This window comes from Anguilla rostrata, chromosome 4 (assembly GCF_018555375.3).
Source record: "Anguilla rostrata isolate EN2019 chromosome 4, ASM1855537v3, whole genome shotgun sequence".
In the NCBI taxonomy this organism is placed as follows: Eukaryota; Metazoa; Chordata; class Actinopteri; order Anguilliformes; family Anguillidae; genus Anguilla; species Anguilla rostrata.
The window spans coordinates 21000206-21220205 of NC_057936.1; the positions used below are offsets into that span (position 1 = coordinate 21000206).

General features: G+C 44.1%; 7 protein-coding genes and 1 non-coding gene across 13 annotated transcripts in view; 6 read left to right on the forward strand and 2 right to left on the reverse strand.

Annotated features, from left to right (window-relative positions):
• Positions 1-13459, forward strand: part of LOC135252789 (reversion-inducing cysteine-rich protein with Kazal motifs-like) — a 47258-nt gene extending 33799 nt beyond the window's left edge. Inside the window, exons 15-21 of the mRNA XM_064331293.1 lie at positions 559-681; positions 1148-1319; positions 3831-4026; positions 7003-7213; positions 8341-8414; positions 9257-9412; positions 12022-13459. Of these exons, the coding sequence (XP_064187363.1) occupies positions 559-681; positions 1148-1319; positions 3831-4026; positions 7003-7213; positions 8341-8414; positions 9257-9412; positions 12022-12237 (1148 nt within the window). The 3' untranslated portion in view covers positions 12238-13459. The remainder of the gene's footprint in view (positions 1-558; positions 682-1147; positions 1320-3830; positions 4027-7002; positions 7214-8340; positions 8415-9256; positions 9413-12021) is intronic.
• A 5674-nt stretch (positions 13460-19133) lies between these two features.
• Positions 19134-59469, forward strand: LOC135252790 (TGF-beta receptor type-1-like). 2 transcript variants are annotated; one of them, XM_064331295.1, is made up of 9 exons: positions 19134-19285; positions 40820-41059; positions 44712-44963; positions 46494-46724; positions 47086-47253; positions 47969-48125; positions 50964-51088; positions 51713-51843; positions 53612-59469. In XM_064331295.1, exons 1-9 carry the CDS (start codon positions 19216-19218, stop codon positions 53735-53737), a joined length of 1500 nt encoding a protein of 499 aa, XP_064187365.1. In that variant the 5' UTR covers positions 19134-19215; the 3' UTR covers positions 53738-59469. The 2 variants fall into 2 exon arrangements, with proteins under 2 accessions (XP_064187365.1, XP_064187366.1); XM_064331296.1 differs by having other exon boundaries at positions 44727-44963.
• Positions 59470-69854: 10385 nt separating this feature from the next.
• lancl2 (LanC lantibiotic synthetase component C-like 2 (bacterial)) lies at positions 69855-110920 on the forward strand. 3 transcript variants are annotated; one of them, XM_064331298.1, is made up of 10 exons: positions 69855-70336; positions 71228-71564; positions 82502-82619; positions 83302-83509; positions 85164-85311; positions 93195-93341; positions 97561-97743; positions 101915-102091; positions 103578-103650; positions 105063-110920. In XM_064331298.1, exons 2-10 carry the CDS (start codon positions 71397-71399, stop codon positions 105137-105139), a joined length of 1299 nt encoding a protein of 432 aa, XP_064187368.1. In that variant the 5' UTR covers positions 69855-70336; positions 71228-71396; the 3' UTR covers positions 105140-110920. The 3 variants fall into 3 exon arrangements, with proteins under 3 accessions (XP_064187368.1, XP_064187369.1, XP_064187367.1); XM_064331299.1 differs by having other exon boundaries at positions 71342-71564; XM_064331297.1 differs by having other exon boundaries at positions 69855-71564.
• Positions 110921-111847: 927 nt separating this feature from the next.
• Positions 111848-170846, reverse strand: LOC135252792 (WW domain binding protein VOPP1-like). Its single transcript, XM_064331300.1, has 5 exons — positions 170180-170846; positions 152122-152189; positions 137358-137435; positions 124781-124914; positions 111848-116148 (listed from the first exon to the last, which is right to left on the reverse strand). The coding sequence occupies exons 1-5, from the start codon at positions 170228-170230 to the stop codon at positions 115964-115966; spliced, it is 516 nt and encodes a 171-aa protein (XP_064187370.1). The 5' UTR covers positions 170231-170846; the 3' UTR covers positions 111848-115963.
• trnar-ccu (transfer RNA arginine (anticodon CCU)) lies at positions 163213-163285 on the forward strand. The gene has a single exon. It is a non-coding gene; the product is annotated as a tRNA-Arg (tRNA).
• Positions 170847-198874: 28028 nt separating the features above from the next.
• On the forward strand, positions 198875-207503 carry tal1 (T-cell acute lymphocytic leukemia 1). Of its 3 annotated transcripts, none has more exons than XM_064331301.1 (4): positions 198875-198999; positions 201711-202355; positions 203496-203587; positions 205689-207503. In XM_064331301.1, the coding sequence occupies exons 2-4, from the start codon at positions 201841-201843 to the stop codon at positions 206123-206125; spliced, it is 1044 nt and encodes a 347-aa protein (XP_064187371.1). In that variant the 5' UTR covers positions 198875-198999; positions 201711-201840; the 3' UTR covers positions 206126-207503. The 3 variants fall into 3 exon arrangements, with proteins under 3 accessions (XP_064187371.1, XP_064187373.1, XP_064187372.1); XM_064331302.1 differs by having other exon boundaries at positions 198885-198999; positions 199497-202355; XM_064331303.1 differs by lacking the exon at positions 201711-202355 and having other exon boundaries at positions 198878-198999.
• A 4477-nt stretch (positions 207504-211980) lies between these two features.
• Positions 211981-216226, forward strand: pdzk1ip1 (PDZK1 interacting protein 1). Its single transcript, XM_064331309.1, has 4 exons — positions 211981-212267; positions 213169-213283; positions 214414-214503; positions 215448-216226. Exons 1-4 carry the CDS (start codon positions 212204-212206, stop codon positions 215518-215520), a joined length of 342 nt encoding a protein of 113 aa, XP_064187379.1. The 5' UTR covers positions 211981-212203; the 3' UTR covers positions 215521-216226.
• A 477-nt stretch (positions 216227-216703) lies between these two features.
• The window catches only part of patj (PATJ crumbs cell polarity complex component), a 98707-nt gene continuing 95410 nt past the window's right edge, over positions 216704-220000 (reverse strand). The window contains exon 41 of the mRNA XM_064331304.1: positions 216704-220000. This exon is cut by the window's right edge and continues 9 nt beyond it. Within this exon, the coding sequence (XP_064187374.1) occupies positions 219863-220000 (138 nt within the window). The 3' untranslated portion in view covers positions 216704-219862.

Sequence of the window (220000 nt, forward strand, 5' to 3'; positions counted from 1 at the left end):
CATACGGCACTGGGCTCTTACAGTGCCACCTAGTGGACAGTTATCAAATTGTTTTATAGGGAAAAACAGGCAGGGAATGAATGAGATGGGGTTTTTCCCCCTCTATTGTGAATGTATTCTTGTCACTGGAAGCCTAAACAATATGGCTGAAGGTGGCATTAACCTAACATTTCTCTGAATCATGGCCGATTGTCTTACTAGAATTGGGAAGGATGCAGATAAATTTGACGCGGAAGATATTTGCCATTTGATACAGTTGTGATCTTGAATACTGGAGAACCAGAAAGGTAATTTGATGGTGAGACTAGTGCTTCACTTTATTTAGCTACATTCTTTAAGATTAAGATTTCCTTATTTGTTCTTTATTTAATATTTAGGTACGTAGCTGTATACCATGGAGTACACACTTTGATTCAGTGGAAACATTAGGTAAACAGTGGGGGAAGTGGGTAATGCAGGGTGAATGCAGGTGAAGTTTCGTGGTAGTCCGGTGAGCTGGCTGTGTCAGGGTTGGACGTGCCGCTGATGCGGATGTGTGATGTTTGCCGTTGGCCACAGATCACGGGACGTCCTTCAAGGTGGACTGCAACCCCTGCTCGTGCTTCGCGGGGGAAACCGTGTGCTCCACCCGCGAGTGTTTGAGCATGGACAGCTCCGAGGAGGACCGCAGGCTCTTCACAGGTGGGGGCGTCTCCACCCGAACAGTCTGCGCATGCCCTTCCCTCAGATCCCTTGGTCGCGGCGTTGCGTAGCGTTGCGCGTGCATGGCGGTTTGTGTTACCCGCTAGCGGGTCTTTTTTTTTCTGAGTGATGTTAGAATTTCTTGTCTCTGTTTATCTATCAAGCAATCGATCAGTCAACAGGTAAATCTTTATTGTACCTAGCTATCAATTCATTGTGATGCCTAGTTAAAAATTGAATTGTGAACAAGGACCCACGGTGTCATTGATGAGATCATGAGTGCTAATAGCTCCCCCTTGTGGATAATTCTCGGCCTGATGAACACGAGTGGGAGTGCGTGTGAATTACAAGCCAGGTCCATGAGATGCTTCACATCTGAAAATGCACATATGAGACATTAGCTTTTTTTTAGTGGGTGTTTGGCGCTTGCCGCTGACCTGGTGACCTTTGACCCGTGTCTCTGCAGGCCTGCCGTGCAGCTGTCCGGACCAGTTTGTGCCAGTGTGTGCCCAGAACGGGCGCACGTACCCCAGCGCCTGCGTGGCGCGCTGCGTGGGGCTCCAGGACAATCAGTTTGAGTTCGGCTCCTGCCGTAACAGCGACCCCTGCTCCCCGAACCCCTGCCAAAAGAGTCAAAGGTGAGAGGTCACGAGGGGCCCGGGGTACCCCCCCCCCCCCCCATTCTGTCTTGTACTTTATTGTGTCTCGTCTTCAAATTTTCATGTGTGCACCGCTTACCTTGGTTATGTATGTTGTGCTCCCCTTTCAGTGAAGATGGTGTTGCATACTTTGCATGTGCTGAATTGGAAGGAGAGAATGCGCTAGGCAGCGTTTGCCACTCTGTGTGCATGCGTGTGCCCTACAGCAGTGATCGTCCTTGCTGGTCCTGGCAGGCCACAGGGACTGCTGGCTTTTGTTTTCATCTTAATATCTGCAACCAATTCAGACCCAAGAAACTGATGCTTTACTTTAAGTGCCAAGCAGCTAAAAAAAACCCAGCAGACCAGGAATGAAGATGACTGCCCTGTAGGGGGGGTAGTGCTCAGCCTGCGTACTTGAGTCAACTCCAGGCCTCATTACATCACTGGGTTTCAGTGTCAGGCTAATCCCATTTTTACACCCCCAAATCTCCCCCCCCCGCACAAACCTGGTGCAGCTGTGCCGGCTCTGTTTGTTCAGGTGTGTCGCGGTATCGGCTCGCGGTAATTAGACCTCCAGTCACAGTGCGGGGGCGTGTTATTTTAACCTTCCGCCGGATTCCTCCGTGACGCGGCGAGATCCTCGGGCCTCCTGAGCGCAGCGCGCCTCTGAAGAGCGTCCCTGTCGAGCGCCGCTACGTAACCGGCCTGCCGCGCCTTCGTTTCCTCACCTTCAGCGAGCGCGCAGGCGTATGGCCGGACGTGCAGCGCTAACGCGGTCCAGGCTGCGTCCGAGCCGCGCAGGGCTGCTGCTACTCACTGTTGTACCTGTTTTGCGTGCACTGACTTCTCGCCGCATTCATCATATCACTCCTCTCTTAATGTTGCCTGCCAGGCCTGGGGGTTGCGGGTACCTGTTCGCAAAGACTTTGACGTGACACGGCGCTTCAGATACGAGCGCAGGACCGCTGATTCGGGCCGGCTCAAAAAAACCGAATCCCCAAAATCAACCTAAATTCATAAAACCCTTCGGTGCAGCCGTTGTGAATTTTGAGTGTAGCAATGATGGAGCCGCACTTCTTTTGCCAGCCCACCGAAGAATGAGCTCTTTTGGCAGAGTTTTTTATGCCGCACGGCGTGAAACACGTTTCATTGCCTCCCCTGTAGCGTGTGCCAGAATACCTGTGGGTTTCTTTAAACCAATATTCTGTTACGTCATAAACAAGCTCATAAAACAGTGTATTTCTCTGCTCAGCACCACATTGGTGTTTTTATGAAGCCTCGACCAGGGCCCAGAGGCAGAGAGACAGGCCGGTTGCTAGGGAGTGGAACCCCAGCTGGGTTGGTGTGAGAGAGGGGATGATCCATCATTGATGAGCAAAACTCAAAAACTTTTCCCTGTGAGTTGAACTCATCATTGAAAAGTTAGGGATGAAGTACTTTGTGCTTTGATTGAATTGCCCACCCCCCAACACAAACACACACACACACACACACACGTTCACAGTTAAAATGCCCTCCAGACTAACTGGTGATTTTTTTTCTGGGTTTGTAGCATTCTCACTCTAGCCAAGGTTGTTTTCTACACTGCAGTTTTGGTACCGTGTTGCTTATCGATTTTAACCCTATCAGGGGAAGCGTCCTTCTGTGACTTCCCTCATACCACCCACACTCCTCTACACCCCCCTGACGCTGAAATTGTTGGCATGATTCTGGTGTGAAATCACCATGTAACAGCCATGGCTATAATATACTGTATGAAATGTTGCTTTACAAGCTTTGTAATTGCAGTTGTGTGCTGCACATGGCAGTTGGACCCTGTTAAAAAAGCTGATGCAAGTGTGCACTTTTCTGGGTATTTCCCGAAGGCAATAAAAAGGTGGGAGTAATTTAGAAGTTTGTTTCCATGACGTTCTCCAGAAAGGGTTATTTCACTGGGGCTGGGATGCAGGTGGGATTCACACGGCGTTTGTTTTTACAGCACAGCTGTAGACCTCAGTTTCCACTGAGGATTCTGAACAAAGGAATGGAGTTGTTGATGATAAACATGTTTTTACTTTTTTACCATATGTCCTTGAAGTTTTCTTAACAAAGAAATTAATTATAAGTTTTGGTGCCAAAGAATCTAACAGGTGCTGTGATGATGCCTCTTTATGCAACACCTTGAAACTGTTTTGCTCTGGAATGGAGTTTAATCACAGAAAAGGAAGCCCAACAATACGTTATTACAGCAAACTTTGTGTGTGTGTGTGTGTGTGTGCGCTCTTTAGTGCATGTGTGCCTGTGTGTACGTGTGTGTGTGGGTGGGTTTTTGTGTGTGTGTCTGTGCATGTGTGTGTGTGTGGGGTGAGGGAGGGTTGTGTGTGCGTGTGTGTGTGTGTGGGTGAGTGTGTGTGCGTGTGTCTGCGCGTGTGTGTTGAACTCTCTCATTGGTGTTGTGTAGATTGTCTTCCCTTGCCTGCAAAGTGGGGGCCCGTCCGTGTCTAAGGCCTGCCGTCGCTGTCCTTCCAGATGCATACCAAACCGGCGCGTGTGTCTTAGCGACACCAGCGACTTCCCCTGCATGCAGCACGAGTGCGTGGGGCGGTCACTCGTCTGCGACAAGACCCAGCTGGACCCGGCGTGCGACACGGCCAACATCGAGCACTCCAGCCTCTGCCTGCTCTACCAAAGAGGGAAAACCCTGTCCTACACGGGACACTGCCAGGTAGGGGCCACCAGGGGGCGCTCGCTATTCTCCACGTGGACCTGCACCAGCTCACCCAATTTACCCGTCAGTCCTCACATCCCCACTTTTGGAATGCTGTCAGCATGTACTCTAAAGCTACAGTAATCAGTGATATACGCTTGACGGGAAACGCTGTTGGTTTGATGTCATGCATTCAGCTCACATTGGGGCACGGAAATGTGCTACAGCTGAGCTGTGCGGCTGAAAACTTAATCTGTGCTAACGCTAATCTATATGCAAAGGGGCACTGTGACGATGCGTGCTGCGTACCGTGGGGAGTGCAAATCTAGGTCACTGCTGTTGACAAGGAGCCATGCAGAATTGCTTTCCGATATATAGACTTTTGAAATGAAGTGCGCTTGTGTGTGTGTGTGTGTGTGTGTGTGTGTCTGTGTAAGAGCGGGAAGCGCGGCAGTGAAGGGACTTGAGAAGATTTCATTTGGCAGATCAGCCCTTTGCTAAAGCTCTCATTTGTAGAAGCTGTGGCAGAGGGGCACTCAGAGATTGGCTGCTTGCAGTGTTGGACTCATACAAACGGGTTGTTGCACATGAGTGTACTTGTTGATGTCGAAATGGAGGGGAGGGGAGGGGGAAACGTTCTCTCTCTGAGTGTGCGTCTATGCATATTTCATTCAGCTGTCAGAACAGTAGAGAAACACACATCACTGTCAGCCAACCCATACGTTTCCCAGCACACACACATGCACATAGACACAGACAGCTGAAATACATACACAGAATGCACAGAATGATTACTAATACACACACACACACACACACACGCACACACAAGCACACCTATACGGCAGTGCATAATCACTAATGGAAGGATCTGGATCTCATAAGGCTGCAGTGATATAACATGGATGTATTAGTGGTTATTGGTTATTGTAAGATATGTGAGGAAGTCTTGGGATTTTACTCAGAACGCTCCTCTCCGCCTTGGAGAAGTTGCCAGTAACAACGTCTCTACTCCACACCGTCAGTCACACAGTTTCCCCTTCTTCCACCTCATCGCTTCTCGGCAGATTGAATTACCTGCTTCTGCTTGCTCTGCTTGTGTGTATTCATTTTCTACAGCAGTTTAAATGAAGACAGACTCGACAGGCTTTGGGAAGCAATTTCATAACCTTAGGATGTGGGTATCGTTATAAGATAAAATATTTCTCTAGTCACAAAAAAGACCCTGATAAAGTAAGGAATCTCTGAAGGAAAACTGACAGTTATATCATTTTCTTTTCTAAATAAGCAGTTTAATGAGTGAGGAGGTGGTTTTTGCTGTTTTTATGAATGATTTATTTGTTTATGAGATGCTCATGAAAACAGCTCACATTTTTATATTTTATCCATTTATTCAGCTGGATTTTTACTGCACAGTATACCACATTGACTATCCTGCTCAACAGCAGTGTGTGTGCATGTGTGTGTGTGTGTGTGTGTGTGTGTGAATGTGTGTTGTGTGCGCCTGTGTGTGTATGCGTGTGTGCATGTGCATGCATGCATATGTGTGTGTGTGCGAGTGTGTGCATGTGTGGATGCTTGTGTGCATGTGTGTGGTTGCGTGTGTGTGTGCATGTGTTTGTGTACGGATTTGTGTGTACATATGAATGTACCCGAGTCTCCATCCTCCTCTATGCCTTCATAGATCTGCATGTCAGGAGAGTAGACGTCATGTCGAGTTAGCATTCACTGACTGTATGACTTTATAGAAAAAGGCTTTGAGTGCGGTCCAGTGGTGATGAACCCCTCCATGTGATTCACAGAGACTCTTAAACATCACAGTGACAGGCCTGTGATAGCCTCACAAGGAAGCAACACTTCCACCGTGGTAGCGCCACTCAAAGCTAACGCTCGGTGCATTTTAGCTGGAGATTATCCAGGCACAGCGATTTGCACGCAGCTGCCTGTCTCTGAGCCCTTTGCTCTGTACCAGTTTTCCCGTCTTTTTTCCTGTAAGCTGTCTCTTTCTGTTGCTCGTATTTACCAAGGTAAATGCCCCTCCCTCTCTCTCTGTCTATTTGTCACACTCAGCTCTCACTCCTCTCTTTACTCTTTTCCTCCTCCTGTCTCCATGGTGATAGCTCTCGCTCTGTCCGTGCTCTGATAAATGGACAAACAGACAGTTCTCCAGCCCTGTATGTGTTCCCTGTGTATTCCCTCTCACACACCTTGATTGTGCACACACACACACACACACACATCCTACTGTATGTGGCAATAGAGATGGTGGTCATAAATGCTGAACTGTAGCTGTCTGAAATGGCCTCTTCTTCTGGGGATTTGGGTGGTGCTTGGAGGGGTTCATGCATTTCCTAATGAAGCAAGTGCGTATATACCACCGCCCCCCCCCCTTCCACACACACACACACACACACACACACAAACCCCCCTCCCCCTCCCTGTGTGTGTATTATGAATGTACTGTACACAAATTCCAGAGGACTGCAGTCTAAGTCTCATTAAGCTGGATTTGGTAATTGATTTTCCTTTGGGCCCACTGAAGTGTTCCCTCTCCCTTTTGGAGTGCGTACGTTTGGAGCGCCTGTTAGCGTTTGAGAGCCCTGGGATCCTGTTTCCTCGCGGTTCAGCTCCTCTGACGGAGCTCCTCTCCACTCCTTTTCGAGAGGCGCTAATAGGAAGTGGCCAGGTTTTCGGCGGGCCACTTACTGGCGATCGCCCGTTTAAAAAAAAGAAGCGCTCTTAAGAGGGCGTCAGGTTAACGGGTGAAGGGCCTCGCAATCAAGCCAAGCCAGGCGTGCTGAAGCAAGCGATCGCCTTCGTTTGGGGAACTCTTCAGACAGAGAGCACGAGTGGTAGTTTAAGGGGTGAACCGCGCGGGTCAGGAGTTTGCCTTGCTGATGAGCTCGTTACACCTCTGTACTATTTCTTTCTCTTGATACGTGTGTGTGTTTGTGTGCGTGTGTGCGCGCGTGCGTGTGTGTGCGTGTGTGGCAGGATGCCTGCAGGAGACCCAAGCCCGTGTGTGGTCACAACGGGGAGACGTACGACACGGTGTGCGAGGCCTACTCGGACCGGGTTGCCGTGGACTACGCCGGGCGCTGTCACGCGGTCGGGGCGGTGTCTGAGTACGCCTCCGACTCTGGCTGCAACGCCGTTCACTGCCCTCCCCTCTCCGTAAAGGGCTGCAGCCCCGTCACTCCGCCAGGTGGGTGGGGCTGCCGCTCAGAACTCCGCCCACCCCGATCACCCTCCGCAAAACGGGAGGGGCTGAGTATGCGACTCTGAGACTTAAGCACAGTTTTATTTTAGCTATGGACAGGAAAGTCTATTGATATGTTCATACCGGCTATGCGGTGATGGATTAGTAGCCCTTAGTAGCCCTTCTCCTTATGGGGTTCATTCAGCCTGACTCTCCCCCCACCGCTCTTCAGACCCCCTCCTGCCCTCTCATAACCCTGCCATTCCACACAGACAGGGAGGACAGGACGATCTGCTGAGCCTAGTAACACCCACACACTGACTTTTAAATGTGGACATTGGACATCCAATCAGTATACTGCACAATACTCACTGCAAGAGAGCAGATAACTGGTGTGTACTAGTAATGATGCAAGAATATATTTATATAGCACCTTTCATTTAAGTTATTTTTAGCCCAAATTGAAACTGTAGATGAGACACTAGGATGATACTAGTAAAGAAAAAGTTGAAAAATGCCTAAAAGGATCAGAAATACAAGCCGATTTAAACAAAAAGATGCATAGAAGTAACCCAAATCTAGTAAAAGCTAATAAGAATAATGTTTTGTGTGGACTTTTTTAACTTGCCACTGTTTGGTGCCTTTCCTATCTGCAGAGGCTGGCTATCGCACAGTCTAGAGCATGTTTGAACTGATATTTCTTTCTAAAGTTCAGCAATGCATTCTAGTGACAAGCCATTTATAATCACTTTAAATTAAATTCCAACACAAGCTGCAGGTGAACAGATGCAAGTGCAATATGATTGGCGATGACAGCTCACAGCCACCAGGTGGAGCTATAAACCAGCCTGTTTACGCGGGGTCATTTCAGTGCAGCAGAGCCATTTTACCCTGCAGTGCAGTAAAGTACCTGAGCACTTTGGCCTGATGTGATCGTTCTGCACTGCCTGAAGCCCTGTTCACAGGTGCATGCATTGGAAATGTGTTCCAAAACACTGCTGAATTGAATGTATGATATTGCTCCACGGAAATAATGTGTTAACTGCCACTGATGGATGTGTAGGTTAAATTTGAAAGGGTTTGCATGACAAATGGGTGATTGTGTCGACACTGACAGTGTTCTGTGCCTGTAGGTGCCTGCTGTCCACTGTGTGCGGGAATGCTGCAGATACTCTGGAACAAAGAACAGATGAAAGTATTTGCCAGGGTAAATGTCTCTCTCTCTCTCTCTCTCTCTCTCTCTCTCTCTCTGTTTACGTTGCTGTGGGTGGGTATAGTAGTGGGTTTCTTTTTGTTAAATATATTTTTTTTTGGGGGGGTGGGGTGGGGCAGGAGTGGGTGTTTGGTTTGGAAATATATTGTTCTGACATGGCGAGGTTAGAATCAATTGCAGTTTTTACACTATTGTATTCACTTAGCCTCTGTTATTGAGAGGTTTGATGCTCTTCTGTGCCCCACAGTTCTTTCATTTTTATGTCCTTAGTCTTGGGAATGGCATGATAAATTAGCAGCCTTATGTTTATTTTGGTTGCTTCTCCACAGAAATGAGTCATATTTTATGTTCTGTGAAAGCAGTCGGTCTTTAGTCATTTTTAATTAGTTGCAATTATACCAAATGGCCACAAGAGGGTATTCAGTTAACTGTCTCATTGATGCACAGAGACAGATTCTGTGGCAAGGTGAATGCATTCCTGCCAGGAGTAATTGACTAGCGGTGTGCATAAGACTAAACTAAATGGGCAAAATACTGGCCTGGGGTGTGTATTCAATAATGGCTTTCTGCTGATAGCATCACATCTAAAGAGGATTAACAATAAAGCCAGAAACAGTACAATAATTCTTACACTAATCCCTGTACCAATCCAGCAGTAAACACAAACTCACCACTCAAAGTCTCGGCAATATGTGTACTAAGTCCAGGAAGTCACTGTTAAAGAAGGAGCTGAAGCAGAGTGTGTTTAGAGTGCTGATGTTGGTATGAGGCTGGGGCCGATTCAGAACGGACGTGCGGTGCTGTGCTTATGGGAGTTGACCTTGTGCATTCTGCAGCTGAACCAGAATCAGCCGGTGACGGTTCATGACATCCTGCGGATCCTGCGCCTGCACATCTCCGTGCCCCAGTGTGACATCTTTGGCTACCTGAGCATCGACTCAGAGATAGTTGTTCTCATTGTGCCTGTGGACCAGCAGCCCACACCCCTACAGGTACTGTACAGCATTTATCAGCATTTACACTGATCCACTGCAGATATATCAGCATGTACACTGATCCACTGCAGATATATCAGCATTTACACTGCTCCACTGCAGATATATCAGCATTTACACTGTTCCACTGCAGGTATAGCAGCATTTACACTGTTCCACTGCAGATATATCAGCATTTACACTGCTCCACTGCAGATATGCTCCACTGCAGGTATATCAGCATTTACACTGCTCCACTGCAGGTATATCAGCATTTACACTGTTCCACTGCAGGTATATCAGCATTTACACTGTTCCACTGCAGGTATATCAGCATTTACACTGTTCCACTGCAGATATATCAGCATTTACACTGTTCCACTGCAGATATATCAGCATTTACACTGCTCCACTGCAGGTATATCAGCATTTACACTGTTCCACTGCAGATATATCAGCATTTACACTGCTCCACTGCAGGTATATGGGCATTTACACTGTTCCACTGCAGATATATCAGCATTTACACTGCTCCACTGCAGGTATATCAGCATTTACACTGCTCCACTGCAGGTATATGGGCATTTACACTGTTCCACTGCAGATATATCAGCATTTACACTGCTCCACTGCAGGTATATGGGCATTTACACTGTTCCACTGCAGATATATCAGCATTTACACTGTTCCACTGCAGGTATATCAGCATGTACACTGTTCCACTGCAGATATATCAGCATTTACACTGTTCCACTGCAGATATATCATCATTTACACTGTTCCACTGCAGGTATATCAGCATTTACACTGTTCCACTGCAGATATATCAGCATTTACACTGCTCCACTGCAGATATATCAGCATTTACACTGTTCCACTGCAGATATATCAGCATTTACACTGTTCCACTGCAGGTATATCAGCATTTACACTGCTCCACTGCAGGTATATGGGAATTTACACTGTTCCACTGCAGGTATATCAGCATTTACACTGCTCCACTGCAGGTATATCAGAATTTACACTGTTCCACTGCAGGTATATGGGCATTGTGGCCTTCCTCACCACCCAAGGTTGCAGTTGCCACAGCAGTATAAGAACCAGTGCAGTGAGTCTCAGGATCAGTTAACAGAAAACGCATTTAATTGTATTAATTGTAGGGGGGAAAGGGAAGGGGGAGCAAAAATAACAGAAACTTCTTCCCGGTCGGGGTATCAGTCTTCCTCTCCAGGGTAAGTACGATCCTCCTGGAGAGACAAAGTGAACAATGGTTAGGAGCGTGTGATGGGCACTGGTCAGCCCAGTCCAGGTCCGTCTCCTCTCCTTGCTCCGTTCGGCCTTGTAGGACTTTTCCTCCAGCCCTCTGTCCTTTTCAGCGTGGGGAGACCACTCCCCCAGTCACAAAAAAGGTGGAAAGTTGTAATCATACAATTTCTACACGTGCGTTGGCTCACAGCCGCTTACCGCCCTAGGAACAGGTGAGGCGAGAAGCCAGGCGTAATTTCTCTCCCTAGTCCCAGCCAGCCTCTCAGTCCTTTGTGCTGCTCCTTATATACTCTGTGAGGCAATCACTGAAGCAGTCTCAGGTGTGCTGCAGCAGAGTGGAAAATTCCACATACCTGCACTCTGCTGCAGCCCTGTCCATGGTGCTGATCCTTGGTGCTTCTCGTGCTCTCTTGTGGAGCCCCAATAGGGCCTCGGGGCGCCACAGCATTTACACTGTTCCACTGCAGATATATCAGCATTTACACTGTTCCACTGCAGGTATATGGGCATTTACACTGCTCCACTGTGGGAACAGCGGCACTTTCTCTTCTTCACTTCAAACACAGTACTGTTCCCACTGCAGTCTGACTGTTCTCATGTTCACTGGAGTAGTGGCTTATAGAGTCTGTTAATAAAAGCCCATTAGTGTGACATTCCCATAGATACTCAGGGGGCAGTCTGGGCTCAGGGTTTCACTTGGGAGCCAGCACCACGTCTTTAAATTAGTCATCGACGCACGCGGACATGCCCAGCCTACGAGACCGCGCTCGCCGTCAAACATGCACATCTGACTGAATTAGAATCAGAGGTGGTGAGCAAACGCGCTGTCATAAGTGGTGTGCTGGTACGTGGGGAGCGTGGGTGAGGTGGCCCTGGGTTGAGGTTCTGACAGGGTTCTAGTGATGCCTGTAAACGATCCGCTCACACACACGGGGTGAGCTCTGGCTAACATTCAGAACCAAGAGGACATTCCCGACCCCTCCTCCAAACCTTGGAGGAATGAGTACTTGCTGAAGTGTTTCTTTAGACAGTTGAAGTGTCCCCACTGTTGCCGTAACATCCTGTGTTTATCAGTGACAGCACACATTTCTGTGTTCAGTGTTAAATCATCTCTGCTAGACAAACTTTACCCTGAAAGGGTGACCTCTTGGAGCCATATAAACTCTGTTAGAGAAGAGAGAACACTGATGGTGATACTGTGTATGCGTGCCATTTCAGGTTATCTGGTTGGGTGACCATGTGACCATGCCAGGTCATCCCGCACAGTATTACCATGCCCTCTCTGACACACACCTCTCCCTCTGTTGCCTTGGTTACCGGGTCCCCCTTCCCCCTCCCCGTGCTCCCGTTTCCTCCTCCAGATCGAAGCCTGCAGCAAGGAGGCGGAGAAGATCGACTCCCTGATCAACTACGGCAGCCCCACGCTGGTGTCGCACGTTCCTCTCTCCGCCTTCCTCACCTCGGAGGTGAAGATCTCCACCCTCAGCTCCGCGGGACGTCCCGCCGCGACCTCCCTCTCCCTCTCCCTGCTCCTCTGTCTCCTCCTGGTGGCCGCCTTTGGCCCTGGGGGAGCGTAGCCGGCCTCTTTTGATTTCGTCGCTCGCCGCCAGCGCGCGGGGACCTGCGTCGGACCACTGAACCGTTCGGCTATTGGACATGACTGACAGGAAGCTTTCCCCTCCGTTGCCGTGACAATCATGATCGCGCCTAACAGGGTCGATGCCTGGTCAAATAAAGAAAGGGAGGAGCTGCTGAAATATCAGCGTATCACCTTTTTAACTGCTCTAGCGTTGAAAGGGAGCTGACAGGTTTTCCCTCGGTTCTGTTAAGTGTCGTTTATTTTTATTTTCTTAAAGCTGCAGTATTGTAGCACTTTGACAGCAGGGTAGAGACCAGATGGCCGAATGTCTCTGTGAGGAAGGATATTGTATTAGACAGATGCTCTCTCCAACAGTGATATTTGTCCGAGTCTCAACGGCCCAATTATTTTTCATTCGCATCTCCAGGTTGTACACGTCTTAATGTAAATAAGAAAGGTCGGGTGTCAATGACATTAAAGTGGAACACCAACAGGTGGCGAAAATATTATGATCTATCAGCTCAAAGACAAATAAGGGATTCATTTTGTTCCTAATGTATAGATAATCATGAATATTTTTTTTCTGAAATGAAGAACAATAGCCATGCTAATGACAATGACAATCATTGCTTTATCCCCGTGTGGGTAATTATGACAATACGCCTTGCTTGAAATATACACAAAATTCATATATAAAGTAATGCAATAATTTTATAATGTTGATAAGAATCTGAGGTGTTTTATTTTGAAATTCGGAAGGGGCGGGATGCACATGTGCCATTCTAAATGTTATTATTCCTGCATGATGACAATTATGAAGTGTTTTTACTCGAGAATGTATTGTACCTTGTCTCTCTTGTGTGTCGTCTCTGTGCCTATGCTCTCTATGCCACATGAAGTATTTCCAATGATTCAGTATTACTGTGCTGGGCAGCTTTGTAGTATCACGCCCCCACCTGTGGAGGCATCCTGGGGTGGGGCACGGGAGGGGGCTGGGGGGGGGGGCTCTATCCTCTCTATTCATCCCACTGTCTTTGTTCTATGGGGGGGGTTTGTTGTTTTTAAAAAAAGTCAATGTGATCATATTGCCAATGTGTAGAGCGTATATAAAGATAGGCACTTAAAGGTAACTCTAAACACGAGTCTGTTGCGCCATTTCGTCTCACTCTGGGCAGTGTTCAAATTGCGTATTTTATTAAATATAAAACCTGAATCTGAAAGAGTGAGCCCTGTTGTGTTGTGTGTCTCAGCGTCTGCTTGGAAGCTGCGACGGTGGAGGACCAAGGCCGGCGGGTTTCTGCGTAGCGGCAGGAAAGCTTTTACGCGGCCGTATTGATTGTTCAGTCACGCGCGAGTCGCGGTAAGCTCTGAGGGGACAGTACGGCGAGTGCGCAGGGAAGCACTCAGCTGCTGAGGATACAAAATAACGAATCTGGTACACTGCTTGTCAGTCACATTTCCGAGAGAACAAACGAAGGCTTTGTGAGGCAGAACTGAAAGGTTACAAATGGGTCCTGTAATACCCAGATAAGGGCCTATATCCACCTACTCCAAGGATGTAAAAATCAAGGGTAAAATATGAAAATGGTACTGTAATGCAAATCAAATGTTGCAAATAACCAATCGCTAAAAAATGTTATTGTATAATGTCTTGGCCAAGTTGAGATTGATTGATTTGATATTTAACGAATATTGCACATTTCTCCTGGAGGTAAGTCCCAGCTCGCACTATGTATGTACACAGGATCTGGGTTGACAGTACGGGTGTATCACTCTGACTTGGTAATCATGGCTAACATCCTTCTCCTTCCCCTCTGTGTGGGCTATTACAACCTCTGACCAGAAGGTGGGAGCAGAGGCACAAGTATTTGAATAAGTGAGGCACATGCGAATTGCAGAAGCCCTTTTGAACTGTGATGCAGCCTTTTCTAAAAGCTGCCTTCGGGGACGGGCGGAGAGTGAGTGTAGCTGCTTTTGAACTTCCCTTCCAGGGACGCTCATGTGCAAGTGTCCGCTCTGGGGGGGGGGCTGGGGGGGGGAAGACAAATGTCCAGTGTCTGATTAAACCTCGCCGGCTCCCTTTTGATCCGTTTGTGATTTACACGCTCAGGCTCACATGTGCTTACACCCTGTGATTAATGGCCATGAGAAAAACCTGAGTATCTCAGTCCGCTGCGCTGTGCTCACAGACGCCTGGTCAGACTCGGCTAACGCTCTTCTCCGCAGAGCGCCACGTAATTCAGGCCAAGGGACCGACCGACTCGGTTACTGTAAAGATGAATCGGTGTGCTGCCTGTGGCTCGTGATTCTGGCACGCGATTGCTTCTACCGTAGGTAAATGAGAGTCATATACGGGATATTCAGGAATAAGGCCTCCCACCGTTTGACAAAATCTGAAATCCATTTGAGAGAGCAGATAGAGAAAGGAATTCTTAATCCTTCAAAGCAAAAGTACACGTGAAAGTCCTGTTGCCCGGCACTGAGAATACCAAATGGCACCTCTGACCTTTTCCAGTTCTCTGATTTTTAAAGACCATTTAAAAACAGACAGCAATTATACATTAGAAGTACGTTTGGCACTGTGGAACAATGCCAGTCTTTCCTTCCGTTTTCACAGTGTTGAGCTAAACAAGCAAAAAAAAAAAGCTTTGCATAATGTCATTCACACTGGTATTATTTTATTTTAGACTTCTGATGGCCCCACTCAAGTAGCCTCATTTCAGCGTTCCACTGTTCTGCCATTGTTCCCGTGGAGACCACTTTGGGTCCTCTTGAGTGCTCCATTACGTTGTTTTTATTCCTTTCAAGACTGCCTTGCCGGTAACCCAGAATGGCCATGTTTACAAGCCTCTCTTAATGTTGAAATTATGCCACTGTCACCCTCAGAGTAAATTAGAATGAACAGCAATACAATGGGTGATGCAATGAATAAGTAATTTAGCAGGTACAAAGGAACTACAAGCAATAACAGTGCCTCTAATCTGTGAACTAGATATTATGTTGTGCAAGCACTTAAATGTCACTTTCAGACTCTCTTGTTTGATTCAGCAGTGTAGTATAGTGGATAGGGAACTGGGCTTGTAACCTAAAGTTTGGCCCAGGTAGGACACCGTTGTTGTACCCTTGCGCAAGGTAATTAACCTAAATTGCTTCAGTATATATCCAGCTGTATAAATGGATACTATGTAAAAATGTGCATGTTGTATAAATTGCTCAGGATAAGCGTGTCTGCAAAAATGTCAGTTATGTAATAATTCTTATTGTGAGCCTCCGGAAGAGCGTGGTTGCACCTTTGGGACACAACGACAACATTCTCCTTTGGTCTTCATAGGAACTCACCAGCTGTCTGTTCAGGTAGACTCAGAGTTCTGCGCAAAGCCATCTGTGCACCCTGTGTCCCCTCTAATTAGCAAATGAGGAAGCTGAGGTGTGGACACAGATTAATATCTAGGCCTGTCAGCTGCCTGAGTGAAATCTAGCACCTGGCTGCTCTACACACCTGGAGCAAAAAATTTTTATACCACTCCCCCTGACACCTCCTGTCGTATTCCTCCGCATGCCCCTCATTTTTTTCCAGACGTCCCACCCATTAATACAGTGCCCCTCCCCCGTCAAAGCTTGCTGGCACAACTTGTGATGTTACCCCACACCACCCCTTTCTTCCCTGACATCATATTCCCCACACAGTGCTCTCATTTAACTCCCCTTCCCTCACAGTCCTCTAGCACTAACCTTTATGTTCAAAACTGTCAAAAAATCATCCATCATGTGCCCCAAGACACACACACATGCACACACAACCTTTCATATTCCCTTAAGCTGTCTGTACTGTATGTGTTAACCCGTTAAGTCACTTTAAAAGCATTCTCAACCCACTCTCTCTGCCATCCACCCAAGGACTCAGCAAACCTTTTCAGTCCGAGTACAACTGCCTAGAGCATTCACTGTAGATTATTAAATGGGCTAATGTATTACCCTCAAGTAGACTGTCCCTGATAGAATGGTGAGTGTTTGTTACCACTGATGGTGTCATAAATATAAATTTAATAATAGCCATGATACTAAGGTGCAGTGGGCATGTGTCTGCATTCGGTTGATTCCATATAATGGGCTTCCATTCCAGTTTCTCCAAGTCTGGATTTTCCCAATGACTCAAGGTTGCCACAAACAACACGTGATACTTTAAAACTCGGTCTAGACAGCAGTGCAGTTCATCATCTGCTCCTGGTTCCACACAGTACCGATAAAGTCTGGTAAAGCCGATGTGACAACACCGAAATCAAAGTGCTCCAGAATTGAAGACCCCATAAAAATATTTAAAAAATATGGTACACAAGCTTATTTTAGCACCTGTCAAAGGGTTTGTTGAGGAAGTAAGGGACAGTTCTTGTACAAAGGACAAGCAAAGTGGCTACGTGGATTTTCCTCAACGACAACAGCATCTATCTGGTTGTGGGTGACATATCTCCCTTCTGAATCAGAGATGCACCTCTTGTACTATAGAGGTCCAGTATCTGGTTTTTCATTCTGTCTGAACAGCATTAGCTAATTAGCTGTTTAACTGTGTAATTGGTTAAGGGCAGGCTCACCATACATCTGGGGTGGGGGAGGGGGTTGTAATGGTACAAAGAGACCTACATAACCAGCTGGACTGCAGTCCTTAGGGACCAGAGTAGCACACCCCTTCTTTAAATGAATAACGCTCCATAGTACCAGTGGAATCATTTAAAATGCAACCTCCACTGCCTGTATCTGACCAATTAGGGCTCAAGAGCTGATATCTCTCTGGTATTTGGCTTGATTGAATTACTGACAAATTACACTAAAGTGTATTTTATTCCCATAAGATAACACATTCATATTTGCCCTACATATTTAACCACTATTACAATTTTGACTATGCAGGCATAGAGAAATTGCCTCTTTTTCTATGTCAACATACATTATTTAAATGACTGACACAGGCAAAATTGATCTGGACTGTAGTGTTTTTAGACCCTTAATTGCAGAGCATAATGTGCCATTTCCACTGTGTCCGTGAATTCTGCTGAAAACTTCCACATTTCCCACTTACAAATACAAAATTTGAAATGATCATTTGTCAAATAATAATTTGATATCAGGGATTGAAAAAGAATGCCCTGCTGCACTTTGCCTTATTTTATTTAATCTAGACTACAGTGCTAGGTTAGGATCACCTTTAGGAGATTTTATGCACTTTGCAAGTCATTTGTGAGCATTTTTAATACAGTAAAATGATCATCCTCTCAGTCAATTGAGTAGCTGATCTCTGGAAGTACTAGACTGCTTAGTGGCCTGTGGTCCATGTCATTTTAGGTCTCTAACAGGCAAACTGTCTAATTCTCTTGAGCCCATTACTGCCTCTCAGAGACTGACAAGACAGACAGTTTCAGGTGGCTTCCCAAATTACGGTGCGTATATTGAAGTTACACCAACCAATAGGATGGGATATGATGCACCAGTCATCCATGGCCTCTGTTGGCACACCTCAACTAGCGTGGATTATCGATCACACCTCAAACAGAGGATGTTGCAAAATCGAAAGAGCAGCATTCGACATTCATTCTCTCGTTGGGTTCTTTTTTTACTGCAGTGCGCACAAAACTAGCGTTGATTTCGGGGACGGAGATCAAACAATGGATGGTCATCAATCTCTGCCACCGTCTGCAGGCTGCATGGGGGAAGGGAGTGGGTCAAACGCTTTCTGCCTCGGATGAAGCCGCACCGACCGCTGGAGGAACAAAAACAGACACACACGCAAGCTTGTGCATGCACCATTGTCTTTGACATAAAAATAAACGTGCGTTTCTACATGTTCTCTCACAATATCGTAAGCACTATCGATATACAATTGTCACGGTACCTAACAAGTCGCCTAAAATAAATAAAATGGAAAACTAGCCTACACACACTGCAACCATACAGCTATCAAGATTTAGATTCAGTTTTATTTTCATTTCAATTTGTCAGATGCCAGGGTGCTGTAATTCAGTTGCCTCGAGTGAGAAACGTTTTCTTTAATACTGAATTAAAATTACGTAATATAAAAACAGTGTATTCTACTAGCCGTCTGGATTTGACAATGACCATCACTGAAACGAAAGTGAATCCCAATGGGGTCACGAGGCCAACGGTCTATCCAGCAGCATCAAACCCCACACTTGATGTGAGCTCATATGGTTTTAAACTACCTGGCTGAGAACAAAGCTGTTTTGCTCAGATGTTCAACACTAGAGGGGCTTGGGTTTTTGTTTATATTTGACTAGTAGGCTATTAGCCTGCAGTATCTTGAGAAAGAACACATTGATATCTGATCTTTCTCAAATTCCCATGCAAACTGTAGACTTCGGCGGCTAACCGTTGTAAAACATTATAGACATTAGCAGTGTTTCAAATTCATACAAACAAGAATGTAAAACGCAAATGATTGGGAACAGCGTTATAAATATACAGCAATAAAAGCAAATGCTCATTAACTTCAGAAGATCGTATGTGAGCGCTACGCTACGCGTTCCGCTCTCAAATTCCATCCCGCGTGTTCCACCGTTCACATTCGGTGGGAAGACCGTTAGCTTTACTAGTAGGCTACGAAAGGATTTAAAAAATTTTTTATTAACAAAATATATAAAATTAACGTAATAGCCTATCGTTCCATGAATACTTTAGCAGTTAATAACTTTGCATAAAATTCACAATTTTTAACATAATACATTTGAAGTAATTGGTGTACTAGCCTACGTAACTTCAACTTTTAGCTGCCAATAGTCATAGTACGCCGATCTCTGTTACCGCACCCCAGTACACTAATGTTTACCACGGCCGCGGTCAAGAGTGGGGACGTTCAGTCTGGGCGGGGTGTGGTGGCGGTGCCAGCCAATCAGACGCTTTTTTTCCTCAAGCAAAGACTAGATAAGTTGTGAGACCGCTAGCTAGTCTGGAGTAAGTGTGAATCAGAATGGATGCAGTACCCTGTTGTCTAGCACTAATGGTCCTGCTAGTTGGGACTGGGATGCAGGAAACTCACGGTAAGCGAGATGGCTGACTTGAAAATTGCATTTTTGCTCACTGCTGTTGAGTTCGATTTCGGATCGTCCGTTGCTGCTCTTTGTTTCAAGAAAGCGTCTGCTCAAATACTCTTTTCAAAGATGGCGCAGGTCAGACAGAGCCGCGCTATCTGGAATGTTTATTGTTAGCTAGCCAGCTACCTAAGGGAATGTCCATGCGAAGAAGAGGAAAGAGCGACAGAAAGACCTAAAAGTCATTTACTTCTGACGGTGCTTCGGAAAAGTCAGAGATGAAAGCTGGTTTCATAAAGGACAAGTCACTTGCTTCCTACTGTGTACAAGTTTTGCTTGATTGATACACTCCGCTGAGCAGAAATTAAGTTGTCATCCAGTTTTGCGATGTATAGTTTATTGGCTTCAAGATAGCCAAAGGTCTCCAGACACGGTGGACACTGATTGGGAACTATATGTGGCGAATTAGCCATAGCCTGCGTGTTATTACACGAGGCAATTTCACTAATGCTAGTGGCCAAAAGAAGTAATATTCCATATTGTAATTGTTCTGTTCGTTTTACGTTTTAAATTCTAGAATGAACATTTTGTAGAATATTGATTATGGTATATATGCAAAAAGGTTATCAGGCAAGTAACTTGCTAGGTGGTTACTTCTTTTCGTAGCTGGCTGCTCTCCACTGTAGTAAGCAAGTTAAAACGTTACACACTGGACCAAGTCCGTGGAACTATCTAACGTTGTGTGAATAACTTCGTATGTGATGTTGCAAGCTTTCCCACGTTTAACGACCCGTAGCTAAGATAGCTACGTTTCTGGTCTTTGTATGAGTCGGGTCGCTTAACGTTACTTGTGGCTTGATGCGATAGACTTTAACACGATGGAAGGTAATTTTAGGTTGCCAGCTAGCTATTTCATCATAAACAAACGCAAAGGTTCCGAGCGTCCTTGCTAGATGGCTGACTAACTTCACTGGTTTGAGTATCTCAAGTATACGTTAGTTAAATTAGCTAGCTAGTGCTAACTATGTAGATAAGTTGGCTGCTTCCATTCTCAACATCGTTTAAAGTACTTACTGCGGACGATATTATAGCAGTAATGTTACCGTTAACCTGCTCACCAGTTAATTAACCACATCCGTTTTTCCAAGTGTACGAGCTAGCTACGGTCTTTTAAGTTAAAAATATATTAGATAATTAGCTTGAGTGACAAACCCCAACAAAGAGCGCTGATATGCGCATCACTTGATTGACAAGGTAACGTTAGCGCTGGTTACGATAGCGAATAGTGGCGCTTAGAAGATGCACTAATGTTGGCTACCTTGTTAGATACATTAATTTGTATCGTAGGTAGTGCCAACATTTCCATCTATTGTCTCGGAATATGACATTAAATATAGCTATTCCCTGTTAAATTGTATCGATAACCATGTAGAATGTAATCTGTTGGCGAGCACTGTCGTTAATGTATAGCTTATTGTTGAGTTTGCTAGCTATTTGTAAGCAAATGCATGAATGAACTGATGGTTTTACTCCAAATGTAACGTTGGACTTGGATGCAGATGTTATACCTATAGATACATTAAAGTCATTAACAGAATTTGAGATCGGTTTATGGGCAAATCATGTAGTTAAAATTTACTAGTGATAGAACAGTGGTTGCGCTCTCACCTGACAAATTAAAAGTGAATTAATATGCTTGCGTTGAGAATGGGGTAAATATTTCCTTTGGAATGAACGCTTTTGAGTTGGGAACGGGATTCGCATATCCAGGCGACATGGAGCTGAAACCAAGCGAAATGATTTGCATTAGAATGTACTGAAATCAATACCACCGATGCTGAGAAGCTAGTGCTGTTGGATAAAAGAAACCTGACTCAAATTGAAGGTGCTGGGCGTGTGCACGTTTTTCTGCATTTGCTGAACTCCTGCTTAGCTGATGTCTACTATGTTTGACATTTTAGCATATTTTATAGCCAGAGCTAGGAAATGCAGTTACACACCCCAATATACGTGGAGCGGTGCTTCTATTTTTCATCAGTAATGCGTTGCAGTGTCTCCCATGGGAATTTTGAGAAACGATGATGGAACATTCAAATTTTGTGAGATTGTAAAAATGCAAACACGCGATGTAGGTCTTTGTATGTTCGTTTTTATCCCGAGACCCACACAAGCTCACTTTTGTCACATTTGTGCAACCATGGGATGTCATTCTGAATGATTAAAAATCGGAAAAAATGGCAATTCTTCAGAGCCTTACCTTGGTTTACCCGCCTCGGATTGCCGCGTTACCTTGAACCACTCCTGTCAACACAATTTTTTTTTTGTAGATTTCTCTGTAATAAAGACTGTGTACTGTGCACATATGAAATGATAAATTTGCCTCACACTGATGTACCCCACGTCAGTGGTAGGTAGCTTACCTTTTGTTAAATAAAATCTAATAGTAAGCACAGTCAAACGATGGGAAATAAAGACTAAATCTCTATACCATTTTGTAATGGCGGTTTATTGGATCCTTTTAAGATATTACTAACGTTTAACATGCGAATTTATCAAAATAAAGTGAAAGACAATAAATTAATTTTATTTGAAATTTATTATGTTGTAAAACGCAAATAACGGTTTGCAAGAATTTGTTAAACTGGTAGGGCTTTTCATCTTTGGTTTCAGTGTTTCTCTAATGAAATAATGATATTTGAATTCGGATAATGTGTTATTTGCAATGACATTCAATTTAAGTCGGTTCTTGTTTGTATTTACAATCCCAGTTTTTGCTTGGACATGATGTAAGCAACTGATATGGGGACAAAATGTGTTAGAGTAAGACCATTTTGTTGTATAAAACTGTTATTCTAACCGTCAAAATAAGATGAACTCTAATCAGTTGCTAACATGGGAAATCTGCATTATCATAAGCATGGTTAGCTTTATTCACACTCTTACAAAATGAAATATTCACAGTATTTTTAAACTGCAACCATTTAATTCATGAAATGATTTCATGCAAATGTGTATCAGGTGCAGCACATCTTTAAGTACTCATATAGCTCCTCTGTGTCCATGCAGAAAGTAAATCATACCAATTCTGAAAGCAAACCATGAACACCAATGCTGACATGTTGACTCTTCAAAGAGTAACACGAGGGAAAAGGCCAGTCAATAGAGCTGTACTGCGTAATAACCAGAGGTCATGTTGGAATTACTTATCAACATTTCAATGCAGTATTGGCCTTGCCTCCAAGATAACTCTTCATATTTTCTGCAAGGTATGTTTGATACATAAAGTTTAACTAGGCTATACAGTAACTTTTGTTTTGGCTTTTTTTGTTGGAGAATCTGAAGTATTTATGACTTCATACTCTATTTTGTGCTTGTAGCTTTTTCAAACTTACGAAAGGCTTCGTGTTTACCTTAATTTTCTTTAGTCCCGTGTTTGAAATATTACAGCCGGCCAACATGGTTCAGAAGCTCTTTTAATGAAGTTAGTTTAGTCTCTAACTGTAATATCCCTGCTCTGTTTCATGCAAGTAATTTTCAGTTGTTGTGTCCCTAAAAATAATACTTTCATCTGCAAGTCATTGCAGCGCCGTCGAATTGGCTGTATGGTGCATGTTGGGCTCATGTGCGATGGAGTCAATTTGCTTATTTCTAAGGACTGAGATGAGCTATGGCCCAGTTCATCTTCCACACAGTTCATCTATGATCATTCTCAGCATATACGGTGTAAATCGATTAATTTATTATGATGGATAAACTTACACTGCTTTTAAGTTACACAGTCATGGGAGGCTGAGGGTGCAAGAGAGTAGCATGTAGAGGATATGCAATGATAAATTGGCTCTACTTTTGAATTGAAACGTTTTACTGGATAGTTAGCTGGCTTGGTAAACCACAATGTTGTGTAGATAGTGCTGAGCAAGCAGTCCAATGTGCTGTTTTCATTGACTGCACTGATTTGTTTTTTTTTTGTTGTACATTTTTTAATCGAAGAATGTGTTTTTCTGCTTGTCAAATATGTAGGCTAGTTTGTAGGTGAGTGTTTTGTGAGCTGGTTCTTCGGAAGTGACGCACACTTCCTGTTTTGCTGCTTCTGTTGAGGAAACGTTGTTTATAGCCTACTTCTTGGCCCTGAATTAAAGTGTACCGTCCCTTCTAAATGTTTTAAACCAGGCTATGACGCTGGAATTCATTGGTAGCGTTGGGTATTTTCAAGTCACCAGCCGACTTGTGTTATTAGCTATGCGTGGCAATCTAGATGGCTTAACAAAATGTATTGGAACCTTGATCTTACATGAGCAGTTCAAAGGTAGCGTTAGGTTGGCAACCTTTTCTGAAATTACCCAGTTGGCTCCTGTCAGTGATATTGGATTAACACACACTCAACAGAAAGTTATTTGGCTAGTGCTAGCAATGACAGTTGCTGATATGGAGAAGGGGGGGAGGGGGGAGTGGGGCGGGAGATGAAAGGAAAATTGCGAAGGTTACCCTGCCATTCCCTAGCTGAACAGGGAAGGACATAATTCTGCTGTGTATTGATGAAAAGGAAATGGCAATGTGTTCTGACATATATGATGAGTAATACACACACTTCTGCCAGGGTAGGGGTTGAGGAAGACACTGTAGAACTAGCACTTATTTGCTATGTGAGATTCTAATTGCTAGATTGTAAGTGTCAGTCTAGTTTCCACTCTAGAAGTAACAGCTGTGTTATTTGTTTATGGATGTCATTTAATTTGTTTTCATTTTGCTGCTTTGTTTGCATTTGTATCGCAAGTTCTTATCATGGAAAAATTAATTCTGGAATCAATTTTGTCAGCCTGTAGTTCATTGTAGCATTTCGGTAGAAGCAGATGGGATGGGACTTAGCTGTTTTAAAAGCTGTTTGCACTGGCTATGCTGAGGCCTACATGTATAAGTTGTGCTGCTGAATTTATAAAGTCGGGGGTCTGGTTGATGTCACCACATCAGTTTCCCCAATTTAATGCCTTCGTGGTCTTGGGTGAAGTGAACATTCACCAGTTTACTTCTATAGAATTCCTTTCCCAATTCTTATTGTCTGAGGGACTCCCGTTGTGGTGTTAGCAGGATTCTCTGCTGAGTAACACATCAATGGGAAGGCTGTTTACATAGTTCCACCCAGCAGAAAAGGAAAGCAGGCCTAATTTTGCTTCCCACTCGTGTTTTGACAGTACATTCTCTCTAGGAAATTTCTCCTTGAGTGCTGATCGGAGTAGCTGCTACCTGTGGGAAGATTGCTGTGAAACGCGAGACATCCGTGCAGTGGCTGCATCGTGCTCTGGTGTGAATTGTCACAGGAGCCTCCTTTCGGCTTGTCGCAGTTTTCCGATTTCGTCGTCCCTTGCCCCCCCCCCCCCCCCTGCCAAACGCTAATCACGTGAGGAGCAGGTTTGACTAGGAGGTCGGGTCAGGACTCTGAAGGAGAAGGTCTGGGGGGGGGGCTTCGCGGGGTTCTGAAACCACGCCGACGAACAATGACTGATAAACCTTTGAGAGCGCATTCGGAAATGTAGCCACGTAAAAAGATCTCATCTCGCCCTTTCCGTTGCTTACTTAAAACCATATTTATTTTGTCTTTTTTTTTTTTTTTTTTGCCGCAAACACAACCTAATATTTTGGCACCAGTCCCAGCATTTAATTTGACAAAAATCCACAGAGCCTGTGGTGAGCGCTTGTGTTTGGTCGATGGAAAACGGCCCAATTTCTTCCTTGTTTAAAATAAATAGTAAAATTCAGTCATAAAACCCGAGGCAGTAAAAATGCCCCATATATATTCCTGCCAGTGCGTCCTTTGAAAATGTCTTAAGCCCGCAGATGTTAATTTGCTGAAAGCTCCAGCGTGATAAAGAGGCCATATCTGGACATCGGGCGGGGAGAGAGGGGGTTGGGGGTCACGACTGGTGACATCTGCCAGAAAGGATCTTTTCCTGCACCGTGGCCCACATGTGGTAAGCACAAAAGACCTGCCTTAATTGCCTGGGGGGTGGGGGGGACTAGGTGGGACTGGCTGTGACCTATGGAAATGATTCCTGGTGTCCTGGTGAAGAGGCGAAGCTGAACACCATCTGTGTGTGTGTGTGTGTGTGCGCGTGCACCTGCGTGTGTGCGTACACGCACAAGCGTGTATGTGTGTGTGTGTGTGCGCGCATATGTGTGTGCATATGTGTGTGCTCATGCATGCATTTGTGTGTGTGTGTGTGTGTGTGTGTGTGTACCCATGTGTGTGCGCGTACACACGCGTGCCTTCTTCCTCACGTGATTTCAAGGTAATGCTGAACGGGGAGCCAGCAGGCAGGCAGGGATTGTGGTTGCCAGGAGACGGAAGTAATTAATTCGCCCGCGCAGGGAGGCGATGAGCGAAGTGTTGAGGGCAACGCATTGATGAGGGGATCAATCACATGACCCAGCCTTCCCCCTTCCCCCACAATTTACTCCTTCCCCACCCCCACCTCCTGAATGCTAACTCTCAGGCAAAGCGCTTCTCCCTGCACTAGCCCCGCTGGGCGTGTGTGAGGATGAGGAGGGTGGCAGCTTGGGAAACAAAAGGGGGTGGGGGTGGTGGGGAGGGGCGGGAGGGCGAGGCGAAGGTGCATCGGTTGCGGGGAATGCGCGGGTCACGTGACACGCGCTCACACACGGCGTGGCAGAAGGGGAGCTCTGCGCTCTTTGTGCGCGGTGCAGCCACGCTCCGCTCCTTTGTCTGCCCGTCTCTCTCTCTCTCTCGCGTGTGCGGAGCCAGTCCCGTCCGCGCGGGAGGCGCAGAGCTGAAATCGTCTCCCGGACGATCCTCAAATGCCCCTCGCTAGATTACGCTCTTCTGGCTGTTTGCTCAGATGCCAGCGTTTCCGTTCCACCGTGTTCAGGCTGTTATGTATTTAAACAGCGCATTAGCATCTGTCTCTTTCATCCGAGGGGAAGAGAGTTGTGCTCCACTGAAAAGTCATTGATGCAGAAATAAGCCCCGCGAGCTAAAACAGGAATATTAGTTCAGTTTCACCCCCCCCTCCCCTCCCATCCCCCTCAATAAGATTAGCACCCATGGTGAGGAATAGTGCGGTCTGTCTCTTCTGAGAACGCGTTGGGAATGCATTGGCGAGTGCTTGAGAGGTCTGTGTTTGTTCGGCAGACCTGCGCCCTCGACAGGGTCTTCCGTGTGAGAGACGCCGCTCCTGCCCGAGCCGCTGTCGCGTTTCTTTGGGATCTCTTCGCATCAGCGAGTCTCCTCGCGGTTCCGGCGCTTTTAAATAAAATATGGATTCATTAGCGGGGAGAAATTGCTCGGCCTCCGGCGAAGATCGGTTCCATCGAGCGGAGAGCGGCGAACGAGGCCGCGCCCGACCTTCCCTCCGTCAGCCGGCGCGGCTGAGCGGCTCTGGCCCTGACCGTCTGAGCCCCGAAAGGAACCCGAGCACGCCGCGCTGCGGTCTCCTCAGACCAGGGCTGGGGAGACCTCGTATGACCCCCCCCAAACCGGAGGGGGAGGCGCTGGGGAAACGGGTGCCGGGACCTCCCCCCCAAACTCCGCCCGTTCCGTCCCATCGTCCGCTCGACCGGGCACGGGCCGACGAGGGTTTTGGGACCTCGTCTCGCATGCCTTTTAATTACGGAGGCGGCCAAGGGGCTGCTTTGGGTTGGCCATCCTTAACGGGAAGAGGACAGCACACTGCTTGCCCCTTCATTTTGATATTTCATTTTAACGATTCTTTGGAATTACGCACAAAGATTCAGTTTTCTCTACTTTTTTTTGTGCGTAGTAATCCTTGAGTTCCGAACTCCCGCTGCCACTGAACAGTACTCCTCTATTGAATGCGAGATAATTAAATTACTGCATTAGAGGTCGCAGGCCCAGGCTTCTAAGATGTGAAATCCAATTGCTATTGATTTGTGAAATTTGAGCCATTGTCTTGGTGTGCTGTGCTTGGCGCTATTGAATTAGTCTTTTGAGGCTTTTCATTTGCCGTCTCTTTAGAGCCCACGATGCAACAGGACCTTGAACCCTGGCCTTTCTGGCTACAGTGGCGCTGTGGAATAGCAGCGCTCTAAGAGGCTCGTGGGTATTTTCATCGAGGAGCCCAACGTGCCCGCGAAGCATGACTGTGATCTGTGTCTGTTAATCTGATATTTGAACATATCTATTCATACACTGTCTTCATGTGATCTTGCTCTATTACTGATGAAGATCACACACCCATAAATCATTAAATGAATTTTATTTAAACATTTTTATATATACATGTTCCTATATCAAAGAAATTTACATGGGCCTAAATTGTTAAACGCATAGGCTATATGGAAACGAACATACGATTGTAAAATGGACTTGTATGATAGATTGGTGGGTGCTGTTTTGCTTTGAGGAAACAGTCCGCTCGAACGCCTCTCCCTCACTGAAAAGGCGAAAGACCGTTGAAGGAGAGTATTTTCCGTTTGGTCGCAGAATCGTTCTCCCCATCGGGTGCTGTCCAGAGCGTCAGCTTCAGAAGTTTAGCGAGTCGTGTGTGTGTTCGCACTCATAAGTGAAAAGTGTGTGGCTCAAAACATACTGGTCAGACTGCAGTTACAGCAGGTGGCTCGAGGTCGTATTTTATGTCCGTTTTATTCGCCGGGTCACGTCTGTTCATCTGTCTCCCAGCCGGTTCTGCGCTCCGTCCTAATCTGCATAGGGTTTTAAAATCCTGACCTTCCCCACACATCAAGCACTTTAGCCCTAAGCAGGAAATGCAATTTTTGCTTGCAGTACCTGCAGTTATCAAAATTGAATTAGAACTTTTTCATGCTGTCGGTCTTTTCCTCTGTGTCTTGCGCTTTTGTCAAAAGTTTCGTCATAACAGACATAACAGTGTATTGGCACGTTGATTGGTGGGGGGGGAATAAAACTAAAAATGTAGCACAGGCAGGGGTTCGAGCGCCCTTTCAGTCAGTAGCTAGTAGGCTAAGTACAGAAATTGCAGCTACTAGGCTAAGTGTTTCATGTAGCGAGCCAACAGTTCTTGCTTTAGGATTTCTTTTTTGTCCCACTCTTGCTTGCAGATCCCTTTCAAGTTCGTAAATATTCTTGGGTCTTCTTAAGTGCAAGACTTTCAAAAGTCTGGGGTCCGCGAAGGCCATTCCCACACCTTAACCTTTCGTTCCATTAAGCAGTTTGTGGATGATGTTGAAATTCTCAGTTTCAATTTCTTCCCTGGCTCTGGGATATTAGCGTTTGGGATTTGTTGATATTTCGCTGAACTCTTTCTTCCTTCCACCAGCATGATATGTTCTGTGCCGCTGGCTGCCACACAGCCCCAAAACAGAATAGATCCACCCACGTGCTTAATGGTTGGCAAGGTGTTCTCCTCTTCAAATTCTTCCCGTTTTTCCCCAAATGTGGGCTGTCTTTGGTGGTTGTGGCCAGAGAGTTACATTTTTGTTCCATCAGTCCACAACACTTTGTTCCAAAAAGTCTGTCTTCTCTATGTGTTGTTGCCTACTTCAGACGTCTACTTTCGGGATGAAATCACAGGAAAGGGTTCTTTCTGACAAATCATTTTTCTTGACTTCAACAGTTCCCCTTAACTTCCATTTCTTAATTACGTTTCTGACTGTGCAAATTCCCAGGTGGAAGCATTTAGCAATCTCCATATAGCCTTCCCCTCCTTTTGTAAGAGCCAAGTCCACAGTCAGCTGCTTGAAAGACTCCATGTTTGTTGAGTTAGCACAACATCCTGGGAGGTTAGAACGGTCAGTCAGAGCCTTTATTAAGCTGTGGAATTGTGTTTATCTGGCTTTAATTTCAGACCAAACCAAGTTTTGAGAGATGAAGAAACCTGTTAATGGGTCAGCTGGAAGGGTGGCTAAACCATTGCACATTCCACATTTACTGTTTTATACCAATTTATTTCTCAAGCTGTTAAAATCAGAAAATAAATAGTGCTTGTGCCTTTAGAATTTGCAGAAATACAGCCTTTTAAAGTTTGTAACCTGTAGCCATTGTGTTTTAACATCTTTTCACTTAAAGATTCAATAAAAGATGGAATTTGACCAGGGATGCTCAAGCTTTTGCATACCCCTGTATAGCTGTGTTAATGCGTCTGCGGCTTTGTCTCGTATGCTAACCTGTGGCCTGACGACAAGTTCCTCATGTCTATCTTCGACTTTAAATGAATTTGGGCCAGCAGGTGAACTGCATTAGTGACTACTGCAGTCAAGGCTCTTCACACCGAGAAAGGCTCCCACAGTCATAAGAGAAGTGAAAATGAAGGTTTGGAGACGCTGTTGTATGAAGTGAATGTGAACTTTAACAACCCTTTGCAGTGAAAACGCAAAGCGCGGCGTCCATGGCTACGAATCGAATAGATTACGTTCACAAAATGTCAGTCGATATTCTGGTACGTGCGCGCGCGCGTGTGTGCTCGTGCAGGCGCGTGCGTTTCTGCACATCAGCAGATGAAAATATGAATTATGGTTCTTGTAGTGTTTCTCCTCCTCGGCTCAGCCCTTTCTTGGAGCCTGAACGAAGCGCGCCACGCACTCGGCGTGGAGCCCACGGCGCCGCCGCCCCTTTCCGTGTAAAAATAATGAGATCATTTTATTCAGACGCTCTCATTACAGCAGGTTCCCCCGCCGGCTCATTGCTGTGAATGACGTGTAATGAAGAGGCTCTGCGCCGTGAGCGAGAGTGCGCCGGCTTTAGCGTCGCGCTACGATTCGGGTTCGGGGCGGTGTGATGGGTCGGCGCCGAACGCCTGCCCTCCCCGTTTTTAAACGAGGCCCACCCTGACCCGTGCCCCCCCCGCCGCCCTGCGGCTGCCTAACTGCGCGCCCAGGGAGGGGCAGAGGGGAGGGGGGAGGGTGTCAGAGGGAACGCATCCCGCGGCCCGGTGAAAGGATGAGTAACGGCGGGCTGTCTGGCAGCGATAACCGGGTGAAGGTGTAAAGGGATCTCGCTGGATCCCTGGAAGGAGACCACCTCTTTCCCTAGAGTTTTGGGGGGGTGGGGGGTGCGGGGGGTGCGAGGGGCAGCAGCAGAATCATTTGGGTATGGTGTTAGCTGAATGGTCACATTTGGTAACTTTCTTTTACGCACATGAATCGGAGTCCACTGTAATGACATCAAAGCAACAGGCCATCGTGTTGAATGCTGCTGTTCACATTTATTCCCCCCATGAAGTCGTGGCGTATTTTAAGTGTTTTAAGCGTCTTGGTGTCCTGGGTGTGTGCTGCTAGATCGTTTTTAGTTTGCCAACGGACAACTGAACACAGGTTTATGGAATTAACTATGTGGCTGGCCTGCTACAGAATACATCCAAGATTGTATATTTTTTTTGATAAATATATACAAAGGCTAGTTAACAATTAGATATACCCAACACTGTTATTGGTAGCCAGTATTGCTGCCTACGTCAGATCTCAAAATGGTGTTCCCCTGTCCTTGCACATGATTTGTGTGCTTGTCTTTGTTTGTCCTCTTAGCCAAAAATGGAAAGTGTGCAACATGAAATCTGCTCATCAATTAATTTTGCTGCTGCTGCCTTTGGTAGCTAAAGAATAGAGGTATCATGGCCTATTTTGTGTGTTGATAAACAAGCCACATCACCCAAATTGTTTCCCAGCTTACTATTGCAATTAGCCTATAGGTTTTGCATGTCAATACAGAGCCCCCCCTACGGGATTGAATGGCAGAGTGCATGTACCTGCATTATCAAAATTCAGCACATTTTCCCCCCCCCCCTCTTTTTTTCGTATTTTTATTGCTTAGAAAATGACTAGTCCTGCATTAATGTGACCTTTGTACTGTTTTGTAATGCTCATTGTTGTTGAAGTAAACACCCTTTTAGAAAATCGATTCTCACATCTGGTAGTGGCTACATTCTTGTACCTTTGGTTTTGCTGAAATGTTTCCAGGCGATGCTGTAATTTCCTGATGTGTACAGAGGGAGTACGTGCCTGATTTTGAGATGACTCCCTTTGTCTAGTGTCTCTGGTTTATCCCATGAATTCAGCCATTCATATCTGTTCAGAAAGGTAAATGTTCATAGGAAATGTTGTGTTTCATTTGTTGCATTGTGCATCAGTGCTGCTCAACCCACACAGGCAGTTTAAGTGCCTCCTCTTGCCCTTTGGTGTTGCAAGTCATCTGTCCACTTCATTTTGCGCTCTGACAGACTTCTCAGTTTGCTGACCCCATCCGAAAATAGTCCTGGCGTTGAGGCCACGGTCCTCGCTGCCCTTTCAAAAGCAGCCTTCCGCAGAATTGCCGTCCACCCCAGCTTTCACCCCCCCCCAAGCTTTCTCTTCAGGGTGATGTCAATATATTTAAAGCTGCCGCGTTCAGCAGGGGAAACCGATACAGGAGTGCTGTCTGCACCCAGCCCCCACGCCTTCACTTTCGCTGTCAGCGCGCGTTAGCTTCATTGGTTTTGTCCTCAGATCCCCGGCTTTGTTGTTTCGGCGATGGAGACTGGCAGCGGGAGCCGCGGCTTGGAAGGCCAGCGAGGGCGCTCGTTATTCCCGCCCCGCCCTGGCTCAGCCCGCCCCGTCCCAGAGCGCTGAGGGGAAGCGCTAGCGCGCCCTCTTTTTACGAGGGGAGAAAAAGCGCGTCACCGCTGCCGAGCTGCGGGGCGACGGAGAGGAGTCCGCTCTCTTCTGGCTAATTACTCAGCCGGCGCGTCTCACGCAGAGCGGCGCTTCTGACAGAAAGGCGCGTTGTTGTGATAAACACGCGAAAGCTATCGTGGCGCGCTCGTTTCGCAGGGCTGTTCGAAACTGCGCTCGTGGTCAAAATAGTCTCTTTGAGCTCTGTGTGAAGAGCTCTGATTTGACGTGCTGGCGCTGGTGTTCTGAGTCTCAGACTGAGAAATAGGGCTTTGAGAAATCATACCGCTTTTTGGTTCCCTGCTTTACATGCGGGTGTTATCTGAGGGTATGCTTATCAGCAACGGAATCTTCCGGTAAGGATAACGCTGTAATGTGTAACATGATTACGCGGCGCGATGGCGGAGCGATGGCGTGTGTTCTGCTTCCGCCGGCTCCAGAGCGCGCTGTGCTTGCAGCGGGGCGGCGAGTTCAGGCGTCCGCTTGGTATGCAGGCAGGTACGGAGGGATCAGCCCCCTCCTCCCTCCTCCCTCCCCTGGAGTGGTGCCAGCAGGTCATTTTTAACATCAGTCCTGGAAAACAAGAGCACTTTAGAGAGTGAGGGCAGCTGAGGTGGGGGGGGGGGGGTTAGCTCAGGTCTGAGCTGAATCTGAAACTACCCACAATCCATTTCAGTTGAGCTGCAGCGCAGAGCTGTTCTGCTGGAGCGGTTTCGAGGCGCCCGTGTGGGCTCCACATTGTATTAACGTTCTGTGACGTGCGTGCAGCGTTCACATTGGGTATTTGTGGATTTGAGTACATATGGTGATTGGGGGGGAAAAATATCTGCACGTATGAATCAAAAGTATTTATCTGAAAGTCATGCAATGTGTTCAAAGGAAAAACGAACTGTGTTGTGCAAAGAATAAAGTTTCACTTTTTCAGGATAACTGAAAGAAACGTCATTTTTTGTTTAGCTGATGATAGTCATACACCATGAGTCAGTGCCTCAAATGTGTGTTTGTTCCTTCCAGCCCTGTACACTGGAATCATTTGTAAAATGTTATTGAAATATTCAAACATTTAATTGGGTTCTATTACTCAAAATGCAGTACATTATTGCTGAATGCACTACAGCAGCCAGCTGCTTACTGCTCGCTTGACCAGAGCATGACGTGTGTATTGCACGGTGGAGGAGACATCGCTTTTATAACCCGAGAGTATGTGACTGTTTACTTTTCATTTAGGCGTTTATCCCCCCCCCTCACTGATAAGATACCTCAGTTGCTATTCTTGCTGTATGGCCCTTATTCATTATACTCCTTTATCGACTATTTAAAATGTTATGCTTTTTCCCCCCCCAAAAATAGCTAAATATATGGCTTCTTGGGCTCTTGCTTCACAGCAGCATCATTCTGAAAGCGATGACAAAAGCTAGGGGGGATAAAAGCTAGCTACCTTTTTGCGTGCACCCTCTGCAGTCCATGCCTCTGGCTTTCAGCGTGTTATTCTCAGACCTGCTTTCATGACATTCTGACAGACGTTTCGTGACGGAAATTGCATTCCTGTGTGAGGGCCGCTCTGGTGTTAGGACGTCACCTGAAACCGTGACCTTTATCAGACTGCTCTTCCACATTAGAGAGATGAAGGACGTCCATTTTAGAGGAGGCCAGGACCGTAACAATTAAGCCTGTCTTGCATCAGCCCAGCTGATTGATGGGATGATGAAATGGCACTTGGGAAGGTTTGCTAATGCACGGCTAATGCCTCCTTTGTTGCATATGGCTATTGGCGAAGTTTCAATTTGATCATTCAGTTCTGTATTTGGGGCCTTAAAATGGAGGATCATTGTGATGTTATTGATGCTGTCTTGGCTTTCCAGGATTTTATTTATTAGACTCTCGCTGTAGTCAAGTCTAACTGTAGTCAAATCTGAAACATCCTATAGGACAAGGTCCTAATGTCCTTTACTGATTGGCCAATTAGTTTTACCGATTTCTGAACTTGCCGCTCATCAGGCTGTTGTTGCCATTGGACGTGGCTGGAGTAGGCATATTTTTATGCATTTTGTAATTAAGATAAATTGATGCAAGCTGCATTAATCCATCTGTTTTCCTGCAGATTGCACCCTCAATACAGTTTTCGAATCAATACAAACATCTCAACCAAATTGAATATCACTGTGCCTGAGATCAATACACCTGTGATTTCAGGGTGCAGCACAGAGTCCTGTTAATCTGGCTGCTCCTTGTTCATTGTGGTGATCATTTTTTTTCCCTCTCCTGTTGGGAGTACTGGCACCGTGATTGGCTGGCTCATCATGACTCTTATCCTTCACAATAGCGCAGTTATGCCGGGATCCACTGAACGTCATTTTCATTGATGGTTTTGAGCATGAAGCAATTCTGTCATTCGGCACCATGTAAGCATTATTTCCCCTTGGCACGCCTCATTAAAGGGCCTGGTGCTTTACGCACAAGCGCGTCACACGTAAGCTGAAGGCTCCGTTTGGGTGCGTAGCGCGGTGCGGTACACTTTGTTCATCCCCGCTTTGGAGTGTGCCGTCGCTGTGAACGTGTTGGGCTGGTCGTTGTTCCCGCGCCTCCGCGGGAGGATCCTCGGGGCCTTTACGAGGGCAGAGTCTCATCTGCCATTAGGCGCGGAGCGGCGGGGGGTTTGCGCTGGAGCCGTGCGCCGCTCGATCGTAGCCTAGCTACCGCGCGGAGCTTAATGGGTGTTAAAGCGGGAAGCTTGTGCTCTGTCCTCGGGAGGATGAGGAGGAGGAGGAGGGCCCGTCTGCAGCCTCTGTACACCCCCCCCCCCCCCACACCTCACTAACCTCGTGCTAATGCAGTGAGCGTACGGGGCTGAAAACTCTCACGCCTCCCTCCCTCAGAAGGACTGTGCTTAGCACCCCTGCCGCTGCCCTGCTGTGTCGGCTGAGTGTGGATTATTGTACCTCGCTCCGGACCTGCACATCCCTCCTTCCTCTCTGGCCCTGGGCTCCGGGCTGCACGGGATTTACTGTTGGGCATCACAAGAGTATGTAGCTGGCATGCTCAAATCACCCTTTGTGCCAGGACTGATTTACACCTGGCACACCGGGGGGGAGAGGGAGAATCAGGCCAATCCGTGACCTTATGGAGCTGTGGAATATCAGGCAGAAGAGCACCTGCAGTACTACTGGCATTGATGGACAGATCTGAGCATCTCTGGAATATAGGCTCTCCACTGATCTGTATGTTCCTCGCATGAGCTGGTGGCAGACACAGAGGTGGGGAACGGCTCACTGAAAGAAGATAAAGATCAGTGGATCTGTGTGGAAGTTCTCTGTGCAAATTGGCCACTAGCAATCCTCTCCCTTTTCCAGTGCCTCTCTAATGAGCCCGACAGCTCTGGGCAGAACCGTGGGCCTTAAAACAAGAGCGTTGATTGAAACGGGAAAAATACTTTCACTGTCATTTCAGCTACTGGAAGATTTGACGGGTTTATTTGTGAGCCTTGCACTTAAAAAAAAAAAAATAAATAATAATAATGGTCTTCTCACTCGTGTTGAAAACCAGCCAAACAAATGTCCTGTTCTAGTGTGTAGAAGGGCCCCATGGTCAGGTATCTCTAAAGGCACAGTTGTAGTGTGTAGAAGGGCCCCATGGTCAGGTATCTCTTAAGGCACTGTTCTAGTGCGTGTGTGCCAACTCCACAGTGACACACGATTGGCTTTTGCGTCGCCTAGCAAGGGTTCCCTTCGCTACTGAATGTGCACCAGCGACTCCCACTGGCCAGTATTGTGAGCTGCACGTGACACGTCTTCCTCTGACTCATGTCTGTGTCAGCCCGACTTGCAAATTGTGGCGGGATAGGGGGTGGCTGATACCTGGCTGCAGATGATCGCACATGCTTGCAATGAGCAATGTAGTGCGACCATACCTGGGAATATCAAATTGGGGTAAAAAAAGGGGCAGAGCATTAAAAATAACTAAAAGCCAATTGCCCATAGCAGCTGCTACGGTTTGTAGTTTTTCTTCTCTTGGTTTTGAAATGTTGCAGTTTTTCCAGCGATAGTTCCAAAGGATTCCTCTTGTATGTGGCACTGTGGAATCATGGGAGGGCGAGAACAGGCTTGCAGACTGTATCTCTGTTTTTCTCTCATTGATCCGAGCGGCTCTGCCTTTTTAATGAGCTGGATCTGCTACTGCAGTGGGTTGCCTAACTGGAATTTGGGAGAGAACCATCTGCTGTGGTTTAGTGGGTCCTCTGGGCTAGCAGTGTAGCGTGATGGTTTTAGAACAACCTTCATATCTATCGAAGTTGCAGAATTGGTATGCTGGGTGAGGAGCTATCATTGTACCCAGGATGCTTAACATGAGTTGCTTCAATAGATTTCTTGCTATGTGCATTATAAAGTAAGTTATCCGGGCTAATTGCGTTCGCTAAGACACCCAGAATTGGGCAGTGACAGTGGGACCCGCTCTGCCGTTCCAGAGGGAAGAGGGGATGATGGGAGATAAACGGAGGAGGCGCGCAGTCTGGGGAGCACAGAGGAGGCGCGTAGTGGGAGGTGCAGATGCGTTTCGTTTATTCGGCCACGCGTACCTCCAGGCCACGGGATGGAGTTGGGCTGTACGAGGCTGAATGTGAATGCTTCTGAGCCAGCGGCGGTCGCGGCGTCTTTCTCCGCGCGTACGGCTAGCATTAACCGGTTAGGCTGAGATTGCACTTGGCCGGCGAGGTTGCCTAGCAGAGCGGCATGTGGTGTAGCGGTTGGAGCCAGCGGCCTGCTGGTTTCTGTTGCTACTCTGAGCATAATTTATCAATTAAGGGAGCCGATTACACAATTAACCCAGCTGTCCTGGTTCCTCCAGCCTGAACTGGTTTCTGATTTTAAGGTGAAAGCCAAAAACTGGTAGACACTGCAGCCCACCAGGATAAGGGCTAAGAACCCTCGAGTGAGACCATCAGCAGCTGTAGGATCTGATGGCTTTTGGAAGCTTGGTACATGGATTGTACATGTATATAGCAAGGTGCACTATGACCAAAAGTATCTGGACGCCCCTTGGTCTGGGGCTGTTTTTTATGGTTTGGGCTAGGACCCTTAGTTCTTGCAAAGGCAAATCTTAATGCTACAGCATAGAATCACATTCTAGACGATTCTGTGCTTCCTCAACAGTTTGGGCAAGGTCCTTTCCTGTTTCAGCATGACAATGCCCCTGGGTACAAAGGTCCATATAGAAATGGTTTTGTCAAGATCGGTTAGGAAGAACTTGACTGGCTTACACAGTGCCCTGACCTCAACCCCATCCAACACCTTTGGGATCTGTTGGAAAGCCAGTTGCAAGCCAGGGCTAATCATCCAATCAGTGTCTGACCTCACTAATGCTCATCTGGCTGAATGGAAGCAAATCCCTGCAGCAGTGCTCCAACATCTAGTAGCCTATAAAGCCTTCCCAGAAGAGCTGAGGTTCTTATAGCAACAAAGGGTGGACCAACTCCATATTAATGCCCATAATTTTGGATGAGATGTTGGATGTTCAGTGTCTGCATACTTTTGGCCAGTTAGTGTACATTACCGCATCGGCTTCATTTAAAAAAAAAAAAAAAAGCCTAAGTGATCATGTTCATGAATGCAGTTAAAGGCTATCAGAAAAATAGCTTTCTCTTACATAGGCTAGATGGTAAATGGTAAATGGACTGCATTTATATAGCGCTTTTATCCAAAGCGCTTTACAATTGATGCCTCTCATTCGCCAGAGCAGTTAGGGGTTAGGGGTTAGGTGTCTTGCTCAAGGACACTTCGACACGCCACTTTATCTGTCTTCTAAGAGTCTTTCTGAAAGCTCTGCTTTTTCTTTCGCTTGCTATTCCATTCCTTCCTTTGCCTTTTCTTAGATTTAACCAGAACTTTACGCTTCACATTTCAAAAAGTACTTCAAACATTCTTTGTTTCCTTAAAAAAATAATTTGTCAAACTGACTCATCATTCAAGGTTGATTCATTATCCTGTTTCTGTTTTTTTTTTGAAAACTGGATCAGGGTTCTGATGAAATTTGTTTTGAGCCTCCACAAAGGATACCTACACATTGCACATCTCTTCTGTTGGTGTCGGTCTTGGAGCTTAGCTTTTTTTTCAGTCAATGCTGTTTAAAGCCAAATAATATAGCAATAAAATGGCAATTTGGCATTGAAATAAATTTGATTTCTGTATTTATGAATGTGCTGTTTATAAAAAAAAAAAAGCCTAATTTAATTCATGATCACATTTTACAAATTACAGTGAGACCAGCTTTCAGAATAAGCTGCTTATTATAAAAATAATATTGGTCATAATGGGCATAGCCCTGGGTACTAGAATTAATTTAGTGAGTGAATTTAGGAAACGTTTGCAGCAGCAACTGATAAGTGTGTGTGCGTGTGTGTGTGGGCGTGTGTGTGTATTTGAGTACGCATTGCGCGCTCGTGTGTGAGCAGTAGTGAAATGGGCGGGAGATGGAGCCCACAGCCGGTGGGCTAACTGCGGCTCTCCATTAGCGTCGACCCTTGCGCTCCGTCCATTTAAGCGCTTGCTCCGGGTTAATCCCGCCTCCCGCTCCCCGGCTCCCATTCGCAGGCTGATCTCAGCCTCGCTTCCAGAACATCGGGTCTCCCAACCTCCGCCCTCCAAAGGCTCGAGCTTCCATTTTCGTTTTCGGAGTTTCACAGTGGCTTGATAGAAGACTGAAGCTGTTGCAGACTGAAGCTGTTGAATAAATGCTATGATTGCATCACATCCCATCACTGAAGACTTAATTTAGTGGGCTGGAAGAAGTCAGACTTGGAAGAATCAGCAGTGTCTGTGAACTCAATGTTTGGGTGGGAATGATTCATTATTGTGTTTGGTGAGTCATGTGTCTGGCAGATCTCTCAGACACAAACATGTCATAACCCGTCTGCCCAAGCACGCTCCCAGACATGACCTTTTACCCGAAGGAAGTCAACGGGGCTTCACCGGAGACCACTGCAGAAGGGCTTTGTGACAGTTCAAGAATGCACAACCTCCCCCATCCCATAGCATTGCAAATTCGTTTTTTTATTTAGACTTTTTTTGTCTAGACCTTAGAGGGCTGTGTAGGCCTTCTGAATAACCATGTGGACTTAATTGTGGTCTGCGGTTTGTGGGCGTGTTGTTTTTGAAGCCAAATGCTCGCGTTCTGTCTTTGTTTTTCAGTCTTTCTCCTTCAGTTTCACTCCACTGTTTTACTCCCTTCCTTTTTCACTTAGCACTGTTTCTAAGAGTTATTTAGATGAAATGTGGAGTGAAAGAGGGAGGGAAGAAATGGTGAAAGAGAGGGAGAGAGAGAGGGAGTGAGTGCAGGAGTATGGAATTGGTAGGTTATGGCAATTTTGTGGTGCAGTCATGTCAAAGCATTATTGAATTCTGTACCACACTGTTGCCATGGCATACCTTATATGGTATGCTTTCCCTGTCACACTCTAAGCAATAAAAAGTTTATCTTTCACATTCTTCTTTTGTGTCTGTCCAGCACTTCTGTGCCCCAAGACCAGGTCCCCAGGTGCACCATGGGATATGGGTTCAAACCCCCAGGTGGCGCTGTGGCGATATTCTGTTGTTCCTTAATTTCCATAAAGAAAAAACAAATGGCAGGGGATGGCCTAACAAATGGCCTGACTATGGGAAATGTAGGCAGAAATGGCAGCTGCCCCCCCCCCCCCTCCCCCCGGTGGCTGTCGCTGTGGTATCCCTTAGCGGTGAATACTTTGGTGCTGCTCTGGTGAGAAAGCGGCACGGCGCAGGGTGTCTTTGAAATCAGCTGGTGGCCGAGCCGTTTCCATTCTGGCGGTTCACTGTCCTCCGCGCTGGTTTTTGTTTTCTTTGCAGGGGGGGAAAGAGATCGGTTTCCCTCGGATCCTGTGTTCCGGCGCAAAGCCGCATCACGCCGTTTGGCTGAGGGTCGTGCGAGGAGAAGCGCTCTTCGCCGCGGCCTCGCGTCCCGTCCGCTCTGACCGTCTTTCGGATCTGCAGCGCTTATTGCCCGGAAAAGAATGCGCCTCAGGATGCAGGAGACGTGCTTAAACCACACCAAAAGACAGAATTTCTTTAAACTTATTTCTTCCTTCTCCTCTTTGTTTGGCTTACCAGATGTCCCCCTCCAACAGCGCATAAGCAGCAGTCACAATTGGGGTTGCGGGATATGGAAATTTGGCGGCCGGTATCAGTAACTGATATTTGACTGCCCATGTTGGCTGATGCCGATGTTTTGCATTATAGCTCAAATGCAAACCGCTACCAAGTTTTCATATTACTGGAAGCCATACTTGAGCACAGATGTCAACCGATAAAGGAAAAATTGTAACAAATTTTATTTGTGTTACAAAATATGTCAACTTTCTTGCTTTATTATTATTCACCAGACATCGCTAGTCTAGAACACTGCTCTGACACTCCGCATAGCTTTGCTTGTGGGTTTATGTGCAAAACAAATAAGGTTCAGATGACTGCGATTAGATTACGCTATGTGCATCGAATTTCCCCTTCATTTTCCGCTTCGGAGGCACATTAAATGCGCAGGCTCTGGCTCATCAGGGCTCCACAGCGCTCCCATTATAGGAGCGTTTGCTCCTGAAAAGTGATGTGTGCTAACTGGAAATATAATTTAGGAGCACGTCTAATTTGGATGGATTAGTGCGCTCCTGAATTTTTCAACTTGGGAACAGATGTGCTCCTTGGAAAGATTTTTTTTAGCGTCGAGTCCTGTGCATGTATTTACCATCATCATTTTGGCATAATTTATCTTATCATCCGATTAGCAGTACGTTAATTTTAAGCTATTACCAGCCGATAACAACACAACCCTGATCGTATCACGCTGTAACTGAATGTTGAATGGCAAAGGCTTTTGCATTCTGTGAATGGACAGCTTTTTGTAGTGCAGTAAAGAGCTTCTGTCTCTCTGCCTTCCTCTCTCTCTCTCTCTCAGCCTTACAGTGCTACTGCCCCCATTGCTTGAACTCCACCTGCAACACGGATGGGCTCTGCTTCGTTTCCGTCAAGAGGTCGGGGGCCAAATTCACCACCCAGATGATGATGTGCCTGTCGGAGAAGGAGCTCATCCCCCGCGACCGACCCTTCGCCTGCGCGCCCTCCACGAAAGACGACATCGGGGTGTACCCCATGTGCTGCAGCACGGACCTCTGCAACAAGGACCCCAACATCACAGGTGAGGAAGCGGCGCCTCCCCCCGTCTCTCCTCTGGTACTGAAGTCTCTTGGGTGAACCCGCTGAGTCATTATTTTCATTGCCTCCTGTATTTATTCCAATATGAAAAGTGTTTGTGATAATTAGGCCATTATTGGCTGGAGTATCCCTGATGCAAGGATGTGGTGGCGTTCTGGGTCAGTTGGACTGGCAGTTGTGTTGCTTTTCCCCCAGCAGTACACCTACGTTGCCAGCTCATGTTCCTATTAGCTAATGTTTTTTTGTTTTTTTTTCGTTCGGCAACATACAGAACTTTCTGTCTTTCTGTGGAGTTCTTTAGTCCTTTAGCTTACAGTTTAAACTGGTTTATAACAAGCTAGCTTGCTAACCATTTTTCTGAAGTGCTCACACTGCTAGCTCTAACAGTTTGCTTGCTAGGTAGCCAGTCAACCATTTTTAATGTAGAAAGTGGTATGGGTTAGCCGTTAAAAAATAAATACAAACATAAAACTGAAAATGAATCCTTCATGCACAGCTGTAATTCAGATATGGAACGTTCATCTTTGATGGGTCCTGAAACAAAGCACTTAACCAGTTGGCAAGGATTAAAACTTCCACCCTCTGGTAATTACATTTATTGACCCTCTATTCTCCAGGTCATTGTTTGCGCTCGGCAGAAGGGAGTGGCTTGTTGAAGACTCATTTTAATGGAAATTCTTGTCCTTGACATGACTCGCTTAGACAATTTGGTTATGCTACTGAACTTTCTCCCTCAGAATAATTAACTGTGATTGGTGTTTGCGTGTTTTTAATACTTTGTGTATTTGCACAGGGATATTATTTTAGTGAAATGTCATCTGTGCAATTATTATAAGCCAGTTATGTTTTGTAAAGTTGACTGTGTGTATTAACCGTGATGCCCGTCGGGGTACAGGATAAAATATCACACGTGCGAGAGCGGCCATCTTCAAAAACGGTCTGTAGCTCCAAACCGCAGTGACGAGACCGCGAGCCAATCGGTTTCGGCGCTTTCGGTGTTGCCGCTCGCCGTCGAGCCGCACAGCCCCTCAGCCGGAGTGCTGATGGGCCTCGCCCTCCCTCTGCCGCGCCCCCCCGGCCTCTGGGAGCGGGCACGTACTGATGCGCTGCGGCTCTTCGGAGGTGGGCCTGGCTAAACGCCCCTGTGCCTCGGTCTCCTCTGTGCGGCCGGGCCGCGGGGAAGGATCGCACCCTTCGCCAAATCGGGGGGGCGCTGAAACGAAGCCGCAGAAGCGGCTCTGTGAGTCCGCAGCTCGCCGTGGCGGGCGGGGCTGCGCGGTCGTTTGTCGGGGCTCTGACGATGAAGCGGGGGTTCTGCGGGCTCCTCTGGGGTGGAGCGTCTGTTCTCAGAGCGCGTTGTGCCGTGCCTTCCAGTCAAGTGCGCGGTCGTTACCGTAAAGGGGCCTCCACTTTAGGGCTGTCCAGCTCCTTTATGTCCTCCCCCCAGCCCCGCGAAGCTCGCTTTCTGCTCACCCCCCCCCCCCCCTTGCTCAAAAGCGCGCGTTTGAGGCAGACTGAGCCCTCGATGAATCGCGTAGCGTCGGTAACCCCTCCCCCCTGCCCCCCACCCCCCAGCACTTCCAGCCGCTGGCGGCGTCGCCGCTCCGGACGTCGTCGCGGGCGCGCAGCCCCGGTTACCGTTCGCCCGGGGACGGCGCGGTAAGCAGCGCGGTACGCAGCGCGGCGCTCGGCTGAGGGAGAGGTCATCGCTTTTACGCCAGCGGAGGGCCGGGCCGCGCGCGATTGATGGATTAATGCAGCCCAATTGATCGGCGGCGTCCCAGGAGGCCCGGCGCGGCCCGCCTGATTGCAGAGTGCCCCGCGGCACCGTAACGAGATTACCCTCCGCAGATTAAGTCCAGCAACTTTAAGGAATTGGCTTCATGGACGTCGCCGCGCGGGGGGAGAAAGTGTTTCATCGAAGGCGGCGGAGTTACCGCGCTGTTCACCATGCAGCAGATGTTGCCGTTAGCACTTGGGTACAGTGGGCAGAATAGCTGATGCTTTTACGTGTGCCAGAGCGTGCAGGGCCACTTTAATGTAGGCAAAAAACGTGTGTTCCAAAACATTTAAAAATGTAAATTTATTCATATTATACAAATTAGTTTTGGGGTAAAAACTTAAATTTTGTTGCTTGCAAACACACACACACACACACAGATAGATAGATAGATGCTAGGTAATGTACATGCGCATTCCAGCTATTCTGAATGCTGCCTTTGTTTTAAGGCCTTTGTGTGGCCGTGTGTGAGCGTGATAAAGAGCGTCTGTTCCAGCGCTGCAGTGCGAGCTGGTGGTTAATGAGGCCTGCACATGTGGCCCCTAACCGCCCGAGTCCGGCCTCCGCTGGTCTGTGTGTTCACTGTGACGGGAAGCCGCCGCCTCTGCAGCCTTTAACCCCCCTTCAGTAGGAGCTCCGCGCCCCCACCAAACAAAAAACATTTGTTTTGGGGACCATCTCTGCCGAGCGTGTGGCCGGGGGGGGGAGGGGGGATAGGAAAAAAAACACCTTGTTTCTTCAGGGAGCGAAAATGTCACCGGACTGTACGGCGGCATTCGACGGGCGCGCACTCCTGCAAGCGCCATCAGGTCGCCGCAGCGACGGAGCGGCGAGCTCCGCTAAAGGTCAGGTGGTCCTTGACCATGCCCGAAGGAGACCGGCTAAGAACAATATTTTTTCCCCACAGAGGGCCAGGCTGGGCACGTGCTCAGCTTTAACACGGACGGGGTGAGATTCACGCTCCGCGTTAGCCGGGGTTTTATAAACCCCGCCGGGGTCATGAAACAGGCTTTGCTCTTCATGACTTCCATGTTATTAAATGACTATTACAATATTGTAAACCGCTGGCTATTTTTCAAAGAACCGCTCTCCGTGTCCTTTTAAATCACAGCTGTGAATCGTAGCCGTAAGTGTGGTTCCAGTGCACCTTTCCGTTTGCTTTTCAAAGGTTATTCAGCCTATGAAATGGTGCAGAAGGAAATGCTTTTTAAAATGGAACCGCCTTCGTAGCTCTGCTGGGGTCAGTCAGGCTGTGCTTGGCCTGTCCCATCTCTTCCAGTGACCTCGCATGCAGCTACTCCTCAAACCCAGTCCCTGTCTCTCTGAAGTACATCTGGTCTTAAAAATACTGAGGGTCTTTCCATACATATTGTTTTCCAGAGGAAATCCAGGTTGAGAAACTAAAGGTCCTCCCCAGTATTTAGTTTCAATCACCTGGGTTTGCTAATTGACACACTTCAGCCTGAGAGTTAGAACTGATTAGAGAAATCAGCTGGCTGAGAAAGAAACCTATGGCAGGACCTTTATATTCTGACCTCTGTTGTTTTATGTTATGTTTTCTCAATGCATGTTTAACCATACTTCCAAAAGCATTATCTAATGTATTCAGGGCTTTTCTCTATATGTTTGCGAAGCCAATGTAGGTTTGAATGCCTTGTATAAATTGTGATGATGTGGGCTTGCCCGTTTTAAAAGTAATCCTTTGACTAGTTAAGCGCATTGTGATTTCTCGTTTTCCAGCCTAAGATAAATGAGCTGATTTTATGCGGTTGTATTATTCCATGTCTGTGCTGACGAGCCGTTGCGTGACTCTGATGGGTGATGTCTCCCTTGGTCTGTGACCTCCCCCCCCCAGCTCTCCCTCCTCCAGTCCCCCCAGAGAAGCCCCTGCCCCTGGGGCCGGTGGCGCTGGCGGCGCTGATCGCGGGCCCCGTGTGCGTGCTCTGCTTTGTCCTGCTGCTGCTCTTCTACATCTGCCAGCGCCGGCCCGTGGTGCACCAGCGCGTGCCCAACGAGGAGGACCCCTCCATGGACCACCCCTTCATCTCCGTGGGAACCACGCTCAAAGACCTCATCTACGACATGACCACCTCCGGCTCGGGCTCAGGTACGGGTGGGGGGTGGGGGGTGGGGGAGCAGTGGGGGGACGTGCGCGAGAGCTGTTGTGCGCGGCGCACGCGAGCGCGTTTGCTTCTGGGTGGGCACTCGCCCGCACGCGTCTGCGCTCGTGCTCGGGCTGTTCGAGGTGATGAGCGCGCTCTGTCGAAACGCGTTCGTCACGTGGTCTTGTGATCTGCTGAGCGCCCTTGAAAAGCGTCCCCCGCATTTCACCTGCATCCTGCCACGCCCGAGCCCACGGAGCCGCCGTGGCAGCCCCTAATCTGCGTGGTGCAGCCCTTGGCCACAATATTGCCATATTACCATCCGTGGTTGCTTGGGCTTTCTCCATGCTTAGTATCCATTTCTGATTTTCACTCGTTTGTGCTTGTGCTTAGTTTTGGATTCAGAAGATGAATCATCTGATTGGGAGCGATGAGATTTGTGTCTGCTTTGTTTTGTTTTCTTCCGCTGAATCTTGTGCTTTCCACGTGAGAGAATAGCATCAGTCAACTGTCGGACTGATTACAATGGTAATGGCGATAATGGGAAAGATGATAATCATAGTAATAACCGGCGTCATAACCATCATGAGCACCGGAAGGCCGATCGCAGCCCTAATAATAATCATCGTAAAGCAGCGAGATGACGGCGGTAGGCAGAGTGCTCGCTGGGTAATCTGCCTTTTGATCCTCTCATCCGGCGATGAACGCGGCGCATCGGTGCGGAGACATCGGAGAGAGCGCCACGAAAGCGGACTTCGGAAAGGACGAGCGCGTCTGAGGGCGTGCAGGCCGAAGAGAAGGGCGTCCTCGTTTGGAGCCCGTTAAAGCCGGCAGCACCGACGCCCTGGGGAGGGTTTGGGTGGCACCGGACCTCCAGGGATCAGAGATCCCCCTCCCCCCGCTCGTTCCTCTGCCGTAGGCGTGTTCATCCAGCGCGTACCTGGACACACTCCACCTGGCGCTCAGAGGCCCGGCTGGAACGGCGAGGGTTACGCGCGTGCGACCTGCGCGAACGTGCTCCACAGGCTGAAAGCCACTGACGGCTTCAGTGAAACCACGGGAGGCCTTTCATTGGGCCCGCTCGGCGTTTCTCAGCTTTACGAGGGCTGTTTACTGGGTTTGTGGCCGGCCTGTCCGCTGAGCGCTGAGCACTTCCACCGAGGTTCGCTTTAAAATGTGTTACCGAGCTCTCCAGCCAACTTGGAAAGGGACCTGTGAAATTATAGCGGAGGAGAAGCAGATGCCGTTTTTTTGCTAGCGGCCAAATGTGCTTCGTGAGATTGATATGTGAGCTCTCTGATCTCATCAGTGAAGTGACTGGTAGGCGGAGTTTAAAGGGGCATGACTCTTCTGTGGTAATGTGTAGGCGGAGTTTAATTGTGAAGGTGATTTGGTTGTTCAGAGTAGGCGGAGTTTAGAGGAACGGGACTCTTCAGTGATGATGCGTAGGCGGAGTTTAAATGGGAAAGGTGATTCGGTTGTAGAGCGTAGGCGGAGTTTAGAGGGGCAGTATAAATGAGGCTTTCCTTTCGTAGGTCTCCCCCTGCTGGTGCAGAGGACCATCGCCAGGACCATCATCCTCCAGGAGAGCATCGGGAAGGGGCGCTTCGGGGAGGTGTGGCGGGGCAAGTGGCGCGGCGAGGAGGTGGCGGTGAAGATCTTCTCCTCCCGGGAGGAGCGCTCCTGGTTCCGCGAGGCCGAGATCTACCAGACCGTCATGCTGCGTCACGAGGACATCCTGGGGTTCATCGCCGCGGACAACAAAGGTCAGAGGGGCTGTGTCCTCACACTCAAACGTGAAGTGGGCCCGTTAGCCTGTTAGCCTGTTAGCCTCTTAGTAATCACAGTCAAATGAATGCGAGATTAAGTTAGCATTCGTGTATTCCCTGTACTCATGTACAGGGTATTGTATTTGCCAGTAGAGTGAGTTCTCAGACACCCTGAGATGTGTTGGGGTGGCAGGTGTTTGGCGTGTGACCTGTTGTGGCGGGATGGCTTGGGCCTTTACGGCGGTAAAGCGGGCCGGTGCCGGACCCAGCTGCCCGCCGTTCCGCCGGCCCATCTGGAAGGTCTCAGCTGGGCCCCTGTCCGTTAAACGCTCTCCCGCTCCCCTCCCCTCCCCTCCAGATAACGGCACGTGGACGCAGCTGTGGCTGGTGTCGGACTACCACGAGCACGGCTCGCTCTTCGACTACCTGAACCGCTACACGGTCACGGTGGAGGGCATGATCAAGCTGGCCCTGTCCACCTCCAGCGGGCTGGCCCACCTGCACATGGAGATCGTGGGGACGCAAGGTGAGCGCGCCCGGAGGGCCGGCCCAGCCAATCGGAAATCTCGAGTGCAGGACCTGTGCATATGTTTCGAGTGCACGCATTTGGAGGGAGGTCCCCTGTGGAGTATCAGCCCCTGATTGGGCACACCTGCTCTCTGTCATATGGTGCCGTTCTCCTATTGGCTCCTGGACATAGACTGATTTGCGCACACTGTTCTGAGCCAGGTTGGGCTGTCTGCAGTGGGGTGTAATGAAGCCATTTATTTCTTGAGTGGAGCTGTCAGAACTGCATGGAAGTACTCCCCTCAGGCCAGGAGCACAGTGCAGCAGTTTGGGGTCTACGTGCATGCCTGCACGTGAGCAGCCCCTATCATGTCTGAAAAGAGACAGTAGATCACTTGATCTCATGATTTGTGGGCTGTAAGTTTGCTGCAGACAGTAGATCCCTTCTGTGATTTGTGGCCTGCAGGTTTTCTACAGACAGTAGATCACTTCCATGATTTGTGGCCTGTAGCAGAGAGACATTCTGGTTTTTATAAGGCATTCATTCATTCGTTCATTTGTTCATTCATTAAGGAATCTTTCTGCAGTGGCCCCCTCTGTGTGCTGACAGGGCAGGTTGTTGTTGTTGTTGTTGTGTGATCCCTAAAGAAAACAACAACGTGAGTCTAACCGGTTTCCACTCAAGCAGCCCGCTCAGTTTGGGTCAGTAACTCCCTCCCGCTCTCTCACCTCAGGCAAGCCGGCCATCGCCCACCGCGACCTCAAGTCCAAGAACATCCTGGTGAAGAAGAACGGCACGTGCTGCATCGCCGACCTGGGCCTGGCCGTCCGCCACGACTCGGCCACCGACACCATCGACATCGCCCCCAACCACAGGGTGGGGACCAAGAGGTACCTCGCCGCCGGGGGTGGGGGGTCTGCGGAGGAAAGCGGAAACGGTCGCTCGCTCGCGCCATGCTTCTCCTGGCTGTGTTGGTGTTGCAGCTGGGCGGGGCGGGGGGTGTTAGTGTGGGGGGGGGGGGTGTGAGGCCTTGAGCAGTAGCAGCGCTTGGCAGCAGCACGCTCAGACAGCACGCATTAGTCATCCCCGAGCGCGTCGGAAAGACTCGAGCGGGCTCCACTCTCGCAACAGCACGATCTTCTGCCCGCCACGTCGCGCCGCACCTCCACCGTGCGGTAATCTCCGGCACCGGGTCTGTTGGGCGCAGAGAGCGGGCGCAGAGAGCGGGCTCTCCGTCTGGAGCGCCAGTCCCTGTGTGTAACACCACCCTGTACACTCGCCATGCTGTAGGTTCATCTGTGAAGTCGTCTTTCACAGTGGCAGCTTCCCTGCCAATGATCAGTTTGTTTTTTGTTTTTTTTCTTCTTTCTTTTCCCTCTCTTCTCCTCTTGGTTCACTAGCCTCTCCAACTGTAGCAGTCATTTACGGGGAAGATGAACACTGAAAATAATGACATTTTCAGGATGAAATATGCCATGGGGGCCATTGTACTATCACATACTGTGCTGTTTGTCGCTCGCTGGTTTGAACCTCTCAGTTGATGGAGAAACGCTCTGACTGCGCTGCCATGCTGTGACACCCCCGCGCTGCCCCCCCGCCTGCATTGACAGGGCCCCAGAGGGCTCCAGGGCTGCAGTGACACAAAGCCAATGTGACTGCAGTGCGACGGGAAGGCCTGGGTCTGCCACACTGCCCACCCAACCGGCCCTCTGTGGTCACAGTACCTCACACTGGCCACCGTGCCTCACTCTGACCACACTACCCAACACTGGCCACTCTACCTCACACTGACCACACTGCCCAATACAAGGCCACTCTCTCTCTCTCACTGATCACACTATCCAACACTGGCCTCTCCCTCACACTCTACTTCAGAAATTCATTTATGGTTGTCGATACTCGGTGTTCTTTCTCCTGAATGATTTTTTTTGTCCTGGCGTACACAGGGGTTACCAGAATGTCATTTTGAAAAATTGCCAATCTAAGGACGTATGTGGGAGTCATTAGGGGGTTTTAAAATTAGGTGTGAGGGGGGTCAGGAAGGTTTGTGTTGAAGTCGGTCGTAGAAAATGAAACTTCTTGGAAGTCGGTTGAAAATAATTGAACTGTGGGGAATATATTAGGGGTGAAATTGAGGAGGCTGTGTGCTAATGGTGGCCTGGCACGGCCATGTCTTATGACCCAGCCTTGGCCCTGTGTTGTGGAGCGCTCTTCACCTGGATTCTCTCACTCTAATGAGAACTGGCGTGCTCTTGCTTGAGGGAAGAGTGAGATGGGCACTGGAGGAATTCCCCAGGTGTGCGCAATGCCCCACTTTCCCTGTGTTTGCGCTAGCTGGCGCGTGGCTAACGCTTTCTCTCCCTCCACCCCGCCCCCGGCAGAACGGGGCTGAGTGCATGCTGGGAAACACAGCCTCCTCGGGCCGGCGCAGCGAGCGAAGCCCCTCAGAGGGGCGGGGGCGGGGCAGGGGCACGCCTCCCGTGCCCCGCTCCCCGGGCGCTGGAGTGTGTCGGGATTAATCAGGCTCAACCCGCCGGCTTCACCCCCTCCCCCGAATTACAAGCCCAGATTATCTGCGCCCTGTTTAAGAACACGTAGCGCGTCCAAAGCCCCTCTCCCTTATCTCCGCTCGCAACAAGGGCCCCGTCTGAAAGCGCTCCGAGAGGCATTATCTTTTATTCCTCCTTTTATCTTCGTCATCGTTTCTGGCTGGAAACGAAGCCGCGGCGCGTTTGAGTTAAAAGAGCACTTACGAGCGGAGCGTTTAGTCAGGGTGACTTTGTGAAATTGATGCGCTCTACATCATTAGATCGCCGTCGTTCTTCCTCCGAGGCGTGTTTTTTTTAAATTCATTTTTGGCTGGACCGCAACAGCGGGGCCAGCCCTATAAACGCGCATGTCTGTGACTGAGTGACTGACTGATGAAGTTACATCATTGGTCGGCCGGTTCGGTCCAGCCGTATACCAGGTTTTGACCTGGCCTTGTTTTTTCTTCGCTTGAACCCGGCCTCACGAAACCCGCCAGCTTCTCGGTTTCGGTGTCCGATGCGGGCGCAACGACCTCCCCTCACGCCGCTTCGTTTTGGAATTCTAGCGAAGAACTCCTCAGGGGAAAAACATGCATAACTATACATTGACTGACTGCATATTTTTCAAATGTAATCCGTTCTTTCACCAGGATGTTCGGCAGAGAGCCTGTTCTCACTTAAATTGACAGCCTCGCCAAGAGGCTGTAAAACGGTGTATTGTATCGTCCAGTCTTTACAGGAAACGCGTAAAGACGCTTGTTAAAAGTTTGCGTGTACACAGACGAGCCGAAACCCAACGCGCTGCGCGTGACGCGCTGTTCCGGCCTCGGTCGACGGGATCAGCTGACTGCCGGAGCCAGAGCGTGGGGACTCCCTCCGTGTGCTCCGGCTGGAACGCGCTCCCCAGCGCCTCCCGAATCCGAGCCTCCGGCTTGGCCGCCACCGCACCCAGCAGGATGTTAGGGGAAAGGGCGAGGAACAGGGTTTCATTAAAAAAAAAAAAAATGAATGGGATGGAAAGAGCCGTCTTGGTCCCTACCACAGATAATGGACTGCCCCCAGAGGCAATGGAGAGGATTTACCTGATCAGGGGAGATATTGCTTAGTTGTAGTCTGCACTATTCATGTGCTTGTCAGGGCTTGTGATTTATTTTTATTTTTAAGTTTCTAATGAGCTTGTGCTTATGCATCTCTCAACAGGTATATGGCACCAGAGGTCCTGGATGACTCTATAAATATGAAGCATTTTGAGTCGTTCAAGAGGGCGGACATATACGCCATGGGCTTAGTATTCTGGGAAATCTCGAGCAGGTGTTCCATTGGAGGTAAGTCCTGACTCTCTCTCTCCTGTCTTAAACTGCTTCTGATGACCAAATGGGAGTTTTAGCCCTTTTTAAAGGAGTGAGTAATTACAAATGTGTAATTAAAATGTTCTTAACTGAATATTCTAATACTTTTGTAACTACAATACTACACCATTACTGGTAATTGAATTGACTTGAATTGGGGGGGAATAAACCTGCTCTTCAAAGTGCTAACAGGGAACATGCCCAACACTTTTCTCAGCCAGCTTTAGTTAATTTAATGGGTCTCATCTGGAACTGTAAGGTTTCTAATTTTGCTCGCTGAAAGGTTTTTAAGTAAAATGATTAATTATTCATTCGTTTTCCACGGAACCTTCCGGAGCGGTCTGATGGTACTTCTGCCATTGCGCTGGGGCGCCACTGACCACTGCAATACGTTCGCTGGGTGCACTTTATTTTAATTGGCTTGCTGGTGATATTGCGATCCATCGTCACCTGCAACACGACAGTTCTTCCTGCTGGTGGGCATACAGCATTAGCCCTCGTGCACGGTCGGTGTGTGGAGCGGCGGTGCTCGGTGTGTGGAGCTGCGGGGCTGTGTGCGGTGTTTATCGTGACCTGTGACGCTGCCTTCTTTGCGCTCAGGCATCCACGAGGACTACCAGCTGCCCTACTACGACCTGGTGCAGTCGGACCCCTCGGTGGAGGAGATGAGGAAGGTGGTCTGCGAGCAGAAGCTGCGGCCCAACATTCCCAACAGGTGGCAGAGCTGCGAGGTACGTCTGCGCAGTCGCACGCGAGATTAACTGCATAGTCATGCTCTGCCCAGATATGCCAGACCCGTGGTGAGTTTTGTAATACCTGAGGGTTTTTGTTTAGTTTTTCTCTCTCCCGCGCGCTAGGTTAGCTTTCAGCACGGCTGTCTAATTCAGCCCATGTCCGCTGCTTAAGGTGCTGTTTGTAATGACCTTGCTCGCAGATGCTGGCTAGATTTTAGGCTGTGGGTTGGAAGTCAGATGAAGCCTGCAGCCTTATGGGTAACACCCCCCAGCTCTGCGTATCCCACAGGTTTCAGGGAGCAGCAGCCTCGCTGAATAATGCACATCTAATATTATTCAGTGAGTTACGTTACTGGTTTACAAAAACATTTTTTTTCCCCACTCGTCTGTTTTTTGGAGGCTACCGTATCGTGTGTCCCCCCCCCCCCATTTACACTGCGTCTTTTCGTCCAATGGGAGGGACCGGCTCGGAAATATTTTTCGGAAATGGCCGCAATTAGATTAGCCCCAATTTACAGCAGCGAATTCCCATAATCCAGTGTTCTGCCGCGAGCTTGCCGGCGGCTGCCAGGCTGTTTAAGGAAGACGTGCGGTGGCGTGCTCTCCGGTCTGCGTGCGGAACGCGGTGGGTTTTTCCCGCACGCTCCGCTCTGTCCGCTGCGGGACTCGACCCGGAGCGCGTCGGACGGCGGCTTCCCGCGCCGTGCTCTCCCGCTCAGCCGTGTCCTCGGCTCGGCGCGCTAAAGCCCCGCCCGTACTCCGCTACACTCGGCGAACCTCGGCCGTGAGCCGGAGCCGCAGATGATGTGTTTTTATTGGTGAGAGCGGGAAACCGGGCCGTTTCCAGAAAAGCGTGGAATGCCCTTTTGCGGGGGTCCCCTCGCTGCTGGGGCGCGCGGGAGCCGTATCGGGAGCAGCTGGGAGCTCAGCGCTCCGCTCGCCGTCTGGGGAGCAGGGCACTGTCATAGACGCTGCAGCCAGCCAGCCAGACAGTCAGACAGACAGGAACCGCAGTCACCAAGTCTGGCCTCCCTAAAAACACAGCACTTCCGGTGACTAACCGCCCAGCTGTTATACGGGAACCCCCGTCTGTAGTGCAATCCTGAAATGTTAGTCTTGTGGTCGAGTAAATTTCTATGAAATATCTATTGCGTGTTTTCCTTTGAAACTCTTCAGAATTTAATGAGTGCATGAGTACATTTTTACCGAAAGTGAAGGAAAAACAAGCCAAAAGTTCATTGTTCATAATTTTTCATTACATACGTAATTTGATTGGGCACAGACATTGAACACTGTAACAGTACTAATCTGTACAGATATGGCTAGTTAGTGGCTTATATACATATATTTAGATTAATTATGTACATGTTTTTTTTCCACTTTTTGGTTAGAGCTCTAGTAGGAAAGTTGAGGAACGCGGGGGTCCGTGTTCCACCTGCAGACTGGGAGCGAGCGCGAAGGTAATTAGCGGCGAGCGAAACGCTTTCGCGTTCCGCCGCTTTGGCGTAGCAGGAGCCGCTAACCAGAGTGGCTTTCGGCAGTGAGAACGCCGGCGTTACCGTCAGGAATACAAAGCTGCGATGTCACCACCACGGCGGGGGAGAGCCCATTTGTAAGCGCCGTGCGTAACGCTAGCCAAACAAACCGCCGGTTAGTGTTAAAGGAACGGAGTCAGTGCTACGCAGAGTGAATGCCTGAGCGTGTGTGTAAGTGTGAGCGCGTAGCGGCTGTGACATGGCCGCCTCTCTCCTCTCTCTGTCCCCAGGCTCTGCGGGTGATGGCCAAGATCATGAGGGAGTGCTGGTATGCCAACGGGGCGGCCCGCCTCACCGCGCTGCGCATCAAGAAGACCCTGTCCCAGCTGAGCCAGCAGGAGGGCATCAAGATGTAGCGCCCCCCTCCTCCCCCTCCCTCCCTCCTTCCCTCCCTCTGGCGCGCTCTTCTTCTGGCGCACTCGCTCCTCCTCGTTGAAGCAGACTGAAGCTTTCTTTTTTGTAAATGTTTCGTTTCTCCGTCTGGACGTCCCGGGTCGGCCGGATTCCGAAAGGGTGTGTTGCACTTCGCCACGGCGACCGCGGCTGCCGGCCCCCGCCGCGTAGGACGGCCAGGACGCGGGGACTCCGCCCTGTCCTTCACGCACAACCTCCACACTACCACCCTTCCCGCCTCCTCCCCCCGCCCACACACACACACACACACACACGCCCCCTCTCTGTCTGATGGTGTCTGTGATTCTGTGTGAGTTCTTTCACTCCCCCAGGACTTCCACAGTCTGCTGTAGGCCCCGCCCGCTCTTAACCACAGGTTTTTAACAGCTCTGAGAAACTAGGAAGGACAACGCATCAAAAAATATATATATTACTGGTCGTAATGCTTTGGTGACAGTGTATAGTCAAGGAAAGTCACCTGACTTGTGGCGGGAGGGCCTGTTGCATTGGAAAAACAGTGTTCCACAAGAACAGGACGAACCGTTTTAATTTTGTGTGTAGTGTCAGGTACGCGATGTGCATTTTAATTCATTTTATGCCTTCGAGTGATGATCGCTGGTCATGGGATCATCTCTTGAGAATGTATTGCGCCCCACCCCCCGCTCCTCTCTTACGTGCATTTCACAGAGAAGCGTTACTTATTCATGATGGTTTTTTTTGCAAACGAACTGGACACGACCTCATTCAGTCTTGGCAAACATGCTGTGACATATGCAATATAAATATATATTTTATATATTTTACTGCTCTGTACTTCAACCATGCCTTCCAAGCCAGGTGTTGCCAGAAAGTGCCACTGCCCTTCACCGGTCCCCGTTCCCGCCCGGCCCGCGTGCCAGAATCCCTCCCCGAAGGTGCTCACGTTTTTTTGGGGGGGGGTTTTTTCGGAGAAGCTTCCTCCAGGTGGCGCTCACGGGCAGCGGGCCTCTTTATGCACATGGAGGGAGCGCGCGGGGCGGGCGTCGGGGACCGTCGCGAAGCCAACCCACCGGGTGCCATGCCTCTGCTCTTCCACTCCGGCTCATCCTCATCCTCACGCCGACGTCGGGGGTAACCTCGCCCCCCGACCCCACCCCCCCGTCCGTCACTCACAACGGAACGCAGTCATCTCCAAAAAAAATAAAATAAAACGTGCGGATTACGCCAGGGGGTCAGCCAGACTGAGGTTTCTGTGACTGCAGGAAAAGGCCACCGCACGAGTGGCATTGTGGGGAAACAAAATGGCAAAAGCATTATGACGTTACTCTTAAAAACATGCATTTCTATTGTTGTTGCGTTATTCTTTGTGTGCATATATTAATCCGTTGTACAAAGGTCTAATTTAAGGCGTTGAGGTATGTTCATTGAGATATAGCAAATGGATATTTACTAAGCCATATGTTTTCCAACGTTTTGTGGCAACTTTTTTCTACTAGAATGTACATTTTAAAAAAACAAAAAAAAGAAACAGCTGTTACATATGGACTACTTCATGTTTAATGTGTGTAAGCCTTAAGGGACCAATGGAAGGCTTCAGGTTTGTGTATTTTTGTTTTTGTAAAAAGATGAAATTCTATTGAAGTAGCTACCGTATTCTATGTGAGGAAAAAGTAAATGTAGCACCAGACGTAAACATTTATATTTCTAACAAATTAAGGAACCATTTTACCACACAGATGCATGATAAATTAATATTCAGACTGGAACTTTTATTTTATTTGTCTGAGCAGTGGATTATTGTTTTCACCATTGCTGAAGGTCTCATTTGCAGAGTTCTTTCGAGGAAAATGTACATTTGGATTTTTGGTGCTTGTTTGTTACTAAAGTGACTCATTCATTAGTCCTATTCTCTTCTCTGTACTGTGATGTCAGTCTAGCTGCCTGTGCGTCCAGCTAGATAAATTAGGTAGGGATGTCACATTTAAGCTCTAAATGTCCCAGAATGCAGTAGCCTTTATTAAGTGGCATCATCATTTTTGGCAATTACGATAATTTTATATGCTGGTTGAGAATTAATTCAATAAATTAGAAAACATTCTTGCACTCAGTATGGAGTTGGCAGAGGCGCAAGCTTGTCCTAGAGATTTAGCGGAGGGCTGGATATACACCACTGCAGTATATGCTTCATCGTGGTAGTGAAGAAATTCATTCAGCCATGCAAAGGCTGGGTGTATGAGTGGACAAACCTGTACAAGACTTAAGGATAGCAAGCCTGCTAATGCTAGTGTAATGTGTAATACAGCATTAAATCAGCAGGAGTACACTCACAGGGATGACTCTGTGTATGCTCTGCAAACCCATGTGAAAAAACAGTATGCTGAAGTATTCCTGACGCATGCCATTTTATACTTAAGAGTGTTTGAAGTGTAATTAAAGTTTATATCAAGCATGCTTGATGTATTCTTTTTTTCACATGGGAAGGACGCTGCAACTCTGCATACTTATTGGCCAATTTATGCTGGATGTGTTGCATGCACCACAACTAAGTTACTCCCCAAGTAAATTTCTGGAAGGTCATTACTCCAACATCACGGTGTTCTTCTTTGGTCTTTGTTAGTCTCCCCCATTCTCATGTTAGAACCTCCTGCTCTGATTTTTCTTTCTTTTTTAAGAAAAATTTACATTCTCTGACCTATTCTGAATATTTCTGTTTCTATTCCATTTCAACACCAATCAAATTATAAAATTAAATGTGCACCAAAAACTTTTTCCAAGCAGAAAAAGAATTGGAAATTTTTTTGTAATTGTTGCTGGAACTGAAAAATTGAACTGACGAGGTGCATAAATGACTAAAGCTGTCCCCTCATGAACTAAGGGAGACTTGTTTCCTCGCCCCCCAAGCTATGCCTGTGGTTTCAAGCATATGCTGCTGTGTTTAGGGAAATGCATATCGTATCATATGTATTTACCATAATGATAACGCATGTATACCTTTGAGGGCGGGAAAGCCATTAAATATACGACTGACACTACTAAACAAATTAATTATTGGAAGTGATTGTTGCTTTTATTCCAGTTAGCATTAAGTGCACTTGTGCGAAGCATTTACTAATGCATAAATGTGTGGTAAATATGGTCCTATGTAATATTACGATTTTGATGTTGAATTTCTGACTGCATTGTAATGGCCACTGTGCTGCTACAGTTTCCCAATTTGTTGTCTGTCTGTGTACAGGAACAAAAAGGGGACAAAATGCATTCTGGGCAAGCTCTGTGATTGAGTCTACATTTTCTAAATGCTTGAAAAAATGTGCTATGAAGTTCTTTGACTTAGTGGCCACTTTCGAAAAGCTGAGCCATTTAAAATGACCCCAGCTTCAAACGCAAACAGTTAAAATGTATCCCCTGAGGTAGCAATTACCCCCTCCCTCAAACATGATTGGTAGAATATCTGTCAGAATTACAGGTTTGCCAGTTAAGAAAAGAGATTTCCCCTGCAAAAATAGTGTGCCATGAAAAAAATACGTGATTGATTTGTTACATGTTGAAATTGTAAATCTCCAAAGTGTAGTGCATTCAAATTTGTGTATAGAAGAAAAATATGTATCATGTATGTGAGACGCAGAGGTTTTGTGTCAGCAGTGAAATGTCTGTACAGAGTGAGAGCTCGCCCACTGTAAGAGGTGACTGGAGGTTGCTGCTATAAAACACGTTCGACAAAAAAAACGAAGGAAAATCATTTGGGATGAAGGAATGAGTCGTGCAGATAAAACTGAGGAAGAGGATGATGTAGTAAGCTCAGCCTTGTTCTCTGGGACTTGACATTTGATAACTTTTGCAGTGCTGTCATAGTCATGACTTGGCCATTGTCTTTTTTAAATTTTATTGCATTACCCTCAGCCTTTTTTTAAAATCACCGGCAGCCTTTAGTGTCCAAATCAAAAGTAACCGAGCTGAAAGAGTACGCATCCAGGTATTTTTCTGTGACATCCGGGGTTATGTACGGCCACACCAGCTTTGAGCAACAACAGCCGTGTCTCGCCTCCTCCGGTTTCCACAGAACGGGACTCGTCTTAATGGCGTCTCCCACAATGAACTCGTGGAGTCTCTCACCAGCTGGTACCGGCGCCCTTTCAATGTCAAACGCAGCGCCTCGCCGTTTCCTGTCCAGCGCTGCCCAGATGCGGGCGGGCGAGCGAATGGGCCGGCGGGCAGATTCAAAGCGACTGCCCATCTGTTTGTGTGAGCCGCTCGGGGTGGGCGTTACCCTGTCGTGACCCGAACCGCGCGTACGTAATGATGTGTAAAATAAATATCTGACCAGATGTGCAGTGCTTTTCACCACTCAAACCCTTGGAAGATCTGGTCTATAATACAAATGGGGCTTCTTACAATATGCATCTTTTCATTCAGAAATGTTGAGAAATATACCCCAGTGCAGGACTAAGTAAATTTATGGAGCTTGCTTTAAGTGATACAAGAGACTGCTCATGAGTTTGCAGTGGAGAGCATTGGTGGGAAGTTTCTGAGGGTTTCCTAGTTTGTTGTCAAAATATGCAACGAATCATCTTTATGGTGCTCCTGACTGACTTATAGAAGTGGTCCAACATTCCCGAGGTATGTGGCAAACTAGAGCACAATTTACATAATTGAATAATTTTACAAATATGACTGGATAGCGCTCCCGACTCAAAACATCCCTTGCCTATATTTATGCAAATTTTAGGGCCACTGGGTCATTAGGCTTTCTTTCAATACGAGGCTTAATTGCTCAGTTTAATTATCTGTTCAAATTAAGCCTGTTTCCCCAGTCCATGTTCTGAAGGAAGGCCTATGAGGGATGGTGGCCCATGAGGACCAAACTTGAGGACCCTCAAAAATGCAGTGCTGCCAAATGTGTGGTTTTTATTTTTATTTTTTTACATTTTCTGGGGGAAAGGAAGGTTCAGGTCTCAAAAGGGTGCAATTTGCTTTAAAGCGACTGAGGGGCTTTTCACTAGTTCATTTGGCTGCTGTAGTTAGACCATTGTGTACAGATAGCAGAAAGCTTTATTGCATTTTTAGTGCCTGAGTTTGACTATTTTATTTGACCTTCACCTAGAATGACGCACTGCTTGTGATTTTGCTTTAGAAATAAATTAGAACATTTAAAAATAAAAATGAAATGAAAAATAAGAACTCAAACTCAAAAAGAAAAAAATACCTCCTCTTAAGACCAATGTGTTTTACCTCAGTGTATATAACAGACTTGTTTTCTCCATGTTTAACGTTTAGTTTCTATGAAATCTAAAATGCAGAATACATGATTTTGTCAATGGTACTGACATTGTGTTTGTGTCGTGCCTGAGTTGGCAGTAATTACAATGTGTTCCTTTTTTTAACCATGCTCCTGTATTTAACTGCTTTTTTCCAGAAGTGTTCATGCTTTGCGAATGTTCAGAGTTGTTTCGGTTTGCTCCCCCCTCAGAACGGTGTTGAAAATGCCTTGTATATTTTGAAGTGGCCATAGTGGGTGGACACTGAGATCAACAAACCCTCTAAGCTAATACACAATCATCTGCCCACTCCTTTCTTCAGCATATGTATTGATTTTTTTGTAGTCTGTACAAAAAGTTTAACGATCAACATAGGAAAATAGCGGTGGGTGACGCTTATGTTAAGTCCTAACATAGTGCAGTAGAAAGATATGTGAATTAAAAAAAATCAAGTTTCCTTATTTCCTGTGTTTTGCCGTTCTTTCCTCATGTTCTTTGCCTTGTGCTGTTCTACAAAATGTAACTGTTTGTCGGAGCTTTTTTTATTTGCATTTTATTTGAAACTCTCCATCGTTCATTGAACATATTTTATCGTTTTCCAAACTCTTAACCATGATCATTTTCTGAAGAATATGGCCAAAGCAAGAGCCAGTGGATCTTATAAAAGAATGCTTTGATGCTTAATATGCACTCACCAGCCACTTTATTAGGTACACCAGCTCATTAATGTAAATAGGCTGCTCCTCCAAACAGTGAGGCTGCAACTTAATATATAAAGCATGCATACATGGGGAAGAGGTTGTTTTTTGTTTGTTTGTTGGTCCCGGATGTGGTGGTTCCAGCATCTCAGAAACTGCTGCCCTCCTGGGATTTTTGCACACTAGTCCTAAGAGTTTACAGTGAACGGTGCGATAAGCAAAAAACATCCAGTGAGCAGCAGTTCTGTGGCCAAAAACACCTGGTTAATGAGAGGTCAGAGGAGAATGAGCAGACTTTATCAGAACAGAAAGCCCAGAAATGCTCAGATAGCAGGATTTTTACACAACAGTGGTGTGCAGAAGGACACCTCTGAACGCACAGCACGTGGAACCCTTCCTGTCGGCTAAGAACAGGAAGATGAGGCTACAGTGGGTGTGTGATCACCAAAATTGGATGACTGAATATTGGAAAAACATTGCCTGATCAGACTAATCTGGATGTCTGCTGAAATATGCATATGGGGTCAGAATTTGGCATGAACAACATGACTTTTTGGATCCATCATGCCTTGTTTCAACAGTGCAGAGCTGGTTTTGGAGGTAATGGTGTAGGGAATGTTTTCTTAATTCCTTCAATTCCTCATCACGCCTAAGCATGGTTTTTGACTATGTTTTTCCCTCTTTGGTCACAGTATTCAGCAGGATAATGTCACAAAGCATGTAATCTCCAGCTGGTTCCAAGAATGTGGAACATGGCAACAGGGAATCCTACCCGGTGCTCGAATGGTATGCCTAATAAAGTGGTCGGTGAGTGTAATGATCAGTCGTAGATGTGTGTGGGTGAGGGTGTATGCATAATAACTAATGGGCTGAGCAGTCTTTCACACACTTTCATATGTGCAAATACCATACTTCAGAAACCACTAACATTTTTCAAATGAAACTTGCATATTGATCTCCACATTGACCCGCCACCACCCAATTCTTCATTTGAAATGAAATTGATTGCGAGACGTTTTAGGGACGATTGCAACACAATGTGCCGTTAAGCTTGCACACTATCAATTGCTTTGATTGATTTCTTGACAGTACCAATTATGGGCCTGGCGTTTCAGGTGTTGCATTATATAGCAGGACACCTAACTAGAGCAGAGAGGAAATTGGCCATATCCCTCTTCCAATACTGACTACAGATGCAAACTGCATTTTCTGTCAAGACATTTCTTTCATTTCCATTTTCACAGATTGAACAACCCCTGTCGATTTATTTAAACCCTGTAAATTACATTTGAGATGCAGCCTATCACACTCAAAATAATGAAATATTGGACTTACATAACCCAGGTATGTCAACAGGTTCCACATAACAGCATCAAAATTGCATCAAAAATCGCATTGAAGTTGGTTTAACTAAATTACAAAAATTTTGATACTACTCTGTCACGAGGAACCTGGTGAAATAGCAAGGATAAGCGTTTGGATAGATAATAGATGGATGGATGTTGCTCCTCATTTGCCAAAAAAGAGGCCAACAGCTGCAAAAGAAATTTCAATCAGTGTAAGTGGCCTAACAATTGGGTTAGTATTAACCTACTGGCCATGGCTACGGGATATGGTTCAAATACAATTCTATAGGGGGAAAAAACTAGATCAACATTCTTAGATGCATAATTTATTGTGGGTCATTTTGTCCGTGACGGAGTTCCTGGCTGCGTGCTCCTGTTATTTTAGTGTGGTCTCCGGAGATGCGAGACAGCTCCGGCTTCTTAAGTGTTGCGTGGTGCGTCGGAAACCCGGGGAAGTCAATAGCGAAATGAGGAAATCGATGGTTGAATCATAAACAATATATCCGCCTCATTACAATGAACATAGTGCAATGATTAAACTGTAAGCCGCGTCAGTGTTAATCCCTGCTGTTGAAGGGCTTTAGCAGGCCAGGATCCCAACAGCGAATGAGAGGTCAGTAGTATCATGAGGATTAATAACGCTGCTGACTGTTGGAAGAATCATCCATTTCACAGCAGTAGACTTATTTTACAAGTATGATCGGTTACAGGAAGAGAAAGCAACATTACCCGGTGGTGCATTATCTTGTAACGACAAGGTTATACACATTGCATGTATAAACTACACATTGCTACTGGAATAAACCATTTCTTATTTTACATTTCTTCAAATAGCCTAGGACTAGGACATTGCTAAAATATTAAACTCATGAAACTTTGAAAATAATTTTATGGCAAAGATTCATTTCTCCTCTATGTTACCCCTGCAGAAAAGGCCAGCTGGGATTCTAAGATAGTTTAAGATGGTGTAAAATAGCTGTTTTTACTTCTTGCTAGTCATAGCTACTCCGTTGCATGTCAAAGCTGGTCTCTACCGGGACAAATGTGATTAAACTAGTACAGTATGATGGTGCTCAAACTGGTGAACTAGCAGACACATTAGGCCAGTCAGCTGGTTGACAAACACAGCTAAAAAAATGTGTTGAAAACACAGCTAAAACCAGCGTGACCAGTTCAGGCTGGTTTAAACAGGAATTTTCAGCAGGGACGATGCTGACCAACAGTTTTCAACCTACAGCCACTAACCAGTTCTGGCCTAGAAAGCCCGGTGGAATGAGAAAACAGTGTATTCCGTTGCTTTAATTGATCGGTAAGTGCTGCGTAGCAGTAAAAACCACAGACCCTCCGGCTCTGGGCAGACCAGAGCTGGGAATCCATTAAGCTATAGCCTACATTTTCTGATGCAATACTAGAAAATTCAAGTTTGTGGACTATGGAATTTTACACTGTAATCGAAAGGTGCAACACACTGAACTGCAGAAAATATCATGTTCTGGTCAAAATGTCTGGTAGTAATGTAGATGGTGTGGAGAAATCTTAGCAATGGTCTGTTTGGCTACATCCCACTTATATTTTCTGTTCAAGCAGAGACTGCTCAATCCTCCACTGATGAAATCACCAAGAGAGGGCGCTGTTGCCTACAAGTCGGCGGATTCTGCTTCAAGGTATTCAACATCCATTTTTGAATATTTCACATAGAAACAAAGAATTGCCTCTAAAACAAGTTCTCCAGTTCATCCAGTTTTCATTTTTCTACATTATAAAGTGAAAGGCTGACAACTGGCATTTAAGATTAGAAACGGTGATAATTATCCTATTTTTTGTAAGACATCCTTAACTATGTTTTGCTGTTTTATGCTTTTGTTTTTCACTAGAAGGTTATAATAGGGAGAGAGGGAGAGGAATATTAAATTTGCAATGAACTCTATTCAATGATAAAATAATATGTGTATAATGTGTATTATTGGTAATATTACAATGGCCACAATTAACGAGGTGCCTTCTTTCCATAATGACTCTTTTGCTAGTGTTTGGAAATGTAACACTTTTTCCCACACTGGCTGTTTTTGTTGTATTTATAAATTGAACAGTCATGATAACATGAATGAATACTTGTGTCATTAAGTCTTTAGAAGTGGTATACACTTTTTTATGTTTACAAAAGCCTGAATCAGTGCTGTGTCTCTGTGCTCCTTTTAAATTATTATTTAATCATGAGTCAACTTGAGGTGTTGCTCCAAGCTTGTCAAATAACATATTCAGTTGTGAATAACTACAACGTACATTTGGGTACTTTGGAATATCACGTGCTTTGCAGAAATACACACACTGAGAAGTAATGAGGAGGCTTGCTTGGTAATACAGATTCTGAATAAATATACAATTTTGTAGGATTCTGTTAATCAGTTTAACCTCCCATTATATGTGCTTTTTCTTCAAACTAACCTTTTGAATTTGCTAGCTTTTGAACACGACTCACAGAACAAGAGGCACAATTAGGCTAACCAAACGTGCATATGCTAATAGATAGGTCCCTCTTGTTCATCTCCACAAACATCCGTCTTTGATTTTTCCACTAATTAGCGACAGAGACAAGAGATAGAGATGCCCGTGTTTAATCTTTGGGGACATTTTACTAATTAAAAAATAGATTTTATTTTGTTCTTGTGTACTGCATAATGGATGGTGGTCTATTTGTTGAGCTTGGTACAAAATATGTCTTCAGACATATTGTAGAGTTATTGACTGTAAACAACATGCTCTGTTCATTTTAAGCTGACTTTGTTAACAAGGAATATTCATGCATCTTATTTTTAAAAGCTATTTATGAACTTACAACAATACTTTGTGACTCACTTACGGTGAACATTGTCAAGAAGAAAAATTGGCACAAATAGTCACATTTTTAAATTGTGTAATTATTAAATAATTACGGTATTTAGTACCACAGAAACTTTGAGGGCACAGAGTTTTGTATTTATTGTAGCTGATACCAATATCAAACCTTACGCATAAAATTCACACAAAACTGATCAGAACTCACCACCTGATACATTATATTTCATCATTAACTTTAAAATGTCCTTAGCGTTTGTACTGCTTGTGTCTGCTTCTAAAGCACATTACATTTCTTTATGAGGTACAGCATTGCCTTGAAACATCCGTTACCATGGAGTCTTAGCATCTCTTGTAAAGATCACCACACTTAATTGGATGGGTTCTGCAGCTTGGGCACTGTGCACTGGGTTTTGGAAATCATAGTTCGAGCTACAGAAAGGTGAAATCAGGACTCCTTTCTCTTGAGCTGCATTGCTCTGTCTTGGGGCTCCAGTAACATTGGGAGTCCTGCAGCGGGCAGTGGCGAAATGAATGAGCGAGTGCTTGTCTCTCTGAAATTTCTGCCTCTTCTGTGGGGATGGGGGGGGGCAGGGAGGGGAGAGATGGCTACAGAGAACATGGTCGTGTGCGCAATGGCAAGGGGTTTAACAAATCAGACCAGCACTCCTGTGAGATGGAGTTAATGCAATTTACAGCGCATGGCAGTTCTCCCCCGCTTTTAAATGAAATGTTTTGAGACTTATGGGCCATAAGCAAGCCTTTATATTACTCAGTTTTATATTGTGCAGGCTGCATGGGAATTTCAAGGATGTCTTTTTTAAATGATAGGAAGCAAGCCCAAGATGTTTTATGCACTGACAGATGTGGACTCCAATGTTCCTGTCATGCTAATCTGCTTGAAATGCATTCCTGTTCATTGATCTTTCTCTAGTCCTCTGTGGGGCATTTTCACTTAAAAAAAGAAAGAAAAGAAAAACATATTTATGGGTTACTGCACAGGCCTGGAATGATTAGTGTTCAAGGGCTCACTGCTATGGTAAGTCAAACAAATGACTTCATAATGACAGTAACCTCAAAGCAGAACAAAACTTCATTCAGACATGCTCAGATTGTGATGACGGAACGCACATTGGAGCAGACTGGGTTGGGGTACTGTATATATGTACGTACGTACGTGCGTCCTTGTGTGCGTATGCGAGTGTGCATGCGCATGTTCCTAAGCATATCAGGGCTGCCAGAAAAGGATAGTAGTGTGGGATGGTATTCCCAGCCCATTTTTTATGTCAGCACATCTCTCAGTTAATTGGAGATAATTGAACTATCCCTGAATAAATTGTGTCATCTCACACCGCGAGTTGAGAGATATTCTCATCCACCACCACCACCCCTGGTTTGACAATTTATCAAGAGTCCTGTCCTGACCAGTCTCAAAAGGTTGCCTGCAAAACATTGGGATTTTCAAAAATGGAGAGCTCCGTATTGCGGTGTTACATTGCTGTGCCTATATGTGTGTAAAAAAAATTTCTCTCTGTTTGTACTGCACATACCCAATTCTGAAATGATTCTGGCATCCTTGGTGTATACGCGCATATGTATAAGAAGGCTAAGGAATTTGTGTTTAATAAGCCAATTAGTACATTTAAGAGAGACAGTTTTGACTACTGCTGTTTCATTTTCAGATTGTAGAGAGAATGTTCCAGAGATCTTACATAGGGGGCCCCTGACATAAAGAGCTCATAAATAAAACAGCTGCTCCTTTTGCATTATGCTTTCTCTACGTCCTTTTTCCACCACACTGAAAACAGGAGCACGGCTCTATTATACAAGGATCAGAGAGCATGTATTTATAAATGTTCCACGACGAAACCCGTCCATTGTTATGCAGATCAAACCTGTCCTGCTTTTGAATGAGCCCCATTTAAAAACCGAGCGCCCGAACATGTCCGGTAAATTGATAGCGGTGACCTTTCGCAGCACGCGCGGATCGACCGAAGTGCTGTTCCCTGCAGCGGTAAGAGCAGAGCGGTGGTGTTTGTCGCGAGGTCGAGTGTTGAAATCCTCCGTCGCCGCTGCGGTTGCCGCAGGATTACTGTGTCCCGCACAACCTTTCCCGATTGTAGCCGGCTCCCAGGCTCCCCCTCTCCGATTGCGGATGGAACTGCCTTCCCGATTGTCTGACCTCATCCAGCCTTCGGGCTGCATCACACTTCAGGTCATATCACGAGCGAGTCCTTCCATCGGCTATGTGGAGCTGATGAATGAATGAATCTGAAATTTATATTAGATTTTTTTTTTACACCTATGTTCTTCTAAGTTTTCTCAATTGAATATTTGTAGGTTCATTTCAATGATCCTACACATTTTCAATCGAGAAATCCTAAAGATATATATATATATATATATAGGTGTAACAAATTGAAGTAAAATTTTAGGTTTATCTAATATAGCAGTTTCTCAGTGTGAATTGTTCTTACATTTCTACTTAATTTATTGCAGTTTTTGCATTTACTGTTGGATTCTGCTGCTGTTTAAAGTACATTCAGCGATTCTGTTTACCCTCATTGTCATGCTGTTGTCATGGTATGTCTTCTCAGGACTGTGCACCAACGGCCGTTTATAGCGGACATCATATGCCCTCCTCCATCACGGTCTATTTCTTCCTGTCAGCCTGCTACCCATTCAGGTCATCTGCAAACACACGAGTTCTGAGTTTTTATTTTAAAAAGTGCATTTCAGCCATTTTGTCTGACAGTTTTAGAAAGACAAAAGACGTTTTGATCGGTAAACACTGCCTGTGTTAAATGGATTTTTTTGCTGCTTGCCACTCCATCACAGAGAACATTTGGTCTTTGCAAAGGTGTGCTATTTATATTGCGTATCTGATAAATCCATTCAGTGCACACATTCTGTTTGGCATCTTGCCATTTGGAAACCCACAAACAAAAATATTAATATAAATATATATTTAGCGGTCAAAGAAAAGTACTTTAGTGAGTGGTACTACAGAACTGCCTCCCACTAGCATAATCCAGCATTAATGTGCTAGAGCAATGTCAGATTTCATAATCTCAAGGGACTCTGTCCATTTGTATCAGCCTCACAGCTTCTAAAAGGCCAAGTCTGCATCTAAATTGATTTTAATTCATTCTGAATTCATGCTGCTAGTGCAAACATTAATTTTGCATATCCATATATCCATCATCATTGTAACAAGTCAGTGTTTTGTGGCATAATACTGAATAAATTGGGATTAAATCATGTAAAGCAGACTTTCCTACAACTCTAAATATAAATGTATCAACCTGACAAATAAATATATATAATTTCCTCTGGGGAATTGCATAGATCTTCTAATGTTTGATTGATCAGCTGCCATTAATTATAAATAAATACAGGTTGTCACAGGCTGTACAGTGGTTGTCATTTTGCCTCTGCATACATTTTCAAAATGTTTTCAAATGTCAGAAAAGTGACTTGTATTGCAGTAAGCCATATTGTTCTCTTCTTTTCAAGATGGAGTTGTTTTTCTTCCTCACGCCAGAATATGGAGTCTAATTAGCTTTCAAGGTCAGAGCGAGGTGAATTAGTGCCCATCTTCTGTCTCTTGCCAAAGCACCTGAAGGCACAGTTCAGCGGAGAACCATCTGCTCCACTCCACCAGCTTTCCTCTCAGCAGTGCCACCTGCCTTTGGTGCCAGGCTCTGGCCTGGAAATGGGGGATTATTAGTCCTGGGGGGTTTTTCACAAAGCAGGATCACTGAATTAGCTGGACAGCTGCACTGAGTAAAACCTGGAAAAGCTTGTTTTACTTCACTCCATGTTCCAGATTTGGGAGGGTTTCGGGTTTCACTCAGTGCAGTTATCCAGCTAACTCAGCAAGCCTGCTTTGTCAAATGGGGGTCCTGGACTCTTGAACACCATACACCACGGGATTCAAGTAATAGAAACGCTTCCAGAGATTCAGGCATCACTTTCTATGCATACAGTACAGTACAGTATAATAATAGTACAGTATAGCATAATAAGCCATACTTTTTCAGCCTGTTTCAACTTTAGGGAAACATGTACAATGTCTTGCAGTCTTGACAGATTAAACACATGGCAGAGCAAATATCCAAGGGTCATTAGAAATATTTAAAAGAGTATTTGAATACAAATAAAAATATTGTCACACTAAAAAATAAATAGAATTTTATTATCATAATTTACCATTTGGCTTTACATGAATATGCTGAGGCTTTCCTCAAGAAAACATACAAACTTTAAAGTGAAAATTAAGGTAAAGGAGCTGAATATGAATATACATTTGCCATACTCGCATCCCACTATATGGCATGACATGGCTCTGTGTTTTGCCTATGAGCTATGACCAACCTTATGCATCAAAATGTCAGATGCTTTGGAGAAAGCTCATTAGTAATTACCCATGTCTGCTGTACTTGCTGATTGACAGTGCGCTAAATGTATTTCAGTGTCTGCATGCCCTGCTTACATTCAATAACAATTCATGTCTTTAGAATGGCACCATGGTATTTAGGGATGTACATCTGAGGTCTGACTTAAAATGTATTTATACATTTAAATCACACCAGCTCTGAGTCATTCAAGCAGGGCATAACCAATGAAGCCCTTTTAGCACAGTGATGATGATGCTTATGCTTGTATCTGTGCTGTAGGGAATACCTCTTATGTGTCTGCACATCATGATTAATTCAAGAGTATTTCTGTTGCACAAACTTGGAGCAGTCAGCCAGAAGCATAACCACTTTGCCGGGTTAAATGGAAGTTATTCCTTCCCTTTGATACATGGAATTGTAATTTGGAATTGCAAGAATTCGATTGTAGCATGTGCATTGTATTATCATAATTGAGGAATTCTTTCTGAGTAGGCTCACATTTAAAATGTGGGCCTACACGTGTGCCCGCTGACAAGGCCAGTAGAATTTGGAATACGTAATTAATTAATATGGAATAGGAAAAGATAAAGGGAGAAGGCTGAGGTTATCGGGAGGTGTGCCTTTGTGTGACTATATTGGGTTGGGGTAGACGGGGGGAGTCACACGCACTGCAGCACTAACATTGTGTGCGACGCACATTTTACCTATTTCTTAGTCTATTGTGACCCCTCGGGCGCGCGCTTGATCTTGAGTTGGTGGAACTTCAGCGCTATTTTATTGCTCGGCTGAATACGTTTCAGGGACCACGTGCACTGTATAAATTACCGTCCGTGCGCATTTCTAACGATTGCGACTGAACAAGGAGTCTCTAGAAGCCCTCTGGCGAAATTACACAGGCTACTGTCTATCATTCTTGCGCAGTAAGCTGTGTCTATCTTTCTGCCTTTCCACTCTTTTAGCCAATATAAAGGCTAATTGCATTGTGGAACATATCCTAATCTCGCCTATATTATATTTTCAGACGCGTAGTGCACTATCAGAAGCATTTGACATTCCCGTGCTTTGCATCCGATGTATCCACTGGTCCATTTCCACTGGTTGTTTCTACTCAGGTTTCAGGAATGTTTAGTTTTACAATGCACAGAACCAACTGCATGAATGACATGTTGGGTAAATATTTAATCACCTCTAATAAATGCGTTTTAGCTGTTACTAAGCGACGATCGAAGGTCCCATATGAAGAGCTACAAAAAACAATGGCATCACGGCTGTTAACGTTCCAATTAGTTTGTGACAATATAGGCTGACATTATTAATGCGACAATTATTCTAAAATATCTAAATTGCATTAAAGTTCCTGGTGAGGTTTATTTATGTACACTTAACATCACCAGGATCTACAGCTAATCACAGAAGTCATTATTATTTATATAAACAGGAAATGCACGAAGAATGCAAAGAAGAAGAATAAATGGTATTGTCCGGCAAAATCACGTGCTCTGTCAATGAAAAATAACGAATTAAAGGAGGTTTATGGGTTTGTGTGCTGTTTAATCCGCAAGCGTGCAGCAAATCAGTAGCTGCAGCATCACCATCTGTTTCCTCTGAAGCCGTGACTCAGTTTTGTCAAAATTGGCGAAAGACATCTGCTTTTTTGCTGGTCTGGTGGCATCGACTCACCCCCAAAGCTTGTCAAACGCTAGGATTTCTGAACCGAAAGACCACTCGCACCGTCTACGACAAGGAAAGCCGGAGCCCGGAAATAGCCTACTACAGGGGAGATGCTCTGCTTATGTTGGATTTTCTGAAGACACAGATCAACCGTGTATTACTCTTATTGAATTAATAATTAACTAGTTAATCGTTGTAGCCTACAGTTTCTCGGCGGTGTGATTCGGACGGAAATCATAAAGAAATTGATGGACGTGCTTTAGACTACTAGAGCCTGGGTGCTGTAACAACTGAAACCAAGGCTATGTCTGTGTTTAATGGAGCGTTTGGAAAACGGGAGAGATTTTCTGGTTAAAGGACTTAATTTTCCAAGTATTGGTGAGCCTGACTTGCACTTTTGTTTATTTGTGTGTCCATATGTATACGGTTATTCTAGACGGCTATTTTTCTGCTGAGGATGCGCACGCCGCCGAACTGCTAAGCTTGCTTCAGCCTAGATAGATTACTGTTGCATTTCAGTCTTCTGAAATTCATCTGAATAGACTACACATTGCTTAACGTAGATCTCGTTGACTGAACAAATAGCCTACATAAGAAAATGTGATTGAACATACATGTGCACTCGCTTCGAATTCTTTGCTAACGTTTAGAGTTTTTCATTGTCTTAACTAGTCGTCGTGCACCATCAGAATAGCGCTATTTCAGTTTATTTGACGATGACTAGACTAGTTTATAGACATTTAATGAAATAAATATTTGACAATACATTATTCAAAATAGTCTAAATAGTAGTTTGCAGTTGTGTGTGATAGAATGGATAAACTTGTCTGTACTTTTAATGTTTTTTTTTAATTCAAGAGAACAACCTTTCTCTGTATGGTCATTGTATATGCACAAAAGTGGTACTTATAATATGTATTTCCAGTGTTTTGGTAATGAAATGAACCAATTACAATAGTAGTGGACTCTTTATCTTAACTTGAGTAGGCCGACTTTAAAACTTTGAGGAACTTACTGTGTCGTAGAGTTAATTTGAAAAACGAATATCACATTAAAACACTATAAAAGCTATTTTAGCGTCGATAAATCGTAGTTGTACATTAAACTGACATACTGAGTTTATTTCAAAAGGCTGAAGCATTTTGTCAAAACTGAAGTTTAGATTTAGACTTTACATTTATGCATTTGAAATCAAATGACCACATCTACAAATGAATATTGCTTTTTCTTTTGGCTTTATGGTTTAAAAATCTCCTCCCTTCCTTTCAGTACTGCCTTCCAGATATTGACCAGCGTTGACTGTGTTCCATTCAGAACCACTGTCTCACGGCTAATATTTGACAGGTCTCTGTGTGGAAAACGCGTTTTCCTCTTTACTCCCAGGCTGACTGCTGTAAGAGAGCCTTTATAAATTTGTCCTGTGCGAGTTGCCGTAGAGATGGGAGATAACATGTCTAAAAGGTTGAAACTGGTGTCGGGATCGGATTCGGAGATGGAAGAGCGAGCGTTTAACAACCCTTTCCCGGACTGGGATCAAGGAGCCTGCACAACATCCAATTCAGGAACAGACAGTGACTGCAACGACCCATTTGACGGGAATGGAAAGGTCAGAACATTTCATTTAAATCGAATATTACGTGAGACCTAGATACGATATTTGGCCAGCTAGTCTAGCTAGCTAGCTTGCTAAAGTTACATGCTTGCCAGGGAAAGCTGTCGTGTAACGTCTTAGCTAGCTATTGATAACTAAATATCACCGATTACAATTGTTTATCTGTTAGTTATATATTGCCAATAAGCTAGTTTGCTAACTTGCTAGTTAATCTGTTAACAAAACCGCTGTCAGGCCTGTACTGGGCTAGCTGCAACGAATTCCCTGTAGCCTAATTAAAAACAAAAAGTAGGCTAGCTAATCTAACAATTACTTGGCAGTTGGAAAGCGATTGAAATTGGATTTATTGATAACGTAAGGTATGATATAACGTTACGGAAACCAAAGATAACTAACAATATTTATCTGGCTAATCAATGTGTTGCACACAAAATAGTTGCAAAAAGTAGTAAGTTTCTGTCCGTGTACCACTTTTCCATTATGAAATGTCAATCTCTATCAGTAGTTTACGCATATTTATCGGACATTTTATACGAGTTCCATTACCACAATAGTACCATTCATTGTACACTTTCTTTTTGCTTTAATCTGTTTTCTAAATTCTGCCAAGTGCATCGCCTTAATAAGATCGTGAGCTAGCAGATAGTGAGCTAGCAGCTAGCAGCTAGCATAACTGCAGTTGGGCTCTCGTTTATGCAACTAAATCCAGAGAGGATGGCTACTCCTGCTGAATGATTGTCCTCCATAATTAAATACTGCCACCAAGATAAGGAGATTACCAGGAGATATTACTCTCTTTTTGTAGTAACGAGTGCATTTTAGGGGTCATTTTTTACATGATGCACTTTAATCTTGGTATTGTAATATTTATTTCAACTAAATCTTGTAATAAAACCAATAGTTGGTCGTGGCACGTCTTATTTGTATTTGCGTGTGTGCGTATGTGTTTGTTTATTTGTTTTAACTGTAATTTTTTTTATTTGTAATGTAGTGGCCGAGCCTTCAGGCCACAATAACCACTGTCCGTGGTTCTGAAGCCGCCATACATTTCTCAATGAAACTGTGAAACTCGTTCCGTTTTGTGAATGCCAGTTTGCTGCCAAAATATGAAGAATGTGTGCACATGAACATCACATTCTTGGCTCGGTCGTGGGGTATGGTAACAGTTGAACTTTTCTGAAACTTGAAGGGCCTACATTGTTCTGGTAAAGACCTTCCTTATGCTGCGTTCACGTGGATCTTGGTAGAAGGTAGACTTCAAACCGGATGCCAGTATAGTGGACCACAGTACAACAGTAAAATTCGATTAGGACGGCAAAAAATATCGTGAATGACAACGACAGACTGCACTTGCGTTGAAGTTGAAAAATCATTAAACCCTTATATTCAACGGAATTCTAAAACGGGTATTTTTCAGAAAGCAGAATTACTTGGTTAGCTATCCAGAATTACTTGGATAGCTACGCTGAGTAGAACCCAAGTTCCATATTTGGGAGGTTTCTGGGTTTTACACATAGGAGTTATCCAACATCCAACTCTGTAATCCTGCTTTGTGAAACAGGGTCTGGGTGTGACACAACATAAAACAACACAACATGGACATGGAAGACAAGAAATCAATTTTGCTGCCTTTTACTCCAGCATGCATAAAGAGCTGTACCAAGCACGATCATCCTTTTCCTATCCATGTTGGAAATGGCCCGTATTATAGGACAATCACAGAGCAACATCACCACGGCAACATATATTTTATTTGCCATTGTGCCCTCCTGCCTATTTTTTCCCTGTACCATCGCAAAAGTTCAGTTGTCTAATCTGCTGTCTACCTTGATCCGTGTGAACGCAGCTTTAATCCCCCTTCCGTTGTACCTACGGTGATGATGAGCTTGTGATAAATGAAGCCGTGTTGTCCGCTTCCTGGTAAGTGAGGTTGAGAGGAAATTAGCTGGACGGAGTCCAACTGATTAACAAGCCTGCCTGGAAAAGCCAGGCCTCTCTCCTGTGAGGAATTAAACGGACATTAAAAAAACCATTCCTCCCCAAGGAAGGTAATTGAATATCTCCAAATGAGGCTTTTGTGTGAATCTTTTCATTCCTGCTAGTAGCAGAGGGTAGGATTATGAATCATGAAACAATTGGAGTCTGTTGTAATGTCTCAGAGCAAGGTATTGTGTTTGTGGAATCATTTAACCTCTTTTTTATCGGACTAAAAATACCCCCCAACCTTAATAATGTGGCACCATCTTTTTACTGGAAAGTTATAAAATGTGCTGAATTTAGTTGAGTATTGGCTTCAGTGACTATGTGATAGTGAGACATACCTCAGACATTGCTATTCCCTCAACAAATACATATGCCCTATACTTGATTGGCTGCTTTCCTATGCTGTTTTAAACGTTTGTTAGCTTTCTTCAAGCTGAGTCAGAGCTTTTGTAAGCTATGTTCCCATCTGATGTTGACCTTGCAAGCAAGACAGGCCCAGGGTTAGCGTTTTGTATGAGGGCATTCCGTTTAATCTGGAGCTTTTGGTTCAAAAGAGACTACCAGTCCGGTTTGGTAAATGTTTCTTAAAGTATAATTAGCAGTTAATTTACTGAAAATGGAACATGGCACAGCTCGCTATGGACTCCTGGTATATTGGGGCAGTCTGACTGTACAGCCTAGAGCTATAATGAATAATGACTCTTGAAATGGGGCATGCAGCATTTAACTTTGAGTCTCAACTTACAGCTCTGACAGTGGTGTTGACTGGGTTGTTAGATTGGTAAAGTGGATGGGTAAATTAAATGATAGGTTAAGTTGGGGGAGTGAGGTGCTTATTGGGTTAGAGCACACATGCCAGACGCCTGGAGGGTTGCAGTGTCTGCTGGTTTTTGGTGTGTTTCAGCGTCTGTGGTCTGTTGATTGGCTAAAGAACTCACACACCTTGTTCTCAAGGTCTTGATTGGCTGCTGATTGAACGGAAGTCACAAACACCTGCAGACACTGTGTCCCTCCAGGATTTGAGGGTCACACCTCTGGGTTTGGGTGTTAGCCAGTGCATGTCACAATGACTGGTGACAACAAGTTTCTGATGCTGAAATGAACTAGAACACGTGCCCTTTGCTGTCCCAGTAACCTCTAGTTTAGCAACAGCCTAGAAGGGTTGTCAAACTTAATCCCTAGGGGGCTGCAGTGTCTGCAGGTTTTTGTGTTTTCTTTTCAATCAGCTGCCAATTAAGGCCTTGAGAACAAGGTGTGTGGATTCCATATTGCATTCCATATTGTTGTAAATCATAACAAGCTGCCGAGCTACCATGTCAGCAGGCTTGTTTTGGTAGCTACATCAGACCTACAAGTTTTTGGGGTTCAGATGTAAAGGCCTCAAATTGGGAGCATAGTACACAAATGCATGAATGTGAACCATGGCATAGGATTTATCAAGACCGACTGTGCTGGTGAATTCACTTAATCGGGTCTTCAATTATGCAAGGGGGCACAGCCGCGGCTGCTGTGTTGCTGGAAGGTGACATCTTTGCCAATGGTGATGGGCAAATTTGATTGGACAGTAATTTCCTCTCGAGCATTCCTTTCAGAGATGTTCAGAGGAAAAAAAAAAAAAAACGTTGAAACATATGGGCTCCCGGGTTATGCAATAAGATTAATATTTGATGAGGTAAAAAATTACCTGGAACTACAAAACGTTCCAGTTCCAGCACCATGGCTGTGTCTCTTCAGGCTATAGTCCGTAATGGCTTTAGGCTCATAAGAATTTATAGTGCTCCCAATTTTCCACTGCTCTGTCTGTTCAATAGTTTTTTATCACCACATTCACAAGACAAGCTTTTAATAGTGATAGCAATATATATGTAAGCTATGCACTTGTGTCTGTGCTTTACTTTTAGCAATACCTTACTAGTAGACATGATTTTTCACTACAATCATTGTAGATTGTGGCAGTCTTAGTAAATCTGTCGTTTAGTGTACAGTTTTATTCACTTATAGCCTTTTGGAAATTAGTGTTAAATGCTACATGAAGATGTGTAACAATGCTGATGTGATGGCTCATATTTTGAAAAATGAAAAATTCTCTTTGTGTATAGCATTTTCGTATGCTGTCTGGGTTAATGAATTATGGTGCTGATATTACATGTTTTATCTACATGTTTTATTTTCTTCTTTTAACATCTCTTTCAAAACTCAAAGAGTGTTGTTGCTTTGTTAAAGCCTACTGTCTGTCAGTAGGCTAAACACTGTTTAGCCTACACAAAAATAAGCTTTATCAGTTCAAGGTATTATTCAGTATTGTGACAATGATGACTATGAGCAAATTGGATAAGGTTTGGTACTATATTAGGTGAGGTCGTTGGTGAAGTGAGGTGGCTGGATAACTGAGGTCATATGGTTGAGCACTTGGGTTGAACCCCTGGCCTCTAGATCACTTGAGATATTTATGTGCGGTATAAAATCAGATTCAAGTTTTAGATGGGATATAACCATAATTCAGTTCCTATCAGCCGGCTAATGAAAGAAAATAAAAATTTTGGAAATATAAGTGAACTGTGGTTATTGAATGATGTTTGAAGTCCACCAGTTAAAAAAGAACTGCCTGTTCTTTTGATAGCAGCGCTGCACCAGAAAGGGCGTTAAACTGTCAGAGTCGGTCACACAGTTCCCAGCGAACTAAAACTAGCACTTGAATGGCGAAAGGCTCTATAAAGTGTCCTTGTAAAGCTGATTTACTCCTCTCTGTGCTCATCCTTGGCTGAGGCGCAGGGCTACATGCGGCGTCGGCCATGTTTGGGTCTGAAGTGAATGGCGCTCGGGGACCGATGAAACAAAGACTGCTGGCCATCTCCTGGCATCATGGGTACTTGCCGTTGAGTTACTGGTCCTCGCCAGGCACAAAAATGTTTCTCCGCTTCTGCTCGGTCACGGACCTTTCCTTGTTGAGACCTTTTGAGAGAGGTGGAGCGGATCTGAAGGAGGCGGAAGCAGGTCAGCAGACGCTCTCTGAGGTTTGACCTGTGGTTATTCTGAAGTTTAGAGAAGGAGAACAGGAGAATGAGAGGTTTCACCCTCCGTTAGGGAGGTTGATTTTGGTGACAATTCTTTTTGCAGTTTGAAATTTAAAGCCTTTTTTCAAGGAGAGCAGGCAGTTTTCCCTCCTTATGTTGTTTTTACACTTTAGTCAGACAGAGGGAATTCAGAGAGGGTTACAATGGAGATGGGACCACAGTACAGAATGTGCCATCGTGGGGAATCATGTGTATGAGTCGACTGCCCTGTATCATTACACTATTCCTGTAGTCGAGTGTTCAAAGTGGTACCAATTGATTATGGTCAGCTAGCTAGGCTAGTTAGTTAGTCTAGCTCATTAGTCTACTTTTCAGGGTTATGGATCATAATGTTGTTGATGTGGTTTTTTTACCTGGGGATTCAATAAGATAGAAGAAAATGTCAGGGAATGATACAGTACCTCAAGCCACTGTTGGAGTTGGATCATTTGTTCACTTTGTAACCGCATAAGAACAGCAGTCGAGTCCAGTTCGGTTTATTATGCCGAACTACCTCTGGTCTTTAGGAACTAATGAGTGAATGTAATTTGCTGACATTGTCATTTATTAAAATACTAAAATAGCAATTATCTGCAGTGGGTCCCTATTCGTAACAATGGCCGACGCTGGTTTGTTTTCCACCTCACTAGTCTCCGCCTACGTGCCTATGACACATTACCAACTGGGTCTGTAAAGAAACCTTGTTAACCTCCACTTGCCGGAAACCGTAACTCTCTTTCCTGGCATGGCGTGGAGTCAACAGGCGTCTCGCCCAGCTTGTGTTCCTGTCTAGTGAGCCGAGCCCGATGGTGTCGAGAAGGTGTTGTTGTTTTGCGGTCTGTTGTGTCCAGTCCGTTGAATCTGACAGAGAAGCCTCTCACTATATCCCCCTTTCTGTAGTGATGGGGAAACGGGCTGGCTGCGGCCGTCAGGCCCCGCGCTGTCAAAGGCGGGCTTGGCTTCAGCGTCAAGCGTGATAGTGCAGCAATAAAGTTTTGGTTTTGATTAGGCGGCTACTGCCTCTCCCTTTCAGAGAAGCCTCTGAGCCTGGCCCAGGGAGGAGTCCGATTCCCGCGGTCTTGAGGCCTCTCCTGCCTGTCGAATTTCCGCTGTGGAAAGGCTGAATGTGGACGAGCAGGAGCAGGGATGCTGAAGAGACTGGGCGGGGGAGGGAAGACAGAATTTTAAGGCGGGGGAGGGTTGGGGTTGGAGGCGGGGAGGGGGGAGGGAGAGAGCGGCATTTTTTGGACATCCCTGGCAAAAGCCCCATGCCCTGGGGGACGTCTTTGCTCATTAAATTGATCGCTTGTCTCTGCTAGGCTGGGAGAGGCAGGCTGGACTTCAGAGCTTCTCAGTTAAAAGCATTTTTTTTCCCCCGCTGAGGTGTTTGGGAAGCCGATGGGAGGTGACCCAACTTGCTGTCGGGGCCCTGGCCTCCGCCAGATGGGCCCCAGGGACCGCACTTGCTGTCTGGGGTTTGTCCTCAGAGCCACTGCTGTCTGTCAAAGTGAATCCAGATGCTTGCTTACCAGCAATAAAATACATTTAGAAGGGAACGTCAGGTAAATTATTATTTTTTTGCTTTAGTGATTATTCTACTATGGGAAGGTTTAAAACCCATTTTAGATATCTTGCTTGCTACAGTTCTTAACATTACCCACAATTCCTTATTTCATCCTTACAATTATTTTGATTATTTTTTCATCATTGGAATAAAATATTCCCCTGATCTGTCGTTTCCCATTCCTGTTTCTATAGCTAAGGAATACAAAAATACAAAAGTACAAAATAATGCAGCATTTTCTTCCTCTTCAAAATAGATTTATTTCAGTTCTTTTTATGTTTTTATTGTTTCAAGGTCTGATCAAAAATCAATGAAGTAGTTATAGGCTGCAGTTGGCCCTGGAGAGCCGGTTGTCTGATATGGCAAACTGCTTATTCGCTGCAGTGCTCTTTTCATAGGGATATGAGAGGGAAAATATTTATTACAGCGGGGACGTGCTTGATTAATGTCCTGTGATAAAATGCGGACTCTATAGGCCGCTGGCGCGGAGAGAAAATGAACTTTGAATCCTCCGGGGAGCCATATTGCACCCTGCTCTTTTTCTCTGTGGCGCCCGCATGCTGTTCCTTTGTAGTCACGGATGGCTGTTCTTCGCATCCGCTGATTCCCCGTGTATTATTTCAAACGTATTAGATGTCACAAACGCTGTGGAGTGTACACAGTGAGAGGAATATAGATCTGCTGTGCATGAGCAGGGCGGAGTGCAGTTGTGCGTGTGTTGATGTTTCACCTAATGCGCTTATTTTAAAGCCCATGGGAGTTTTAGCTTAAGGGTGTGTACGCGTTCACGTAAGTATGTGTTTTTGGGGGTGCGCGTACTTGTGCAAGATCATGTGAGTGCGCACATGCCGGCATGTATGAGTGAGAGAAAGAGAAAGGACAGTATGCGCAGGCAGAGGCTGGGCTATCCTATCGGTTGGGCAGCTTGTTTCTTCGCTGACGCCCCCTCACCCCGCCCCTCGCCCCCCGCAGCGCTGTCGGCCCCGCCCGTGGGGGATTCGGATTCTGCCGATAACCTTTGGGAACGCAGTGCTTTCAGCGCCCGTCTCCTGGTCGTGCCTGTTCAGTGGGGCCCAGCGGCAGCTCAGCTGAAGGCTTTATCCCTCAGGATTATCCCTGTCTGTCCGGCCTTCCATTCCCGCGTAGCACTGACATGGACCCGCGACAGCGTTCAGTCTGCTCATTCCCCCCCAGCTCTCTGCTGGCTCGTATCATTGATGCTCGAAGCTCGGCATTTATTATGCGTGTGAAGGAACCACTTTCACAATGTCAAATTTAATAGATTGTGTGCATTTCTAAGAATTGTAAGGTGCCATTTATTTGCTTGTATACTGTATATAGCCAGTAATGTAGCTACCTGGGGCTGCACGGAAGTGCTTGGGCACTGTGATTTCCTATTCAGTCTAATGGAATGAATTGCTTTTAAGAACAGGATTATTAAGGTCAGGTAATTCTATTGATAAAAAAATACAGATGGACACGTGTGATTGGTTTGTATATTGTAAAGTAGTGTATGTAATACCTGCTAGGGTACTGCCCATAAACATGTCATCGCCTAAAAATGCATGGAAATCGTATGTAGTCCAGCATCTGTCTTGGAGATTTGTTGTGATTTCAGAACTGTAATCAGCTTTAACATGGCTTTAACTCTGAGGGAACAAAAACACGTGTGTGAATTTAAGGTCAGCAGAGGGTCCAGGCTTGTGATTTTTATGCTATCGCTCTGTAGCAGATTGCAGGCTGCCTGTTGGCGGATTATCTCCACGGCTCCTCTGCGATTTGCCATTTCCTTGTCTGGTTTTCTGGTCGCTGAAATATGACTTCACATTTTCATGCCCCAGTGCTCCAGTGCAGTGATGGGGACGCTGTGCTTTAGGAGGTTCTGTCTTTCAGATGAAACGTTACACCGTGGCCCTGACTCACTGTGGTCATTAAAGATCCCACGGCACTTATGGCGAAGAGTAGGGGGTTCCCCGGGGTACTGCCTAAATTCCCCACCCGGCTCTCTCAGCCTGCTGCCTAATCATGGGTTTAACTGGCCAAAAATGACTCTCACCCACTCCTCCTCAGCTGATGTGTGGTGAGCGTTCTGGCACAAAATGGCTGCCGTGCATCACCCAGGTGGTGCTGGTTGAGACGAGTTTCCCCCTCATCACTGTGTAAAGCGCTTGGTGTGAGAAAAGCGCTATGCAAATGCAAGGCATTATTATTTATTATTATTTGTGTCGGCTGCTGAGTTCCATAACAGTGCGGGGGAGTGGTGGGTGGGACTGAAAGAGGCTCTGCATTCGCTTGCTTTTATTCGCACGTCCATCACCGTGAGCCACACAGCCTCATCACAGCCGAGGTGGTGGCGGATCATTAAGCCTGGAGAGTGGGGCTAGCTTTGACACGCCTGTCTACCCATCGATCAGCTCACCTGCTGTCTGCTAGCAGCCTGCTACCGCCCAGTACAAAATGGCTGAGCATATCTGATTTTTATTAGTAACCATGTTTTATCCCACTTTCTCTTATTCCCAATCTGTAGTGCCAAATGTCAGCATTATTACCTGTTTGAGTATTGCCTGGTCAGAACCTGGGGTTCCGATAAAGCTCTCTGAACCAGTGCCTTAGTAAAATATGCCATTTTTGAGTTGTGACTGTTAAATATGTCCATTTCCTATGGTAGTGGTTCCCCCCTTTTCCTGGAGATCTGCTATCCTGTAGGTTTTCACTGTGACCCTAAAAAAGGCACACATCGTTCAACAGATAGAGATCTCATCGAGCTGCTAATTAGTAGAGTCAGTTGTGCCAAATTAGGGCTGAGGAGGGTAGATCTGTAGCAACAGGGTTGGGAACCACTGTCACTCAGTCAGTGTGACCATCACAGTATTGTCTGTCCTCGGGTCGGCACATAGAATTTATAATTTATGCGTGATTTTGCCCAGGTTTGTGTAGGTTACCCGTTTGACTGGGCCAAACCGGACTCGGGACACATTCCGGATGAATAGGATTTTGGTCCGAATTCTGCTCAGATCCGCACTGCTGCGGTAGGAGACGTTGCCCCGTCCGGCCCTGTGCGTTTTGAGACCCACGGAGGTTCAGACCGCCAAGGCAGTTTGAATCCGTGTGGCTTTTAAAATGCCTGCAGCCTGATCTGCGCATATTCCAATTTGTACGCCATCTCTGAACCTGATGATGTTTACAGGCATTGTTTTCTGTCTCAAAGCGGGTGGTTCAGCCCTGCGTCTCGGTACCTGGCTCCCCCAGTGCCATTGTGTGTGACGGTCACAGCCGCAGAATGACGCGTGTTGTTCCGTGGCGGCGTTTGGCGAAGGCGCGGCTCTTTGTTTGTTCTGTTGTTCTGCTGGCTCCGTTTCCACACTCTGCTTTTTTGGCATCGCGCGACGACCGACGTGACAACCGGCGTGTAGGAGAGACAGCGTTCTGAACGGACGGAGGATTCCAGAACATCCCAGATGAGCCGGTGATCGGCACTCGGATACGATGGTAGCTGGGTTTAAAGACGGGTCTGGCTTTGTGAGGTTTGTCATAGCGCTTCATAACCCAAAGGATCTTTCTCCTCCCTCTTTTCCTATTGGGTAAAATTACATTTGCATAATGTTTGTATCCTCTTGCATTGTGAGCTGCTCTGGATGAGAGCATCTGCCAAATGACTTGTGTATTGACACAACAAAAAAGACAGCAATGAATTGTGAAACGGTGGAACTTCACCACTACCCCACTTCACCACTACTGACAGTAATGAAATGGTTTTGAGTGAAAGCTTTGTGTGCAGTACTGTGTCCGGGTTTGCTTCAGTGCTTGGTAATTCATTACCGATGATGACTGTTACCCAGGTGTAGGTGTGCAGGCGATTTTTGAGTCATTTGAGTTATCCAACGTGTGCCCCAGGCCAAGATCAGGGGCAGTTCTCTCATAGCAGGTCATTCAGTTATCTGAGTTATGAGCATTATTGAGCGTGTAGCTCTTGTTTAACAAGCAGGTCTGGTACTATTCTCATATAAATGATTATCTGTGTACTGTGATGTAAGAAAATTCCAGCATATGTGTCCTATTTAACAAGCAGAGCTAGTCGTATGCCCCCGATATCTAAGACATTAGAAGAATTTAACATGTATCTCATTTAACCCTTTGAAGAGTATCTCTTTTGGAATGTTTTTTTTTTCTAAATTCGAAAGTGAGCGTTCTAGAACTCTGTTGCTTTCAGTTACCAGTAGTGATTGTTACATCAGCATGTTCAGTTAAGAACATTCTTCTCATTCATTTCTGATCTTATACCTTAAAGGGATAATGTGTGGGCTTTGTTCTGTTCTCTCTCTTTCCCTCAGATCAATGAGGCCTTCCAGAAGAAGGTCCAGAGCAAGATCAAAGATCTGCTGCTGCAGATGGAGGAGGGCCTGAAGACGGCCGACCCTCATGACTTCTCCACCTACACCGGCTGGACAGGTCAGGGGCGGGGGGAGCTAGAGGACCTCCACCTTCCTGCTTCACAAATCTGCACGCTCCACCCTCAAAATCCCAACATCTGAGAGCCAATGAGCTTTCGACACGAATCTGAAACCTTGCAGCCTGCCTCGTGGTCCATGGTTAACACACAAGTGTATTCGTGTGAAATGGCAGTCATTGGCTGTAGTGAGTAATGTACTTTCCTGAAGGATGCGCCATTTTGACATGTGAGTTCAGGGTCAAGCCTGAAAGGTGAGGTTGTTTGGACAGAAACCTGATAATGGAGCTCCATAATGTTTGGGACAAAGACAAATCTGAAATTGTGGAATACAGAGCCAAATCAAGGAAAAAGGTGTCTTTGTCCCAAACATTATGGAGCTCACTGTATCTCCGCCTCTTCTTGAGTACACGACTTGCTAAACAAATCTGTGACTAGAAACTGGTTGTCTCTCTGTTGCTGATAGCCCTCATATCACGAATGCTTCCTATTGCTGTGTACACATCTGATTTTGTAACTACACATGTCCGTCTGTCTATATGCCTGAGGATATGCATACCTACAACAGGTGTGTATGCGTTAACATGTGTATAGTTGAGCAGGATGGCGCATTGAAATGGTAAATGGGTAAGATCGGGGCTGGTTCGTTTTTCGGTCTCACGGCTGGTCTCTCTCCCCCTGTAGGGATCGCTCTGCTGTACCTGCAGCTGCACCGCGTCACCGAGGACCCGTCCCACCTGCAGCGGGCGCTGGACTACGTCAAGCGCACCCTGCGCAACCTGAACGGCCGGCGGGTGACCTTCCTGTGCGGCGACGCGGGGCCGCTGGCCGTGGGCGCCGTGGCGTACCACAAGCTGAAGAGCGACGCCGAGTCGCAGGACTGCCTCGCCAAGTACGGGCGCGGGGCTGCGTCGCGGGGCTGCGTCGTGGGGCTGCGTCGTGCTTCCGCGCGGTCTGCGTCGTGCTTCCGCACGGTCTGCGTCGTGCTTCCGCACGGTCTGCGTCGTGGGGCTGCGTTGTGCTTCCGCACGGTCTGCGTCGTGGGGCTGCGTTGTGCTTCCGCACGGTCTGCGTCGTGCTTCCGCACGGTCTGCGTCGTGGGGCTGCGTTGTGCTTCCGCACGGTCTGCGTTGTGCTTCCGCACGGTCTGCGTCGTGGGGCTGCGTCGTGCTTCCGCGCGGTCTGCGTCGTGGGGCTGCGTCGTGCTTCCGCGCGGTCTGCGTCGTGGGGCTGCGTCGTGCTTCCGCGCGGTCTGCGTCGTGGGGCTGCGTCGTGCTTCCGCACGGTCTGCGTCGTGGGGCTGCGTCGCGGGGCTGCGTCGTGCTTCCGCGCGGTCTGCGTCGTGCGCGTGTTATGCGTCGCGTGCGACATTCGCCAACGGCCCAGCGTTTATACTTGAGCGGTGTGCTGTACAGGTGCAGGTCGTTTGTTTAAAATGACTGAACCACACGAGCAATCGCGCGAGACTGTTGAGTGAGGTTTGGCGGAAACTAACCAATCGGCATCTGTGCGGCAAGAGGGGAATGGTGCATCACGGGGCACGTTGTGTTTAGGAGAGTGACTGCGCTGTACATTTGGAAACGAGTCTCTGTGTGATGGGATTACTGTGTAGCATTGCTGGAGAGCGTCTAGGGCAGTGCTGCTTTCTGAATCGTATATGCGCGGTGCTGGAACCCGCCAGCATACTGATGAAGCGTTACCGCTCACGGCAGAGGGGTTGATTGAATTACAGTAAACCCTAATCTCTCAAGCTTTTTTGGTGTAAAAAAAAATCTATTTTCCGAGACAGACGGCTGGGATGGCGACGTCGGTGTTCCCAGGATGTGGAGCGGGGCGTCCTCGCTGCTTTGAGCCGCGCCCCGTTCCCTAGCGCGTGTGAACCGCCGCGTTCCGCTCGCGCTCGCGCTCTCAGAACTTCGTAGCCGGCAGCGCTGCGTAATTCGACTGGGACCGCAGTCTCGAAGTGTTAACCAGGGAGCCGGAAGACGCTTCATCTCTGCTGGCGGGCGGCCTCTTCACACACAGACGCGTGTGGGCGGGTGTGTCGGATCGCATGTTTGCTTTGGCCCGCGTGCGAGTGCAGAAGCAGGCTATTCCGTGTGAGATTGTGTGCATTTGTGTTCTTCTGGCTGTGTGCGAGCGTGTGCTTGGTGCGTGCATGCATGTGTGTGTGTGTGTGGCTGTTTTGGGTGTGTGCGGTTATGTATTGGATGTGTGTCTGTTTTTTTTGTGTGTGTATTGGTTGTGAATTGGGTGTGTGTGTGCGGGTATGTATTGGATATGTGTCTGTGTTTTTTGTGTGTGTGTATTGGTTGTGAATTGGGTGTGTGTGTGTGCGCTCGTGTGTGCGCGGGTATATCTTGGATATGTGTCTGTGTTTTTTGTGTGTGTGTTCGTGTGTGTATTGGTTGTGTATTGGGTGTGTGTCTGTGTGTGTGCGTGTGTGTGGGTATGTATTGGATGTGTGTGTGTGTACGCGCGTGTGTCTGCGTGCGCTCTCCTGGGACTCTGTGCTGACCGTGTCCCCCTCTCTCTCCGGTTGGCAGGCTGCTGCAGCTGCAGCGCTCGGTGGTCAGCTCTGACTCTGAGCTCCCGGACGAGCTGCTGTACGGCCGGGCGGGGTACCTGTACGCCCTGCTCTACGTCAACAGCGAGATGGGCCCCGGCACCGTGGACGAGGCCATCATCTCTAAGGTGAGCCTCCCCCACCCTCCATCCCTCCCTCTCTCCCTCTCTCCCTCCCTCCCTCCCTCCATCCCTCCCTCCCTCCCTGGCTCTCACAGATGGGAGGTGGGCGTGCAGGGGGGCGTGTGCGCGATGTGTGTGATTCGCTTCCCAGCACAGCGGTGTCCAAACCGAGGCCCTGCTGCTGCCGTCATAGCAGAGGAGAAAGGATAAATCCTGCTCATGTGCACTGGTGTGAGAGTGTGAGTGTTTTATGTGTGTCTGTGAGTGTGTCAATTGTGTATATATATGTGTGTGTGTGAGGATTGTGTATAAACCGTGTGTGTGTGTGTGTGTGTGTGTGCGTGTGTGTGTGTGCATGGATTGTGTATAAACCGTGTGCATGTGTGTGCGTGTGCGTGTGTGTGGATTGTGTATAAACCGTGTGCGTGTGTGTGTGCTTGCGTGCGTGTGTGTGTGTGCATGGATTGTGTATAAACCGTGTGCATGTGTGTGCGTGTGTGTGTGTGTGTGGATTGTGTATAAACCGTGTGTGTGTGTGTAGATTGTGTATAAACCGTGTGCGTGTGTGTGTGTGTAGATTGTGTATAAACCGTGTGTGTGTGTCTGTGTGTGTGCGGTGTGAGAGATTGTTTGTGTAATAGGGTTGCAGTTGTCACTATCTGGGGAGGGTGGATTAGAGCGGAGGCTGGTCAGGCAGTCAGCAGTGGGAAGGTGACACACTCTCCAGAGAGGGCCTGGCTGTCATCTGGGCCTACGCTTCCTGCTCCGATACGACAGGCAGGCCAGCCGCAGCCTTCCTACCTGACCGCCCGCTAAAAATAGCACCCCCATCTCAGAGTCAGAGAGGGGGAACCAGGGCGCGCCCACGCCTCAAAGCCAACGCCTTCCTGTCAGCCCAGTGAACCTGGTCCACAACGCGTCTGAACCGCAGAGCGGAGAACGGTCTGACCGCAACCATCCACAGCAGTGCGGTTAAACATCCGACAGGTTAAAGCTGTGGTATACCACACAACCAGGAATAACCACTGTCTGCTTCTTATTTAGCCTTCACTGAGCTTATGACGAGTCAGATTTTGTGTCAGTGGGCAGTGGCTTTAGTGAACCTCGTCTTGTCTTTTGCATATTTGGCATGGAACCAAAAAAAAACAACCCTGCATCATTATAAATGTTGTGGATTGAGAACATTTTGTGTTGTGTTTTGCTGTTTAGTCTGAAAGGCTGCTTTTAGCATTCTGTTGATTTCAGCAAACTAATTAAGCCATCTGTAATTACAGCTGGTTTTCGGCTTTATATCGAAATTCGGAGCTTGTCAAAGTCTATAAATATCAGAGTTTGGTTAAAACGTTTGCAGTGTTCAGGCCTTCATATAGACCAGGCCTGCTGTTTCGTAGCTAAGAGCTTGAGACACACTTAGAAGGTGAATACCCAGTGGGGAGGGGAAGGAGGGGTGGGGGGTGCACTTCAGCTGTGCTTAGAAAGCACCTTTTTAAAACAGAAAGCAATTTTCTCCATTTCCAAATGCCAAAGTACAGCACTGCAGGGCCGTCATAGACTTCTGTATTAATATCCATCTGTTTATCAGGCTCTCAAAAGCTGGCCAGTATCCAGGGCAACCCCCCCCCCCAAATACACACACAGACAGACATACACTCATTGACATACACAGACACTCATTCACCTTCTCTAACTCACAAACACATGCATGCACTGATGAGCATAAACACCCTCACTGTTATAAACAAACACTGAAATGCACACTACAATTACACACACACACACACACACACACACATGGAAGTGACTAAGAGACATCTTCACTCACATATGCCAGCACTGAAAAATCAGGACGCGCACATAGTCATTCGCTCATTAACGCCAACACAAACATTCGCTCACGCACACACACGCATGCACTCTCCAGCCAGTGATGACCTCTTCACAGCAAAGCTGAGATGAATTTAGACCATAGAGTGTAGTTTGCCTGTCCTGGCTGTTGGGCACCTTTTTAGTCCTCTCTTATTTAGCTGGCTTGAAGCACGTGGGACGCTTTCCTTTTTAAGATAAATGGCCTTTGTTGCGGCTGCCCGGCTGCACTGATGAAGCTGGACTTGGAGCGGGGTCGTCCTCTTCCCGTCTGCGTCGCAGGGTGGGAGTAATCTCGTCCGCTGGAGAAACGATCACCTCCTACTGTAGGGAGACAGGACCGCGAGCCATGCATTATTAAGATAAAAAGAAATGAAAATCTCGAAGCGTTGCTCTGAAACATTCTTAATCAAAGGAAAATGGCACGGGAAGGCTATGCATCACAGTAGCGCTGGCGTGAGTTGGATACCTTCATTTACTTGATTCATGCCGCCACAGTATTTTTATATTTGGAAGCGGACGTGAGAGAGGAGATTGAAATATTGCAGTTGCATAATTTTGCATGAGCTAATAGACGGAGGCCTCTTTTAAAAATGGAAACGACATGAAACTTCTTTTAAAAGGGTTGTCATGGATTCAGATTAAGGGTGCTCTCGGAGACTTCTCCTTTTGGAGACTTGTGAAAATCTGGTGTTTCTTATCCAGCATGTCTTCCCCTAGTCCCACATGTTTTGCGGTCACTGATCGGTTTATGCGTGAGGGCACTAACGACTTCTGGATGAACGGATTTGGCTGTGCCCTGGGGACGGTTCCGGAACGAAGTGGATCCGTCTCGCGGTTGTCCTTTGAGGCAATCCAGATGGCTGGGTGATCCGATTGGACAATGTGACTGGGACAATGACTGGGAGCTTGAGAGATCTGATTGGAGGAGCCTGTAATTGTTTAGTCTGTGAAAAAGCTGTTTTTGTTTAGTCTGTTTTCCCAGTCAGCAGAGAACCCAAATGGGGATTTTGTGTGATTAATTAAGACATTAATTAGCTAATCCTTTTACCTTCATCTGATGCACCAGTTAAGATATTCCCCTGTCTCTCAGAGCCCACCTGAGTGACGGGGTCTGTGTGTACAGCGGCGGTCATGTGACTGCATTTCGGATGCTTCCTGTCTGCAGCCGCAGGGAAGGTTCTGAGCGCACCCGGTGTTTAATTAAGCCCGTAAATAAACAGATTCTCTTAAACGGCTGCGCCTGACCCCGGGAGGAGCGGCGGACGGCGGGGCGAGTCCCTCGTTTTGGGGAGGAGAGTTTAAAGGGGCCCGGGTATGTGGGAACGCAAACGAAACAGTCCGCTCTCACTTAGGGCTGAGACTTCGCTCGTTCATCTGTGAACGGAGTGAGCCGCGGTTTGATTGGTTCTGACGGTCTCATTCAGCGGAATGGGCGCCCACAGGACGAGCGAGGGCCCGCGGAGCCGTGCTGCCGGGGAGTTCTGACGCCTGATTGGCCTTTATTGCCGGCTGAGTGAAGTAATTAAGACTGCGCTCGGGTCCCCTTCGCCCGCTTCCTCCTCCTTCCCCGGCCCGGAGACCAGCTCCCTGAGGCGCCGGGGAACCGCCGTCGCCCCGGCAACGCGCTCCGTCGCAGATTCCGCGGGTCTCGTGTCGCAGACGAGCGGGGGCGAGAGGACGCGCGTGACAGCCCACGTGACACACGTGTGATGGCGGTCCGGTCGGGTCAGAGGGCGTGTTAAGAGCTCCGCAGAGCTGGCGGTCATCCTCTGGCGTCTGGATGATGAGGTAAACATATGTGTGCCGACACAGTGCTGCTGTGCGTTACAGGATTCTCCAGAATTACGCACGCGAGGGCGTGTTTAAGTAGACCTGTTTTCGCCCTCGCGTGAGAAGATTCTCATATTTGAGGAGGTTTGTCATGGCTGTCTCTTCTGTTATTTACTGTTGTTCAGCTGTGCCACGGAAGCCCCGGTGTGTGGAGAGGATGATGTCGTACACACACAGAGAGGATGATGTCGCACACGCACGGAGAGAATGATGTCGCACACGCAGAGAGGATGATGTCGCATACATGGAGAATGCGGGCTGATGCTGATGCTGCACTTCCCAGCCCATTCACAACAAAGAAATCACTGCAGAGGCCACGCCCACCCGGCTGGGCTCACTGAGCACGCTCGGCCGAATAGCTTCTCTCACCCAGCCCAACCCCACCTCACCCCACCCCACACTCGTTGCCAGGCATCCAGTGTACATGCCTCTTTCACTGCTGCTGGATCATAGAAAAGGAAAGCAATAGGGCAAGCATTTGGTACGGTTTTTTTGTCGGCTGGCCTTAGTTTCAAGTCTTTCCTCTGATTTTTTTCTCTGTCCCTGTCTGTCCTTGTCTCCCTTTCTCTCTCTCTCTCTCTCTATTTCACACACGCCATCTCTATCTCACCACACACACGCACACACTTCACTGCTCTCTCTCTCCCTCTCTCTCTCTCCTCATGAAACCCTTGGTGTGAGTGATTATTGCTTGATGGGCGTGGTGCTAGCGCCATGCTCCGTACCCGCTCGTCTGTCTGGACTCAGAGCGTTTGCGTGAAGCGCAGATGTTGCGTTGCGTTTGTGCGCTCCTGAGCGCCCATGCAAAACCCACACAGATGTGCGGCTGGATTGCTGCAGCTGCACAACAGAGTGAAGCCTCCCTTTTACTGTTCATGCACATTAACCCTGCTAAATCATCCCTGCTGCACAGCCTGTTGAGCTGTTTCTGTGGAGGGGCAGGGGAATAACAGGTGTCTTTATTTGGTGTTTGTGATTGCGTTTGTGAGTGTGTTCAGACTAAATGTGTCTATCTGTGGTAATGCGAGTGTCTGTGTATTTATGTTACTGAGTGCATGTTAGTCGGTGTGTGTGTTTGTGTTTCAGGTTGTTAGAAATTCATACTTTATTGAGTTGGCCAATGGACATGTATTTGTCCAGCAGAAAAGTTCTTGACCACATTGTGCTGAGATGTTCAAAATTTCCATCTGAGGGGAGCTTCTTGGTCTCACTGTCCTGAGGCAGCACATTCATATTTCAGAGCTTGGCCCAGTTTTTGCTGCTTCAACCTCTGTGTCAGGACATAGAGGTACAGAGTATTTCACCAACTCTGATTGGTTTCATAGTTTTCAAAGAGTGGTCGAGATTGGTATCAGTAATTTAGAACTGTGTGTTGTTGGGGCTGCTGGATGGCTCATTCTGTTAAGGCAGCGTTTTAGTTCAGAGAGGCGCCCATGCGGTCTGGTATCACAGACTGGTATGAGGTCCAGACCCACCCTCGCGGTGTGGTTTTAGGGTTGGGTTTCAGTCCCCTAACATAATGGTGCTGGAATAAAATTCTTTACACTTGATAAATGCTAAAACATGAAGTGAATTCCTCAGGATTATGTATGTGCAAGCACGAATTACGATCTTCAGTGTGATAAGAAGCTGCGGCTAACATCACATGCTACCGAGAACACATGCTTGTCTGTGTTCTTCTGAATCAGTAGAGGTTGAGGCAATAAGTGCCGATATACTATTGCACATTCCAAACTGAGGTGATAAAGGGGAGAGTGTAAAAAATGCATGTCGTTAGTATCACTGTCAAATGACACTGGATGACTTCCATGTCTGCTTTCCCCCAGACTGCTCTTTCTGCTTAATTAGGTACTATTACAAGGGCATATGCATTGCATTGACTGATAAATTGGACTGGAGTGACACTGGGGCAGCGATGTGCTCATTGACACATTAAGGCCCAGCTGTTGCCAATCGTCTGGCAGAATTATTGAACGGCCGTTTGTGAGTGGTAGGGCCGCCTGTCTGACAGTATGGAAAAGCTTTGTGGTGAAAGAGTCAACTCCAGGGCGGTTAGCCCTCTCTGGTCTTCATATCTGCTTGCATTTTCTAGTCGTAGAGATAGAGTAGGATAAGAATGGAGAATGTGGCCGTAGTGTGTGCTTTAATTTTCCTGTTTTTCTTTTCAACAAATTCCATTGCTGCTTAACGTTTGGACGTTGCTGTAAGCTGTTTGTTGATTGGATAAGAGCTTGAGAGGGTGTTGCCCTCCGCCTCTGTGAGTTCTTTGAGAGTGGGTGAGACTCTTCCCCAATGGCAGGAGGGCCAGCAGGTACGCCCACTCTGTTGATTGAACACTGTTGAAGGAACATCTCTTCTGAAAGGCTGTAGTGAGCTCACAGACTGAGGCTCCGCCTCCCATGCTGATTGAAGGAACAGCTTTTCTCAGACTGCAGTCAGCTGACAGACTGAGGCTCCGCCTCCTGCGCAGGTGGAGGTAATGGCCATTCTTACAGGCTGCTCACACAGTGTGCAGGGAGGGGGAGTGGCCTGATTGTGTGTTTCAGGCAGACTCACTGGCATTGGAGGAGAGGCCTGGGGGCCGGCTGTTGCCGGGCATCTGCCGTCACAGCGTGACAGCGCAGAGAGTGGGCGGGGCAAACACAGGAAAAACAGGACTTGCCAAGCCAGGCAAAGAGGATGGAGAAAACTGTCACAGGGCCGATTCGGAAATCCACCCCGCTGCGTTCGACCAGTTTCTTTAAGCTGAGGGGGGGGTGTAGGTGGTTGGCCATCCGATCGATTCCGGCAGTGACTGAAATTGAACACGGATCAAAGATGAAAGGTGTTTGACACATTTGAAAGAGTAACTCTGTATCTTTTTTTTTTTTTTTACTCTTGATAAATGCTAAAAATGGAAAAAATCTGTCCTTGAATCTAGGTTGTTTTGAAAGTGGTATTTATTTAATCTTATAGCTGTTGCACAGGTGGAGTTTAGTACTCCACTCACATTAACTGGCTGTTTAGTTTGAGTAACTCTACAGGGTCAGACTCATGTATTCAGTGAGTAATACTGTAGTACTGTACTCTGTCTCAGTATCTCACCTGTTTCTGTGCATATAAACCCACTTTTGGGGAATTTTTTTTTATTTTTATATTGAATAGAGAATAGTGACTGTGGTAATTACCGTGAGACTCATCTACACACGTTCATGAATCATAACCACTGAATATTTTGATGAAAAGTTGAAAATGTGACTTTGGAACTGTGCTCAGTAAAAAGAAAAGAAGAAAAGTTTAGGTAATGTCACATTTAGGTGAACCCACTTTACAAATTATATTGAGCCAAAGCTGAAGGAATTAACCTCCAATAACTTTGCTTATGGGAGTTTCATCCTTAACTTTATTTCTTTCAGTAACCTTCTTCCTTTCATATGCAACCTTTTGTTAAAAGCTGACAAGGCCTTTGTTCCAGTGATAAGTGCTGGCTGTACTCATGGCATTCTTGTTAGATGACAGTTGTCCATTTCTACAATGCTACTGAGTGCCTCATTCAGTTATAAGACAATTTTATTCAATTAGAATATAATTGTGCCATTTAGAAAAATTACATTTGATCAAACTGCCTTTTCTGTACCTGTCATTTCTGGAACACACTGATCATAGAAATCAAGAGCTACACCAATTAACTACTGTGCTTTTGCAATTAAATGTATCTGGCCAAACGGATGCTTTTGAACATCTGAGGCATTAGATTGTGACCTCTTCCAGCTGGAAACATGTTTTATGCTGTCATTTCATGCTTATAGATTTGTTATTTTTATCACAATATCTATATGTCTTCACCGGTCAATGGACTTAAAACGACACTTTCATTGTAACTAAATGTGGAATGTTGCATTGATGCATTTTCTGTCCATACATTGTTTGACTAAAAAAATAAGTACAATAACTACATGAATTCAGTTTGATTTGTATCCTTTGTTTATTCCTAAGGAGCAATTTGTCGCTGGACCATTGTGAAATGAGACTTTATGAAATATTCATGAACCAGATGCACAATGATTGTTACACAGCGGCAGATACACAACTGGGACACAATTTCCCACTAGTTTCATGTTCCTGCTAGTTTCAAGTTAGCAGTGGCACAACGTGGAGCTGCGCTGCTTCTGGGAGGTTCTGTGTGCCTTACCTGTCTCATGGCTTCTCGTCAGGTGGTCGGAGCGATCTTGGACTCGGGGAAGAACCTGTCGAAGGAGGAGAAGAAGTCGGAGAGGTGCCCGCTGCTCTACGAGTGGCACAAGAAGCAGTACGTGGGCGCGGCGCACGGCCTGGCGGGGATCTACTACATGCTGATGCAGGTGAGTCTGCGGGGCGGGGCTTAACCCTTTAGGGTGTAAGATGAGGAACGTGTGATTAGAACGTTCTTACCTGAACATTCTAATGCTGATGGAACAATCACTACCGGTGATTAAAAGCAATGGAGGTCTAGAACACTAACGTAGAATTTTGAATGAACATTATAAAAAAAGCCTACTCTTCTAAAGGTAAAAGACATGGCAGCTGTAGTAGACGGGGAACTCATCGTTTGATCGTAGTGAAGGGAGCTTGAACCCCAGTTGGGGTACTCACCCACCTGAGGACCCATGGGTTCACAGCGATGGTTCACAGTCATGATGGAACCCAGCTGTTATAACATGGTGAGAAGTAATTCATATCCGTCAGTAATGTTAACGCACACAGCCCTGTACCTATCCTTAAATTATATCACTTCTGCAGAAATCACTTTCATATTGCATGCATTTTATGTTTCCCTGGACAGAAATCTGCCTGAGAAGTAAATGGTATTGTGTACATATAATGTGTAAGATCAGAGTAGAGTAAGATAGCTGAAAATATAAAGTGATGTAAAGCATTGAGGTATTTGTACTATAGTGGACTATCCACCGGTAATGACTATAATTTATGAGCTGGGGTTTTGGTAAGAGGTGCGTTTTCAGCGTGGAGAACTGAAGGGTCATATCGTCTCATTGTGCTTGGTTGGCTCTTGTCGTTCTGTGTAGTTGGTGAGCAGAAGTTTTTCTCCCAAGTCAGTCATATCAGAATTATAGTCTCTGCTCCTTGACTGTACTCTCCACCATGGCTGTCCTTGTTAATCTGGTTAGCAGGCTAGCTAATGGCATTACCAGGGCCTTTTCTGTATCTGAGCTGTAATGTATTTGAAATTGTGCAAATGTTTTTGAAAACAGTTCAGGGCATTAGACGTTATTAAAACTGCACAAGTAGCTCCTTGGCTTGACTGCAGCCTGTCTGCTGTGGTAGCTTGCTAACATAGTTTAACAGCTTAATCCATTACAAACATTTACGGTAGCTCTGACCCAATTTGGGCCTCTGGGCTGGGACAAATTTCCTGTCTTAATCCCCTCAGGATATCTGCCCTCTGAATTGCATGTCCCCAAACTACACTACTATTTTATTGTTGTGCTATAATGCTGTTTTACACAGAAATGTGATGAAAAAACAAAAGGCTGCCTGCCCAGTATACGCCAGTGGCCATTTCAGGCTTGATTGTCTGACATTCAAACAGCAAATGGCACTCTACGCCCTCAATTAGGTTTAATTCCCATCTCCTGGGCTGTGTATAGCGGTCATCCCTACTGGCTCGCTTAAAGCCTGTAACGTTCTCCCGTCCCGTAGGTTGAGTGGGGTGAAGTTTGTTAGTTTTGGTCCTTAGGTTAAAAAGCGATCAGCCGGTTTTTCATCAGTGAAAGTGACACGGGCATCAGACACAGTGCTATCGAAAAAAAGTTCTGTGTCCCATCAATTTTGGCAATAAAAAAACAGACTCTGACTCCATGAAAAATGAGCTGCCAGAGAAAGTCGGGGATAGCTCTCAAGGGCAGGCCTTTATGTATCACTCTTCTCATGCTGATAGGCCGTTTGAAGCCAGCCCGCCACCGACTCAGACTGAGGGAGCGCGTGCAAATAGCTTCCGGGCTCTTCCGCTGAGAGTGATCTCTGATATGTGTCTGGGGATTGGGCGAGCGTCTGCGCGCGGTTTGAAAAGTGAGCCGGTTCCCGGCGCGCGGGTCCTGCGGATCTCGTTACCGGGCCGAGGCGGAGCGTGCGCTTGCGTTGAGCGGCCCGGGATGGATGAAGCCCGTTCCCGTCTCGGTGCCTTCTGAGGGGTACGGATTTAAAAAGACGCCTTTCCCCATTTTCATTCAGCCCCTCCATCGCTCCCCCGGAGTGCGTCGGCGCAGCTGGTAAACACGGAGAATCGATGGCGTTATTTGTCGCGGGCGGAGGCCCTGGTCTTAGAGACGGGCCTACGCCATCGCTCAGCTTCGTCTTTACCGGCGGAAACGAAACCGCTATCGTTCTGCCTCGTATCCGGCCCGGGTGCAGAAGTTAACGTGGGCCCTGCCCGTAAAACGCATTTAAATAAATGCATGGGTGATTTCTGAAAAGAAAATGCATTATTTATGACCTTCCCCAAATAGTTTTGCGTGGAATTGATTTTGCGGTATCGGTTTGGCTGTGGGATTTTACTCTCCAGTCTGAAGGTACTCTTCTTTTTTTTTAGAATTTATCACCCAGCGGCCTCATGCAGGTATATTTATTCATACCTGTGAATATCTCTGAGTTTTTATTAAGTTTATTTTATTAAGTTTTTATTCATAATTGTCCAAAAGCTTGTTTAAAACTGAAAACCCTGAGGCTGTTAAGGAGATGCCAGCAGGAGGTCGTCCCTCCCCAAACAAGCCCTCAGGTGCTTTACTTTATTGATATTTTTTATTTTTTTAAAAGGAGAGCAGACAGTCCACTATTTTTTTTCCCTTTATTCAGGTGGGTAGACAGCAGCGAGGGTAGCAGACAGAGAAAGGATCAGCGCTGAGTTGGTGCCATGGCGGGGGATGGAACCGCTGCCTGGGCGGGGGTACTCGTTATTGGACTGAGGAGTCGGCCGGGCCACGGTCCGCGCCGTGCGTCTGGCTACTGCTTAAGGCTGCGTGTGTTGTGCTGAGCTGCCTCCTGACGAGGGCTAGCGCGCGTTGCGTTCGCTTCCCCGCCCGCGCCGTGCTCGCTTCGAACGCTAGCCCCGGGGTCGAGAGGAAGGCGGAGGGGCGAGACGCCGGGCTGGAGGAGGTGGTGAAATGGCAGGCGGCCTCTCTCGCCTCTCGTCACCTCCAGCGCCACCACTCACCACCCTGTGCCGCTCCACCCACCACCCTGTGCCGCTCCACCTCGCAGGTCCGAAGCTCCGCGGCGCGCTAGTTACACGCGGCGGGTGACCGCCGTCTCTACCGTCAGCATGTTAACCGCACACATTCACTGGGATATCGACCTATCGCACGCATTACTTCACCTGCTCTGCTATTCTCCAGCCGCTCCTCCCAAACACGCATGTGAAAGCTAAGCGTTTGAGCTCTGTCCTTAAGCAGCCTTTCCAATATCAACATAGCGTGTGATGTTACGGTTGTGCGTAGGCTGCTCAGTGAAGGGAAAATCAGCGTGAGCGCGGCGTACGCGCCCCAGCGGTAATGGTGCGTTTCGCTTTAAGAGCGTCTGTTCTCACTCCGCTCATTTTCGAGAACAGCAGTGCGCTTCTTGTAGCACAGCGTGAAGCGCTGCCTCGCTGCAGCGGGAAATCAAGGCGACTTTGTAATTCCTTTCTCCTCTTTACACCTCCCAATTCTCCGCGCCGCGATAAGGATATTCAGATTTATGCAAAGAAGGCTTAAGTGGTGCTTAGATTCATCAATTGTGGTCATTGTGTTTCATTCTGTTATTGAAGGTGTAGTCAGCCATTCTGACAAAAGCCTTTTGTTTGACTGTTGCAGTACTGATCCAAGTCTCAGGGAAATTTGTTTTGACAATGCTAAACGCTAATGACGTTGCTGAACGATGCCCAGAAACGTACGTTTGGGCTTAATCTGGTTGTATTCGCGTCCTTTGTCAAAGACGGTAGTGAAAAGAATTCCTCCATTTCCTGATCTGCATAATTAACTGAGTGGCCCGTGAAAGGAAATCAGTGGTATTAACACCTGGTCTTTAAGAAATCAGGAGAGGAATCTTTTCTTGGCACATCTAAAATAAGACATTAGTTACTGCAATAGAAGTTTATATGGATAGGTTCTGGACATGCACTTGGCCTATGGTGTTATTTGTATCTCTGATAGCTCTGTGCATATACCAGATTCATATTAAATTTGTCATAAAGTGCTCTGACAGGTTATATGAAATTTGTTGGAATGTGCTCTGCTGGAGTCACATTAAAATAGCTGTCTTGTGAGAACACTGTGAAGGAGAAGTACAATAATAGCTTCTGTGGATTTACACTGAAATTGAGTCAAGAGATATATTTTGAGTGCAAGTTAAATTATGACTGCGCGAAGGGTGCCAATTTTCCTGAAATGAAAATGCGCTCAATATTGTAGTTTGGGGGAAAGCAAGAGCCGAGACTGTTGCCGTTTACTTTTCTGTGTACGGTGTTGCAGGCTGTGAAGGTAGCGGAGGCTAAAGGCGTGTTAAGTGTGCTCATTTAGCCAAAATCGTGCTTTTTGTGTGTGTCTGCAGCCAGGAGCCAACGTGAGCCAGGAGACGCTGACGGAGCTGGTGCGGCCCAGCGTGGACTACGTGCGCCACAAAAAGTTCCGCTCCGGCAACTACCCGTCCTCCCTGAGCAACGAGACGGACCGGCTGGTGCACTGGTGTCACGGCGCCCCCGGCGTGGTCCACATGCTCATTATGGCCCACAAGGTGAGCGTGTGTTCCGGAAACATCCACCCCCGGGGTCCACGAAGGGCCGAACACATCGTGCTAACGTGCTAACGCATCTTCAGCGACCACGTTGTGTGTTCATGCACCTTGCTTTCATATGCGGGCTTGTTCGTTTGGCACTTGACAAACATGTTTGCCGGAAGGTTCCTTTAGCGTGCAGTATTAAATGCAGGCTCCTGGCAGAAAGCTATACCCATATACTGTGGATTGCAGCGCAGTATATAACGTGTTGTGCTCTGTCAGTGGAGAGGGCGGGTGAATACATTTACCCTGCTCTCCATAGACCCCGCTAAGCACTAAATCTGTCCTCCCGTATGCTAATTGGTCTGAGCAGGTTTACGGGCTATCGCTAATCCAGGTCTGCCGAATGAGCTTCTGGTTTGTCAATCCTGTTTGTTAACTGTACACCAGAGGAGTGTGTGCCTGGACTCCGTTCAATACAGGGAAGGCTTGAGTGCCAGGGCTGTGTCATGACAGTCCTAAACTACGCGATTGAGTTCTGAGGAGAACATGGGGTGGAGGGCGGGGCAGTGGTGCCAGCAGGATTCCCTCCAAAGGTACGCAGATGCGAAAGGTAATGTGAAATCGTTTGTAACAGAAGAGTTTACGATTAAATGAAGACACCTGGGTCGTTTTGTTTCAAATTGAGGTGTATTTTTGTGCATTTTCAGTGCAAAACCTGTATTTGTTATTAAATAAAATAAAAATAGAGAAAGCTTGAGGCTGCTGAAGTACGCACAGTGTGTGCTCTGCATGCAGGTGCGTACCTGTGGAGGGAACCCTGCTGCTGCCACTGGAAAGGGGGACGGTGTAATTCGGACAGAGGGTGCTGAAGGGTCAATGGGAATCGTTATTTTTTGGAAAACAGGACTGTAGCCAGGAGATGCAGCCGTTATGGTCTGTTGATGTGACAGTTTATCTGACAGAGGGCATAACGCTGTTCCTGGAGTACCTAGCTATAAGCAGCGCAAAAATCAGCTGCGTTTTAGCAGTCGGCCATTTCATTCTCTGTTGACGAATGGATGAGCCAGCCTAAACCAATAATTCAGAATTTCTCATTTCCTGTGCTACTAAGACCATTTCAAGGTTAAGTGACTAGCATTGGCATTGTGCTGACTGGCACTAATATTGTGCTGGCTGAAAAAGCAACAGTCTGAATTTTGGGTTGTTGGTTTTCCTGTTGCCATCACCTCAGCCCTGCGTGTACTTTGCTGTCTGTATTTTATTGCAGTCATTAAGATCGCTAACTCCACTTTTAACTCTGCTTTGAAAGCGGAAATCGATGGGAAAGTGAAATGGGCCTCCCAAAAAGCCTAGTTCCTCCTTTGAAGTCTATTACTCTGAAATGCCTATAGGAGGATCATTAAACCAACTGCTTTAGGTAAGAAGGTAGGGCTGGAGTTGAATTCTACAGAGCTTTTGCTACCCTGGCATAATTCTGGTTGCCGTCCTCAAGGAAACTGACAATCCACAGCGACACCTAGTGGCGTGAATGAATTACTTCTTAAGGAAAAAAAAACGGATTTTTTTTTATCAGGCTATGGGGTGATGCCAGTTGAGGCTATTACATTGACATTGATCCACAGGTGAGTTTTAGCTCCCTCGCTAGCACGTATAACTTTTGCGATTGTCGAAAGCTCAATAAAGGGGTTGTCACGGTGTCCGCTGCCTCTTGGCGCTTCCGCGTCCTCCAGAAGAGCGCGACAGGTCAATGCTTCAGTCGGGCTCACAAATAACTCCTCCAGAGTCTTCTTGGCTTCAGGCGCGGCAGAAATTGAACTAGGCTTATATTTGGAAACGAAACGTCCCCTCAGAGGTACAGCGGAATGTTCCTGTCAGACGAATGACAAGGTGCCTTTCGTTGGGTACTTAGCTTCCCTCACATTCGTTTTGTTTGGTACAGTGTTCACATGTGGGGAGTTTCACTCCTTCAGAATGAATGAGGGTCAGGCTAAGCTCTGTTTCCCTCTGCTCCTCGCTGGTTCTGTTGCGCACCTGTGGAACGGGTGCGTTTTTGTAAAAGGGGACGCTGGGTCCTTAGCTTCACCTCGCTGACGAGACGGGGAGTCTGAGGTCCTGATTCATCGACCTTTAGCACGTGCAAAACCAACAACACGACCAGTGATTGGTCCTGCTATATATTTTCCACCAGTCATTGGTTGTGTTATTAGTTTTGCGTGCGCTAGAAGGTTGTGAACGTGCCAGAGGTCTTAGTAAATCAGACTGCGATGCTTTTATCACTTAAAGAGGCTTTTTAAATGTGTTCTTCTCCGCCGTGCGGCTGACCCAAACACTGCTAGTATGAAATCCGCTTAGCTGTAATGCCTGTCACGCTGTAATGAAGACTTTTAGAGATGAGAAATCATCTGGAGAACCTTTTGCCCTATTAAAGGATTGGACATGGTTTTCCAAATCATTGATCGTCATTCTATACCAAATGAAAGACTACAGCTTGCGTGGCGAGCACGTCTATAAAAATACCTGGCATGGGTTATGCAGCACCATCCCGTGGTTCTGTCATTTGAATTCCGGTTGTGCTGCATTCGCTCTGTTGCGAGCTGTCCTTGAAATGACAGCATTTGAAGAATTCACATAGAATTGCAGTGAGTCTCACAGACTGACGCACTACCTGCCTTAAGTTCCATTTACCGCCGCTGCCGGAGACTTGCTGACCAATAGCAATTGTTTGTGAATGTCTGTGCGGTTGACCCCACCGTTGGGTCAGCGCGGTGAATGTTGACAGGAAACCGCAGCGCGCGTTGTACCTGTCTTTGTAGTTTTATATTGTTTCTGAACCTGCCAAGTCGTTTCCCTGACATTAGCAGTCACGTGACTCATCTGCTTTTTGACCTTTTTTATGCTTTACGCGCACGCAGCCAGAACATTTAACTGCTTCCTGTCGAAACGTCAGGAGCTGCCCGCAGACGCGGGAGCCGTTTGTAGAGTGTCCACCCACTAACAGCAGCGAGGATTCATTTGCTTTCAAATGATATGCAGTAAGCGTGAAATAATATTGAGATGCGTGAGTGGGTCTTTCCTTTGGTCTGTATGCCTTTTTGAAAGAAAGGGAGCTGAGGCACTTTGCGAAATGAGGCAGGTATAATGAATGCTTTGAGCGGCGTATCCCAGCATGCACCCCAACAGACCCGAGGGAGAACTCCGGAGGGGCTGCGCAGAGACGAGTTGTTAAGTGATGTAAACGGGGCCCGGGCCTCTGGCACGTCCCCCTGGATTCCATGTTGGCTCTGCGGTCCCATCGAGGTTCAGTTCTTTGCGTTTGAAGCCTTTGTGAATTGAGAATCGGGGCTCATATGTTTAACATGGTTTCCGATACTCTGTTCACGCACCTCTGGAGGGGGGGGGCTGAGATAATGTCTGGGAGACTGAGAGAAAAGCCGCTCCCACTTCCTCCCCCCTGCTCCTCTTCCTTTTCTCTCAAAATGAGCTGTCTGTGGAGGGCTGTGGAGATGAATGGGCAGTGAAAGGAGCTGCGGTATTGATGGAGCACGCATGGGCAGCCTGACCTTATCCCGACCCACGGTGTGAAGCACGCCCCCATTACCACCATCCGTCTCCCTAACGCCGACTGCCAAGCGCTCCTGCAGTTCAGCTGGCTGTATCCATCACGCCTGAAAACCATGAAATGTTCACCAGGTAACGGTGGGGACAAGGCACCAAAAACGATGCAAAAAAGGGCCAGAATGCGCTAACGCATGAACACGGTCGACGGTATGGAAGTATGACGATAACATCTACAGCGGGGCTGCCCAACCCTGTTCCTGGAGATCTACCGTCCCTTAGGTGTTCACTCCAACCCTAACAAAGCACACCTCATTTAACAGCTAGAGTTCTCGTGGAGCTGCTAATTAGTACAGTACAATCAGGTGTGCCAAATTAGGGTTCTAATGATAGCCTGCAGGGTGGTAGATTTTGAGGAACAGGGTTGGGCAGCCCTGAGGTACAAGATGGAAAGGTTTGTTTTCACCAGGTGCAGCTACAGAGCAGCCAGTATTTCCATTTGTGGTGTACCTTTACCAGTATACCACTTTTTAAATTCCTGAGTATGACTCAGCAGGAGGTTGTAACCCCGCCCTCCTGGTGGGCTGGGCCCGACACTGTAACCACGCCCACCTCCCTTGCCTGCGCACAGGTCTTCAAGGAGGAGAAGTACCTGAAGGATGCGGTGGACTGCGGTGAGGTGATCTGGCAGAGGGGCCTGCTCCGGAAGGGCTATGGGATCTGCCATGGCACGGCAGGCAACGGCTACGCCTTCCTGGCCCTCTACCAGCAGACCCAGGAGAAGAAGTACCTGTATCGCGCCTGCAAGGTACTGGTGCTCTCACAGAGTGTGTGTGTGTGTCTGTGTGTGCATGCGCGTGCTTGCCTGCTGTAGCCTTGTGGTGTGTGTGTTATGCGGGCGTGTGGTGGTGTGCGTGGTGTGCGCGCGTGCACATGTGCACGTGCGTATGCCTGTGTGTGTGTGTGTGCATGTGCGCGCGCGTGGTGGATGGGTGGGCTGGTTGTGTGTGTCTGTATGTGTGGCCTCCCTCCTCCTTTGAAAAGGACTGTCCTCTTGTGAGTTGTGACATTGTGCAGCTCATCCTCTTGTACAGAAAGAGAAAGTCACAGTGCTATTACTGAGTGTAGTAAGTGCAGGCCTTTACTGAGTGGTCACTGAGGCCTCAGCTGATTCAGGTGTTTCTTTACTGTCTTGCATACAGTAAATTACTGTCTGTACGTATATATGTATATATGGCATTCATGTCACAAATCCATATTTGTTATGCGAGTTCTTGCATTGAAACTCCGACCCTTGCGGCAGTGCCCCAGATAGATACTCTAGAGAGGAACAGAAATCTTCCCATTCGGGCTTCCTCTCCTTCGCTGTCGACGCCGGGGGGGTCCCGGTGGACTCGACCGTCACTCCCCCCATCCTGACGGAGCGATGCGGAAGCGCTTTCTGCATCGCCGTTTCCGCGTTGCCGCCGGTCTCCCGCCGCATCGCAGCGGCGCATCAGCGCAACCCCCGCGCGGCGTCGACCGGCCGTGAGATTAAACGGGGAGGGCCTGCGGGCGCCATGGAAACGCAGGGAACCGTGTGGGGGCAGGTGTGTGTCAATGAGGGCCAGTCAGATTTTAGGGTGGGGTGGGGGGGGGGGCATAGTGAATCTTTCTTCCACGCCCTCAGAGAAATGAAGCTGGCCTTGCAGAGGCAAAATTCACTTGTACTTTTCAGCCTGTCCCTGAAGATTTAATGACTACATTACCCACCGGAATACAGATAATTAGCGGCGGCCATTTTTATGAAGCTCTCACATAGAAGTCATAGCTGTGGAGATGGATTTCTGTATCACCTGCTCCTATTTATAGAAGGGTATTTCCAGTGCAGAGTTCGGGAGATGCTTGGATGGAGTGGCTGTGGATAATGACCCTGTTGCAGCCGAGCGTCCCACACCCGGCCTGTTGGCTCATGGGAAATTTCCCGACGCGTACAGGCTGTCCATGTGTTGAGCGTGCCCTAGTTCAGCAGGGAGCTGGCTACCGAACGAACAGTCTGTTTGCCCTCATTGTCAAAGGCGCAGCCAAAACTTACCACGCCCCACACCCATGCACACACACACACACACACACACACAAACACTCACGCATACACGGACAATCAAGAGTTTGAAGGTAATCACCCAGCTAAATGGGCTCGAGAGAAGCGCTCTTTGGCCGGGTCTCTCTCTCCTGTAAACGGCCCATCGGCGCAGGACTCTGGGTAACGATGGCGCAGATGACGGAGTCTGCTTTCCACCTCTTTTTTCTTGCAGTTTGCCGAGTGGTGCTTGGACTACGGGACGCACGGATGCCGCATCCCTGACAGGCCGTACTCTCTGTTCGAAGGTCAGTGCGCCGCTCCCCTTCCCGGCAAAGACGTCGGCAGAGACCGTCCGCGCGGCGCTCTCCTCCGCGTCCGCGCGGCGGCCTCCGCCCATTACCGCCACAGAGCGGGCCGAGCCCATCCCAGGACGGCTCCGCCTCTTACCCGCGCCCGTTAAAGCTCCTTCTGTTCCCGTCTCCGTTCAGCTGCGCTCTCCGCTCAGACGGTAATAATGATAAAAACGAAACGAACTACAAATTGGAAGCGCGTTGTAGCCGAGCCCATTTACAATGGAAGTATTTCTGAAGGAGCTGCCTGTTTGTGTTTTACTGTTCCTGTGCAAATGAAGCCTGCGTCCCGTGTGGAGGGGGCCGGGGAACGAGGAGCGGGAGATCCGGAAGGCAGCGTTGGTAATGCGTAAATAATTCGAGCCGCCCGTGCCGTCCGACTCGCGCAGACAGCGGTAAACAGCCGTGCGGCGGCGGAAGCGGTACGTCACGGAGTACGCCGGTGCTTCCGGCCGCTGTTCGCTAGCGGCTCGTTCCGTTAGACGAGCGGTTAGAGGCGGCCTCTGCGGGAGAAACTGGCGGTAACCGCCAGCGCCTCAGAGGCCGCCTCTTCTCATAGGGGCAGCGCCTCGGGGTGGGATTTTAGCAGTGACCTACAGCGAAGCACGCCGCGCTGATGAGGGGTTAGACATCGCGAGCGGGTGGCTCGAGTGGGAGCGTTTCCATTCCGATAGGTCGCCTGCCTGGTTCTCTCCCCCCGCTGAGGTATGAGGGGGGGGGGGTGAGGGGGAGAATCTCACTCGCTGTTGCCAGGGAAACGGGCTGCCTCCTGCGCCCGGGTGGAGTCGTGGCCTGTGATTGGTCAGCGCCTCCGCTGTGCGGTTGAGCGCTCCCGCTGACGGGCAGGTGAGACTCTTTCCTCACACCTGTACCGTGGCCCCAGGAGAAGAGTCCCTGGGTAACCCGCACACAGGCATCTGTTAGCGCCGGGGCGGGGGCGGAACGCACACCGAGCCCCGCCTGCGTGTGGCAGCCCCGTCTGCGTGCTGCGAGTCTGCAGTGCGATGGCGTTGATTGCTTCATGTTAGCGCCTAGCGAATAGCGCCAGCCCACGGGGGCACGGTTTCTTCGCTTTCTTTTTTTTTTCAAAAATAGCAAAATTGAGCGAAGTTTGTGCTCAGAAATGTCCATTTAAATTGCACAAAAGGTACAAATCGGCAAGAAGGGATTCTTTGTTCATTTTGGTGAGTTTGATTTTATTTTTGAATTTTTTTTTTTTTTTGGAGTATTTTGTCACAGTGCCTGGAGCAAGAACATGTTTTCTTTGAGAGCCTATTATAAAATGTTCCCTTCAGAAATGGTGAACTCACTGCGAAGCTGAGCCATTCCAGACGACGCTGACGTCATCTCTCTGCTTCCGTTCGCAGGCATGGCCGGGGCCATTCATTATCTCTCAGATCTGGCCGAGCCGGAGAAGTCCCGCTTCCCTGCGTTTCACCTTTGACCTGCGCTCGCGGGGAACCCTGACTCTGTTCCACGGGAAGTGTGAGGGGAGCGTGGACGACTGGGCGGGACTTTGATTTGAGTGACAGAGCTCCTTCTGGACAGCACAGTGCCTCTGACCCTGGCTTGGAGCTCCCTGCAGAAACGGACTCTAAAAACAAGCCTTCAGCCTATAACTCTTTAACACCTCTGTGAGTCTGCATACCCAGCTTTGAAACCGCCACCCTGCCCTCCCCCCAACTCACACTCACACCATAACCCCCTTTTCCCCAAGCGTAGATCGTGGACCTTGCCCTTGCATGCTTCCAGAAAATGCAGTGTTCCTGTTCTGGCCACACCCACTTCGCCTCTGTGTCCCTCCCCCTTTCTCAGTGTTTTGTGTAATGCCGTTACCCCCCGTTACCTATGTCACTGTTGTCTGTCTCTGCATGGGGATGGCAGGACATGTTAGTGACAGAATGTGCCCGCGTTCAGCTATAGCAAAATCTAAATGTCTCAACAGCGTCAAAGAACACAAAAAAGACCTTCTAACGTGCGTTTCTAGTGTGCATCATTCTTTCTGTTCTTTTACATTGGTTCACTGATTAGAGACCGGAAAGAAGGAATGAAAAGAAGAAGAAAAAAAACAGCCAATGGGTAAATGACATGTTTGGCATATTTCCTGGGTGTGGTGTGATTTGTTCGGGCTCATCCCAACCTGGTGAAATGTTAATTAGAGGAGTCACAGGTCTGTATTTACATTATTAATGTAATCTAATTAATGTATTAATTTACATGTTCTTCACACGCTCAGTTCAGATAAGTCATTTTACTGATTGTTAAACTCACTAATCTTTGAGGGGAAAAAATGTCTTGCTTTTATTTGTCAGTCGAACAAATGTTGATTGAAAACCTGCCATAAAGTCATCACAAAATCCCCAGCTTTCCTCCTCCTCACATTATCTGCGAATCTGCTTTCCTAGCAAGACGCACAACGTGTGCGATCATGCGTAGTTTTGACACATTTTCACCTGTTCTCCAAATTGGAAGTGGAATTAGTTTACCAAATGTGTTCGTGCAGGATGTCATTTGTGTGCGAATGTAAACTCTGCTAGGCACTTTGAAATCCCCAAAGTGCTTCAAGCACAACACATCATACACAGTGTAACAGCTTGTTGCTGGATAGAAATTCTTCCCAGTGTCTGCTTTGGGGAAGGCTGTAATCAGTTGAGAGCAGCCCGCTCAGTTCTTCAGGCCTGTGTGATTGTTCATCCAAAGTGCGTGCAAAATATGCATGAAAATCAGAGGGCAGGGGTTCTTACTCGTGGCTGGTGTGTCTGTCTGATTGAGCGGTTAGTGGCCCGTATTCATAAAAGCTCTTGGCAGTCAGAGTAGTTCTCGAGTGGGAAATGGTTAAAACAGAATAGGTGGCAGTTTCCACTGAACATCTGGCTGAAAGTAATTTGGGAGACCAGTGTGGAAGAAAAGCACTTGAAAATCAGTAAACCCTCAGAAATTACTTGCAGAGAGCAAACAAAATTCTCAAGTCCGCATTTTTCTTCAAAACAAGAATGCTGCAGAGCACTGAATTGTCAAGGAGCTTTTTTGGAATGTAAAGATGAAGTTTGGCAATTTTGCTTTGTGCAATAAGGTTTCAGAGTTAGTTCAGGACATTGCCTACACAAAGGAATAAAGCCGTCTCCTGCATTAAAAGTTGTGATGGCTGTTGTTGTTGTGTACAAAAGAATAAGCAGAAGTACAGGGATGACAGTTTTGTGTGAGATTGTTCTGTATACACTATAAATGCTATAGAGCCTAGAAGGAACCCACAGAATCGGGGGTGTTGAATCTTGATTGAGATTGGTTGGTGTGGGCCCAGCCTTTTTTTTTTTTTTAGCCCATCTAAACCCACCTGATTCAGCTATCATTAGATTAACATTCTGCTCAATTAGGACCTTCATCAGTTAAGTCGGGTGTTTTTGTGCTGAGCTAGGTCAAAAGCTTTCCGCTACATCGGGTGGACACCCCTGCATTTCATATACCTCCACAGTGTCAAGTTAGTGTGGTGTCATCTTCCAATGAAGTTCATTCACTATTCAGTGAAGCTCAGGCTGCCTTCACCTCTGATATTATTTTGCCGTTTTACCGCTAGCTTAGCCAGGAGCCGACTTTACGCCTGGACTCTGCAGCTCGATATCATTGTGTTGCCTACAGTCAACTAAATTATGTATGATCTCATCTTCACTGTACAGAAGAACTTTTATTAAAACTGCTCTCTCAATAATTTCATTTTAGTGAGGAAATGAATCGCTGAGAGTGCATTTGTTGCACTGCTTGTATATTTCAAATATTGACTTAACGCCTGTTGTAATTCATTTCAGTCGAAATCCATGAAATATTCTAGCTGGGAGCTCCTGTGAAATATATTAGTAACTGTATGTGTGGTTCATGGTCTGCTGAATGCATCACGTTGGAAATGGGTAGACATCGCGTATATTTCAGTGATACAGCTGTATTCTTTAGGCCTACATGTTATTAATGTGGCAGCCTAGTTCACGTGGCAAGCCAAATGTTGGCTGAGTACCAGTTATTAATAGGTTGCTAAGTGTGCAAACTGTGAAAGCAAAGAAAAATTTACCAGTCAAGTAAGAAGATGCTGAATGTCATGGATAGGCTGTGGAATTGTGCATCTCGGCTCACCAATGTTTGGAAATTAAATGCTCGAAAGAGCATTAGGGGGAAAAGTTGATTCCCAGCGATTGTGAGGGAAAAAATGTCACTGCAGGTTTGTGAAAATTGCGTGGGTTTTCTGATTCTAGCGACTGCATACATTGCTCAAGAATGTACATCTACAAGTCTTTTCTTTGTTCTGTTCTGTTGTGTTCCTAGATGTTACGTGGGATTTTACGCATGCGTGTTTAAACAAGTTGTCTTAACGTGTATGCTTTAGTACTCTCCGTCGTCAAAAAAAGCCGCGCTCACGGGTCTCGCAATTGTCCGAATCACATAATCAAGTGCTATTCAAAACGTCTAGCGTAGGTTTTTGCTTTGTGTGCTGAAGAAACGACGGGAAGCCAGTGGATGGCGCGGATTCCGCTTCTTCGCACATTGGAGGTGATTGATTTCCGAGGCGCGCGATGTCTCCGGTCTGCTCCCCCTTGGGCTTTGACAGTGCTAATGTATGTCGCTCTTATTTTCGCCACCCTGGTGTTGGCAACATAATTGGGTCTATATATAACAGCAGAGCAGAAAGCGATGCATCAATGAAACGTTCGAACAGCGTTCGCAGGACACAAACCTCTGATTTCAGTACTTTTGACAGTAGTGCCCCATCTTGTCTTGTTTATTTTAGGATTAGGCCAGTCTTCACCAGGATGAAATTTGATTTACAGTAGGATTTGATCTGGTCCTGTAGGATATTTATTAAGTATGTTCATGTTGTTTATATTCTTTGCTTGTGCTGAGCAAGCACACTCCACATTACACAGAGGAATCCTGTCCGTTGGGGCTGGATAAAGGAAAAAAGTTCATTTTTCTCAGAATTGGAGTACCATGAAAATGATTTTCTGGGACATCATTTATAATGGCCCCATTTAATTGTAAAATCATGTAAGACCACTCTAATCAAATTTACATTTAGATCCTATAAAAAGATGTGAACTTCACATATTGAATTTAATTTAGCTGGACCCTGACAAGGCACTGTCTTGAGGAATTAATATACCTCTAGCTGTGACCAAAGATTCGTTTTTCCCTTTGACCTTAATTTTTCATGTTTAAAAAAATGCACATCACTTGAAAGGCTGGTCAGTTAATCTCCAAGAAGCAAGTGGTTGGATACATTGCAAACCTTAGAGGGGAGTCCAGTTTTAGCTTTCTTAGCAGCCAGTGCTTAGCAACATGTCTCTGCCATTTACACCACAATCAGCACTCTCTCATTGCATTCAACTACCATTTCTGCTTGTACTTTGCTTGGCCTAAATTTTTATATAATTCCCTAATTTTGTTTTGCACATACATGCAGGGTCAGATTTTTTCCTTCACAGTTTGGTGAGTTTGGTGACCAAATTGAATTTGTAAGTTGAATTTAAGGATAATTTTGGATTAAATCCAGGTTATACTCAGAACCGTACACCTGCCAGTACAGTGTAATGATGGAGTGGTGTGTGTGGTTGATTGAATCCTGGATTGTTTTACTTAAAATCTTAAGTATTTAATTTAAGTTTTTTTATTTACTTTGAATTCACAAAGTACATTTTGCATCAAATAAAGAATATGCATTTGCTGATGAACCATAATTAAATTTCTCCTGTAAAATGACACTTTGGGTGTTGCTTATGCAAGTACACTTTGTGACAGTCTCTTTAGCTGGATAAGTGTTATATTTGGTATTAGGGGTAGGATAAGTTTTTTTTATTTTATTTGTTCAAATGCATTGCATTCAGTGCAAAGATCTTGAAGTTTTTTTTTAGTGGGGACTTATCCGTCCTAATGATGTGGTGATATTGTCCTTGAATTTTACTGGTTGTGGTTATGAAATTATTTCAGCTCATAATTTGGTATGTAGTGTCATTTTTTAATGAGTGTTTTGCCAGAGAATTTAGTGTCATTTCCGTATAAAATTCAGAGTAATTTAGCTTTAAATCAGAGTACTTGTTTCAAATCTTAACTTTTCTATTTGATTTCCATTTCACACTTGCTCAAGTCTCTTCGCTCAGCAGTTGCAATCTAGAGGAAGCCAATTTAGGGAATAAATCGAATCCATTAAGGGCTTGTGGATTGTGCCTCCATCATTCATGAAATGTTTAAAGCACAAATGGTATTTCTCATTATGCCTTCCCAGTAAAATACTGATACACAAATGTAATATCTGGATCACTAGTGTGGGGATTTAAATGGCAGCACAGCACAGACTGCTGTTTGTCTTCCCTCAGATATGAAATGTCCGCTCTTCTGTCTTGTGTTTGCGTGGCCCTCGCTGGTTGGCTGCATTAGGAGCTCTGGGCCTTTCAAACACAGGCGGTCTGTATCAATAAGAAGGAAGAGTCCGCGTCCGTGGATGCCATGTAGCGCTCTGAGCTATGAGGTGAACTCCTGTAATCCCAGCCCAGAGTATCTGTTGAACTGAATCTCCTCCAACTGCTCACTGCTCTAGAATCAAACCGGCAGGTGAGTTTCACCCCACATTACTTTCAAGGTCGGGTCTGTGAGGATAAAGAAATGTTAGCCAAAAAAATCCTAAAAGAATACAAAATGGCTGGACTGAAATGGCAGCGCGTTGTTTCAGTGAAAGCTTTAGCATGTTTCGTCGGATGAATTCAGTATTGTGATGCACTTACCGGCTGTGTACCAAAGCCTGGGTATCCTTAGAATTGAGGTCACATTAATAATGGGGCTTATAAACTGTCATTTTTCATAAGATGTATTCAACTCATTGAAAATGATTTTTAAAGACATGTTGAAAAGGCCATTCTGAGTTTAAATGTGATACTATATGCAATATGGGCACAAACATAGCTGTCAAAAAAACAAAAAAAAAAGCTACCAACACTGATGTCCTATAGTGCCAAATACAAATGTCATTTCTGGGGAGTGATACATAGTGTTCCTTGTGAAGTGGTCTTGCTACTATATGTTGTTTTGTCTTGGATATAACCTAGTGTAAGAACTGTGCGTTTGTGTTCTCTTTTTCATGTCCTTGGTAATATGAATGTTACAAAAACTGCTACAAATTGTCTGTACTTTACTGTCTGAACTGCTTTGTACAAATGTCATTTTCAATAAAATGCAAGACCGTTTGAAAGGTTGGGGTGGCCATTTCACATCACATAATCCTATTATAAGAAACATCTAATTTGACATTATTTCCAGTGGTCCTTTTTGCCATTTTAACAATGCTTTAATTCCTTTTATTAAATATATAGTATATTTTTGTAATCTTTAAACATTTTTCAGTGATTGAAACGCACACACTCTCATAACATATTTTTAGATGCCATCCAATGTAATCACCTTTTCTATAACCAGTGTTGTGGCTTATTTGTAACATTTAACATTTTTTAATTGATAAAATCCAGTTAACAAATGTCTAAGGCCAAACTATTTAATATGAACACTGTATTTACCACATGCATCCAGTAGTCATCCAGTAGGAATTTTAATGCAATTAAAACCATGTTACTTCACAGTTTTAATGCAAAACTGTTTTCCTGATCAGTTTATACACTGCATATTTTGTTTTTCTAGATATTTTTGGGTAAGTGGCATTTTGGAAGTATGAACAAAGGTTGTAATTGCATGTATGCTAGGAACGGGACTATTTTTAAGTGTTAAAATTCCAATTAAGAAAATCTAATACCATTTGGTTTTCCATCGAAATTTATAGGGAAACACACAGAGTTGTCTATAGCTAAAGTCTGAACCGAGACACAGATTTTAAAATCAAAACGAGACAATTCATGAAGTAAGCCTGTGTTCAAAAGAATTTGTTCACCTGTACAAGATTGTTATTTTGCTCAAAGGGAATATGGTCCAGACCATGGCAGCCCTGGCTGGCTGGCAGACGCACTGCGTGGTGTGCAGTATCACCACCATGGGAGGCAGAAGGAGTGACTGTTCATTCCATATTGGGAGAAAAACAGGTAATAAAGAAAATAAATCTACAAGCCAGAGGTCCTTTTTCACATACTCTTTATCTGCTTGTGAGTAAAGAGGGAAAAAGAATCAACAATAGTTCTTAACAGAGGGGAAATTTATTATTTTAGTACATAATCAGGAAATATTCTCATTTTTTAATAACATAATTAGATGACATCACCCCACCAACAGTGAAAGCGGATCCTAACTAGCGCTACAAATTACATCTGAAATCTCCAAATTGCATAGATTAAAATGGTAAATTGATATACGCACTATATTAGCCAGATGTATGGGCAACAACATCCAAAGGAATACAGTAACACTTAATATGTCATAATTCCACCTCCCCCCATCCTGTTTCATATCTACCATTGTCTCTGCACTGGAAAGGACACAAAACGATCAGGTATTAAAACACGACACCAATAACTGAACAGTAGGCTGAAATGAATCCATTCTGCAGCAAGCCGTTGTACAGCTGGGCTGCTGAGTTTCAGTCTCCAGTTCAATAGGCCGACAGGAACAAGTGCAAAGTATCCTGCAATAAACAATCTGCAGGTTGTCAATACGAGACTCAGTCTACACACCCATGACAAATTATTCTGAGATACTGTTTCAAAGAAGAAAAGATAGGTTTCCTCATTTGTTTTTTTTTTTTTTACAAGTTCGACTAAGGTTATTGCTGTTGACATTGGCGTATTTTGTTGGACATAAGCTAGTCGGTAGCTGTTCGACTGTTATACACCATGTCAATGTGTGTTGATCAACTTATCTTGGCACTTGGCAAGATGAAGATATTTTTATATATTGTTTTTGGTAAGAAATGTTTGGTTTTGCATTCCGTTGCCAACTGTTGAAAGTATATGTCTGGTAAGTGTAGGTTCCATTCAAAAGTTGGCCATGTTTACATGCAAAACAGAATTACTGTATTAATGTGTATGTTCAATAACTCCATATATGGTCTGGCTATGAAAAAAACCTGACCATGAGCGTAATATATCAGTTTTACCGTGATGCCTCCAAATAAAGGTTTGGGATATTCTGTTAATGTTTCTGTAACAAAATATTCTCCATATAATATATTTGGAATGCACATACCTTACAAACAACTATGGACACAAAAGTATATACAGTTACTAGTACAGTTACTAGTACTGATGTAGTAAGCACTCAAATTGCATGGATTATTACTAAGAATATTTAGCAGGATAACTAAATAAAAACAAATAGGTTTGTGTTTTAAGCGTTTGAACATGAACTGAATCCAAAACTGTCCTGCTGTATATTTGTATGACGGTTACTAAGAATGCTTTATTTTTCAGTTTCTATAAAAAATATCCTGGATATTGGAAACTATGAGTGAAATATTAAACTTCAAACAACTGGTTCAAATTCATAATTCAAAGATTCTGAATTCTTAGGCCTTCAGAATATTACCTGCATGCAAACATAGTTGCTGAAATCTCCTAAATTCAATTAATGATCTGAATTTGAATTTTAAAGAGATAATTCATGTTGTTGGATTTTGACAGCCCTCAGTCATGCTCAATTAAATCAGTTTCACAGAAGACTGCAGCTCAACTGTTGTGCTCATGATTAAGTGGCAATTGTGTTCGGTTGCATGTTCAGATATAAGATGAGATAGACTAAAGGTAAATGTCCAATGAAATCCACTCATCTCTCCTTCATGAAAAGTAGAACAACAAGACACACTGTTTATTGGTTGAAGATACTTTTTTGTCCTCTAGAAGTAAAATGTTGCTATGACTTGCTTTCGTGGGGAGGTACTGAACATGAGAATGAAGGCTTCAGCATGCTTCATACAAACTGGCTTGTTTGACACGCTATCTGTGTTGTTCATACCATCTTTGAAGTAGCTAAACTCCAAGTGGGCTGAGAAGCTGTCTGTCATACAAAGGGGGTGGGGTAACAGGAAATAGACATAAGAAATCATCTTAGCAATGAGAGAGGTTATGTTTGCTGTGCAATCTCCATTCATGAATTCAGCTATTTCTGGGTGTTTATAATCAGGACTAGAGTCATTAGTGGCCCCGTTAATGCAGGATTTTGTATTTACAGAGAAAAAAGAGCCAAAATGTGGGAAAAAACAGACAACATTAGATAAACATGGACACTCCATTGTCTTTTTTTTGAAGATTATGATGGGTGTTTATCCAGACTTAAACCAAAACAAAATAAATACTCCTGTTTCTTTGAGCCAATCTTCTTTAGGTGTCGAACATTTGTGTTGTTTGCAATATTATGGCAAAAATAGTTAATTTTATCAGAACGCATATGAATTAGTGTAAAAAGCAGATTTTGTAATGTCCTGCGTTCCAAAGACACAGCATTCCATGGGCTTCTTCTTCTTCTGATTTTCACTAGCAGATGGCGAACGACTTTTGAGAACTTGCAGACCACCTGCAACCCTGCCCATTGCACACCTGGCCAATCGCTGCAGAAACTGGGCATAGCCTTCGGAATTCCGATTTTCGGAAAGTTACAAGCTCCTTTCCAATTCGACTGTTGGAAAGGAGCTTTCAGACGCTCTCCGTCATTCTGAACAGCAGTTCATTTGAAGCGTGCAGAAGCCTGGAGAGAATCATTTTCAGGATCACATTCAGCCTGAGAGTGCTGAGTCTCCAGAAGTAAGATTAACGATCATTAACGATCGTGCAGATTAATGATTTTAATTGAATCTTTCAGGTTGAATCATCACACGTAGGTTTATTTATTTTTATGCTGGTTCAGGCCGGGGTTTTAGTTCAAAGCGTTCAATTTTATTCCGCACCGACACTGTAAAAAAAAGCAGGAAGCGCTTCCCTTCTAACAGACATCTCGGCACTGGGCTTTTTATCTGTGCTTAACATACTGCATGAAATTGGGCCTGTCAAATTTACCACCCTCTGTAAAAAGATTTCAACAAACGTAACAGTTGTGATAAATCGAGATGAGTTCTCTTGCCTTCACGGGAGCTGTGCAATTAGCTTAGTACTACCAGATCCCCGCTGAGAGGGTTTATGAATAATCTTACATTTCTTTCTAAGCATGAGTGGATTACAAAGTCAGATGCCCAATGACCTTTCGGATGGAATTCATTAATCAAATGCAAGTGAGTGTCTTCAGAAAAACCCTTTGAACCATTAAATTCTTAACCGGCTTACATTTATTAGATGGTTTTCTAGTTCCGATAAGTTTCTCCTCCCTGACTGTGATGGCCTCCACCCTTTTATGCAGATTTTCTAAGTAACTCTGGTCCTGCTGTCCACCTCCCAATATTATACAGGGACGGTGCGTGCGTTAAAGTGAGTGTAACCACTTTTGATTTTCCATATACTGTGCAGAATTACACAAATGGCATCTAACAGCTTTATGAGTATCCACATCTGCAAATTAGTGTTTAGTTTTAGACATGATGCCTGATGGTGGAGATACTGAAGTTCTTCTTTTGGAGCCACTTGGGCCCAGTCGACACTCAGTTCTGGTTTGTAAGAGGAACATTAAAAAAGCACAGCCTATCAACCATCATTGTGACATATAAAGATTTGTACAGCTGAACTGCTGTCTTCTGAACCACACCAAGTGTTGTTGAAATCTCTTGTTGTATCCTCTTGGTATTTACAAAAGTACACCGCACCCACAGCCCCCCCACCCCACCCTCGCCAAACACACATACACACACACACACACATACACGCTCACGCGGCTCAGTAATTCAAGAGGTTTAACGGTCCAGTGCTCGTGGCACTAAAGCCTATACCAAGTCTACAGGTCCCACTGGTCACCCAGAATGTCACTCACTGTGGTGAAAATCACTACATCCAGTCAGTTGTTTCTACTCAGGTCATGTAACATGTAATTTCAGAAAGGTGACGGGGAGACAGACAGAGAGAGAACACGAGTGGATCATGAACACAGCTCAGCTTTCCTGCACGCAATCCGCGCCGCAGGCTTCAGATCAGGGCTGTCCGTCAAGCCGTCACGTGACGTCTTCCCGCCGGCGACCACGCCCCCTGGGGTCAGGGGGGTCCCGCTGCGGAGGGCCTGCGCGTGGAGCTCGTGGAGCACGAGCATCCTCTTCCTCGTCCCTGACTGGGGGCCGGCCGCGCCGTGCGCACGTCACCACACGCGTAAAGGAAAACCGGGGAGGGTGCTTGGGGCGGGGCGCGCGATGGCGTCTCTGTTCGCGGGACCGCGGAGCCCGCGCCTACTTCTTCTCCGAGGTCTGGAACACCTGTTCGTACGGCGGGGGCGGGTGGTTGCAGTAAGAGGGCGGCGGAGGGTAGGGGGCCATCATGTGGGGCGAGTTGGGCTGCACCTGGTAGGCGGGGGCGAGGGGAGTCGTCATTGCTCCGCCTAGGTCTCCGTAGTTCTGCATGCCAGACTGGGACCCTGCGGGGGAGGAGGGAGGGACGGAGGGACGGAGGGAGGGAGGGAGGGAGGGAGGGAGAGGGACAGATCATTCATGCAATACTTGTTAGACATTGGTATGAGGAGGACAGTGAACAGATGATTGTAATTTCTATTATTTCCTACTGGATAAAGTATCTATCTGTCTGTCGATCGGTCAATCTATCTATCTACTGTATCTATCTATATCTATTTATCTATGTGTCTATCTATTTATAAGCATTCATCGCTAGAGGGAAGGGCAGAGCTATGGTAATCTCTGCAGTGCAGTGAGCTAATATTTGGGATGTATATTCACCAGGTGAAAGGTTTCAAGGAAATGGATTTGCTTAGTGGAATGAAATGAGATGGAAAATGCATGTGGAGATGGACCTGAGAGGGTCCAGCAAGCGTGTTTGTTTGCCCAGCAGTGGTATCCAGGTAAATGCAGAGTACATTTAGCATGCGGCGCGTGGCAGCAGCCAAACCATCTGTGCAGAGAATCGTAAGGAAGCAATTCCGCTCAATTCTTCGCCATTAGGACGAGGAAATGACAATGAATTGACACAGGAAGCCTGGCAGCGGGTTATCTCCAGCCTCGGAGTCAGGTCTGCGTCCCTCTCATTTCCAGTTCGCGCGATTTCCTAATTTGCACGCGAGCATTTCGTCGAGCCTGGTACCGGTCCCGCGGGCGGCCGAGATATCGGCCCTGCGCGTAGAAGGCGGGGTGCATACGCTCGTGTGTTCACCTGGAAACGGGCTGTCAAAAGCTGGGCCCTAATGAGCGTGAGGGAAGGAGAGGAGTCCAGCAGCGCAGCGCCTAACGAGGACGCGGGGCTGTCACAGGAAGCGTCCGCGCGCGCCTGACGAGCCGCTCTGAGGGCCGCGCGTAGTTACCGCCGCGGCGGACGCGCAGGGAGAATGAGGACGAGCCTGTTTTCGGCGCGCCCGGGCTCTCTCTGGGGCCGGCTGCGGGGCTGCCTGCGAGCGGGCCGGAGGTGGCGTCCCCCCCTCGCCGGCTAACGAACGCCCCCCCCCCCCCCCCGCGTCTCGCCTTTTCTGAGCCGCTGGCAGGGCGCTCAGCTCCACCCCCCGCCCTGATAACGCTGCCAGTCCCCTGCGGGGGGCAGCAGTTGTCACTTCCTGCCCACCTCCCTGCCAGCCCTCCTGCCATCTCTGTCACAAATGCCCTCTTTCTGTGCATGGCAACATGCACTACTGCCATCCTTTGACACGGAAAGGCCCCCTTAAATGTCAACATTTCACGAATCTACCAATTACACAGGCTTACTGTTAGTTTGTTTTCAAACATGACATACAGGATGGTACCACACGGAACATTTGGAAGGATGTGTCCTGTAACTCAGACAGTGATTATTTTTAATGGTTCTGAACCCAGTACTCTTACCACTGCTACACAGAGATACCTTCTTCTCCTACGATACTGACACATTAAATTGTAAACAGCTTTCAGATGTACAGGAGCACTGCTTTAAAATACATTTACCTTGAGAACTTTACTGATATAGCAGTTGCACAGCACTGCGATATCAAAAAAGCACTTCTGTTGTCAAAGCACAAAAAAGCACTTTCTTTGTCAAACCTCCAACTAATGTGTTTCAACATAATGTTCTTCTGCACTGGGCTGAAAAGTGAATACAATTTGAAAGCAGGTTGAAAATTATGTAGTCTGCATTCTTTATATTTGTAATATAAATTGTGAATATTCAGTCATAGAATTCAAATATATTAGAACGAGTAAAACAAAAGGAACAACAGCTATTCACAAAGCTATACACAGCTCTCCATGCACTCAATGCAATTTTCTACATGACTGACACTCATAATGGAAATTCTCATTTATTTGTACTCGTAGCAATAGAAAGCTTCGGAAAGCCGGGGAAAGTTTAGGTGACCTACATTCTTGTAGAATGTCAGTCGCACTGAACCAAGCAGTGGAAAAAGTCAAAGACAGCCCAGAGCATCGCATGAGCTATGCAACGTGCTACAGGATTTAGCCCGGTTAATGCTGCATGGCAGCGATCCTCAACTTCATGGCTTATCTAATCAGTATGTTGTAAGTGGCTAAATGCATTCGTTCAGACAAGTGCAAGTTCATTCTGTTGTTCTGTAGATGCTGGCCTTTGAATAAAAGGAGTGAAGGACACATCCAATCACCATTAGAGCTTTGTATATTTGTATATTTCCTCAAATCCTTTGAAAACACCATGGATCCTAGGATTTATTTTCTGGAATGATAGCAGTGTGTAACGCAAGAACATATTTTTGCGCTGTGCATATGTATGGATGTCCCTTAATTAATTACACCAAGATTTATGTGAAAACGTAAAAAGCTAATCCACAGAATCAAGGCTCGCATCACCTTCATGCTCTTCATTTTGATAAATATAAGCATAAATAAAGTTTTTTGTTTTTGCAGGTTGCAGATGTCTTTTTCTGGGACCCTCCCAGTGCAGTTCTGCCTCTCCGATTGCTGGGGCTCCTCCAGCATTACCGTGTCCACCCCCCACCCCCACATTTCCCCCCCCCCAACTTAAAAACACCCCGGATCAAAGGATCAAAGGTCAGTAATAACCTGTTAAAACACACCGCGCCGATTTAGCAGGCTGCAATTTCACGCACCGCCGGACGCCCGGGTCCTCCAGACTTCCCAGCCCCGGCGCCGCGGCCCTTTAATTGCGGGGGGGCTGTGAAGATGGCCACGGCGTGATGAACGCGCAGAGCTCTATAAAATAATCCTAGCAGGCCTCCTATAATAGGCTCCCCCACATCCGGGGGAGAAAAAAAAACCATTCTGAAGGGAGGACGGAACCTTGTACTCTCGCGGGAGCAGCCATGGGGGAGGAACAATTCACTGGATATAAAACCACCGAGGCTGAGGAAAATCAGGCTACCCAGGCTCCGCTACGAGCGCACGGAACCACGGGACCCTTAACCTCCTCACTCATAATTAAGCCCCACAGAAGGCTGCTCCCTGCACTCCCAATAAGCCATCATTCCGCCTCACAAGTCACATGACCTGGAAATGGTCACAGGAAGATGAGATTATATTACATGATGTTTGTTTATCCTTGCACACAGCCTTATTTCTAAGCATAAATAGCTGTAGTTATAGGGGAAAATATATGTAATTATCTATATGAACGGCATCAACTCTCCAGAGGAAATGTCAACCCCCTGCTTAATTGGAATTGGGACAGTGAGGCCACAACTTAAGGCACTTAAAGGAGTACCATGGTGGTTGAATGTGACACTTCCCAGTTGTCTTCAGGCAACAACAAAACAAATGTGCATAATTTTTTTATTCTTCAGTCATTTCAATGTACTTTAAACATATTTTCTAAGCCTAAATTTCCCACGATAAAAATTCACCCGAACCGTCTGGGCGTGGTAATGAGAACTGTCAGTTAGCTATGATTGACAGACCGTGCCCCGTTACCATAGCTAGCCCCATGATAAGCGCTATTTTTGGGAGACTGAATTTTCACAAGCTAGCTAGCTTAGTAGTATATCAAGTATCGATAGATATGATATACGATTCATCTATAAAATAGGACGATGAATTTAAAATGCATATTTCTCCAAAAATACAGAACGGACATATTTAATACTTTGCTCATTGTGTTTCTTCAATGCCTCTTGTGCAAATAGCACATAAAACCGATAAAGTGTGAAAATCACCATGGTACTCCTTTAAGAAAAGAGAGGGCATCAGCTAACAACAATTACAGCAGATACACTCTGACTCAGAGGAAACCCCAAGTCATCTTACTTATCAAGTGTTCCCCAGACATAATGCGATTATACCAAGTACTGTGAGGCACTTTTCTTTTGCTGGAACAATTACAGTTAGATTTGGCATTGACAAATGTAAATGAGCTTGTCTGGAATTGTCTGAGACCCTGGGGGGTTCAGAGGATCCATTGATTTAGACCGGTTGGTTGTGAATTTCAGATGGTTTGCTAATTGAGATGTTGAGGGTTTTTGATGGTTAGTTTAGTGACGATTAGTTTTTGATGGTTCGATAGTGAGTTAGTTGAGATGTTGTCACGTTTGATAGTCAATCGGTTGAGTTGTTGGGGGATTTGTTGGGGAGTTGGTCAGGATGTTGAGGGGACCTGAAGGTCAGTTTTCTAAGAGAACATTGGTTTGATAGTGAGTCCTTTGGCACTCCTAGCCCATCTCCTGGGGAGAGCAGGGGGAAGCCAGTGCAACAGCAGGCCAACTCTCAGTGGGGAGGAGTGCTGTTTGAGGTGCTCTACACCCCTGCCAAAGCCTCCATCATCGCTGCAGGCCAGGGCTGGTACATTGCTGCACTACTGTTGAGTTCCTGTAATAAATGTGGGATACAGTTACCTCAGGCTGAGTTACCTCAATCTTCCCACAGCCCCAAAACAATTATTCTTTTTATATTTCCCTGGTTGAGAAAAAAAAACATTCCCCGCAGTCACAGAAAAACTACATGATGCTTGATGGAAATGTTGACAAGTGACGCAGGCACTTTCGGCTGAATAATTTTTTCACAGATCTTCCTCCCAGATTTGAGAGCCCAATCATTCTCATTTCCAGAAAGCAAGCAACGCTGGTCCGGATCCAGTTGGAGACCACAGGACCCACACACGAGTCACACCCGGCTTGCGTCACTGTGCTTGATTCTGCCCGGTGGTAAGAAAGAAGCACATCGATTTTCCCCTTCTGTGGGTACCAGACCATGAGGCCCAGGCACACACAAGGACAGTGCCTTTACAGTTTGAGTCACCCAGGGGCTCAGCTGGCATTCTTAAGGACGGAATGATGAGAGTTATTAAAACGTTCTGATGAAGGTCCCATTGTTCAGGGACTGCCATCACTTTGAATTGATATGCATAGAGGAAATAAAAGAAAACTTTAGAGTGCTTGTTTATTCCTTTCAGCCTTGTAAAGGATTGAGTTCTAGCTATGTAGCCTAAAGCAGCAAACCCATCTGGAGATTACACATTTTCCTTAAAGATTTGAATAGCACTCTGAACTCAGCTAGCCAGAAGCACAGTGGTCTGTAAAAATACTGAAATGTAGGTGAAAAGAATACATCTTCTTGATCCTGAGTGTGGAAATTCCCCTACCAGCAACAGACATGAAACCACAAATATAGTTCATATAGGTAGGGAATAGATGCAACTTTGAATATCATCCTGGGGTTTAAATGCCTATCAAGCAACTTTTACGTTAAACAAATGTCTTAGAATCAGAATGAGATAGAACTAAGTATGTGCACAGGGCATCACCTCTAAAGGCAGAAAATGAAACTAAATACAGCCTTTTTATGAGGGGTTTTGAAGTAATCTTCTAAAAGATTCCATAATTTAAGAATTTTTTACATGAGTCTTTGAAGTTTCAGAAGTCCAGTGGTAAGGATTTTCTTGATATCAACCCATAAATGTTGAAGTTTCAAAGCCAAGGATGTTGGAAATGCATAAGATTGTCTGGTAACATGGACACCTTCTGCCTCACTGGAAAAAAAAATGAAAGCTCCTTTTGTTTATTCTGACATTTAAAAACTCTATTAAAGCTATTGAGAAGGAAAGCTTAGCATATCTGAATTTGTAAGATACTCCATGTAAGAAAGTGCCTTTATACCTTGTCAATACCAATTCAGGCAGGAAATCACTGGTTTAATAAATGGCAGTACTATGACTTGCATAGATAGCAAAACAGATTTAATCAGGAATGAACCTGGTACTTGAATGAGACCAGATTCATTGCATTTGTGAAGAAAAGGTGCTGTCTGGTGGAATGGTGTCATCAAACAGGGTTTAATGCATTCCAGGGGACAGCAGAAATTCATTACTCTCTCAGATGGCTCCAAAGGCTCGACAGCCGGGTAATTGGAGACACAAGACGCAACATTAAAGAACCTGAGATACTGCGCGGCGGAGGGTCACGCTCTCAATTGATACGCGCAATCAGATCCCAGCCCAGTTCAGTAAATGGGAGTCTCGCGGCTGGCTCCCCACGTCAATATGATTAAACGTCTACTTTATCAGTCTGCGCTGCGCAAGGCCGAGGAGAGACTGACAGAGCGTCCGTGCTGACTGGCAGTGTATGCTGCCTGATGCGTTCCACCCATCGTGTTCACTGGTGAAGATGAAGTGCAGAGTGCCCCAACCTCCACTCGAAAGCCCAGGTAAAAGCAGCATTTCCAGCTCTATTTCTTTCATTTCCTAGGCATTGCATCATCCATTTTCACCACCGTCTTAAAAAGAAAATCCCCACTGTCTGACTTTTATCGCAGATTTCGTACGATACTGTATTTGTTTTAGTGAAAGCATAACCTGCAAGTTGCCCTACAGGAAGAAGTCTGTTAAATACCGAAATTACAATAAAAATAAATGATCACAAAGCATTTCAAATATTAGATTCATGTGAGAAATAAATCATAATCGGTGGAAACAGGTGATGTGGAAAGTAATAAAATCTGGCAGTAGTTTATTTCCTCTGCTTTTAGTGTCAGTGAAACTCAGCCCAACTAATGTTTTCTGTAGTTGGAGCCAACTAATGCAGTTTTATTCCCCAGATTCCAGATTAGCAGAGATAAAGTGAACATCAAAGAGATGGGATGTGGAAACAAGAGTAGCGTGGTGTGGGTGTGGCTTTGTGCTCGTAAGGAGCCCTGGGGAACAGCCCTCTTTCTGCAGACATCTGTTTCAGGGATTCCGGTTCCACTGTTGCCATAACAGCCAAGCGGACTGGGAGGCAGGATTTCTTCAAAAGGGTGACACTTCGTCCCATTGTCAAAAGAGCAATTCCGTTGTTTATTTCACCTGGAAATGTTTCTTCATTGAATGCTTCGGGGTAAAATACTGTAACGAATTCCCTTCTGCCGAGAAACCAGTGAGAGATTGATTCACAGTCAATACCTATGCGACTCCAAGAGGTCATTTATGGATGAAAGCTACCCTAAAAAATGCCTTAATTGACTTAAATCGAGGGGAAACCAAAATCTTACACTGACATAATGCGTCCTGCTGCGAGGCGTTCTGACTCAAGCTGAGGTCCACACTTTCCTGATCGGTCCAGCTCCAAGGCACTGGGATTGATTCCAAACATCAAACAATTTACTCCCACTGCTTCGCAGGTCAGACGGCTCTTGAATTGTGGCATTATAAGAGAGTTCCCATTTACAAACCCCGCACAATTTATAGCTGACGCTGTGCCACACGTTCTCAACCGAAAAAACATATAGAGTCCTACTGCCATAACTCTTTTCCTATGAGTCATTTCCTACCAGTCATTTTATTCCTCAGCGTGATGGACTGTGCTGTGCCTTACCAGCAGCGCTGACCCTGAGAGAAAAGAGCTCTGGAAATGCTCTAGCGAGGCAGTTATGTGTTTTGAAGGGTAAGGTACTCTGGAATGCAGTGAAAAGCAAACGGACTTAAAACTGAGAGTCAAGTATTTTTTGTCCTACAGCATTCTAATCTAAATCAACTCGTAGCCCGGCCCATAGACAATCTACCACCCAGCTTCCACCATTACGCAAGTGGAGAGGTTTATCTGTGCCACAGCTGTCAAGCTCTTTTGGCACCGCCCAATAACCTAAAACATAATTCCAGACTCCAAGAAACTATAACACACGTTCACGCTACATTTTTGAGTTTACGACTCATCAATTGTCCTACACAGCTGCAGACTGGCAAAGGAGAGTGTGGATTAACAGGATCTGCGGTAATTTAACTTCTGGAATGAAAAGACTGGGGAAGCGGCCTCCCATTGCTCTCTTTTAATTTCCCTTTGATGGGAAAACGGCTTTTCCCGGTCGGTGGTCTTCAATTCCCGCTGATCTGAGCTCAGCTGTGAGGCAGATTTCTCGTTTTCGAACCCGTTAGGTTTTTATATGTTCCCAGTGTCCCCAGTCCCTGTCACGTGGACCTCTGGAGGACAGGAAGAGACTGAGACTGTCCCCTCTCAATTACCGAGACAAAGTTAATCACGCGATCAGAGCCCGTGCAGTCGTGAAAGGAATAGGACAGCGGTCTCTCATAATGACCTTACTTACCTATCCTAATAACCTTACTTTCCAAAGCAGTGTTTTTGTTTCAGAGCCTGGACGGTAATGGGCTGTTTTGGTGATTACGCCTGGTGACAGGGGATGAGTCAGAAGGCTCAGCAGCGGTAGGTACGACGGCCGCGCGATTGTGTGCACAGTCATATAATCAAGCGCAGCGGGGCCACGGTGCCGCTGCACTTAAACCGATAAAAAAGCGCATTGGGGCCGAGGACACACAGAGGAGCCTGTGGACAGGGACTGGCACAGCGGTGTGTGATGAATTATCTCTATATAAGACAGCCCTGTCGTGAAGAAACCTTGTGACCCTGGCAGCACTGCTGGGACTGGGTGAGTGAGTGTGTGTGTGCGTGCGGGTGTTTGTCTGTGTGTGTGTGTGGGTGGGTGGGTGTGTGCGTGTGTGCGTTTGGGTCTACATGTGGGTGTGTGTGTGTGTGTGTGTGTTCGTATTTGCATGCGTGAGTGCTGTGTGTTATGTGTGTGTGTTTGGGTTGGTGTATCTGTGTATTTGTGTGTGTGTGCGTGGGTGCATGTGTGTGTATGTGTGTGTGTGTGATGCCTCACACTCACCTGGTGTGGTAACAGGCTGTCTGGTGAAGGACACGTTGAAGGCGGGCTCCTCACTGAGGGGGGAGGGGTACATGCGTCTGCGGATGAAGAATCCGGCTCCACAGCAGAACAGCACGCCCATCATCAACAGCAGCCTGCAGAACACACACACACACACACACACACACACACACACATACACACATACACACATGCACACACAGACACGTACATACACACATCCACACACATGCACACGCACACACACACAGGGGAGACGGGAGCAATGTTACTGACAGCTGGGGCTGTAGGGATAGGGGCAAGAGGAAGGTGGGGCCGCTTAAAACGATTCATGTACAGTAGTCCAAGCTCATCGCAATTTCTGAATCAGGAATCCATGCCATTACCCCCGGTCCACCTCTGTACTGCTGAGTGTGTGTTATTTTTAAAGGGCTCAATTAAAATCAAACAGTCTCATGTTCAACAGTTTGCCACATTTGGACCCCCATCAGAAAAGGGCACAGGAATACTATTATCAATGCCAGCACACTATTTAACTTTTAGCCAATTAGCAGTTTTATTTTAAATCACCTGTTAAAGTATTTTAGTCATAAAATTGCATTAATTTAGCAGACACTGCAGGGTCACTTTTGATAGGTTATTAGGTTCAAATGTAGCAAAATGCTAACATGATCCCTTTTGACTTCTAATGATCAGTGCTAATTGTGGATGCACCAGGCGTACGCCAACACGGTTTAGCATTCATGACTGAGGTGCCCTTTTGGCTTCTTTGCAAAGTGGAATTTCTTAAGGACTGTTTCACTAAAGAAGAGAATCTAATCAGTCCTTTCTCACTCACTGAGAAGTGCTGTGAAATCCTTTGCTCAGTTATTGTTCAAGCCATTGATACTCCCTTCTTGGGAGGCAAAGTCTGTAGTCGCTGCTTTTTTTGAAAAGACACAGAACACAAGATCCAATTCAGGAAAACCGTTGACCATGCTGTTACCAAACAGATAACTTTGGGTCAACAAAACTCATTATTGCTTTAACACATTATGGTATTAATCTCTGGATGCAAACGGGGAGGGGGGGGAACCTAGGCTTCACGAGCTTGTAACTCCAATATGCAGGCAGAGGTGGATGCCTCCGGAGAAGAAGTAACCTGGAAGAAATATGTCATCTCCAGTGGTCCCAGTGCATCCATTTTGTATGATCTTATACTGTTGTCTCTGCTTTGCATGTCTTTTCACTCACTTTAAAATATGTAACACCCCTGTTGCCATGCCATAATCTCTTCATGAATGATTCATAAGCTCAAGCCTCAGTGTATGTAAGATTACACCATAATATAAATAATATAAAATGCTATTCTCAAATGTCACACATAATGGCTCAAAAAAGTAAGGTAAACTCTAAACAAAATTCCAGCACACATCTTTATGAATGATTATAGGTAATGATGATATTATAGATGCTTCATCAACATATTGGGTCCTTTTCTTGTTGCACAAGATGTATTTTGGCTCTACTTGCTGATAAACAACAAGTCTATTGAAGTCCATGCTGCATTAAGATGTAGTTAAATATTCCCTTTGTAATGGTTTGTGTATGAACTGTGAGACTTCTATGGCCATACTGCCTAGCGACATCATGATATGGACGAAGCAGATGATCCATTCTATGTGGCTTGAAAACAAAACAAAGTGGATGGGAGGGGGCGGGGGTGGCGGTGAGCACGCAGGATGGGGAGTCATCCAGCTCTCTGAGAGGCACAGAGATTTGGTACGTAGGCCACTGTTACACACAGCTCCGAAGCAACTCCTCTCAAACGGCATCACAGGATCCCCTGTAATTAAGTACGAAGTCGACTGTGTCACTTACGCACCACCTTCATTTCCCCTAACCGACACTACAGAACACAGAGGATATTAAACTGAGTTTCTACGACACTGGAAGAGCTCAGTTTCAATACTGGTAGTGTTCATATATTGTTTATTCAACACCAATAAACAACTTGCCCCAAAGGAGAAGTGGCACCGCGCCCCTACTGTATATCAGAGATCGAGTACACTGCCTGTGAACTGCGCCTTTGAATTTTCTATAGGAGTATTTTCTCATTGAAGCGAAATAATGCTAAATATTTCCCTTAGCATACAAATATTTGTTTACTACAGTACTTATTGTTAATGGCTTGGTTTAAATACATGTGAAAGTCTAAGCGCCACATTTCCTGCGCCCTGTATGTGGCGTAAAAAGTGTGTCACCTTTACAGCTCGTCTGGAAGCAGGCTGTAATAATGATGTAAGCTCACTCATTGGCTGGCGCTGTTGCACACGACTGTGATAAAGATGCAATGCCAATAAAAGTGAAGAGTGTCAGGTGCAGGACATCGGCTACTGCATAAACGAGGGCTGAGACCTGATGAATCTTTTCCTCAAGGACAATTTGATGACATTAGCTTATTTGATACAAAAAGGAATACCGGCATTCAGGGGTAGGTACAATGGAATGATTTTGAAAATGGCTTATTCGTCTTCTTATTATTACTATTGTTATTATTCTTTCACACAGTGTCTGAACAGTCAATAGCAACAGCTAAACAACGCCGGGCCTAGACTCTGCAGCTTTCAGAGGTAGGAAGCCTTCAGGATTAACCTCATACTAGAATAGCCTCACTGTGGCATCGGGTCAAAATGTGCTTATGTTCTTAAAACAAGCTCTGGTGGAAATTCACAAATGGGTCTTCCTGAGTGTCAAACTAATCTGAAGGAGTGGCAAAGATTTTTCCAATGGACTGCTTTTCTACAGACTGTTATATAAAAACACACCTCAGTATTTCAGCATTTGATTATTGTGTGGAAATGATCCAGCCCAGAGGTAAATAGCTGCTTAACTGCAAACATGGTTGCTTGGTGGTAGCTCAGGGAAAGAAGGAATTGATGTAAACTGGGTTGAACAGGGCCAGGGACACAGTAGCTGCAAACGGTAGAATCAAAATGAAAACAATGTGGCAGTCTTAAATTTCTCTGCTATATTAACTGGCTTTTTCAACCCCAAATGTGTCCTCCATTTTGTCTGAAATACCAACCTGGTGTCATTGCTTCAGACCACTACAGTCAGATGTCAACCTGTCCATGCAACCTGCCTATTCCTGGGTGATTACTGTCATTGAGGTCTCATGCCCTTCGCGTTGATGGGCTCTATAGCAATGCAAAGGTCATGACACAAGAGTGGGAATACATAACAAATACATTTATACATAAAGATTATCCATAATTTAACATTATTTTCTGCAGGGCTCCTTAGTGATAAATGAGAAGGATATTGTAGTATAATATCCTGAAATGATAAAAACTGTCTGCCATCAAATCCTCTACTGAGACAGATCAAAGCTTTGTGATGGGCATTTGTCAGTGTGATTCAGTGGCTTTTTATTCATTTATCCCTTGATTATGAGCTTGCAGAGCATGCATTCTGGTCACACAGTCAACCACTTCATGTCCCTGTAACTGATTTAATGAGACCGTCAGCAGACCTACATCAAAAATAAAAATAAGCCAACAGGGAAATAACAGTACATGGATTTGTGTCAGCACCTTTACTGCATGTAAAAAATTCAGCTAACACAACTACGTCTGTAATTAGGGTTTAGTGGGCAATTCAAAGTTTCGGATCAATTTAAGGCCCAGATTACTTGGCCTGCATTCACTTCAGGGACGACTCAGCTCTCTTACAAAATGGTTCCGAGCGTCTTTATCCCAGCCACTGCGGCTGTTCGCATTATCATGTTCAGGCCCACCTCCTCCTCCGCGTCTCTCTCTCTGTCTCCTCAAGGCACTCATTCGGATGTTAAATAAAAGGTTCAGTCCCACCACCGCACTCCAAGCGCCATCACGAAATGAAATTATCACCAGCGCTGCCTTCCTGCCTCTTTGGACTCAAAAGGAAAAAAAAAATGTATTAATCCTCTGGACCAAAAAATGAGCTCTTCCCTGAGTGAGCCGCGTGTTTGTTCAGGAGGCGTTGCCGTGTTAGCCTTGAAATTGTAATACTCCACAGCGCTAACTTCCTCTCAGTGTCTCAGCCAAACGCCTCCAAGGACAATACTGTCACGTTCAAGGACAAAGTGTCCTTGTCATATTTAAAATTTTTTAAAAAAACTAACAGAATTCAAATGGGCATAGCGAAGTTGAATAAATTACAGAAGTCTGCAATAACAAAGGAAACGCACTTCAGAAAAAAGAAAAAGAACCCTGTGCAAATGCGTGTTATTGCAGAGGGAGCTCCTAGTTATAATTTGAACAATTCTGATAATATACTAGTTTTGCATTTAATCAAAGTCATTCATTTTAACAAATATAATTTTATGTTCCACCCAATAGGAAAATGTTCTTCCTTGTGGTCAGGAACAGAGGGTTAGGGTTAGGGTTAGGGTTAGGGTTAGGGTTAGGGTTAGGGTTAGGGTTAGGGTTAGGGTTAGGGTTAGGGTTAGGGTTAGGGTTAGGGTTAGGGTTAGGGTTAGGGTTAGGGTTGGGTTAGGGTTAGGGTTAGGGTTAGGTTAGGGTTAGGGTTAGGTTAGGGTTAGGGTTAGGGTTAGGGTTAGGGTTAGGGTTAGGGTTAGGGTTAGGGTTAGGGTTAGGGTTAGGGTTAGGGTTAGGGTAGGGTTAGGGTTAGGGTTAGGGTTAGGGTTAGGGTTAGGGTTAGGGTTAGGGTTAGGGTTAGGGTTAGGGTTAGGGTTAGGTTAGGGTTAGTGGTTAGGGTTAGGTTAGGGTTAGGGTTAGGGTGTAGGGTTAGGGTTAGGGTTAGGGTTAGGGTTAGGTTAGGGTTAGGGTTAGGGTTAGGGTTAGGTAGGTTAGGTTAGGGTTAGGGTTAGGGTTAGGGTTAGGGTTAGGGTTAGGGTTAGGGTTAGGGTTAGGGTTAGGGTTAGGGTTAGGGTTAGGTTAGGGTTAGGGTTAGGGTTAGGGTTAGGGTTAGGGTAGGTTAGGGTTAGGGTTAGGGTTAGGGTTAGAGGGTTAGGGTTAGGGTTAGGGTTAGGGTTAGGGTTAGGGTTAGGGTTAGGGTTAGGGTTAGGGTTAGGGTTAGGGTTAGGGTTAGGGTTAGGGTTAGGGTTAGGGTTAGGGTTAGGGTTAGGGTTAGGGTTAGGGTTAGGGTTAGGGTTAGGGTTAGGGTTAGGGTAGGGTTAGGGTTAGGGTTAGGGTAAGGGTTAGGGTTAGGGTTAGGGTTAGGGTTAGGGTTAGGGTTAGGGTTAGGGTTAGGGTTAGGGTTAGGGTTAGGGTTAGGGTTAGGGTTAGGGTTAGGGTTAGGGTTAGGGTTAGGGTTAGGGTTAGGGACGATTTTATTAACATTAAATTATTGGTTTGCTATATTATTTGTAAGTTTATTGTTTATAAAAAAAACTGTTAAATTCTATGGTTTAATTAACCGTTTAACAGGAGGATGAACATGAGCCAAGTAAACAGCGAATGATTACCGCGAGATTGAGCTGGTCATTCTCAATGCCTGACTGGGCATTGTACTCACATGTTCAATCTCCATACTACAGTCTAAGGAGTTGGAGGGCGAGCGGGCAGGGGTTATTTTGACTATTCAAACGGTTTTTTAAGCTTAAATTATTGATATGTTATATTATGTATAAGGTTAGGGTAAATGTAAGGGTTAGGGCCGGCGTAGGACACTTCGGAGATTGGACTTTAGGAGACTTGGCCTTAGGTTAGGACTTAGGATTAGTGTAGGATTAGGACTTAGGACTTAGGATTAGGCTTAGGACTTAGGTTAGGACTTAGGACTTGGTTAGGACTTAGGCTTAGGCTTAGGTTGAGGATTGGACTTGGACTTAGGACTTAGGACTTAGGGTTAGGAGTTAGGACTTAGGCTTAGGTTAGGTTGGACTTCGGATCGGACTTAGGACTTAGGACTTAGGACTATAGGTTAGGTTAGGACTTAGGGTTAGGCTTAGGACGTTGGCTTGGATTGGACTTAGGATTAGGTTCGGTTATTAGGTTGGAGTTGAGTGTTATTAGGACGTTAGGATTGGCTTGGGTTAGGATTGACTCGTTGGCTTGGAGGATTGGGATTCGGATTGGTCAGGATGATTCACGGACTTGGAGCTGTCGGATTGGCTTGGCTTGGACTTGGGATTGGATTAGGATTTAGGACTTAGGCTTAGGCTTAGGTTAGGAGTTAGGAGTTAGGACGTTAGGCTTAGGGACTTAGTTACTTAGACTTAGGACTTAGTTGGTTAGGCTTAGATTATTGGACTTATGTTATAATTAGACTTAGATCTAGGACTTCTTAGGACTTAGGACTTCTTAGACTTAGGACTTAGGACTTAGGACTAGGACTTAGGACTTAGGACTTAGGACTTAGGATTAGGACTAGGACTTAGGACTTAGGACTTCTAGGACTTAGACTTAGACTTGACTAGGACTTAGGACTTAGGACTTAGGACTTAGGACTTAGGATTAGACTTAGACTTAACTTAGGACTTAGGACTTAGATGACTTAGGACTTAGGACTTAGGACTTAGATGACTTAGGACTTAGGACTTAGGACTTAGGACTTAGGACTTAGGACTTAGGACTTAGGACTTAGGACTTAGGACTTAGGACTTAGGACTTGACTTAGGACTTAGGACTTAGGACTAGGCTTAGGACTTAGGACTTAGGACTTAGGACTTAGGACTTCGACTGGACTTGAGGACTTGGACTTAGGACTTAGGACTTAGGACTTAGGACTTAGGACTTAGGACTTAGGACTTAGGACTTAGGACTTAGAGGACTTAGGACTTAGGACTTAGGACTTAGGACTTAGGACTTAGGACTTAGGACTTAGGACTTAGGACTTAGGACTTAGGACTTAGGACTTAGGACTTAGGACTTAGGACTTAGGACTTAGGACTTAGGACTTAGGACTTAGGACTTAGGACTTAGGACTTAGGACTTAGGACTTAGGACTTAGGACTTAGGACTTAGGACTTAGGACTTGGACTTAGGACTTAGCTGGACTTAGGACTTAGGACTTAGGACTTAGGACTTAGGACTTGGACTTGGACTTAGGACTTAGGACTTAGGACTTAGGACTTAGGACTTAGGACTTAGGACTTAGGACTTAGGACTTAGGACTTAGGACTTAGGACTTAGGACTTAGGATTAGACTTAGGACTTAGGACTTAGGACTTAGGACTTGGACTAGGACTTAGGACTTAGGACTTAGGACTTAGGACTTAGGACTTAGGACTTCTAGGACTTAGGACTTCAGGACTTAGGACTTAGGATGGACTTAGGACTTAGGACTTAGGACTTTGGACTTGGACTTGGACTTGGACTTGGACTTGGACTTGGACTTGGACTTGGACTTGGACTTGGACTTGGACTTGGACTTAGGACTTAGGACTTAGGACTTAGGACTTAGGACTTGAGGACTTAGGACTTAGGACTTAGGACTTAGGACTTAGGACTTAGGACTTAGGACTTAGGACTTAGACTGGACTTAGGACTTAGGACTTAGGACTTAGGACTTAGGACTTAGGACTTAGGACTTAGGACTTAGGACTTAGGACTTAGGACTTAGGACTTAGGACTTAGGACTTAGGACTTAGGACTTAGGACTTAGGACTTAGGACTTAGGACTTAGGACTTAGGACTTAGGACTTAGGACTTCGGACTTCGGACTTCGGACTTCGGACTTCGGACTTAGGACTTAGGACTTAGGACTTAGGACTTAGGACTTAGGACTTAGGACTTCGGACTTCGGACTTCGGACTTCGGACTTCGGACTTCGGACTTCGGACTTAGGACTTAGGACTTAGGACTTAGGACTTAGGACTTAGGACTTAGGACTTAGGACTTAGGACTTAGGACTTAGGGGCTAGGGCTAGGGCTAGGGCTAGGGGCGTAGGGCGTAGGGCGTAGGGGCTAGGGGCTAGGGGCTAGGGGCTAGGGGCTAGGGGCGTAGGGCAGGGCTTAGGGTTAGGGGCTAGGGTTAGGGTTAGGGTTAGAGCTAGGGTTAGGGTTAGGGTTAGGGTTAGAGCTAGGGGAAGGGTTAGGGTTAGGGTTGGGGTTAGGGTTAGGGTTAGAGCTAGGGTTAGGGTTAGGTCAGGCACAGCATTGTCTCAGATATATACGATACGGTAAAAAAGCTGGTTGCTTTTTCAGACTCTGTGTTACTCTTCCACCTCTGGGAGGTGAAGCACTAGGCAAATTTACACTGATGGGTGGACAATATATCAGATTCTATTCTCTAATCTATAGGGGGCCAAAGGTACTGTGTCTTCCTCTCCCCTTTAAGTGGAATTAACCAATGCGTTGTAAGTTGGGGAGAAGCAGGAGAACAATGCCTGGCCCTAATTCAGTCTTTTTGGGAGAGGGTCTTTCCTTAAGAACCTCCTTCAGAAGGTGTTCCCAGGCACTCACATCTCAAGATGCCGTAAAATAAACACACTGTAACTGAGAACACCATCTTCAATTTAATGGGTTTAAAAGGCTTATCCAGCACCCATTACAGGCTGCAATTTGCATTAGTTATTTAACATGTTGTTTATGAAAGTAAGCCTGAATCTCAATGGCATGGTAGCATGAACCTCTATAAGATCTGTACCTTTTAAAAAATATTGAACTATTTTTTAAATGATTGCAATACAGTCAAAAAAGATGTTAGTTGTTATTTGAACATCTAAAATATGTAATGTATGAACTATGAAAAAAGAAACTATCAATAATTTATAGGGGAAACATTTTTTTCTAGATTGTCTTTATATTTCTGGTCTTTTTACAGGCCCACCAGGTAATAATATTTCCCCTCCTCTGTTCTTATAATCCCCTAAAAATAACAGCAATGGCAGAAAGGTTTCAGGTTCAGTTTCCTGGTGGGACACTGCTGTTGTACCCTTGAAGAAGGTACTTTGTACTGATTTGTTTCAGTATATATCTGTATAAAAACGGATAATGCTAAATGGCAGTAATGTAATGTTAACACTGAGGCAAAGATCTCAGGTTCGAAACAGGGATGTGAGACCATTTGCCCAGTTTGAGAAGCTTCAGCCCTGGAGTCTCTGGACCACACAATAATTCATTATTCATAATGGATTTCTGACAGCGATTTCCATTCAGAGCAGTCAAAAATCCATTAGAGATCCATCGCGCTGATCAATGAACAGTGACCAATTTCAAAACAACTAGCTAGCCATTACTATTATGTGCCAAAACAGCGCCCTTATAAGGCCATTCAACCAGGTTTTAGTGTGAGAACCCATGTGGTAATTCTGCATGATTAGATGATAAGTTGATGACTTGTTAATGGCTTGTTTTTATCACTATTTTTAGAAACTCATTTTCAAAACATTATGGTTATTCATCTCTTTATCGTTCTGTTTTTTTTTTTCCTGCCGTTGATGGCACTGCCATCAGAGGATATTGCTGTTGAATGTAGTGCTACCATTTCAGTGCCAGCCAATTATTGGACGGGCTTTTCAGCTCTAAACATTTACATTTGAATGGGATAATTACCAGAAAAACACCGTAGGAAAGCAGAAGAATTTGACAGCAAAGTAATGACCTAATTATGCTTCTTAAAAAACGGCCGGCAAATTATTTCATATATCTCCAGAAGCGCCGTATGACATATACTTTCTTAAATGACTTCTGATAAATTAAAATGACAATGTATGTCTCTGTAATTTCAGTTTAATTTGCCACCCGGACTCTAATATAATGCTGGGAGGACCTTTTTCTTTTGCCTGTGTTGGCAACTGATACTCAGAAGAGAGCGAGTGCGAGTTAAAAATCAGATACAAGCAACGCACATGAAAATGTGCTGAGCTTTCACAAACAGCCAGACTGAGCTCTTCTCTCTCCAGTCCATTCAGTATTGATTACATTGTGTCATGGATGTAGCCTGAGGGGTTGTGTGAAGGGGGGGGGGTGTCCCCTTTTACCACCTTAGTATGGAATGCAGAGACTCAAAATTAATAAAACATTTAGCACCCAAACTTGGCCATCCTTCCGTCTCCCTCATTTTTGTCCCGTTGCCAGATTGCTAATGCGGCCCATTTATTAGCAAAGCGCAAGGCCTTCGATCTTATCAGTGGAGAAAGGGTGTTTCATCACTTAACGCACCTTACCCACGAATGCCAGGGCAGAGTCGCGGGGTGGGGGTGGGGGTGGGGTATGGGGGTGCGGCCCACTGCTGCTCCAGTGTGTTATGTGGGCCTGCCGAAATAAAGGGACACGCCCACGGCCTGTCTATTCGCTGTCTTAATTACGCCGACCGCTGTCTCGCTGAACAATGCGGACAGGCTGCCAGGTCCTCCATTAAGTCATCGGGAGGTTCCGTAATGAGCTGGCAGGATTGAGGAGACTCTGCGATGATGCCATTAAAGCATTCTGCTGCTTATTTACAGGCGGAGCAGTGTTTCTCAAAATGCTCACACACGCACAATTTGTCATTAGGGCTGGCCTGACAGCACTGGGAGCCTGCAGTAACGTGGGGATGTCATCTTTACCGGTTAATAGCGTCATTCCTCAAGCCAGAAACGAAGACTGCAATTATCTGTACCCAAATCGGCACATTAATCCAAATGGAGATTGGACTGCAGCAGAGCAAACGTAACAATGTGAGCTCTGTTCTGTTCTAAGCGACGTCTCATTGACCACTGGAACCCTGAGGCCACGACTCAGTCTAAATGCAGTCTAATGTACTTGAAGTAATGACCTAACGTACGCGCTTTGTGTTTTTCAGGCAACATCATGACTGTGAATGAGTGAATAAATGAAAAAAAGTGCAAGAATAGGGAAAAGCGAATAGAAACTCTCACAGTCTCAAAGTGAAGGGCTGCAGTTAGACTCGCCCTTTCATTTCCGCACCATAACAATGAGTCACTGATTCGTTTCGCCATTTTTTTTAGAGACACATTGGAGGTGCCACATGTAATCAGCATCACTCCTCTGTCAGCGGTGACCTGGAGCTCAAGCTGCCGCAGCAGGGCTCTGCCTGGGCCAGGTCGGGCAGCGCACTGCAGGACAGCGAGAGTGTTGCTAATTAGCATATGTGCTGTCGGAGCCGCTGCTTATTCATCACCGGCTTTCCCATCCCCCGCTCCTCCCTGCTCCTCGCTGGGCTGCCTGATCTCCCCTCAGTCTGAGGTGGAGAGGGACCGTGGCTCTGTGCGGCCACGCCCACTCATAGGCAAAGACCAGGGCTGCCCACACCCTGTTCCTGGAGATCTACCATCCGGTAGGCTTTCATTTCGACTACACCTTGGCGCACCTGATTTTCAAAATTAGGAGCTCAACGAGATCTCTAGCGGTTGAATATGGTGTGGTTTTTTTTTTTTAGGGTGCGAGTGAAAACCTGCAGGAAGTTCGATACCCAGGATACTAGGGCAGCCCTGCTGGAGCCTATTCAAAAGTGATACTATAAATCAACAGCAACGAGTATTTGAATGGGTCTAGAACCTTTTTAAAGCGTAACACCTGGCAAAGACACAGGAAGTCTAGGACTTGTTTCCCTTTGACAGGAGCCGGGAGATACATGTATCATGGTTGCCATGGAGCAGTGACAAAGAGATGTTAAATAAGCTGAGAAGAAGTAAATTGCATCAAACGACCCAACCGGTAAAGTGTGATGTTGAGAGAGGAAAAGCTATTAGTGTGTACTGCAGTGCATAATTCAAAGAGGTTCAAAAGGATAATTTCATTTCTGGCAACAGCAGGATCCACGCAACAGCTCTGACTTGCAGTTAATTGAATGATTAGTACCAGGTTTAAGGTTCCTTTGAGGTGGGGTTTTGTTAACCTTCATATAACAGCATACTAACCTCACTACTCTGCACAGCCTGTATTAAAATGGCTTTAAATGTTTAACAGGAAATTCTCTCATCAGTACATTGCCCATCAACTAATTTGCAACCTAATTCCATATGTGTATTAAGACCACATGGACCAGGACAAGCCATTTAAAAATACATAGTTTTATACAATATTTAGTGCAATATCCCAGCATTAAAACTGAATTCTATTCAGGAGTCAGTTTAATGGGGCAGCCGTGACTGGGAGCAGCTACCAGTATTGATTATTTAAGCCCCCATCCATTATTTTACAGGACTTATACCTTTTCCTAGGCTCTTACCCTTGATTACCCAACAGACGTGTCATTTACAAGACAATGTTTCTCTGTGCTTAGACAATCCCCGGCGCAGAAGACATGAGAGATTAACTTTGCGCCTCCTCTCTACTGACTGAACCCTACAGGATGGATGCATGTGCTGCAGCATATTGATTTCTAGGCATGACCCTGTGACCTCAGGACAGCGGTGGGAAATAATGACAAAACTACATCTCCCAGGGTAAGGGAGGAGAGAGAGAGAGGGGGAAGGAGGGAGGGAGAGAGGGAGGGGGAGAGAGAGAGAGAGAGAGAGAGAGGGATGGAGGGAGGGAGGGAGGGGGAGGGAGAGAGAGAGAGGGAGGGAGAGAGAGAGAGAGAGAGAGAGGGATGGATGGAGGGAGGGAGGGGGAGGGAGAGAGAGAGAGACTAAACCTCCGCATTGGCATTTACACACCGCAGCCGATGGAGCTGATACTGGCTCCAGCACTGCGGCACTTACCAGAAGTACCATAGCCTCTGTATGGAGAGGGCTCTGACGCAGCAGCGAGTTCCACAGCAGTCTTCATAGGAACGGCATCTGAAAGGAGACAAAACCCCATTATCTCCTCCGTTCCCCAAACACTGCTGCTCTCATTCAGAGCCACCGGGCACACCAGCAGGCTTTCGTTAGCGCCGCGGCTCCAAAGCCCCCAGCTCCACAATTCCAAGGATCAAATGTGAGGGGAAAGGAAAAAGGTTACCATAGTCCAAACTCAGCGCCTGGTGCAATTCTCATCATTAGTTCCAATTCAGGTCAAAATTAGAATGGGTCACAATATCTGGGGCTCCGTTCAGTACAAATTAGGGTTGGCTGAGATCCAGTGTGGTGCTTACACAGAAATAACAGCCTAGAATGCACAAGTGGACAAAAGGAGATTTTATTTGAACTGAGCTCCACAGTAAGGCCCCAGCTGAAGGTTTCATACTGCACCATACACAAGAAACAGCAAGAGATCTGATTAACCTGCCAAATGAAAAACGCAGATCCCAACCGAAGGATCCTTATCACATTCTTACCCAGACCCTAGAAGGGGTGATGCCACCTTCTATAAAGGACATTCAAATGCTCACTCATGCTTCTGATCTCCATCATACAAAAGATGCAGGGGTCAGCTACCACTGGCCAGGCGAGAGAAACAAAATAAATTGGTCGAAGACAATATGCCATACATTCAAGAAGGAAAATGAACTTTGCGCGTTACGAAACATGACAAATGACAAGTGCAGCTAAACAATGCGAGAACCCATCTGTCAAGCGTGCAGTCGGTGGCGTGGATGCTGCTGAACGAGGAGCATACCGGCGCATTAATCATCTCCCCCACAGTAGGCTGCCGTGTTTCCAAATGCACCATTTGCATAAATTCTAAGCAAAATCAATGCCTGCAAGGCAGTCAGCTGCCAACGCACATCCTTTAACTGAGATGACAGAGCATCCAGATGCTGCTAATGGGCTCGTGGCTTTAATGGAGACAGTGTTCATTTCCAATAGCCTCTCTCGGTCTTAAATGATCATTTGCAGCCGAAATGCCTGCTGGTTCTGAACTCTTTAGACCACAATTGTGCGGTCTGTGTTTGCTAGCAAACTGAGTGTGTGAATGATGATTAAATCTGTGTTACGGCGAAGAGGAACTTCTCCAAGAAGGGCTTAAGAGCAGGTAGCGCAGCAGCAGTGGTGTAATGTCCCAGCTGACATAAAAATATCTGTTTGGTGCAGGGCACATTGTGCCCATCTGGTGCTTCCAAATGTTACTGCAGCGCCACTGTTCTGGGAAAAGAAAGGATGATGTAGTCTGATACCCGAATGCCTTATCAAACTACCTCCGTTTAATGCTGTCGAATTTCATTGAGATACCAAAACCAATCTCTAAACCAAGCACTCGAATAGCATTATTGCTCTAATTCTAATTGTCAGTGTACCTACAGTACAGAATGACTTAACATACTGAGAATAACTCTCAGTATGAACTGAATCGTGGCCTCTGCTACAGCTGTTTATTCAATATTTTATGCAGTATATCTACTCCTTGCGTGTCTTCTGGGTTATTATTTTATTCAATATACAAATGTGCACTTGTTTGTGAAAGATGTTTCTGAGCAAGGTCGACTTAACTGGTTGTTGAATGACTCACAATAACATTAAGTAGATTTAAAAGATTCTATTTACATTTCAGTAAGTGTTGCCATATCAACACAGCAGAGGCAGAATGAAGGGCCAAGATGTTGAATATGATCAGTTATTAGTATTATTCTTTGGACACTTGCTTTTTTATTATTTATATAAATGTATTACAGTAAGGCAGAACACTATGCGCTATTATGCTGTTTGAGAAAAATCTTCAATGAAGAAAACTAGAGTTTTGCTTGAATGAACACTGACCATGAAAAATTGCGTTCCATTCATTCAAACAATCTACAGCATCACTACTATACATATAGGTTCACTCAGTCCAGTCTTACTGGGATATATTTAATAGTATTAGCAGGCCACACTACAATTGTTCTCTCACCCAAACCAACATTTCATTAGTGTCAAGAGGACCATGCTAACATTATCCGTTTTGGCATTAACCCGTTTGGCACCAATATCAATGCCCTACAAGGAGGATTCAATTGATTCATGACAAAGCAGGCTTTACTATAATGCTTTAAATCAGCTTTAAGTACTTTGCCAAAGCTCTGAAGGCTGGTTATGCTATATGACGCTTATGATAGCATTATGAAATTATAATGACAGGAAAGAGTGTCAAGTATGTCAATGAAGAACAGAAGTGGGGTTGAATAAAAGCTGCTGGCGCTTTTGGTAACTCCCCTCTTCTTCAAAGAGGTTCTGCCGACATCAGCTTCAATGAGATGCTCAATGAGAAGTATCTTCAAAAAACATACTGGCTTGCAGAATCAGGACAAGGTACAAATGCATCCTTTCATAGAGCTGGACATATTAGATTCTGCCCGGTATGAAAAGTGATTCATTATGTCATGGAATGCTGTTCGTGCACTTCTCATTCAAACAGATCAATTTTCATTTATATTCATAAAAGCAGTGGCTCAGGGTCTACTGAAGCTGGAGCTAAACCAGTTCAGAGTGGAATCTAGAGGAAACCAGCTTTCCCTTGTAAAAATTACATTTTAATGAACTGTATTTTGCAATCACAAAGCAAAATTTTGTTTCAAAAAAATTTTAAAATAAATTAAATTATTTTGAAATGCTGAAGATAAACACAAGAGCTAATTGCTTCAAGATTATATATCAACTGTTTTACACATGGCATCAAAAGAATGCTGGTACATAAACAATGAGCATTTACTCAGGGTTTTGGTCTCTTCTACCTTTACACTCAAGCGTAACACTGCAACACTGCTTCAGTGAGTGAAAGTTATTGTGTGCGCCATTGTTCCTCTGAAACACCCCTTTCCACATTTCACTAGCATCCCTTTAATTCTTTAATTAATTCTTTTGTTGGGATTTACTTTTCCTCAAGGTTTCAAAAGGAACCGCATCATTTATTTTCAAGATGTTATTCCTACCTGCTCACTCCCAAAGACCACTTTTTAACCTGACCTCTTTTTCTTCTACCTGCACAGTATAAAAAAAAATTCTGCAAAAGGGCAGGCTTATTGAACCATTTTTCATTCCCTCACAGTAGGTTGACTTTTTTGTGTAAGCTATTCTTTCCCACCTGTCATGTTACCCAACCCCCAACCATGGCCAGCTAAACACAGTATGAAATAGGCCTATGAATCAGCCTCAGAACACAGAGCTACCGAGACATACTGCAGTACTCATTTAAAAATGAGAATTCAAGAAAATATACAGGAATTGTACGTGGGCCAGAATATTGTACAGTATATGGGCCGATGTTAACTTGAAATGCATAACTGACTTGCATTACATCAAAAACAGAACTTAAGAATCCAACGCTATTATAAGCCCAGAGTCAAAAGTAAATGTGGCCATACCTAAAATAATAACTGCAATAAGCTTGGTTATATGCATATACAGTATATATAATTTATACTATAGTAGTAAGACGATAGTGTTACGCAAACACCAATATAACATAACATCAGGTGTTTTAAATTTTTGTTTTCTTGCCATACTCTGATGTCACACTGACTGCCAGAACTCCAGTTATTATGCTTCAATCATATTTTATTTCATCTTGTTTAAAGGGACAATGCACATCAATCAACATGTCAGGAACTGTATCGATGCATAAAGAGCCAGAATTAGTTTAACAGCTCATTTTTATTTGTAGTCCTTGGTAGGTGAACAGACAATATTTAAATCATAGTATTTATTGTTAGCAGCAGGGGTGTTGTAGCGGGGGAAATAGTGGAACTGACTGCCCAGGGTCCCAGGTCCAGAGGGACGGGGGGTTAAAAAGCCTGGCCTGAAAAGTTTGCTTTGGGCCAAAGTTTTGCTAGAGGCCAAATTTTAACAGGGCCCATTTCTACACCCCTGGTTAGCAGTCTGTAAAGTGGAGTGGTTATTAGGCAAAACTTGTGACAGTGCTTATTATTAAAAATGACATGCAAAGCACAGTTACATGCAAAGCATGAAAAAATATATGCCTGAATATTTGGTAGGCATATTGCTGATGGCTTGTTGTGCGTACTACCAGCAGAGGCATTTAGAGTTGTTTATAAGGTAAGGCTTTTAAAAAGGGACTCAAGATCCTCCCAGCATCTGCTGCCAGATTTTCCTGCGGCGGCGCAAAACTGTCAAAACTGCGTTTCAGATTCAGAACCGGCAGCGCCCCTCCCATCGCGCCTCCTGATCCAGCTGCCTCTGTCAGGGACGCTGGCGAGCCTCACCCTGACGCGCCGCGGAAAGCCAGAGCTCGCTCCGCTCCAGCGATTTCTGACACCGCGATCGGCGTCGCGTCGCCGCCAGCGTCGCAACCGTCAAGCCCTCCGCCCACCCTTGAAAGAGAGGCCGCCGTCACCTCGGAGACCTACGAATTTCAAAAAAACGCGAAGACTGCTCCTTAGCCTGGTATCGCAGCGGTAAAATTCGGGGAGTAAACCGTGCTGCGATAACACGGCCTCCTCACCTGCTTTAACCTGCCCTGGCTCTGCGCCTGGCCCTGGTGATCTCAGCCGCTGTCGGGGAAACCGCAGGCTTTTTGGAGCGGGAAACACAGAGCTGCGGCACGGGTTTGACGTGAATTCCCATGAGCGAGGGCGAACAGAGACGCAAAGCTGACTGATCCCAATCTCATGAATTGCCGTTGGCCACTTTTTATCTCAATAAACGGCCTTGGCAAGAATCTTAAGCAACAATACATGATCATTAGTAATGGTCAATTAGAACCGAAAGCCTTCAGTCTCACTTGCATTATTGTTCATGGCAGGGGTGGGGGTGGGGGGGGGATACCAGCGGATCCGGTAGAGTACATTGAGGACATAGTTCACAGCATACATAGCTCTATACTTTCATATGGACTGCGGTGGTAATGTGTGCATCACCTCCCAGCGCTACCCTGCGGGAGATATAGCTCATATCTGAGGCAGGCTGGTCAGCGTTCTTCACTCCGCACATGCTCCCTCACACGGCCCCACTCACGACAGGAGAGCGGAGAGGGAGGCACGCATCAATCACGCGGGAGACGTGCCAGCACAAGGCCCTCACCTCCATCCCCCCCCACCCCTCCCGGGTCACCATCTGGGTGCTCGGGCACAGCAGCCTAATCTGTCATCATCGGACAACTGAAGTGACCCTGGGACAGCCGGACAGGCGGGGATTCACCTTCTCTCTCGTCTCATTTCATACTGCCCCATCGAGGGAGAGCCAATCAATGCAAACCACATCTCATCTGACTAAGTCTCTCACAAACTCAATTAGGAGCTCCAGAGCATTTTGAATGCAAATGACCGTTAAGAATGCTACTCGCTATATAAAGACTCCACGCTATATTAGTTAAGTAGTGTTCAGAATATGTATTGAAGTAAAATAAAAATATTTTAGCTTTTCATAAGGCAGACCCCACAGACTGCCTCAGTGTTGGATAAATCCAACATTCATCCAGTCCATCTGTGTCCTGCTTTAACTTTGGGCCACTGGTTGGCAGTGGACTTTCTGAGGTGACAGATTTGGTGTACTGCCATAAAGCAATGCGACAATTCTCGCAGAGCGGTGCCGTACAACAGTTCAAAAACCACAAAATAAATTCAGCACTGAGCCAAGAGAAGCTCAGAGGAGAACAGCAGAGAATAAACTACCCTGAGACAAACACAAATAAAGTTGTTTAGAAAAAAATAAAACAAGGTCCTGATTGATGCAGAAGAGAGAAAAAAAAAATGGCTTGATGCACACAGAGAGAATTTGACAAGCCTCACCGACTATCAGATCTCTCTATCAGGGCCGACCTGCAGAAAGCAACTCACAGTTAATGAACATTTCCTGATGCTGTAGTTCAGTACTCATCCTCTGAGAAGACTGCTAACAAATGGAGCTCATGCCCCAGGATGAAAACGAAGCGTAATAGTCGCAGTGTTTTCCCCAGTGCATTCTCAGCACTGACAAAGTGACAGGAAACATTCTCCATCAAAGACACGTCTGTAGCGCTCGCTTCAGTGGCGGCCTGGTGAGGCGTGGCAATCAAAAGGCAAATCTGAAAGGGAACAGGGTGAACATTTGCTGTTTTGGGAGAAATGGACAGCCAGAAAAAGTCACACTGCCCAATTTATCTGGAAAATTGGAAAACAGAAAAACATATTTTACGAAAACGAAAGCACCTTATTTTTGAGGATTCACAAGGTTCCCACTATTTTATTCCAGATTGCTTATTTTGTTTATGAAGCATTAAGCAATTCCTACAGACAGTGATTAGCTTAAGGAATTACATTTTACACAGTATCCAGTCTGTATATTTACCAGTGAATCTGTGTAAAAATAATCTGTCAAGGGTGCATGAGGAGTGCCCAGCACTGTAGCTCGAACCTGCAAATCCAGCTCCAAATAACTGCTATGTCAAAATATAAAAATGGATATATCTATATTATCTATTTATGTAGTCTATATTAGTAATATGTGGTTTGGCTTAACTAAAAGTGTATTTAAAAATACTGAAGAGCGTATAACGTATGCAATAACAAGTTTTGTATCAGTATCAGTATACTAACATTGAAGAAGGTTTTGCAATGCTTCAGTTTTTATTGTAAATTCAATAGATTGGAATGTTCGTTTGTGTAATGGGAACTGGATCTGACCAATGTTAAATGAAAGCAATTAGGCACAGGAACTGGCTGCGGCCAGAGGTGTAGAGAATCAGAGATAATTGTATTGCTCAGAGATCTTTAATTATTTGCCAAAGCTGTCTTGCCAAAGCTGTCTTTTTTGGTTGAGTATTTTCTTTCTAGAAGTTCATCATTACAAAAGACCATAATGAGGATTCACACGTAATGAGAAATTAATGAGGCAGCGGTGCTGTAGTCAGCCAAAACATCACATTCGTTCACACATGCAAATGTCTTCAGTTTGAGAAAACGGGTTTATAAAGCAGGTTGATTCTCTGTCAACCAGATTCTTACCAAATGAAAAGATGTAGAAATACAAAAATTCTTTTGTCAATTTTTGTCGAACAGCAACACGATATGACTGCTGTGTGACCAAATGCCAAGACTCTCGTCCACCACAGCCTCCCCCCGTCCACAGGCAGAGATAACAGTAATGAAGTCCAGTCGAGCAAAACTAAGCGCATTACAGCATGGCACAGAACCAACGCTTGTGTCAAAATTGGTTTTCCAATGGGTGCTTCAGGCCACAAAATGTTTTTGCTCGTGCTTGATAAGGCAGAATTTTGAAGAGAATATTTCTTGTCTGAGGCAGTCTATTCAGTCTATTTTCAGGGTGATTTGTGTTTCACATTTGTTTCACAGAAGCACAATTTTTTTGTTGCTGCTTCTCGCATAAAGTTATGATTCGCCAATTGGAATGAACATAAGGGACAATAAAAATGAAAACAATCAGATTCTACACTGAGGACAATTAAGGACAATATTGAGGAGTTGAAAATGATAGCCTCTGTGAAGCCTGTGTGGATTAGCTTATACATTACAGTTTTTCAGGACGATTCATTACTATCAACTCAACACAAACTGCACACAACTTAGTTATTAAAACATGATTTATATTTCACTAATGACAAGCTTATTCATTAATGCCCGTCTGCTTTTATATCCCTCTTTAAAGATATTTTGACTGACGTAATAGTGACACCAGTCCTCCAGTGAAATGTAAAAGATTCAATCTGACCACTGCCTTTCATTTTAAACCTCTTTAAAGTACAGGCTGAATTACACTCTAACATGCTACACAGCAACACACAGCCAGGCAAAGTTTGTGCGGGTGCTGTTCTGACCTGGAACAATGCACGGTATACGGCAGCCGTGCCAGGCTTAATAGCGACCTTTTGCTGTCTGAAAGAGCAGCCTCTGCTTCACGCGTGTTTGTCAGACTGTTAGGACTTCAGCACGTTAACGTGCGGAAGAAAAACTTGCATGGCCACTGCGTATGAAAGGCCTTCCTAGAACCAGCCGACCCCGCAGCGACTTCACATGGTCTTTCAGGTGGATGGTGCATAGGAAAGCATAAACTACATTCAGCTTTGATAGTTCACTCATAGTATATGTTGATACATACAACAATGCAGACTACTGTGAACACTTGCATAATGAGATAATTATGAGTATCATGTAATTTATAGTTGTTTGTATATACATACTCAAATATGTAATAACAGACATCTGTATGGATGTCTTCTTAACAAAGAAGCTTTCTTAAATCTCCTACAAAATCTCTCTATAGACCATGTCTGTCTGTCACTAAAGAATACTTATGGAAACATTGATAAATTACTAATGATGTGGAGCCCAGAATATTCAACAAGTCTTTGATGTGCCTTTGTACGTATCAGAAGTGGTCTCACAAAGACTCACCCTGGCATTATAAATTCATGGAAAGACGTTTTATATACGCAATGTGGCCACCATTTCGTGCTACACACATGCTGGCCCTAAAGTGCTAGCTTGCCAGTGGTGTCCACACACTGGATTGGTGATTTAATTTACTATCGCCCGTGTGCCCTGAATCACAGTTGGTTACCGTGCCCCCTGCAGTTAAAATGTCACTATGTCTGTACAACACGGCAGAGTCTTTGATTAAGAACTCTTCTCATGACTAATAAGCAGCCACACACTGCTTGTCTACAGAGGCATGCAAAACCTTGACAGGAAAATTGTCCTGTTTGTTTGCGCACACCAGCCGAAGAAAAACAATTCCCTGACCCCAAATTACTTATTGCCCTCTTCTCTGTAGAAGCACATTATAAATGACACTTTAATCATTTTAATTCTCTCAGAAATGGCAACGTGACCAGAAAAACAATCACTAACGAAACCTGTGGTAATGCTCAGACTACCTGGTGTTTCCAACAGACTTTTTGAGTTGTTAATGTTTGTTTGTGACACCCTTTTTGAAGGCTTCGATTGTGAGGACCATGACATTTTACAGGTACAAGTCTCCAGGTAGACAAAAGCAGGAAGGAAAAGCACACGGTGGTTATGTTCCAGACGTTCTGTTCCATTGTGGAATAAATTGTAGATAATTGGCCATTGATTACAACCTTTAAACAAACGGTTCTCATTGAAATTTTTAATCACACTCCCATGCTTTACTCCAGGTAGTGAAACATCATATATTGGATTTTTATATGCGTGATCAGGAGGTGACCATTCCGCTTGTCTTAATGTGATTCTTATTTTTCAAACTTCTTGGAAGAGGACTGAATTCATTCTCTCTGTTTACGTGACTCACTATGACAATACACACATATTTTTCATGCAAATGTTATAATATTTGATCCGGTTTAGGCTCTGTAAATCTGCAACAATTATAGCCCCAACCAATTTTCAGGGCGGGAGCACAGCAAACAATGGGGAATTAGGGCATCACTGTCAGGGGGAATCTGCGTTCGTGTTGACACGCTTCACAAAACTACAATTGCTCAGAAAAAAAGGTATCAATATTCTATTTGGTATCTGGGGGAAATAACATTTCTTATTATTCATGGTGTTCTCTCATTGTGTCACCCCTGGCAATACAAGGCCTCTGAACCCAGTTCAGAAATCAGGCTTGGAAATGTGAAAAGCTTTATTAGCACTCACACTGTGCTCCCACAATGACCCCAGCTGAGAAACTGCTGGTGCGGCACAGCATAAAAGCTCGACGCTAGTCGGAATGAGCCAAGTCTCGAAGGCACTGCACTCCAAAAGTTTCTGTGCCCAGAACTTGAGTGAGCGCGAATGGAATTGATTAGTGTAGGTCCACAATCGCACAAACAGAACTGCGCAGTGTAGTACCCTGCGAGCTCACTGTCTTTGTATCCCCGCTAGTTTGTTTTTCCACACTTAATTGGGAGTGGACTGGTGGCCCGGAGACCTCTGCTTGTATGCGTCGTATCCGACGCTAAACGTGCCTGACAAGTGGAACCGTACAGGGGGAGGAGAGAATCCACTGACTGGTATCTCATTTGCGACTCTGACTCATTTGTCTCCCGGTTCTTCCCCCCGATTCATCACTTCCCCTCGTCCTCACGCTCAGGCGCAATACATCAAACTGTACCCAGGCCAAACGCCCCCCCTCTACTGTATGGTGATTTCTACAGCACATTCGCCCAGGCAAGCGGTTCTCAATAGGGAAGGATGAGAAGTCTGGGCGGGGGGGGGGGGGAGGAAGCGGACAAAGGCAAATTACAGGAGCTATCGCACCTGAGCACCAACCCCAGCACCCACCACCATGACTGGGGTCACGTGATTTACGCGGCTGGGGAGTTAATGGACCAGAGCCCGCGCACAGCGCCGGGACCCTCCCATGACAATACCAGCCCTCCGATACAATGAATGAGTCAGAGGCAAATGCACTAAAATGACCACCGAGGAGAACCTCCGCCCCCTCGAGACTGAAGGTCAATTGTGCCACCCGCCCCACCCTCAGTTCATGTCAACTGAAGGGAGCAATTAAAGTGAGGTCATTTTGGAGACCAGTAAAGGCCACACCATTACTGCCAACTTACACTTGGGTACTCCAGCTGGCTTGTTTCCAGATCTTTGCTGCTTATCTCAGCAGTACAGCAGGACTCCGGAATGAGATCTCTCCCACAGAACTCCTGCGAGTAGCAGAATTTTACTGCATTACCGGGCATATTAGCCCAGGAGATACTGTTATTCACGGCAACTTATTTTGCATACGGATCCACTTTGGCTATTGTATATGTTTCACTCCATGCTCTTCCCCCTACCAATTCAGTTCAATTCAGTTTTATTTGCATAGTGCTTTTCACAATGGAGTCATCTCAAAGCACTGCGCAGACATTTTGGGCCCTGGCCCCCATGAGCAAGCAAACTTCCTCCAGGAAACAGGAAGAGACTTCAGGTGGATCCCGACCCAGGAGGTCGCCATTCACTCCACCATCCTCTTCCTCAGACTAATTAAAGTGGTGGCAAGTGGTGTGTTTAAAGCTTAAAGCAACATGCAGAACATACTTAGCAGGATAGCTGTGTAGGGGAGAGCACATGATATCCAGCTCCTCAGATGTCCACTGCTGCTGAATAATCCATACAGTCTTATTATTAAATATCATGTATTCTGCCTCATCCAATAAATTGCGATGGCCACATTGCGCATACTGACAAATGTGCTCCCAATGCAAATCTGTACAGCTGTACAAATACAAAAACAAACACAATTACAAAAACTCCTGATCCATCACTTTGGCTTTATGGAGACAAAGGCAGGCCAACTGGCTGACTGAAAGATTAGGGGAATTCCCCCATTCGATAGCTGCACCAGCCAGCCATTTTTTTTCATTGCAAACGTTTCCGTAGCCACTTATTAATATCCCAATGCCACTTGAAAAAAGAAAAAACAATGCCCTTCCATAATACAGGAGTAATAATGTAGCACAATTCTACAATAATAATTACAATAACAGGAAACTTATAAGGTTCTGAGCTTCTAAAAGCTGACTAAAACTTGAGGTGAAGGATGTGTGCCTAAAGTGGAGCGGGCGCAATGACAATGCCCCGACCCCAAACTGCTGAGTGCATGGGAGTAGATTCGTAATGTGGTCCCTTGCAAGGCAGCAGGGAGCTGGCAGATTAAAATGGAGGGGACGGGCAATGAAGTGATTTATGTGCCAGTGTAACATTTCAGAGGACCTTCATAATCAGGGAAATCATCTCTTAATCATCTCTATGGAAAGAATTTCCATAGAGATGGTGCTGAATCATCACAAAAATTCACACAAACCCTCAACCCGCTTCTATAAGGGTCCATTACATTCGCTTACTTTCCTAGCTTTTATATATGAAGAAAAGGAAGAGAGGGATGGTAGGCTGTTTCTGGGCTTGGCGGGGAGAAAGTACAAAATCTATTACTCAGTCTCCAGGACTAAGTCCAATCACAGAGATAGACAATTTATGCCAGGGGAGCAGAGCTACATTTTCTTATGAGAATCAGACACTCGTCTAACAGCACTCAACAGCTGTTTGTATTTGTGTCTGTGTGGGTGTGAGAGAGAGAGAGATAGAAAGACAGAGAAAGAGTGTGTGTTTGGGCGTGTGTATGTGTGAGAGAGTTAGAGTGAGAGATGGGTGTGAATGAGTGTGAGTTTAGGTGTGTGGTTGTGATGGAGAGCCGAGCTAGCACAGCTAGCGCTCAGTTATTAAAGCCACTTTTCACACAAAATACACCCCACCGATGAACAAGCACACCACTGGCAAATTCAGCCAATTTTCTTTCAGATTGCTTGTTTGAGTTTTCTTTTCTCTGAGTTCACATTGGCCGATAAGACCATCTCCTCACACCACCTTACACCTCTGAAGCACATTTAGTCAGCCACCACTTCTTTTTCCACTCTACAGTCCACTAGATACTGTAAGCTTTGCAGCCATTGTATTGTGAGTACACTTCCAGCCCAGCTGCCTCAGGCGCTAGTAGGCGCTAGTGTACAACTGATTCCCTCCTCCCCGGCTGTCGCTACAGGCAAATTTATCCTGCTCCATGGGGCTGTAGGAAACAGCCAGCTCTGGTATGGCCCGGATTTTGATTTGGACTTGGGGCACATTACAGCACCAGGTTAGCTTTCCTGGCTGGGTAATCCACCTGACGGCCGTTGGCCTGCATTGGCAGTTAAAAGGTACGCAGGTGTTTTGTGACGTGGCTCCGCAGTGCTGTCAGTGGACGTGACCCGGGGTCACAGCTGCGAGGAGGTGCGTTAGACAACAGGTGAAAAGGGGGGGGTTCAGCAAGACAGGAAGAGCAAGAGGAGTCCAGCCTGAACAAGACATGGAGCCATTAGCTCAGTACGAATCAAACCGCAATGAATACATTTCGGCTGAAGAATACACATTTTCTGCTTAGCTCAATTCAACAAACTGTACTTTCAAAAAAAATCAGACACGCTTTCAAAGGCTGGAGAAAGCTATACTTCCCCTCCCTTAGGCGACTGCATTGTCACACTCCATTTAAAATGAATGAGCTCCCGGAGCCTGAGAATGCTGGAGGCGTTCTTATGATGTTGGAGATGGTAAGCAGTGGCCAGAGTGTTTTGCCACTGAGCTGAGCATCAGTCTCTTCTTTCGGTAGGCAGTCATTTAAGAAAAACGGCTAATTGCACCAATGATGAGCGACGGAAAGGAAGCAAGAGCATTCTGCGCAGCCAACCACCTACCCTCCCACCATTCACAAAAGGCTTGGCAGGTATGTTTTCATTTGCAGCACAGGTTCATCCTTTTGCTTCAATAGTACATAAAATGTTCCTGAGCCACAGCAAATAATGCTAGGAAGATTTTTTTCGTTTCATATTGCTGCAGATAATAATTCTGCCTGTGTTACATTTTAGCATGTAGCATGATAATTGGATCTACGGCACACATGCAAATCCTGTACTCATTTGACCCCAGGAAAGTACAAACCTATGTATAATTTTTTATTTTCCAATGAACTATTGACCAACCCATGGGGCTCCAATTTCCTAAACCCCTTTGAAAGCTCTTAAGTTTGCTGTCAGCTAGGCAGGCCTCAGCACTGGTCCAGGGGCTGCAACATTAATAAGATAATGTGAGGTAGAGACTTTACACGATCTCCCTCAAAAATGGTGAAAGCTCCCCGCCTTCCACTCCACATCTGAATCATTCTGCATCATTCAGCTAAACACGTCCTACTGTATGAATAATGCATAGCGTATTTCCGAGGATAATATTCTCCAGCACTGAAGAGGCCTCCCCCAAGAGGTCCCTGTGGACAGTGAGCTGGCAGTTCCACTCTTCTCTCATAGCCCTGACCTTGCTTCCCTCCTGGATTCTATCAGAGGCATGCTTTGAATGAGGGCCAGCTCTGCATTACAAAGAGAGCAGAGCAGAGTCAGACGCTAATATTCACTCATTGCCTCAGTGATCTCCCCTTTCTGATGCACGCTTTTGTTTCACAGACAAAATCAGACACCATAGCCACAAGAAAAAGGGAACATATTGCTATTTTAACCTAAGGAATCACGTCCGTGGTTATTGCTGGTGAGATCATCAGTCTACAGTATGGGAGTTGGATTCCAGTCCTGGAGGGCCATATTGTATGCTGACTTGTTTCAGCACCAGTGATTCATTTAAGTAGTTGGTTAAAGCAGCGGTCCTCAATCTTAGCCTGAAAGGGCCATTGTGAGTACAGGATTTGGTTCCAACCAAACAGTTACACACCTGATTCTACTGATCAACCACTACAATCTGCTAAGGACCTTGATTAGTAGAATCAGTTGTGTCACTGCTTGGTTGGACCCCCTTTCTGGATAAGACTGAGAACTCCCTTTTCTCAATGCTTTAACTAGCTGCTGATTCAAATATGGCCACAAATACCAGCAGACACTTGCAGCCCACCAGGACTTCAGTTTGACACCCCCTGGCCCACAGAGAATGAGCAGGACAGGTAGGAAAAGGTTTTGGTGGGGGGAGGGGGGGGGGGGGGGGGTTTGTGGAAAGATCCATAGAACATAAAAACATGTCAATCAAATTCTGGTTCTGGGGACTGAGGGGATTTGAAATTCCACCTGATTATTTTTCTCCAAAGAGAAGGAAATGCTGGCAGTCTTCTAAGAATGAAATGTTATTGGGTAAACAAAAAGTGCCCACATATACAGCTTTTATATGTATGCAAATCAAGATTCACTTACATAAAATAGATGGGGTAGCCACCCTCGAAATACCAGCAGTACTTCTTGGCTTCTGTGCACTGCAAAATCTGAGAGAAAGAGAAAGAGAAAGAGAGGGAGTGAGAGAGAGAGAGAGAGAGAGAGAGAAATTTTGACCAGCTGTACACAATGGTAGGGCGTTCACTGTAGTGGAATCCCCTGGACACAAAAAAATGTGCATACACACACGCATACACACAACAACACACATGCACACACACACACAAAGGCGAACACGCCAAACACATATATAATGGTTCACACTCATCACAGAGCCTAGACAGCTGGCCTGCACTGCTCATCCTCTTCCACCATACAACCTGTCACCAGTGGTGCAAGTGCTTGGAGGGCTGTAATCGCGTGAACACAGGGCTGTTTTGACAGGATGCCAATATCTTTCTGAGTAGCAAACCATCTGCCGACATGTCTCATCCCCTGGATGTATGTGCAAGAATCTTTTCAAGTGCCTGAAGTCAGTGTAACAGGAGAGGCTTTTAATGGCCATCCAAGACCTCCTGTGTAGATAAGATAACAACAAAGCAAACTTCCTTAAAAGGGAACCCAGCCATCAAACTGATGGCCCACTAACACTACTTGCTTGGTGGACATAACAAACAGGCGATTTGTGCCTGGTGCTGGAGCTGCTATGTTAAAAACCAATGTATATACAGTATATAGGCTACAGTTAAAGGCAATTAAATATTGAGCCAGTAACACTATTATTGGTACTATTGGCTCTGTACTCTGCACATTGGATCTATATAAGAAATGCTGCACTTCCTACATGGATCACCCAATACGTATGTAAATACCCTCACATTAAAGCTGACAGTCTGCACTTTAACCTCACATTAATTGTTTTATTTCAAACCCAATTTGCTGGAGTACAGTGCTAAAACAACAAAAATAGTGCCACTGTCCCAATACTTTTGCATTGAACTGTAGAATCTATCTTACTCTGTTCAATAAAGCGCAAATAAAAATGTACACATAGTATATATACAGGTGCCACACCATAACTCATAACTGCAGACACAGCGTTTTTCGTTTAAGACTCAAAACGCAGTACATTTATTTTAGTTTTCACAGCTTGGTCATATTTCTACTCCGTCTCTTCCAGCTTACTACTGCCAGGAGGAGTGTGTACAATCAGCTGTCACACACAGCTGAGCAATACTGCAGCTCTCAATCTCAAAAAAAACAAAAAAACACTAAGCAGTCCTCACCGTGGCAGGGCGCATGAAAGCCACGAATTCCGACAGACGAACTGCACATTAGAGAAAACCGCAAAGAAAATATTTGACAACCACGACCAATTTCGAGTAGGTCTAATTTAGCCAAATTTCACGGAGCTCGGGGTTTGCTACGGCCGTCTCCGCGCTTTCGCTATCTTTTCTCTTGTTTTGAAGGAGCGCCACGTTAAGCCCCCACTATGAAGAATGCGATACGAAAATCCGCCAACATAACCATGACTGAATATCCTTTTTGGTCCACACCGAGGGGGCTGTCATGTTCTTATGTAGGATAAAGATGTCTGCAGACTCCATGTGGGACATGAAATTACAGATACACTACGCTTCTAACACAACTGTGCACGCAACACAGTCTTACCGAGGGAGCCTTCTAAGTTCACTACACAGCTTGAGATATAAAAAAAAGCCACCATCAATAAAATCAACGTACATTTACACACAGATGCAGTCCTGTCAACAGAAGATTCACTCACGGGAGGACTTACTGCTGTTGGTATCATTCCCTGGCCATGATATCGATAGGAATACATGAATAAATTAAATTAAACGTGACATTTTCATGTACTGCATGGAGCAGGAATTCAATCACAGTGATAAAAGCCAGCTTTCAGTTAGGCGGCCAACACCCACCATTTGTCTGTTGATTGTGCCCCGTGTGGCACATAGGCTACAAGGCTCTCAGCTTTTCATTTAGCAAAGGCAATCTTATTGGCTAATTGCATAATAATTTGCAAGCCTATGCTATAAATCCTATTGTTGATCTAATTTCATTGTCTTGCGCCAACGTGTGTCCTACCACATTGAGATTCATTCAAGATGACCATCAGTGCACTGGGCGCCATGCCATTTGAGAAATGAATGCATCTTGCAGCTAATGCAACTGCCACAAAGTCCCTTCCATTGTAGCAGGGCCTAGATTGCCTTTAATAAATTTGATTGATTTTTTTGCGTGTTTTCACAGTGCAACAAAATGGCAATAGGGTAATTTACACATTACGTGTAGAAAAGATATCACCGAACTAAAGGTTTTTGTTACATAACTAACACCCAGACAACCCCGCCCACTGAAAATCCCTCAGCTGTTTGTGAATGCAAAACAAATATTAAAACAACATCAGCAAAGGATTAACAAATTTCAGTTTCCCAGACCTTTAATACTCATCTCAAAACAGTAAAAGAAAAAAATTGTCAAAACAAATGACTCAGCTCCTCCTAAAACATGTACTGACCAGTTTTTAAAATGCAAATTCTTGTCTCAAAATAATAGAAAATGTCATCAAATGATGTGCTCAAACTCCCCCAAAAGTGTTCAGATTGTAGGAATACGATTTCCTTCCAACACATACAATACATACATTGAAAATACTTCTGTCAAAATATATCTTACAATCGGTATTTTCTGATATAAAGAGAAACAACATTACAATAACATGTTAAACTGATACATCCAGGATAAATATCTCTATCAAATGAAGGACATGTTACAGTTATACTGAAACATAAAGTTCCTAGGTGACAAGACCCTCCTCTTTAAGAAATGGCTTGAATAAACAACCACACCAACAGCACAGAACACCAGAAAAAGTTATCTCTGATAGTCTCACCTTCCCATAATGCACCAGTACCAAACATTATAGTAACTAAGTCATTATCAGCACTCCATGTAGTGAATGCATTTAATTTCACCCAGATTGCTTTGCTGTTCTTTTTCCATTTTTTATGCTCACATACATTTTTGTGCTGCACATGTGATTTCATTTTTTTGCTTGATACGACCTCATAAAAGCCATTTAACTACCAGGGTTTCACAACTTGAACAGTAGAAACTGTGACTTTCTACAGTAAAAAGCTCCTGTCACTGCCACAGGTTTCTTTCTCATTATTTTGTAACTCCAGTGACATAATGACCTGTTCATATCACCACCATTACATATCAAGCTAATGAGCTGCACTTGATGATCCAGACATTGAAAGAACGCTTGGGCTGGAAACTGTGATATGGGTGAATCCCTGAGACTGGGCTATGTTTTTAAAAAGTGAATTTCTTGGGAACATTGCACCTGTCAATCACTGGGCATAAGAAAGTCACCAGAAGATTGCTACATTACAATTTCCCCGAGCCTCCTTCAGACTAATACATAGCCCAGAAAGCAATGGGAGAAAAAGTGTACTTCATAAGCAAATGGAAACCTGCACATCAGGTTTTGGGAATTGCCACTCGAGCAGCTTTTCACCGAGGCCTGAATTCATGCAAAGCGCCTCGTTATTTCAGCTCAGAGAATTTGATCCAGCCTTAACGGTTTTGCATATACGTAACCACACTCCACCCGCACGCTGCAGAGACAACACCGCAGCTGTCCCAGATTTACATACGTCTGCAGCCATGGGCTGATTTACAAGAATTCAACGTTGCTGAAGGTCAGGCTGCATGACTCCGCGTGCAACCACAAGCTGAGGAAACCATCAGCGGTGTGTAATGGAGCATCGAGCCTCATTTCCACCTGACTGAGGGAGCGGCCTGGCACAGCTTCTTCAAGCAAACAGCCCCGCTGCTCTAGTCCTAGATTCCAGGAAATCTGCATAACTTCACCAAAAGGAAACTTTCTTGATAGAAACACAAAAACACAAACACAAAAGGTCTTAAGAGTGATCGGATGCAATAGTAGGCCTACCCTTCGGGTACACACACACTGGTGGAATCAATTTATGACAATGAAGCCATACAGGCACAAAACCACAACACAAGACTGGCATTTACAAACAAAAATATCAATTGTGGTCTGAAATAAAGAAAGAAGGGAAATCCAGTGTCTGTTTTTCACTGAGGGAATCCTCAGTTTAAAAAAAAGAAAGGAATTGAGCTGTCGACATGTCATCGAACATTTGACGAATGCCTCATCAGTGTGAACATTACACTTGAAAAAGCTGACAGTCCTGAATTATGTGCATGTGTAAATAGGCTTGTAACAAATGGCAGGGATATTCCCCAAAAACAACTTTCACAGAAGGATGTGCCACAGGCATCTCACATAAAGAAAGGATGGTCACAGATGAGCCAACAGATGGCACAGACAATAATGGTTTGCACATTTTATTGGTTCTGCAAGGAAAATCAATTACAGCCAATTAAAAAATTATTCTTTCCATCACTGTGTATCAGCAGGTTGCACTACATAGCCCTTTTAAGGAGTGTGAATGAGCAAGGGTCAGGCCTGACCCTAAAACTAGACAACATTACCACTGGACCTGATGAGTACTGCACTTCCAAACTATTTGATAAATAAATGATTGGCACATGAACAAGACTCTGTACTGAATTCTTGAACCGAGGTGAGAAATCCTTCCAAATATTGTGATACAAGAAAAATGATACTTCTCTGTTCCAAACAACTCTTTTCATGCAGAAAAAAACAGAGGTTCATGCAAAGCACTGCCAAAGAATGGCATGACTATTAAAACAGACCGTGATCAAATTTAATCACAAGTCAATCAAGTTTAATACATGCATTTTTATTTAATTTCAGTTAATCTGTGTTCCAATTTTTATCAGCCTACACTGCCGCAAACTATTTCATTGTTATGATCAGTCTTTAACAATTTTTGTATGGTTAATGGATTTGAATTTTTATGTATACTTCCTATTGCCTTGAAAAAAAATCTGTTACCACACATTAACACTCTAAAAATGTCTGCAGCATTCTGTTCTACGCACTGAACGCAGAATGTGACAACGTGGTAACGTCTGAACATTGCTGTCAATCATCATCTATGCTGAAATATCGGTAATTGATTTAGATTACTGGGGAGGGGCAATGTAATGATTGACTGACAAGAAGGCTCTATCAACCTCTCACTGAGGGATGACTGACTGGCAAGTGAGAAAACTGTTGAGAAAATTGGTGTCCCTAATCGTAAGTAAACTGATTTCTCTTTCAATGCATTACTTTGTCAAGCAACATTCACATTTCAAAAAGCAGTACTTTCATATTCAAGTATACACCTGGCAGGTGTGGGTTTAGGTAACACTGAATGGTGAGAGTGTAGGTAAAGGTATAGCAGGGCTGTAGTGTCAGAGTGTAGGTACAAAGCAAAGTAAAGGTACATATGGCACTCTGGAGAAAGGGTATAGAAAACTCTTCAGCCAGAGACCAGAACAGCCTTTCTCTCACGGGCCTGGCCATGCCTGCACGGCGGGGTTTTCCCACAATGCACGCCCGCTGCGGACACAATGCCGCGCGTTTGTCCCCCGGACGCGGCCAAAGACGCGAGCAGGACGTCACCGCTGAAGCCAGGCTCATGGAGGGGGGCCCACAATGAGCCGCTTGTGTCCGCGAGGCCTTCGGAAGAATGAACAATGGCCGGCAGTGGCACAAGCAGGGCTGGCGCGGGGGCCAAATCCTGGGGAGCGCCAAAAAAACCTTTTATCTGCAGAAACGCTCCCAGAGCAACGCCGCCGGGCGCTGACGAACATGCGAGAAAAGCCGCGAGCCGGCCTGTAGAAAAGCAGCCCCATTCTCTCCCCACTCCGTTGCCCACGGACACAGATCTGAATCCATCACTGTCAGGATAAATGAAATTATGGAATTCTAATAATATAACACACACAGCATGGTTTTAATGGTACAAAAGCCAAGTATATCTAGAATAATCGCTGCTAATATATCATAGCAATGTGGCTGTCTGAATTATGAAATATCATAATTAATTTAAATTTAACTATGGGCAGTATTAAATTCGATATAATATATGGCCAAAACGCAAAAGCAAAGACGCAACACCTATCCCCACCTGCCCAGAAGGTACAGAATGTATGTCCAAACCAGCTGAGATGATTGAGAGATGAGAAGTTTAAATGGAAAACCAAACACTTCTTCATCATTTATGCTAAACAGTGCGGCGGGGCTTCATTCAGACCCACATAGACAGTCACATTACATCTTTATCCACAATCTACATTTGATTAACTGATCTTAGCACTGCATCTTTAGCACAGCCATCCTAAGACATACAACAGAGCATACAAGATACTTATATAGCAAACATGGCTCATTTCAAATTAGTTACCGGGGAAAGATTACAAAGCTATAGCTTCAGCACAGAGAAGGATGGGGTAATGGTGCAGAATTTATGATTGTTGGTGTTATGAAAGCCCTGGGACTGGATCTCTTATCATTCCCTTCGTGGATAATTCAGTTTCTCACCACTGCTATGATTAGCATTGCAATGGAAATGATAATAGGTTTTTTTTTTAAATAAATAAGTTTTAAATAAACAGTACGTGAGCGCTGGCTTCACAATAAATATGCCAACTCCACGGGGTGCTGGCAAGGCTGGAACCTGACACTGCTGCATAATAGCATATTCAGTGGTTCAGTACCGTAGCACGAGCAAGCTAAAGTACATCTGAACTTTACACTGAAGTGGGTCAGGGGAAGAAAAACCTTTGTGTGTGTTAGTTACCTGTTGACCAAACCTTGTACTTGTTCATTCAACCACAATTTCTGACACTCCAGTGTGGCTTAACACTGACCCACCACAATATCTGCCAGTAGTGTGAAATCGACCGCACTTAAAATTATTAAGTGCATTTATTTGAACGTGAGATGTAAAGTCAGCCGGCACTGATTCATTTAAATTTCTTTAATTTGTCTTTATTCCGATAGTTCTTGCAGCTCAAATACAAGATGAGAGGCATGATAATGTCAGGTATTGGCCAACAAGCTGAGATCACTTTCCATACTAGGAGCACAACATGATAATGGAACATACATGCACCAGAAAGGCTGTCCGTGCATTTGACATGTGGCTGACTTTGTTTAAAAAAAAAAGAGTGAAAATGTCATGCTCAAAAAGTAGCCTAATCACAGCCATCTATGCACGGACTGAATAACTTGCTAGACTCACTGCTTAATAATAAAGCAATTTATTCTGTTAAAATTCATTACATTTGAGGTATTATTGGTCTAGCCAACATCTGTGCTTGTGTAATTTCAGTCAAGTATTTAAATTCTTCGTATTCGCATCACCTATTTTCCTAACTAATGAGGACTTGAGGGCTGTTACAACCAGGTGCATTTGAAACAGACTGCTGAGAAAGAATGTGTGATACCTGGAATAATGAATACATTAAAACCCCTTCAAAAACATTTGGAATCGTTCAGTGGAGAATGCCAGTGAACCTAGTGAGAGGTTCCATTACAGACCATTATATTCCACTACATCCGCCTCAGGAAATTAAAAATCACACTGCCTACACAGGAGATATTTCTGGACTTCTGTGTCAAAAAGACGCATAAATATAGATTGGTTACCCTCCTTACTTTTAGTCACGTTTCAGTAGAAAGTATTTTGCGCATGGCAATCCAGTCACTTCATTACTTAGAAGGAAATGAATCTGGAAATAGAAGAGACATTCTTCTCTTTTTCAGGCAGATTGGGGAACGCTGTCTCAGGCTAAACCCTGCCAGGAAGGCGCACATCTGTTTCTGTATTTTTCTCTCCCATCCTCCTGTGCACAGTGGAAGGGAAATGGCAAATAGCCTAAAGGACAGGAAATATGCTAATAAGATCCTTCATTTTCCTTTTGTATTTATCCTATACCAATTTGAGATCACCATCAGACGGCACTAAGACAAACGAAAGAGTATTACACTTTCTATATTGAGAAAATATAGAGTTGAAATTGCAATTCAGGCCTGAGTCTTAAGTGTTGAATCTTTCAAACAACACTGGAAAAGTGCCTTCACAGGTACCCAGCAGCCCTGCCATTTCTCCTTTCACCTATCTTGCGGGTGGTGTGCTATTTCTGGGTGCAAAAGAGGCTGCTTTGCACTCCGCCTTGCTTGGTTCTTGATGCCGTCTGTTGGAATTTTGCAGTTGGGCTAACAATGTAGTCTGTTCGGATACACAAATGTCCGCATCTAAATGAGTCATTCTGAATATATATATTCGACCATGCTGAAACCTATACTACAAGGGACGTTCAATAAAAATAAAATGAACAATATTTTTAAAAATATTTCCACTGCAACATGTTTTTTCATCCAAGACACTTGTATTATGTCAAAAAATGCAAATACTTAAACATTCTTGCCAAGTCCCCAGAGGATACAGAGCAACAGTATTTCTCAACAGGTACAGCTATAATTACTGGATCAGGTATAAACCTTGGCGACTATCACATCAGTATGGTAATTATTACCCTCGAGTTGATGATTTACTCAGAATTCATTTCAGTATCAATGTTACATGATGTTTTGAGCTGAAAAGAGATTATTTGCATCCTATTCATCTGAACCACACAGCGAGTTGGTTAATGTCAGTGAGGTCTTTTGGGCACAATCATAGCGAAGACTAGTGGGTGGGGTCTGAGATATGGAGCCAATGAAGGATGTCCATAATCATGAATGGGCAGAGTCTGGGCGCTGGGACCAATGGGTGTGACCAGTAGAATGACCGCTGGGCAAAACTGTGATAAGGATCAATGTTCAAACCACTTCTGGAAACACTGCAGATCTTCCCTCCCACTAAAAATGAATCTGCTGCCTGAAACAATCAGGGTCTCAGGAGATCAAAAATAACAGAGACACAAACAAGATTAATGATGGCTTGTGTACATATTTCAGGCCCTGGTTTGCCTTAAAAATACACGAGAATTAATTCCAAGCGACATCAGATGTATATGATAAGTGAAATGTCTATATATATATATATATATATATATATATATGTGTATGTTTGGAGCAGAGTTACAATAAAAGTGTTATTTCACACTAAGTGGCACAAAACCACTGCAATTATCCTACCCCGAAACATTCCTATGACGTCCTAACTATGCATGTTGGAGAAACTACAGACAGCAAATAAATTCAGACCAATATATGCTGTAACTGAAGAGGGCTCTTATAACTGAAGTGTTAGATATAACATTTGTTCTCACACCAGATACCATGCAGAAAATGAATTAACCACACAGTCTTTGTTTTTGTAACAGCATCCCACCATGAGCTGAGAAATCAATATTTCAAACCACAGGGATGTCGATTCTATTAACAGACGCAAACAAATCTGTGAGGACCATTTCACAGCGGCTGTCCACAGTGTCTCCGAGAGTGGGAGGGAGCACTAATCCCTCAAAGGGAATTCTTGGAAGATCAGTGCGTCCAGCCCAGTATGCCGCCTTTGCCTTAAAACACCTTGCTCTCAGCTCAAAGACAAGGCACTGAACGTGGAGCATAATCCCTGCTTACACAAGTGCAAACAGCGAGGATATGCCATTGGCTTCGACCGCCAGTGTTCCTAATAAAAGTGGACCACTTTACCAGGCAAATAATCCCTCAAATAATAAGGTAGTGTGACTCTGGAAGACAATTTGCATATGTGCAAATAAGGCATGTGAATTCTTATGTTTTTTATAAAGCAAGTGCGAGTGTGTGAATGTGTGTATTTGTGTGTGCCTACACGTGCATGTGGGTATATGTACAGTTAAGCAAGCAAGGGTGTGTGCACATGGTGTGCACATGCATGTGTTTCTGAATGGCACTCTTAGGTGCTATGCATTATTGGCTGGTCGGATAGCAGATTCAACGCCGATTATTGTTTGGAAACATTGAGTATAGATCCAAGGAAGTCATACTTATCTTATGCAATACATTTGTTAGTCACTTGGAGTAATGTGTGCAATTCTGGGAACTGTACTGCAAGAAAGATATAAAGGTTCTGGAAAAGGTTCAAAGACGAGCAACCAAATTGAGTCCTGGTATGAAAGATAAAAGCTATGGGGAAATAAAATGTTTAACCTCTTCAAGCTTAGTAAAAGGAGACTTAGGGGTGATTTGATTGAGGCTTTTAAATTCATAAAGGGGATAACAAAGTGAACTACAAGAGATTCTTCAGGTTGAGTTCTGTTAGTTGAACAAGGGAACATAAATGTAAATTAGCAAAAGGTAAATTCCGCACAGACATTACAAAGCCTTTTCTCATGCAGAGAGAAGTCACTGTGTGGAACAGCCTGCAAGGTCATGTAGTAGAGGCAGAAACTCTGGGGTTTTCAAGACCAGGCTTGAAACAGTGTTAAATACAATCTAGTCTGTAGGTAATCAGAGCACTAGGTACAATTTAGTTAGGAAAATGGCAAGCATTGTTGGGCTGAAAGGCCTCATCATTACGTTATGTCATGATTTTCCGGGAGCCAATTTGCGATTTCAGCTGTGGAGCTGAAAGCATGTAATCTTAAGAGGGACAGCCCTACCTACACTGCCAGATCAGTGTGCTGCAGGATGCCAGACAACCAACAGGATCTCATTTTACATATGAGCATCATGCAGCAAACATTGCTTCATGGTCATTACACAAATTGATATCCCACAGAAAAGTGTAAGCTATTCTAAATGTGCATTCATTATGGAATATACAAGTGTGGGCAATTTGGTAGGATTGTGACCCTGAATAGCTAACATTACTGTCTTCTTTACAGTGTACTGAACCTCCTGCACTTTAGAACAATTACTCTCTCATTAGTACAATTTGGGAGTTCAGGCAAAAAGATGCCTTCTGGTTGTCTCTCAACACAGCTCCAGGAGCATCTGAAGTCATCTAGACATGTCTAGACAGAAATGATCTACACTTTGGGGAACAGCAGATCATGCACATTTAATTATACTACAGATTCAAATAAAAATGAGGGGATTCTTAAGAGTTTTCACACTCCTCCTCATATTAGTATCCATTATTGCTGGACCCAGAGGGCCAGCCATGAACAGCGACTGTCTCTTTCTGAGGAGCTGGCTGACCTGCTGACTCAGAACCACAAGTGTGCAGAGCCCCAGTGGCCTAATGGATAAGGCACTGGCCTCCTAAGCCAGGGATTGTGGGTTCGAGTCCCATCTGGGGTGTAGCTCTTTATTGTTTGTTGGTGATCTGAATGTCATTAACAAAGCCCTAAATCAGTTTCAGAGTGGAACAAAATACCAGCCCCATCGCAGCAGAGTGGCGCAGCGGAAGCGTGCTGGGCCCATAACCCAGAGGTCGATGGATCGAAACCATCCTCTGCTATATATTATTTCACATCAAAGTGTCTAATTTCAAAACTTCAAAGACCTTTTTTTGTTATTGATTAAAAAATATAAATAAAAGTGAAATAATATTGACATTAAAGAGGAAGTATCTTCTGGAACCTGGTTATGTGAAAAGAGGGTCCAGTGCCATATATGTGCAAAAATTCATGGGTCAAAGGTTCCAGGTTTTGACAGACAATGTCCTAGCCAGACCCTCGCTCTATTGATATAATGGGAGATAATATTGGCCACAAATGAAAATGTATTACTAGATCCAAACTGTGAATGAATTCTGCCCATACCATCCTGCATAACCTGAATAGGCTTCCAGACCATGCAGATCATAGCCATGGTCTTTGAAGGAATTTCATCTTTAATTCAAGCATCTCTCATAGATCATCTGAAAATGTAGTCCGCCCACACACCCCACAGTATAGCACAGGTTGTTACAGGAGTGAATGATTATTACTGCATATTTAATTACATCACTATACACCACTACACACAGAGTACTGCTAACCGGTAATAGTAATAAACTCCCCAATTTTATAAGATACCATTGGTCCATACAAGTACTACTCCATGCAGAACCTACCACCATCTACAACTGGTCACCACTTAAATTATAATTATAGTTTTCTGAGTCTTTAGACTTGAGTATGTGCTAAATTTTAATTGTAAAATTGTAACACTTGGACAGGCAGCAATTCCTAAGCCTCAAATCCCAAATTCTTATTAAACGGTTGAGCGCGCAGACCAATGGCTGCCCAGTGTTTGCTCTGGTCACATGCAGACAGGCAAAACAGCAAAATCAAGGGCCAGCTCCTACATGCCCGTTGGCCTGTAAGAAAGCTGCTATGGACAAAATTGCCAGTAAATGAGTGCCACTAGAAATCCTCACTCACTCATTAGCATAATGAGCAGCTACCCCAAAGTAGCCTAACAGCCATACCTCCACATTTCTACTGGTGCTACAAGGGGATCCGCCAAAAAAATTTGCACATTCTGTGTACTGTATAGCCCTTTCAGCCCTTGTCTTCAAGTTAATATCTTCAAACACGTGTTAAAATCACAGTTTTATGCATTTCTGACATGCTGATAGGCCACTTTAAAAAGCAACCCAGATTTCAGCCAATCTACTTGCAACAGACCAGTATACATGTGAATGCTAGCCAAGGAATAGTACTCCAGTTGCCTAGCGACTAAACTTCGGCTTGTGGAAGGATACACCTCTAAGGTTTAAGGTCCCCTACTTGAAATGGTCATGTCTTATTTTTTCTGCGATTCTGTTGGGCTATCTGTTAATGCATCTGTTTTATAAAAGTTATAGGGAACTCAAACTCGTCTTACATAGTTAATATCGGCACAGTTAGGGGGCTACCAGCAAGCCACCAAGCAGCACCCCTTAGCCATGCCTATATTCATAATATAAAATTCTTATTCCATTCTGCTCTCACTTTATATAGATTTAATATACTACATGTTATTGTACAGTATAAGTACAGTGGAGGACACACCAACTCTGTACGATAGGCTAGAACACTAACACTTCAAACTAACTATACTTGCTATTGGTTAATATACAACCTCCAGCCTCATAGAAAGTTAAGTAGTAGTAGTATGGTACAGCAAAAGTAATCTTGGGGCATTTAGGAGCGCTAACAGAGTATCAACCTGGGGCATTAGCTTAATAGATTTGAAGCTTGAATATTTAGTTGCTGAGAAATAGCCAATCCTTCCCATTAACGGCTCAACACATTCCCTTCCCTTGTCCACAGCTGAGTAATTCTAGAGGGGTTCTTGCAAGTGGGAGAGGTATTATTACTTTACAACAATTCCCTATTGGCAATACAAGATGGTTTGCCCCTTAAAATTCTCTCCAAAGGGTGGTGATGGTGAGCAGGATTCTGACACTGATAAAATTATAAATGATAAAATTGCAATGAAGACGCGCATTGAATAAAGGTGCAATGGTGTTCCTGAAATAATATTCAATATTATTCAATATTCAATATGGAGTTTCCAAAGATATTCTCATATCGCAATTATTATTTTAAAAACATGCACATAATAAAAATGTGGATTTATATATAAAATATACATTTACTTTTTGGTGAGGTGGTATTGAGGTGAATATTTTCATTTCCTGAATTACCTGGGAGAAACATTTATCATAAAAAGTTTCCTTTTCTAAATTTAACTACGATAATATGATAATTACTTGGGAAAGATTGGGGAAAATGTTGGACATGTAAGTGACTTCATTAAAATTAAAGTAAAATCACAGTTCTGAAAAGGATTGATGTCTTTGTGTTGTCTTTATATTTTCATAAAACATGCAGTGCAAATGAAGAGAAAATCATTTGAGCACTAACTGCTATCAGCAATGACTGAAATAAATAAATGCATTTCCAAAGTACAGAAAAGTCTGTACCTTGCAAGCTTTGGATCATTACATCTAGCAACATAAAAGTGAAAATAAAAGTTAAAAATTGCATAATTAGTATATATGGTGTAAGCTAGCAGTTACCTACTCATTTGTCTGTGAACTGACAATCGTGTATCACAATACAGTGAAGTCTGAAATAACATCAAATAAAATGACATAATTATCATTTTAATTCATCACCATGACACTGGCTGGAATGTACAATGAAATTTGGGGGTTCTGGAATATTGGTCCATGGGAAATCTTTGCCAACATAAGTAACTTCATTAAGAATTTTTACACAAATGGCGTCAGATATATATAAATGCCATCGGATTCCACAGGACTATGGGCTGATATAGACTGTTTAAGGGCACATATGGAATTCAATGAAACCCCTCAGATTAAATGCTTCCTTATCTCAGCGTGGGCTGAATATGGTGAGAGAATATGGTAGGAGTTTCAAGCCAATGAAAATTAGCTTTCATTTGGTTGCATTCAAAACTGCCAGGCCAAGGTCAGCTCCACTTGTGTTTAGTGACAAATATTACTTAATGTTACCTAAGATACAAAGGTCTCATTTTCTTCCAGTGAGCCATTTTGTTAATCACAGGTATATATGTGGACCAATCAAGTGAGTTGATTTGCGGGCGCAAGATATTACAGAAATATGAAGTACATATTATTTGGTTATGACATTTTTTCTATTGCAGTCTTACAATTGTGTTGCTACATTTCTGAACTATTTCTTACCTATAATCTTTATGTAGATGAATCTACAGACTCATGTTCCCACTTCATTCCTACAAAGATAATATGGCAGAAAATCTGAATTTTGAGGGTGTCCAATCCTTGCAGTGTTATAAAGAAACTGCTGTTAACTTATATATCAAAATTCTAGGAATTGCTGCCTAGATGTCATTGACTTAAGCTTAATTTGGCTTAACGCCACATAGAAATGTGGGAAGACACTTGTCTTCAGTGAAGTAATTACATTTCATTACGTGTTGCCACAATATATAGAAGAATGCTTGTGGCACAAGAAGCCTTAATGAAAGCTTTAGCTAGAATTAAGTAACTTCCACTGCATGTACACAGTGTGCAAGTGGTCTGGTATGGTCCTCAGCAGGCCAAGGTAACATGGCTGACTGTTCTAACCAGGATTGAGCTGCTACACATGTACCATATGTATGAAATCATCATTCAGCACATCACAGACCACCACCAAATACCTGCTGTAGAGTTTATTGATCTAGTGATTTGCACCACAATTTTCAGACCACGCCTTTTCCTGTTTCTTGGGTTTTCCAGTCTCAAAGTGCCTCAAGGTTTGTTTGACTGAGCGCGACACAACTTAAGTCTGTTTTGATTGAAATGAGCATGCCCTCAATCTGGCTAAGCGCGTCCGTTCGACTCTCACGGCGTATCCCCCTTTTCTGGCACGAGGCCAGCTGGCTGTCAGTCAGACCACCTGGATCAGATGCAAACCCACGGTGGTTGCCAGTTACATCCTCTCAATCTCCGATTCTGAATGCAAAGCAGAAACGCAGCGGGTGCTGTGTTTACAGTTTCAGGAAGGAATTCACTGGGAAGTGCCTCCGAACCACAAGGTCATTTGAACTGGGGAAAACGACCCAAGACCTCTTTTATGGCAGCGGCGCTACGTTAGACCCCCATACCAAAGAGTGTATTAGTTCATAATGCATTCCACCTGCAAATCCTTTGTTTTACTATTCATATCTGATGTTATGTCTCTGTTTTTCTGTAAGACTTTCTCTATGTTCAGATACTCAAATAATAAGCGGTGGATTGCTCCGGAGGATTTAATATCAGATGTACTACTAACCTACTGCCCAAAAAAGACTGATATTGCTCATGAAAACTGCACATATTTAACCAGATAGAGAAACATTGGCACATTTCTATATTATGTGGAAACACAGGACTACTGTAAAAAGAAGTTAGCTAAACAGAAATAATGACACTAAACCGATGCAGAGCCGCTGTACAGAGACCAAGCACGCAGCGGAAGGGGAGAATTGTTTAAGAACATCACTGTAACACTCCTCTGTTTATATATATAATATATATATAATAATATAGTGAGTGGGTATGTGAGTGAGTGATTGTGTGTGTGTGTGTGTGTGGAGAGAGAGAGAGAGAGGAGAGAAGAGAGAGAGAGAGAGCAGAGAGAATGAGAAGATGAGAGAGAGAGAGAGAGAGAGAGGAGAGAGGAGAGAGAGGAGAGGAGAGAGAGGAGGAGAGAGAGAGAGAGGGAGAGGGTGACTGGGGTGCAATTCATTTGTATGTGCACACAGAATGCAAGCCTGGGGGGGGGGGGGGGGGGGCGACACTTGATAGACAATGGTAATTATCCATTTGTGCTTTAACTGGCTAGATGCCAGATTTGATTAATGGTGCATTTACACAGCTCAAAGACTCCATCTGTATATAACAATTTCCCAAACTAAAACTTCTCTTCTTCACTTGAAACATATAATCACTGACTCCCTAGCACTTCATCTTTCAATGCTACAATAATTCAGAATGGTTAACTACTTTGGGAGCGGTGCTTACTTATAGCACAGCAAAAAAGCAGGATACTCTACAGCAAGCAACTGTTTCTTAATTAAACTGAGTTTTATTGAAACTGCCCCCCCCCCCCCAAAAAAAAAAAAAAACAGCATCATGAATGAAGTAAATGTAGTAGCACTTGAGCACTGTGGTGGAGGAGAGAGGACACCTCGGACTGGACTGCTTTGGTTCCAAGCATTTAATTAAAAAAAAAAAAAAAACGTTAAAATAGCCATAAGTTGCAAATAGAAGGCCTGCTGTATCTAACTTGCGAAAACTACTGCAAGGCCAAATCTGTTTATGACCTCACATTAGAATTCCTCCAAAGTGATATACATTTTAAACATCCAACACTGTCCACTATGTCAGTGATAAGTAGCCTACCTACTCCCTGCCATAGGCATTTAATATAGTGCGTCCATGTGAACGACTGGGCGGCACAACATTAGTGTTTTCAATGTTGAAACAATTGTCATGTATTCCCGTTTCAACAGCTAGAATCTGTTCAGATTTTCTTTTTATTGAAGAACTCAATTTAAGCGGTAATCGGCCATTCAAGCCTGAGTCCATACGCTGTCAACATGTGATCAAGGCTAATCACAAATAACGCTCCAAGAGCGATTCTCTGCGTTTTGCTCTGTAGAGCTTTTGTTCATCATTCATTGAACAGGCCCTCACGAGTACGCACAAGAAGGCTTTATTATAAAATTATTGAGGCTTAACTTTCCTTTTATATTTGAAAATATATATATTTGTCAAGAGCAATATCCTACAGAGAGCTTCCATTGTCCGTTTCAAATTAAGCTGGAATTTCACTATAGCATAGCCGTCTTCTCACTGGTAGCCTTCTTACCTACATCTGACAGCAAGTTACTCACTCTAATTTGCCATTCAAAGACAAATAATTGATATGTGCTTTACATTTTTCACATTGCAGGAATTAAACTGAGTCTTCAATACATTTTTTCTAAAATTATTGCAAAATAGTTGTAAGACTTGAAATAATGCCAAAGAAACATGAACGAGCAATTTTGTGTACACAAGGCTATATAAAATGTGTTTCGCGGTAAACGATTTCTGAAAGCGTCCGTTCTCTCTCAACACTACCTAATTGATTTGGTGAGAACAAATGGTCTTATATTAACATTTTCTGACTATAACACGATTGTATAACATCAAGAAATATCAAGTTGGCTACTTAGTATAACTCTACCATGAGCTCGAAAAAATAAATAAATAAACGTATATATATAACACGAATTTCACAAAGAAGGGCAATAAGAAGGGCTTTCCTCAACTTTTCACAGAAGTTATTGATGCCATTAGCCGCTTTCCAAATTCGGGGGAGGCTACTGTTGTTTTGTAGCCTAGTATAACAGGTGCCGTTTCAACAGAGCAGTGTGCCACCTTCCTTGAAATATTAGCAAAGGTGCATGCTTGTTGTCTTGGTATATATTGGTATATATTGTTATGAAAGGTAAAACTCAGTTGCATCGTGTATGCTTCTGTCCTTCTCTATGTGGCTTGCTACATAGTTTCTGTGTAGGCTAAATATTATTTGAGGGACCACACAGTAATACAATTTATCTTCACCTTATCACCTCAAAATGAAAAAAAAAAAAACAGTAACTTAAGACAAAGACGTACTGTACCACGTAAACGACAATTTCATACGAGTCTTTCCCAAAACACAGGCTACTGTACACACGGCTGAATAAGCGGGGACTCACCTCTAAAAATATCCAGAGCGTCAAGATAATTCCAGACAGTTCAGTCTTCATTTCTCTTTTGTTCTTTGGCAACTCCGCTCAAAGAGGAATAATTATGGTTCTATATCACAATGTAGACTTCATATCGCGCGAGAGGAGCGCAACATTAAAAAGCAAAACGGCGGCTTCCTGCGCGCATCCGTTCGTGTTGAGTGTACGAAAACAAGCGCGAGACCACGTATCCCCGCTGTCAGTGTAGGATAATGTTCTAGCTCTAGTTAATACCACGTCTTCTTAAATCCCCCACTTAGGTCAAACATATTTAAAGCGATTTATTAAAATAGCATGGTCACTGAGAGCATACCTCTCTGACCGCATTAAACAGAAAGCCACTCGAGTCACAAACACAAAGAGAAGAACGATGTATAATTTACTAATCCACGCCCATTGTCTGGGAATTATCTCCAAAGATGGAAAGCGGCAGTGAGAGGACAGGAACAGCTGAGCGACCAGGCAGAGGTGAACTCCAGAGGAACTCTCGTGCTGTGTCCACTGAATCCAAATTTAACAGAAGCGTCTCCCACCACAAACCAAAGCGACCACCATTCAACGAATTTGCAAACTCAAATGCAGAGAGCAGTGCACCAGGCTCGTAACAGGGGTCTGCAACCCTAGGCAAGGACCAGCACCCGTTTCCGCAGATGCCTTCTCTATCAATCGTTACCAGGCATATGTGTCTCTCTTCACGGTAAAAAGAAAAAAGAAAAAAAAAGTTAGTTTTAACCTTGTCAGCTCATTAAAGACATACCCAACAGCCCATTGTAGCTGATCTAAAATATCTCATTTTCTATTGTAAACACAGAATTTACAGATGTAGATGTTCATATATTAGCTAGTATTTGTTAAGTGTCTAGAAGAAGAGTAGAGACATGTTTGCAGATAACATTCATTTGAATAGCGTTCTACTGCAATCTATGTTCCTCTGCTGTGAATCCACATAATCACGTTTTCACTGTTTCACATGTATGCATAAATACAAACACGCACATGCACACGCACACACAAATTACATTACAGACATTTAGCAGACACTCTTATCCAGAGCTACTTACACAACTTTTTTTTTTTTTTTTTACATAGAATTAACATTGCATACATTTATACAGCTGGATAGATGCAGGAGCAATGCAGATTAAGTACCTTGCTCAAGGGTACAACGGCGGTGTCCTACCCGGGAAACGACCTGTGACCTTTAGGTTACAAAACCAGTTCCTTACCCATTATACTACACTGCCAGCCCTCCACACACACACACACACACAATAAATACCCATATGGCTTAATACATCTTGTGAAGCATCCTACAGGATTAACAGGTTTTACAGAGGCAGTAAGGATGGAAAAAATAGGTTTGGTTAGGGGGGATTCTGGAAGTTCCCATGGCCAGAGTTCTAAAAATGGACTGCAGAACTTGATTGTTTTATATGCTTGACTGCCAAGCCAAACAAGACCACAGCATGCCACCGTTGAGTTGGATTTCCTACTGCTACTTGGATTGTGTCTGTATCAGTCAGAAGAACATGAAATAAATCCATCTCAATGTATCATCTCGGAGATAGGATCGGATGACATTTCAACACTGAACTTCTGCGATCTCTGTCTGTACACACGTTCAAATGAAGGACACTGCCTTTCTTTATATTAAAGTATACAGGAATTGAGAAATCTGGAGAGTTCTAATCCCAGTTGAGGGGTTCCCCGTTCTGTGAGAGTGCTGTGATCAGTGACAGGGTGCAGAAAGACTATACAGAACTAACATAACAGAAAATACAATAATGTGAACATTGTGTCAAAGTGAGAAAATATGATTCTCTTGTTTTGCTTTTTAGTAGACAGGTTTTCAGGATGAGAGACATCATAGTGCAATTTATATCTGCTTCAGTGAACAGAGAATGAGCTATCATTCATCAGAAGTCACCTGTATATTAGAAGGCTGAGAATAAGGACAGTTACTCATGTTAAGGACAAAGAAAGAAGCCTTCGTTTTCTCAATATATCTCAATGTCAAAATCCTTGTCCTTGCCATCTAGTTGTGTGCAGAGAGAATATTCTAAATAGCTTTCACAGATCTATTGTTTCTCAGTATGAGAAAACTGATGCAGACTCCAAAACCGAACCTCCTAAAAATCAGCATCTATGCATTTCACGGATTGAAACGTGCATGGTTTGAATGATCTTGTCATGTGTTCCTGGCATTAACGTGTGTTGTTCTGGGAAAAGTTTATTAATAATAATAATAATAATAATAATAATAATAATAATAATAATAATAATACAACTGTCTTTGACTTCATCATCTTTGGCTATGGCTTTGGCTGTATTTTTTTCCTGTGTCTTACTTTTGCTTGACATTTTCAATTCTAAAACAGCTGGTGTCATGTCATATGTTAAGTTGCATGGTTTGAGTTTGAGCAAATGTAAACGTTAAATGACAGATTTTATCATAGCAGCAGTCATTAAGATTAAACACTCCGGGATGTTGCACATTTTGGGCAGGGGGTCGAATGTGCACTGTAATACAGACATAGCAGTCTAATGCGAAAGGGCCTAGTATTATAACTTGGAAAAAACACAAGACTAATATCCAGATTCAAACTCTGAATGATGGAGAAAGTGCTATAACAAAAGAATAGCAAACTGAAATATCTGAAAAGGGCTGTTAAGATATTTTGATTACAAGCTTCCCAATCAAGAATAAATATGCACATTTAAATGTAAACAATTGTATTTAATTGCCACCGTTTCCTTTCTACCACATGACAACTGTTACTTCTTTTTCTTCTTTACCTTTTTTCTAAAATCATCATTCAAAGATGGTACCTAGTGACCCTTTATATAAGAGTTATGCAACAGATAAGTGTTGTTATCTGTAGCCATTTACAATATTGGCAGCCAAAGGTGTTATGCAAAGCTCTCTACCAGCATGCCCACATTTGCACCCAGGATTAACAATTGATGCTGTGTTCCTCTTGCACTAAAAATACCAGGCTAAATATAAGAATACGTTAGCAAATAATAAACACCTAAATTAAGCAGGGGACAGTGGAATTTGTTTCTAGGGCTGTCTCTTACTATCATACAGCCAGGAATATTTTTGTGCTCCAGTAGTAAATGTAGTGTACTCACCCTGTGATTTCATACAGAAAGTGCAAGACACAATTCATGTGTGGAATTTTAACATTGCAGTGATCTTAAGACCAGGCCGGAAATATAATGGTTAGGCAAGACTCTGCCTCAGCAGTGTTCCTATCAATGGTCTTCTGGTCACGTGCTCCTAGCATTAATGGGTGCTGTACTGAAGAAGTTAAATAATGCAATTGGTTAAGCAGGGACAACTGTCTTTGACATCATCATCTTCAGCTATGGCTTTGGTATCATGTATCATATTTTTCATATTTCTCATACTTTTGTATGACATTATCAATTCTAAAACCTACTGTCAGTCAGGGCAACTCACATATTTAGATATATATTAATGAATATGCAATGTAATTATTTTGGTTGGCGCTGAATGAATCTGCTTTAGATACTTCTGTGAATGCACCAGCATGCACTAACCTATCAAACAGGGAGCATGATATATCTGCCCGACTAACAGGAGAAATATCTAACTGCTCTGCCCTGCCCCTCCCCCCAGGACCTCGCTACCAGTAAGCTAATCCAAACAGCAGGTGGAGGCTGGGGTGCAGGAGGGTGAGAGCAAATCTGTGAGCTGCAGCAAGTGAAGCATGCAAAGAGCAGCACAGGCAACGAGCAGCGATGGAGAGGTCCGACCGTCGGTTTAAAAAAGGTGCTCTATTAGTGTGTGATTGGTTGAGTATGAGAACATGTAGTTGCTGAGGCTGACCAATGGTTGACTGCAGCAAAGGTTTCCAGGCAGAATTTGCTTTGCACATGTCATGTGCAACATTCATTAATGTCACATGTTACTGTAAGTACAGGCAAGGGTTCAATCGATCAATTGAACTTGGACTTACAAATAAATGTAAGTGTCCAAGTTTCATGTGAAGGAAAACAAAGTATTTTAAACCCTTTTAAAATTAGTCAAAGTTAATGGTAAATGTTGTTTGAAACCTGGCCATAGCCTTACATGTGTCACATGTCAGACCTGTGGAGACCTGTTGTGTTAAACACGTTTTTATGCGCAGCTGAAGAGAAAATATGATATTTACATACAGAGATAGCGCCGCTATACGGGCAAAATGTACCCGTGCAAATTTAACGTGACATTAGCCTTATGAATGGACACCTTTCATATGGCTAATGCTTCATATTCTCTTACACGTCACCTTGGAAAAGAGCACCAATTCCACCATAGAATGGACCTGGTCCAAGAGCGCATAGCTTCCCTCTGCTTTTTGAGAATGATATAGATGTCATCCTCATTTTGGACAGACCGCACAGTCTTATCACAGAGCGACCAGGGATTAAGCAACAATTCCAGGTCTGGAAAGATTTCAAAACACATCACAGGTCCTGAAGAATTTGTCAGTTGTTACCTATTTAAATGGGACCAATTCATTTATTTCATTTTTCTTAATATTCTTTTGCAGCCAATGTGAGGCTGAACATGACCCAGCCTAATTTTCTCTTGAATTTGGAATATTCAATCAACTATTTGTAGAAGTGTTCATGTGTGATCTAGACTGCCAATTCTGGAGAGTGAAGACATCCAAAAACATGTTATCCTCTGAAATGTGGTGTCAACAGCCTGCATTTTTTTTTTGACGCGGCAGCCCACAGCCAAGCTCATATTGAGCTGAGTCAGAGGAAGACACGTGCCTTTGGCATGTGGTCTATTGGTGCCCAATTGACCAGCAGGGGTTTCTAGATAGCAATGAAATGTGGACCCCAAACCAACTGAGCACTCCCTTACCATGGGTGATGCAATTTCTAACTACTCATTGAAATATGGGCTTCTAGCCGCTGTTTTCACAGGCAATATAAGACCTATTTCTGTAACAAAAAAAAAAAAACATTGACTGCAGAGAAATGAAAAATGACAATGAACTTTGTGTGAACTGTTTTACAGAAGCCAAACCATATTTGGGGAAACACTGGCTATGGTATGTTCTAATTTATTAACATCACACAAACTGTTCTAGCTTGTGGAGGTTTTGAGCTGTATTTGAAGCATTTGCTGATTTAATGCAATGAGCCAGCTGTCATCAGAGATAAAAGTGAGGCCCTAATACTGTTATGTTGCTGATAGTTATAACAGGTTTCAGTTTTATTTGGAGGAGTTTTTCAAAATAATACCTCCACAACTTCCAGAATGAAGTTTAACAGGCTTTTTTTTTCACCTGAATAGAACAAATTCAAATTCCTGCTTTCACTTATGTGAGCTATTGTGCAACATCTCCATTCCTCTGCAATTTGTTCATATCTGTTTATTATTAATCCAAGGTCTGTGGCAAAGAGCTTGGAGATAAATGCCAAAAACACATCGAAATGCCAGCACAATCATTTCTTCCATTTCCAAACCTAAAAAAGCTCTTCACCCACATCACACGTTCACCTATTTAGTAAATATGTTTACAATCAGTGCTTCAAAACTTATCTCTCTTTGAAATTTTTGTTTCTTATTGAATGAGTCGTCATAAGCATAAAGGGTTTTTTTTTTTTTTTAATTGTGAACTTAAGTGAGAAATGTTGTATGTGTCAGGATCTGCAGGAATCTTCCATGGTGCTGTGGAGCAAAGCTTCCCGAGTATGGACACTGCTCTTCCAGGAGGCTGGAAGAAATGGGAACCCAAGCCTCAAAGTCATGGGACACCAACGTGTCATGGCTTTTTTTGGTGGATTCCTCAAGGGAGACCCGTCAGTCCAACATCCTGAAAAGCATGTTTATGAAAATGAATAATTCGGCAGCACGTTTTCAAATAAGCTACGCTGAGAAATACATTTTTATAGCAATTAATGTGCAGAGCATCACAATAACTGAAGTGCTGCCAAAGTGGCAGATGAAATCTAGATGCAAATGCTCGCCGTATGAAGAGGAACTCTTCATTTTGAGCAAATTGCTGAAAATTGCTTTTTTGTTTCCTTACATGCACTCATCAGACTTCGGGAACCGGGAAATTGTTTTGGAAGTTTGCTTTTCTGAAATCAGGACCATCATCTTTATTAATTATGAACATAAATGCAATACTGGGTGCACATGACAAACATGAAGTAAACAGAAAGTGTATAAAGTAAGGTAAAGTTGCCAATTGCATTCACAACTTAAGAGAACTTTCTTTGCCTTTTGCTGGCACTTATGTGAACAGAGAGGGATCTCACTGTGCTGTTTGTCTCCAGCAGTCAAAGACAGCGTTCTGCGCTCGGCACAATTAAACATCGGCCTTGCTTCATTTCCATGAGTCACGGCGAGGGCTGGAACACAAGCAGATGGTGCGCAGCGCTTTCGCTATGATTGCCAGGCAACTGGAGGCTGCAGAGGGATATGATGGGATGTAAATGAAAGACTCTATTTGCGTCAGCCACCTGTGTGTGCTCGTGAACAACTCCTTCCAATTAACACCAGCGCTACAGTGCCCCCCCCACCCCTCCACCCCTCCACCCCACCCCGCCTTTCCTTCACCACAGCTTCACCTAGACCTGACACTACTGCTCATTAGCAGTCTAAGGGTAGTCACTGTCAGCTCATTAATATTACTGCACCTTGCTTTAATAAGCCTGCCACTCAGTTTGCACTCTCGAAAAGGGATAAAATGCAACACCAAGCAGCCATGCATTCTCAATCTCTACTTAAAGGTAGCAAGTGATTTTCTAATGAAACATTATTAAATTGAATAGCAGAAACAACCTAAGAGGACTGGACTATTGTGCATGCCCATCATGCAACAGATGTCTGTCCTATGTGCAGATATTCAATCGTCCATTAAAAAACACATGCAAAAGGACATCCATTCCATTAAAAAGCCAATTACCAGGATGACTGTAACACAATAATCTCAATTGCACCTTTCCCCTTTGTTATTATTCATGTTCATTCTAATCAAGGGGGGGTTCCCCTTCAGTCTAATGTCAGTCAGTCCTAGAAAACTAAATATTATTTATTCAGTCTACTCTCGTTGGCTTTTTTCCTTATATTTCATTATTACCTTTAGCAAGTGTTTCATATCAGTCAGGACAACTCACATATTCAAATATTTACATGAATATGTAGATACATTTTCTGATCTGCTTCTGGCACTAGTGCATGCACCACCCTATCTAAAAGGGAGTATTATACATCTCCCCGACTAAACAGGAGGAATTCTAGAAAACCTCCCAGTATCTAGAAGCAGATTCAAACAACAGGTGGCGCTGGGGTGGTGGAGGGTGAGCACAAGTCTGCGCAGTAGCAGTGCAGCATGCAAAGCAGCGCAGGCAAGCAGCAGCACTGAGAGGTCTGATTGTTGGTTTAAAAAGGTGCTCCACTGGTCATGTGTGCCTGTGATTGGGTGGTAAAAGTGTTGTGTGTATGCAGCAGGATGATTGCATATGCGGGTACTGGGGCCGCCCGATTGCTCGACTGTAATTAGAGTTTCCTGAAGGAACTTGCTGTGCACATTCTATGCCTGCCACTCATTTCTCTGATACAACTTTCCACAACCTATGTTCACTAAAATTGATGAGAGCGCTTATGTAGACCTTTTAAAAAAGGAATACCCTTTATTCAGAGCTAAGGAGTACATATGATACTGTCGTGGTGTAGTGGGGGCAGTGTGATGTAAGAGCCCACTCTTAGTTATCAGGGCTTATGATGTTCACTTTTTCTGCATGTCATGTTTTGGGGACATGGCGCGGTGTGGTGCCAGGAAGGAAGATGGGGCACTGTCCACCAGGGGGCAGAGCAAACCCCACTCACAGGCAGAGCAGCACCGGTGGCTAGTTGTTATCACCATGGCTACTGCTCATTACCTAATCACTGGGTCTTACAAAAGGCCTTACTCGCAGGCTGACGCTGAGATCGCTTTCCTTCACGGCTGATGATTTGGTGGAGATGGGTCTGGTTGTTGTTGATGCTCTGCTTTGCACAGATATTTTGGTTGCCAGATTTTCTATTCCTTGTGTTACGAAGGATTTCTGTTGGTAGTAAAACGTGGCAAGCCAAGCATCCTTTTGAATTTATCTTCTCTGACTTTATCTTGTTTGCTCACCATGTGATCTGTGGCCACCTCCAGCACACCATCACAACAGCTAGCATTGGTCTAAAGTCTAATGGCAAAATCTGTTTTACCTTGATAAATATATGGCTGTTGACCAGTCCCCCCCACCATAGTGTCATGCACAAGCTGCTGTAGCACAATGCACAGGCAACTGATTCAGCGCCACAGACGTATCCTTGCCTGCAACAAAAGAAGTTCATCAGAGCCATGTGCTTGAAATTGCCATTTTTTAGGCTGTGATTTCTGCTCCACAGGAAGTTAATGTTTGCATAATTTACTAAATGAGTCTGCCTGAGTTGAAATTATATTTGGTTATGTAAATCTGGCTGCAAATCTGACCTCCACTGTCGATACATTTTGAGAAATGCTGTTTTCTTTTTTAAATTGTTCAAAAGATTTTGTTGTTTCAGTAATGTCAGTAATATCTTATTACTAATAAGTAAAACAAATGCCCAAGCCTAAATTCCTTTAATAATCTGCTCTAGCCTTTCTGCTGATCATTTGAAATGGCTGTCCAGTAACTCTTCACCCGTCACTGGGATGGTTACTCATGCACTGATGTAAGGTCTGGGGTTTTTTGTGGAACTAAGTTATAAATAATGTCATCATGGAATATATGCTTGTGCTCATCCTTCAACTTGTGTTCACCCGTTTGAATATGTAATAAAATGTCTGTCCTGTTCCGATTGGGAAGGCAGGCATAGTCCTCTGAAGAGTTTTCCCCATTTTCAGGTTTCCCCTCCGATGCTCAAGAGGGAGCAAAAATCTTCCCAAAGCAATTGTCAGGTATCTTATGAGGAAATGGAGTCACAAAAGGGCAAGAACCATTTTCAAGAACCTCGTTTCCAAGTTACTGACATATGGAGTGTTTTCACAGATGAATGCTCGTTTGAGTTTTCAGCCGTAAAATAAGTCACTGAACAACAGATAACAACATCTAAAATTAGCCTGACAATTTTCTTGGGACTGTGCTGGGCATTCAGGTCCTGAGAATAAAGTAAAGTTTGTTTCAAAAGATGTTTGTCTCACAGAACGAAGGTTTGTTCAGTTATTAGCACTAACCCGTGGTGTTAATTGTGGACAATGTGGAAAACGGTTCCACAGCTTTGTAGTGTGTAATACGCTGTGGCACAAAAAGTGTCAGCAGTTAAAAGCTCCAAATGATCAAGAGAGAGAGAGAGAGCAAGAGCGAGAGCGAGAGAGAGAGAGAGAGAAAGAGAGAAATAGGCATATTGTTGATTGTGTAGACCATATGCCCATTTGTCCACACACAAATTATTTTCAATTATCTAAAAAAAAAGCAGCAATGTAAACATGTTCATTGAAAAATGCTGTTGACTTTAAAGCCTCACACAAAAATAGCTTCTGCTGTGTTTTAAACCAGCTGCATTTTAACTCAGTAAGAGGTGTTTGGAAAGGATGCCATTAACTAATGCTAATGCTTTCGAACGGGTATCGCCAATATGCATTTACTGTGTCCACACTACAAGCATAAATGTGAATTTTCTATGTGTGTATTTCTGCATTTACTATGCGTATTTGTGTGCATACAAAGATTTAAGAAGGCAAGAATGCTTTGATGCCCAGGGCTATAATTGTTTGCTCCACAAAAGCATTTTGCTGAGCCAATTGGAACACATTTGAATTTATTGATTTGATCGACTGCCCAGATTACATCTGTTTATGCTCTAAGTATTACTGAACTGCAGGTCCTGTGGGCTGCAGTGTGTGGATATTTGCACTATCCATGCAATACACCCCCTAATTTCACAAATTAATTTACCTCAGTGGTTCAGGGAATAAGCTGCAGTTGAGTAGCTTTGCTCTAAATGGTCAATATGTAATTGTCATCTCCAACTGAAATACACGTAGTAAAGTCCAAGTTACAGATACTTTCATTTGAATTTCCGTTTGTGTCAGCAAAAGAATTGCATTATATTTTTTGCAGGTGTTAAAAGGAGTTTGGATATCCCATCTAATATCCCACGTCACAATGTGGCTGATTAAATAGCCAATTTATTCATTCAGTTGCTGCGTGTAATTAGTTTTATACAGTTAAGTTTTATGGTATTTAAATTCCCATTAGAACCAAGACTAGACAAAATGACTAAGCAGATAAAATGTGTGTTCGGCTCTAGGGATATTGCTTGAGCGTTTCAATTCAGTACATTGTTTTCTTTTTAATAAAATACGTTTCAATTTCAAAGTGACACATTTTCAAAAGTTTTCTCTTGAACATGAAAAAACTAATTCACTCTGGAAGGATTTCAGAGACAAATAGTCTGTGCTGGAAAGATAAGTGCAGAACAATCTATTGGTTGTCATGGCAATGGTGGGGGAAAGAAGGCTTTGAACATATTAATTATTGTTTTAATATTTGCTCATAATGGTTATGGAACATTGTCAGGTTAAATATACAGATAATGTATATTATGCAGATATTGATGTTAATTATTGTACTAATTAAGCGCCATGGTTTAAATATTACTGTTGTATGCAAATATATTTGGTGAGAGATGGTTTGGATCATTGCCTTGCTGAAAGATCTTTGCCTTGTAACCAAACTTGAGCTTCCTGGTGGGGTGGACTCCAGGTTTTTGGCCAATATGTTGTGGTACTTGGAGGGGTTCATGATTTCATCAACCTTAACAAAAGCCCCGGGGTCTGTATATGCAAAATGACCTGTTAATATCGCAGAGAGACCACCTTGTTTCATTGTAAATATGACACCCCTTTCCACATAAGCTTCCTTTTTTCAACTCCGAACACAACCCTGGTGTGAGGCCAAAAAGCTCAACTTTGGGCTTATCTGACCATAAAAACCCAGTTTCCCATCCATTCATACTTTCATTTCATTTTTTTATGTGTTGATAAGGTCCTCAAGACCTGAAGCCCATTCTTACAATGATATTGTACTGATTTAACACAAAGCCATTGCTCATCTTTGCTACTGCTGTAAAAAAAACAAGCAGTCAAGCACGGAACCGTCCAGACCCACGGCGCAACTCACTTACGCAGACACATTTTAGCTCTGCACCACCTGCGCATGCGTCCTACTAAACGAAGCACCACCTGCTCATGCGTCCCACAAAACGTCCCTCAAAGGTCGTCCGTGAGTGAGAGGGTGAGCGAGTGAGTGAGTGACCACAATTTGACATGCATAGCCCACGGCACCAGTTCCTGCGCGTCGTGGGGAAGAGAGTAAGTGTGAAATGACAATAAATGGGAAAACTAATTCCAGCATGCTGTAAATTCACAATTGTTTTCACTGAGGAGAAATGTGTGTGATCAATGAAAGTGGAACTGTTAAAAACAAAAATCACTATTCAATGTGTTATTTGCAAACAATAATAAGACAGTGGAAGGAAAGGCCCTTCTTTCCAGACAGGTTTAGCGGACGTTCAGAAGAACATTTTTCATTTGGTATTATAATTCAGTTTGGGAGTACCAAGAAAATTTTAAAGCTTTGAAATTACATATTTGAAGTATTCTTATGCAGCACACCATGGCTATCCTGAAAAATAAATTGATATAGATGTTGTTCAGAAGTCTAACTTGGGCTCAAGAAAACCAATTTTGAGTCTCTTAAAAGGTTTTTATTGGTGCATTTGTGGAAGGTTAATTAATTTGCAGATTTATACACTTAAATCTTACTTGAGCAATACTTCTAAACGTTGTAAATATGTCTAATCTCCCATGTGAAAAATATCAAGGTCTGAAAAATCTGAAATTCAATATGTACTCAACTTTATTCTTTGTTAGTTCTGCAAATATGTAGATTTCCTTAATAGTGAAATAATTGCAGTACTTAAGGGATTTAACCATGTGACCTTCTACCTATTTTCTTATTATATGGATAATACAAAACACTGTGCATTCACTGAAACTACTAATCTGTAGCAATTCACAGCAATGACAATAGATATGCATGTTTCTACCAGCCTTGTGCATACAGCTCAATGGCGCCCCCTGCCTGCAAAGAATCATGTTCATGTCTGCCTGGTTCTCACTGTGTGTGACACCACAAATACAGCAGCCAAAACCAGCAGGTGAAAATAACTGTCTAGCAATGAGAAATGGACAATGATATATAATCTAAATATTAATTAGGTCGATTATTATCAATGTGTTTCATAAAGCTTTGCCTAAACAACAATCTATGCTCTATGTTTATACTTTTGCAAAAATGTCCGCAATGAAAACTAATCAGCTGAGAGTCATACCACCATACACCCTGCTGCTGCCGAATGGTTGAAGCTAAGCAAGTGTGGGCTTGGTTAGTACTTGGATGGGAGACCTCCTGGAGAACTAAAGTTGCTGTTGGAAGTGGTTTTGATAGGCCAGCAGGAGGCAGTCTTCCTGCTGGTTGAATGAAAGCCCAGTGCAGTAACAGGGACAACGTGCTGTAGGCGATGCTGTCTTTCAGATGAGACATTACACAAAAGTCCTGACTCACTGTGGAGATTCAAAAGTTTAAAACACTCACTGCAAAAAGTAGGGGGTTCCCTGGTGTCATGGCTAAACTCCCTACCCTGCTCTCTCAACCTGCCGCCTAACCATACTCTGCTTTAATCTGGTAAAAAAATAGTTCTCTCCCTCTCCACCCCAGCTTATATAGTGGTGAGCGTTCTGGTACAAAATGGCTGCAGTGCATCACCCAGGTAGGTGCTACACATGGTGGTGGTTGAGTCAAGTTCCCCTTCATCACTGTAAAGCACTCATCTGAAGAAGTGCTATATAAATTCAATATTTCATTCATTCATTAAATTGAAGTAAAAAACTACTTAATTTATTTGAATACTGTATATATGACAATATATTAACAATGCAATACATAAATAGCAATGTTTCCTCACAGCAAGAAGATACCGAGTTTGAATCCAGAACAGGGGCCATTTTCTGGATTTTGTGGAGTTTGCATGGTCTCCTCATGCTGGTGTGAGTTTCCACCAGGTACTCCAGTTTTCTCCCACAGAGACATGCAGTAGGCTAATTGGAGACTCTAAACTGCCCACAGGTATGAATTCACAAATCAATGGTGTGTGTGCCCTGCGATGGATCAGCGACCTGTCTAGGGTGTATTCCTGCCTCTCGCCCACTGCATGCTGGGATAGGCTTTAACCCCCCCTACCCTAACCTAACTAGGAATATGCAGTTTAAGAAAATGGATGGAAGGATATAGTGTGCATTAGTATATAGTAATACACCTGCTCTTTGAAAATGCATCCCTTTCAGGCAGCTTTATATCTAGCTATTATATGTCGTACCATTATAGGATTACTCAGGTTAATGGTTAAGCTATTATAAATACACTATTAAATGTTTGTCAATAGCGTTGACAGTCTGAAATAAGCATAACTGCCATACTTGACCTAAGTGGTTCTATTTATTTATGACCACTTCATATCCCATATGACACCATTAGAAAATCCATCCTATTTTAATAACCCTAAACTGCTTTACTTGTCAAATTCTCATATCTGCAATTCAGCTAGTAAATAGCTTCTCAATAATGCATCCATACTGTTCCCATTCCAGAATTTAATGAACCCGTGTCTTATGCTCAATGGAATTCGCTCCTTCCCAGAAACCTCTGTTGCGATTCTGTCATACAGTGTCCAATCATCCAACACGCACAGCACTCTTCCCAGCTCCCGGTACAGGCCTTTGTGCTACCATGATTGGTTAACTCTGAAAAAGTGACGACAGTAAATCCATCCTGACTCTGGGTCTGTTGGAAGCTTCCCTGCATTCGCTCCCAGACCAATTCACCTAATTCAGTGTGCTGCTGCTGCTGCTAACATCCTCCAAAGGTAAGGCTGGGTTTTGCCTCCTGGTCCCATTCACAGTCTTCCATTTGCTGCTTGCATTAAATAGAAGACCCCATGGTGTTAGAAAGCTGGACAGTCATGGATGCCATTCCTTCCGAGCTCCTGTCCATCATCAGCCCTTACACCCCTCCTGGAGCTGTCTCTCCGCTCTACAGTCCCCAGCCCTCAGGCAGCTGCCCTCAGACCCACAGAGTCTTTCCTCACTGTCACACTAATGGTGGTGTAATATACCTGCGGCCATAACAGCCAATAAATTGCCTGTCATCTTCTGAAGCTGACAATAAATACATCCGTTCAAAAGTTGGCTCTCAGAACTTTGACTTGGTCATCTGCCTAGCACCCAGTAACTTAGCTCTCAATTAGCCTAGCAAGGCCCTAACTTAATTTTCCGTATCACTGGAAATTAGTTGGATTTTGAAATCTGTAATTTTTTTTAGATGATTTTTCTAACATGGCAAAACAATGAGTATAAGATACACAAATACTCAGAGAGGTTAGTTGTGGGTAGACCAGCTCCTGCTCCTGCTTTGGACTCCCAATGGGGCCTCTACCTGCTGGTCCTAAGGGTCTGAATTGAAAAGGAGGGTAATTCTCTCAATCCTGCTCAGTCTGGGACCCTAATTTTTGTGTGAAAATCAATATAATGCAATGAATACTGCTGCTGTCTTATTGAATACTTAAGCTGCATTAAATATTTCAGTGAAACTCATTCTTCATGCCATCTTGTGGTAGCTATGTTTGAATTCAGACAAGTTCTCCTCCTGACTCTTCAAAAATCAAAAGCATGTTTCTCTCAGGAGCAATTGCATGTGATGTATTTTTAAAAATTCTGAAATGTACTTTTTGATTAGTAACTGGAACAAGTTTTGATGTGCTCTTGGCTACTGAGTGATTCAATTTGCTGGAAATGCAGTGAAAGCAGATTTAAAAATTAGATATGGAAAAATACTGTATAAAATTTCATCAGCTGCCAAATCCAATAGTAATGAAGTTCTCTTCGCCTACACTATCTTTAGGTCAATAGTGCTCTGAAATAGTTCAAATTCTTATGGCAGAGAAACATTGCAGCTCAAAGGGGTGGATTTCATGATGAAAACTAACAGCATGACACTGAATTTCAAAGTATGCGCAGTGTGCCAAACAGCAAGAGGACACAGCAGCCCAACTGAACAGGCCTACAGTCATTTATAGGTATTCCAAGTTGTGGATAAAAATAAAAACAGGGTATAAAAGCTTTGTTAAAAGGGTTAGGGTTAGGGTTAGGGTTAGCACTGGAAACACAAACTCCCTCATAAAATCTTGAATTTGATTCGTTTCTAATGCATAAAGTAGCAATCCTCATCCAACAAGCAGGTCTTCCATCTTGGGTTTTAAAAAAAAGATTTTCTGAGCATCCCTAGCAGAGCCGTCCACACTATTTCTACAGTTTACGTTTTTAACAAGGACTGAAATTCTACTTCTACAAAGTCCTTCAGGGGGAAGACCTGGCCAGGAATCTCTGGTCTTAAGATTTAACTAAAGTATAGCTGCACGGCTGTATCAGTTGTGTAAATTTTCCACATTCACGTGCGTGTAAAAAAAATTAATGCATTCATAATGAAATGTTCCCTAAATTCCACTTAGGCCTGTGTGTGTAAAAGTAGACCCAGCTTCAAATATCTCAGTAGGCTTATGCTGTACAGTATGTGAATGTACCCTGAAGCCACAGTAACCCCACTTGCTCCCATGCACACAGTCACACATGACCAGACACGCCCAGCGTGCCCTGTGCATGTGATAAAGCTGTGAGACAAAAATCGAAAAGGCAAGGAGCTTCACATATGGAGTCTGCTGCCCCCTGTAGTATGTTTGACAGTAGTGCATTCGAGATGCACCTAAATGTTTAAAACTAAAAACATCTAAATAAGAAAAGGTGACTAGGCATGTGCTACCATGTAAAGAACACACAGCACACTGTAGGGTTGTCACAAAATCCAGAGTTTGTTTTCATATATTTAAAAAAAAGTACTATACCAATATAATATGCAATATAGTTCCTGACATTAACATATAATTCCATTAACTAAAATGTCATCCAGTATTCTTGACTTTGGGCAATAAATTGTAGTCTTAAAAATTCTACCAAAGAATAACAACATTAAATTCAGACAATGTAGTGCAGTTCATTTATTCTTTTTTTTCTTTTTCACAAAACATTGTGGAAATATTCACATACACCACTACCACTCATCTGCTAGTCATAAATCACAGTCTGTCAGAGTGTAAACAGTTGGTGACTAATGAAAAATGAATAGTTTCCAAGTAAGCCAGGATGTTGCTCTGCAAGACTTGTTCCGCAATGGGATGGGTTTTCATACATGCTGCTGGAAAGCTGTTGCAGTTGAAACACTTGCAGTGTCCCAGAATGAAAATTCTAGGTGCAACAACATAAAAGAGTAGCAACTGGAGACAGTAGCTTGATAGCAGCGTATGTTCTGGGATATATTGTATAGTCATGCACTAAACCACTTGCCTGGCCATGGGAGTGGGGGGGTGGGGTGTTGAAAAATGTCACCCCGTCAAACAATGTGTCACAGCAATTCATTTAAGGCAGCATATTTGGGCAATAATGGCTGTGATGCTTCATTTATGGCAGCTTTGGAAAAGCACATTTATATGCATTAACTCTGGCATCTCCTGCCGTGGCTGTAATGGACAAGGACAGACTTAGCCTCATCAATAACAAGAAGGCTGCGTGCTGGCCAAACAGGCTTTTCCCAGCATGGCTGATCCACATCAACACAAGCCTGCGATACACTGCAATGCATGCATGTGCAGACACAATCATGTACGCACACAATGACTGCTTCCAAATGTCAAGGTCAAACACAAATTATACAAATATATTTGCAAATTCACAAAATCTAAAGTAGCTCTGGGCTGAACATGCATAATAGCTTTTTTTTGCTGTAACACACCGACTAGCACAAGCCATAAATTTGATATACTTTCGTATTTAAAAGCCATTGTAACTGACACATTATAGTTCAAGTATGCCTTGCTAAAATAATGAATGATTTACTCAGTCATTACCCATGACCTCTGCGCTGCAGGTACAAGCAAAACAAACAAGTGTCCATTGAACAGATAAATAAATATTAGAGCAGGAGAAATTCTGGGAAGGGGTCCAGAAGGTTTGTAGAGCACATCCCAACCCCTCTCCGCAATCTTAGCCTTGAGTGGGAGCTCCTTGACTCCTTAATTCCCCGCATCTTCCTTATCAGAATTCTTTACAATGCGCCTGGCACACCTCTGATCTACACAGAGCCATCTAATTGCAATCGGGATCTTTAATCCCAGTCGAGGCATAATGCCCAAGAAAAACCACCTCCAGCACACAGTTAACCTGAGAGGTGGATCAGCTGCAGTGGAGCGTGGAGGCTGGCCTCAGGTGTTTCATCTTAACAATGGATTGAATTTCATACGGCCTCCCATATAATCTCAAAGCTCTTTACAAATGAGGAAACCTCAACCAACGCTGATATGTAACTCCCACCTGAGCTTTACAAGGCAGCCATTGTGTGCCAGAGAAAGAATTAAGCTCAAGACTGAATCACACTCATGTCAAAGGTGCAGTGGTACCACCACTACGTCACTGAGCCCTCACATTATTTGTTTAATGATGACTGCAGGCTTCCGCAAGAACATGAAGCTTAGGGTACACTTTTATCGGAGCAATGGAAAGTGTAGTGAAAGATTACCCACTTTGGGAAAAACAGTGATTCACTCAGACTGGGGAATCACTGACAGTAGATGGTAGCTCCTATTTTGCAACTGATGAACCCTAAAGTTCCCTTGCTATCGATCTCAGCTGGCAAGAGTAGGCTCCCCTTCCGAAGGTTCTTCCAATCACATCTTTTTCCACTCAAGCGTGGCTAAACCCACTTTGTAGAAAGAAATGAAACACTAAATCCAAAAGCTTTCCTTTCAGGTTTCATGCACGTTTAAAGCAACCAATAAGCAACCAATGATGAATGCTACAAGAACTCCAAAACAAATGGTCTGTACTATACATACAGACTAAATGAACAACATGTTGGAAACAAGTGAAATGCATCTGTTTTTGCTTTCTTCACATTCATTAAGAGTAAGAATACAATGTTTAGGAAAATATGCAATAATATGTACAATGTGTAATAAATGAGCCAGTGCACCTTCGCTGAAACTGGCGGGGAAAAAAAGCTTAAAAAAACTTCAGTTCTGCCAGATCCCACAGTTCCATGGCAGCTGTATGAGACAGAGTCATTGGATACATGAATGCATGCTCTCTAGCTTCCAGAAGCTTCCGGTTAGACAGGAACAATGGAAGGAGACATCACCCCAACATAGCCATAGAAGAATGGTGATGCTGAAATCAAGCCTGGCCAATCAGAGTGCATTGGATAAAATTAAAAAAGCTCATTTTGTAAAGATGCCACATCACATTGTGAGTGATTCAGCAAGACCAAATATATTTGAATGTATTACCATTGCTTTTATATTCTGGAGGAAGATGAAGTTTACTTAATATTCTGGAGTATGACCATATGGTACAGTGTGGTAGGAAAGTTATTTTATTTAATACTATTTTCCCTCACTCTGTGCCTTTGGCTGGTAATGTGATATTTCATACAGACAACCCACTTACAAGCTCAGGTGGGCTGCTATATCCTCAGAGTAGATGGGTATGAGCTCACATTAATATTCATATTCTCTCTCCTCTCTTTGCCCGCTGCACTTCAATCACCCTGTGTGAAATAGCCAGCCTGTATGAATATGGCAAAACTAAAAACTTACATTTTTTACATATTTATCATTTGTCCCATAGTAATCCCATAAATTATATACCAGTACGGAGGCCTGTCATTAATTGAGATGTTAATTTGAAGCCTTGACCTGTGTCCTCATACTATCCCAAAGCACTAATTGCAAGGGAGATGATTTTACCCTCGTGTCCTGGCTAAAATTACAATCTGGCTCTTTTAATTAGGGCTCCAAAACATATCCCCACTTAATTGGCTTAATAACTCCTAGCCTTTCTGCAGTAATTGGTATGTGGGGAATTCTGGCTCAACAAACAAGCTTGTGCTTCAAACTTGGCGCAGCCCCATCTCTCAAGCTCAAATTCAAATGTATCAAAGGTTATGATTCAATAAACATCAGGAAAGCTCCTCCAAACGCCCTCTGTTTGTATACAGGTCATTTCTACTGAATCACTGTCACTTTAACCTTGCATTAAAGCATGCTGTGCCAGAAGCTGATATAATATAATGGCCAATGTTCCACCCTGCAATAGCTTTCTTTGACCAAATTGTCCCACCTGATGGTCAATGTGTTCCCTTATGGCAGCAGAGAAGCATTTCCTCAGCATATAAAAAGGCCACGTTACTCAGAAGCCAGCGGTAGTTGGCATTTCCTGCGTGAAGGACATCTCCTGGTGTTCACTGGGGATAATTAGCCCAAAAACGTCTGACAGTGAATCATGAAAATGTTCTAAACACTTCATTAAGAAGGGCCTAAAATAACTTTTCGCTTCTTCTGAGGCTCGTTTTTCCAACCCTCAGTAAGCTCTGAACTGATTAATGAAATTCTGGGGTATTTAATTACGGTAATGTTTTTATCCTCCCGTATAAATCATAATGAGACCTATTAGGGTGCAGCTAGCAGAACACACCCCGGTATATCCTGGTTATAAAGTGACTTAAGATCACAAAGCCAAAATGGCAATATGCAAAACAGGGTATAAACTGCCCCAGACACAACAGTGCACCAGTGAAGATGCAGAACCACTGAAAAAATTAAATTTATTAGGCATCATCATTACATTTGCCAGTTTTTCACTGTCAATATACACCCTGCAGACCACAACAAGAAGACACGGAATTTATTGCATATGCTAGGCTCCAATGTCTAAATCAAGGAAATGTGCTTTCACTGGTATTCTTTCATAGAGATCCTCTTTCTTGTTCAGATAAGTGACATCCAAAATGTTTAACCTTAATTTTTGTGCCTAGTAGCAACACATGCATCTTATCCTACACATGAAGTTCCATGACCTCGCGTTCAGCGAATGGGTAAAGTAGGACTAACTACTAACTACTGCAAGAGGTCAGGACACAAGTCTAACCCTGTGAAATCACACACCTTCTGTCCAAGTTTAAGAAGCTTCATCAAAGAAAATTCACTTTGAAGCAGCACTGCAACACCACAGTGTCTCTGGGCCCTTTAATTTAATTTCTGCTGGGTGATTGTGAAGATAACGAGGACTCTAAATCCCCATAAAGACGTTAAGCATTAAATTAAATCCTCCTGGTTTACCATTACAATACACATTTTCAAATGTGTTGTTCTGCTGACACCTAGTGGCTTTTTTTGTTAAAAGATGAATATGACTGCATTACGCAGAAAGTACTCTAAGTGTTGACCTTAAGTGAAGACCTTGATAAGCACAAGCAAATGATAAACTCCAGAGGATTACAGCAAAGTCACTGTCAAGAAGGATTTATGAAACATATCCTAGTTTTTTTCTTTCCAGAGGTTATGAGCTTATTTGAACAGCAAGGAAACACATAAAGGAGTGTATGAACGTAATGGGCACAGCCTCATGTGCACCGTGACAGGTGTCCTCGGTGCACATGAGGGTTGCCTGAATGTCTTGTCTTCTTTCAAGGTCTGCTTCACCATTTGATGGTCCTTCAGTGGCCTCCTATAGAGCACAACAGCCACCTTTCTGATTGTACACAGACTGTGACCCATTCAGTTTTCAGCTCTTAAAACAGAACACTGACAACAACCAATGGGAGACGATGATATGAGACAGAGACACTGCAGGCATAGGGCTGTTCTTTTTTATCATTATTAAATTATTATAAAAATGTTATTTTCATTATCAAAGGGAGACAATTACAAATAGGTGGGCATTAGTTAGAGCATGTTATTGTATAGCATTTTCCTCTTATAATGCTGTGACTGTAATATGATATGATTGCTGTGCATGTTTATTTTTCTTATTTGAGCTTGCTTCTTGGTCAGGGCTTCCCTGAAAATGACATTATCTTTCTCAAGAGTGCTTCACCAGTAAAGCTAAGAGTAAATGACATATATATATACGTCTCTTTGCAAAATGTGAAGCTTGCATGGGTCAGGAATAACGTTTACAAGCAAATTCATATGTATTCACCAAACATTATATCTGTGCTGGATATTTTTCAAAAACAGTTTCAGTAGACATGCATGTGCACAGGGAGCTCTTCGTACTGTAGCTGAACTGAATGTAATGAATAATACAGTAATGTTGTGGTGCTAAAGAACAGCGTTTCCATAGCAACTCACCGAGAAACAAAGACTTTGATATATATCTTATCAGCTGCATTGTCATGCAGTGGGGAGAGGTGGTCCCTAATCTTTACCCAGCTAGCCATTTTGACCCCCATAACCACCATACACCAAAAATGTATTCCTTGGGGAGGAACAATATCCAGGAACGTCTATGGGGCTCCGATCTGGCAGCCACTGACTCAGAGCAAACCTCTAGCAAAAGCAAAGGGCTTGTCCTGATCACATATTTTTGAATATCAGTAAGCCAACATATTTGCATTAACAACATGACATAGTGGAGTATTCATTATTAACATGTTGCACATTCTTCTGTACATTTGGTTATATTTGTTATCCAATTTATATTTTCAGATTTTTTTACTAAAATGAGATTTGCTGTTATATTGGGGTCTTTGTTCTGTTACATCTCTCGGTTGTGCTTGCATATTGCATCTTTAAAGAGTTTGTTTGAGTTATTTTGTGGGCTTTTAATTCCAAGTTTACGATTCCGTAGATTTTACATGAACTGTCTCCACTCAATCTATCGTTACCCCATGCGTCAGGCAGAGACATACTGGACGCCTACCTCAGGAAGCGGGCAGTAATTTAGAAGGGAATGTCTTGTTTTTATCCACCATCTTTGTTCTCAGACAGGTAAAAAGGAAAGACGCTTCAATATGTGATGCCTGCAGCTCTTATTCATGAAGGGCGCTGCGCATATTTTACGATCTTTATATTGTCAGAAGTCCAGATTTGTCAGGCAAATAGCAGAATTGTCCGTATTAGGCTTTAGTATCCTACGTATCTCAGCAGTGCCACCTCTGAACTGATTGCACTGAATAATCGGTTACACTGATAATTTCAACTGTCTAGATATTCCACTTGACATTGGAACCAGTAACATAGTAGAGTAAAACTGCAGCATGTGTATAAGACAAACAAACATCTTAAAATCCATGCCAATCGACACAACGAGAATAGGGCGAGGAAGGAAATTCAACGCATTCACCTTTGATTGGCTCAGACTTGTCATGTGCAGTATGTAAGCCAATCGAAATTTTATATTTTGAGTTTTAGAATATAAAGAACAACGGTCAAGCAATTACAGGCTGCATTTTCATCTCATAAAATAATCTAGTTCTTCGTAGACGGCTAATGGGATTCATTTGCATTTTTCACTAAACAACACGATTTAAGGTGTAGACAAATCTTAAATTAAAATCAGCCCAGGACCAGATTATGTTCGTCACACTCACTTCAGGATCATGAAGTGACGTTTGAGTTTGACAGCAATGAAAAAACGAATAATATCGAGGTGCAGTAAGCTACACAAGATTTAATGTAGGCCTATGTTTCGTTAATGCATGATTGCTCGGAACTGTGTGCACGAGAGATGTATGATAATTTGTGAAACTAATGTAACCTACACTTAAATGTCAGTTATTTTTTCCAGCTTTGTGGTTTATTGCTGACGTGTATATATCTGTGGTAATTGCTGTTCGTGTCTAGTTGTTTTTTCTCTAGAACGAGATTCAACTCCACATAAAGCCCATATTATTATTTATATTGTTTAAAAAACATGACCAAAACAGAGAAGTGTAGAAGAGAGCATCTGAGGACACTGCAAAGCTGTAGAGCATCTGTGAAACTATTCAGTTTCCACACTAGATGGTGCCATTATTTACAGTGGCTCTGAAGTGAAGAACATACACAAACAAAAACGCAGGAACGTTGCGGTCCAAAGTTCAGACACAACAGATAAACCCCCCGAGGTACAAATACAAAATCCAAAACAGAAAACTTGCAAATCTGGAGCGTTAAACACAAAAACACAAAGAGGCTATGTATATTACCGGATAAATTCTTATCTGTCATGTCATACCAAATTTAATTATTTAAGTTCCTCCGTCCTTTAGCTTGGTTGTGTAGATTGATAAATTTACAGCATGAGCAGAGTTAGAACAAGTTGTCTGCTCCTGGACTCCTGAACCCCTATCACTTGTCTACAGTATTCTTTTTTGTTTACCTTTTCACATATTGATGTGACCCGGACATCGCTATCTCTGAATCACATTGGTTTTGGTCTCCAAGCACAATAGTATGGAACCTCTTGAAGCTTGGGAAATTGATGTTTGTTGACACAGTTTGTGATTGTGGCGACAGCGCATGATGCATTGACACCTGAGCATATTCTCTCAGCGAACAGAAGAGGTCTCAGACCAAGGGACAGAATCTCAGCATTGAGGTTGCATGTTTTGCCCTTGTCTGAGTATTGATGACACCACACATCACTAATATGTACAGAAATGCCTCCTAAAACTCATCCCCAGGTTTGTTGTCCTATCTGCCCACATGAATGTGAATCCATAATTTCATACAATGACAACTGAGTTGTATGGAAGTCTTCAATTTCATACTGTTATTTTTAACTTTACTGTACTTTACTGTAAAGACATTAGGTAAAAGCAAACCAAGGAATAGGCAATGTGCACAATTTACAAAGAACAACGGTAATACTGCACAAGTGCAGTTAAAGCCAATTGATGATTTATTCACACTTTTTAAATGCATATTGTATGCCTAGACTTGAGTAAAAAGGCAATACAGTGTGCTTGGAACATTTAATTGCTCATGTTCCATTGTGGCCAGCTCTGAGCTGTTTTTCTTTCTTTCTTAGACCATGATCTGCCAAATGCCCCTATACCAGCCAATGTAAAACAAACCGGTCGCCCGTAAGTACAGTATACAAAATACCCTTCTTTGCAGATTCAAAAAATTGTCTGGGCCAATCAAAACCACAAAAATTAAATAATATCCAAATACAGCAGAAGGTGAATTATCCATTTAAAACTAAACTTTTTGGAGCTTTAGCACCACCCTCAGGAAACATACACAATTGTTAAAATTGACATCATCAGGTTAGCAATAATATAATATAATATAATATAATATAATATAATATAATATAATATAATATAATATAATATAATATAATAAAGAATGTAACATCACATAAGCTACATTCTTTATTATCTGAATTTACAGTTTGTTATGTTTTTTTTGAGGATTCAAGATAGCATCATCCTTTTTTTGCTAGCCGTTATCACCTATAGATCAGCAATTATGTTGCCTTTTTATGCATCTTTTGGAAAGCAGATGCAGCAAAAATAATTTATGTACTAGTGAGATACTCACTTATTTGGGTTTGATTATTGGTTTTAATTTTATAAAATTATTTATAGCTGGGAAATTAGAGCCTCTAAAAATGAGACAAATTGCTTTGCTTTGGCTTCACTTTCAAATTCACGTCCATTTAAAGTTTCTGAATGACCCCCATACCCAAGGCTTTGTATTTATGAGTATATACCACATATTGCATTTGAGCATACTGTCACTTTAATACAGGGGTTGTGATTATGAATGACACCACTGATCGACTGTTCTTGGCTGACAAAAATGATGTACCATGTTTGCCTTTGACACCAAATTATATGCAGTGTCCATGTTTACAGTTCTTTGCCATTATATCACATTACAGGCATGTAACAGTTTTTCACATCCTTCTTATTTGTATATTATACAGGTGGGTTTATACAACATTTATACAGCTGTTTATTTTACTGGAGGAAATTATATTAAGCGCCTAGCTGCAGGGTTCAATGGCAGGGTCCTCCCTGGGGCTTGGACCTGCAGCCGTTAGGTTGCAAGCTCAGTTCTCTAACCATTACAGCACACCGCCTCCCCCCGTTCTTCACTGAATCCTCTTTTCTGAGGAGACATGATGTTTGAGTGCAATGATGTGATAATGTGTAAATAGGCCTGTCCTGCTTGTTGGTCATATTTGATTTAGAAGACAAAAAAGATGTATAATTGTGCTCTTCATCTTATTATGAAGCTCGTAATGGGTGTGCATCAGAAATGTGGTTTCTGCATGCATGTCCATTGATGATAATTAACATGCATGCAGCTGATCAAAGGCAAGAAGCTAAGACTGAACTTTGAAAGACCCTAATAGTTGCATATTTTAAAGCACCATTTGTAGTGTGTTCACAGTGGTGCTAAACAAACAGTCCAGGCTTAGCCTGCCCATGTGTCATCTTCTATTCTTGCATTATAATACATAAATATGCACTGTAGAGCAATGGGCTTATTTACTTCTATTATAAAAATGATATTACACGGATGTATAGCGACACTGAACTGACTGATATGAAACCGCCTTGCTGCTACGTGATCGAGGAATTATTCGACAAAATTCATTCAACTTCTTAAAAGATTCATGTCCTAACGACATATGTCCAACAAGTGGCGCCAAAGTATCGCATATCTGAAGATATGCTAAATTACTGCCGTGGTACGAAAGAGCAATGTTGTGTTCGCAAGTCTAGCTTGTTCCATGTTCAGGGATAAGGTTGTAAACAACCACCGTAATAGGAAAATATGACGTACGCACACAATTTCCATTTGAATACTTTGTTGTACAACGGCTATCTCCTAGTGCAACTGACACGCAAATACAAAAATGAGGGCTTTTCTATTGTTTAAAAATATCGGCCTAAAATATCCACATAGATTCGCCAGCTGTTCTGCTGTTCTTCATTTCAGATTTGTCCAAGGTTTTTCCGCACTCCAATCCTTTTTAGTTACCCCCGCCCATTTCCTGTCTGTTGAAGGTGCTGGTATTTAAAAAAAACTGCTTCCTGTTTCGCATTCCTCCGTTCCGACAATCATCTGTGACCCTCTGAAATCCGCCTTTTTCTCAATCTAGCGGTTGACTCGGGTCAGGCACTCACAATCAGGATGTTGGTCGTGACTGAACGCTGCACGCGGCAAGGCTGGAGAGAAACACCGTGACAGAAAAGGAACACTGGTGTTTTCCAATTTTTACGCTCTGGAAAAGAGCATCTTAAGGCATTTTAATGCATTGCAATTTAATGAAAGGCACCGATAAATGAGGAACGACCTATAAAAAGGTCTATAAACACCAATCTATTAAGATACATACCAGGCTTGTTCCTTGTATTTGTATGTATGTATGTATGTATGTATGTATGTATGTATGTATGTATGTATGTGTCAACCTGTCTGTCAGCCCGTCTGTGCGTATGTGCATTTATCTGAAGATATAAAAGCGGTTTTGATTATCATTTAATTTCTGTAGCTATAGTCTGCGCGATTCCCTGGATTAATTTAATAGTTTTTTCCATTGAAATAATTTTGGCAAAATCTTGGAGTGAAGGAAAACGTGTATAATGTTAGCAGGAACTTCTTAACAGACTGTGTAAAAGCGTGTACCTATGCTATTTTGATGTTTGGCACATAGATCTCACACACTCACAGCAACATGTAAATAATTATCCTATTAGGTGTGGCCGCAAAGTCTTATTTTGAACAATGCGTAGTACATGAATTGAAGCAAAGGGGACTCCTAGAAAACATGTCACAGCTACATCTAGATGAGTAGCAAGTCGTCATAAAAGATGTGCACGGGCTAGTAGCACAGGTACATCACTGCATACACAGGTTCAGCTGTGCGCGTGGGTGCGCTCCCGTCCTCCCATCCACAGGCTGATGGATGAGTCGAAGGTCACTGGCGTACAGATACTGTCTTATCGCACTCTACAAGGTGGTCCTTTGAGGTTAACACAATTCTGGCAAGTTTCCCTTGGTATGCTTCGGAAATCGCACAAAATACATGGGAATTAACTAAAAAAGCGATGACTCATCTTATAATTCAGACTATGCTGGTTGTTTATGCATTCATTAAATAATGTATTTACTCTTAAAAATTTTTTTTTACATATGCCTATATGTCTTTTCATTCTGCAATCCGATATTTAGGTTCAGATAACAGCTTGTTCGTCATTTAAAGGATAGTGCTCTTGAGGAGCATCTTGAATGTAAATATATTCATGTATTTCACGCTCCACTTCAGCCCAGTTTATGCGAATAACGAAGTCGTTCGCATAGACCCTAAGACAGCCACGAAGTGTATTAGCTGCTTATTTTGCAAGATAAAATCCGATGCATTAACCACCCGAGACACTTGATCAAAAGCAAAATTTTTAGAACTTTTTTTTTTTTTTTTTTTTACTTTAAAACAATTCTATGGCACATGTTTGCTTAAATAATGAAACATAACATTATGTTACCTTAGTCTTACCTTGGTCTTAACCCTCCTGTTCTGTTCATTTTTTAGGTACAGCAAAATGTTCCCGGGTGATATAAACATACAGGGGGGGTTTGCAATACATGAATGAACATTTTCATAGAATGTTGATTACCTAATTAAGGCCATAAAGTTCTACTGAAAATATTTAAGTATTTTCTAGATTTCAACTTTAAAGGTCAATTGACCCGCAAATACGGAGGTTAACCAATATTCGATAGACGCACTTACTGAAGTTTGCACATCATACCACATTTTCAGAATGAGTTAAGCAGTAGTCTACATAAGCGTGATAACACGTGTTTTCAGAAAGTCTGAGTAATTTAAGCCACACCTCTGCAGATTTGATGTAAATCTGTGTTGGGTGCCAGACTGAACTGACAGTAATCATGCGAATGATGTAATACCCTCTGGAACCTCAGGGCGCACGTATATTCGTATCACTAGCTATATAATGCATAAACTACAAGAACAAGACAGCATTATGTCGCGTGAATAGTTTATATTAATTATTAATTAAATAATTCAACTGTAAATAAAGTGTGTATTTGAACACCTGCCATTGCTGCATTTTTCAAAATCACAATTATATAATCAATGTACATCCAAAATATGAATAATAAATCGTAATAATCCATGTTGTGTAATATATGAGAAAAAATAAAACTACTCTTCTGGGTCAGCACAACCAGTCATTTTCTTTTCTTTTCTCGCCTGTATTACGCACCTGGCTGCTCTTTCTAGCGCTTTTCTTTCCATTCTTCGAATCTGATCATTTAGCAATAAAACAACTTAAAATGGAGCAAATCCAAAAACACAACATGACATGCTTACAGAAATTATTATAAACAATAGCGTTGAAATGTATTGCACTGGCCGAAGTAATTTATACTTGCTTGTGCCTTTAAATCGCTGATTTCATTTTTTTAAACAACAATGCAAACTCCAAGTTATTCCTGCATATCATATACAATATAGGTATATATATAGTTTTTTCCCTCTCGTTCGCCCCGATAAAAGACCCCGAATAATAATGAATCATTTCATAAATAATGGGTTTAGGAGCTTATCGACAACGAAGTGGCCACTGCCGCGCGCTTATCTCGCCTGGCCACATTGCTCCCGTGTTCCGCTCCCCATACTAAGCGGCGCGCTGGACGTGATGTGGAATTATATAGACCTCACTTCCAGCTCCACACAGCACTTCAGTGAATCTAAAACCCCAGACATGGATGACCCTCGACAAAATGGCTCCACACATACACTAATATCAACAACACTTCGGTAACGGTAAGGGAAAATAGATATTTCATTGGAATTTTAGTATTTCATAAGTTTTCAAAATACGAATATTATAGTAACAATATTTATAATAATTTATTCGTTATTGTTCGTTCCTGTGAGCTGTCGGTTCGTTTTATAAATCGGCTATAGCAATGAGGCCCATTTTTTCGTATTTGTAGGTCGAATACCTTTTAGTCGATAATCGATGTTTTTGTCAGACATTTTAAATCGACGGAATATTGCCTATATCTAAATGCATTTGTGAAATTATATTTGTTACAAACGGATGGTTATTTAATCGTCTAACAACAATGTATGATCACATTTGTAGTTGTTTGTATTTGTGTACGCATTCAAATTGACGTTATAGTTAAAGCATATGAAACAGGTTATTCTGAAATGTTTAATAACAGATAACCTGACAGAATTAGGAAAAATTGTGAATTTGAATTCGTTTCGTTTGTCTTTCTTGTTTTCCTGTTTGTTTTAATTTCGAAAACAAGACAAAGGACTGATCTCAAATATATGTGGAGAATATTTACGCATTCCCATGAACCATTATACATAACTTATGTAATGGTAATCATACCTTAGATAGGTTAATGTCCTCTAAATCATTGATGAAGGTGGTTCTATAGTTATGTCGATCCTCTCAACGAAAAGTTAAAATCTATACTGGGGAAAACCAAGGGTTTTATAGTTAAAATCATTTAAAAGCCTGCATTGGCGTAGCTTAATTATTTCACAGCCGATTGCACAACTCACCTCGATTATAAAAATGTGCACATTCAATTAATAATAGTACTCATACTAATACTACAACCACCATCACCATCACCACCACCACCACTGCTTCTACTACTACTACTACTACTGTTACTACTACTACTACTAATAATAATAATAATAATACCAATACATTTATTTATTTGTTGGAAAGCAATACAACCTAAATTTATTTCGAGATCAAATTATATTCACGATTACAGCTATAGCAGCGGTTTGTTGGAGAACAGGATTTCCCAAACATTTTCTCTTGATTTGACGGCAGCATCAACGCTCATATTTACTGTAAAAGCGTGTAGTACGTGGGAGAATATAGGCTACTTAGTGGATATTTCAATATGTTTCATCATAACTTCGCTCGTCATATTGCAGAAAACGCATAAATTAATAACATTAGTGCAACATTTGAATGGAGCACATGACAGAATGAAATTATAATGAGGTCCATCAAAACAAAGATCATCTTGATTTTGGTCGTGTTTAATTTTAACGCAAGTTAGCCTTTTAAACGATGTTGTGGACACAAACGCTAGTCTTTCGAACGCAGTGCAATAGTGTTAGTAGTCTTGTTTAATTAAGCATGACAGTGTATATAATAAATATGTGAGAAACAAGAATACTTAATTAATCACCGGCAATTACAGAATGGTGTCATCTGCTCATATTAAATGCTGAAGATATTTTCAAGTATAGTTAAATACATTCGACTTGTGCAAATACCGTTTGTTAAGGCATTGGTTGTTGTTCAGTGAAAATGTGTATTTTCATTACGAGTAAAACTGAGGACACGAAATAAATAACAGTTAGACGCTGTTGGTAGGCCTACTGGAACCTGCCCGACGATAGACGACATTCACAGTTTAACATAAAATAGGCACCCTAATAGATACAAAAATGAGCGTATTTCAAATATCCAAAAACACGAAACGAGAGCTAAGCCTATCACAATGCCACTTAAACGGTATGCTGATTATTGGGCAGATGCAAGAATGTATGGAACTGATAAAGTCCCCACTCCCCTTTCGAAGCACTGTCATGCATTTATCAGTAGCAACATTTAAGGTCTTGTCAGGAAATTATGTAGGTCAAGTTCAAGTTTTTTTTTTTTTTTTTAAACTCACTCCAACATAGAATTAAAGAGGATTCCACAAGACCCACCACTGGCCTACTCTTAGAACGGGGCTTCTTTACAAACGAACAAACAATATATTTTTGTATGTTTTTCTTGCTCATAGAGGGAGCAGACAGCAGAGCATTATCGTAGTTGGAGATGAGACTGTAGCTATCTTAGTTCTTTATTTGGCATATATCAGGCCTCTCAATTACATAAAAATTAATGTAAATTGTCTAATTCCAAGAATAATGCTAACTTTCATAAAGTTTCTGTAATCAGTCTGATTAGAACGCAAAAGTAGCTGTAGTACATTCAATAATACATGGAAGTTACTAAATAATTCGTGGATCTAATTAACCCTTTAGGTCAGAAATTCTTGATTAGAATGCTCTCAACTGAACATTATAATGCTGATGTAACAATCACTACTGGTGACTGAAATCAACTGAGTTCTAGAATACTGACTTACTAAAAATATTTCAAAACAATCTACTCTTAAAATGGTTAATGTTGATATAGGCTGCAGTCCCCATCATGCTGCTGTAGCCTATACATTTACTGTGTAGTTGCATTTGCTCAAACATTGTGCAAATACAACTACGCGGTATGCGTCGGGCTCTGCAGGATTGAACTAGACTTTGTTGTACTATGATGAGGCAGGTCACGATGTGTGCGCACATGATATTGTAGACTACAGTCAGTGACTTTAGGGTCAATCTAACAGGTGATGCACAGAAATTGAGCTCGTTTTATTAATTATTTTAAAATAAGAGTTTAACGTTGGGAATTGTAAACACACGTATTCTCTTTTTCCCAGGTGACATCGGGGATAGTGTAGCCTACTGTGGAGTGTTAGGGTCTAAGGGCGAGGATTGTGTTTTACGCATTCGTACGTTTCCTAAGCTATACACATATTGTATATTTTGCGGAATACAATTTGATAAACCATGAAAATGATGGAAAAACTGAAACCCGAGTTCGACGAGAACAGTCCTGGGGGAGAGGCGTGTGGGTCACCACGGCACGGCACGACTTCTACAAGTCTCGTGGTGGAAGGGGGTGATGTGTGCGAGAAACAGGAAGGCACGACAGCGGTGGACTCTGCAGAGAGTCAGCGGAGAAGCGAGACTGTCCCAGGGGACCACTGCAAAGGGACTGTCATCATTAATGGCGTTACCAAGGAAACGGCTTACAACACCAACGAGCTGAAAAAGGAAGTGCCAGTGATCGAGCTGGCCAGGAGAGGAGGGACCGTGGATATAAAAACCAGGGAGCATAAGGCAGACAGCAGCCACAAGGTGCAGACCACCGAACTGTGCAGACCTCCTATTCCCCTGCCGCTGCCTCCCCGGGACCCGCTGAGCGAAACTCGAATGGTGCAATTGAGTCCTCCCGCTTTCCCTCTCCCGGCCCGAGCGATGCTGTACAGTAACATGGCGCAACCGCTCGGCACCCTGAACAGGTAAATTGAAATTGATTGATATTAACGCTAGTTACCAGGCATAGCCTATAGCAGACTTATGCTTTATCGTATTTGAAAGTAGAATTATTGGGTTTCTGCTTTTTTAATATTCGGAGCACCTTAAAGCAAATGTTGGACAGCAGTAACAGACACGTCTCATGAGGCATCGACGATCGCATGTTGTGACAGCCTACCACTATTTATGATCACTCAAGAACATTTTAATGGGATACCTATGAGCTGATAATACTATGATATTTTAAAAACTAAAAATGAATTCACATTAAATTAAAAATAAAAACACGAGACTACGACTAGCATTTAAATCATTCTTATGTTGTGAAACGTGACTAAACGGATTTGTATGTGCTGTAACTGATCATTAAATATGTGCTCATTGATATTAATAGACAGAAAGGCAGGTACACTGTAAAACATTTGAGATTATCTTTCTGAACTTGACCGAAACTAATATCATAACAGAACATCATAATGGACCTTCATTCGTATTACATTTATAACAAACAAAATTAACCTATAGGCTATAGCAGGCCAGGGCACACTTTAAAAAATATATATTTAAAATAATTTAATACACAAACTGATTAAATTCTAATATTTATTCATTAGACGAATTTATTATAAGGCCGTGGATGCTCAGGTGGAGCCGTTGTACCCTTGAGCAAGGTACTCAACCCGAATTGCTTCTGTAAATATCCTGCCGTATAAATGGATTGTATGTAGCCTAAAGAATGTAATCTGTGTCAGTCTGTCTGGTCTGGATAAAGTATTCTGCTAAATATAATCAATGTGACGTTTTGCTGTTTTAGAACATATAACGGTAGGCTACTATTTCAATATTATTTCTTCCCACAGAATAATTTAGAACTTCGAATTGTTTTCTGTTTCAGTTAATCTAGAAATTTAGATGCTGAATCATGAGTTGATATTTAATTTCGACATTCAAAACTCAACATGTGTTATCAAAACGACGAAATACGTGAGCTACAAAAGACAATATAACTTCCAATCAAAGTATTTAAAGAATATAAGTTTGACGAAAGAACACTTGACAAGACCAACATCTCTATCAAGCAAGATCAAGGGAATTCATTGGACTTTTGTGTAATTCTTCGGCAGTGGCTTTGGCGGTGATCCGGACCAATACGGCATGTACCCCAGCAATCGGGTGAAACGTCGACCGGCGCCTTATGAGGTTGAAATCAACGATGGTAGGAGAATTTTAGATCTTTATATGTATGGTAAGATGCGCTTTGGCTGTGTTTTGAAATTCCAGTTCATTCCATCCCTTCATGCTTGCATTTTACTCACACTCAATGAGATATCAACTGTCAAAGGAAAATCAGCTTTCAAAGGAAAATAAGCGAAAAGGTTTAAAAACGGTTCCATATCATTACTGTGAAATGGACCGTAGCTCAGATTGTAAATATAAATATGATAATACCACCTAAATGCCGACAGAAGGAAAGATTGTGTGATTTAAGAAATCTTGCAGGATCAGAAGACACTAAGAAGCCAATCTGAATTTTACAATATTCCTAAATGATTTTGTACTCTTAGGCTGTAACTGCTGCACTCTACAGGATTCCATTCCATCTCACCACTCATTTACTCTTTGGTCTCATGATTAACACTGTAGAATACAATTAAATTAAAAATATATTTGAACAGCAAGAAAATACTTAAGGAAATGTTCAGATTGGTTCAGATCAGTTTCTGTCAGGTATTATTTTTGAGTTTTAACTGTTTACAAAAAAATTATGTCTGAGAACTGTGACCAATTCTTTGGGAATAAGGTCCGGGGTTCTTGGTTTTTGTGTTTGCAACCTACTGGACATTTTTTCAACCTAATGGACGTTTCACATTTCATGACACATTTGTCCGTGTTATCAATATATTGTGACATTCCATGTTGTGACACATCCCAGGAGTCGTGTTTATTGGGATTAGCTTTCATGTTTTTCTGTGTTGCATATGTACCCACTGGGTGAATTTTAAACCATGAGAAACGCCATAAAAGGCTTGTGATAAAACCAGCCTGAAATAAATAGCTATTTCAGTACAAAAAATTATAAAATGGCATAATTTTGGCAAGAACATTTTCTTTTATGTGACTGGTGCATTTAAATGAAAACAGCAAGAGGAGAGGAATGGAGAGAAGGGAGGAAAGAGGGAGAAAGTGGAAGTGGGGGGCACAGGGTTTAGAGATGCCTGGAGGAGGACACACACGCGTGGCATATCTAGCACAGATAGCTGCTGCTATCCCATAAATATGCAAATATGCAGCACTGTGCCTATAGCTGGCACTGCAGTCAGAGCGACTGGATTAGATGTGAAGGCTGAGCTGAATATGCATTAAGAGAATAATTAACATATTTGGCTTCTTTGCGTGCACGAACCTTATACTGTCAAGGTATTTATTTATATTTCTTGCATAAATAATATTGTGTGCAGCATTATCATTTATTACTCGGCAACCTCAAGTTTGACACTGTGCAGGGCATCATTTTAAAATTAAAATGAAGTCTTTTCATAGGGTAAATGTAATCAATTCATGCTAATTTGATGAAGCGTGAAAGCAATACATTAACATCAAGACATCAAAAGAATCAAAATAATTGTTTTTCCTTTCCTTACAAGAAAAAAATGATATACATTATGCTGAACATTTGTAATTATGATCAGATTTTAACCAGATTATTGTTATTGTTATCATAGTATTATTATATATCATTTTTCGGTGAGAAGCAATACAAAATTTGAACATCCAGAATGTCTGCAAATAGCTGAGCCAATCTGTTTACTTGAGGCCTTACTGCCACCAAATGGCATTATAATTGATCTAATGCAATAGATTTAATGTATATTTTTTGGCTGTTAAGCAGCTGATGTCAAATGACCAACATGGTTCAGGTTTGAAACACATCAAGTGTTCACTCTGGTCATTAGCGTTTCCACTCAAGGAAGTTTAATCAGGAACAGCAGGAATGTTATCTGCAGTGAGATCCATCACCAAAATAAGTACTCACTGGCCAACTAAAAACGTATCATCATTTAGATGCGGGCGGAGGATAAACCACCCTATAACTAGGACCCTAACTGTAGCTGTTCTGCAATGCTAGCACCACACAAAGAAGAGTCCGTTTCTAAACACCTGTAGTGGTGTGACAGCCGCACACACAGAATGACACAGTACATAAGCACTGGTGTGTCAGGAGATAACTTTTATGAATGTTATTTAAACAACACAAAGGCGGTGATGAAGGGCTGGACTCACCCTCCTCCTCCTCTCTCTCTTCCTCTCCCGCGCAGGTTCTCAGCCCAAGGTCGTGCGCAGGATTTTCACCAACAGCCGGGAGCGCTGGCGCCAGCAGAACGTGAACGGCGCCTTCGCCGAGCTCCGCAAGCTGATCCCCACCCACCCGCCCGACAAGAAGCTGAGCAAGAACGAGATCCTGCGCCTGGCCATGAAGTACATCAACTTCCTGGCCAAGCTGCTGGACGACCAGGACGACGTGGTGGGCGGCGAGCCGGGCTCCCGGGCGCGGGAGGGGCGCGAGGCCGCGCTCGTCCGGGAGGACCTCCTCCAGGGGATGCTGTCGCCCAACTCCAGCTGCGGCAGCCTCCTGGACGGGGACGGCAGCCCCGAGAGCTCCGCGGAGGAGCAGGACTCCTCTGTGGAGTCGCGCCCGGGCCCCCGCGGCCTGCGCCACCCGGGGCTCCCCTCGGACGGAGGCGCCCGCCGATGATGGCTCCGGCGGGGGACTCCGACGCCAGAGCCCTCAGTCACCTGGAGAGAAAGCCGCACGGAGAGATGCAGTGGGCGGGGCTCCAACATTTCAATGGCGCGGACTTCTACTGGGACACTCCCGAAATTATGTTGTAGCTCTCGTTTTTCGTTAATAGAGTCTTCTGCATCCCACCCAGCGAAGATAAACAAAAAGGCCTTGTGGTAGACTCTGGTACATACAAGAAAAGGGTTTACTCAAAGTTGGATTGATTTTGTCTGTATAAAACCTGCTGTTGTAAGCAGATAATGGGCCAAAAGAACAAAAAAAAAAAAAAAAACTAAGGACGAGGGGTTAAAGTTGGGGATGAATCCACTGAGGGAAGAATTAACCAGCAACAGAACAAATGAAAATGAGAAAAATCAAAGGCTGGTTTCACGGACACGGATTAAGCTTAGCCCTAAACGAAATTGAGTTTTGTTGGGAGAATCTCCATCCAAAATAGAATTTAGTCTAGGACTAGGCTTAATCTGTGTCTGTGAAACTGGCCCCAAGAGTTTAAAAATGGTACCTTTTCTTTTTTTGTGAATTTTCTCTAGGTACACTATAAAGACAGTAATTTTTCCAAGAATTCACTTTAACGTTTGCAACTGACATTTTTTTTAACAGAGGCGCCACAGTTTTTTATGGCTGAAAACAGAACATCTCTGTCTGCACTGGGAAATTCCAAGTGCCAGCAATGTGTACTAAATGGCATCTAAAATCAGTTAAATCAGCTCATATTGACACTGGTTATACTTACTTCTGCTTAAAAAAGAAAAAAAAATGGCAGTGTTCCTCATGAAAACATTATTCTTTTTAAGTGACAAAAAAAAAACCATATCAATTTTAGTATTTATCAAATAATGTTTTCAATGCAAAGGGATACAAGAGATACTGCCACCAAGTGTACATAAAATCTGAAGTGTGTATCTGTATTTAATGATGAAAGCTGTGGGTTTATTACTTACCTTTTTATTGTCCTTTGGTATGGTACATTCAGTTTACCACCTCCTAGCTTCTTGGATCTGTCTCCCTCCCTCTCATTCATATCATGGTGATAAAATAATGGCTCCATTTCATTCCAGTGAATGTTTATCACTGTATTTGACTTTATTGAATTCTGCTTTTTCTCAGCAGACATTTGAGTAATCAGTCTTGGTACCTTCCGTTCCTTTACATAATAAACAAAAAAAAAAAAAGGATTATTTTAATGTGACATTTGGTAGGAGCACATTTGTTGTAAGATTATTGTAAATAGAACTATAATTATATGCAATGTTATATCGCAGAATTTTCAAAAAAAAAAAAAGAAAGAAAAAAGAAAGAAAACAATAAAACAAAAAGAAAAACACAAAAATGTCTCATTGTGATATTTACTGCCAACATGACATTAAGGAGAGTATACCCAGTTCTTGTCATTAGTTCCTAGTTTTTATTTAAAGTATGCATATATAGATATAGTCTTTGTACACATTTCCCCTGAACTAACATAGAATGTATAAGCCTACTAACTAAAATAACTTCATTCACACAGAGAGTGAAATAAACATTAACATAAACATAACGCGAATAATAATAGCTAATGTGCTCATTACTAAATGGCTTCGATGGACTCCTAGGGGGACTGGGGGCCCATTCTCCCTTAAGGTTTGGTATAATTAAAAGCTGTTGTGTACCTACTGAACACTACTGAACCTAGTGGGTTTTATAACACAAACCTACTGAACCTGCTGCAATTAGAATGAGTTTTCAAGTATGGATCTGCAGTGCTCCTTGAACATTATTAATTATTTAGTCACTAATTTTAATAAGTGTTGCATTTCTTCTTTTTTTGTCTTTAATCTCCACATCTTCTAAGCTCCTAATAATGTCTACTTATCAAAAAGGATTACTCAAAATTTGCTTTGTTATTAAATGTTAAGGCCAAATTAGCTGCAATACATTTTGAATGTCCTTATCTATATACACAGCATTTTAGCCAGAATGTATTCTTAATTTTCAATAGTTATCTGGTTTACATTTACTTTATTTAAAAGCAAACTGAACTGATATCACACTATACTGGCCCAGAAAATGGGCTTCACATGAGGCACCATGCATTCTGAAATCACAAAATTAGTAAAGTTACAAATGTGGACTGTCACTATGGACAGCAAGCCATTTATAAAACAGCATAGGTCCCATATGGATCGCAACTATACAATGAGCCCACATAGTGAAATAATGAAATGAAACATATTCTATTTTTATACATATTCCATTCCCACTCCAAAAGGTGAGCATGGCATGTCATTTTTATAAACAAAGTAAATTTCCTCTATTGTGGGTAGTTATAGATAATATTACATTTGCAAATAATCAATGATGAATTTAACTCCTTTGTACTCCCTATTTGTTACCCATTCCAGGCAATGTATTCAGATATTGATATTGTTATTGATATACAATGGAACGTGTCTTTTTTATGTTTATTTTTATTACAGTTTGATAATGCCATTACTTGTACATGATTTGCAAATTAAGTGTCCTATAACTCTCAATATGAAAATTTGTAAGAAATTCAGAACAAACCTTGCAAATGACAAAATATGGTCCACTGTACAACATGATAGATTGTGGTGCTGTGAAAACCCCATGTTGTTATATTACTGAATGTGATATGGATTTTCCATATTCGGGGGATGGGCAGGCTATTTGCCGTTACTGTCGCCGCTTTGATGGAAATCCGCAGACTGATAACATCCAGAGCCAATGAAAAAGTAATCAGGTTGTCTGCAGCTCCCAGTGGGAGTAGGAGGAGGTGTGAAAGACTGGGGCAGGGGCAGTTCCCAGCCCATCCTGTTCACCCTTTCCCACGGAGCCGGAACACCCATAAGGGGGCCCCTGTATGGTGGTTCTTAATTTAGCATTTTTGCTATTTATTATTGTGGGGCCCATTTTAAAGATCACACTTAGGGCCCCGTAGGCACACGGGTCGGCTCTGCTTTCCCATCGCTTTCCCTCAGGCCCTACACTGGAAACAAAAATCACACCCCGCTGCATGCCACCACTCTCTTCCGCAGGACCCGCCTCCAGCCCAGGGCGATTCAACTGGGACCACGGCGCCCAAACGCTGTCCACCATAGACACAGACTCGCGGCAGAATAACGACGGACAGTTATACATTCAGAAGAAATCTACACGTCAAGAGAACCTGGCACGCATGCACCATTTATAAAAGGGTTTGGCACCAGGGATAGTAACTGAAGAACCTTGCGGAAGCAAAGGTTAAAAAGAATGTGGTGGCACAAAAAGAAATAAAAAGCTTTAAAAAACCTTGGGAATCATATACTCAATCACATTAAACTATGCATGGTCAGCACTGTGTTGAATGCAACCCGGTAATTACATTCAGTATTGTATTGTAATTGTAATTACAATATAGTAACAGGAGGTCAAGAGTACCTATTTTATATTCACAGCATCATTGACACACATGGGGCAACTGTGAAGAAAAACCTCTTCTCTGCAAACATTATTTATAGTACTTCACTCAGAATCAAGGATTAATTAGGAGCTGAATAGACTTGTTAGGAGTAATGGTTCCCCTGTGCGGGTAACAAAAGAGAACATGGAGTGGTTTGTGTCCTGAGGAGATACTTCTCTCTCTTTTTTTACACGCGTATGCGTGTTTGTTTCTTGGCCCTGAAGCTATGAGCAGCTCTACAAGGACAGAACATTGTAAAGGCACTAGCACACATGCTAATCAAGACCATGGTGACACTGCCACACACACGTGAAGATGAAGTGGATGTTCTCTTTGATGTGCGAAGACTTTAACTGAACATCCATTTTATCAGGAGCATCTTCAAAAGAAAGTCAAAAATTAGATTTGTTGTAAATACCAAAAGAGGACCAACACTCAACCTTTGCTTAAAATATGAATTCCATATTTTAAATATTAAGTTTAAGTAGTAATAACAGGGAAAGATATTCAAGTAGAGGAATGATCCTCCTTCCAAGTGCTCTTCAGTCAATATGTCTGTCCTTAAGTCTTGCATATCTGATCTATGACATAACCGCCTCTTGGTGCAAGGGACCAGTTTGGTGGAATCCATCAAGGCATTTTAACGAAATGATTAAATCTCAGTGGAGTTTGCCTGGGAGTTTTCCTTTTTAATTATGTGAAATAATTCTCCCATTTTCCCATAAGAGGCTGACATGAGAACAGGCAGGACCCAACCTTGATAGATCTCAGAGGGGCTGAACGACAATAGACCTGGCAGTGGGCAGATAAAGAACATCATCGGGAGAGCAGATAAGTAGGCCGGCTGAATGAATCCAATTAAAAGGCCCCTCCCTCCCTGGTCATCAGATGGCTCACCAGGGGGCTGTGGAGGTTCCAGTGAACCTGGGAGAGGGCTGGTTCTCAGCTCCAGAGAGCTGCGAGGGAAAGAGGGCCTGGCTGGGTCTCTCACCAGCCCTATCAGCTTCCGGCATCGCTGATCGTTCCCCTGAGGAGAGAGGTGGCGTGGGGGCGGTGATCCGAGGGCAGAGCAGGGGTGTGGAGTGCGGGGGGGGTTTGGGGTGGGGTTTGCGCGTATGCGTGTGTCTGTGTTAGTATATGTGAAAGAGGCCGCTAATTGCTTGGCTAGCGCTGCACAGAACTGGAGGGACAATGGCTGGCTGGGACTCTCACACATACACACACACACACTCTCCCGTCGTGAGCGCCAATCCCGTGCAGCTCATGTGTCCCTGGAGTCCTGGGGAGGTGTGTCCCCTGCCCTTCAAGGGCTCCCCTCTTTCTGCTTTACTAATCAGCTCGCTCTCCCTTTTTCCTTTCATTCGTTTGCCATTTGCTCTTTTCGCTTTCACCCTCACCCTTTCATTTCCTCTTGGCAACGTACCTTTTTGCCCTCAGAATATTTAGAAAGAAAAAAACAACCATTTCCTTGCTGGATTCTGTTCCTATATTTCTGTCATATTCTTTAGAAGAATTTGATCGACTTTTGTTGCTGTGCTGTTGGTCTGGTCACTCGTACCACTGAGTAGAGACTAATTATTAAACCCGAAACTTTGTTAATTGCAAACCTGGGCAGCTGCAGATAGCGGTAGAGTCTTCCGCTCTTAAAAGTCCATATACAGTCTGATTTCCTCTCACAGAGGCTGTAAACATGACAGCATATTCCTCCCCCTTATCGTTACAGACACAACCATTTTATCTTCTGTGTTTTTGGTGACACTGAGGTCAAGTAGTAGCGTGTAAAAGAATCAAAACAAACAGATTACAGTTTAAAATGGCACCCCAGTCAGATATTAGAGCCTCTCATAATACCATGATGATATTTACCCTCACAAGCCAAAGTCCCTCACTGCAAGTATGATTCCTCATTACACATCCACCATAGTTGGCTCTAATATACTTGATCAGTCAGGTGTTTTCGGGTTATTCTGCGAGAAAGAAAACTATTCTTCATAAACACAGGATGCTGGAATGTGCCAGTGTCAACCTTTTCAAAATGAATACACTTTTTCCACACAATACAGAACAGCAAATTGCATATCTGATAGGTTAATGAATTATGCATGATGTGGATACTGTTGGCAACAACCCAGCAACCTACAAATTCAGCTGCAATTGTCTGAGACTAATCCTTTAACAGCTACACGTGATGGAATAAACAAATGAAACCTGTGTATTGAAGATGATCCACATCCCTTAATTCAACGCTTATGTTTGCTTAGGTCTGTGTGCAGGCACAGCATTCACTCTCAGACTGAGCTGTGTGGTCAATCATTGACCAGGATACTGGGTGTGTTTATGTGTATATCTGGGCAGGCAGTTCGAGGGGAATCTTTTTGAAAATAGGGTTGTTGTTCCAGTCACAAGCAGTAACTATTACCCTCAGTGTGGGCTGCTCGCAGTACATACGGACCAGCGTTGATCAGCCTCAGAACAGGCTGCTCGCAGTACATAAGGACTGACATTAGCCTCAGAGTGAGCTGTTCACCGCACATGCGAACCTGCTTGCCCCATTAAGGCTGATTCTTGTCTCTTAAAAACCTTGATCAACAATGAAGAAAGTTGCTATTGCATTTTTCTGGCTCCTGCTTACAGTGAAGACAGTTTCCGCTCAAGGTAAGAGAAACACACAAAGTTCTATTTTTCCAAGATTGTTGTAGTCCTGAAAATCCTGGGACATAAATCATTTGACTGTTGTTCTTATATTTTGATCAAATTACTGCACATTCTACAAAATGTGTACCATTTACAGATAATAGTGCAGTTGTTCATGATTTTTCTCTTTATTTTTGGCTGGACCGCAACAGCGGGGCCAGCCCTACAAACGCGAATGTCTGTGACTGAGTGACTGAGTGAGTGATGAAGTTACACCATTGGTCGGCCGGATCATGTGTGTTAGGTCCAGCCATATACTAGATTTTGACCTGGTCTTGTTTTGAGTGAGAAAGAGACTATGGAACTGGCTGTTTTATCTTGGGTACATGTATGACTTGTTTGAACAATCTTTAGCTGGCAGACCCTGAAGAAGGAAATGGTTAACTAAATACCAGGTCAACACAAGAAAAGGACACGGCAGGTTTACTTTTCTCTCCAGGACAACAGTGGGATAAACGATCAGTCTCATAAACCAATGCTCATTATGAACCACTTCATTGATGCCATTTTCTATCCCACAATCTCGGGAGTGAGCAAACCCACATATTGGGGGTACCGTGTGTATTAGTTTTAATAAAGCATGACGTTCAGGTCAGCCGAGGATCATCCGCAGTAAAACACAAAAAACAATTCATGAATTTAACTGCGCAACCATCTTTACTAGCATTGCTGCAGTCATTTAGCCCAGTGTGAGGGCAATAAGGAAATTAAATGGACTGCAGGCAGCATACTAGAGAAAACCAATGTTATGGATTCATGAAAATAAACATAAATCTGTAAGCCAATACTACACAAATGGGAAACCATGTGCAATATACAATATAAAATACACTGAGTTCTCTTTTGAATGATTGATCTGCAGAGGCAGCTGTACGAGCGTTACCGAACTGGCTTACTGGCATCATCGCGGTGGTGGTGTTCCTTTTCCTGGTCTTTGTTGCCTTCCTGGTCAACAGGGCGTGGTGTGAAAACTCCAGGTAAATGTACAACAGGTATCCATCAGAGCAGGAGACAGCTGTGGCGCTTCAGGTTTCAAGGGTTCTCTCCATCTCAAGGCATTATGACATCACTAAATGATTTGTCTGGATAGGATATCAACACCACTTTACTTCTCCAGGTGCCCGTATATTTAATATCAGCTCAAGCAGTCACTAGCAAAGAGAAAGTGCTTTTGATGGATTAACAAGAGGGATGACTCACCGGTCCTGCCGTGTGATCCTCCAGTCTGGTCTTGATGGCCTTATGGTTCGGCTGTACGCTTCATTCAACAACCCACTATGACTGGAACTACAGGTCATATCATATCATATCACGAACCAGCCATTGCATTTATGGAACACAGAACTTCAGAGCACCTGAAAAACAGGAAATGACTCGGCTCTCCATCACATAATATTTATTATTTAATTGGGCAATACCAAGACATGGCCTTTAGTGCCAATTGATTCCTTACAAAGCCATTGGTGACTGTTGTCAGCAGTCCTGCAGGGTGACACAGACTCACCCAAGGAGGGAGGGAGGGAGAGTCCATCTTGCTGGGTACTCCCTGCCTCATCGCTCAGTAGTGACGCTTCAGGCTGACTGGGCACTCCTTACAACATGTGACTCCCATTCCAGTTACGATCTCCTGGCAAAGTAACTGCACTTCACTGCTGGGCTGTGCAGTGAATAGAAGTCATGGCTGGTTGGCCTTGTTTATCTGGATGCACATGGTTGTAACTAATTAGCAATGGGCCAGCTATTTCTGTTGGAGGGGAACTTGTCAGTTATTGATTGAGCCATGTTATAAGTCAACGCATTAGAGGACCGCAGTTTTTAACCAACTGGTGAAAGCGAACTGCAAGTGCCTGCCTGACCAGAGGATTCCCTAATGCGAGACAAGGTGAAGAACTCCCTAGAAACTGAATCCCACCCTCCACTTAAAATTACAAAACCTTGCAGTACCTCCCAGCCACAGTCAACACTAGCATGGTCAAGATTTAATCATACATATCCATGCAAAACAAACAGGTTATTTATCTGGACACAACTAGGAAGCCAAAATGTAGAGCTTTAAAAGAGTACATTAGAATGCCTTTCTTTTTGTTCCAATACCCCCCTTATTTAGGGAAGAGTCAAAGGCAGTGCCAGTGAAGACCGATGAAGACTACACTATGAAGAATGGAACACACTACGATACAGCTCTGGATATGGTCAGGTAATCCTCTGCTCTCTATGGAAGCTCTAAGCTCTACTTGATCTGTATCATGTTGGCTCAGAATGGTTCAAAAATTGTGTCAGGTAGACTTAACTGAAGATCACGGTGTCACAGTTGAACTGAGCCTCATTTCACATCTACATGTCAACAGTTAGCTGTGGGCAGCAGAGAGCAGCTAAAGTGTTAATTTAAGGTCTTCATGCTTGCTTTTGTTTAGTCTAGCTATAGAACTCTCAGAAACCGAAGAGGACAAAAATAACTACACATGGGATTCATTAGTGTGCGAACACAACGAAGGGTTCTTTTTAATTTGTGATGGAATACTGCTGCTACACAGTCTAGTTATAGGGGCGACATAGCTCAGGAGGTAAGAGTGTTCGTCTGGCAGTCGGAGGGTTGCCCGATCGATTCCCCCACTCTGGGCGTGTCGAAGTGTCCCTGAGCAAGACACCTAACCCCTAATTTCTCCCAATGAGCTGACTGGTACCTTGCATGGCAGCCTTTCACCGTTGGTGAGTGTGTGTGTGAATGGGTGAATTAGAGGCATCAATTGTAAAACGCTTTGGATAAAAAGCGCTATATAAATGCAGTCCATTTACCATTTAGTTACAGTATGTGGCAAGCTGGCAGTGATGAGAATTAAAATAGTGCGTGTGATTTTTTTTTCAAGGTTCTTCCTGAAACAAATCCACAAATTACCACATAGAAATGGTAAACTTATTAAGCAACATACATAACAGAATAGTTTCAAGTGTTAGATTTCCACACATGCACAAAATCTACTCACTTAAGTGGCCACTGTGATTAGTGGTAGACAAAAGGGGGTGATGTTTTTAAGGGAAAGTCCACGTAAGGTTAGTCAAACCACTTCTGTCTGTAAACATGCTAATAAACATATGGAATCGCATCACATTTCTCTAAGTCTCTGTATGTGTGTCTTACAGGACCAGTGAGCACGAGAACGCCTATGAGAACATGGCCATCCAGAACGCTGAAGAGAGGATCACAGTCATGTGATCGACGTCACACCAACAAAAAACCCTCGTTATTCTCCTGCACACCTCTCCTTTCAGCTCACGCGTGCTGACATTTAGATCACTCCAAACCCAAATACACTCTGACAAAATACTGACCAGACCCTTCGGTAAATGTCGCAGAACATTCCGGGTTTTTACCGCCAACCTTCTCAACAACAAGATGCATCCACTTCTGGAGGTCAATGGATCAGGACAGAGAGAAACATAGCTTGATGAAACTGATGGATGATCAAATCTAGAAATGAGTTAAATCAAATCAACATCTGTAGAATAACATCCGTAGCATGAACGCACCATAGTTACTGAGCACTCTAAACCACTCAGTTTACAGAATTCTGCTGAAAGGATTTTCATATTTCATTACTGAGCTTCAATTTTGTATTAATTGTTTGCATTTCTGCTTGTTCACACGCAATCATCGATTACTTTTATATTATCGGCAGAAGTCAATATCGTATCTTTACTATGAAAACCATTCCTGCTGTTTCACAGGTACATTTGTTTCACATACAGAAGCCAAATATTTGTCTAATGTAAACTTTTACATGAATCTGAATTTACTGTTTTCCGTACTTTAACTGACAAGGTAAATGAAAAATAGAATTGTTGTGTGCTTTTTATATCATACGCTTGCACTTGTAAATTTCCTCAAAGACAAGGCAATAAAGATGTTAACTGAAATGAAAGCCCTCTGTGTGGTTCTGCTGTCTTTGCAGGCAAAGAATGTCTCTGCTGACTAATGTGAAACCTTTCCACAAAAGTTCAAGGTCTGAAATGTGATTTAATGATTACAATTTTACATGGAAAGGTTGTGTGGAGTGGTATTTAGGAATAATACCTAAACTGACAGCACATCAGACTTCTTTTCAGCGTTCAACCATTCAACAGTTAGGAATTTCAAATATTGTCGCATACATTCTCTGGCCAGGACATTCTCCTGTCCCATGTCTGAAATGCTGACAGATTAATTCTGAAAGTTCACCGGCACGCACAAAACTAACTTCCTGTAGGCTTCCAGAACTTTCTGATAATGAATGTTGTAGTCTCCATGGCTGCATTTACTAGAAGTACAAGTATAAAATTACACAATAAGGAACTTGACACACCAATGCAAATTAGGACAAAAGCACTCCCTTCAAAAAAAAATAAAATAAGACAAAATATTTAATATTCACATATATTTTTTATTACAGCTCCATTCATTTGTCATTATATATCTAATATATGTATTTTAATTTCTTTGGATCTGAAAACATATCTTACATCAATCAATGACATATGACAATATAAATATATTTCAATGGCACTACATGGGACTAGCTGTCAGTAATAATGTGGCTTGAAATGCTGTATTCTGGGTTACAGGATTCAGTTTACAGCTCTTAAGACCAAGATCAGGACATGCTGTTCTCTTTCCTCATTACAAAACAAGAAGGCGAACACACACCACCAGAGAAAACTGGGTCAGGCACACAAATCTAAAACACCGATATGTCGGCCGTCAAAGAATCCCAGCAAAAGTAAACCTGGCTACTAATGTGAGAGAACGAGACTGGCGAGGCTACTGCTGCCCGAAAAACAAATGGACGCGTAAAAAAAGAGGCTCAACCGTAAGACCAACGTAATGTTAAAGGAAATTTAACTAGACACCCACGGCACTTGGGGTTGTGACAAGACTGCTTGCAGGTGAAGTATTCACTTGCTGCCTACGGAGTTGAAGCTTTCCATGGCACGGTGATATGTAATTAAACACGAGGCACTACAGAGACACGTACACAAAAAGGCATGTCTTATTCGCGATGGGGATCATACAGGGTCTTTACAGTCTTTATTATATGGGTGCAGTTGAGTTCTGCGACGTGTTTCTGCTGCAGTCGTTGTGCAGGTTACTCGAGCGTAACGACCGCGAAATCCAAACGGCAGTCGGTGGAACCAGCGCCTCTTCCTGTGTGCAATCGCGGGTCAGCGCGACATGACTGTCCAGTCACCTCGGGGACAGGATTTCCTGTCATTGTCAGCGGCGGCGAGATGCACAGAACCGAACGCCGGGTGGGCGCGTAACGCGCCCAACAAACCCACACGAAAGAATAAAAACAGCAGATGAAATGATTACGACATGCTCGACATGATGAAAGAAATAAATTACACATTTAGAAAATAAAACAAGTGAAAAGTATTGGACTTCCCTACAGCTACAATATTATTAAATGTTAATACTAACAACCAGCCTTTAAAAAGTTTTTGCGACTCAACGTTAAGGTGAAATATACTAATTTACACTTACGTATTGAAATAAAATGGCAGTCTCAGTGGTCACTGGAAAATAAAATTTAAAAACAGCATTTGCTCCTCCTGCCCATTCTTAAAACTGACTGCTTGTTCTGTGCGGAAATGCTAAAGGCCCTTTTCGAATTAACTGACTCAACAGAAATAGTCAATAGTTATGAACAAAGTGTGTGCAGACAAGCTGAGAAAAGGGAATTTCAAACCTTCTAAAGTGACTGAACACATCCTGAGATCCACAGCTCACCCAGATAAAAAATATATGTACCCCTAACTGTGCTACACTCACGTTTCCCAATGCATCGATATACTGAGAGACATTAAAAAGACCACACCGATTCAACTTGACGCGATATTTATATTTTGATGTGGATATTGCCAGATGTTCTCTAAACAAACAACTCACAAAATCAACCTGCCACACCTTACTTTATAAGTTAATGGTGCTATGCTATACATTGATGTTTTCTTAGCAGAGATATTTGGAAGTGGCCATGGGTTTTCTTGACTATTACAGAAGCCAACACTTTACTTGAGCCCTTTGACATAAGGCAGACAACACAGTCATACACATGACATAACAGCTATTTCAAGATGAAATAACATGACAGTTCATCACTTTTATAAGTAAATGTTATAGCAGATGTTACAGACATTTGCAGATTTTAAAAAAGTTTTGTCATTTGACATAAGCTGATGTCATCCGTTATGCCATCGTGTGACATCTGTTATGTTTATGAGTGTTATGAGAGTCTTATGTCAAGGGCTCAAGTGCGTTACCATACTAAACATTTGACCTTGTAAATGGATAGAGAGGGCTGCCGGAAATAGACTGGCAACTGAGCACAGGCAGTCGAGATATTTTGCATACATAAAAATATCCACTTGTAGCGTCGTTTCGCATTTGAAACACGTTGTTGCATCAATGCCTTTCAGTACAAACGTTTCTACCAGTTAATCCATGTCCATCTACCTGTCTTCAGTTCACATGTGGACAAAAATAACTCAGGCACAGGCCTTTTGCTGCATGGCAAACATTATCAGAATATCTGGTCATATCTGCTATATTCATAACTCAAGTCTCTGGCCACACTCATCCCCAGACCACGAAACGGACACAAAACAGTTGAACACACTGGTTTGAGAGCTGGAATGCGTTAAAAACACCCCTCATCTACACAGGAGATGCTACAACAAGAGCACGCGAATGTGTGGACCGTCATGTGCTTAAAGGGATCAGCTGATTTGGAGGTACTGTGTGTGGGCAACTCCTCCCCTCCAGAACGTGACTGGGTGACGTTGACTGCAAAACCCCTCCCTCAAGCTGCAGGGGCACCTCTTGTGATCGGTGACATCGCTCACTACAGTCCTGGAGCTGCCTAGCAGCACTCACGTGACACGCTCCAGCACTGTACAGGAAGTGCTCAGCTGTTAAGGGAAGGACAGTTCTCGCACGCGCTGGTTTCCTGCGTCTTCGCCGGGTGTCAGAGGCCAGAGAGCAGCAGGCTCCACGTTAACGCACTGCGGTATTCGGAAGTGGGAGGAGCCAGGATATTAAGACAGGGCTGAGAGGGCTGGACTAAGGTTCCCTCTCCCATTCCCTTGGTTTTGTACTGAGTCAAACCGCGCCGCCGTGAATCAGCACAAACCAAGGGGAGAGGCGAGGGCGCTGGGACAGGGGACGGAACAGGGCCGCGGCACTGCCACTGTCATCAGCCCCCTCTGGCCACCTAGTCCCAGCACAACAGCGCCACCTGCAGGGCCAGTGTGGTCGAAGCGCGAGACAACACTTTTTGTTTAAGGATCCTACTGTCCCAATGTGGCATCAAACCCCCCCACCCCCCCACCCCCCAGGTGAACCCCAATCCCTAAATGTTTGAGGTCCTCCAGAAGCCCTTGTTAGAGTGGACAGATAAGGATGAGCAGTTGGGTGCTGCTGTCCCTCTTGCCACCCCCCCCCCCCCCCACTCCCCCACTCCCCCATCAGTGTGTGTGCCTGCAACTCTGGCCCAGTTCCCGGTGTTCCCATGGTGACGGCGTTAGGACAGCACCGCCAGAGTGACCACGCCCCTCTGCCGCTTGAGCACGGCCACGGCCTGCTCGTGCGTCGCCCCCTCCAGGCTCTCGCCGTTCACCGACAGGATCTGATCCCCCCGCTTCAGCCGCCCGTCCACCGC

What these genes read in the sequence shown, in the direction of transcription:
- LOC135252790 (XM_064331295.1), top strand. Translation starts at nt 19,216, where the DNA reads ATGGATGCAGTACCCTGTTGTCTAGCACTAATGGTCCTGCTAGTTGGG. An exon ending in CAAGGACCCCAACATCACAG is followed by an intron (nt 41,060 to 44,711) that starts GTGAGGAAGCGG and finishes TCCCCCCCCCAG; the next exon opens with CTCTCCCTCCTCCAGTCCCC. An exon ending in CACAGGGTGGGGACCAAGAG is followed by an intron (nt 48,126 to 50,963) that starts GTACCTCGCCGC and finishes ATCTCTCAACAG; the next exon opens with GTATATGGCACCAGAGGTCC.
- lancl2 (XM_064331297.1), top strand. Translation starts at nt 71,397, where the DNA reads ATGGGAGATAACATGTCTAAAAGGTTGAAACTGGTGTCGGGATCGGAT. An exon ending in CATTTGACGGGAATGGAAAG is followed by an intron (nt 71,565 to 82,501) that starts GTCAGAACATTT and finishes TCTTTCCCTCAG; the next exon opens with ATCAATGAGGCCTTCCAGAA. An exon ending in ACGAGGCCATCATCTCTAAG is followed by an intron (nt 85,312 to 93,194) that starts GTGAGCCTCCCC and finishes GCTTCTCGTCAG; the next exon opens with GTGGTCGGAGCGATCTTGGA.
- LOC135252792 (XM_064331300.1), bottom strand. Translation starts at nt 170,230, where the DNA reads ATGAAGACTGAACTGTCTGGAATTATCTTGACGCTCTGGATATTTTTA. An exon ending in CGCTCTGGATATTTTTAGAG is followed by an intron (nt 152,190 to 170,179) that starts GTGAGTCCCCGC and finishes TCTTTCTCTCAG; the next exon opens with ATTTTGCAGTGCACAGAAGC. An exon ending in CAGAGGCTATGGTACTTCTG is followed by an intron (nt 124,915 to 137,357) that starts GTAAGTGCCGCA and finishes TGTGTTCTGCAG; the next exon opens with GCTGCTGTTGATGATGGGCG.
- tal1 (XM_064331301.1), top strand. Translation starts at nt 201,841, where the DNA reads ATGAAAATGATGGAAAAACTGAAACCCGAGTTCGACGAGAACAGTCCT. An exon ending in CCGCTCGGCACCCTGAACAG is followed by an intron (nt 202,356 to 203,495) that starts GTAAATTGAAAT and finishes ATTCTTCGGCAG; the next exon opens with TGGCTTTGGCGGTGATCCGG. An exon ending in TGAGGTTGAAATCAACGATG is followed by an intron (nt 203,588 to 205,688) that starts GTAGGAGAATTT and finishes TCTCCCGCGCAG; the next exon opens with GTTCTCAGCCCAAGGTCGTG.
- pdzk1ip1 (XM_064331309.1), top strand. Translation starts at nt 212,204, where the DNA reads ATGAAGAAAGTTGCTATTGCATTTTTCTGGCTCCTGCTTACAGTGAAG. An exon ending in GCGTGGTGTGAAAACTCCAG is followed by an intron (nt 213,284 to 214,413) that starts GTAAATGTACAA and finishes CCCCTTATTTAG; the next exon opens with GGAAGAGTCAAAGGCAGTGC. An exon ending in ACAGCTCTGGATATGGTCAG is followed by an intron (nt 214,504 to 215,447) that starts GTAATCCTCTGC and finishes TGTGTCTTACAG; the next exon opens with GACCAGTGAGCACGAGAACG.